At 42.6% G+C, this 288,358-nt stretch overlaps 1 protein-coding gene and 4 long non-coding RNA genes across 8 annotated transcripts in view; 2 read left to right on the plus strand and 3 right to left on the minus strand.

The window, feature by feature from the left end:
• The window catches only part of LOC120397219, a 4,369-nt gene extending 1,860 nt beyond the window's left edge, over window positions 1-2,509 (minus strand). The window contains exons 1-2 of the long non-coding RNA XR_005593724.1: window positions 2,348-2,509; window positions 854-992 (exon numbers count right to left, since the gene is read on the minus strand). This is a non-coding gene — a long non-coding RNA (uncharacterized LOC120397219). The remainder of the gene's footprint in view (window positions 1-853; window positions 993-2,347) is intronic.
• Window positions 2,510-13,798: 11,289 nt separating this feature from the next.
• On the plus strand, window positions 13,799-83,981 carry LOC120397976. Its single transcript, XR_005594112.1, has 3 exons — window positions 13,799-13,945; window positions 82,767-82,857; window positions 83,242-83,981. It is a non-coding gene; the product is annotated as an uncharacterized LOC120397976 (long non-coding RNA).
• On the minus strand, window positions 33,194-194,878 carry ZFAT (zinc finger and AT-hook domain containing). Of its 3 annotated transcripts, none has more exons than XM_039524776.1 (16): window positions 194,635-194,878; window positions 174,727-174,897; window positions 161,078-161,341; window positions 139,414-139,587; window positions 127,119-127,272; window positions 124,833-126,301; window positions 123,241-123,473; window positions 105,675-105,762; window positions 101,836-101,985; window positions 99,767-99,940; window positions 90,948-91,036; window positions 78,062-78,200; window positions 73,186-73,304; window positions 63,608-63,731; window positions 60,784-60,914; window positions 33,194-35,424 (listed from the first exon to the last, which is right to left on the minus strand). In XM_039524776.1, exons 1-16 carry the CDS (start codon window positions 194,651-194,653, stop codon window positions 35,185-35,187), a joined length of 3,738 nt encoding a protein of 1,245 aa, XP_039380710.1. In that variant the 5' UTR covers window positions 194,654-194,878; the 3' UTR covers window positions 33,194-35,184. The 3 variants fall into 3 exon arrangements, with proteins under 3 accessions (XP_039380710.1, XP_039380711.1, XP_039380712.1); XM_039524777.1 differs by lacking the exon at window positions 194,635-194,878 and adding an exon at window positions 194,480-194,519; XM_039524778.1 differs by lacking the exon at window positions 194,635-194,878 and adding an exon at window positions 186,971-187,056.
• A 14-nt stretch (window positions 194,879-194,892) lies between these two features.
• Window positions 194,893-198,650, plus strand: LOC120397975. Its single transcript, XR_005594111.1, has 3 exons — window positions 194,893-195,385; window positions 196,009-196,130; window positions 198,519-198,650. It is a non-coding gene; the product is annotated as an uncharacterized LOC120397975 (long non-coding RNA).
• A 50,238-nt stretch (window positions 198,651-248,888) lies between these two features.
• LOC120397856 lies at window positions 248,889-271,367 on the minus strand. Of its 2 annotated transcripts, XR_005594038.1 has the most exons (6): window positions 271,150-271,367; window positions 264,876-264,932; window positions 262,700-262,897; window positions 259,638-259,813; window positions 252,135-252,319; window positions 248,889-251,464 (listed from the first exon to the last, which is right to left on the minus strand). It is a non-coding gene; the product is annotated as an uncharacterized LOC120397856 (long non-coding RNA). The 2 variants fall into 2 exon arrangements; XR_005594037.1 differs by lacking the exon at window positions 259,638-259,813 and having other exon boundaries at window positions 271,150-271,361.
• Between the last annotated feature and the right edge of the window lie 16,991 nt (window positions 271,368-288,358).

Genomic DNA, 288,358 nt, shown 5'->3' on the forward strand with positions numbered 1-288,358 from the left:
GGAACTGTTTGCCAGAGGATGTTCTGAAAGCCAAGACTATAACGGGGTTAAAAAAAGAACTAGATAAGTTCAGGAAGGATAGGTCCATCTATGGCTATTAGCCAGGATGGGTAGGGATTGTGTCCCTAGCTCTGTTTGCCAGAAGCTGGAAATAGGCAACAGGGAATGGATCACTTGATGATTACCTGTTCTGTTCATTCCCTCTGGGGCACCTGGCATTGGCCACTGTCAGAAGACAGGATACTGAGCTAGATGGACCTTTGGTCTAACCCAGTATGGCTGTTCTTATGTTCTTGTAAGGGGCAGCACAGTAGAAAGCACAGAGATGTTTAAAGGAGAGAGGTGGTTAGTAAAAGCTAACAGAGCAAAGGTGAGAGTTCACATCACAATAGGTTACCAGACCCCCTAGGTAATGTGGGGCTCAGTTATTAGGAGCCTTAAAATAAAAATAAGATGCTTGTATTTGGTGTGGAGGTGAGTGGAAGCCAGTGAAGACACTGAAAGATGGCTTAGGTCTTCCTTGGCACCCTCGGCACAGAGGTGAGTTTCATTAATATAAAGCTCCTCAAATTTGCAGGAGTTTGATCCAAATAACATCTGTTTCTCCTGAGAAGGCCAAGTGGCAAAAGCATACATGACTTTCAGGAACAATCATACAGGCAGTTTCTGAAATGAGTGAGTCCCCAGTACAAGTGGATTTCATGAGTAAATGTGAATTTTTTAAAAATCTATTTTCCCTTGACAGAGTTAAAGGTGTATTTTATAGACTTCTACATGCAGACATATGGTAAATCTTCTTTCCCACTGACAATACAAATAAACAATTTCATTTTTCAGGTGACAAATTACTTACTTGGCAGTTGATTAGATTTGTTTTGTGGCTAGTAAAAAAAAATCTTGTGCTGCAGTTCACTGATACAGAAACAATTAAAATAGATTAGTTTTGCTGATGCAATTCCAGATGTGATAATTATCCTCTTATGGGATCACTTCTGTAAAAGGATAAGTGATTGGAATGAGCACAATATTTCACAAAGAAGGGAACATCTTCATCCTATTTTCTACCACTACAAAATTATTTGATGGGCCTTAAGAAATTGGTGCTTAGTGTATCTTGGGGGCTGCTTTCATTTGGTGAGGTTTTTCATAGATGTATATTTGACTGAGGGATCCCTGGGTGCTAATTGGCAGAGGGCACAGGAGTGCATAGGGTTGCGCAGGGATCCCTTGGGTCGGCTGTATGTATAAGAGTTCACTGAAGGGTGGCATGTGAAGTCTCTACTGAGAGCCTGTAGCCCACTGGTCATCATAATCATTGCAAAATGTATGTACAGATAATATTTAAGGAGTTATGTATCTGTACTGAAAATTATATTCTTGAGGTCTTGGAGTTAAGGCAGGTGATCAGGAGGTGACATACCTCTGAGATGTTCCTTTCAGGCAGAAGGTAACAGACACTGCCCCCCCCCCCCCGAGGGAGTGTCCTGTTTATAAATAAAGAGAAAGGATCATTCTTGTATATCTTGGAGTGCAAAGAAACACACTGGGTCCTTCACCTAGGAGGCAAACTGACAGTGGGCTTGTGTCATGAAAAGAGGGTCAAAGCCAACCTGGCTATAAAGGGCTGCAAGGATTTGGGGTGAGTAATACTCTACTAGACATCTATTTTACTTGTTTTTTGTTAATTAAGTCTAAGTGCTAGAATGCATGTTATGGTTGTATTTTATATATAACAATTTGTTTCCAACACTTCTTGCTACCACTTGAATCTTTACGCTTTGTTAAAAAACTTACACTTGATTTCACTATAAATATATCTCAGTGCTGTGTGTTCAGGGGAGTGGTGATCTGAGGTAGAACGGGTAAGCTGGGGGTAGAGATTCTTTGGAAGCAGAGAACCTGTGAATACTGCCAGTTTCCAGTGGACCAGGGACTGGATACTGCAGGAAGTTGCTCGGAGAGCTCAAGGGTTGGAGTGGGCCATTCGTTAACTTGTAGAGCGAGACCAGGGCCTGTGAAGCCAAATGGGGAGAGCTTGTGTTGCCTGTGGCCAGTAGAGTTGGGGAGCTGACCTCCAGCAGGCAGACAAGGCTTCCTCAGATTATGGGCAGGCGATATCAAGCTGCCTCACAACCCTGCCACCCCCGGGAAGCATCAAAGTATTTTTGAAGTGGAATTTGGGGTTCCTAAAAGGCACCAGTTTAACACAGTCCATTGTGGGGGAAAGGCCACCTATTGAAAAGATGGGATAGCTTTGGCAGCCTTCGGTTTAGTTTTCTTGCTTCCACAGATTGGCCCAAGAGTTCAAATAAAGTTTAGTGAAATATTTGAACTGCTGTGTACTTACCTAAAATGACCTGACCCTCCAAAACTCAGCCTTCTTATGCAGCCTTGATTGGGGCAAACATGGAGCATAGTGTAGGACACTGCACAGTGCAATGGTTCTTGTTGACCCTCACAGACTCCTTCAAACACAGAGCCAGGCTTCTCACCGTAAAATGAGAGCGAATGAAACTGGAAGGAATCCAAAGAAGGGTCACAAATCTGAGAGGATTAGCAAGTAAAACATGAAAAATTATTAAGGGAGTATAACATGCACAGTCTAGAAAAAAGACAACAGAGTATGTGGTAGCATACAACAGTTAAGGGGAGGCCACGATAAAATAATATTAAGAAAGGATATAGTAAGTGAAATATTGGAAGTAGAGCTGGACAAAACTTTTCAGAAAAATGGTTTATTGGACAAAACATGCAGTTTCGGTCAAACCAAAACTATTTGCAAATTTGACGTGAATAGTTTTGTCCTTTCACAAAATGTGTAGAAGAGGAGATAGAAGTTACAGTAGTGCTACTGCCACCTTCCCCTGTCCACTTTTAGTGCCAGGATACAGGCACTCAGCTGGGATATGGGAGACCCAGGTTCAAACACCTGTTCTGGAACAGAACCAAAGCAGATTTTTTTGATTCACTGAAACTTCCAAAACATTTTAGATTTAGTTCAACCTGAACCTGTTTTTTGTTTACTTCAGAACAGCCCAATGAACCAAAACATCAGTTATTTGCCCAGCTCTACTTGGGAGGGAATCAGTGGAATTTAACAATAAGGGCAATTAGACACTGGAATAATTTGCTGAGCATAGTAACCAAGGCTTGGTAAAACAGTGGGGGCTTGATCCTTGGAGGTACCAAGTATAGTACTTAGGCCATAATTTAGGAAAGCATCCTTTCTTCAGTACTGCACTTAAGCAGGTGCTCAATATATGCATATGCTTATGTGCTGTCCTGAACTGGAGCCTTAGTAGTGACTGAGGCAGATTTTAGGATAATCTACTTAATTAACAAAAAATAACTTTTACAACACAGCATTGTGTTGTTTATGCAAAAATCTTTGACATATTGAACGGTGATCAGGAACACGTGATAAGGAAGAGTCAACATGGATTTACCAAGGGCAAATCATGCCTGACCAACCTGATTGGCTTTTATGATGAGATAACTGGCTCTGTGGATATGGGGAAAGTGGTAGACATGATATACTTTGACTTTAGCAAAGCTTTTGATATGGTCTCCCACAGTATTTTTGCCAGCAAGTTAAAGAAGCATGGATTTGATGAATGGACTATAAGGTGGATAGAAAGCTGGCTAGATCGTAGGGCTCAATGGGTAGTGATTAATGGCTCGATGTCTAGTTGGCAGCTAGTAGCAAGCAGAGTGCCCCAGGAGTTGGTCCTGGGGCTGGTTTTGTGCAACATCTCCACTAAGGATCTGGATGACGGGATGGATTGCACCCTCAGCAAGTTCGCGGATGACACTAAACTGAGGGGAGAGGTAAATATGCTGGAGGGTAGGGATAGGATACAGACAAATACTTAGACAAATTGGAGGATCGGGCCAAAAGAAATCTGATGAGGTTCAACAAGGACAAGTGCAGAGTCCTGCACTTAGGGTGGAAGAACCCCGTGCACTGCCACAGTCTGGGACCGACTGGCTAAGCGGCAGTTCTGCAGAAAAGGGGGATTACAGTGGACGAGAAGCTGGATATGAGTCAACAGTGTGCCCTTGTTGCCAAGAAGGCCAATGGCATATTGGGCTGCATTAGTAGGAGCATTGCCAGCAGATCGAGGGAAGTGATTATTTCCCTCTATTTGGTACTGGTGAGGCCACACCTGGAGTATTGCATCCAGTTTTGGGCTTCCCACTACAGAAAGATGTGGACAAATTAGAGAGAGTCCAGTGGAGGGTAACAAAAATGATTAAGGGGCTGGGGCACATGATTTATGAGGAGAGGCTGAGGGAATTGGGCTTGTTTAATCTGCAGAAAAGAGTGAGGGGGAATTTGATAGTAGCCTTCAACTACCTGAAGGGGGGCTCCAAAGAGGATGGAGCTAGGCTGTTCTCAGTGGTGGCAGATGACAGAACAAGTAGTAATGGTTTCAAGTTGCAGTGCGGGAGGGTCTAGTTTGGATATTAGAAAAAAATTATTTCACTAGGAGGGTGGTGAAGCACTGGAATGAGTTACCTAGGGAGGTGGTAGAATCTCTATCCTGACTGATTTTTAAGGCCAGCTTGACAAAGCCCTGGCTGGGATGATTTAGTTGGGGTTGGTCCTGCTTTGAACAGGGGGTTGGATTAGATGACCTCCTGAGATTTCGTCCAACCCTAATCTTCTGTGATTCTATCATTCTAATGCTAAAAATATGGGAACAGCATGAAATAAATTGATTTTAAGATCCAAAAAAGTAACACAGAGGCTATAGAACAGGTTGTATTATTCAGACTAGAAGTTATGCGGCAGCTTCATGTAAATTGTCAAAAAGTAGGGTTTTAGTTAATTAAATATGAAACAGAACAAAATGAAAAGGACAGTAGGCCCTGCGATAGTCATTTTGATCTTAGATCCTATTTACTTTACGCTGTCCCCATGTCTTCAGTTTTGAGTATGCAGTGAATAAGATGAGCAAGATCTGGCCCTTTGATAGGCTCAATATTGGATGGAATATAGTACCAGAGTGATAAAGAGCTACATCAGCTACCCCACCTAACAAGGACCCTTCAAAATATCTGGGTGGGGGAAATAATGTACCAAAACAACCTACAGATCGATTGAACTTCCATGGGATTAAATGTCATTTAAAGTCTTCTGCAGGGCTGGTGAGCTGCTCACTCTGGCTGTTTATCAGAGGTTTGGCCCATGCACAATTGCTACTGACCACGGTTTGCTAACAGGAATGGAATACATAAAAAAACTACAGCTCTTTGTCAAATGCCTTATTCCCTGTGTATGGGATGTGCCAAAACGCCAACAAATGAAAGAGAGAAAGCATTCTGATTTCACTCAGTTCGCCAACTAAGCTGATTCTTTCCTTTTTTAAAACATGAACTGTACAGTTAGTCTATTAGAGTTATTAACTTCATGATCAAAAGAAAGTCTTGAAAGAATTAAAGATGTTCAGTCTCATGCTGTTTTGCATGGCTGCATCCCTACAGTTATTGTAGTTATTTCTTATAGGCAAGTGCAGTCAAGTTAAAGCAATGAATATTTTATAAAGACCTGTAGTTCTGCATCTTGGAAATAAGATGAAACTCAGTTTATGTTTCACAATAGTTAACAGGTGAGAGCTGGGAACATAAGTTAGGTTTAAATATTGGATATGCTCAGATATTCTCTAGCAACCAAGTACATTCAATGTCATCTGAACAGCAGTGCGCTAATAATCTTTGACGCTTCATTTTCAAATGGTTTACTTATAAATGGTTGACAAATAACTTCCTCTGGTGCTGTGGAGACACTGGCTGTCAAAGTTTAAGCAGGAGAAATACAGGTTCTGATATCAGAGCTATATTGGTTGTGGCAGGAAGAAAAAAGGTCTTGACCCACACCCTTCATTTATTATGTGTGACTTGCTCTGTGGTGTAGTCTCCTGTTTTGCCCTGGGAGACTTCCATGTGGCTGCCTGAATCTCCCACCCACAGCAGAAACCAAAGTACTGCAGGGACCACAGAGATTCAGTAAGCTGCCTAGAGTGCCATTGCTCAGTCAAGAGAGAACCAGTTCCCTAGAATGGTCACCCTATGGTATTTCCCATGTAGACAGCAGTACTCTAGACAGCTGGGTACATCACTCAGTTCTGTAGTCACCGGGCATCCCTCTGTGATCTGGTAGATTCAGGCAGTTGCTCACAGCTGCCATTAGTTCTGTGAGGGAGAACTGCCAACCCAAGTGTTTTTGGCTCCCACCCTTGTCTTTCCCACACCATATCCACAACCAGTTTCAGCTCTCTTGGGGGAAGGATAGCTCAGGAGGCTGAGAAGGTGCTTCAGTCCAGTGCTGTATCCCCACTTCCCCTTCACAACACCCCAGGCCTAACCCCTTCCAGATGCAGGACAATCATTTTCCCAAGACTTCCAGCCTAACCCACCCCATTGGATGCCTCTCAGCCCCATCCCAATGCCCTCGGTCTCACATGGCAGGCCTTACCCCATCCAGCCCTTCTGTTCTCCCCACACCATAATCCTACCCTTTCCCAGCCCTCAAGCCACATGCCCCCACTTTACCCATCCATTCTAGCTCTCTCCTCCCTACTAAACATCCTAACTCCCAGCCTGAACCTCATGCAAAGTTCATTGTACCCCACCTCCTCATCTGAATGTTATATGTGGGACAGGCCTGTGGGGTAAAATGGCTCCTCAAAATGAGGCAAGTCTGAGAGGGGTGGGTGTTATTGATCCAGCTGATGGGGATAAGGTAGCTTTTGTGTTGCATATATGCATATTTGTGTCATTTATCTAAATGAGAAAATTGAATATTAATCAAATAAAGGCATATCATTTGCATATAATCTTCAAATTGTGAGACCTTCAACCTTTACATGTATTGGAGTTACTTTAGATTTACAGCTGTGTTAGCAGAAATTCAGGCCTATTTTGCCTTTCTCTGCTCCTAACGTTCTCATGATAATATTGCATTTACTGCTCAGTTAGCATGCCATACCACAGTGAGTTAATCAAGTATTTCTATTGCAGGACCAAAATATTCATATATATAGGTAATTAAGTTAATCAGCATCATTTGGAACATTTTGTCTTCATAGTCATCAACTCCCACTGAACGGCATGAGACTCCCGTTCAGTGGCAGTTTAGGGAAGGCCAAGAAATCAAGAGCAAGCCAATTAATTTAAATGTTATTTCACAGAAAAATGGTGAAACAAAGAAAAGCACTACTACTGTAGAAAAAAAGTAGGTAAAAGAGCCACGACTGAATCCTAATGGGGACACATTTCTAATTATGTTTGGCTTCAGATGCTAAACTATTCATATGGCAGATTGCTTCCTTTGCCAAAAGCATTTGAGAACTCCAGTAAATTAAAGCAGGAGTCTCTAAAGTTTAAACCTTGTAATATACAAAGCCATATTTCATGCACATCAAGTGCTTTTCAAAATCAATGCCAACCATCTCGGGTAGAGGAGATATCATTTTAAAACTTGGTAACAGCTGTGATGGATTTATTAGCTCAAAAGCACACTGATAGGGAAATAATGTTTGATGTGGGGTAATACATTCCATCAGTTCCATTTCCAGTGGAATTTATTATTTAAGCTCCTCTAGCTAAATATGAAAGAACAAAATTATAGGGAAATTGCTGCAGTTCAACTCAGAATATATTGAGACAACTATGGTTTTTGTCTAGGATTAAAAGGGCATGTAGGAAGATGTATTAAATGCTAGGGCAGCAGATTCTAATCCCTACAAAAAATAGGCCTTTTTTCAGAGCATTTTCCACTTCTAAGGACTAGAGAATCCCACTTTTCTTTCAACTTGGACCTTAGAAGCAGAAAGATCTCAAGAGCAACCTCAAAGAATGTCACAGATATAAGGGCAGGAGCAGTAATATTAATAAAATAAAATCTTTGGGCAGACTTGAAATATATCAACTCTTTTTAGATACTAAACCTACCTCTCTCTTGCTGGAAACAGATACATGAACTTCGAAGATGTAATCAAACCTGAACTTCAGGCTTTGAATTCTGGAGAGGAAGGGACTGTCCTCTTGTATAAAAGGAAAGGGCTTGTAGAGATTAGGCGTGTTACTAAACATATATGTATTTAGTAGTATGTCTAGTTTGATTATGTTGCTAGCCTAAGATGAGAAAACCTTCACCATTTTAAGTAAGGAGGACCATGGGCCTGGTCCAAATCCTATTGAAGACAATGGGAATCTTTCCACTGACTTAAGAACAGCCATGTCAGACCAATAGTCTATCTAGCCCAGTATACTGTCTCTAACACTGGACAGTGGTAGATGTTTCTGGCAGTTGGAGGTTTAGAGACACCCAGAGCATGGGGTTGCATTCCTAACCATCATCAGCCATTTTGTTACCCAGTTTAGGGAGATCCCATGGTAACTCTTTTCAGTCAGCTTTGGACTTAATGATAGTAATTTTGTATTGTTTGCAAATTTTGCCACCTCACTGTTCACCCCCTTTTCCAGAGCATCTGTGAGTATATTGATCAGCACAGGTCCTGGCACAGATCCTTCAGGGTCCCCATTATGTAACTCTCTCCATTGGGAAAACTGATAATTTATTCCTACCCTTTGTTTCCTATCTTTTACTGTATTACTGACCATGACAGGACCTTCCTCCTTTTCCAATTACTGCTTACTTTGCTTGAGAGCCTTGTCAAAGGTTTTCTGAAAGTTCAAGTAACCCATATCAACTAGATTACCCTGGTCCACATGTTTGTTGTCTCCCTCAAAGAATTCTAATAGATTGGTGAGGTATGATTTCCCTTTATAAAAGCCATGTTGACTTTTCCCCAACATATCATGTTTATATATGTGTCTGATAATTCTGTTCTTCACTATAGTTTCAACCAATATGTCTGGTACTGAAGTTCGGCTTATTGGCCTGTGATTGCCAGGATCACCTCTGCATCATTTTAAAAAATTGTCATGACATTAGCTATCTGCCAGTCATCTGGTACAGAGGCTGATTTAAGCGATAGGTTACATGCCACAATTAGTTGCTCTGCAATTTGATATTTGAATTTCTTCAGAACACTTGAGTGAATACCTCTGGTCCTGGTGATTATCAATCAGTTAATCAATTTGTTTCAAAACCTCCTCTCTTGAAAAGTTTACAGTCTTTAAAATAGACAACGTGGACAAGGAAAGGATTATTATCCCTATGATACAGCCGTGGAACCAAGGCACAGAGATTAAGCAATTTGCCTAAAGCCACACAAGCTGTGGCAGAGGGGAGAACTGAACCCAGATCTCACAGATTCCCATCCAATGCCTTAACCATAACACCATCCTGCCTCTGCTTAAAAAACACATTTTTAATTTTTCAGTGAAAAGTTAATTCCATTTTAATATTCTTCTGCAGCTTGGTAAAAACAGACTCAACACATTGACCTTGTCTACACTTGTGGTTGGGCATAGAGAACATGTAGCTATGTGCCGCTGTGGAAGCCAGGCTGTGTCCACACTGCAGTGTGTAGCTACATGCTGCAGTGAAAGGCTCTGGCAGCCGCGAGGCAGCAGAGAGCTGCCAGAGCCTTTCCCCACAGCCGGAGTGTTTCACTAAGGGTATGTCCAGACTACCCGCCATATTGGCAGGTAGCAATCGATTTATCAGGGATCGATATATCGCGTCTTGACAAGACACAATATATCGATCCCCGAACGCGCTCCTCGTCGACTCCAGAACTCCACCGGCGTGAGCGGTGGTAGCGGAGTCGACAGGGGAGCCACGGCCGTCGATCCCGCGCCGTGAGGACGGGAGGTAAGTAAGTCGACTTCAGCTAGGGTATTCCCGTAGCTGAAGTTGCGTATCTTACATTAACCTCCCCGCCCCCCATTGTAGACCAGGCCTAAGGCACGGAAAGGTTCCAACAGCACGGCAGCAGTGGGACACTACACTGCTACAAATAGCAGCGTGGACATGGGAGGCACTACTTGGGCATATTGAGAGCCATGTAGGCTATATACCCTAGGGTTCTGGCATGCCTTGCCCTTTACCCAGGATAGCTGGGCATGCAGTGTCTGAACTTTACACACCAGCTCAAGTGTAAACCTACCCTCAGTGGTACTGCATGAGAACCAGGAAGTGAGCCTAACTAGAAAAAGCCTAGCAGCAACTAAAAAGTGAACGTTTCGCCTCTTTTTTCATTGTCCAAGCTGAGTGGAATGGAAATAATAAACAAGCAACATAAAGGATGAAAAGTAAATTATATTTTGAAATCATCTGTACACTTCTAGTAATCTAAGATGTTGTTAATAACATGAGTAAGGACATTTTTTTGCCCAGCAGTAAGCTAGAGGTTTAATTTCCTATTGATTTAAGCTGATGTACAGACCACATTTCTATTTACTTGATTGATTCTTACAGCTGGAGGGAGTCAAGTCACCTGTAAATTAGACATTTATTTTCTAGAGGTGCCTGTTAGATAAATGTTTCTGTAAACAAAATACCTTTGTTTTTAATTAGAGGCAGTAGGTCAAAATCACTGGTGGCATAAGCTGGTGGGACTCCAGGGAAGTCAATATGAATGGTGAATTTGGCCCTGTATTAATGTGTATAAGATTATTTGGGTTCAAGGAATTAGATTCGGGGGGGTGGGGGAGGTTATTTTACAGCCCAGAAGTCACATGGCTCTCTGGGGGGCACATATTCTCTCAGGAAATATTGTAATAGTAGCATTAACCCAGCCACATTACAGGTACTGAATATTTTTATGCCTAAGAGGTCAGTCATCGGCAGGGACCAATTCAACATTCAGGGGATGGGGCACCCACTTTGAATGTGCACTTGGGGGCCCATCTGAGTATTGCTAGGCCCCTTACAGAGTTATGTCGGCCTATGTTTTAAAACAGGAACGAGTGATTTGGGGTGCTTCAATTTCGGAAGCCTTGAAAGGGCCTGTTTTTCAGACAGCACTGAGCACCTGCCTTCTGAAAGCCATTAGTCCTCACCATCACACATAAAAGTAACAAGCTTAAATGTTATAGTCACCTTGCTAAGCATGAGTTGGAGGCTCCATTCCTCCCTCTAAAAATAAATCACTTTAGGAATAGGGCTGAAAAGTAGACAACTATTCAACACTCCAGTGCCTCTTTAGTCTCTCAACTCCACATGTTACGGATAGACATCTCCTTAAGCATTCTCTTTAAAAGTTTCCTGTCAAAGTTTCTCCAGACTACTTGACAAATCAACTTTTTGCTACATTGAGCCCAGCAGGGGGGAGGTACTGCAGCTTACAAGAACCAGAAGCGAAAAAATTTCTTGTTCATTTCAAACAGCAGCAGCCAGACTTAGATAATGGAAATCAAGTTCCTCTCTTCAAATCAGTACTGTTGTGATTCTAAATGATGTTGTCTCAAGCATAAAGGATATAGTTTGATTTTTCACATACATTGTATCCCCAGCAAGCTCTGAGATCAGGGGGAAAGTACTTTGACAAGGGAGCTCCACTAACATTGTGTTTGTGTGTTTCGGATTCACATATTTAAGGAACAGGGATGTATCCAAAATATTATAAATGAGTTTATATGTGGTTCTGAACTACTTATCTCTTGACTTTGAAGAAAGTAATTCCGTAGATTAATAAAACAAGTAATTTCTTTTAAAATCTAATTTACCATTAATACTTTCTCCCGCCCATCCTTTTTTTTGTTTTGTTTTTTGACATTTCATTCACTTTCAGCAGTGAAGCTAGACTTAACAGGCTCTTCTGTATCAGCACAATGCCTTGAATTTAATTAATGCCAGGAAATGTCGGCACCTACTGCCAGTGGATCTGTGGTTCTAGGATCGGACTCCTGAGTCATCTCAGGACCCATATGTAAATCTGTGGTAGAGATCATCCTCGAATCGAGGGATCGTCAATGATTATGAGGACATTTGCAGTATACTATTCAGCTCCTAAATACAGTCTCTGTATTCTGTATAGCGTTCCAGACAAGATGTTATCTCAAATAAAGCTCAGAAACAAAACTGGAATTCAATCTGTGCAGAAACCTGTTTGCTCCTCTATGGTTCAGAGCCTTTTTTAATTTATTCTTAGTATGAATGCCTCTTGTCGAGGTCTGTGAGTCCATACATACAATACAATTCTGTCTGGGTTTCCAATACTGCTATAGGATGTTTAAATTCAAACAAAATATAAGGGAGGAGGGGAAGTTTGCCTCCTGAAAAAAAATATTTTCACATAAAATCTTATAAAACCTAAAAATCAATGGCTATTAGCCAGGATGGGCAGGGATGGTGTCCCTAGCCTCTGTTTGCCAGAAGCTGGGAATGGCCGACACGGGGTGGATCACTTGATGATTATCTGTTCTGTTCATTCCCTCTGGGGCACCTGGCATTGGCCACTGTCAGCAGACAGGATACTGGGCTAAATGGACCTTTGGTCTGACCCAATAGGGCCGTTCTTATGTTTAAATATTATAAACTTGCTTTACCTGGTTAGTGTGTAACTAAGGCGGCAGTTACCCCTCCAGGTGCCCACACCCCTGGAATCTGTTGGGTATGTCTGCTCTGGAGCAGAAGGTTTAAACTCTAGCTCAGGTAGACATACCTGTGCTAGCTTTGATCATGTTAGCATATTAAAAATAAAAGTGTAGCTATGGTGGGTGGGACGGGCTAGCTGCCCGAATACAATCCTATCTGAAACCGTAGGTATATACGTGTGTGGCTACAACAACCACAACTACTCTTTGGTTTTTAGCACACTAGCTCCATCAGAGCTAGCACAAGTATGTCTGCCAAGCGGAGCGAGGCGCCAAGCCGCTGCACCAAGCCAAGCTGTTGGGCAGGGGGGGCCGTCAAAGCGGGCGGCAGGTGTGCGCGGGTGGACAGTCATGCGCCTGCGGGGACGGACGCGACGCGGGCGCCGGACCGGGCCGCGGGCATGACTGCCGGGCTCGCCAGCGGCTCCGCGGGACCGGCAGCGCAGGCAGGCGGCGAAGCTCAAGCGGAGCCGGACCCCGCCGCCGCCCGCCCGGCCCCCGGTCCGCCCGCGCGCTCCGTTCCCGCTCGCGCGAGCCGGTGCGGCTGCAGGTCGGCGGTCCCGCCCCCCGCTCTCCGGCCCTGGAGCTCAACCGAGAGCGCGGGAAGAGGGAAGAGGACGGCCGCCGGGACCGAGGAAGCGGGCAGCACACACCGCGCTGCCTGGGGCAGCCTATTTTCTAGAGCCGCCCCTGCTGCCAAGGCTGGAAATTACAATTCCAGCTCCAGTGTAGACATTCCCTGTGTGCCTGCCATTTATCTACTGGCTTGAAGTAACTGAGAACTAACAAAAAGATACATTGTTGCAACTAATTTTCTTGCTGGCTTGTATAATTAAGCTCAGAGGCAGAACTGAGCAGCACAGGAATGTCACAAGATTTGGTCCGGGATGGGTGAGAAGGTTCCATTCTTCAGGGTCGGGAAGCAGTGTTCCCTGCATACCGCAGTTTCAGAAGAGATTAAAAAGTTCCTGCCTGCTCAGGGGAATTGGGCTTCTATATAGGCAGCCGAGAAAAGCTAGTATATACAGCAGGCCTGGATCTGGACAAGGCTGAATCTCCCTTTCCCTGCTGTGGACGTACACATGTGCCAGTGTATACAGCCCATGATTTTGGATTGACAGACGCTCCCACTATGTACCTCCTGCTGCTCAGTGATGCTCCCTCCATCTGCCACACACAAATGTAATTGCCATAACAGATACGGAACCAACATACTGTTAAGATTCCAGTCTCCACGGTGTGTTTGACTGGTTCATTAATACATCTCAGCAGCGTGCCCCAGACACTCAAGGCTTGTGTTACTGGATCATTAACACACACCACCTCATATCTAGGTGGTACAGGGCAGCATACTGTTGAATTACAAAGGCACAGCTGTGCGGTTTGCAGATGTGTGCCCTTGCAGGGTAGAGATATCACAAATAGAGTGCAGGTGAGTTTGTTTTTCCTCTTTAGGAATTATTGATGGCAGAGCTGGAGAGATTCAAGCCTCCACTGGCAGGTTTCCTGCAAGGTTCGGTGGTAAGGAAACCATTTTTGGAAGAATAAAACACTGAAGATGAATCAATTCCTCATCTCTCCTACAGAGCATGACTTTTACTTATTTACTTATCATGCAGTTATAAAGAAGTTTAGTTAGACATAGCCCATAGACATAAGTATGGTGGACTGGGATCCCTTTCCAGCTGCACTGTGATCAGCAGGTTGATAGATTAGCTGTTCTAGATAGGACAAGTGAACCAGGCTTGGAAAAAATAAGCACAACCCTCACACACCCCTTGAACCTATGACCATTTCCAGAACTATGAAGATGCTAAGTATTCAGTTAGATTCATCTTCCCCTTGCCCCCAAATAAGCTTTCATTTTTATGCCCCTCTAGGTGTCCAGAGTCTCAGAGGTGCTACACTTCTGTATGAAAAAAAATATTGGTTTTGATTCACAATAGTATTTCAGGTCTAACTGTGCAGTGTTCCTCCCGGTACAAAAGAAATTAGACTGTTTAGGCAGAGTTCACACCCCCAGGTAGAAACACCTGTCCTCACACTCTCTCATCAGCACTGGGATTTGGCATCCCTACCCACCGCTTAGCAAGTGAGGCTCAGTTTAAGGCAGTGGTCCCCGACTTTTTCGTCTGGTGGGCGTCAAGTGACGTCATCGAGAAGCGTCGCTGCCGAAACGCCGCAGAAATTTGGCTGCATTTCGGCGGATGCTCCACCGCCGGCCAGGATGCGGGCGCATTTAGTTGGGGACCCCTGGTTTAGGGCAACCCTGTCAATCAGGGCATGCTAGGCCTAGTTCTGCTGCCCTTTCCTCGTACAATAAGGATAACAACATTTCATTACCCTTGCACTCAAATACTAGAATGATCTGTAACCTAACCCCAGCTAAAACTGATCATATTGGTAAAACTGATCAATCATGCGGCACACCTAGGCAAAGTAGGTGTGTCTATGCAAACACGGTCTGTTCCTGAAGTCTGTTCCCCCAGTGCACCACTAGATGTCAGGAGAGAGCTCATTCAGACCCTGCTTATATAAAGAAGGGAGAAATGGGACTAGTTTTAACTAGAGTTACCAGACAGCAAGTGTGAAAAATTGGGACGGGGATGGGGGGTAACAGAAGCCTATATAAGAAAAAGCCCCAAATATCAGGACTGTCCCTATAAAATCCCAGCGGTATCATGAGTGTTAATGGTTGTTCAGTACTTTGATCTCAACTGAAATGCTCTCTGTAGGTGCTAAACAGTATCACATCATGTTAGAGTTGGAAAAGCCCTACCAGATTACTGAATCCATCCTACCACAAGTGAGGTCATGGTACCTTCGCAGGGGGCACATCCTGTACTCAGCTGAAATGGCACATGATAGATATTTGCATGATAAACCTACAGGAGCGAAGATGTTACAAAGGTTTAACCAAATAACTTCTCCCTTTATCCCTACCCATAGCAGTGTTGTTACCAGTTAGGATAGCTAGAGGGGAACTGCTGAAGCTAATTAGAGAGACCGTGTGTGTGCAGTAATATCTTTTATTGGACTGACTTCTGTTGGTGAGAGAGTCAAGCTTTTGAGCCACACAGGTCCTGACCCAAAGAAGAGCTCTGTGTGGCTCAAAAGCTTGTCTCCTTAAAAGATATTACGTCACCCACTTTGTCTCTCTAATATCCTGAGACAGCTGCACTATATTGCATAGAAACTTATTAGCGAAAACTGTCTGATCCAAAGCCCATTGAGGTCAATGGGAAGAATCTCCTTGATCTCAATGGGCGTCAGGTCAGGCCCCAAGAGGCCCTAAGGTTTTTCAGAAGTCTTTTCTCCTCCTCCCCTTCTTGCTCAGTTATCTTGTGTTGGTGACTAGAAAGCCTCATCTCCCAGCCCTGCTTCCAGAGACAGAGTTTGGACATGCCCTGTTGGCTTGGGTCCCTCCCAGCCGCGTCAGTTTACAAAATTAAATTTGTAAATTAAATGGCTGCATGTCAGGCCTGGAGCTTTTGGAAATTGAAAGGGACTGGAATAAGGTAAAACAGCAAACAGGAGTGAATCTTTCATGTGCTTTGCAAAGAATGATTTTTCCATTAAAATTCCCAAACGGCAGTTCCATGGACTTCTCTAAGCTCCCGAAGTCTCACAGGAGGACCACGCTGAAAGGTAATAAGCAATCTCCAAGCAAAAGAGTCAATTAACAAGTAATCTTTGACATTGTGATTCAGCCTCGTATGCCAAATGGATTTCTTTTTTATACAGAATGTTCAATGAAACCTGTTCATGTGTTCACAACTTGTGAATTTATGTAACACACTCCAGTTAGCATTTCTGCATTGCTCTGTTTTACAGTGCTATAGATTTAAGCTGCAATTTTTAAAAGAGTTCAGAGTTGGTCTAACTCTGCTCCTACTGAAGTCATTGGTAAAACAACCAAATTAGACCAACACTCTGAGCTTCTGAAAAATCCGGTGTCTATCGATTTTTTCTGTGTTGTCTATTTAGGGCCATATTCTGATACCCTTAGTCATATTGGGTAGCACCTTATTGTACAAATGGTCCCAGTGACTTCAGTGGGAATATAACCTTGGAATTTTTCAATGGGAGTAAGTATATTGGAATCTAACTTTGAACTTTAGCGTCCACAAGATGGGGACCTGCATGGACTCCTCTAAACTTAAATCCTAGTTTAGATCTGGTAAAGCTGCCACCAACTAGAAATTCCAGTGTCTAGTACACTCCCTGTTCCCCCAAACTTTCCCTGGGGAACACAGATCCCAACTTGCATGGATCTTAACACAAAGGGAAATAATCCATTCCCCCCACCTTCTTCCCCCTCCCCTTGTCCTTGGGAGAGATACCTTGATTCAAACTCCTTGAATCAAACAAAGAGGGATTCACTTTCCCCCCCTCCCCTTCCCCTGAAAATCCAAACAAGGGAAGAAATCAATCAAGTTCTAAAAGAAAAGATTTTATTAAAGAAAGAAAAAAAGTACACGATCTCTGTATCACCAGGATAAAATATACAGGGTCTACCTTATAAGCCTGGAGAGGTTCCCCGCCCCCTCCTTTCTCAGAATAATCAAAGTAATAGCAAACAGAAATAAAGATATTTCTCCAGCCACACACAATTGCAAATGCAGAAATTAATTAGAAGACTAATTCGCCTTTCTAATACTTACTATACTGGATAGTAGGAAATACTTCAGGAGAACTTGGAGACATGTCTGGCCTCTCTTAGATCCAAAGAGAGAACGGCAACCCAAACAAAGGACACAGACAAAGCCTTCCCTCCCCAGAGATTTGAAATTATCTTGTCCCTTGATTGATCCTCTGGTCAGGTGTTCATCAGGTTACTGGGCTTGTTAACCCTTTAAAGGTAAAAGAGACTTTAACCCTTAACTATCTGTTTATGACAGGTGTCTATCGATTTTTTCTGTGTTGTCTATTTAGGGCCATATTCTGATACCCTTAGTCATATTGGGTAGCACCTTGTTGTACAAATGGTCCCAGTGACTTCAGTGGGAATATAACCTTGGAATTTTTCAATGGGAGTAAGTATATTGGAATCTAACTCTTAGATAGAAGTATCAGAGGGGTAGCCGTGTTGGATGGAATACAAGCTGTCAGGAACAGTATCCCTGATGATGCCACAGCACAACTGGTTGCTGAGCTCTGTGCCTTTATCCTCACACACAACTATTTCAAATTTGATGACAATATATATCTCCAGATCAGTAGCACCGCTATGGGCACCCGCATGGCCCCACAATATGCCAATATTTTTATGGCTGACCTGGAACAATGCTTCCTCAGCTCCCGTCCACTCACGCCCCTTCTCTACCTACGCTACATTGATGACATCTTCATCATCTGGACCCATGGGAAGGAGACTCTGGAAAAATTCCACCACAATTTCAACAGCTTCTACCCCACCATCAACCTCAGCCTAGATCAATCTACACGGGAGGTCCACTTCCTAGACACCACGGTGCAAATAAGTGATGGTCACATTAACACCACCCTATACTGAAAACCTACCGACCGCTATGCCTACTTTCATGCCTCCAGATTCCATCCCGGGCACACCACATGATCCATTGTCTACAGCCAAGCACTTAGGTACAACCGTATCTGCTCTAACCCCTCAGACAGAGACCAACACCTACAAAATCTCCATCAAGCATTCTCAAAACTACAATACCCACACGAGGAAATAAGGAAACAGATCAACAGAGCCAGACGTGTACCCAGAAGCCTCCTACTGCAAGACAAACCCAAGAAAGAAACCAACAGGACTCCACTGTCCATCACATACTGTCCTCAGCTAAAACCCCTCCAACGCATCATCAAGGATCTACAACCCATCCTGGACAACGATCCCACACTTTCACAGGCCTTGGGTGGCAGGCCAGTCCTCGCCCACAGACAACCTGCCAACCTGAAGCATATTCTCACCAGTAACTGCACACCGCACGATAGTAACTCTAGCTCAGGAACCAATCCATGCAACAAAACTCAATGCCAACTCTGCCCACATATCTACACCAGCGACACCATCACAGGACCTAACCAGATCAGCCACACCATCACTGGTTCATTCATCTGCACGTCCACCAATGTAATATATGCCATCATATGCCAGCAATGCCCCTCTGCTATGTACATCGGCCAAACTGGACAGTCTCTACGAAAAGGATAAATGGACACAAATCAGATATTAGGAATGGCAATATATAAAAACCTGTAGGAGAACACTTCAACCTCCTTGGCCACACAATAGCAGATCTTAAGGTGGCCATCCTCCAGCAAAAAAACTTCAGGACCAGACTTCAAAGAGAAACTGCTGAGCTTCGGTTCATCTGCAAATTTGACACCATCAGCTCAGGATTAAACAAAGACTGTGAATGGCTTGCCAACTACAGAACCAGTTTCTCCTCTCTTGGTTTTCACACCTCAGCTGCTAGAAGAGGGCCTCATCCTCCCTGATTGAACTAACCTCGTTATCTCTAGCCTGCTTCTTGCTTGCTTATATATATCTGCCCCTGGAAATTTCCACTACATGCATCCGAAGAAGTGGGTATTCACCCATGAAAGCTCATGCTCCAAAACGTCTGTTAGTCTATAAGGTGCCACAAGGCTCTTTTCTTAGATAGAAAGCTTTTTAAGACAGGGACTATGGTTTCCTGTATGTCTATAAAGCACCTACTACAAAGGAGCCCAATCTGAGTTTGGGCAGCTGTAGCTATACAAACATTAAATAAATATGTGTTGATCATTCCTCCTACAATGCCCCAAAGAAGTGAGGCAGTAGCATTATTTTTGTTAATTAATCATCCAAGATATGCATGTGGCTAAATGGAGAAACTCAAATTCAGACTCAGAGACTTTAAGGCCAAAAGGGACCATCATGATCATCTAGTCTGAGCTCCTGCACATTGCAGGCCACACAAGCTCACCCACCCACTCCTGTAAATAAACCCATAACCTCTGGCTGAGTTACTGAAGTCCTCAAATCAGGATTCAGAGACTGCAAGGAAGACCTGTGCTTAACACTGAAAAAACTTTTGCTGTTTCATAATTCGTTTGATTTTGGATCATTTATTGTATCTCAGAAAATTTAGATTACTGGAATAAATTGCCTAGGGAGGTTGGGGAATCTCCAACATTGGAGATTTTTCAGAATAGGTTAGACAAGCACCTATCAGGAATGGTCTAGATATTACTTAGTCCTGCCTGGAGTGCAGGGAATTGGACTAGATGACCTCTCAAGGTCCCTTCCAGTCCTACATTTCTATGATTATTCTTGATGTTGTCAAGGATCACCAGCCAACCAGCTCAGTTTACCATGGTTCAGTCAAGTATTTTCTCTCTTTTCCCATCACCAGGTTGCAGAGAGCACTGTCCCTGCACTGGCAGAGCATAGAAGAATGGGACGGAGGTTCTTTATACCCTCTTCCCTTCACTGTTGCCCAAGGATCACTGAGAATCTGGCCCAACAAAGTACTTGGGTGTGTGCTCAATGTTAAGCACCTAAGTAGTTCCATTGGCTTCAATGACTTCACTGGGACTACTCACATTCTTTAAGGGGAACACATGTCTAAGCGCTTGGTCACCATGGGAGCCTTGTTTGTATAAACTTCACTTAAGGACAAAGGGACTAAGTCCAACATTTTCAAATGTAGGTCTCTGAATTTGGCACCTCAATACAAATGGCCTAAGTACTGAGCACCTGCAGTTCCCATTGTGGGTGCTCAGCACCTGTGTCAATCCCAGTTTGATGCTTTAAACTTGGGCAACCAACATTAGACACCACCTTCACCTCTCCATGCCTTTGTTTAGTCTTCTTTGAACAGCCACACCTACCAGCTCACTGGGGTGATGCCATTAATATTTTACAAGTGATTTGCGCTCTTTGGATAGAACAGGTTATATAAAGCATTGCAGTATTTCATTAATACATGTGCTTCACATAAGTCAATTAAAATTTAACCTTTCCCTAGGGTAGGAACAATGCAATCCCTATGCCATCTATTATCAGATTACGAAGAGAGCCAGGAAGTAAATAGAAGATGGCCCTTTTCAAAAACAATCGTTTCTGTGTTAGTGCAGATAGGTTGTTTAATCTGGGTTACAAAAGGTTTTCAAAGATCCAGGTTTATACAAAGGAAGAAATTAAATATACAAAGAAAAGAGAAATAGAAGAAAATATTTTAGCCTGATATATAGATTATGTATTAATTATATTGACAATTTAAGAATTCCCAGTAATCACTCTGAGCTTTGATAGGTTCTTGCCCCGGGATCAGTTCCAATATTTATTAAAATTGCTGTTCAGTTGGGAACCCCTAAGTGCAGAGTTGCATCACTCACATGTTAGGAACCCTTCTGTATTTACAATAGTTTATTATACATTTAGCAAAGTTATAAACACTCTAACCCAGCAAGGTAAATAGAAATACTACAGAATGCACATCTGAACATCCATATACACACACATCATGCCTTGCAGAACAACCTGAAATGTTAACCATCATCTTCCTCATCGCTCTTTCCTCCTGCACACAGGCTGAGATATAGTTTTTATATGTTATGCTGACACCACTATGTCTAATGCATATTCAGTAGGGGTTTTCCCCCTCTTCCTTATTTGTATTTCATCACCCTACTAGTGTTGGGGTGCTGTTCTCCTATAGGTTAGTATATTAATGATCTCAACTTATTATCATATATGTCAATTTGTTGCCATGGCACACTTGTGGTCAGACATCCTCAGATGTTCTATCCTACAATATCCAAAAGCTGGTGTTACCTCAAGTTCCTGTGTTTGGCTGGTGTCATTATTAATAAACTTCCTCCTTCCACACACTATTCCAGTTCCCCAAAATTTAGGGGTGACTGCTGGGCCATTTATCTGTGCCAAAATTAATAGGCCTCAAGCCTTATGCTGACTGCTGAAGCCAAGGTCTGACAGGAGACAGACCTGTAGGTTCCTTGTGTTCCTGCTGAATAAAAATAATACTAAAGCGAGTTTTATGGGCCACAGTATTATTATTGAGACAAAACCTGCAGTAAACCATCACAAAGATCACTCTGTCAAGATCAAAAGATTCATAATTTGCCCTCCTTTAAGAAGTTACATATTTTCTAATCATACATCCATCTTCGTTGCTTAGACAAACAAATCAACTTTATCTGTTCCCCAGGAGGAGGGCTACCAGAATGTTACAATCCCAACTTCTTTGCTGGGCGACCTACTAACAACAGTGCCATGGGTCAGTTTCCCCCAGGGTCACAAGGATGCCATGCAAATATATGACACCATCCCACGGCTTTGCTTTCCTGGCTCCCACATTCCCATAAGCAAGTAAGATATTAAACCTCAGACAGGAGGCTAGCCACCTGCAATGGCAGCTACAGCAGAAAGGCTGAGGATGGAATGGATGTTTGTCTTGGGAAAGGATTTTGCAAGAAGGACTTGGAACAAATGGAGACAGAGATTCAAGGAGGGAGTGATTTGGTGTAATTAGCTAAGGACTTCGTTATCATAAGTGCAATGGAACTCAAACCTTTTACTCTAAAGCAGAGGTTTCTGCTTGATTTATACTAAATTTGGCTGACTCCCACTCCAGTCCCCTATCCGCTACTAGACCATGCTACCTGGATTACATAGCTCAAATACAATTAGATTAGATCGAATGGATCAGGCAGATAGATCTGTTCAGATACAATACAGGATGGGATTAAGCATCATGGAGTGTACAAGAGCACATAGCAGCACATTCTATTCAGAATATAGGCACGGGGATAGTACAGTGCGCAAAGACATTTCTGCCTTTGTGAGGCCACATAGGCAAAAGCTAAGAAATATATCCATAAATACATATAAATATGGCCTACACCTTCACTGCTTTCAATTCAGTAAAACCCTGCTATCAAATTCACAGCACAGTTAATGCTGTTGGGTTTTATTAATTTATTTTAACTGGGCTAATCCAGGTGAGAAGAGTTCACAGTCTGTCATGAAGAGCTGATCAAAGCGGTAAAGGTTCCTTCTGGCTAACAAAGAAACTCATTGTACTCAGTGTGGCCAGTATGCAAGAAGAAAGGTCACCCAGCTCAGGAGCGGCAGATGAACAAAATGAAATCTTGATTAGACTGGGTTAGATGGAGTTGCAGCATAATTACTTTTGCAAGCTTGCAGAGGATTAAACTGACTTAATTAAGATGACTTTAGCCTGAACACACTGTATCAGTTGTTTGATAGTAATTAATATGCAGATTAGAAAAAATAGAGTAGGAGATTTTGCATTAAGGCAAGTATTTCCTTTCAAAATGTCAGCGACATTTCAAGTCTTAGTGCCCATCTACAAATAATTATAGATTGGGTTATCTTTTCCTTAATATACTTAAGCATTAGGAAACTGATTATTTGTTAGGCATTCTTTTTAATTTCCAAAGAGTTTAGTGTGGGTTCAGAAATTAAAGTTCCAGTTTTGCATAGCAGGCTTAAAAGGAATTAGTGATAACGTGATTGTTCAAATGACTTAATACTAGAGATGAAGAAATGTAGTGTTGGATACGATTGATTTGGTTTATGTTTGTGGTTTTAAATGATGTAAGCCAGCCGGAGCACTAGATATGCTAAACTGCTAAAGCTAATTATTTTTATTAGTAGTAGTAGCACCTAAGAGCCCCAGTCATGGACCATACCCCACTGTGCTAGGCCCTGTACAAACACAAAACACATGATAGTCTATGTTCCAAACAGCTAAATAAATATATTGGACTTTTGAGAAATCAGTCACTTGATAAGTTATAATATCACACTTTCCACCCATAGATCCCAATGCATTTTACAAATGTAAACAAGTATTATTATCCCCATTTTATGAATGGAGGCACAAAGAGGTTGCAAGCCAACATTTTGACGCGTCCACTGATTTTGAATTCCTTAATTTGTGTGCGTCCATTTTGTGTCACTTACAGCTTGATTTGCAGAGAATTCAATGGGAGTTCTAGATACCACCTCTAAAAATCAACCCCTAGGCATCTCAAGCTAGGTGTCTAATATTAGTGGACAGTTTTCAAGACCAAAGCCCTATCCATTTCCTTGTCAGAAGGACTGAAAATTCAGTTGTAAACAGAAATCGTTTTGCAACCTTAACTGTGGTGCATCTACTTGCTGGCCAATACTAGAACCATATTGGTTCCACCTCTGTTAAATTATATAGTCTCCCTTCCTCCAAATAAAGGAAAAGGCTAATAGCAAGAGCAACCCATTAAGGTTGCAATGTTACTGAAAGTCATTAGATGGCACTCCTGAGACAGCCTTAGAAGTTCTGTTTAATAGACTGTACAGGCAGTTAGACCATGGGAGAAATGCTGTATGGATAGTTGTGGTGCAGTTCTTTTTAGAACTTGTGCATTTCACTAGTAGAAGTGTGTCACTTCCTTGGTCTCTGCCTAGAGTGATTTCTTAGGGCAGGTCTACACTATGGGGGAAAATCGATATAAGATACGCAACTTCAGCTACGTGAATAACGTAGCTGAAGTCAAAGTATCTTATATCGAATTACCTACCGTCCTCACGGCGCGGGATCGATGTCCGCGGCTCCCCATGTCGACTCCGCTACCGCCGTTCGGGTTGGTGGAGTTACGGAGTCGACAGGAGCGGGTCCGGGGATCGATATATCGCGTCTAGATGAGACGCGATATATCGATCCCCGAGAAATTGATTGCTACCCGCCGATACGGCGGGTAGTGAAGACGAACTCTTTGGTGCTGAGCTGCTGCCTACAACCACCACAAAAAAAAAAAAAAAAGATTACAAGGGCAGTCAGTTCACATATGGCCAGTTAGCTCAAAAAGCAGTACTACATGCTGGTATCTGTAGTCTTTCTGAATCACATTACCAGGGCAGTGGCAATGTTCCATTTTTATGCAAATAAGGTAATACCTGAGACGTCGCCAGTGCAGTTCTATTAGACAAATTCTGAGCACCCTACTCCACTTCCTCAACATCTTTAGAGAGGCTTTATATTACATCTCTGACCCAATGACAGCTCTCTAGCAGTCACTGTGACAAATCTGGTGTTGATCACCAGACTCAACTCAATCCACTCAGGTGCTGAGCACCCTCAGCTCAAGAGCATTGCTGTTGCTCAGCACCCTGCAGAATTAATTCTTTTGTATATATGCCGTTGCTTTACTAACTCCAGCCACACGTGCTGCTTTTAACCAAATGAGCTGATCCTCTACTAAACCTGAAAAATCTCCTGAGAAGTAACATAATCCCTTTAGTTCTCATCTTTAATGTTACATACTGCTAGCACATGGCAATTACTGCATGTATAACTGGCATCTTGCACAGGCTCAGTGATTCGTTTCTACAGCTGACGTATTTTTATTTTAAAAAGTGCTTTTCTTCCTTAAATTACCAGGAGAGTGATTTAATATGAACTAAGACACAATTCTATCTACCCTTGTGCATTAGCTGGGACAAGACCGTGTTAGTTTGTAGGTCTGGTACTCATGACTAGGATTATGATTTTGTCACAGAGGTCACAGATTCTGTGACCTCCAGAGATCTCCATGACTTGAGCCCGCAGCACCTGGGAGCTGCAGGGTCTCCCCATTGCCTGTGATGGCTGGGAACTGCAGGCCCCCGAGCTCCCTGCCACCCCGGGCAGGGGAGCACAGTGCCGCCACGGGCGGCCGAGGAGTCCCGGGATCTTGGAGCTGCTGCAGGTGGCCGGGGTGCCCCAGAGGGACAATGGGGGTGTCCCACAAGTGACCTGCAGCTCCCAGCTGGGCCTGCAGCGGTGGTGTGGGGACCCTGGAGCTCCCCATTTTGTCATTTAGTAAAAATCATGGATAGGTCACGGGCTTCCATGAATATTTCTTTATTGCCTGTGACTTGTCTGTGATTTTTACTAAAAATATTCGGGACAAAATCTTAGCCTTACTCATGACAATCCCCCAATCTTAGATCCTTTTGTTTTACAAGGCAGGATCTACTGTCTTAGAGACAGGACAAAAATCCTGCAGTTATCCTCCATCTTTTAACCTAATGACTATTTTGGGGGGGGGGGGAGTGAATTATCAATTAAATGTGATTTAGAAAAGGAGCAGCCTGGAAGCTAAGTGGCCACAGCACAGCATGTGTTTAAGAGATCTGAAAGCATTGAGATAGAGCCAAGCACATTCTGTTGTACCAGTAAATCAGTAGAATGTGCAGTTCAGCTGGATCTTGGCTTAGATGGGGAATAGCAATTAAATTACAAGCTAACTGTCACCGTTCAGGGCAACTGCACCTATATTCTCCCTTTGTGATCCACAGGGCACTCACATTTTGGTTTCCAGCTCCCCAACCAATACTTCTCTTGGGCGGAGACCTGCATCTCTCTCTCTTGTGCCAGGGGTATTTCCAGGCTGCACAGTTCCCTGCCTACATTGTGAATTCCCCAGCAAGTCAGACTGCCTCAGCAGGCCTGCTTTGCCGTCCTGCCTCAGAGGCCCACAATTGCCCACAATTAAGTGACCACGCAGCTCCCTGCTACCAAGCACATTTATTCTTAAGGTTAAAATTGTTACAACTTTACTACACTAAGCAAAGGAAGTTAAGACCCCCCCCAGAGCGAAATAAGTGGTTCACACACACACACACACACACACAGACACACACACATTGATAGCGACCAGGCCCACTTAACACACAAACACGCGAGCACCAAACCAGAGAAGGGGAAGAGAAAGCGAAGTGAGAGAGTACATGCACATGATAGGATGATTTATGTAATCGATTATAATAAAAGGACGTGGAAAACCCCCGTTCGGGGCGCTCCACCGGAACAGATTGACTGACTTGGCTTCGTTATTTGCAACAAAAATAAACAATAAAAGAACCTAAACACATGCTGATAAGCTTACCAGAGATCACCCCGTCTCCAGCCAGGGCTCTGGCAGGTGAGCAGTCCTTCAAACCCCACCAAGGGTTTTCTTCTGTGGTTACATACAAGGTCATAACCACCTGGGCTCAGAACAAGCACAGCCATGAATCTGTGAGTCACTTCTTTATACCCTTTGGGTCTTTGATCTGCCCTCATGTACCAGATGATCAGCAAACAAGAGGTCCCACCTCATGGCAAGCTTCAAAAGACTGACTTCTTGCATAACCAGAGAGTTTACAGCTGGATACATCTCCCACCTGCCTTTAAAAAGTCACATGGTTTCAGCTAGAGAGACAAGGTGGATGAGGTAATATCTTTTATTGGATCGACTTCTGTTGAGAGAGACAAGTTGGTCCAATAAACCTCTCTAACATCCTGGGACCAACCAGGCTACAACTACACTTCATTGTTTCAATTAGTCCTTTGAAGCTCATAGCACTTACCAGGCTTTACATTAGTTATTCCTTCCCCTAGAGACATTCCACACAATCCCACAATAATAGATAAACATTTGCATTTTTAACTCAATGAGCTCCTAAAATCCTTACACTTAATTCAATATGATTTTTTCTGGCTAGTGCAGGAAATTTGCCATACCTGTCACACTAGTTCTGGGCTGGGCTTTGATATGACATTCTGAAGGCTGTGCAGACTGATCAAAATAAGAGGAACGTGTTCATGGAAGAGTTTGAAAAAGTTCAGCCGCTGTATGAGGCATTGTAATAAATAGTCCCCTGTCTTGTGCTGCAAATCTAGAGGTGGCATTATAGATGGGAATGCTTCTGCTGCCAGCTTTCCGGGAGATTATTATATATCTTGCCTGTGGCTTTAAAATAAACGTCAAGTGTCAATTATACCATCCTTCACCTGGGTTTGGACTGAAAAAGAACCATTATTTTCAGGAGGAGATTATTCTTTGAACTGAAGAAAAAAAATAGTTGTTCTATAAATTCACTGAAGGAGGTTGGTTTCCTCCCAAAACACCAAAGGCCCTTTGGTCCCCGTGAATTTACCTAGGTTCATAAAGCTATTTCCAGAATTAAAGAAGAATTTACAGCATGGCTAAAAGTAAATCAGACCTTGGTGCAGTGCTTAGCAAGCAATTTCCTTCTCTGTCCATATTTGCCATTGCAAATAAGACCAAAAAAAGTAACTATTAGAGAAAGTAAAATGGCCATTTACAACATTGTCTGACCTGTTTATTCTCCTGTGCTCTTAAATTATTGGCAGGCTTCATTCACTTCAAGTTCTGCATTAATTTTTGAAAAGGAAAAACAAAACGTAAGTGGCAATCTTACCCTCATTTACGATCCTATCAATACGTCAGGGAACAAACTTTGAAAAGCATCTTCTGGAGGCACAGTTCTGAATAGAGATGTCCTATCATTTTGCTTCCCCTGCCTTTTTCTTATTATTAAACTCACATAAATTAGAGATGGAAGAAAGACCTGGGAGGTTCTCTAGCCATCTCTGTGCTAGTGCAAGACTGGTCCATGTGTCCTCCTGTACTTTGTCCAGTCCAGTAGTAAAATGATGCAAGCAGAGGAGCTTCTCTTATTTGATTTGGGTGACTAGCCCATGATACAATAGATCTTCCCAACATGATATTCAGCATATTTCTATTGCTCAGTTGCACCCCTTCATTCCAACTGACAGCTTCTTGACCTACACAAACATTCCCCATTTCTCCTGTGGTTAAAGCCTTCAAATACTTTCTGAGTGTGGCTGGTCTTGATTCTGCAAACAGCTTAAATGTAATTTAAATAGGTCTCCTCACATGCTTAAATCTTTGCAAGGTTATGGCTTTAGACTCTGTCTGAAAATGTGGATACAATCTTCCTGGTTCTTCATTCTCCCCACAAGAGTCAGATGGGAGAATTCATAGGAGAGTGAAGCGTTGTTATTTTATTGCGGTAAGAACTTAAGGCTCAGGCCCCTATTTTATGTAGCACGAGTGAAATACGACTTGTGGATTTTCAGCTGTTCCTAACGTTTAAGGATGATTTAGGAAATGAAGGACTTGAGAGAGATGTTAAACTTCCTGTCATGTTTTTTTTAAAAAAACTAGTTCCTTATAAGAAATTTGCAGAACAGTAAGCCTGTGACTTCTGTCGTTTTAATTAAACCGAGGTTTTAAAAGTGTCTCTTTAAGCACCTATATCCTAAGAACACAACTGTATTTGATTAAGAATGATAGGTCAGATCATGTCACCCGTAAGCCATCTCCTTCCCCTTCTCCTTCTGTGACCTGGAGGGGCCCTCAGTCACCACTGGGGTGGGGCCAGTCTGATGTAGTGGTCAAAGCATGAGTCAGATATCAGGAGACTGGCAGGGTCAGGTTACCAGTAGATCAGAGCCTGAAACAGGCCAGAGGGCAAGACAGGTATCACGAAGCAGGTAGGATGAGGCTACCAGGAGGTCATCCTCAGGCAGCAGGAGTAGGGAGGCTGTCCTAAGCAGGAGAAACCCAGATGCACAAACAACTTCGTTCCTGTTCCTCTGCTTGGTTTAAATAGAAGCAGGGAACTAATTAGGATCCCCAGGGTTCCACCTATCACATCCCAGGACTAGAGTCCTCTGTCAGTGCTGAGCTTGTAGTTCTGGCAACTTAACTAGTCTGGGTGGCAGGCTGGCATTTTCTAGCTCCCAAGAACCCCGTGGATCTGTGGCCCCTAACACCCTCCTCATACAGGCCATGAGTCACATGGGGGGAGGAGTCTTCCCCCCCCACCTTTCCCAGGAAAGATAATACAAGTCCACAAACCACTGTGGCCAAAAGGGAGCCCCCAGTAGTGCAGCTCAGCAGGGGCCAAGATTAGGGGGCCCCAGGGTTGGTGCAGGACACAGAATAGATGGGCTTGGTGGTTTCTCATGGATCCCTAGAATGCACCAGGTTTGAGGGCAGGCCCCATTCCCTCTTCCACTGGGAAGAGGCAAACCCTGTGTCCCTGCCAGGATGGTGTGTGTGTGTGGGGGGGAATCTTCAGCACTGTCAAAGTAAGAAGGTCACACTCAGGTCACATGCATTTACCAATGCAGCTTTTTTTCAGTCATTCCTAAAATACTTCTGGGGTTCTCAGGACATTACTCACCACTCATTTTTCCCCCTTGTGCTTATCAAAGTTATAAGAACCCCTGGCTGTGTTTTTCAACTTGGCAGATCAGTTACACAATTCATGCATATAGTAGAAGCCCTGAAGGGTCAACTTTTGCTAACTATTTCCACACAGCACAGATACCTCCTTAATCTAGGGAAAAACCATAGTGATTATAATTTCAGATACCAATACAGTATATGGTAACTGTTGGTCAATGCTGAGAATTTAATGGTGCGCTGTAAGGATGCATCATCTTCTCAGATATAAGAGAAAAGACAAAACCTGGGAACAGCGTACTACAATAGGAGTTAAGAAAAGTTACGATCTGGTAGGGAGGAAGGCACAATCTCCAGAAATCAGGCGCTCTATGGCCATTTTTAGAGCTACAGCTGCTTGTCTCTTCCAAATTAGAAAAGTATAATGGGATAAAAGGGGCTGAACCCACACTGAAAAGTGTAGTGATGATTAGGACATCCCAGAGGAAGAACTGGCTAGGGAAAGGAGTGGAGTCTTACCTTTCTGAGGTGCGGGGTTTGATCCCCAGCTGGGGTCTTTCAGAGTTGGTGCCTTGCGTATATGAAATTCTGTCCAATTGCTTTCCTTTTTATAACATGTTTCTATAATAAAAATCTTGGGACATTCACTTCATGTACAATGGTTTACATTAAAAAGGAAGCACTTACATTATGAGTGCACCATGATAACGCTGCACATTCTAGAAATAAGAATATACAGTAATTTATGGAGGGAAGAATGTGGTTCAAATCAGTGTGTAATACCTAGAATAGGTCCAATTCTTTCCTGATCTTAAATCCCATGCAACTCCAACAACTTCAGTTCAGGGCCCAATTATCTATAAGGAACATTGGAATTCTAGGTAAAGAAAACACTTGGACACAATGTTTTTAAAACAAGAGAGAAGAGAAGTCAATAAACACTAGGCAAGCTGCATTCAGGTTATAATGTAACCTTTACAACAGAAAAATAAATGGGTAATTATATGTAGAATTCATCATATTTAGTAAGATAAACAGTAATTTCCTTCCCCAAGCTGCAGGAAGTACAAATACTGTTATCTAATACAAAGCAATTCAAGCCTTACATTGCTGTAGGTTTGCCTGACAGTGATATATTAGAATTAAAAAAAAAAATCTGTCATGGACAGTAGATGTGCAAAATCTATTTGAAAATAATTTACTTGAGAATTTGTAAGTGATGCATGGCAAATTAGTTTTTCCATTTTTTCCCACAGCCAGATATTACAGCAAGCAATGGCTTAATTAATTCAGAAAGGGTTCCTGGTAATAGTGTGAATCTGTTACCATTTAAGATGTTGATGCTCCTCCAAATGTGGTTTTAATGGCAAATGGGCCATGAAGTTACTAGTTGAAAAATTTTAAAAAGAAAAATATTTTTGCAGCTGCGTTTCCTGCCCTTCATGTAATGGCAAGAGTCATCTCTGCAAATTAACAATGCATTTTAATTGTAAAGCACAATACAAGTTAATTTGATAGATTACCCCAGTCCATATACTAAATGCATCAGTTGCTTTTATATTATGTTAAATGGCTACCAAGCAATTCATGGCTACTTTCATTTAAAGTCAGGTAGATGTTTCTTAAGGAAAAAACCACATAATTTTTTATCAGGTTTGGTTTAACCAAGCATCACACGTAGCTGATACAGTTACACTGTCCACCAGACAGACCCCAGTCCTGTAAACATGAAGTCAATGGGAATGACTTGTGTCCTTAAAGGGAAGAACATGCGTGTTTGCAAGATTGGGGCCACATCTACTATAGCTAGCTCCAAGATGCAGGATTTTTATTCCACTTGAAATGAAGAAGCTACTGTAAATACACAAGGAAAGCATCTAGCTCTAAATTCCAACAAATGCAATGCAGCTCATAAGGAGCATCCCTCAGTGGCAAGGTCAGGGTTTGACTCCCAGGGTGAAGCAGTCATTGAACATTTGTAATTTAATATAATTTAGGGCAAACGACAGAGGACAGTAGTAGCAAAGTGCAGGCGCTAACTCAGTGAGTCATCTGTCTCTCTTACTCCGCCATATTCAAGTGCTGCTTTCAAACCAGAAAGGTTGGGAATACCTCTAACTCAATGGCTCTCAAACCCTTTTTTTTACTGGTGACCCCTTTCACATAGCAAGTCTCTGAGTGTGACCCCCCCCATATAAATTAAAAACACTTTTTATATATTTAACACCATTATAAATGCTGGAGGCAAAGTGGGGTTTGGAGTGGAGGCTATTAGCTTGCGACCCCCCATGTAATAGCCTTGTGATCCCCTGAGGGGTCTCGACCCCCAGTTTGAGAACTCCTGCTCTAACTCAAGTAAGTGGTCACACTGACTTCAGTGGCTACTTCCTTGAATAAGGATTACTTGCTGGAATAAAAAGCGTTTGCAGGAGCAGACACTTTTTACCCCATCGGCATGAAGTAGCATCCTCTAGCTCGCTGCAAAAAGGAAGTATTTCTTGTAAAACACATATAGAAATTAGCCGCATTTAAAGCAAAGAATGGCGTGATGCTGTATGATTGAAATATGACCATGTATAACATTGATATTGCCGCTGTTAAGACAATTGCAACAAATCTTGTACAAAGTATGTCATGTGTCAATGGAAAAGTTATGATTTGCTAAAGAAGATTATCTCGTTTAAATCCATGTTTCACTACTGTAGCTGAAGTTATGAATATTGGCTATATACCTGTATCTCAAATGTGTGTGCTCCTGGGGTAACACCCACAAGGCAGTTTATATCCAGTCTAGCCAGCCATTGTGAATGGACTATTCAAGCTTGAGGGCCCATCAAAGACACTTCACTCTCACAATGGGCCACAGCCCAGCTATCTCTTCTTGCTGATGCCTCAGCCTCCAAGGGGCCAGTGGTTACCCCTGTGAGTCAGCAAGCCCTGTAAAGACATGTGATGTGCTCATGTGACCTGGACTCCATCTTGTGCCAATAACCTTCCACAAACAAAGGCTTTGAGCTGTGTTTTGAACCAGTAAATTTCCAGGCACATGGCAAAGGGTATAAAAGATCCCTGAAATAACTCCATTTTGCCTCTTTCCTGCTCTGAATCTTTGGACTTACAACTAAAAGGAGCATACTGGACTATTGACTGAGGACCTTCCAATCTTCTGGAAGTTACCAGAGACTTTACAAGCCAGCAGTCTATACATCACTGCTACAAACCTGCTGTAGGAGCATTGCCATTAATGTATGTATATGATCTATTAACCATTTTAACTCTCCTTTTTCTTTTATGATTAAACCTTTAGATTTTAGCTGCTGGGAATGTGGCTGATTTCTTGAGATCAGGAAAACCCTTTGATGAAATTGGTTTTCAGTAACTACTCATCATAAAGTCTAGTGTCTGGGCGGTGAAACGGGGGCCAGAATGCCTAAGGAGATTGCATTTTTGACTTCTTGTTAACCAGTGTGGTGAGACAGAAGTTTATTTTTGTTACTGGCTTGGTATAACTCATGATAGAATAACCCCCAGTTTGGGGTGAGTCTGCCCTGTTTGTCAGCAGTTTGTCCTGAATCTGGCATTCTCAGCTGTGACCCACTGAGGCACGGCGACAAATGGAACATGACAATTCTGCATTATTAATAGTTTTTATAGCTTAGATACAAAAACATTTGATCAGAAATAACTGCAAGGCCCAAGCTGAAAATCTGAAGCTATGTACAGGCAGTAACTAAGAATCTTTAAACTCTTCCAGTATACATACATTTCATATTTTTTGTACAAGTTCTTTTACACCATCATAGCAGTATATTTACAAACATGTCTATTTTAATACATATTAACAAAAATCTTTCATGGCATATACATTTAAAACAAAATGAAACAATGTTTCATTGCGTTGACACAAGGGTTTGGTTTCACTGCATGGTACTTTACAGTCATTATCCAAGGAGATGATGATAGTTCTTATTCTCCAAGTATTTAAATCATAACCAGTTCACTGCCATCCAGAATTAATGTATATTGCTGACAGTACCTCACAGTACCAAAGCATCATCTCACATGCCTATACCAGTGTCAGTCTGAGACATCCTTCTGATTACAGCTCACGGCTTTCAATTTGATTGCCAGGGCCACAATCCTACAAACACGTAAGCACATACATTACACGAGTAGTCCCACTTACTTCAGTGAGAGTATTCTTATGGAAGTGAAGCATGCGCCTACATATTTATAAGATAGCAGTTTTATTTCTAGTATATCTGGAAGGTGGGAGTGGTTTATTTTCCCATTTAACCAACATTTCAGAATTTATTATGCCCCTTTAATGCTTTTTTATACAGTTCCATAATTACATTGTATCCTGCCATCAGACATGAGCTCTTTATTGTTAACAAGGCCAATATTCAGCCACCCTCACTCAGGCTGAGTCTCCAATGAAATAAATGGGATTACTCAAGAAATAAGGCACTACTCAATGTGAGCAAAGGGAGGACAATATCGCGCAGAATTATTACAGATGCCACAGCTCTTCCCCCCCCCCCCACCCGTCGTACCTAAGGGAAGGCACAGCACAGCAGGGGGATTAAAGTCATCTAGAACATTACAGAATCCAAACCATGCAAACCGTTTTTGTATTTCTCATTTGATTACTGTTGCTTTGAAAGACAGTATAATTTTCATTTCTTGAAACAATGCATCAGGCTCAAGGAGGAAAAGAAAAATCCCAATTTGTGGCTGAAAATAAATCATTACGCCAAATCTGCACTAATTCAGCAGAGACAACAATTCAGACAACTGCTTTTCATGTGTGTACCGTGTTTTTTAAGGCTATTTAGGCCCTGATTCTGCAAACACGTGAGCAGATGGTTAGCTTTATGCATGTGAGTAGTCCCATTGACTTGAAGGGGACTACTCACCTGAATAAAGTGAAACACGTGGAAATGTTTGCAGGTTCACAGGCTTGTATGTTGTAATTTCACAGCTAGGATCTAGAATAGGAACATTACTGTACACGTAATGCACTTCTTTCTTTGACAATTCATAGCTGAGTAAACATGAGTGGGGAAAAGAACACCCTGGAAGGATAAAAGGTGCTGAAAAAATCCCAGTGAAAGGGTTGAACGACCTCTAAATCCATGTGGCTGAGTTTAGATGTACAATCTTCTTGAAGTGCATATGAAACTAAAGGCAGGTATCAAATAAAAAAACCAAAACCTGGAAGTTTTCCTAGAAGCTATCCAAAGTCTCCATCAGCCCACTTTTCTTGTGCATTCTGGCTTACGTTTTGTAGCAGGATGACATAGATATTGTTTTGTTACCCTGAGGGTAAATGGCTTTGAACTCACCAACTATATTTCTGAGGATTTGCAGGATATAATTTAGATACATTTTTAGAAGTGTCAGAATATTTCCTCTTGAAAGTATAAAGACATGAGTGTTTTTCAGCAGCCTATATGAGGCTCAATCTACAGAATGTGTTACCTATTGGCAAAATGCTGGCAGCCTGATCAATAACCAGAGGACTAGGGAGCAGTTGAAAGTTTTGCTAGCACCCAGCTCGTATCCTTCCTTAAGTCGTCATTGAAAATTCAGAGTTTGGCTTCAGCAGTATTGTGTAGCCATTGCCTACAAATATTTTTTCTAGATTTCCTGAACAGATTGTTCCACTGTCTGTTCTTCTATGGGCTGCATAGCTTCCTGCACATAAACTATAAACTCAGAGGCCTCTCCACCCTGTGTGTATACCGTCACTGTCTCAATTCCTTCCACTTCATCTGATGAGACTACCAGGTGATGCTGTTCAGCCAGCTCCACTGATGCCTGCTGCAAAGTCTCTTGAATCATTACAGTATGATTGGCTGATTGCTCCTCTTCTTTCACCTAAAAAGAAATAAAGAGTTTATACAGGCTCCAGCTTTTAAATAAATGAAATGATTATGTGGTGATCAAAGCCCATGTATTAGGTGAACATGCTAGAAACCAAACAGGTATTTCTTGAAAGCATCTGTCAGATGTATACTGTACATTTATAGTAAGTACCTTTGACTACATGAATTTATTACAATTCCTTACGTTATACATTTACATGTAAATCTGGAATAATTCCATTGAAGTCATTGGAGTTATTCATGATTTCCAGTGGCATAATTTAAATAAGGATCTGTCCCAGAATGCTCTATCTATGCCATGCATCAGAATAGCCTGTACAATATTTTACACAAAATGCTCAGGACTAGAAATGTTCAAACTTTAACATTTTTGCAAAAGCTCACTCTTCTTTGTCAAAGTTTTGACAAAAAATTAATTGACAAATAAAACTTCAGAGTATTTCAACCAGCTCTGTTTGGGAGTCAGTCACAAAATCACATCAATAACACTGCACATCAATTTAAAGAACAGATTTTCATTCACCACCAGATCCATACAACATGCAGAGCTCATCTGCAGTCCTGAACACAGTGTTCCAGTCCACAGGTGAAAGTAAAAATGTTATGATGCTTCAGTCATTTACAACAAGCATAATCTCTCAAAAATAATTAAAAAAAAAACAAGCACGGAGGGAGCAAGAGGATGGAACTGTCATTTTTCTGTATAAAAGAAAAGTGCAGTTTTTTTAAAAACATTCTCTAGATAATACTGCTGTGCTCAATAAAGAGGACAGTTTCATTTGTAAGCAGGATCATAAATGACAAGTCTGCTGCTCCATGTAATTAATTTAGATTGTCTCCTTTTTAAAAAAAAAAGATAGTTTTTATTAAAGATTGTTTGTTTCATTTAACCTGAACAAATGTTTTGTAAAATGATTCCCCTCTCCTCCCCCGAGATAAATAACGATTTATTTCACACTGGAAAAATATAACTGACAGAATTTATACCATTTATATAATTTATGCATCCGACGAAGTGGGTATTCACCCACGAAAGCTCATGCTCCAAAATGTCTGTTAGTCTATAAGGTGCCACAGGATTCTTTGCTGCTTTTACAAAGTGATATTCACTCTACAATGAATGCTAGTCTCATATCTCCAACTATATCAATAAATCCCCTACTTATAACAAGAACATGGAAAAATGGGAATAATGCTAGCTCAGCTAGATCCCAGGATAGAGAGCAAAAGTCCACGGCATTTCAGGCAAATACACAAAGCATAATAAAAGAGGAGATAACAAATGATTGATATGTTATCATTTTCTTGTATCGCATTGTGTACTATAGCACAAAGTCAGGAGACTCTTCTTTCTCTGAGAATAGAGTCTGGCCCCGTATCTGATGGTAACATTGAACATATACAAAATAACGGCAACTTAGAGAAAGAAAAGGGGTCAGCCAGGTATAAAGCATGTCTTCTACAAAATTAAGCAGATTAGAAAAAGGGCTTGTTATTTAAATTAGCAGAGAAGTGGTGACCTAATACATTTTTTCCAACTCTAATATATAACACTTCTATAACAGCGTAATAGAAATGAAACAATCAAGTTCAAGGAAACACTTGATGGTCAATACTCTTATCCTCACTAGTTGGGGGAAAAATCTCTACAATGAAGATTTGAAGCATGTGTTTGAGTCCTGGGGGGCAGAGGATGGCAAGGATAGAAGAAGCTCTACATTCACCATGTTTTCTTGACAATCTTTTCTAATTTGATGGTTTTTCTAACTATTCATCCTTGTCTTTATACACTGACTTTTCCTTTAACTTTTTATTCCATATTAAATCCTTTTGGTCAGACAATTTACAGAGACCCACAATCCCTTAGGACTGGAACTCACACCCCTTTAAACTTGCACTCAATTCAGCAGGCTACACAAAGTCCTTGGTCAAACAATAACAAGGAAGTTCAGGTGTTAAATTATCTGGAGGGGGCCCACTGTCTGTATGTCTACAATATACTGGTGGGAATACAATGGGGCTCCATCTGGTAAAGGATTTAACTCCTGAAAATTCTTGCTATTGCCATTTACCTTAATGGAATAGCACAAGGTAACAGAGCAGAATTTGGTTCTACGAGTTCAGATGAAGTTTCGCCTGAGGAAGGACAACAAATTGGGTTGGACTGCAGAGTTGGGGATGCAGAGAAGTGCTTCTACTGTACCCAGGTTCTGCTCACATTTCCAGAGTAGCTGAGTGTTACTGCTAAAACAATCAGCTCTAAAATAGTTGAAACTGAGAGCTAAGGCCAAAATTTTAAAGTTTGGGAAGTAATTTTGGATGCCTCACTTGAACATGTTTAAAGGCTCTGCACTTACTGTCTGAAAATCAGGCCTATTTACGGTGTCTCATGACAGAGGCACTGGTCACTACTGAAAATCTTGGCCTAAATTTTTGAAAGGTAAAAGACCAAGTCCACTTGCAAAAATATGCACACCATTGTGGGGGAGGGATAGCTCAGTGGTTTGAGCAGTGGCCTGCTAAACCCAGGGTTGTGAGTTCAATCCTTGAGAAGGCCACATAGGGATCTCAAGCAAAAATCAGTACTTAGTCCTGCTAGTGAAGGCAGAAGGCTGGATTCCATGACCTTTCAAGGTCCCTTCCATTTCTAGGAGATAGGTATATCTCCAATTATTTATTATTGTTCATTTACCTCCAGCACCCACTTTGGTTTATGTTTGGAAGGATATCTACACAAACAGAAAAGGTTGACTTTTTTTAAAAAAAAGATGAATGCTTAAATTTTGAAGAGAGCAGTGAATCCAGAGAGAAATCTCCATTCACATGATCATCACCTCCTCTCATGAGACTAATTGCTCCAGTAGCTGATCCGGTGTGAAAGGAAGGGCTCCACACAAAATGCACTATTAAAAAATATAAAGGCCAGACAAACCTCTAATCACTAGAGGATTCAGACAGGGAGCTGAATTTGCAGGGCAATTAAAATCCCACATCTGGCTGTGAAACCTGCACACAAACAGCAATGCTTGACACAAGTAATATTTCGAAAAGGACTCTAGTTCACTCTAACTTGTGCTTTGTTATTGCAGCACACACAATCTTCTAACAATGGGGCTCAGCCCAGGAGAATGTCAATGAATGTAATGCCAGCTGCAAGCAAGCATAATGCAATCTGAATGGAAGTTTGGATCGTCTTGTTTTAGTCATACTAAATCAAAACCCATACATAATTTTTAACATAGTCTTGTGTGTGTACATAAATAAAGCACAGTTGACGTGAAAATAAAATGAAAAGAACACAGAATCTCATTCAATTCAATGGCAGCAATCTAATACTTATTCAATTATGTTATTTGGAAATGAAAATGGCGCATAAAGAATTTTAAATTAACCATCCCACCTGCCTTTATTCGTGTGTTTTATTGCCCTGGGCATACAGAGTAAAGATGACTTAATGCTCTTATTCTTGTGTTCCTCGCTTTTGGTATCTCTTTGGGACAGTTATCGGTAGTCCTTTTAGTTTGACAAATTGCTGTGTTACTTGGGGTATTTACATTTCAAATCAACTCAGTGTTTACAGGCATTCTACTTGGTCCCTATTAGATTGTACCACAGGGTATAATATTGTAAATTTACATCCCTCAAATGGGAGAGACAGTGGGGCTGCTGCCATCAAAATGAATGGAGATGCCACTTTCAATTCTTTTTATTGGCATCTCCATTTTTTCCAAGGCTACCAACCATGACCTCTTTTCTGTTTGAGAGGCAACTGAAAGGCATCTGGTCCTTTATCATTCCTTAAAGAATGGCAACAGGAATTTGACTATATGCTCTGCTGGCATATTAAATCAATTCAGTAAATAAATAAAATAAATTAATGGAGGTATACCCATCTCATAGAGCTGGAAGGGGCCTGAAGGGTCATCGAGTCCAGCCCCCTGCCTTCACTAGCAGGACCAAGTACTGATTTTGCCCCAGATCCCTAAGTGGCCCCCTCAAGGATTGAACACAGCAGGCTAATGCTCAAACCACTGAGCTATCCCTACCTGCACAGATATGTTTTATGGACTAAGTCCCAATCTCAAAGGCAAAACTCCCAATGGCTTCAACAGGACCGGGATTTGACTCTAAGTGCAAATATCTAAAAAACTGTTTGTATGTACCTATAAATAACATACAAGTATGGATAGCTGTTGATTAAAGAAATAACAGCCTCTAACACTAGGCAATCATACAGCAAGAAAGTCTATTTTTGCTTTAATTTGAGTAAAAAAGCTATTTAATAATAGACATGAAAGCCCCACCACTAACGAAGGTGGAAAGAAAATGCTAACAACCAAACAGTAACATTGTCTCCTTCTGATGAGAGGGCCTGACCTGAAGAAGTAATGAACATCCAAAAGCTTCCACTGAAGTCAGCAGGACTTGCTCAACATCTAAAGACCTGATCCAAAGCCTACAGTGGTCAATGAGAGTCTTTCTATTGATTTCGGGGGACTTTCAATCAGAACCCCTCAATTTAAGGGAGAGGAGCATGTTTAAGCAGACTGAACTAATTAATTAACTAACTAATTAACTGGGTGAAATAGACAAAATATTATGCACATAGTCACTTAAATAAGTCTCAAGACACCACAATAAAAAAAAATTACAAGAAACTACAACCAAGTAAAAGAAAAGAATATATATCCATCCTTGAACTGCAAATGGCGCCAGAATAATAAGAGTGGCCAGTCCGTGGTTGCTTCCTGGCATACAATTTCCTTGTTTTGTTCCATGCACTTTTAAAATGGGTCAAGCATTTTAATACTTTGAATTAAAAACAAAATCTTAAACAGAATACACATTGAAAAAGATGAATAAAACCAACTCTAGGGTTTGATCACGTGAACCTGATTAATAAAATAAAATAATAATAATTAAGGCATAACTGACACACAATCTAATCTTTTGAGAAAAACAGGGGTGCAACATTTACTTTTTGAATTTTGTGATTTTAAAGTGGGAGGGAGAATCCCCTAGAACCCCGACAATGATGGGAGGAGGAGAAGAGCCAGCTTCACGTTTAAATACCATGGACATGTAAAAAGAAGTTTCCTTTGAAATCAGGTGCTTGGATTAACCCCTCATGGTGCAGAGAGAATGCAGCTTACACACCTTGTGTGCCAGCAGGGGCTGCTGCATCCACAGGTAGACTTCCTTCTGAGAAGGTCAGGTGCTGTTTGCATTGCCATCATCCCTAGGGATTGCACCAGGTAAGACCAGTCTTGAAATATGTGGCCAGGGATCCACAGGAACCTTGCTGGCAGAGGATACTTGGGGAATGTACAAGCCCTGGCCAAAATCCCTCCACAGCTAGCTCTGCCCACTTATAGGGACTGCCTGCCTGCTCCATGCCTCAGAGCAGAGGTTTCCTATAACTCCTCTCTTGGTGGGCTTTCCACCATTGGGAATAATGCACTCTCACTTATGCTGGTGCCAGGGTTGAATTAAGCCCGAAGTGTGTAGATGAGATTAAGGGTATGTCTACACTGCAAAGAAAAACCCACGGCACCAAGTCCCAGAGCCCAAGCCAACTGACTGCTAAAAGCACCAGTGTAGACATTCCTGCTCAGGCTGGAACCTGGGCTCTGAGACCTTCAACCCTCGCCATGTTTCACAGCCCTGGTTCCAGCCTGAGCGGGAACGTCTATGCTGCTATTTTTAACCTTGCTGCCTGAGCCCCATGAACCCAAGTCGACTGACCAGAGCTCTGAGCCTCTGTGCTGCAGGTGATTCTTTGAAGCATAGACCCTTAATGTGCAGTAGTTTTAGACATGATGGCCATACTAATACCATCAGGTGCCTATTTTTAAAGACAAGTTTCAGTATAAAATTCTATGCTGTGGTTTTCTTCAAACTGATGCATAATCTTTGCTTTGCATTAGTACTTCTGGCACTTTGAAACAGGCTGCTGTTGCCCCAGCAGGACTTTCCTGGAGCCTGAAGTGGCTAGGAAATGAGAGGATGGAGGAAAACAAAATAAAAGGGGAAATGATTGAAAAGCCAATATTTTCTTGTGCTTGTTAAAAAATCCAACTTGTAGGACAAGCCAACCCTATGGAAATACTGTAGCATGTATAGTGCTTAGCTAATGATACGGTAAGGGGATACATTTACACTAAAAATCAAGTGTTTGCCACGCTAAGTTACAAAACAGCTAAGCATTTTGTCCAATTTAGATTTAGATCCACTCTAAAGTTCAGAGATAGTAGGGAGATTAATCTAGCAAGTGGGTTTGGGGTGGGAGGAAGAAGAAGAGCATAGACAATGGAGCAACTTTCTCCTGTTATTATTTATTATTTGTATTACAATAGCATCAAGGAACTCCAGTCAGACACCAGAACTCTATTGTGCTCCATGCTGCACAAACAGAGAACAGAACGACAGTATCTGCCCCAGAGAGCTTACAAGTATAAGACAAGAGCCTACAGATGGATGCAGACAGACTGAGGGAGGAAGTATGAGGAAACAACAAGACAATACTGGTCAGGATGACAGACAATGATATCAGCATACCAGCAGCCTAAACCACTGTCAACATTTTTGTAGGCATCAAAGGAAAGTACAGTTTTAAGGAAAAATTTAAAGAAAAATAATGAGTTAGCCTGGACAGAAGGAGGCAGGTCTGGAGTACAGAGGTAGATCTGTGAGTTGTTAACATAGGGATGGTATTTGTGAATTTGTGTTTGCAGTTGAGAGTACCAGAGATAAGGTGTAAAGTGAGAAGAGAGGGGGACCAAACGCAGAGCCCTGTGGGTCCCCCAAAGAATGTTGCATGAGGCGTATGTAGGACCCATGGATCTTGAAAGGTGTGTTGTGGCAGGGGGAAGGGGGTTGATCATTGCAGCAGGAGAGATATGTCTGCAGGTTTTGCATTTGTTGTCATGGCAGGGTCTGGTGCCCCTGTGATTTGGTGGGTCCTAGTCTGTGGGGAGCTTGCTTCTGATGATGAGCTTTGTGAGGTTGGGTGGTTGTTTGAAGGACTGAAGAGGAGGTTCGGGAAAGATTTCTTTCAGGATGTGGTTCCCATCAGGTATGGGCTGTAACTGTTTATAATCCATACAGGTTCCAGTGTGGGGTGGTAGGTGACAACTAGGGGTGTGTGTACTGTACTAAAGCAGTTTTTCTCAGGGTATTTTGGGTGGCCTGTTCCCTGATGCGATGGGACCAACGTGGCTACAGCAACACTACAAACAACTTTCACATATAGGACAGTTAATATCAAACTTTGAATGGAGGCAGAGTCAATGTCCTTATTAACACTGGAACTGATGAAACTCTGTGTGTGTGTGGGGGGGGATAATCATAAATAACTAAAAATCATATAGAAAAGAAGGGCATAAATGAGACCAGTAGGGCAACTGTTCCTGGGACATTACAGTATGTTTACCATATTTCAGACCCAGGAATGAATCAGTATTTCAATAAAAGTAAATTGAAAAGCTGAACAAGAGAATCCATCTGTATTATGTGAATACTAAAATACTAAAATATCCTGAGCTGAAACTTGACATGGGGATAGGAGTCTGCATAGGCTACTGGCTTAAAAACTGATGCAGAGAGAATGATTTGAATTTGGACACAAGCTGGAAGTTGTTTTGAGGCTGTTTATACACAAATCTGTACAGATAAGAAAATCTGCATATGAAAATAAGAACGGCCATACTGGGTCAGACCAATGGTCCATCTAGCTCAGTACGTTGTCTTCTGACAGTGGCCAGTGCTATTTGTTGCAGAGGGAATGAGCAGAACAGAGCAATTTCGAGTGATCCATCCTTTGTTGTCCAGTCCCTGCCTCTGGAAGTTGGAGATTATGGGACAACTGGAGGATAGGGGTTGTGTCCCTGACATCTTAGCTAATAACCATTGATGGATCTATCTTCCATGAATGTGTCTAATTCTGTCTTGACCTTTGGCTCTGGCATTTGGACTCTGACCACTAGGCAGACCGCCTATGACCTGGTCTTCTGACACCAATCAAGATTGCACAGGGGTGTGCACATCCTGATATGGAGTGCCCATAGGGAAACGTCTTGAAAAAAGAATACATACTACTTGACCTTTTTTCCCTTTAAAAAACAAACAAACAAACAAACAAAACCCCACAAGATTACTGAATTTATGCCCTAGAACATTTAATCTGAAAGCTTTGTTAGCCAAGGAACTAACAGTGACCTTATAATGCATGGTATAGAAGTGCCTGCACTTTTAAGGTGGATGTTTTGTAAACCTCCTCTATAGTATGTGGAAACCAGAACTTATGAAAGGAGCTAAAACAGACTATAGGTAAATATACCTATGATCTTATAGGGAAAAGCTGATGAATTTTCATTAAAGACTTGGATAATGGAGTGGGGAGTACGCTTATAAAATTTGTGGATGACATCAAGGTAGGACAGGTTGCAAGAACTTTGGAGGACATGATTAAAATTGAAAATTACCTTGACAAATTAGAGAACTGGTCTGAAATCAACAAGATGGATTTCAATAAAGACAAGTGCAGAGTACATCACTTGTGAAGTAAAAATCAAACACACAACTACAAAATGGGCAATAGCTGGCTATGCGGTAGTACTGGTGAAAGGGACTGGGGGTTAATTTTGGATCACATGACTAATAAAATTCTGGGTGTATTAAAAGGAGTATCATAGGTAAGACAGAGGAGGTAACTGTCCCGCTGCACTCAGCACTGGTGAGGCCTCAGCTGGAGTCCCGAGTCCAGTTCTGTGTGCCATTTTTAAAGAAAGATGTGGACAAACTGGAGAGAATCCCAAGGACAGCAACACAAATGATAAAATGTTTAAAAAAATGTGTCCTATTAGAACAGGTTAAAAAATGAGGATGTTTAGTTTTGAAAAAAGACTGATAACATTCTTCAAATATGTTATCGGCTGTTATAAAGATAATGGTGATCAATTGTTTTCCATGTCAGCTGAAGGTAGGACAAGAAGTAATGGGTTTAATCTGCAGCAAGGGAGATTTAATCTTAGATATTAGGAAAAGCTTTCTAACTATAATGGTAGTTAAGCTCTGAAATAGGCTTCCAAGGGAGGTTGTAAAATCCCCATCACCAGAGCTCTTTTAAGAAAAGCTTGGACAAACACCTCTCAGGGATGGTTTAGGTTTACTTGGTCCTGCCTCATCAAAGGGAGCTGGACTTGCAGAGCTCGAGGTCCCTTCCAGCCCTACATTTCCATAATTTTATGCATAGTTACCTTAAACATAGCTGGGTGAGGATAACAACAGGGGGGTAAAAAAAATCTAAAGACATGCAGAGACAAAAAGGTAGCTTTATATGGTAAAGTTTTAACATTATTTAAAGGAAAGAATTTGCAAGACGCAGAAAACAAAGTTGTCATTTGGTATTCTGGTGAAACAATTTTCAGATACTAAGCTAGCATAATTTTGCACCACCATTATATTTTTCTCCAGTTCTGTGCAGCAGACTCAGAGCTATTTTCCCTCAGAAATGTGTCCAAAATAACAGTTCACTTACTAAAAATGATAGGTGTTTTAGAAAATGTATGTGAATATTTACATGGGCAATAAATACCTCCTGTAGGTACTAATTTTACCAATAGCAATTTAAGCAAAGAAAGTCATTTAAGCAATTGAGGAAAGAACTGATTTATTCCTATTTTAATTGTAATGAAATGCATATTAAAAAAACAAAAACAAACAAACAAACAAACAAAAAAAACCCTCACGTGCTATGTTACTGTGACCACATCAAACTAGTATGAATTTTTTAAAATGTACATTTTATTAGGATTTACATTTTCCTGGGCTAGTATGGTGTATGCATTAATCCTACTTCATGAATAGTGTGTACTTATACTCCTGTGTACACCCGTCACACAGATACACCGTGAGCCAGCAAAAGTGAAAATTAAGTAAAATTAAGTCACTACTACCGGGGGTTAAGGCTTGGGTCTTTCTTTACACCTTTCAAACTCTTAAGACTTTCAGTTAAAAAAATTGAGTCAAATCAACTCTTTAAAAGATATGGAATTTGCTTTTCTTGGCTTTAGAAAATGTCGATTTACTTGAATAATATTCCTTGAAAAAATAAGCAGTTTTTAATTGCAGTGGATCAGTAGGGGAGTATTTTCTGTCCATCCTGCCCCACATTTTTGTCACAGCCTCTGTTCTCACTGAATTGTGCTTCTCCCCCCACCCCAACACATTGTTTTTGTCTATTTCTACCATCCTTTATTAACTACTTAGTCTCTCTAACCCTTTATTGGTTTATTTCCCAATCACTCTTTATTTCTAAGTCTCCCTCTTTCTTCAATCTGTTTCTCTGCTTCACTACTGTCTCTCTACCCTCCCTTTAACAGATCCAGAACAACTCAAGTGCTGTGCCACAAAGAAAGCTCCTCATCAGATCTTCTCCTGGATAAGATTCTAATGGGAGCATTAGTGCTGAAGTGGCTTGAAACTGACAAGATTGAACTTCTGTTCCCCCAATGCTGTCAGACCTGCAGCATAGAGTATTGTCAATTTCAGACCATACTGGTAATGCTCCAGACTGACATCTTCATTTCTTCTCAGGCATTTGATGCATATTTCCTAGTAGCAGCTGTACATTTTCATAGCTGTCAAGCAATCAGTTTTTCCCAGTGTAGATATCAATATACTCCTAAGCCTGATAACATTTTCTACACTAGCTCTCAGCAAGGGCTGAACTAAGGCAATTCAGGGCCGTAGGCACAACCCACACAGGCCCTTCAGTGGCTTCACACCTATGTCATAGCCTCACCCTATCATGGACTGCGCTTTCTTGGGGCAGCAGCAGCTTTCGGAGTTAAGATGAATGGGACCAGTTCACATCTTTTGGCCCTACAATTTCAGGCCGTATGCCGATTTAGGCTGGAATTGGTTACACTTGGGTCACATTTTCTTTGCATCCATGAGGGTTGCAAATATAACTTTCTAAAGGAAAGCTGAGATTCTGATCCGGTCATGTGACTCCAGGAGACACATGTGGGGCTAGACAGCCTATCCCTTAAGAACAGCTATACTGGGTCAGACCCATGGTCCATCTAGCCTAGTATCATCTCTTCCAATAGTGGCCAATGCCAGGCGCTTCAGACGGAATGAACAGAACAGGAAATCAAGTGACCCTTCCCGTCATCCACTCCCAGCATCTGGCAATCAGAGGCTAGGGACACCCACATCATGGGATTGCATCCCTGACCATCTTGGCTAATCCTCCATGAACTTATCTAATTCTTTTTTGAACCCCATTATAGTTTTGGCCTTCACAACATCCTCTTGTTAGGCCTGAATAAAGATGTAGCACAAAACCAGTTGTGCCAACCTGACAAAAATCAGGCTAGCAGAGGTTTCTGGGAAAATCCAGAGTGAAATACTGAAAAGCAGTATTGTCTTACAAAGCCCTGGGAAACCGTGAGATCAGTGAACGGGCTGGGACCAGCTGTGTTATATTGAGAGACAAACTGTCTCAAGCACTGATAAGGAACACAAGCATCTCACAGTTCTGACTAACTCCCTGGTTTAGTGTTCGGTGTGTTTTTAACTCCCTCACATTCCTAACCTTTGGCGCTTGTTGAGATATTAACAATTCAATATTGTAGAGACTAGGCATGCATATATATTAAAAGGTGTCTAATTTCTAGTTGTTAGACGAAGGGGGTGGGTTGCTCTAGTGAATGATTTATGACGTAATAAAACTGTCTATATAAGCTATACTAAGTTGTAAAGGAGGGGCTGGTTCTTTTCGGATACGAGCTGTTTTTTACTGATACGTGCACTTATCAATAAAGAACTTTTTATCGGACCTTGCTGGTGTTGCCTGGTCTCTCTGCGGTCAGACAACGAACTTCGCTGTTGGGGTTCGAGTCCCCGACACTCTGCCAAGGAGTTCCACAGGTTGACTATGTGTTGTGTGAAAAAGTACTTCCTTTTGTTCGTTTTAAACCTGCTGCCTATTAATTTCACGGGGTGACCCCTGGTTCCTGTGTTATGTGAAGGGATAAATAACACTTTCTTATTCACTTTCTCCACATTAGTCACGATTTTATAGACGTCTACTGTATCCTCTCTTAGTCCTATCTTTTCCAAGCTGTAAAGTTCCAGTCTTTTTAATCTCTATTCATATGGAAGCTGTTCCATATCCTTAATAAATTTGATTGCCCTTCTCTGTACCTTTTCCAGTTCTAACATCTCTTTTTTGAGACAGGGTAACTAAAACTCCACGTAGTATTCAAGGTGTTGGTGTACCATGGATTTATATAGTGGCATTATGATATTTTTGGTCTTATTACCTATCCCTTTCCTAATGGATCCTAACAGACTGTTAGCTTTTTTACTGCTGCTGCACGTTGCATGTTGTTTTCAAGCGAAAATGAGGCCACTCGAAAACAACATGGCGAAGAGCTGTGGAAGCTGAACTGAAAAACCTGGGGCACAGCTGGGGAACCACTGAAAGACTTGCAAGAAACAGAGGAAGTGGAGGAGCTTTGTCGCTGCCCTAAACACCAGAGGCATAATGGGAACATGATGACGATGATGATGCACACCGAGTGGCTGTTTTCAGAGAACTATCCATACTGACTCCAAGATCTCTTTCTTGAGTGGTAATAGCTAATTTAGACCCCATCATTTTGTATATAAAGTTCGGATTATGTTTTCCAATATGCATTTCTTTGCATTTATCAACACTGAATTTCATCTGACATTTTGTTGCCAAGTCACCCAGTTTTGTGAGATCCTTTTGCAACTCTTCGCTGTCAGCTTTGGACTTAACTATTTTGGCAAATTTTGTATTGTCTGCAAATTTTGCCACCTCGCTGTTTACCTCTTTTTCAAGATCATTTAGGAATAGCACTGGGTCCCAGTATAGATGCCTGAGGGGCACCTCTGTCTCCATTCTGAAACCTGGCCTCTTAATCTGGTCCTGCTCTCGGCTACATCATAGTATACCTCCACCTTGTAAAATACATTCTATCAGACTACACATCACGGCTTTATGGAAACAGGGCAGTGTAAAAGGGTATGTTCTTTTCCACCTCATGAGAATTAAGAAATGTATTAAGAAATGACTACACAAGCCAAAAAGGATGATTAGATTTGATATCTAGTAATACATTGTCAGGACTCAAAATGCTAAGATAAGACTGCTCCCACTCAAGTCAATGGCAAACATCGCATTCCCTTCAAGAGGAGTAGGACTGAGCTCATAATGTAGGATTTTGCAAGTACTGAACACTGAATCATTAGGATTGAAACTAAAACATCATGGTTCAAGGAACAAGGGCAAAAAATGTCCAGGGGTCAAGTATGAAAGACTGAGTTAGTTCCTGGATAAAAGCTGGAAGGAACAATGTACTGGGAGAAGACGACTCAGGGAGGACAGTGGAAAGAGATTATTCTATTATGTAACAATGTGTGGGGAAAATTGCAGCAAGAGTTCGTTATTTTTAAAAGCTCCATGTGTTCTAAGCACTTAAGGCTTAGAAGAAAGTTCATAATGCAAATATAGAAATATGAAAACAACTTTGAAGGACTAACAAGTATTCGGGGAAAAGGCTGACAGCACACCTTCACCTTCTCGATACTTTAAATGACTGCTTCATGGAGCAGCTGGTACGGGAACCCACAAGGGGAGAGGCGACTCTAGATTTAATCCTGAGTGGAGCGCAGGAGCTGGTCCAAGAGGTAACTATAGCAGGACCGCTTGGAAATAGTGACCATAATACAATAGCATTCAACATCCCTGTGGTGGGAAGAACATCTCAACTGCCCAACACTGTGGCCTTTAATTTCAAAAGGGGGAACTATACAAAAATGAGGGGGTTAGTTAGACAAAAGTTAAAAGGTACAGTGACTAAAGTGAAATCCCTGCAAGTTGCATGGGCCCTTTTTAAAGACACCATAATAGAGGCCCAACTTCAATGTATACCCCAAATTAAGAAAAACAGTAAAAGAACTAAAAAAGAGCCACCGTGGCTTAACAACCATGTAAAAGAAGCAGTGAGAGATAAAAGACTTCCTTTAAAAGTGGAAGTCAAATCCCAGTGAGGCAAATAGAAAGGAGCACAAACACTGCCAACTTAAGTGCAAGAGTGTAATAAGAAAAGCCAAAGAGGAGTTTGAAGAACGGCTAGCCAAAAACTCCAAAGGTAATAACAAAATGTTTTTTAAGTACATCAGAAGCAGGAAGCCTGCTAAACAACCAGTGGGGCCCCTTGACGATGAAAATACAAAAGGAGCGCTTAAAGATGATAAAGTCATTGCGGAGAAACTAAATGGATTCTTTGCTTCAGTCTTCACGGCTGAGGATGTTAGGGAGATTCCCAAACCTGAGCTGGCTTTTGTAGGTGACAAATCTGAGGAACTGTCACAGATTGAAGTGTCACTAGAGGAGGTTTTGGAATTAATTGATAAACTCAACATTAACAAGTCACCAGGACCAGATGGCATTCACCCAAGAGTTCTGAAAGAACTCAAATGTGAAGTTGCGGAACTATTAACCAAGGTTTGTAACCTGTCCTTTAAATCGGCTTCGGTACCCAATGACTGGAAGTTAGCTAATGTAACGCCAATATTTAAAAAGGGCTCTAGGGGTGATCCTGGCAATTACAGACCGGTAAGTCTAACGTCGGTACCGGGCAAATTAGTTGAAACAATAGTAAAGAATAAAATTGTCAGACACATAGAAAAACATAAACTCTTGAGCAATAGTCAACATGGTTTCTGTAAAGGGAAATCGTGTCTTACTAATCTATTAGAGTTCTTTGAAGAGGTCAACAAACATGTGGACAAGGGGGATCCAGTAGACATAGTGTACTTAGATTTCCAGAAAGCCTTTGACAAGGTCCCTCACCAAAGGCTCTTACGTAAATTAAGCTGTCATGGGATAAAAGGGAAGGTCCTTTCATGGATTGAGAACTGGTTAAAGGACAGGGAACAAAGGGTAGGAATTAATGGTAAATTCTCAGAATGGAGAGGGGTAACTAGTGGTGTTCCCCAAGGGTCAGTCCTAGGACCAATCCTATTCAATTTATTCATAAATGATCTGGAGAAAGGGTAAACAGTGAGGTGGCAAAGTTTGCAGATGACACTAAACTACTCAAGATAGTTAAGACCAAAGCAGATTGTGAAGAACTTCAAAAGATCTCACAAAACTAAGTGATTGGGCAACAAAATGGCAAATGAAATTTAATGTGGATAAATGTAAAGTAATGCACATTGGAAAAAATAACCCCAACTATACATACAACATGATGGGGGCTAATTTAGCTACAACGAGTCAGGAAAAGATCTTGGAGTTATCGTGGATAGTTCTCTGAAGATGTCACGCAGTGTGCAGAGGCGGTCAAAAAGCAAACAGGATGTTAGGAATCATTAAAAGGGGATAGAGAATAAGACTGAGAATATATTATTGCCCTTATATAAATCCATGGTACGCCCACATCTCGAATACTGTGTACAGATGTGGTCTCCTCACCTCAAAAAGATATTCTAGCACTAGAAAAGGTTCAGAAAAGAGCAACTAAAATGATTAGGGGTTTAGAGAGGGTCCCATCTGAGGAAAGATTAAAGAGGCTAGGACTCTTCAGTTTGGAAAAGAGGAGACTAAGGGGGGACATGATAGAGGTATATAAAATCATGAGTGATGTTGAGAAAGTGGATAAGGAAAAGTTATTTACTTATTCCCATAATACAAGAACTAGGGGTCACCAAATGAAATTAATAGGCAGCAGGTTTAAAACAAATAAAAGGAAGTTCTTCCTCACGCAGCGCACAGTCAACTTGTGGAACTCCTTACCTGAGGAGGTTGTGAAGGCTAGGACTATAACAATGTTTAAAAGGGGACTGGATAAATTCATGGTGGCTAAGTCCATAAATGGCTATTAGCCAGGATGGGTAAGAATGGTGTCCCTAGCCTCTGTTCGTCAGAGGATGGAGATGGATGGCAGGAGAGAGATCACTTGATCATTGCCTGTTAGGTTCACTCCCTCAGGGGCACCTGGCATTGGCCACTGTCGGTAGACAGATACTGGGCTAGATGGACCTTTGGTCTGACCCGGTACGGCCTTTCTTATGTTCTTATGTTATGTTCTTATGCATGAAAAAGAAAAGACAAGTGGGTTTCTAAGGAAAAAATTACATAAAAATAATACAAGAAATAGAAGTAGCTGAAATAAATGTTGTTTTAGAAAAAGAAGAACCCAACTTCTATGCAAGGACTCAGTCAGGCCATTAAAGGACCAAGGTGGGAACTTAGTGACAGATGATGCTGATATACTGCTGATACCCTGAGTGATTTTTTTGTCCAACAATCCACATGAGAAACTCAAAGTCATGGGATAGAAAGTGAAATAAAATTTTCAGTGGGAAAGTGAAATATGGCCATGTCTTAAAATCACAACAGGGAGAAGAGTTAGGAATTCAGAGTAATTAAAAGTTGACAAAGCATCAGGCTCAAGCCAGCTATAAAAAAAAATTGCTGTCCAAGGCTTTTCTGTTGTCCATGGTAAGGCAAGTAGCAGATGACTTAGCAGAGTCATGTTAATGCTATTTAAAGTTTTTAAAAGATCAAGAAAAATGGACTGAATAATAATCTTAAAAGCAATCCTCTGGTTGGAAGACAAACAAGAGGCCAGATAATATGACTACATTGAATATACAGAATTTGGTAAAAGATTATCAGCATGAATACCGGGAATAAAGAGTATGCTTGTGGACAAGCAGGTAGTTGAACTGGCTGACAAAAAAAGTAGGCTTCACAGTAGGTCTAGGAAAAGATTGTGAATCTACAACACAAATTACATCAGAATGAATAAACCTGTTACAGAAGAATGCACAGAAATGCTGCTTTAAAAACTGGTATTTGTACCTTCCAAGGATAGAATGAGGTAATTTACCATGACTCAGTTTCAGGTCCATTTTTCTTCCTGGGCCAATTCTGCCTTTATGCGACCTCAATTCAGGACACAATTGTTTTTTTATGTTTGTTGGACAATGGAAATATTGAAAAAGATGCAGGAAAGGAGGAGCAAAAGGATTCTAGGATTTGATACAGGATCAGCGCTTATACTAATTTGGCATCAGGGCTAGCAGAAAAGAAGAACGAGAGAGCACACTGAAGTGTAAAAGGGAAGGGAAAATAACTGATTTAAGTCAAGCTGTTTAAGATTGTAAACTCAGTGGCAAGGGGCTGTAGGTTGAAAAGTGAAAGAGTGAATTCCTTTCTAATACAAACTGCCTTTCTCTACTAAGATAGCAAGAAAGTAGGAGTGTCCCAGGCACAAGATGTTTGTGTTTAAGATGATGAGAAAAAAATTGATTTGGAGGGAGAAAGAGTAATTGAAATAATTTTTTTTTTTAAAGTTTTGCGGTTTACAGTTGCAGTTTCTTATTGGCAGCATTTCAGGAATATGTTAATTCTCCTTCTTGCTCTTTCACTGAAAAAAAGGTCCCATTACTTAAAACAAAATAATTTTAATTAATATTGTTTGTGATGGGGTCTCTCAACCCTGCACTGGTCAAGTGGGGGTAAACCAATCACTTTGGACCCAAGAGGCCCTGCCCCCTTGTCCCTGCTGCCCATGCTCCCTGTGGAGGGACCAGATAAAAGGAAACTCATCAGCTCAGTTGTGACTGGCTGAGGAAGAGGATGGATGTCACAGACTCCCACAGACTCCCGCTGAAGAACTGTCAGCTCTCCAGACTGCCAAGGGGGGTATCCCGGACTATGCTATGGAAAGTCCACCAGCTACTGGGATAGACAGAGACGCCAAGCTTCTGCCTGTGGAGGACAGCTCCGAAGTAGGCTCAAGGGTAGGAAGTGACCCAGGGAATGCATTGGGAACCAACACTTGAATCCTTAATAAGGAGGTTACCGGTTTCCCAGGGCCCTGGGTCAGAACCCGGTGGAGTAGGGTGGGCCGGGGTTTCCCTATCCTTACCCCATGCTTGCCACTAGGTGTTACCACAGGGGATCTGGGTTCCCCCCCCCAGATAATTCTTAGCCACTTCATTCCTATTTTATATATATAGATATAGATTATGGGGACGGTGGCAGTGACTCCATTGTTATACAGTCGAACCCTGTTATGTCGCCGGCCTAGGGGTTTGCCAAAAAGCGTCGAGATAACTGATGATCGGGATGAGCGGGGCCAGGCGGGCGGCAGGCGAAGTGGGGACCGGGTAAGCGGGGCCGGGCGGGCGCGGCGGGACCGGGTATGCGGGCCGGGCGGGCGGGACGCGGGCCGGGCGGGCGGCGGCGGGACCGGGCATGCGGGCCGGGCGGCGGGACCAGGGAAGCGGGACCGGTATGCGGGGCGGGCGGGCGGGGACCGGGAAGCGGGCCGGGCGGCGCGGCGGGACCGGGAAAGCGGGGCCGGGCGGGCAGGCGGGGACCGGCGAAGCGGGGCCGGGCGGGCGGCAGGCGAAGCGGGGACCGGGGAAGCGGGGCCGGGCGGGGACCGGGGAAGCGGGGCCGGGCGGGCGGGCGGCGAAGCGGGGACCGGCGAAGCGGGGCCGGGCGGACGGGCGGGCGGCGAAGCGGGGACGCGGGGAGCCGGGCGGCTGGGGACGCGGGGAGCGGGCGGCTGGGGACGCGGGGAGCCGGGGGGGCGGCGGCTGGGGACGCAGGGCGGGGCGGCCGGTGAGCGGGCGGCTGGGGACGCGGGGAGCTGGGCGGCTGGGGCTGGGGAGCCGGGGGGTCGGGGACGCGGGGCCAGGGCAGGAGTCGCGCGGCTGGGGACGCGGGGCCAGGGCAGGAGTCGCGTGGCCGGGGAGGGATGCGGCAGGAGCCGGGCAGGGCCGCCGCCGGAGTTAGTAGTTTACCGGTAAGTGGCAAATTCGGCGCTCTTCTGTGCTCGAGATATTAGGGTTCGGCGAGATTAAAGAATCGACATAACCGATGAGAAACCGATAAGACAAAGAGGGAGTTTGGCGGTTCCACTTCTAAAACGTCGACTTAATACGATTGGCAAGTTAACCGAGGTCGAGATAAATGGGTTCGACTGTAGTTGTTTTGTAATTTGCACTTAAAGCAGGACTGAAATCCCTGTTTTTCACTTTAAAGATTGAATGTAGTCTCCAAATTTGGCAGAGTAACTCTTCATGAGCCAAATAAATATCTACCAAATTTTTTAGTAAAATATTTACTAACTTGTGCAGAGGAAACATTTTTGAAGTGATCCTTTTAAAATGAGCCAGAGGATGTTGTGAAGGCCAAGACTATGACAGGGTTCAAAGAAGAACTAGATAAGTTCATGGAGGATAGGTCCATCAATGGTTATTGGCCAGGATGGGCAGGGATGGTGTCCCTAGCCTCTTTCCCAGAAGCTGGGAATGGACGATGGGATGTATCACTTGGTGTTTACCTGTTCTGTTTGTTTCCTCTGGGGCACCTGGCATTGGCCACTGTCAGAAGACAGGATACTGGGCTAGATGGACCTTTGGTCTGACCCAGTGTGGCCATTCTTGTGTTCTTTTTGAAATGTTGCCATTTCCATTGCACTTCTTTGGGTTCCCCTGGCTAAACAACCACATTCCCCACAAACGCTGAACTTCACACACATACTCACGCTGATAACATCTTGGATAATTTGAAAATGTAAAAATTAAACATTAAGAATCAGTGCTTGTATTCAAGATAAATAACTGATTTGGGGCAAGATTAGCCAAAAGAACTTCTTAGATCCTACAGCTACTTCTATCTCCTCAGGCTGCCATCCTGAGTCATCAGCTGTGCTTTGTGGAGCCAAGCTAGGAAGAATGGGGAAGGAGAGATGAGCTGGTATGTAGAGGAGCAGGAGGCAGAATGAGTGTGCTGTGTTTACAGAGCACTGTGAAGCCTGGCTCAAGCCTACCTCCCCTTGTGTTAACGCACCAATTGTGCTCACCTAGGGTTGGTCCTAAGGTACTAGGACCCTGCACGGCTGGAGGGCTGTGTTAATCAGGGACCTAGGGTCCAAGCCTGATTTCTTTCCTGTGTGCACACGGCCCCAGCTTGACTTGGATCCCAAAAGTCCTCCGGATGTATCTTACAGTTCCCAGTGGCAGAGGAGCAGTGCTGCAGGGAGCCAGCGCAGTGGCCCAAAGCGCCATTACTGCCTGGCTGAGCATGCTCCCTCTTCCTGCTCCTCTCATGGCAGCAGCAGCTCCTGCTTCTCCTTGCTGCTCTGCAGAGCTTGCATGGAGCAAAGCTGACAGGCGGGAGGCAGCTCCCAGCTGCCAGGATGTTGGGGGTCATCCCTCCCTCAGCCATGCTGAGCCGGGAGCCCTGCCGCTCCCCATCCCTGCAGGGCAGCTGCTTGGTCCCCTTGCTCCTGGGCCTCCCCTGCCTTCCCTGGAGCTCATGTGCAGGGGTGCCTGAGCAGTGCATACTGTGAGGGCAGTGAGTGGGAGCCAACCCCCAAATTTCCCCACAGCCTCCTGAGGGTCCCATACCTCTGCCTCCTGGGGTGCAGCAAGGTCAGGGATAAGAGCTCCCCAGGGGATGCTGGAGCACACTGCTCCCCAAGGCCTGGGGATGCACTGCAGCCAGCAGCAGCCAAGCTGGTGTATGTGTGTGTTTTTCTCTGAAACCTACATTTTATGTCAAATTTCAAAACAAACAGACAAACATAAATAAAAAGTATCAGAGGGGTAGCCATGTTAGTCTGGATCTGTAAGAGCAGCAAAGAATCCTGTGGCACCTTATAGACTAACAGACGTTTTGCAGCATGAGCTTTCGTGGGTGAATACCCACTTGCATCCGACGAAGTGGGTATTCACCCACGAAAGCTCATGCTGCAAAACGTCTGTTAGTCTATAAGGTGCCACAGGATTCTTTGCTGCTTTTGTAAATAAAAAGCCAACCAAACAAAAACAGCTTCATTGAACGTCCCATTTTAAAAATTAAGAATTGCAAAATTTCATTTTAATAGTTTGACAGCCCTGGAGATTGATGTCCTAATTATCCTCAGGACAGAAGCACATGGGCATTTTCCTGCCAATGTGACTCAACTTAGAGATGGAGAGCCCAATTCTCAGATTAGGTGGTAGTTCAGTATAAAGCCTTTTCAAACTGCAGTTATTCTACTGAACCAGCCACCAGAGGAGCTAATTATGTGGTGTATGTACTCATGAGCTCCTGAGTCCCATCAATTACACTCTCCCAGTTAGGAAACAGAGTGGGCAGTAGAGTTTTCCCACAGTGCAACACATTCTTAGGGCTAGAGAGTCAACACTTTTTGGGGGGGAGGGGGGCGGCGCTAGGCACTCCAGGATAGGGTTACTGTGACTCATGTCTGTGCACTGCAGTGTGGAGCCCAGAGCACTAAATTCGAGCATGGATCAGAAAATCCTTAACCTAGGGTTAAAATGCAAGGTAGACTCTCAAGACCAGGGTTCCCTGACAGAGGTCAGATGACTCAAGTTCCACTAAACCTAGTCTTACATTGCTGTGTAGACTAACCCTGGAAGGCATGAGAGATTGCATAGGGCTTTGGGGAAACAGGAGAAGGTGAATAGGGATGTGGGGGACTCTGGGGAACCAAGATTTGAGGTCAGTGTGCTGGGAGTGGGGTGGCACCTGTGAGGAGGAGTTTAGTGCTCCTATGCCAAACTGAGTTAAGATTACTAGATTAGCTAGGGGTACGTCCATACTACCCGCCTGGGTCGGCAAGTAGCGATCGACTTCTCGGAGTTCGATATATCTCGTCTCATCTAGACACGATATATCAAACTCCGAACGCGCTCCCATCGACTCCGGAACTCCACCACCGCGAACGGCGGTGGCGGAGTCGACGGGGGAGCCGCGGACTTCGATCCCGCGCCGTGAGGACGGGTAAGTACTTCGAACTAAGGTACTTCGAGTTGCGTACCTTAGTTCGGCCCCCCCCCCCCCCCAGTGTAGACCAGGCCTTAGAGACATTGCTGAACTGTGCAATAACTTGAGTTCTTCAAGATGTTTTGTCCCTATGGGTGCTTAACTGAGTGTCAGTACACTCTCGACCGAAGATTGTAAACAGCAATGTTTGTGGGTTTGTGCCTGTACATAGCAGTGCATCGTGCTCCCAACTTGAGGGCAGATAAGGAGTTGCAGACCTGCCACAGCTCCAGTACTTTTTTGGCCATGAAACACAGAAGATTCCACAGCAGAGGGGAAGGACAATGGGAGGTGGAGCACCCATGGAGACAAAACATCTCAAAGAACACAAATTACTGTACAGGTAAACAACTTCTCCTCCTCCTTTCAATATATGTCCCTATGGGTGCTCCACCACAGGGTGTGTGCGCGCCCATGCACCCTTGATCGGAGATTATAAATAGCAGGGTCTGCACCTGCACAAAGCAGAGTCTCATGCTCCCAAGTGAGGCATACAAAGTGGTGCAGACCCACCACTGCTCTAGTTCCTTCTCACCCACCTGCGGGCTTGAGATGCAGCAACTGTGGGTGTCTATTGTTTCCAGCTACTTCCCGCCTTATTTACATTCCCTGATTCCCAAAACAGGTGGTGGCTGAAAGCTGACATTAGACCTCAGGAACCTGAACACCTACATCCTATCGTAGCACTTCAGGATGGTGACGCTAGCTACCATAATCCTATCCCAGGATCCGGGGGACTGGTTCATCGCATTTGACCTTCAAGACACCTACTTTCATGTGACTATTTATCCCTCCCACAAATGCATTCTGCATTTTGTCATAGACTCGGATCATTACCAATAATGTATCCTTCCCTTTGGGCTCTCCATGGCCCTGAGGATCTTAAGGAAGGTCCACTCAGCAACGGCAGCCCACCTATGTCAGTGGGACATCATGGTCTCTTTTCATATTTGGATGTCTGGTTCGTCAAGGACCACTCCACGCAACAGACCAAGATAGCAGCCACCAAGACCCTGTGTCAGTCTCTGGCCTGTAATTACCCAAGTCGTCCCATTTGCCAATCTGAACATTGGCACAACATTATCAATCTTCTATTGTTCTGGAATTTTCTCAATATTCCAAGATTTATTAAAAATTAATATAATCAGGCCAGAGATTTCTTTTAGGACCAACTCTTTCAGGACTGTTGGGTGCAAGTTATCTGGACCTTCTGCTTTAAAAATATATATCACTATCACTAGTAGATTTTGTTTAACATCCTCCTTAGTTACTAATGGACTGGTAAGTAGTCCATTATCCTTAAGTGATTCGAACACACCATTCAGCTTTTCCCCAAGTACAGAACAGAAATATTTATAGAACACTAATGTATTTTTTGCAACATTAATAATTTTACTATCTTCCTCTAGTAGCAGACCTATACTATTGCTAGGATTTCTTTTGTTTCTAATATACTTTAAAAAACTCCTCGTTGTCCTTAGCCCTGTCAGCTATAGATTTTCCTTGTCTTAAATTACTTTATCAATTTTCTACTCTTCGTAACTTCTGACTAATTTATAGCAATTACTATCTATTTTCTCTCTTCTTCTATTTGTTATATATAATTTGTTTATATCTAATCATTGCCTTCACTTCTCCATTAAACCAGGGCAGGTTTATAACCCAAGTTGTCCTCTTTCTTGAATGCAGAATCATGGCTTTTTGGCCATCTAATAAACTCTTCTTAAAGAATCCCAAATTTTAATTTGAAGTCTTTGAAATGAGAAGTAGGGCAACAGAAAGCCCCTAAATTTCGTAGCTGTATGTCATTAAAGACTTTAACAGTAAGGACTTATGTGCAGTTGCTGAGAACAAGTAACAAATGCATGTTGGCAGAGTGTGGATTTGATTACATCTACCCGTAAAAAAAAATAAAAAATGAAGCTCTTTAAAACACCAAGCAGCATTCTAAACTTGGCTGGTAATTAGTTTTTGTCTCCTTGCTTCTGCCGTTACCTCTCAAACTAATGACAACCCTGCACAGTGTATTAGTCCAGAAAGGGAATTCTGCTGTCACCTAATCAACTAGTTTGACTTCAACAACAGTATCAGTCATTAAGAGCTTGCGGCAAGGGGAACTGAGTCCAAATTAAGTTTAGTCCTCATCTGAGGGCTGCCATGCCTCTAATGGAAAGAAAAAGAAGTGGCATGGGGTTAATGAAACTACATCAAGAAGCCATTTGGAAAAAGCACAAGTGGACAGCAATGTAAAGTATATTACATTTTTGGTGCCCTGTTATACATATAAAGAAGCTGTAGCAGCACATTACATGCACCTGAATTCTAGACTTCCACACCACCAGACAAAACACATGAAAAAAGGAAACTGACCATAGTTACGTTGCTAATTCCACATGGGCTCTGAAAGTCATGCTTGGCTTCTTTTCCTCCCATTTATCACCAACAACCATTTTTTTCAGGCCAAATATGCCCTTAGTGACACCTATGCAACCCTGTTTTCTTCAGGGGATTGCACAGTTATATCTGATTGGAACTTGGTAAAAAATTATGTTAATGATGCACACGGAAGATCAGAATCCAGCTCATTTCTCTGTGACTATGTCTTCACTACAGCGTAAATTTGAATTATCTATACTCAAGTTCACTCTTGTTGAGTTAGCTCAGCTCAGCTCAGCAGAAAGCAGCCATACTGTGAAATAATACTCCAGATACAAAGAATGATTGGATTACTGCACAGTGATTGTGTTAACACCTGGTGAGGGCCCTGAGGGGCCAGTCATCTTGAGTTACCACCACATTCAAGTTAAGCGGTTCTGTGTGTGGACAGGACTCGAGTTAGGGGTAACGCCTGAGCTACAACTTGAGTTAACTGTTCAGTGAAGACAAACCCTGAGTGGTGTTGGTTCTGTAGCATTAAGAGTCTGAAAAGTAGTCAATCAATCAATCAGTCAATCAATCAAATAAAAAACAAAACCTTATTTTTATCACAAATATCAGTAGAGCTGACTACATGGGGGAATACAAAATATGCTCCTTTTACAGCCATTTTTCAGGAAAAAAATTGCTGTTTAAGAGCTAATGCTACCTTAGCTTAATGCAAAATAAAGACACGCTGAATAAATTTACTAATAAACTACTGTTCTAAAAAGCCTGAAAGTAAATTTTTTGACATCTTATGTTGAAAAAAAGCTGGATGCTCACACATAGAGAAAGTAATCAAACAACTATTATGCACAAATATCCAACCTTTATGCACACAAGTAAAAAATTCCACCTGCCTACGGCAGAATATGGAATTATAATGAAGGAGTCAATCCTTTAATTCTTATTTGAAAGTTGGCCTTCACAGAACTTTCATTTAGAGAGATAGAAGTTCCTTTGTGAAATAAATACATATTTTATGAAAAAAAAATAATAAAGTGTATATTTTCTAAGAAACAGAAGAGCTCTTACCTGCTTTACCACTGTAACAGTGCCAGGTGCCATGGTAACTACAGATGCAACAGCAGCAGCATCATGGGTCTCTGACCCCAACTCAATGATTTGCTGAAGGATGTTTACAGCAGTGGAATCAAGTCTTTCACCTTATCAGAAAGATAATGGGCACAAGACAATTATAGCCAAGACAGCTCTAAGGCTCCATGAATCAAAATGCTCTTCTCTCTCTGGCCTCCACCCCCACATGTAGAACTCTTGCTATATATTACAACAGCTCAATAACATGACATTTTAACAGTGGATCCATGGGAGAAAGTATTCACAAAATAAGTGTTCTCAGGAACAGGATGGGTATTTGCATATTTCATTTTTATCCATATCTAAAAGTGATCTAAAAGAACGTATTGATTAAACAATCAATAGGTAGAGCTTACAGCAGTAACTGTAAACTACAAAGCTGCAAAGCTTTATGACTCTGAATGAGTATTTGCTAAGGGTTCAGCATTAACAGAATCTGGACTCTAAAGTTATAATAATCAGGAAAGCTATTTAGTATATTGTTTGTCTACCATTACCATCTGTTTGACAATCTGCAGTTCCTCTCAACCCAGAACAACCACCCTTGTCAGTAATGTGCTGAAGGGGAAAATGAATTCTCTTTAGAAAGATCATGCCTGACTATTCTATTTGTATAGCTGTTTTTGCCACATTTTTTTCAGTGTGTGTGGCTCTGCCGGAGAAATAGTCAGTTTACAGAAAATACAGAACTAAGATTATGACCCTACAGCAGCATGAAGGGGACAAAACATGGCCATAGCTAGTCAGTGAAAAATTCCTTTTGTGGTGAGGAACTCCTATCTCTGCTGCTCACCTCTCCGTGTTTTAGCTGTCTCTGGAAGGAAAGAACCTGGCAGAGCTATGTTATGTTGATACTCAGTCTGCATATGTTAGAGAAGCCACTAAGCTGCTTTAACTGATGCTGGGGCAGGGGCAGATCAGCCCACAGAAAAAGGGGGCCATAACTGGGTCCCTGACCCCAAACTCCACCCAGGGGAGAACATGGCCAATATAACTTAGTTTCAAATATGAAGACGTTGACATGCTGTTATTTGTATGAGTCAACATTATTTTATTTAGGGAACTGAAAACTATTTCTGCTTTTTTTAATGTATGTTTTAATTTGTTCTAGTGTGAGACTGTATAACTCTGCCTCTGGACAAGATGTTACTTCTCTTCAAGTTTTTCCAAAGGAAATATGTCAAACAAATATTTTGAACAAAGCTTGAAACACTAAACTAACAAAATATGTTTTGAAAGCTTTATGCTTAAACTTAACCCATGTTGTGCTTATTTTAAATTTAAATGTATGCATGACTGGGCAAAGATTGCAAAGGATTCCTCCGATTCATTCAGAATTCCCACTGGGGGAAAATGCATAAAAATATATATAAATTGTCAGTAATACATCCTCATTTAATATGCTTGAAAATTCCATTCTGCTACCAATGTGTTACCCAAAATTATCATCCCTCCAAGTTCAGGTCAACGGTCAATGGTGAAAAATATACAGTTCAAGAATGACTATACTAAGTCATAGCAATGGATCCATGGCAAAAATGGGATCCTGTGATAAGTACTCTGTTAGGCAGCATCACAGAGACCCTTGTTTATCTTTTCATTGAACTCATACTCACATACACTGTTCTGTTGTTTTAGTACTCTAAGAAGCCTGAAAATAATGTCTTCTTTCCCTCCCGATTTTGTCATTTTCCATTTAGCAAACATTAATTAGTGCTCCCCTGTTTCTTGTCAAACACAAGCCAATACAGCTCTGGTTGTCTTACTTCCTTGTTTGTGTACCATCATAATTAACTGAGAATATGGTAGATTAGCTATTCAACTGTACGTCCTCTGCTGGCTGGTTGACTCTTGCAGCAAGGCAAAAATGTTATCTAGAGGATTGCAATTAAACATTCATTCTGCCATGCTATTTGTCTGTACCATGATATTTTCTATAATTCATGCAGAAAATTCCACTAATACCATAGTAAGGTCAAAAACAGTGGTGTAATAGATGCTGATGATTTATTGATTTTCACTGTATATACAGATGTGTGCGCACTGGTAATTCTTTGGGTGTGCAGTGGTAATTAGTCATAATTTCTTATCAACAGTAAGATGAATGAAAAATGAAGAAAAAAAATTTTGGTCGACATGCCTAATCAGTTTCTAACCACTTTATGGCAGACCAGTGGTTCTTAACCAGGGATCCAGGGCCCCCTGGGGGTCCGTGAGCAGGTTTGGGGGATCTGCCAAGCACAGCCAGTATTAGACTTGCTGCGGCGTAGGTCAGAAAGCTGAAGCCCGAGGCTTTGAGCCCTACCACCTGGGGCTGAAGCCAAAGCCTGAGCAGCTTAGCTTCACAGGGGCCCCTGTGGCCCCAGGCTATTGCCCTGTCCCCCAGCCCCCCAAGGCAAGGCCCTGGCTTTTATATGCAGAAAACCAGTTGTTGTGGCACAGGCGGGCCATGGAGTTTTTATAGCATGTTGGGGGTGTGTGGGGGCTCGGAAAGAAAAAAGTTTGAGAACCCTTGTGGTAGACCACACTGTGGGCCCAAAAACTTGACACTGTCCTTTTAAAAACTATTATGGATGACCTTACAAATAAATGTTTACCACACTATAGTATTAGTACCTCACTACCATATAGAAAATACCTTGGTAAAATCAATACAGAAGAATAAATATTTCCTTTTCAAGTTTCCCACTGTATTCACAAGAGTTGGGAACTCTGATGAAAAAGATCTAGTCTACCCTTTGAAACTAAAAATATCCCTTACCATTCTCTGAGGTATATCTTAGGTCTTGTAATGCAGCTACAGCAGCTTGAGTTCCTTGAACGTCTTCAGCCTCTGTGATGTGCAGATACTGAGTGGATGATTCCTCAGAAATTTCAGTTGTTAGCTAAAAAACAGGTCAATTATCTCATTTTAACTCTTGAGAATTACAGAGGGCACTTGGTACCCCAAATTTAAATAGGGAAAAACTGGATGACAGATTTATAACAGCATATTTTATAAAAGAACATGAGAAATCCTGGCCCCGTGGGAGTCCATGGAAATTTTGCCATTGATTTCAATGGAAGCCAAGATTTCACCACATAAACTTATTTATACTTCTATCAGACTTCCAGATAGTTGCATCAAGTTCATTTACAAAATGCAATGTTCATTTGACTTTATTTTTATTGTGCATGTAATTTATAATTAATAACCTAATCACACACTTATTAGACTCTAAGGAAGATATTTTGGGCCAAATTCTCCTTTTAGCTATACTGCCAATATGAATTTGGACAAATTCCTTTGAAGCCAGAAAATGACCCTTTGTGTCAAGAAGATTGGCTACTTACCTTGCAAAAAGAGTTAAGTTGTCCACAAGTATTCCAACTTCTGGTTTGCACGTGCCCCATGCACATGAGATCAGATTTTTTTGAAGAGCAGTGTTTGTTGGGACCACACTTGCTCCCAATAGCCAAGGACACAGCCATTGGGTCAGCCACAATGACCCTTCAGTTTCTTCCCTAAAGCAGAATCCAAGTGATACAGGATTCTGCAAAAGCAGCAAAAAATCCTGTGGCACCTTATAGACTAACAGACGTTTTACAGCATGAGCTTTCGTGGGTGAATATCCACTTCGTCGGATGCAAGGATTCTGCAGTAGCAGGGCAGGAGGGTGGGTTGTAGAATACAAGTGGATAACACATCTTGAAGAACCACAGTTACTGCAGAGTAAGAAACCACTTTTCTTCAAGTGACTGTCCACAAAGATCTCATTTCTGTTCACTCGCGAGCAATAATCTCTTTTCATGGAGGTGGTTTTCAGAATCTGCTGACACAAGGACTGCAGGACAACGCAGCCAAATCAGACATTTGACCTGGAGTCCTCTGTCAAGGAGTCGTGTCAAGCAAAGGTGTGAACTGAACTCCAGGTAGCTCAGTGGTTCTCAAACTATTGTACTGGTGACCCCTTTCACACAGCAAGCCTCTGAGTGCGACCCCCCCCCCTTATAAATATATAAACAAGTGTTTTTAATTTAACACTATTATAAATGCTGGAGGCAAAGCGGGGTTTGGAGTGGAGGCTGACTGCTCACAACTCCCCATTAATAACCTCGCGACCCCCTGAAGGGTCCCAACTCGCATTAGAGAAGCTGCTTACACAGTGTGTTAGAATGGGCTCTTATCTGTGAAAATGGGTCCAACTGAGCTATTGCAAATCGGTTACAATCAGGAACTTCGTATATATATTGGTTGATTCTTCATCCCGTCAACAAAGGCCAGGAATGTATCAGAGAATTCCTGAACAGTCAATCTTGACTACACCTAAGGTATGAAAGCTTCCCTTTGACTATTATGAGGCTTGGGAAATAAAACTGGCGAATCACTTGATTCAGGAGAAAGTAACAACTCTGGGCAAGAATTTTAGGTGAAGCCTCAATGTTACCTTGTCCTTATGGAATACTGTATATGGTGGTCTTGTTGTGAGGGCTTGGATCTCTCCTACTCTTTGGGCTGAGTTCACTATCACTTAGGGTAGGTCTATACTTACCTGCCGGGTCGACGGGTAGCGTTCGACTTCTCGGAGTTCGAACTATCGCGTCTAATCTAGACGCGATACATCGAACTCCGAACGTGCTCCCGTTGACTCCGGAACTCCACCACCGCAAACGGCAGTGGCGGAGTCGACAGGGGAGCCGCGGACTTCGATCCCGCGGCGTCTGGACAGGTAAGAAGTTCGAACTAAGGTAGTTCGACTTCAGCTACGCTATTCGCATAGCTGAAGTCGCGTACCTTAGTTCGACCCCCCACCCTAGTGTAGACCAGGCCTAAGAAGCAATATTCATAGACAGCTGGTATAAGCAACAGGTTGCTAAATGTTCAAAGGGAGCCCCATCAGCCTTATTACATAATGTTGAGTCCCAGGAGCTCTGTATGATTGGAGGAAAGACATGGATGAGGCCTTTGAGGAACCTAGCAACTACAAGGTGTGCAAAAACTATGTAACCAAAACTGTTACATGCTGGAGCTAGCAGCAAATTAAGGGCTGCCTCCCACCTTCGTCAGGACCTTAAGTATGAGTGAAATGGATGGATAAACATAGAATATCAGGATTGGAAGGGACCTCAGAAGGTCATCTAGTCCAACCCCCTGCTCAAAGCAGGCCCAATCCCCAAACAGATTTTTACCCCCGTTCCCTAGATGGCCCCCACAAGGATTAAACTCACAACCCTGGGTTTAGCAGGCCAATGCTCAAACCACTGAGCTATCCCATTCCGAGTCTCAGTGCTCAGGGGATGAGTAAGGCATCTGACGGGGAGACTGGGCTTGATTGTCCCCCTCCCCAAGCCTCCCACTCACTCCCAGAGCAGACAGTTAGCATTCGTTGTTCCAGTCCGTGGCAAACAGGTCTATTCACATTGCAGACAATACTTCACAGAATTGAGTCACTGACAGAACATTCATGAGTGTGTGAATACTGTCTGTTAAGCTGGTTCACCTGGGTGTTTTTAAAACCTGGAATATGTAGGGCCATTAGAGTGAGGTGATGATAAACACACCATTCTCAGAGATGGACTGATTCCTGGCAAAGAGGCAACGATAGAGCCCCTCCATGCCTGTTGACAGAGTACATAGTGATGTCCATCAGTATTTGGATGTTGGTTCCTCAGAGTGAGAGCAGAAATACCGTGTATGCTAGGCAAAAGCCTCTTAATCTCTAGCATATTTATGTGGAGATTTAGTTCTTGGGGAGGCCTTGTGTCTGAATTTGGTCTAGAGGAGATCCCCTTCCAAGAGCTTGTCTACTCAATGACCTAGTCCTCACCAGCTGGGGTGTTAATTCTAGTAGACAGGGAAACCATGTGCCAATATCTGAGAGTCTAAGGAGTCCTTCTCAACATACTCCAAGGGGGGGAATAACTGTTCAACTTGTATGGTAGACAACAGTGAGTATGGTACTTTAGCTAATGGGGGTGGTAACTGAGTAAGTCTTGGTGTGGATTGTAGTGGGGCGGCTGCCCCACTCCTGGAGAGTGTGGGCTGCGGCAGGCAAGGGCACCTGTGCAGACAGGGAGCCAATCAAGGAAGGGCTTATGGTGAGCCAATCAGGGCCCAGTTTGGAGACAGCCAATCAGGGCCAGGCTCAGCCCTATAAGAGGGCTGCCCAGGAGGGGAGCATTCAGTCTGTTCCAGGCCTTCGAGAGGGGAAGGTCAGTCACCAAAGGTGGAAGACCAGCACCGTGGACAGCGCAGTGCTGGCCAGGCTTGGGGAGGCTAGGGAGCTCTAGCCCGGAGCCTGCCAGGCTGCAGGCCCTGAAGGGAAGGGCCTAGCGGGTGCAAGGGGCCGTAGGGGAAGCGGCCCAGGGAAACAGACAGACGAGGGAAGAGAAAGAGGACAGCAAGGCTGCTGCCAGAGGGTCTCTGGGCCGGGACCCAGAGTAGAGGGCGGGTCTGGGTCTCCCCTTTCCCCCTCTGCAGTAAATCCAGCCATTGGCTGTAGGGAGCGGCCATTGTACTACGCCAGATCCCTGACAAGAGGGATTGGACTCAGAGGGTGGTTGGACATGGTGGCTGGGGTGTAGGACTGCTGATCACCAACCCCCGGGAGGGGGTATGGATGGACTAAGGGGCACTGCCGGAGGGCAGTGGCCTCGAAGAGAATACCACCAAGCAGGGAGCAACGCGAGTCCAGAGACGCCAATCGAGGGCGGAACGACGGACGAGACACCACCAGGAGGGGCGCTCCCCTGGACAGAGCTAATTCCTGGAGTCACCAGTGGGAGGCGCCAGGTGGTGAGTCCCCGATCCGTTACATGGATAAACAACCAGTACCAGTTAACAGAGGAGACTCCAGCTCAAATACTAGAAAGTTCCTTGTTTACATTGGCCTCAGTAGCACTACAAAAGTGATTTCCACTCCTTCTTGTCAACTGTTGAGAATAGCCCACTTTCACCTTAATTGAATTGGCTCGTTAGCACTGACCCCCCCACTTGGTAAGGCAACTCCCATCTTTTCATATACTGTGTATTTATACCTCCCTACTGTATGTTTCAACTCCGCCGTTGCTTGGAGGAGGAGGGTTGTGCGTTGGGCTGGCAACCCACCACGTAAAAAACAAGCGCTACAGAAACGTCAACCAAATCTTCAGAAATTCATAAAATTGTGGGTAGCCAGCCGGAGATTCAGGCAGTAATGCCAAATATGACAAATGGGGATCAAAGCCGAAAGGAAGTCCCTGTTTCGATGGAGTCTCTGGTCAAACCCAAAAAACAAATAAAGATAGCGGTATGGAACGTTCGAACAATGTATGAAACAGGGAGAACAGCATCAGTAACAAAGGAAATGAGAAAATATGGCATTAACATTCTTGGGATTAGTGAGATGAGGTGGACGGACACTGGTATGTTAATACTGGACTCTGGTGAGACAATTTTTTATTCAGGACGCATAGATGGACATCACCATGAAGGGGTGGGCATCATTGTCGACAAAGAGACGAGAAAGAGTTTGTTAGGATGGAGTCCTGTTACCTCCAGAATAATAAGAGCGAGATTCTTCTCCAGATATGCGAAGACTACCATCATCCAATGTTATGCACCTACTGAACAAGCTGAGGAGGAGGAAAAAGACTTGTTCTATACCAGACTCCAGGAAGAGATACTTAAGACCCCATGCCACGACATCCTGATTTTGATGGGCGACTTCAATGCTAAAGTCGGTTCCAGCAATGCCGGGTATGAAGCATGCATGGGGCGGGAAGGAGTTGGAGAGAGAAATGACAACGGTCAACGATTTGTAGACTTATGTCTTGAGAATGGACTGGTGATAGGTGGAACAATCTTCCAACATAAGACAATACACAAGCTGACGTGGATATCACCGGATGGGAAAACCAGGAACCAAATTGATCACATTGCAATCAATCGGAAGTGGAGAGGGTCACTGCTGGATACTAGAGTATTAAGAAGTGCAGATGTAGGTGGTGACCATCATCTTGTATTGAGCAAGCTTCAGATAAAATTGAGAAAGATGAAGAAAGTTTATGGGCAACAAATTTTCGACTCAAGGAAGTTGGAAGAACCGCCGGTAAAGGCACAGTTCATATTGGAGCGCTCAAAAAAGTTTCAACTTCTAAATGACTTGCGAACTGGTAATATTAACACTTTTTGTGACAACGTCGAGAAGGCATATGTAGAGACCAGCAAGACAGTGCTTGGCTACAAGAGAAGAGAGCGGAAAGTATGGATTTCAGATCACACATGGAAACTCACTGAGGAGAGGAAGACAGCAAAACTACGCATGCTAACTGGAAGGGATGAACAACAGAAAGCTGAAAACAAAGAATGTAGGGAGAAAAACAAGGCTGTGAAGAGAAGTGCCCAAAAAGACAAAAGGGATTATATTACCAGTCTGTCAAGAGAGGCACAGTCAGCAGCCGCGCGGGGCGACACAAGAAGTGTGTATAGGATCACGAGGACTTTGACAGGAGGGTTCAGCAATAGGTCAACAGCGGTTAGAGGAAAGAATGGGAGAATATTGATAGAAGAGAAAGAACAAATCAATCGATGGGCAGAGCATTTTAGAGAGACTTTAAATAGATCAAATCCTGAAGAGGTAGTTGAAATAGAGGAAACGAGTTTTCAGATGGAGGTAGAATGTGGGCCTATCATAGAGCGAGAGATAGAAGAGGCTATTAGACAGACAAAAGCAAACAGGGCACCAGGTGAAGATAGAATAACCACAGAAATGCTAAAAGCCGACCTGAATATGAGTGCTGGGATTCTAAAGGAGCTATTCAACAAGGTGTGGGAAGAAGAGAAGGTACCTGAAGCATGGAAGAAAGGTATCATCGTGAAATTACCAAAGAAGGGTGATTTGTCTTTGTGTGGTAATTGGAGAGGTATAAACTTGTTATCAGTGCTCGGGAAGGTTTTCTGCAGAGTTCTGTTACAGAGAATAAGACAAGCAGTAGAAGAGATCCTGAGGGAAGAACAATCAGGATTTAGGAGTGGGAGAGGATGTGTTGATCAGATATTTGTACTACGTACGATAACGGAACAATCTCTTGAATGGAACTTGCCACTGTTCATTAATTATCTCGATTTCGAGAAGGCATTTGATAGTGTCCACCATCCATCTCTCTGGAATATCTTAAAAATATATGGATTCCCTTTGAAAGTGATTAACATCTTCAAAGATATGTATGCCGGCAATAAGTGTTGTGTTTGCCATGAAGGACAGCGGAGCGAGTGGTTCCATGTGAGAACGGGAGTTAGACAAGGGTGTGTTATTTAGCCCATTCTATTTCTTGTGGTCACAGATTGGGTGATGCGGAAAGCCACTGAAGATAGGCCAAGAGGGATCGCATGGGGACCCTCTGGTCATATTGAAGACTGTGACTTTGCGGATGACATCACCCTGATTTCAAGCTTTCAGACGGACCTCCAAGAGAAGACTGATAGAGTAGGTAGAGTAGCAAGGTGCGTAGGACTTAATATCCATGCCGGTAAGAGCAAAATAATGAAAGTAAAAACAGCCAGCTCGACGAAGACAGTGTTATGTGACATAGAATTGGACGAGGTGAACGACTTCAAATATCTTGGTAGTTACATATCGGCTGATGGCAATATTCAGAAGGAGATATCTACCAGAATCGGTCTTGCAGCAAATGCATTCTATAGACTTCAGAATATTTGGAGGTCAACCATCTTGCAAATGAAAACCAAGGTAGAGATCTACAGGTCGAACGTCCGCTCTGTGTTGCTCTATGCGGCGGAAACATGGAGGACCAACAAGAAGATAGAAAGTCGGCTTCAGGGCTTTGAAGGAAGGTGTCTTAGGCGAATTCTTAACATACATTGGCCGCAGCGTATCACCAATGTTGAAGTGAGCCGATTAACGGGCATCAACAATATAGTGGATGAAGCCAAACAATGAAGATGGAGGTGGCTGGGGCATGTGTTGAGAATGGATGCTGACAGACACCACAAGGAAGAAGGAGGAGAGGTAGACCATTGGGGACGTGGCGAAGGACCATTGAAGAGGAAATGAAAGGTATGGGAATGAAGTGGGATGAAATCTGCTGTCTCGCTCAAGAACAAAATGAATGGAGGAGAGTGGTTGGCGCCTTATGCTCCACAGGGAGTGAATAATAATAAGAAGAAGACTGTATGTTTCACTCCATGCATCTGATGAAGCCCATGAAAGCTTATGACCAAATAAATTTGTTAGTCTCTAAGGTGCCACAAGACTCCTCGTTGTTTTTGCTGATACAGACTAACACAGCTACCACTCTGAAAGAAGGTCCTTAAAGTATCAAAATTCTTTAGGTACCAATAGCATCAAAGAATGAGTTGAGCGAGAACCTGTAGAGGATAGCTTTGGTACCAAGGTAGCTGGCACCCAGTGCTTGGTATTGGAAAGAATTGACTCTAATTACATCAGTAACACAGGCAGTTGAACAGTCTTTGGTATCATAGACTTCCAGGTTATCAGTACCGACTGTTATTTGGGGACAAGCATAGAATCCTCCTGGAATTGGCTCTGCAGCTCTGGGTATGGGTACCTAAGCTCAGTACCAAGTCTGTTTTTGACGACTGACTCCTTGAATCTGTCTTCATCAGGCAACGAGGAGGAAATATTTGTAAGAGGCATCAACTCCTTGTCCGCTCTTGATTTTTGCACCTCCAAGGTTTCCTCCATAGCCTTCTTGTGCATCGGTGACCCAAACTTTCTCAGAGGTTTTGTCTTTACCTCTTTCTGCATACAGGCAGATGGTGATGCTACCTTTGCTGAGGTCTTCAGTGCTTTAGATGTAACCAGTACAGCCTAGGTCTCAAGTGGCCTCCAATGACCAAGATCTTGGGGTGGACAGGGCACTAGCTATACTAGGAGGTCTATGTACTGGGGGAGGAGGGGTCCTCTGCCCCTGGATCTGAAGCTGGTCTTAAGGCTTGCTTCATAATCAGGAGTTAAAACTTGATCTCCCTATTTTTTTGGGATCTACCTTTGAAAAAAGTGCAGATCCTGCACTCACTGGGAACATGAATGTCTCCCAAAGAGTGGAGGCACTGACTATGCCCATCACTTATCAGGATAGCCTCGCAGCAGGAGAGACACCTTTTAAATCCCAAGAGCCCAGCATCTCCAAGCAAAATAACAAAAAATGACCCCTTAATAGGGAAAGATTTTAAATCAATCTGTGTCTATCAATAATTTTTTTAAAAGAAAAAGATAAAAGGGAACAACTTTTCCAACAAATTTAAAACACTATCAAGGAACTAACTACATACTAACTAACCGCTAAATACAGTACTAAAGAGAACAGGCACACAGCAGACTCCATCTCAGGCCAAAGGACGTTGACAAGGGACTGAGGGCTGTTCGTCTATGGCCCTTTACACCTTTGGTACAGGGCATGAGGGTGTGAGCTTGCATGTGTAGACCAAACAGGCACAGGCACCAAAAATCTCTGATCAAAGATGCAGAGTACAGGTGCACCTGAACTGGAGCACCCACGTGGACAGTATCTAAAGAACCATCAATTGTTATCTTGTTAATCCTGCTAGACATTACAGTAGTTAACCCTAGCACTTTATTACTCCTGGGGGACTTCTGCACTGCTGTGCATGCAGAATTTGAGCAGAAATTCATGTTGCGCATGCAGAATTTCCTCTCCCCCTCTCTCCCCCCAGAAATGGGCTGCAGAGCTGCTGGCCACCAGCAGGGGCTGCTGTACCCAGCAGAGCCTAGCTTGCAAATAGGAGACACTGCTGGGGGAGGGAGAGGGAACTGGAGGGTTCCTGGGAACTGCAGTTCTCAACATGCCCTAAAAGGAGGAGGCGGCATGCAGGAAACTCCACACGAGCCCAGGACCCAGCATCAGGATGTTTCTCCTTTTGGGTCCTGAGCTTTCGGGGGGAGGGAAAGAAGGGGTGCAGGTGTTTGGGCTGCGGGGTCCACAGCTGGGTTCTGGAGGGGGAGGGGCACAGGTGTCTGGGCGAGGGGGGGGGACGTGCAACTGGGCTCTGCGGGTGTGAGTGTCTGGGCTGGGGGGGAAACCCACATCTGGGCTCTGATGGGGAGGGGGCAGAGAAACAGGAAGTGGGTTGTTGTAGGAGTTTCTTTAACTCTCTAATCCTGAGGGAAATTTTGTGTGTGTCTGTATTGTTACAGACATACTTGCTGACAGGTATTTTGAAATAAATTAGCAACTGTATGCATTCAAGCCAGAGATAATGGAGAGAAGACAACTTTCCACCATGTAAGGAAGTCCATAATACACTTTTCACACACATTCTATATCTTTAGAGATTTTGGAAATTTTGGGGCAAAGATGTAGCAATTTTGTTTTTACCTCCCACTTTGCTTCTCCGTCATGTTCCACTAATTTCAGGCCATGCTTGTTCTTAAGATGTCTGTTGAACTCCCATTTTGTACCATACACAAAACTGCAAACTGGGCATTTAATGCCACCTGGGGAAAAAAAACAAAAACAAAAGAAGATATTTTTGGTATAATTTAACTTCACTGCAATGATCCCAGAGTACCCTCTTACTACAATTACATTTTTGGGATACAAGAAAGCCATACGGGACTATTCAAGTTTGCGCCTTTTTCTGTCAACCTAAGCGGCAATACCTCATAAGATTTTGCTTTCTCTGTGTACTGAACACTTATTATTTTAAATATAATCAGATTACACCAATTCTTTGCCTTTTTTCTTGCATCTGAAGAAGTGGGTATTCACCCACGAAAGCTCATGCTGCAGAACGTCTGTTAGTCTATAAGGTGCCACAGGATTCTTTGTTGCTTTCTTATTAAAGTAATTTGGTCAAATATCAGAACTTAGATGCATGCAGTTAGGCAAACTAGTGTTTGTTTTCACTGGATTCCCCCCCCCAGCCCCAAACCAAAACACAAATAGATTGAATACTACAGTGTGTTATACCAGATGACTAGACCACACTAAATTAAATAAATATAAATATTAGGGGAGCGACTTGTGCCTTCTTAAGTACTATACCACCAGATGGCCCTCTAGACATCATCATCCATTACCCTGGCAAACGATGGCTCCTGCTAGTGCTATCTAATTAAATGCTTGATGTGTACTCTGGTAGGCTGATTACAAGCCAAGTTCTCATTGCACACAGTATTCCATTAATAAAGTGATTAGATAGAGCATTCATTTGTACAGCAATGGAAAGCCAGCATATGGTATTCTGCAGATGGAATGAAATTAAACTTTATATTCTGATAAAGCAGAATAAAATTTAGTTTCGCTCTCAGGCTCTTTCACTGACACTTATTAATCCTCAAGGATGCCACTCCCTCCCTCTCCCTGGCTATTATAATCTTTACCAAACCTCCCTATTACAGCAGAGGCTCACTGCTATGTCTTCATAACTAAAGTGAAATTGCTTCTCTATTAATGGGCGTAATATGCAACAGAGTACAAAAGCTTAACCTTTAGTTCAGATTAGGACAAAGATACTCTCCATTGCAAAAAAGGGAAATCAAATATTCATTTCACATCACACTTTAATAAAAAAATCATTTGGGAGAAAGACCTTTCTATATTACTTCTAAATTAAAATTACTAGAACACTACACCACGCTAATTAAAGCTGCAACTTTTGTCACTGTGACTAATTAAGGAACAACAAATGGAAATATGCAAACTGCTAATGTACAACTGTGTCATTAATTGGCATCAAAGCTCAGGAAAATTAATTTTTACTCAATTCATTAAATACTTGGGCCAGATATAGAAAAGGTCAGTGAATGACATACCTTATCCACTTTTGACACCAATATTGGTGTCTATAATATAATGTAATGTACTATATACTTCCATAGCACTTTCCATCACAGGATCTCAATGCACTTTTAAAGCAATTTACTGACACAACATCCCCATGAGATAGGTCTTATTACAGGTCTGTCGCTTCTTACGCGCATTTAACATGCGCGATTTCAGCTTTATGCGGTTGGCAAAAACAAAACAAAAAAAAGAGAAAAATAATTTTAATACTGTACCTGTAGTGCGGGGAATTCCGCCCGCCATTCAACTCAATGTAATTTTGACTATATGCAGTTTTCGCTTTACGCGCTAACCGCGGAACGGAACCCCTGCGTAAGATGAGACTTGCCTGTATCTGTATTGCAGTAGCACCAACAGGCCCCAGCTATGATTGCAAGATGCTCTACAAACACAGAAATAGAAAGTCCCTGTCCTATAAAGTCTATAAGCCATATGAACAAGACAGACTATAGATATGAGGGAAACAGGGTGAAGAGAGGGGAAGCGGGTCATCTGTAGTTTAGACAAAGAAAGGATAAGTGATTTGTCTTGGGTCACAAAGAAAGTCTGAGGCAGAAATGGGAACAGAATCCATGCCTGCTGACTCCCAAGATCAGGAGATTATCTCCATATCATGCTTTCCTGTTTGATTACCTAACCAGGCAAGTGACCAAGGTTCCAAAAGCAATTAAAAAAACCCAAAACATTAAAAACAGTGTGTAGAGTGTATCACAAGATATTTTTGAGCCCTATGCTGGCTGGACATAGTGTTAGAATATTAATTTTCCATTGTTAAACATTTTTTAAAAATCAATTTTGTTGTAAGTTATATAATTCTATAAAGCTGAGGTGTATGAAAGTATCTTCTTTTCTGCGATTCACTGCTGCTATGAATTTCTAATAGCAGTCTAAAAATAAAATACTGCTGTGTGTCACTTGGCTGTGTAATTCTTTGGATGATTAGCATCACACCTCTTGTACTGTATATGCACTTTCAGACGGCTTTGGGAAGCATTTAATAGTCTACATGAAAATAATTTTCAATTAAGGTATTTATACAAGTTAAAAGATGGAGTCTCAACTTTTAATTCTGAATGTTTTTCCCTGGGTCACAATTTCAGTGTTATTTAAAGGTGGTTTAGCATTTCTGATGGACAAGGATTGTTTGAAAAAGAATAATTTGGAAATGCTTTTTAGAAATAATGACATGTTTGGGAGAATTATATTTTATTCATTATCTAATAGTTTGGCATTAGTCTGGTATCTATTCTGTAATAAAAAGGGAAATTCTAAAGTTTCCAAAAGGCACTTATTTTAAAAAAAGTTTTGTATGTTCCATTCAAAATGGAAAAAAACAAAAACCTCAGAAATGATCAAAAATAAAATAAGAAATGTGACTCTACCAAACAGCTCAGCACTTTCAACACAATGCAACATAATATTTAATCGAGTTTCCCTTTTATTCCCCTCCAGGAACCAGAACTGTACAAGCTTTGTGCTTCCTGAATCTCTAAATACACTTCATGCTCAACAAGCTATCAGATTGTTCGCTTTGGTCTATCTGCCAAGTGTACGATAGCAAAACCTCTCTTGGGATATAGTAGACTTGTACCTATCTGCTTTAGCAGCATCTGGGTATGGCTACTCTGCAAAGAAAGAATTATGATTTCTAAATAAATAATTAAGACCATGGTGGCTATCAAATGTAAATAATCAGATAACAGGAACCAGCAGCGCTGTCCCCTGTTTAAAAAAAGGATGTAAGAAGTGAAATGAATGAATGAAAGCTTTTAGATTTAGAAAAATCTGCAATGAACAGAATTATTTCATGCTATGAATATATATGTATAAACACACTTCTCTCTTCCTTTGATTGTTGCTTTGGTTCTGAGGGTTAATCTTGAATGTCAAGCATTTCCTACATTCTCCAATTTGAAGTTTATTTGATATCCCATAGCAGCTTACATAATGCAAATCAACTGCAGCTGCAAGCAAGAAGCTAGGGTAATCAGTTTTCACCAATATTAGTTGGCCATCTAGGCCAACTAAGATAATTAATTTCCACTTTGGAAACCAAGGCAGTTGTCTGAGAGTGGAAGAGACTTTCAGTTCAAGAGTGCAGAGTCCATTTCCAAATGAAATCCAAGCATATTTTTACCCCACCTGCATAGGCAAGAGGGAGAAGTAACTAACCCCAACAGTTTCAAAGCAGCATACTGTGCTTTAGCAGTGAAATGGCCATTAAAGGGAAAGATATACAAAGATATAAAGGACAGTGAGGCACTCAACTTCGATTGAAAGTGAATGGGCCATAGCAACTTAACTCCAATTTGTGTATTTGAAAATCTCCCCCTAAATCAATGGGAGTTGAATGGTTAAAAACCCCATTCAATGCTTTGAATAATTATACTTAAGTGTGAGGCCAAAGCCGTTTCCATTTAAAACAGATCTGCACTTGTTTACCTTTCTTGACTTGACTTGTTTCTTGGGGGATTAATTTGGTGCCATTCAGTCTCAGTTCTCATCTCAAGATTAGCTCAATCTTTCAAAACTATCATGAAAATTTATCAGCTGATTACTCATTTGAAAAGAGACTGAAAAGATTGGGATTGTTTACCTTAGACAGGAGATGAATAAGTGGGGACCTCATAAAAGTATATAAAATAATGAATGCTGTTAGAAGACAGATTGAGAACTTCTGTTCACCCTGTCTCATAACGTTTGGCACGCGGCCTGCCAAGATAAGACCCCTGGAGGGCCGGGCCGATTTGTTTACCTGCCACATCTGCAGGTTCGGCCAATCGCAGCTCCCACTGGCCGCGGTTCACCGCTCCAGGCCAATGGGGGCTGAAGGAAGTGGCATGGGATGAGGGATGTGCTGGCCACGGCTTGCTGCAGGCCAATGGGGGCTGCGGGAAGTCAACGCCAGCACATCCCTCATCGTATGCCACTTCGCTCAGCCTCCATTGGCCTGGAGCAGTGAACCTGGGGGCTGAGGGAAGTGGCATAGGATGAGGGATGTGCTGGCCGTGGCTTCCCGCAGCCCCCATTGGCCTGCAGCAAGCCGTGGCCAGCACATCCCTCATCCCATGCCACTTCCTTCAGCCCCCATTGGCCTGGAGCGGTGAACCGCGGCCAGTGGGAGCTGCGATCGGCTGAACCTGCGGACGAGGCAGGTAAACAAATCGGCCCGGGCCACCCAGAGGCTTACCCTGGCAGGCTGCATGCCAAAATGTTGCCGATCCCTTGAACAAGGACACAGTAAATGAAATCATAATCTTGCCATTTCAGAACCTAGAAAAGGAAACACTTTTTCACACATGTAATTCAACTGTTCAACTCACTCCTCAATGTTCACCTTCAAATCAACTTTGCTTTGACAGTGAAAATAAACAGACAGATGTGCTGCTTTTAACTGGAAATTTACCTTGTTGGATAAGGGCTTCTGCAGCAAGTTCACCAGTACCAACATTAACATACTCTTCATTAGGATGCTTCCTGTTGTAATGCCTCTTCAGGGAGCCAGATATATTGCAGGAATAATGGCAGTGTGCACAACGGAAAGGCTAGCAAAAAAAAAAAAAGAGAGTTACAATTGGTCATACACGTCTGCTTTCTGTATAGATGGGTCCAAGCTGCAGTAGTCAGACTCAAACTTCCCCAAACTTGAAGAGGGTTCACATTGGTTAGGGCATATATCTGTCTCATTTATTCTAGGAGCGGACCTTTCAAACCAACGCACAAGTATGTTTTAGCTAACTCTTACAGAAAATGTGTTGCTTTTTTAATCGCTTATTATAAACTATGTATCCTCACAACACTATTTCACAAGTACAAACACCTACACTGTGTTTTTAAGTAATTATTTTCCACAATTGGTAATTACAGGTCTGAACAGGCAAAGGCATGCTATCGAACATACTGCTTAGCACCTTGAGTAGGATCAGGGTCTCTCACTGCTGTAGGCAATATATAATCTTGATTTGAAAGGGGAAGGGAGGACAGGAGTAACTGAGTACCTGTCAGTAAATAAACATTACTTTTATGTATAAATAAGTTTTGAGGGCTTTGTTCTGGTAATGTCTATAAAATTACAAGTGCATGGTAAAGCAGGTTGAAAGCATTAAGAAAGTCACAATGTAGGCATTGTTAGTATTATTAAACTATATAGCAGTGAAATGAATGCTCTGAAAACTTAATGCCATATTTCTTGAGTGTAAATTTAATGTATACTGTCTTGTAATGCTTTACACCTCATGTCTGTTCATGTCTGGATAGTGGGCAATGTATGAGCTGTTATGGCAGTTCTAATTCACCGGGAGATTCCTGCAGATCAGCTGAATCCTCAACTAACCAGATGAGACAGGTTCAAAGCTTCCAGAGTAGTGCAAAACAATGGCATTGGAATAATTTTTATAGTTGGGGCGCTGAAAGCCATTGAACAAAACTGTAAGCCTTGTATATGACGGAAACCACATCAAGCCAGGGGATAATGCTGCACCCGCAGCACCCACAGTTCCAGCACCCCGGTGCAAAACATCCTTATGCCAAGGTCTACATGAAATTTTTGCCAGTATAGAAATGGCTATTAGGGGATCAATTCTTTCTAACAATTCTATACTGGCAAAAGCCCTAGCGTAGACACAGTTATATCAGCACGGAAGTTCTTTTGCCAATACAGACTATTTTGCTTGCTCAACAGGCATAAAAAGTACTGGCAAGAAAGTGCTTTTTTGCCAGCATAAACTGTATCTGTACTAGGAGGGTTTTCCTGATAAACTATGCTAGCAACACTTTTAAATGTACATTATGTCTCAGTGGGGCTCAGGATCTGGCCCTCCGTGTCTTGTTTTCCCATCTGTAAAGTGGTTTTGTGAGGCTAAACTAATTAATGTTTGCAAAGTACTTTGAGGTCTAATGACAGATGAGTATAGAAGTATTGTATTCCCATAGTGCTTTATGCAAGGGAAAGAGCATTAGGCCCAGTTTTCTAGCAAATTCACTGGATAAATATGTTTTTCTACCTGTAATACCCCTGCACTTCCAATTGGATGCAGTATTTTTCTCTTCCCGTCCTTAACTACAGAGCTGCTGTGCTTTTACCTACACCAGAGGTATGTTGTGAGGCTTAATTCTTGCAACGTGTTTTCAGAGCCTGTAGCAGGGACTGTTTGGTCAGCAGGCTTACTGGCAAGGCTTCCTGCTCCAAGATCTATTTTAGGTCAATGTGTCCTGAACGGGGTTCAGTTGGGTCAACCTCCTAGTCAGTAACCCCCAACTTCTGCTCATCCAAGGAATAAGCATAGAGGAATCTGGGGTGGATAGGGAGACCTGGGCTCTCCCTATCCACCAGAACTTGGCCCACAGCCTTGAAAGTGCGATAGCGTGGCAAGGCCACCTCCTGCTCACATTCCCTTGGGACACTTGCACCACACTGCGGCACCCAGTGTGGTAGGATGGCTGCTGTTCTGTTATAGTCCTTTGCTCAAACCCCAGAGTCTCAGAATGGATGCACGTGACTCTCTGGTGGCCCTGCACATGGTACTTCCTACCTCTGGGATGATATCAGAAAATAGGAGGAAAGGTCACAGCTGGACCTTCTTGGTAAGAGCTTCTTCTTCTACTGTTGCAGAACAGTGTCCTCCAGGAAATGGCTTCAGTCCACCTCACTGCCTGGATTTCTGGAGCTCTCTTTATACAGCTCCTTTTCCCAGATGTATGCTCAGCAGTGACAATGGAGCGGAGCTTTCCTGGCCCAGTACTGCTCCAGTCTTTCCACTATCTTGGCCATAGGGATGTAAACCCCATTAAAGAGCCACAAAAGAAAGACTCTACAGAAGTGTTATTTATCTGAACTTTCAATTATAATATCCTAAAGTTAAGCAGCTAAAATTTTTATTTAGGCATCCAAATCCCATTATTTCATATGTGCGCACCATGGTGCTTAATATTAAATATTAACCTGACATGTTCACAAAGACAATATATGTGAAGGGTAGAAGGATGCCAGTAACAAACTACTATTATACATATGCATTTACAAAACTGGTGGAGAAATGTCAGTAAACCTTGTAAGTAAACAGGAAGACTAAAACTGTACTGTACACCTCCTTGTTTAAAAAAAATATTTAAACAAAAACAATTTCTAAATGCATCCTCTCTTTCTATGGAGAGGCAGAGTAAAAAATATATGGGGAATCCAGCTGATTTAGCACACTGCCTGAACTTTGTGCCAACATTTAAAAATTTTAAATAGTGCTTAAAACATTGAAATATATTTATGCTCAAGAGGGTCTTCTAATGGGCATCATTACCAGCTCCACCTTGAATATTTCATGTTATTTTGAAAGAAAGGCAAATTAAAGTCATTCTCCAACTGTAACTCAGGATATAAGCTTCAAAAAGTTAATTTGTCATTACATACTAATCAGCAGTGGATCAAATCTATTTGATCTGTAACACAGTGGTACACAAAGAGCAGAGCTTTCACCTGTATTTCTCCAGGTAATTAAAGAGAGCTCTCTGAACAGTCTGCCCTCTGCAGTTAATGATTTCAATTGTGTATTTGCTGTGCTAATTATGCTAATTAGTCTGTCAAAAGTATTCAGAGTAAACAACCACCTCTTTAAATTTGGGTCAATCACTCCACACTTGTCTAAGGGTAACCAATAGTATGGACAGAATGTGATGTCATCTTCTGAAACCTGATAAGCAATTAATTATATGTTTCAGAGTAGCAGCCGTGTTAGTCTGTATCCACAAAAAGAACAGGAGTACTGTTCTTTATTATAATTAATTATAATAAATTACAGTATTCAACTCAGTAGGGAATACGAAAAGCTGGGTTTCTGAAGGGGTAGGAGTGCAAGGAAGAAAGAGACACACAGAGAAGCCCTATCTACAGTAGGGAATTTTTCTAAAAACTTCCTCCCATTGTCAATATCTGTTTACAGCTTCACCAGTGTTAGCAACATTAGGAGCCCAAATATAGAAAGAAGGGCTGCTGGCTGCTGCAGGAGTTTCTGAACAGAATGTTGATCAATGTGCTCTAGGCAAGGTTTTGTAACATCGTTGTAACACCAGAAGCCCTACTACGCTATGGCTCCCAATACTGCAAGCTGTGCTAGGGCTGAGCTGCTGTGAGCAACAGGGCCGCCCAGAGGATTCAGGGGGCCTGAGGTCTTTGGCGGCGGAGGGCCCCCGCTTTGGAGGTAATTCGGCGGCGGGGGGTCCTTCCGCCCTGGGACCCACCGCCGAAGTGCCGGGTCTTCGGCCGCAGGTCCCAGGGCGGAAGGACCTCCCCCGCCACCGAATTGCCGCCGAAGACCCGGAGTGGAAGAAGCTCTGGGGGCCTGGGTTCCACGAGAGTTTTCCGGGGCCACCGGAGCGAGTGAAGGACCCCGCTTCAGGGGCCCCGAAAAACTCTCGTGGGGGCCCCTGTGGGGCCCGGGGCAAATTGCCCCACTTGCCCCCTCCAGGCAGCCCTGGTGAGCAATGGTGGGAAATTTATTATTTCCTTACCATAGAAAGGCCCCGAGATAGACCGAAGCTTGCAGTATAGCTGGAATAAGATGAATTCTGCTTACTGTGACAAAAGACCAAGAAATCTTGATCTTTAAGAATCAGTTTTGTGTGTGCATCTGAGAGCCTGACTGTTCACCAGAGTACAATATCTGTATGACAGCAGATTAGTAAACCTATGCAAAATAATTCTAATCAATTGGGTAAATCTGACTTGCATGTTATAAGAGATTGAATAAGTTCACACAACTGGTCTGAGACAATCATGGTGACACATATGGATTGACTGCTTAAAGGGTAACCATCAACATAAAATCTAATACACCTCTACCTCGATATAACGCTGTCCTTGGGAGCCAAAAATTCTTACCGCGTTATAGGTGAAACCGTGTTATATTGAACTTGCTTTGATCCACCGGAGTGTGCAGCCCCGCGCCCCTGGAGCACTGCTTTACATTCAAATTCGTGTTATATCGGGTGGCGTTATATCGAGGTAGCGGTGTATATCCAAACATGAGTTAAAAGTAGTTTCTGGCACATTTGCACGCAAGCCCCTTTGCTAATTGTTTGAGTTTTACAGTCACATTTTTCTACTGCTTTTTGCTCTCCAGTTGCTGTGGGGAAAATCCACACGAACAACAGAAGAAACTGACTACGGCTCTGCAACTGGATGCACACAGTATCTCCTGTGAAGTGAAAAAGGTTTGGAAATTTTTTCTAACAGTCCTCTAGACTTCAGTGAAAATATTCTGTTATTCTATCATTTTAATAAAGATTTGTTGGGGGGAAACCCCTGCAGGAACTAGTAATTAATATTACTGTTCCTTTAATTAAGAGAAGCAATAAGAGATTACAGAGCCACTTGACAAGTACACTGTTAGCATTAATTTTAGTCTTTAATTTTGCAAAAAAGGAACTATTCAGTATAACGCAGATTTTGGATACTGGCCTGTGCAGATATACCAGGTAGCCCTCAAAATATGTCAATGGCTGCTCTATCCAAACACTGATGTGACCAACAGGGAAAATCCACTATTATTTTTTTTAAAAAAAGATCTAATTGTATGTTTTGTTCTGTGTGAACAGATGATGAAAAACAACAGGAACCTATATATTTTTATGTGCCTATTAATGCCTGAATGTATCCTACAATCATAAAACTGTCCAGCACTTAGACACGCTACGTGGAAGTAAATCAATCTGTTCTAAAAGATTTGGCATGAAAACTTCAAAAAGGATATTCTCAACTCAGGGATTTTCTTGTTATTTTACTGGCACACACAATATTTCCTGAGACTGGAGGAAGGAGTGAATAGCCAAGGAATACTTGATGTAAATGTTATATCTTTTCTTTTGAAATGTGGTAAATGTGCCCTAAAAATTCTTGAAAACATACAAAATTATAGTTTTTTTCTATTTATAAACTACCATTTTGCTACTTCCAAAAGAGAGATTTGGTCCTATCATAATTGGCTCTAAAAATTACAAAAATATTAGAGAAGGGTTGTGACAAAGTGCTATGGCCTAACAGCAGGGTCAGTACTCTGATCACAGTAGCCTCAATTAGTTTCTCCAGCGACGGCTGATTCAGGAAATAGGGAGGAATTAGCTACTCAGATGGGAAGGCTGGGTGAGAGTTATGGAACCAACTGCCCCTTAAGCTGACTACCTTGATAAGAGGCAGGAAGGAAGTGTTGGGGGTAGGGGGGCTACCCAGACCCCGACTGAAGAAGATACCAAGAAAGAAAGGTCTCTTTTCCTCCTAGGGCCCTGATGAACAGGGGCTGAAGGTCATAGGTATTAAATAGTTGTATTGCATTGTACAGTGTTGGTGGACGGGACTTGAAATAAATTATACAAAGTGAACACTAAAAGAAGGAAAGGAGTTTGAGTGGTTTCTATGGTGATCAAGGACAAGGCAGACATATGCCCTATTACAAGTGGTGGCTTGTCCAGGATCTTGATTCCTATGCACATGGTGCTTGAAAATTTGTCGAGGGGGAGTGGGAAGGGGCGGTATGAAGATTCAGTGCCTGGACACAGAGCAGACTCTGCAGTGATGGCAGAAGCAGCAGCAAAAGATGATGCACACCTTCCAGAATCACACAAACCTGAAAGACAACCCCTTCTGGTGTGGCAGCCAAAGCAGTACAACCTGCAGGAAGTCATCAGAGAGCAGGTGCAATGACAGTTGGTACAGAAGTTGGTGAGTCCCAGTGCGGAGACCTGGAGTCATGTACAGAGAGTGATTCTATGCAAGATGGGGCCCACCTGATGACTTGGCTGTGTTTCTGGTAACATCTGAGAGAGTAGCCACAAGAGGCGTATAGAAACGTGGGCCAACCAGGTGGTACCCTATCTCACCAGGGAAGCTCAGATGGGTTAAGAGGCCCTGAGCGAGGAATAGGCCCATGACTATGATGTTATGAAGCCAACCAATTTGGACTGGGGGGACGGGGGGTCTCTACTGAGAAATACCAGCAGAAATTTTGGGCCGCTAGATTGGCTTGAGGGGTACGATCCAGGGCATATGTGCAAAAGCTGATAGTCTGGGTTACCTGCTGGCTGAAGCCAGATATTCTAACTGTGGGGGGAAATTATGGTCCTAGTGATACTGGAACAATTTCTCCAGAGGCCCCCGGAGAATAACAGAGACTGAGTGAGGCACCACCCCAACTGTGGAGGCTGTGATTAAACTCTCCAAAGAGTTCCTAAGAAGCCAATTTTACGAGAAAAGAAGTCCAGTCACCTAGCGTGTGGAGCCAGGGAGGGGTGGTGAACTGAAAAGCCCCAAGAAGAAAAGGGAGGAGGTGAAAGGAACTCTTGCAGGGAATAGCACGCTATCAGTGTGGAATGCTGTGTCATATAAAACAGCATTGTCCTAAGATGGAATGCGAGTTTGCAGAATTCTGCAAATGGATGGGACTTTCTGGGGCAAGATAAAAAGGATATCTCCTACTGTCCCTGTAAAAGTGGGAAGGAGGCGCCTAAGGGGGATTGTGTATACTATCTTGGGATATTCATTGATCCAGGGGATTTAGTGAAGCCCCACTGGAGACTCCTGGAGGAAAAAGCAGACCTAGAATGCATCCATGGGAGAAGAGTCTCTACCCAATAGCAGAGGTAACCCTACAATTAAAGGGGAAGTTTAGGTGGGAGTAACAGAGAGGCTACCCTGTTCGGTCATAGTAGGTGCGGATTGGAGTCCCTTCCCGCACAGAAAGAAAGTAGGCAACTGGGGCCCTATATGGGTAAAACATGAGCAAATGAGGAAGAAGGGCCTGAGTTAATAGAATCAGACACCCTAGATGGAATGATACAAGCCAGGAGAAAAATAGAACCACTCCAGGGGAAGATGGGGAGAAAAAGGGAAAAGGTAGAACTAGGCTTGGGGGAGAAGAGCAGCCCAAGCTCAGTCCCAGGAGTGGGATGGTTCCAAGAACCTAGAGTGCAGGAAAGGTGAGGAGGGTTGGAACCCAGAGGTCAGTTTGTAGGACTGGGAGAACCAGAGGCTTTAGGGAGGAGGAGAACAAGGGACAACAACAGTCCTTAACCCAAGACAAGGGAGAAAAAGAAAAGGAAAATGGACCTACACGTTTTCAGGGGTGTGAAGATCTGTGACCTGAGATTGAATTATGGGGCTGTCCTCCACCCCTTAAAATATGATTTATGGATCGAGGATGGAAGGACCCAGAAAGGAAACGCTACAAGACATCCCTTAGGGGAGGAGCTATAAATGGAGATTCCCTATGTCCTAATAAGGAGAAAAGGATGGAAAATGATAAAATACAGGGAGGATCTGATGAGAAATAGTCAAATGAAAAAAAAGTCTCATTCAATTACATCATGCAATAGGGGACAGCCAAAGAATGACAAGTGTTTATATACCAATGCTAGAAGTCTAAATAATAAGATGGGTGAACTAGAGTGCCTAGTATTAAATGAGGATATTGATATAATAGGCATCACAGAAACCTGGTAGAATGAGGATAATCAATGGGACACAGTAATACCAGGGTACGAAATATATCGGAAGGACAGAACAGGTCGTGCTGGTGGGGGAGTGGCACTATATGTGAAAGAAAGCGTAGAATCAAATGAAGTAAAAATCTTAAATGAACTAAATTGTACTATAGAATTTCTATGGATAGTAATTCCATGCTTGAAAAATAAGAATATAGCAGTAGGGCTATATTACAGACCACCTGACCAGGATGGTGTTAGTGACTCTGAAATGCTCAGGGAGATTAGAGAGGCTATTAAAATAAAAAACTCAATAACAATAATAATGGGGGATTTCAATTACCCCCATATTGACTGGGTACATATCACCTCAGGAAGGGATGCTGAGATCAAGTTTCTTGACACCTTAAATGACTGCTTCTTGGAGCCCACAAGAGGAGAGTCAATTCTTGATTTAGTCCTAAGCAGAGCACAGGATAAGGTCCAAGAGATGAATATAGCTGGACTGCTTGGTAATAGTGACTATAATATAATTAAATTTAACATGCTTTGAGCAGGGGGTTGGACTAGATGACCGCCTCAGGTCCCTTCCAACCCTGAGATTCTATGAACATCCCTGTGGCGGGGAAAACTCCACAGCGGCCCAACATTGTAGCATTTAGTTTCAGAAAGAGGGAATACACAAAAATGAGGAGGTTAGTGAAACAGAAATTAAAAGGTACAGTACCAAAAGTAAAATCCCTGCAAGCTGCATGGAAACTTTGTAAAGACATCATAATAGAGGCTCAACTCAAATGTATACCCCAATTTAAGAAACATAGTAAGAGAACCAGAAAAGAGCCGCCGTGGTTAAACAACAAAGTAAAACAAGCAGAGAGGGGCAAAAAGGCATCCTTTAAAAAATGGAAGATAAATCCTAATGAGGAAAATAGAAAAGGGCATTAACTCTGGCAAATGAAGTGTAAAAATATAATTAGAAAGACCAAAAAAGAATTTGAAGAACAGCTAGCCAAAGACTCCAAAAGTAATAGCAATTTTTTTTTTAAATATATCAGAAGCAGAACGCCTGCTAAACAACCAGTGGGGCCACCGGACGATCGAGATACTAAAGGAGCACTCAAAGACGATAAGGCCATTGCGGAGAAACTAAATGAATTCTTTGCATCGGTCTTTACTTTTGAGGATGTGAAGGAGATTCACAAACCTGAGCCATTCTTTTTGGGTGACAGATCTGAGGAACTGTCCCAAACTGAGGTGCCATTAGAGGAGGTTTTGGAACAAATTGATAAACTAAACAGTAATAAGTCTCCAGGACCTGATGGTATTCAACCAAGAGTTCTGAAGGTACTCAAATGTGAAATTGCAGGACTACTAACTGTCATCTGTAACCTACCATTTAAATCAGCTTCAGTACCAAATGACTGGAGGACAGCTAATAATAAATAATAAATAAAGTTCAGAAAAAGCAGCCAAGCTCACCTGATATTTATAGGCATGTGTCCTGAAAAGTTTAGTAGGTTAAAAAAGCTATACTGGTGACCCAAGGCAGGCCACGACAGTGGTAAATAATTCAAATTACTTCTAAATTTAGTTTGGCTTAAAAGGGGTTCAAAAGTAAATGAGCCTAAACAAAACAGTCCAAGACTACTGTCTTGGTGATATGTTGAGGCACATATTAGAAATATCATATTAGCACAGATCAGTTCATGCTGACTAGACTGTTTTTTTTTTCCGCCATACCAGGCTGAGCTGCAGGAACCCTGGAATTCCTTTCAAAACACATCCACTTGTAACAAGCAGGCTTGACTTGGAACTGCCCAGAACCAGGAACTATCTGCTATAAACGCTGCAGAACTCTCTGTTATGTCAATTAGGCAGCAAGCTAAAGGAAACAAGGATTAAGTCACTAACAGAGACCAAACTTTGATCATTCCAGATTCCTGCACACTTACTGTAAATTCTTTAATGTCAAAATTACAAAAACCATTTGCCATTCACCACCATTTCCTGGCTCAACTACCATCTCAAAATGCTTAGATACCACATTGATTTATGATTTAGAAATATAATAGATTAGAATTAAACAGACAGACCACATGACTGTATATCTTCACTTGAGTTTTATGCACATGCAATGATCTCACAGGCAGGAGTGCACTCACTAACACTTTATTTTGTAAGGATCTCTGACAAACTAATCTCTTAACAATTCATTGGATATTCCAATTGCAAGGCAGGCTGACAGCAGGGTGGCAGGCCATGATAATTTAAATTCTATCTTGTGGTCTACCAGGACAAAGCTATATTGCAAGTGCTGCATTTTAAATATTTCTGTCTCAAAATAAAATATTTATTTTTAAACAATGAAACCAGAATTCAAGCATCTATCTCAATCTCCTACCTGTCTTGTCAAAGAAACATTTACAAACAAAAAGGGGCTTGTTACAAAAGTTTTCATACTTGTGATGTTGCACCCCATAAGGCTTTATGGAAATATGCTTATGAATGTATATAAGATATAACTGGAATATGTTTTATGCTACATATGCCATGTAACATCTTTGTAAAAGTTATGAGCTACTGAATACATTCCTCCTATTTGTATGCATGTATCATTTTTGTACTTGATGTTATGAATATTGGCTGTATACTTGCTTGATTGCTAAGTAGCCTTAGTAGAGCATTTGGTCAGCTTCTTGAGAAAGGAATGTGCAAATTAAGTGCCCAATCAAGAAACACTTAAAGGACAATGAATCTTGTAAGGCTCCAATCCACATAAGAAGTCAACCTGAGGACGTTCAAGGTAGCATGTAAGCAATGGCTGCTGCCTGTAAAAACTGAGTCATGCATGGACATGTAACTCGCTCATGTGACTCCAAAACTCCATCTTGGAGCTGGACTTTGCATAGGAGAGAGGAGGGGGTCTCCACACACAAGAGGAAGCCTCTTTAAGCCCGTGGGAGACCCCTCCATTTTGTCTTCAGCTGGCTGAAGAGATAGCCTCTCCACCCCCAAGGATACCTGAAGAAACTGGAACAAGGGACAGTAACTACAGGGGGTGTGAGTGATTGCTGGACCCAGACTAGCAGGACACTAGTCTGTAAAAGGAAGCTTACTGGGTGAGGTTTTTATCTGTATTCAGTTTCCTTACTGTATTAGACATAACTTGTGTGTTCTATTTTATTTTGCTTGGTAATTCACTTTGTTCTGTCTGGTACTACTTGGAACCACTTAAATCCTACTTTCTGTATTTAATAAAATCACTTTTAGTTATTAAATAACCCAGAGTCTGTATTAATACCGGGGGGGGAGGGGAACAGCTGTGCATCTCTCTCTCTATCAGTGTTATAGAGGGTGAACAATTTACGAGTTTACCCTGTATAAGCTTTATACAAGGTAAAACAGATTTATTTGGGGTTTGGAACCCACTGGGAGTTGGGAATCTGAGTGTTAAAGACAGGAACACCTCTTAAGCTGCTTTCAGTTTAAGCCTGCAGCTTTGGGGCATGTGGTTCAGACCTGGGTCTGGGTTTGCAGCAGGCTAGTGGGTCTGGCTCAAACCAGGCTGGGCACTGAAGTCCCAAGCTGAGAGGGCAGGAAAAGCAGGGACAGAAGAAGTCTTGGCACATCCGCTGGCAGTTCCGAAGGGGGTTTCTGTGATCCAACCCATCACAAACTTATTTAGCATCTTGCAGCAGTTTTGCATTCTGTCAGAAACAATCAACTTCTCAGATGTGTTACATCACAGTTGTGTGTCTATCATAAAATTAAATCCATCAGAAAATGAAAGTGCTGAATTCCCATCCTACATAAAAAATGCTGGAAATACAAATATAATGCAAAAGGAATGAAAGTATTATATATCTAAAATGATGCCTTCCTCTGGATGTCTCTGTTCATTTTCTCTTTCTATGTCTGTCTTTTAGAATTTAAATTCTGGACCAGGGACTGTCTTAATTTCTGCTTTAGACAAGCAGCAAGCATAATGTTGATATAAATGATAAAATATAAATGATACTTTAAAGAAGCAAAATAAGTCATTAGGTACAGAAAGCTGATGAATTCCAAAAAAAAAAAAGCATAACATCTTTGTAGAATGGCTTAGAGATTTACTCATTGTCAGGATAAAAGTGTTAAACTATACTGAACATTTTCTTTAAAGATAAAATTTTGGATTTTGCTGAAAATGAAAGCAAAAGCCATTTTTCATTCTCTGAATATAGTATCCTCTGTATTCATGACATCATATTCTACCACATTGAGAGTCACTATAATATTTAGGAATAAATAAGGTATTGCTACATTTTATTAATATAAACTGATCTCCAATCTCAGGGCTTCACAGATACATTAACAAGCTTCCTTCTGAGACACACTTTAGACAGACAGATGTTTTAGATTTCATTGTCCCTAATGTCCTTTGAAAACAAATGAACTCCTCTACTGTAAAGAAAGTTAAAAGGGGCAGTGAACAATAATCTATGGAAAACAACTTACTTTACTAGAAAATTTTAACATACAGATTTAAATAGTCATGTTTATTTTGCCGTGAAAAATACATATATTTTTAGAAAAATAAATTAAATATAAATTTCCATAAACAAAATGATTCCATCATGTTGTTGCACAGTTTGGAGTGTATTCTTCAAGTAATGTCACTTAATATTTAAATGCAAAGTCAAATCCTCCTTTTAACATTAGAAACATAAAAATGTCATATGTTATATCACTAGAAATAAGAACATCCCTCTTGAACGTTGTTGTGCAGTCTGAAGACCCCTTTATTGCTACATGAGTATTAATTAATCATGGCTTATTTGCGCTCTTACCTTGAAAGAGACATGTTGTTCCATGTGACGTAGAAGCTGTGGCTTTTGGGCTGCAGTATAGTCACACACTGTACATTTAAACTGCTTTCCTGAAACAGAAATAGAAAATGTTTTCAGATGGCTTTCTGTATTTAAATATGAAGAGGCAATCTATCAATGATATTTCATGATAAAGATGATTCTTAACAGAGTAAGGACAACCAAATATTGTAAACTTATCTGTTAGAATTTAGTATCAATAGAGAGCCACATTTTGCAAATAGGGCTGAACAGTATAGGACAGAAAGAGCCTTTGCCTGCTATTTTTAATTACAAGTGTTAAACAGTGAATATATTACTTGGGATAGCCACTAGGGAAAGAACACTCTTTAGCGTAAATGGCCAGTGGACATCATTGCTGCTTTGCAAAAACATAGCTGCAAGCACATTTATTTGGCTGTAAATAACGTAGCTCTTAAAAGATAGCTGTTCAGACACGCCTGTTGCAGGTGTTTGTTCCATCTCTGTCCCAATCTTCCAACTGTTATGACTCATGTACATTTTTTTTATTTTTGACACTCACTGGATTTATTTTTAGACTACTATAAATTATTGCAGCTCGTCTTCAAGAAATTATTTTTATTGGCATGTTGCACTACCATCTTAAAATAATGACTCAAACAGTCCTGAAAGGGATCCTTGCAAACAAAGACAAAAAACCCCAAAAGCTGCCACACAGAAATAAGCAAATACATATAAAATAGTATGTTAATGTGCCAAGTGGTACTGAGGCTTTGTGCTCAGACCTTTCACTTCCGTACGCCTGGGTTCAGTGTGTGGGTATGTCTACACTACGGGATTATTCCGATTTTACATAAACTGGTTTTTTAAAACAGATTATATAAAGTCGAGTGCACGCGGCCACACTAAGCACATTATTTCGGCAGTGTGCGTCCACGTACCGAGGCTAGCGTCGATTTCCGGAGTGTTGCACTGTGGGTAGCTATCCTGTAGCTATCCCATAGTTCCCGCAGTCTCCCCCGCCCACTGGAATTCTGGGTTGAGATCCCAATGCAAAAACAGTGTCGCGGGTGATTCTGGGTAAATGTCGTCACTCAATCCTTCCTCCGTGACAGCAACGGCAGACAATCATTTCGCGCCCTTTTTCCCTGGATTGCCCTGGCAGACGCCATAGCACGGCAACCATGCAGCCCGTTTAGCCTTTTGTCACTGTCACTGTATGTGTACTGGATGCTGCTGACAGATGCGGTACTGCAGTGCTACACAGCAGCATTCATTTGCATTTGCAAGGTAGCAGAGACGGTTACCAGCTATAGCACCGTCTGCAATTGGAAATTGGCGATGACATTTATCAGTCATTTTGTACCGTCTGCTGCTGTCATGGGTGCTCCTGGCTGGCCTCGCTGAGGTCGGCCGGGGGCACAAGGACAAAAATGGGAATGACTCCCCAGGTCATTCCCTTCTTTATGTTTTGTCTAAAAATAGAGTCAGTCCAGCCTAGAATATGGGGCAAGTGTACTAGAGAACCAGAGAGCACAGCCGCTCCGGGTCAGAGATCCCGCAGAAATGATGATTCCATTCTAGGGGGTACCCCTGCAACAACCCAACCCGTTGCTTCCCTCCTTCCCCAACCCTCCTGGGCTACCGAGGCAGTGTCCCCCCATTTGTGTGATGAAGTAATAAAGAATGCAGGAATAAGAAACACTGACTTTTTAGTGAGATAAAATGAGGGGGAGGCAGCCTCCTGCTGCTATGATAGTCCAGGCAGTACAGATTCTTCATTAGACATGAAAGGGGGGGGGCTGATGGAGCTCAGCCCCCAGTTGCTATGATGAGGACGGTTTTCAATCCTTTTGCACCGTCTGCCAGGAATGACCAGGAGTCAGTCCCACTGTTGCCCAGGCGCCCCTGGCTGACCTCACCGAGGCCAGCAAGGAGCACTCACGAGATGATGAGGACTGTTTTCCACAATTTCGCACCGTCTGCCATCAGGAAAGGAAGGGGAGGGGATACTGCTGTTCAGCGCCACAGCACCACGTCTACCAGCAACATGCAGTAGACATACGGTGACATTGAAAAAAGGCGAGAAACGATTTTTTTCCCCTTTTCGTACACGGGGGGGGGAGGGTAAATTGACGAGACAAACCCTAAACCACCCGGGACAATGTTTTTGACCTTTCAGGCATTGGGAGCTCAGCCAAGAATGCAAATGCTTTTTGGAGACTGCGGGGACTGTGGGATAGCTGGATTCCTCAGTCCCCTCTCCCTCCCTCCATGAGTGTCCATTTGATTCTTTGGCTTTCCGTTACGCTTGTCACGCAGCACTGCGTTGACTCCCTGCTGTGGCCTCTGTCTGGAGATTTTTTCAAATGCTTTGGCCTGTCGTCTTCTGGAACGGAGCTCTGATACAACAGATTTGTCTCCCCATAAAGCGATCAGATCCAGTATCTCCCGTACAGTCCATGCTGATCAGCGCTCCATGCTGGGCAAACAGGAAATGAAATTCAAAAGTTCGCGGGGCTTTTTCTATCTACCTGGCCAGTGCATCCGAGTTCAGATGACTTTCCAGAGCTTTCACAATGGTGCACTGTGGGATACCGCCCGGAGGCCAATACTGTCGAATTGCGCCACACTAACCCTAATCTGACATGGCAATACCGATTTCAGCGCTACTCCCCTCGTCGGGGAGGAGTACAGAAATCGGTTTTAAGAGCCTTTTAAATCGATATAAAGGGCTTCGTTGTGTGGACGGGTGCAGCGTTAAATCGGTTTAACGCTGCTAAATTCGGTATAAATGCGTAGTGTAGACCAGGCCTGTGACTGAGGAAACAAACTATAGTGAATGTGATTTTTTTTTTTTACCTTGCCTTGCCAGTCTGTGCTCAAAAGGAGCCCATAACTAAAAGACTAGGCGTGTTGTAGGTAGACTGGAAAAATATCTATTACCTAGAAACCAGGGACATGTAAAAGTGTTATCTGGTCACCGTATTACTTGGTCACTTAGATGACAGCAACTTCAAGCTATTGTTCATGCCTAGAAGACAAGTGAGTTATCTTGGGGGCATCTACCATGTAGTTGGTGACAGGTTTCAGAGTAGTAGCCATGTTAGTCTGTATCAGCAAAAACGAGGAGACCTTGTTGCACCTTAGAGACTAATACATTTATTTGGGCATAAGCTTTAGTGACCAAGAAGATATAATTTGCTGTCACCCATTTGGAACACTGGAGAATGTTGTCATGAATTGACATAGCCTGAATTTCAATGGTTGGAAGCTGAAGCTATGCAAATTCAGACAACAAATAAGGTACAACATTTTTAACAGTAGCTGTAATTAACTACAGTATTGGAATTATTTACTCAGGAACATGATGGAACGTGATGGTCATTTTGAATTTCAATCCTGTTCTCCAAAGTACTTGCAACCCCTCCCATCTTGGCATCATCCACATATTTTATAAGCACACTTTCCATGTCTATGAGTCTATGAAGTAGGGGCATTCTGAAGGGGATCGAGATAGTCAAATGTGGAAACAATGTATTTCATGACCCTATTCACCAATGGGACTGAAATCTCTCTTATATTTTAAGGAGAGGATCTCTCGTTTGAGGCTTTGCAAAAGCTAGGAAGTGCTATGCTTGAGCTCTCAAACTCATTCTATGACCCTATCTCCCCACCATTCACTTTTTTTTTTTTAAATAAAATGTTTGTTTTCTCTCTTTTTTATATACTCTTTCCTCTTGATTTGAAAACAAATCTTTTTTCCTCTCATTCTCTTTCTCCCTTCTCCATGTTCTTCTCTAATCCTCCATTCTTCATCTTCCTCCCTTAGTTATGAGTTCAGACACCACAAGGATGGGGAATATTGAAATCCAGAGAGAAAGAGAAAGAGAAAGAGAGAGATCTATCCATTTCCAGGATTTCCATACCACAGAGCCTTATTTGTTCAAACAATTTTAAATGCTTGTTAGAAAAGCTGTCAAAAACTAAAAGAACCAAGGCAAAAGTGGAAAATGCAGATTCACTCCAGCTTGTCACGAAACAGGGCAGTTTCTTTACTTTCAGAATCTTGTTAATAAAAGTTGCAAATGTTTTATACTGAAAGTGACAGCTCCAATAAAAACAGCTAAGAAAAATCTTGACACAATTTTTTTGCTAGCTAATTAAAATAATGTAAGCCAGGTTCTATGCTTCATTTCTAGTCATCAACTGTAATCAGACTAGACGATTGAATTGTTTTCTGTCATATCACTCTTGAGAGGAATAAAGCAGAGAAAAAAAAAACCACTTTATTTTCCAGTGGTTAAACTGACCCTGCAGGGCTGAAGTTTGAACAAAAAATGCCTGAATTCATAAGCCAGGAAGACAAGACAGAAACAGTGAAGCAATTTTCAAACCCATTCTGTTTATTTGTAGAATAACTGAACAACACTGGACTGTGTTAGTAATATTTGAAGGGATGGAGGCACCATACAATGGAAGGTGTCACCACTCAAGAGGCTGAAAATCGTTTGACAAATCATACAACACATCTCCAACTAGAAATGTTATCCCACTTGCTACCAGTGCTAAAAGTACGTGCAGCATTTGAAGGGGTGGGATTAAGGAGGGGGATAACTGAAAACGCCTGGAGGTTTGACATGTATAGGGTGGAATCCTGATACTGATGACGACAATGGCAAAACTCCCACCTGATTTCAATGGGGCAGGATTTTGCATATAGAATTTTGGAAAGGAAATAAAGAGGAAAAAGCAAGCAATGGAAAGGGAGGAGACCCAGTACATTTACATCACTGAGAAACAGCAGCAGCTGGAAAAACAAAGCCATCTCATATACTCCAGAGGTAGATGGCAGTCTGAGCTCTGACAATAAAGGCTACTGGGGATATATTTGTTTTTCCTGTACCTAGAGTTGCTAAGTTTGGCTGGACATATTCCTAGAGGTTTCATCACATGACTTAATCTTTAATTCCTGGAGGCTCCAGGACAATCCTGGAGGTTTGGCAACCCTACCTGTAGCCAACGCTTTAACTCAACCAGCTTGTGTTAAAAGTACACTGCATCTAGTCCACACTAGAATTTTGGAAGATGTTAGTAAAAACACCTTAGCTAACATGTCCTAACACTACAGCTTTATAGCCTAGTCTAGACAAAGCCTGTGTGACTATAGCCCTATTCTCATTACGGTAACGTTAAGGTCAACTCAGTTTATAAAGTAGCACAACAATCACTTATTTGCACACATGAAATAGATCAGACATTGAACTGCCTGATTTACAAACACAAATAACATTTTCATGTTCAAATTTTATTATCTGCACATGAAAATAACTGTACATGAAAAATTGTGAATGAAAACACAAAAGGTAGTTTTTTGAAAAATTAAGCAATAAGAGCAAAAGAGAAAATAAGATTTTACTATATTTTCATAATAAAACCTACCTTACCCACACCCCCTGCCGCCCCAGCTCTGGGCTCTCTCCCCCCCCCCCCCCCCATTGCCCCCCCAATACACCTCCTGCCGCCCCAGTCCCGGGCTCTCCCCCCCCACGACCACCACCCCCACCTGCACCCTCCTTCCACCACAGCCCTGGGTCACTGGTAACTCGCTCCCAGGGCAGGTCATTCAGCAGGAATTTTGGATGTGCACAGAACACACACAGGATTGGTTCCCATATGGTTACAGAACTGCAGTAAAGTGGAACAATTTTCTGCTTGTGTGACTGGAGGATATCTGGATGCATATTATAAGACTGTCCTACGTAAATGAGGAAAAGTTGAGGTGCCTTTATTATTCTTTTGTTCCACTCTTTCTTTCTATGGGGAATTTGCCAATGCAGTATCACTGTCTTCCGTTTAAACAAACAAACAAAAAAGGCAATGGCTGTTGAAAATAGCAATTCCAGTCCTAATAACCACTGGGAAGCATTTCTTGCTCAATTTTATCCTACTTTTTCTACAGCAAGTTACAGCGGATCAGTATATTTGATTTGGGAGAAATGAAGTAACAGCTGCCCAAATTGCGCTTGAACACTCCTGAATTTTGAGGTCTTCAAATCTGGAAGGCAGGTACTAGATTCCCTTTCTGAATATTAGCTAAATCTGGAAAGGAAACGTCAATTTCTGCTTCCATGGCTCAGAAGTGGAAATCCTCCTATGTGCCTGGTACTGTATCTAAAGCTGCCCAGGTCCTGTAGTAGAGCATTCCCTCCCTTACTTATCATTTTAACTTCTGGTGGGATCCACGTACCTCCTTTGCTAGGCTTCAGATAGAGAGTGCACTGTGCATTTAGTTCACCCAATTCCTTCTTTGGGGACTGCAAGGTGAGGTCACACCAGTATCCCTAATCCAGCCTGGGGAAGTCTTCTGAAGGGGATATCTGGGCCAAAGCCTACTCCTTGGGCATACTACTAGGGTTATCATATATCTGTTTTTCCAGGGACATGTCCGGCTTTTGGGGTTTTAAATAGCCATCTGGGAGGAATTTGTAAAACTCTCAAAAGGTCCAGGATTTCTCTCCCAATGCAGAGCGCAGCATGGCTGTCAGGGCGGCTCGGCCGGATTGAGCCGCTCGCATCGGGGCCTCCCTAAGCCAGAGCCCCTCCCCTGCAGCCTCAGTGCGCCATGCCAACAACGTTCGGGGGGGGGTGCGCTGTGAGCTCCGCGGGGGAGCACGGTAGCATGTATGCAGCAGCGTGTCTGGCGCTGCACAGAGCCGGACACTCTGGTCTGAGTGGCATGGTAAAGGGGTTAGGGGTTGGAGAAGGGGTAGGGGGTTCTGGGAGGCAGTCAAGGGACAGGGAGCGGGGGCGTTGGATGGGGCGGAGATTCGGGGGGGGCAGTCAAGGGCAGGGTGAGGGGGGGTTAGATGGGTCGGGTTTCGGGGGGGGAGTCAGGGGACAGGCAGTGGTTGGATAGGCATGGGAGTCCCAGGGGTTTGTCGGGGGACAGGTAAGGGGTGGGGTCCTGGGGGAAGTTGGGGGTCTCAGGAGGGGGCAGTTGGGGACAAGGAGAAGGGAGGCTTAGATAGGGGGTGGGGTCCCAAGGGGCAGGGGTCCCGGGAGGGGGAAAACAGGGGACAAGGAGCAGCAGCGCTTAGATAGGGTCAGGGGTCCCAGGAGGGGGTGATCAGGGGACAGGGAGCAGGGGGGGGTTGATGGGTTGGGGTTTCTGTGGGGAGCAATCGGAGGGAGTGGATGGTGGCAGGGTGGGGCTACCCTCCCTCCCCGTGGAGTGTCCTATTTTTTGAATGTTAAAATATGGTATCCCTACCCTTCACAGTGCAGCTCTCCATTCACAGCAGGCTGCAGCATGAGGTCTCAGCTACCTCACCCCTTCCCCCTCCGTTTCCTGTTGGTAATGGCCAAGGGAATGCTGGGAAATGTAGTTCTTTCCCTGCTCCAGGGCTGGCTCTATAGGCAGGGACCTAACCAAGGAACTACAGCTCCCAGGGCCCCCTGTTGGTTCTCAGCTCCCAGGCTGGATCCCTGCCGCCCCTGCAAATGGGCTGCCCCAAGCTTGCTTTGCTGGTGCCTAGAGCCACCCCTGTCCATTTATACAAATTAATCATGAGACATCTTCAATGGCTCCATGCAACAAATATGGCAACTTCCTGCCATATCCTTGCAAGATCTTATTGAATTAAGTTTAAATATCTTTAAGATGTATTGTATTAAGTTAATGGTTTATATATTAATGTGGGCTGGGATTTTATGTAACCACTCAATGGGGGAGATGCAACACATGGGAGACCTGGGAATTCAGAGGATTATATTGAACAATGTGCCAGAGAAGAATGGACTCTTGGAACAAAAAGTGTCAAGTGTTTTTTTCTGGAGACTATCTCGGGGGAGGTGAATGCAAATTCCCCATGTCTGGTTAGGTAAAAAAACCAGCCTTTTGAAGCTATGCCCTCAGGAGTGGGCCTTTGTCTCATCACCTATTACATGAGGCCAAGATCAAAAACCCAAGCTGTATAAAGGAAAGACTGAACTATTCATGGTGGGTCTGGTTCTGAATTTGAGACAGTTATGAACTTATAACCACAGGGAAACCCAGTTGTGGTTATGAAGGACCGATGCACTTGAGGGTACAGTGAGGTGACCTTTGGAAAGTTTTTTAGCAAGCGATAACATTCTTTTATTGTTTTTAATATGTCTTTCTCTGTAATGCTTTTCACCTTAAGAATATATGTACTAACTTAGAAAGAGCTGTGTGGTAACTTATAACAGCTGGAAATTACATTGTTCATAGCCTTGGGAGGGAAAGCAAAACACAGACACTGGCCTGTTAGACAGTCTGGCTTGCTGAGAATATTGCCATGTAGGCTGGGAACTCTGCAGCCTGGAAAAACCCCAGTCAGGAAGGACAGAGATGCAGGTCTGGGCTCAAGAGAGGTGACGGCTGAGGGACCTGGTAGCCTAAAGTGGGTGCCCTTAAGGGACTACAGAGGGAAAATACAGGTGTAGTTGCCCTGAACTGTGACACTCTATAGCTCAATTTTTTTCTTGTGAGTAAAGAAAACCTGATACACCTCTACCTCGATATAACGCGACCCGATATAACACGAATTCGGATATAACGCGGTAAAGCAGTGCTCTGGGGAGGGGAGGAGGGGCTGCGCACTCTGGGGGATCAAAGCAAGTTCGATATAACACAGTAAGATTTTTTGGCTCCCGAGGACAGTGTTATGTCGAGGTAGAGGTGTATATGCAGGCTCACTGATCACAGGAAAACTGCATTGCCACTAATGTGCTAAAATTTAGACAACATCTAGCACCCAAATCCATAAGCTTCAATTGGTCAAACATCCACTCACCATCAGCAGTATGGAGGAGTTTATGACTCTTCAAAGTGCCTTTTGATTTGAACTTTTTTCCACACATATCACACAGGTGCGTTTTCTCAGTGCTGTGGCGATTCATATGAGCTTTCAGATTACTCTTGCTGCGAGTGGCATATTCGCAAAGAGAACATTTGAACGGTTTGACACCTACCAACAAAAAAATACATTACTTATGTTATAAAATTTCTGAACTGCATATTTTGGCTGGAGCTAGTGCAGGAAAGGGAGTGGGCGATTACTAGAAAGAAAAATTGTTCCAACTGTATAAATAACCTAGGTAATAAGGCTAACATTTTCAAATTTGGATGCCTACATTTAAGAATCTAAATTTATACATAGATTCAGTAAGCTTGATAAGTGCCCTGATTTGCAGAGATCCTGAGTCCATACAACACCTATTGACTTAACGGCAAGTATTGGATGCTCGGCACTTCAGAAATTTAGACCACTTATTTAAGTGTCTATGTGTGGATTCAGGTGCCTAATATAGGCATGAGAGTTTGTACATTTTGGCCTGGAGCCTTATTTCCTGCTCACTTTGTTGTTTGAAGATGGATTTCTCCCAAACATGGTTTCCAAACTTTTGGCAGACTGAGCCTTTGTGGGTTAAAGCAGTGGTTCTCAAAGCTGGTCCGCCGCTTGTTCAGGGAAAGCCCTTGGCAGGTGGGGCCAGTTTGTTTACCTGCCACCTCTGCAGGTTTGGCTGATCGCAGCTCCCACTGGCCACGGTTCGCCACTGCAGGCCAATGGGGGCTGTGGGAAGGGCTGCCAGCACATCCCTCGGCCTGCACCACTTCCCGCAGCCCCCACTGGCCTGGAACGGCAAACCGCAGCCAGTGGGAGCCGCGATCGGCCGAACATGTGGATGCGGTAGGTAAACAAACCGGCCCAGCCCGCCCAGGGCTTTCCCTGAACAAGCGGTGGACCGGCTTTGAGAACCACTGGGTTAAAACACACTAGGCTGATGAGAGGCAGGAACTGTAGTTAACAAGGACCAGCCATATCAGCTCATCATTAAGGCAGGGATGGGGACCTACAGTGCTAGTATAAATGCCTGAAATACTGTTGTAAGTCTAGTATTTGGGTACCAATATATTAGCTGGTAAGTGAGTATTCAGCCCATTATACCCTTTATACAGGAAGTAAGGAATATAGTATGGAAAAAACACTCCGCTTCTAGGTCACAAATCAGATACTCGCACCTGATTTATTAATGGACTTAAGACACTAAAAGAACAGAATGGCTGCCATCCTCCACTTGGTGAATGAACCTATCAGCCTGAGGATGAACCAGCTTTCTCCAGACCCAGCTCCATCCGCAGTCCTAAGATTTGTAACTTGTACATTTTTACACTGCTAAATGTTGTCTGCACAAGCTGGGACACACCAGCAGCATTTTTTCATGATTTTCAAGGTTTTCTATATTCACTGTACTCATCTAATATACTCTCCATCTTATTCATTGACTTATGTAAGTGATTAACATTCACAAATGCAAATGGATTTTAATTGTTTTATTAATACATTTCATTTCATTTCATTTCATGTTTTTCTGGATATGTGAATGGAGTGAATTTATTCTTGAAGAATTACTGCAAATCACTGGCTTTATTTTGACTATAATATGAATTTAGTTCACCTTTCCTTATATAGATTTATTTGAGCAGGCAACACTTTCTGGATTTATAGCAGTTCATTCGTTCGTAAACAAAGAGGGATAAGAAACAAGTTCTGCATTACTTATGACTTGTCTATTGACACAGGGAATCACAAGACACGTAGTTCAGTAGGAACTGGAACCCAACAAACAGGTTTACTGAACTTTTACTTTGACTTCAAATAGAAAAAACTTTATTAAGAGACAGCAGGAAACTTCAAATTCTCCTACAGCACTGACTTGTGTACAGAGTACTAAACAAACATGAACAGGACTGAAATGTCATTCGCTTTCAATTTATTATTTACTATATTAAGGGACCATAAGCAAGGAATATAAAATAAATAAATAATGTGGATTAAAGTTTAAACTTGAACATCATTACCTTCATGAGCCCAAATATGACGCTGAAGGTCTGATCCATTCTTCATAAAATAGAAATCACAATAGGGACATTTCACAGCTCGTTTTCCAATTAATCCTTTCAACTGAACCCTCCTGCCGAGAATCTCTGAGATGGTGCTCATTGAGACCTCTGGAAAAATATGCACGAAAACAAAGCATTCCAGACAGGTGTGCACAGAATTTGCTCCAAGATACAACTTTCGATAATGTTTTCACATATAAAATAAAATATTGCAGATCTGGATTGTTCCTACTTGTGTCTATTTAAGTAGCTTCATTTTTTTTTTAAACATTCCACAGACAAGGCCAGCTCACAGAAAACAGCCTTATTAATTTATGTATTTTTCCTGCATTAAACACTGACTTATTCACTGTGTATCCCCACACAGTGACTTACTGTTTCAGGGACAAATTAGAGCCTGCATGCACCACTGGGTCAGAAGTCTTTTTCCAGCTATGGATATTCATAGTACACCAATAGGTAATAAGGCAACATTTAGACACAAATATTTATAATTTTCAATGTCTTCCAACAGGTTTACAACATTTGTTAAAGGTTTCACTTGAGACTTCCAGAAGTACTGAGTACCTGGGGGGGGAGGGATAGCTCAGTGGTTTGAGCATTGGCCTGCTAAACCCAGGGTTGTGAGTTCAATCCTTGAGGAGGCCACTTGGGGATCTGGGGCAGAAATTGGTCTTGCTAGTGAAGGCAGGGGGCTGGACTTGATGACCTTTCAAGGTCCCTTCCAGTTCTAGGAGATTGGTATATCTCCAGTTATTATATTATTATAGCCCACAGGATTCATGGGGTCTGGGGTCTTCGGCAGCAGGGGGCCCCCGCTTCGGTGATAATTCAGTGGCGGGGGGGGGGTCCTTCCGCCGACAAAGACCCGAAGTGGAAGAAGCTCTGGGGGCCCTGGCCCCGCGAGAGTTTTCTGGGGCCGCTCCAGGGGCCGCCCCGAAAAACTCTCGTGTAGGCCCCTGCGGGGCCTGGGGCAAATTGCCCCCGCCCCCCGGGCAGCCCTGGTTTGAGTTGTGGTCATTCAACCCCTCTGAAAATCTGGTCTTTCATTTAAGAGGAAAAATGAATAGCTTAATACTCTAAAGATGTCAAAATAACTTTAAATAGTTAGGCTTTATTATTTAAAAAATTAAAAATCCTAACCACACATGCTAAGAGACATTACCTAACGTTCTTTAAAAGTTCCAATTATCAATGATGGACTTTCAATACTTTCCTACTACATGGTACTAAATTATAATAGTTAAATGTTATGTGTATATGACTTATTGTGACCAGAAACTTTAAGCATTGAGAACAGGTGGAATCCTAAATAATCTAAAGTGGAATCCTAGCCCCAGTGATGTCAATCGGGCCCGGATTTTACATCTATTGTCCAGAAACTTGGAACAAGCAGTAGTGCTGGCTGGGGAAGCAAAAATATCAGGTTTTCTGCTTGCTGAACAAGAAAAACAGTATCAGAGGGGTAGCCGTGTTAGTCTGGTTCTGTAGAAGCAGCAAAGAATCCTGTGGCACCTTATAGACTAACAGATGTTTTGCAGCATGAGGAAGCAGGCTAGAGATAATGAGGTTAGATCAATCAGGGAGGATGGGGCCCTGTTCCAACAGTGAAGACGGAGAGCCGGTTGGCAGACAGCAGAGTCAGAGGGGAGGGAGAAGCTGTCAGAAATATTACTTTATGATAAATAAAAAATGGTTTTGGTTTAAATTAATTTTTGATAAGTTCTTCTAAAACTCAAATCCTTTGAACATTATCTTGTTTTGCCTTTCATCTTTATTCTCTTGCTTCTGCATTTTTAAAAACAATTGCATTCACTCAGTTCCAGCACTTGTCACTTTATGCTATCAGGACCTTTAACACCCCTTAATGTCAATTTTGTTTTGAATGGAAATATGCTTGTGATAAAAAAATATAATAATATTCCCTGATGACCACAAAGAGAGGATACATGGGAAAGTGTTATGTAAATATTTTTCTTTTCAAATCTAATTACAAATAGTCTTTTGTCGTATATTAGCTTGCAAAGGTTCTGTGTATCTCAGACATAACGTTTCTTTAATATATCACTGAAGTGTCTCTATTAAACATGCTGTGTTTTTTGCAAAGTTCTGATAGAATCCACTCTTCATCTTAGGGAAAAAAATATAGGCCTTAAATACTAATATTGAACAGATTTTTAACCTTCCTTATTTTTATTAGTTAAGTATGCAACACTGGGCTAGCAGTTTACAGAATGTTTCCTGACCCAACCAGCTCACCCTCCAGTACAGACACAAGCAAAACAATTCAGAAAATAAACAATGACTATGTTTTCAAGCAATTGGGATGGCTTGAATTAATGTATACAGTATACTACTTCTCTTAAAAAAGCAAATGTATATTTGTCTACAATAATTTGTATATATATTTGACATACCCACTTCCCTCACTCTTCATGCTTCTTTGTCTTTCTTTTCACTGTGACCTCGTCAGGGTAGGAATGATGGATCAAACTGACAATCAATGGGACTTGGATGCTTTTGAAAATGTTACCCACTCCATGTCTCACTACATCAATGGTTCCCAAACTTGTTCCGCCGCTTGTGCAGGGAAAGCCCCTGGCGGGCCAGGCTGGTTTGTTTACCTGCCGCGTCCGCAGGTTCGGCCGATCAGCAGCTCCCATTGGCCTGGAGCAGCGAACCGCGGCCACTGGGAGCCGCGATCGGCCGAACCTGCGGACGGGACAGGTAAGCAAACTGGCCCGGCCTGCCAGGGGCTTTCCCTGCATGAGTGGCAGAACAAGTTTGGGAACCACTGCACTACATGTTTGCACCAGTTAGCACATTTGGTCCCCAGTTCTGACTGGGGGCTTCTGGGCATCATCCACAATACAAATTAACAACAGTAATATAGAGCATGTGGTGCTGATATGACTCAGAGGTAGGAAAAATCTTGCAGTGGTCACTGTTGAAAGTAAGCATCCCATACTGACTACTAGCAGTAGGACGACACTGGACTATGGCCTGACCTGTGTGCTGTATTTCAGCCAGTTATGCTTAAACTAGCTGGTTCCCTTCACGTCCCCCTCCCCCCCGCGCACACACACACACTAGAGGCTTGGCCATGACCAGCTAACACATTATTAAAAGGTGTTAAACAATGTCTATGCTAGGTGCTAAGCATCATTTAAAAATGTGTAAATTAAAATGTGTCAGCTAAGATTTTTTTTTTTTTTAAATGTACCTATTTATCAAGTTTAAACAGGGCCACTGTGATTCACCCTTTTTATTATCAGGGCCCTTTTTGGCTTGAACAGTAGATATTATTGAATAATAAATATCCCTTGATGTATAAATGGAATAGACCCTGCATGTAGAATTGTCAACGAGTATCACCGTGAAAAGCTAGCTTTTTATTTAACAGACAAGAAGGGCTGGATCCTGCAAGGTGGTGAGCACTCAGAACCCAATCCAGCAGTAGCTTTTAAGCACACAAATAGTTTAATTTACTTTGATGGGACAATTCAGATGCTTAAGTGCTATGCTGAATCAGGGACAGAGGGCTCAGTATGTTGCAGTGTAAAGCCCGTAAATATCACACAACACGCCCTTTTACTCTGTTCCCACTCTACAAGTTAGTGTATTGTATGTTTACAATCCAATCTCTAAAGATCTGCAAACTCTACTGAAGTTCTAATATAACTAGTTTAGAATAAGAATGTAATTTTTTACACAGAGCAATCATGTTATATTGCTTACTCCAGGACAGTCTTCCTCTGTTGCACTAGATGTAGAAATGTAATTGTGGTTTGTCTTACCAGGGTGATTTGTCTTGATATGTGATTTTATAAGTCGATCTTCAGAAAATGACTTCTCACACACAGGACAGGAATAACTCTTTTTGTCCTTAAAGGAAAGGAAGAGATTACATTAGGAGTTCGCTGGGCTGATTACTACACTCATTACACACTGAATCATATATGGCTTCCAACAAAGTTACAACCAAAATTCTCAGATGTGAAACTCACTGAGCATTATGAAAAGCTAATACCATTATTATAATGAAATATAATGAAGGTGCAACATAAAATTATTCTAAAAACTCCGTATCATTAATCCTGGGATGATTTAGTGCTTTGATTTGTAGCACATGGGGAAAATGTTAAATAAATTAAGGCATTATGATCTACCTAACTTTACAGAATTGGGAGGTGAAATATTATTGTACAAGTCACACATCAGAAGGAAAGATGAAGGGTTTGATGTGAGCAGGAGTATTCAATTTTCTCATCATTTGATCAATTCATCCTTCCAAAGCAAAAGGAACAGATCTCATTGTGGCCTTAATTCTGCAGGCCTCAGCCAGGACATACCTTTCTACCACAGTTCAATGGGACTTTGCTAGAACATAAGGTGATTATAGCAGATTTCATTAAAAAAGAACAACAACAACAGGGTCTATGGTTTCTAAATGCTAAATAAATATTCAGCACTAAATACAAATACATTATTATTCAACTGTTTCAAGTTAAAACAATTTGTCAGAGTTTCATAAGTGTTACTTATAAAAACATTATTGATATTACAGATCAAATGGAATTAGGGAGAGTGCTAGCAAGATCTTTGTTTTCTTTTGCATATGTAACATTATTAATTATTATTATTATTATTATTAATTACTGTAGCACTAGACATCCCAACTAAGACTGGGACCCTTTTGTACTAGGTACTACATAAACACACAGTAAGAGATTGTTCTTACCCAAGTTCCAGGGGACATAAACAAATGCTTAAGTGCTTTAATAAATCAGGGTCTTGTGACAGATTTTAGTTATCAATCTGCCTGAGGCATCAGGTGATCAGGCTGAGGCCACACGATCGTTTGGGAGGAGATGACGAAACACACCCAGGGTTTAAATTTTAAAGCTTTATTAATAAAATAATAAAACAACAGCGGAGAGTGATGGGTGCTCCCCACGTCACTCAGAGGAAGGAAGAAAGCGTTAGTGCCCCAAGCCTCAACCCAATTTCATACTCACACATGCTCTACCCACAGCTGGCCAAGCCTGGATGTAACATAAGAAGAAGAGGGGGAAGGGTGGACAGGAGATCTGTCCTGGACCCAGGCCAGCTGAGGTCCGCTGTTGATCTCCGCCTTGCTTGGGCTCTTGGGAGGGTTTTTAAGTTCTGGGTTCCTTTGGGGGTATTCTGTTCAGGGCCCTCTGTGCCTGGTGCTCTTTGTACCAGTCCCAATCGGCTCGCTGTGGCCTTCTCGGCTGCCCAAAACACACTGGCTCTGGAGACTTTGTTTTCCCTCCTGCTGGCCTTTACCGTCGCCGCCTCATTCGCTTTCACTGCTATCTCTGCAGCTCTGCATCTCATTCACTCTCACTGTTTTTGCTGCTATTTTTGCAGCTCTGCTTAACTTAGTTCTCTTTTTCTCACGGCGGGGCAGCTGTAGATTTTTCATCTAGCCCATGACCTTGGGCCAGGGCCAGTGTCTTATCGCCACACAGAGCTAGCTGAAGTGCCGAGTTAACCCGTTCTCTGCTCTCTTCCTTCTTTTCCCCTTGTGGCCTCTCGCACCCTGCAAGGAATCTTCCATTCCACATTCACACCTTTGGCCCTCCCCCAAAATGCCTTGCGATGCTTCCAACTGCGTTAGCAACATACAATGCTGATTTGCCTCCCCATGGGACCCCCTGAAGGAGGGAGTCTTTGGGCCTGTGACAGTCTATATTATGAGTTTATCTTCACTAATACAAACATACACCATTATAAACAAATTATTGGACGGCCCTTTGTTGTCGATAGTTGCATAACATTTTTCATTTGTGAGGTGGAGAGGAATTTTGGAAGGGATCTTAGCCGCACTTTATCCCCATGGAACACTCTATAAAGTGGATCTGCAAGTAGAGCTGGAATCTCGCTAACCCTTCTTGCTGAGGTGATGGTCACCAGGAAAGTAGTTTTGAGAGAGAATAAAAATAGTAAAAATGAGCAGTCCTTTGTGGGTTCCAAGAGCGATGCCAGTCATGATGAAGGCGACTCTTGAACTGGTGGGTACGCATGGATCAGGCCTTTGATTGTGGGGAGTGAAAATAGTGTGTAAGTCTGAAAAGATAACATACCAATATTGCACACAGAACAACACTTAATTGAACAGATAGTCTTCCTGTTTGCTTCAAATGGAGAAACTAGTCCTGGATACTGTGGATAACAGCCTCTGAAGATACTGGCCTGCTAAGTATACAAGATGGAGAATCCTTCCTATTTTATCCTAGACAAGAATCTGATGGATGGTTTCCTCCTTTCTATTAGAATGTCCTAAATGCCAGACTTAGCTGACTGAACCTGAAAAGCCTTCTCCAGGGATAGGGGCATGAGACAGCCTTCCTACCTTTGTGAGTTCAGGCAATGCCCATTCTGTACAGGCATCCTCTTCTTTCTTCTTCTACTTAAGAAAAACTAATTAACTGACAATAGAAGAAAAACAAAAATATTCCCTGAATAGCAAAAGAAAGCATTAAGTATACTGCGTACAATCTGAGTGTGCTGTACCTCTGGTAGTTAGAAACTAAAGGTGGTTGGGAACACTTACGCTTTTATATCATCAAAAGCTTCCATAAGCGGAAAAGGAGGGAGGAGTGAATGCTCCCAGTGGACAATGTTCACTAGAAGATGCTGCAATGCAGAAGTAAGGATGGTGTGGTATGGGGGAGAGGCAGGAGGTCTCACTTTTTGAGGGGCATTGTGACAGCTTAAAATATTTTCAAAGGGGATCCTGGAAAAAAAAAAGTTTGAGAACCCTTGCTTTTCAGTGTTTGTATTTAGAGTTTTAAAAACATATGCAATGCTAAAATTATGCTGATCTAGTGGCTGTTTACAGTGGCCTATGTGAAATGAATTGGTGGATCTCACCACATATCTTATTATAAATAATGTTTAAACAAAAAAATAAAATATATATTAACAGCATAGGGATGTTTAGCTTTTTTTCCAGTTCATTGTACTGTTAAGTATTTTCAGAGGCGTCTGGAGCATTTAGATAGGTACCTCTTATTTTAGAAGTCTAAATAAATTGAAAAAACTCATCAGGAATTACTTTCAAAGAAATGTTATATTCAAGACAGAAAGAAATAGTAAGGATGTTAAAGTTAAGTGGAAAAACACACCCACTAATATCAGTGCAAAAATGGTTGTACTCATATCTATTTTTCTAGCTCCGAGGAACATACGCACCCAAAATTATCAAAACTGGTTGCCTAACGTTAGGCACTTAAATAAGTACTCTGATTTATAAGAGGTGTTGGGCACCCGCAGCGCCCATTAAATTTAGATATCTAAATTTAGGCCCCAAGTTTGAAAATGGTGACCACAGTACAGTTCACTCTGGCTTTGCTTTGTGTCACAAAGAGGACATTCTTCTGATGTAGTTTTTGGTAGGTAAATACTGTATTAAGATGAGGTATATGGACTCATATGGATATTTCTGGGCCTATAAACAGAGAGGTGTTTGTACAGAACATACAGAGACACATATACTTTATACAAATTTATAAATACACACCTATATAGCTGACAGAGAATCTTATTTTCAAATTACCAGTAAATACATGTTTGAGCTACAGTACCAACAATAATATTTTTCCAGGATGACTGATTTTAACATCAACGCCTTTAAAAAAAATGTAGTCAAAATCTATTTCCTTGGGCAGTTAGAAAGTCATCTTTACTAAGTTCTATAATATATGCTCTTAAAAAACTGTGTTATTTGTAGTCTCACACAGAGATTGCACTTCTTAGCACACAGTGCCTTCAAAGTAGGCCTTGTCAACCTCCATAGTCCTATGGAGTGCATCCAGCTGAAGCTGAACCTTTCAGAGTTATTTGTCTAACTCAGCACCAGAGTTTCACAGGGTTGCATCATCTAGTTCTGAGTCTAAGAATATTCCTGTCACTCTCCTTCTGAGAGCTTGTTACAGCACTAGTCCTTCAGAGTAACCCTGCCACTCTCAGAGCCAGCCCTTAAGAATCCCTCTGTTACAAATTAAGCATTTCAGAGCTTACCCAGGTCATAAATGCAGAGTCCCAAAGAGGGGACCCATCACAGCTCTTGCTATTCTGAGTGCCCTTGTCATGGATGATGACAAAGCTGTTAAAAGGACTCAGATGGAGGCTGTAATAATGCCCCCAGCACATTCACAACATCTGATTTTTTTCTCCTTTTGTAAGAATAAATGTAATTTATCCTATGACTTATTGGGATACTTGCCTTTTAAATGCCTTTGAAGAACATCCTAATGCCTGCAGGTCAGTGCCAGTACCTGCTAGGTTTCGCTTGTGGACCAGATTAAACTGGAAAGTGCTCTTAAATATGAGTTTACAGTTAGTCTTCTCGTAACAAGAGTTTTCTGGACATGTTGCTAGGTGGGAGAATGAGCCAGACTTTAGCATTCTAAATTGTAGTCCTTGGTTTACCCAATTGTGTTTTTGAACTTTCTCAGAGAAGTCACTTCATTAACTAAACACTTCAGTCACAAGCCTTCTGTTCGTTATTTCAAGGAGACCTAGAAATGATAAATCTTACTGAGAGAGAACACTGAAGTGTAAAATCACATTTTATTTTCAGTGCAAAATTAATAAATGTAAATTTAGAAAGGCACAACAATTTGAATGTTCCACTTGCGGAATATTTTGCTCTGACCAAATACATTGTTTTTAGATAGCATGTGGAATACTTCAAGTAGCCCAAAGCTCTCTAATAATTTAATCCCCATTCCTTCAAACGGTTAAGCAGATATTTTTGTAACTTTACTCACATGCCTAAGGGCTCACAGGATCAGGCCTTAATGATTATCAGTAAGTACAGCAGCTACTAGATACTTCTGTGAATGTTGTATAAAGACCTGAGAGAGCCATTATGCATGCACAGACTTAAAATGATTTAGTTGTTTGCTGATGGAATTTAATTTTATTATTTAGAAATAATTGTTCCCTAATTTTATTTTAGAAATACGGTAGAATCTCAGAGTTACGAACTGACCAGTCAACCACACACCTCATTTGGAACCAGAAATACATAATCAAGCAGCGGCAGAGACCCAATTAAAAAAAAAATACAGTACTGTGTTAAATGTAAACTAAATTTTTTTTAAAAAGGGAAAGCAGATTTTTTTCTTCTGCATAGTAAAGTTTCAAAGCTGTATTAAGTCAGTGTTCAGCTGTAAACTTTTGAAAGAACCATAATGTTTTGTTCATTGTTATGAACATTTCAGAGTTACAAACAGCCTCCATTCCCGAGAGAGAGTCCTACATTATTTTTTTTGCAAGCTCTGAGCCATTTTTTCCTCCCAAGGTTCTACTGTATGTGGCTTCCTAGAATATCTGACATGATTATAAAACATGTTTATTTTGCTAGTTATAGGAATCTGAAATTCTAAGGAATTATTTAGAAATTGATTCTTAGAAATGGAGTACAAGCAAAAAGACTGGGTAAGCAAACTTTGAAAGCAGAGGGAGTCAGTATTCACAAGGGAAAAGGCAGAGAGCTAACTTTCCAGAAATTGGAGACATTAAGCAGTAGTGAGTTCACTAATCTCAAAGGTCCCCATCTGTAATGTAATTCCTACTGTGTTGGAGGGGCCTGGTTATTACACAATACTCCTTGGAACAGCTAAAATGTTGTTTGGTCTCCTTCTATACATGGGAATCTAATCATATTCCCAAACAGGAGGAGGGATAGCTCAGTGGTTTGCACATAGGCCTGCTAACCCCAGCGTTGTGAGTTCAATCCTTGAGGGGGCCATTTAGGGAACTGGGGTAAAAATCTGTCTGGGGATTGAGCAGGGGGTTGGACTAGATGACCTTCTGAGGTCTCTTCCAACCCTAATCTTCTATGATTTTCTTCTTCTATGATTTTCTGAAGGACACAAAGAGGCAAAGTGCTCTGTGAGATAGCTCTACCTTTGTTATAGATTGGCAGCACAATCCAGTCAGCCACTTCAATTTCAAAATCACAACCAGTTCCTGAGACTTAGGCCAGGTCTACAATAAAAAAAACAGGTCGACCCAGCTACATTGCTTAATTATAGTTAAACAATATAGTTAAACTGACCTAGCCCCCAGCATCGACAGCACTAGGTTGACAGAAGAATTCTTCTCCCAACCTAGCTACCACCTCTTGTGTAGGTGAATTAATTACAGGGATGGGCAAACCTCTCCCATTGCTTTAGTGAGTGTCTACACTGAAGTGCTACAGTGACAAAGCTGCAGCAGTTTAAGTGAAGACAGAGCCTTACTTAATGTCTCTATTAACTAACTTAGAGAAAATGCAAGAAGCTTAAAAAGAAAATAATTTCTAAACAAAGAAAAACAGTTAGACTTCTTACTCTGTGAAGACAACAGAATCAGATTCATAAATGCTCTCAAACCTTGTGAATTAAGCAGTCTACTATAAGCAGGTGGAATTTCTTAATTTAACCATGCTATACTTCATTGCAAAATAAGGCTATTTACACATATGCCTTTCATTATATGAATGTATTCAAATCTTGCTACAAATGAATCACCAGATATATTACGAATTCTACACACAAAGAACAGTCCATCGAACAATATTGCTTCCCTGAAGCACATGCAAGCTTCAAGATTAATTAAATGGGTAAGTGCACTAGTATACAGGCATTTAAAAAAATCCCAGTATTATGATATGCAGCACTTAAAATATGGACAGACCACTGTGAAATTTATTTAATGAAGCAAAAGTGCCGAACCTGACCTTAGCCTGGACACACTAGAAGCCAACAATAGCTGTTTGAAATGGCAAGCAACTATGTGATGTAACAAACCTCTTCTTTGTATACACTGAGTGAAATCCTGACCCGACTGAAGTCTTTGGGAGTTTTGCCATTGACTTCAATGGGGCCGGATGTCGCCTGCTGTTTTTACTACTAGAATGATTTTGCTAGCAGTTTTCCTAATAACTGACAGTTCAAGAAATGCATCAGGGTGAACCTGGCATAAATCTCCTTGTGGCCATGAGTATACAAAAATTATTCAGGTCCAAATTAGACAAAGGTGGTACAGAATGAAGAATTAATTTTTCTTTCTTTTTTGTACTAGGGATACTTATTCATTTGGAGGAAAAACCTGCAGAGACTGATATTACTATTCATTATGTGTATTTGGGCAGCACCTAGAGGACTCAGTTAGGAATTAAGGACCCACTATGGTACTATACAAACACACAAAAAAATGGCTGATGGCTCCCTCCCTGAAAAGTATACACTAAGTAAATATTAACTATGAAAATGATATGAATATTTGACATCAAGTTTTCTCCACACTTTGATTCTGAGTGACTCAGAAGTATACACATTAAGACTGCAAAAAGCAACAAGGAGTCCTGTGGCACCTTATTGACTAACAGATGTATTGGAGCATAAGCTTTCGTGGGTGAATACCCACTTTGTCAGACGCATGTGGTGGAAATTTCCAGAGGCAGGTATAAATATGCAGGCAAGAATGAGTCTAGAGATAACGAGGTTAGTTCAATCAGGGAGGATGACGCCCTCTTCTAGCAGTTGAGGTGTGAACACCTAGGGAGGAAAAACTGCTTTTGTACTTGGCTAGCCATTCAGTGTTTGTTTAATCTTGAGCTGATGGTATCAAATTTGCAAACTCAAGTTCAGCAGTTTCTCTTTGGAGTCTGGTCCTGAAGTTTTTTTTGCTGCAGAATGGCTACCTTTAAATCTGCTATTGTGTGTCCCGGGAGGTTGATGTGTTCTCCTACAGGTTTTTGTATATTGCCATTCCTAATATCGGATATTATGCTTATGCTCCAATACTTCTGTTAGTCTATAAGGTGCCACAGGACTCCTTGTCGCTTTTTACAGATCCAGACTAACACGGCTACCCCTCTGATAATTAAGACTGCAGTAATTTTCAACACAAGTGTCTATTATTCCTTCCATTAATCACCCTAGAACAAATGGGTTCTCTGAAAGGGCTATACAAACCTTTGAGAAATTATCCTCATTTGATCTATATTGCACAGATTAGATTGCTAATTCATATGAATGAATATGACCTGTCTATTCAATGCCCTGGCCACTACAAAAACATTTTAAAAAACCATTCCGGTTGTAACATCAACTGGTGCTTCTGAGTACAATTCAAGGTATTGGTGGTTCTTAATGCCTTTAAAAGCCCAAGACTGGGGAAGAACAGACAGCAGAACATTTTTGGTAATGAACCCTCAGCCCTGAAATTTGATTCCTCTGAAACTCTACTGAAGTGCAAATTTGGCAACTTTAAGGATACAGTGCAAAATAGCTATTCAAGCATGACGCTTAAGGAACCAGAACAGCAATTATCACAGACAGGTGGAGGGTGATTCATGGTTTCTAGCACAATTGACTGATAATTACTAATTTATCTTTGGAACATACTACTGAGATACAATATGATTGGCTGAAAACAATTTTTTAGTATTTTCTCAAGACCAAACGGTGCATTCCTAATTTGCACAAGTTACAGTAAGTGCCAGTTATGTGACAGAAAATGTTTTGTACTATTGCCCTCCCAGAAGAAAAAAGAATCTGACATGCAGGGTCAACTGCCAATGCTGGATATGCAGTGCTCTTGCAGCTGTATCAGTCCCAGGATATTAGAAAGACAAAGCAGATGAAGTAATATCTTTTATTGGACCAACCTCTGTTGGTGAGAGAGATAAGCTCTGTGTAAGCTCAAAAGCTTGTCTCTCACCAACAGAAGTTGATCCAATAAAAGATAATACTTCACGCACCTTGTCATGCTGGATATGAGAACATTCAACATGATTTCCTGAAAATGATAGTAACTCTGCCAGCTACCATTACATTTCAGTGCTCAAAGCCAAAATTGAGAGCACCCTTGCCTGCCCAACCGGCCAACAGTTGCTCAGAAAACACCTTTGGCTCTCCACCATTTCCTAAAACTCCATAGCCATTGGGAAACCAAGGCTCAGTGGACTCTGCAAGGGAGCCTGATGACAAGTTGGCCATAAAGAAGAGGAACTAGGGAAACACAAAAGTGGTTAGGGAGGAAGAAGAATGGGTAAGGCACAATGGGAAGTGCGGCTGGGCGGGCAAGAAGAGATAAAAATACATCAGTAAAATAGACTGATACTGGCTTGCGGCAGGAGGCAATAACAAGTTAAGAATAACCCTCAGGAAAAACAGTTCCCTCCATTGTGCATATTGCCCTCAGTCTTCAGCTTTGCACAGCATAGCACCATTTCCTCCCCACAGAGCAATATTTTTTTGCTACTTCTCTTGCAGATAGTCATTTTTTTTATCATGCTAATAAAATAAACAGTAAATTAATATAGAAGCCTACACGAAACTTATACTCATAGCCAGGGGTCTCAATAGTTTTAGACAAGCAGCAGCTTACATAAACAACACAAAGATATGTCTAAATGCCAAAAATGAAGACGAGAGAAGCCAAAAAAGGAAACAGACAGCACTATTTACTCTTGAAATGAATAATGCAAGAAACAGCCCAATGTCACAAAGCTTCTGCTCTGGCACAATGGGATTCAGTCACCTCATCACCAAGTCAAAGTATTGCTAACGTATCACAGCACTTCAAACATTCCATCAAAATTCTACGGTCTCCCTATTTATTTCCTCCCTCCACACACCATCTTCTCTCTCTCATTTCCTTCCCAACCTACTTAAAATGTTTTATCATTGTATCTTACCATTTGAAAAAGAAAAACCTCTTGTATTTTGATAGTTTGACTCATGAAATTTTGTATCATTTTACAGCAATAAAAACAAAAAAGAAAAATGTCTTTCACTCCGCAATAGAGAATTATGACGACTAATTGGCTAAAGCTGGCCAGTGCTGTATGTTGCTGTGCAATCCTTTCCACATGTGTCTACCAATGCATTTCATCCTATCATGCAAACCTCTACTATGACAGCCCTAAGTCTTCCCTAAGGAGAACTTATTCAGGACAGATCTACCCTACAGTGCTACATCGGTGCAGCTGCACCACTGTAGTGGGTCTGGTGAAGACGCGCTATGCCGAAGGGAGAGCGCACTCCTGTCAGCATAACTACTCCTCAACAAGGAGCGGAAGCTATGTCGGCAGGAAAGCATCTCCTGCTGACATAGTGCTGATGTGGACAGCGCAAAACTTGCATCGCCCGGGGGGGGAGGATTTTTCACACCCCTGAGAGATGCACCTTATATCAACTTAGGCTGTAGTGTAGATCTGCCCTCATTTTGCAGAAGTATACTATCCTGGGGCCTTCTCCTGTGTCCATTAAACTTAATGGAAATTTTGTTATTGACATCAATGGGAGCAGGATTTGGCCCCTGCAGAGAACTTCTGGGATGCGAAGGAGTATCCAGAACAGCCCACCTCACTCATTATCATTGTGACCAAATCAAAATTTTCAGAAGTAAAAGATGCCTGCATTAAACCAACATCACATATTCTTGCAGAAAAGGACCACTGTTACATTGATGATAATTTACTAATTTACTTGGAAAGTGCTTGGATACTATGGTGATGGGAGCTATGAAAACCCAAAAATGATAAATCAGATAGGAGCCTAATAGCAACAATGAGTAAGAACATAAAGGTCCCAGTTTCCATATATAGGAGGAGCAGCAGCAAACCATATAAGGTTTGCAGCAAGAACTTGAAATTTGGCCATCAGATATTGCTGGGGTCAGGAAGGTGACTTTTGCTAGCCCCATGAAAATCTGTTAAAATTTGAGCAAGGTATGAGCTGTTGAACATTGTAATTTTCCAGTTTGTTTTGTTCAGCACAGCTTGTTCCTGGCTTGCTGCGAACATTCTACTATCCCTGCACATATACTGCTCCAGCATCTTGGCTCAACTCGTCACACACAACTACTCTGAATCAGACGCAAACAAAATGACGGCAATAGCTGCTGCCCCTTTTGCTTGGAATGATGCAAGAGACTACAGGAAAAGAATTAATATTCATATGATTAAGGCAATTAAATATCACCCAGGAGAACTGCCTTGTCACAGATTTCCCATGTAGTGCTGGGCAAGTTACTGTAATCAAAATGTTCACATCTGGCTACTAATTGTGTCCCCCTCACTTTTTGGAAGGATCCATTAGCTGGATATTTACTTGTTTTTAAAGGTATGTAAGAGTGAGTGTTCCCCTTAGGCAGCTATTCTTGCAAACGTTGGATGAAGTTAGAAATTGTGCTTTATTCAGAACCAGTTTTACTAAACATATTCATCTTGGGGAATTAATAAGAACTGGTATTTTTACCCTTGTAAAATAAATACTGATATTTGTAAAATACTGTATTAAACCAATTAAAAATAAAGATGCATATGTCACGGGAGTGCTAGTAATGGTCTTATTACAACTTTCACCTCATCAAGAAGAAAAATCCTATATTCCTTAGATGCTCATCAAATATTTCTTATGAAATTTAAAACCCTAGCTCATGATATCAAAATACACTTTAAACTCATGCTTGGGATATAAATTTGAACAACCTTATGTAGAAAATATTATTCAGTATATAGTAAAGAATTAAAATAAATGTATGAATCTTGGCAAACTGGCATGAACAAAGAAAATTTGCTTTCTGCTAACTCTGGCACTTTAAAAAGATTGCCAGTACACATCTATACTACTTGGGTACATATGCATCATTGGTGTCAAATCTGAATCCTCTAGAAAGCAGATACTACTGGAACTGTATATACTTTCCCTCAGTTTGCTAAACTGTCACACCAGAAGGAATAAAAAAAGATATTGCTGTCTCAGTTGTCCTGAGGTGACTTCTATTTACTCAGAAACTATACAAATTATGAAAACATGGGAGGAGAGGGAAGGGATTGTAGATCTATATTGACAGTCTAATCGAAGAACCAGAGTTATTAGGTAAATAAGTTTTTATCTTTTTCAAGAATTGTTAATATAAACCTTCACACTTGTTACTAGCAATAACAACCACCTAACAAGGTGGATCTGAGGAGGGCACAACTGTTCTGAAGTGGGCATCTCCTGAAGCTGTTAAATAAAGAGACTATTGTAGTGCAAATGCGTTAAGTTAACTCAGGGTTTCTCGAACAGGGGTCGCTGCTTGTGTAGGGAAAGCCCCTGGCGGGCCAGGCCGGTGTGTTTACCTGCCCCGTTCGCAGGTCCGGCCGATCACAGCTCCCATTCGCCGCGGATTGCTGCTCCGCGCCAATGGGAGCTGCTGGAAGTGGCGCAGACCGAGGGACTTACTGGCCGCTGCTTCCTGCAGCCCACATTGGCCTGGAGCAGCGATCCGCAGCCAGTGGGAGCCACGATCGGCCGGACCTGCAGACGGGGCAGGTAAACACCCCAGCCCGGCCCGCCAGGAGTTTTCCCTACACAAGCGGCGACCCCTGTTTGAGAAACCCTGAGTTAATTGAAGGTAGCAGCCTTGTATGTCTCATACACGGAAACATCTCTCTCACATGCCACAGAAGCTACTTTATCCTTGATGAAAGATATTTTTCTAGTACCAACCCTCCACCTCAGGAGAAGAAATCATGTTTTACCAACAAGCAGGTCATCTTTCTAGACTCCTTATCCCAACATCCTTTTCCTCTCTGGTCTCTCCTTAGCTGCAGGAACTACAAAAGAATCAATTACCAGGCAAGTAAAAAAAAATATATTTGAAGCCTTGAGATGTTACCTGGTATATAATGGCAGCCTGGTTAGATGCAGCAGGTGACACCACAAGGGAATGAAAAAGAGAAGTTGCTTACTTTATACAGTAACTAGAGTTCTTCAAGATGTGTGGTCCCTATCTGTATTCCATTGTGGGAGCACATGCACTCCACATGCTTGAGACCAGAAGATTTTTGCTAGCAGTGTCTGTTGGTCTATGCCTGAGCCCTTCCTTCCTCTCCTCACACTCTGAACCAAGGATATAAGGGGTGGTGTGGACCGACCACCTCTCCAGTTCCTTCTTTATCGTGAATCATATGTAAGGCTTTGAAGTAGAGGGGAAGGAGGGCGGGTCATGGAATACAGGAGGGTGGGTAGGAACCACACATCTCGAAGAACTCCATTACTGTACAAGATAAGTAACTTCTCCTTCTTCATGTGATGGTCCTTATTGTATTCCCTTGTGGGTGGCTGAGGGTATGTCTACACTACCCGCTGCATCGGCGGGTAGTGATCGATCTATCGGGGGTCGATGCATCGCGTCTCATCTAGACGCAATACATTGATCCCTGAACACGCTCCCCGTTGACTCCGAAACTTCACCAGGGCGAGAGGCGGAAGCGGAGTCGACGGCGGAGCAGCGGCCGTCGAACCCACGCTGCGAGGACGCAAAGTAAGTCGATCTAAGATATGTCGACTTCAGCTACGCAATTCTCATAGCTGAAGTTGCATATCTTAGATCGATTCCCCCCAGTGTAGATCAGGCCTTAGGGACTAACAAATTTATTTGGGCATAAGCTTTAGTGACCAAAAAGATATAATTTGCTGTCACCCATTTAGAACACTAGAGAATGTCATCATGGATTGACATAGCCTGAATTTCAATGGCTGGAAGCTGAAGTTATGCAAATTCAAACTACAAATAAGGCACAACATTTTTAACAGTAGCTGTAATTAACTACGTCAACTTCAGCTATGTTGTTCTTGTAGCTGAAGTTGCATATCTTAGACTGATCCCTCCCTCCCCCCAGTGTAGACCAGGGGTGAGAAGCAGTATTAATTGCAGAGGAGAATGCACAGGCATTTATGGTATCAATGCCTGCAGGACTGATGTGGTGAAAGATGTGTCAACAGCAGAAGCTTGCACCAGGGTGTAATGTCATGTGAAGGTATTGATAGAACCCCATATTGCTGCTTTACAGATGTCACCTCATCAAGAAGAAAAATCCTATATTCCTCTGCTGCAAAATCCTATAACATCTTGAAGGGAGGCTATCGAAGAAGCCTTGGCGGATGGTTGTCTGTTAACTCATAACACAGCAGAATGAAACTTGGAATCCACTTTGAAAGTCCCTGGGGAAAGACTGCTTCCCCTCTCATCCATTCAGCAAAGGATATAAACAGTCTAGGCAATTTCCTAAAAGATTTTGTTCTTTGTAGGTAGAATGCCAAAGCTCGATAGACATCTAGAGAATGAAGTCTCCTATTCTCACCGGTGATGTGAGGTTTTGGGAAGAAGACAGGTAAGTGAAGTGTTTGATTCAGATGGAAAGCTGAGATTACTTTGGGAGTAAATCCGGAGAAATTTTGTCTTTATAGAAGTTTGTGTATGGTGGATCAGCCATAAGGGCCCCCAGCTCACTTATCCATCCAGCTGAGGTGATACAGACCAGGAAGACAAGCTTCACAGATAAGTGGGTCAAAGAGCATGAGGTGAGGAGTTCAAACAGAAGCCTTTTTAATGCTGAGATGACCAGACTGAGGTCCCATGATGGAGAAGGAGTCATCACAGGAAAGAAGGTTTGGACCAGACATTTCAGACATCATAAAGTCACAGGATGGATGTAGATGGAGTGGTTGACAATAGGAAAATGACAGGTGGAAATAGTTACTAAGTGTACCCAGAGGGAGTGAAGGGAAAGACCTGAAGTCTTTAAGGAAAGAAGATATTCTGATACAGTGGGGTGCCAGTCATCTGATGTCATCATAGCCAGATAACCCCAAACATGGAACCTTTTCCACTTAGCTGTGTGTTACTCTCTAGTGGATTCCTTCCTACTACTGTTAAGGATAGCCTGAACAGCTTCTGAATGTGCCATGTCTAGGTTCAACACTCATCAAAATACCCAGCTGTCAGGGGGAGGAAAGCCAGATTAGGATGCCTGTCCTTGCCACTGCCCTGGGTCAAAAGGTCCGGGAATGTATGGCATGCTGAGAAACTGTCTGGACCATCTGGAAGCAGTCAAGATGAACACTGCGCTGTCTTGCTCGTCAGGAAGGTATACACCAACTGTCTCAACCAAGGGACTAGGAGTGTCTCTCCTTTGGAGCCCTAACCTTGAGCTCCATTGGAGCAGTTCATCATGCATTTTCAGTTCTCTTGAGATGCAAACAGATCCCAAGATCGAGACCACCACTGGCGAAATATGCTCTGTACTACAGGTACATGTAGCTACCATTCGTGATCCTTGGAGAAGTGTCTGCTGAGGCTGTCTGCCAGCATGTTATGTATCCCCAGAAGGTGCACTTCTGACACAATGTTTTGATGGTGAATATCTCAGTTCTAAAGATTGACAGCTTCTATGCATAGAGGGCTGGATCTTTCTCCTTGTTTTTTTTTATGTAGAACACTGTTGTCATTTTGGCTGACATCACTCAAATATGTAGCATTCGTATGAAAGGAGGGAATCACTTGCAGGACTCACGGACTTGCACACAGTTCTCTGAGGTTTATATGCAACCAGGACTCTAGGTCCTTTGGGCTGCACTCTCGTCTATATGTCTGCTCCACCCTAATAAGCAGGCATCCATGATTAATGTCTTCTCGGGTGGGGTAGGGAATGAAGGGGACCACACATACACTTGCTCCTCCACCAAGTCAGAGAAGCAAACTAGTGTTCTGTGGGGAAGCAAAACTAGTTTGTCCACACCGTCTGCTCAGCAAGTAAACCATCTGAAGCCAAACCTGCAGGCAATGAAGGTGAAGTCTCACAAAAGATGTCACATATCTACAGGAAGAGATGTAACCTAGAAGGATGAGACATGAACGGACTGACATCTGTGGGCTCAGTTGGAGCTAAGTGACAAATTCCTTTATGGATTGGAACCTGTCCTGAGGAAAACATGCATGTTGTCCCAATAAACTCTGTGGGAGCTAAAATGGACTTTTCTGTATTTAGAGAGACAAGGTCAATGAGTTAATATATTTTATTAGACCAACTTCTGTTGGTGGACTGGAAGGGTCAAACTTTCGAGCTTCACCGAGTTCTTCCTCCAGTCTGTAGAAGGTAACCAGTGTGTCACAGCTAAATACAAGACAGGACAGATTGTTAAGCATAAGGAATTAACACATGTTGTAGGGGACCACTTAAAATGAAATGGGCAAAGGAGGGTTAGCAGCAGCAGGGTGTTTTACAAATTGTTAAGTATCAGAGGGGTAGCCGTGACATGCATCCGACGAAGTGGGTATTCACCCACGAAAGCTCATGCTCCCAAACGTCTGTTAGTCTATAAGGTGCCACAAGACTCTTTGCTGCTTTTACAAATTGTTGTAATGAGCCATAAAACCAGTCTCTCTGTTCAGAGCTTGGTTTTGATGTCTAGCAGAGTTATGAAGTTAAATTCACAGGCACGTCTTTTGAAGGTTTTGTGCAGGTTTCCTTTGAGGATGAGGGTTGACAGGTCAGCTATGGTGTGATAGCTTTGAGAAAAGTGTTCACCCATGGGTGAAAGGATGTTTTTGTCTTTTATCATTTTTCTGTACAAGTTCATTCTGTTATCATCATGTGCCAAGGCTGGGATGAACAGGTTAGGTGACCACCAAATTGGGTATTGGAGCCCTGGATAGATTACAGCTGGAGTGATTGGCAGCCCTCAAAGGTCGTGATAGAAGTTTCTTATGTGCAGGTGGGAGCTGGAAGGAGGAAGGGGGGAAATTTTATGTTTGCTACATTGCACCCTGGGCTGTTTTCTGGGTGGTTCATAGCCCCTTTGGTTAAAATGTTCGAGGTGTTGGTCTCTGTCTATATGGCTGAGGCCTGTGGTACTTACTTTTTGGTGCTGAAGTGGAGACTGCCAGTGGACCAAGGGTTGCCCTTGAGTTTTTCAGTGAATCTAATGAGTTCTCTGTCTTTTCACAGAACAGGTTGTCTCCCTCACAGGATTAATCTTCAACTGTAATTTGTACCTTCCCGGGGAACCCAGAGGATAGGAGCCACAAAGCCCTCCATATGACTATAGCTGTCACCATCGAGCAGGAGGCCATATCCACCACATCAACTGAGGCCTGCCGAGCTAGATATCACTGCAGTCATTGAAGAAGTTCTGTCACAAACTAAGGATGGTAGAAAGGAACTAGAGAGGCAGCCAACCCATCCTGATACCTTCGATTTGGAGCACAAAGAGGAAAAGGGCCCAGACATGGACCAATGGATGCTGCTAGTAAAAATTTTCCAATCTCAGTCGTACAGATCACATGCATACTCACAGTGGAATACACCTAGGGACCAACACTTGAAGGACCACCTTTATATATCAATGACAGACAGCTTATAAGAACAGAGGTTAGACAGTTTAGATATGTTTTGGAAACAGAGGCAGAGGTCATCATGTAATATTGTCACTTGATTTTGAAAATTATGATGACGACATAGAACTTAGATTAAAAAAATACTATTTTGTTTGTACTTACCAGCTCTGTGTGAACTTTAAGATGTGCCTGGAGCTTGTATTTATCTGGAGTGGAGTAGTCACAGTCTTCGGTGGGACATTTCAGCAAAATGTTACTGTGCTTCTGAATGACATGACGCTTAAGGCAGTTTTTGGTGATGGAGGAGTAATTGCACTGGGAACAGTAATACAAATGCTCTCGAGTGTGAGTACGAACATGCATGTCATAATGCACCTGGTACCAAAACAACTTGCCTAAAAATAAAATTGAACAGTCAAATATGAAAACAAGTTTTTTTCTGAAGAATTTTTTTTAAATTGATATTGTAAAGAATTCAAATACATATTCAATTTCAATTCAAACCACAACATCTGAATCCTTTCCTTTTGTGGTTAATGAAGTGTTAAGCTGTTAAAATTATCTTACGACATCTCACTGATGCAAATGTATTTAGAAATAACAATTGTGGCACCTCCTTAACTTAATTGTGGCATGTGCTAAAGAAAGAGATCTTAACAAGGGACCCCTTAATGCAGGATATCGTAACAAACGTGTTCCTAATGAGGAAGCTCTTTTAAAGGTGTGCCCCTAATTAAAACATGAAAATGCAGGAATTCGTAGCAAATATGGTTTAGCTGAACCAACCATAAATAAGTCATGAGGCCTTGTTGACACTTGCCCCTCTACTGCAAACTGTTCTAAAATAAGGACTCCAGGGAAAAAAATGATTAGAAAAATCTTTGAACATGCATGTAGAAATATGCTGACTTTAACTCTACATTTAAATACTGAACGTCTTCAAACTTGAACTCCTTTCTCTTCTCAGCGATGAACACTATAACAAGACAAGTTCTGAGTTTCTGACTTGCTCCATTTTTGAATTATGTAAGCACAAAACTTTCAGTCAGAAAACTGGAGACTATGCTACTCCCCACTTTTGTAACTTCCACCAAAAACAAGAACTTTGGTCTCAGACTAAGTATTGAACATTTCCACCCCAGAGGAATTTGTTTGAGAAAGTTATAAAAAAGGGAAACCACATCAGTAATTTAACAGTACATTATTTGCTATGAGAAGATGTCATCAGACATGTCTGGTATATATATACACATCTCTACATACTACAGAAACATGGAAGGCTGAATTCTCCACTATGGCCCACACAGAGCTTGAGCACTATGGAGAGCATGAGCGGACGGTGAGCTAATTGCAACTCTTTGGTTCTGCTCTGCCTGGCCCTGGCAAAAGTTAAAGCAGCAAGGGGCATGGGAGGGGAAGAGAAAACAGCAGCTTTAACTTATGTTGCAAGCATACCATCCCACATGGATGTTACTCCAGCAGAGAATCAGGCATATCAGAACCTCACTTTGCCATGCCTTCTCCCTTTTCCAAGGTTTTCCTGGCAGATTTAAGTTTATTTTGCACTGCTTGTGCAGCACAAAATAATTTCAGTGGACCAGAATCCAGCCCAGAACCTTTGTACTTAAGTCAGAAATTACTATTGCTACAAATGAAAAGATACACAAATGCACCATCTATAAACCAGAATGCAATGAAAAAATACTGCTATGTGACTTATTTGAACTAACTCTCAGTATTCCACTGCTCCTTACCACAGTATTCACATTCCAAGTCTCCATAAACCTTCCTGATCTTCTCACACAAGTCTGTGTTCATTTGTCTCTTTTGTAAACTGTCCAATATCTGCATAAAGGCAACAGCTCCACTTCGATTATCAGAAGCCATATTATGAGAGTCCAGCTGTGGACTGATGGCTGTATTGGAATCCAATGCTGTAGGAGGGTTTGTGGACTCATCTGTGTTTTGATTTGGTGACTTGCTAGTTTCTAATTCATTAAGACAAAAGGGTTGAACTTTCTCTTTGGAAGCTGAAAGGTTCTCAATGTCTGTATTTTTCTGACTTATATTAGAGTTTTTGCCTCCAGACAACAACAGCTGAATTTCTTCACCCTGCATATTCACTGAACTATCATGACTGACTTTCTGTACATTTTCATGAGAAGCCTTTAGCACACTGGAAGCACAGGTAGCATTTTTAAGTAAGAAACTATCTGAAGCCAGGTCTGATTGAGAGTCTGGTGCTGCTAGGTCTGTTGATGGTTGACATGGTGGTTCTGGTACATTCTCCACCGGGGAGTTTTCAAATTCTAAAGAAGAGGCGGTCTCAATTTTCAGAAGACCATCGGGCTGATCATTATGGCTTCCATCTCTGGTATTTGATTCATCTTTACAAGTAGATTGCTTTGGTACGCTAAGAGCATTAGCACTTAGGGGAGTGAACTCATCTGCAGTCTGTGAAAACTGTTCTCCAAGTGCTTCCTGTTGGATATCACCTCCTGGTTCTAGAAGGCAGAAACTTTGATTGATAGAACTATTAAAAACAGAACTCTCTTGTAAATTTCCATGCAGTTCTTTGATATGTGCACGGAGCCTTACAGAACTGACAAATTTCTTGGAACACACAGAACAAACATACACAAATGGATGTTTTCGGACATGAAGTTCGAGTGCTTGATACTTTGTGGCTCCATGGCCGCATAGCTCACAAGCAAAGGGCCTTTCATCACCGTGGACTAGCATGTGCCGATCTCGATCCAGTTCATTTTTGAATTTACGTTCGCAAATATGGCAGTCATAGAGCAGTTGTCTCTTGCCTTCTCGGGTCATCAAGCGGAGCTCATCAAATACATCTTTCACTTTTTTGTCTTGCAAGTCATGTGTTTCCTTGATATGCTTAATTAGATTTTTGACATCTGAGTATTTCTTTTTGCAGAAGCGGCAATGTTGCTTAATTTTCTTGTGGACTCTCTCAATATGGACTTTGAGATGGCCTTTGCTGAGACAGGTGAATGCACAGTAATCACAACTAAACTTCTCTCCTGTGTGTTTCCGCATGTGGACATTGAGGTTGGCTTTTATAGCACTGGCATAGCTGCAGTATGAACATTTGTAAGGCTTTTCGTTTGTGTGAATCCTCAAATGAGCCTGAAGAGAGTGTTTAAATTTGAACACCTTGTTGCAGTATTCACATGTAAAAATTTTTAGCTGAGTAGGACCTAACCTAGAAAGAAGCCAAACAACCAGAATATAGTTATCTTTAGAATTCTGACATATAGTTGCAAAATATGCCAAAGAAGCCTTACTGTATATTATGGACTAAGGGCATATAAAAATCCTCATTTTATGGATGGGGGGGGAGATGCTAACTTTTTAATTAACAGATATGCCTCTCAACCCCACCCACTCTCCCTACACACACGACTCACACCAACTAACTGCCGTGCGTTGCACATCTAATTTATTTTAACCCCTGTATCTTTTTTTTTTTTTAAAGTTCAGGACTAACCCATTCTAAAGTTTAAGTTTCCAACGTTCTTGTGCTGAACTATTATTATTAGAAAAATTAAGGGGGAAATGCTGTAAACATATTTGCAGAAACTCAGTTAAAGTTACAGTCTGAGCACTGGTGGAAATACAACATTCGGGAGACTCAGTTTTGGTAGCAGTAATAGTTAACTTCATTGAACTTATAGCTATTCAGTTGATAAAGGCAAGATTGGTTGTCTTGAGAGAAAGCTAACATCTGCCTCACAAAGTTGCGGAAGGATAAGATATTAAACCATTTAAAGATAACGAAAGAAAGGGGTAAATTCCAATAGACAAAGGTGCTATTTTAGGTTATGATGATTCTTTACCTATTTTTATCTTCTTATATTGTTCTAACTCTTAATATTTGACAGACTAACGGTCTAGCTACTCTGACTCACCTGATGTATAATCTGTTTCTGCCTGCTGAAATAAGGTAAACAAATGGAGGAATTTCCATTTATATGACACTGGATAAGGAAACATGTCACACCCAAGTACTTTAAAATTACCTGCTTGATTTCATTGGCTGCTCATATGGTGTTTGTTGAATGGCATATTCTTGATACCCTCTTCGTTGAGCTGTGTCTGGTACTGATGTCTCAGGATTTGTTGCTGATTCAATTTCTGGGGGAGCAGCTTCAACTGGAACAATTTTTGTAGCTCCTAAAATTAAAATAAAACATAATAATGCTTATTAAAATAGTGATATTAAAATGCAATTGTCCTGTGACTATTATGCTATTTTACTTTGGTTTGTTCTACTTCTTTGAATGTAATAGTAGAAAGACAGAGTAAAACTATAGTACTTGCACTGCAGATCTTTGTTGTATTGTAGGAAGATGTAGTGATGCCAGTTAAGGTTGCCCGACACTTCCATTATAAGATCCTGTTTTCAGTTGCATAGATCTTTGCCAGACTTTAATCATTTGAACTGATATTTTACATGACAGGGTATCTGCCTCAGGCTGAAGTTTTGGGGAGAATTTCAACCAAAATGATACAGCCATTTCCAAGAATGAATCTAGATAAAAATTACTTTTACCAGTATTAAAAACAACAACAACATTTTTTTAAAATAGTTCTAAACTCCTCCTGCTTTGAGACAGAGGCTTGAAATGTGGTGCTGAAGGGGGAAAGTGGGGCTTTTTGTCAGAGATGTGCCTTTTGTTGAATCTGCAAAAATCTGCCCAAATTTGGACAAGTTGTAAGCCTTTTCAAAAGATCATATTTTGCACATGCTCAGTACAGACTGAATTTGGCAGCTGAGACATCTGAATATCCCATCCTTGCTGAGCATGCTCCAGCCTCTTACAGATCCAATAGCTGATCAGACTGCATATGCACCACTCCCACAGTGCAGAATGAACCTGCTCTGTGAATGAATCAGGATTGCACAGTAAAGGAGGCTGTTGTCTGTATGATCCTTAACTCATTTGTTGCGGAAGTTGGAAGCTGTGCAGTGAATGAGGCAGGGAATTGACATGAAGAGAAATCTCTACCTCAGCTCCCCATCTGTAAATTGGGACAATACCACCTCCTCACTTCACAGTGGCATTGGGAAGACAAATAAATGTTTGTTAAGAACTCAGATACAATAGTGATGAGAGCACCACAGAAAAGCCCATGAGGAATTTAATAATTCTGTCTTTAGCAGGTTTGAATAGTGGGCAGTAAATAAGGCATGGAGAGACACAGTGTACAATCAGGGCCGGCTCCAGGGTTTTTGCAAACAAGAAAAGCCATAATCGCGATCTGCGGGAGCTCTACCGCCGCCACTTCAGCTTTCGGCGGCGATTCGGCGGCAGGTCCTTCGCTCCGAGAGGGAGTGAGGGACCCGCTGCCAAATTGCCGCTGAAGAGCCAGACGTGCCGTCCCTTCCCCATGGCCGCCCCAAGCACCTGCTTGCTGGGCTCGTGCCTGGAGCCGGCCCTGTGTACAATAAAAAGAAAAGAAAATATTGAATAGTTGCTCATTCAGTGAGTTCTGTCCATCCTGTGCACTGAATAAGGTAGCGGTCCTATGAAAAAAGTAGCATATGATTATGTAATTAAAGACTGTAACATAGTGCATATGCAAAAGAGGGACATATTAAGGTTACCTATGCAACCTTAAGACTGGCACGTCCTAACTTTTGAGTGCTTGACTTTGAAAACTTAATATTCTTTTAACATATTGTGTGTGTGTGTGTAATCTTAGACCTAAAACAGCTTAGCTGAAATAAGTTAATACAGCCAATTGTGCATGAAGTAAGTCTCAAAGATTTTTTGTTTGCTTATGTCAGCATTTGATCACATTTCAGTTTACAGCATTAGAAACTAAGAAAGATCTAACTGAGAAAGACGACAGTAGCTTGTTTCTTTTTGTGTCAAAAGAAAGAACACAGCTGAAATGAAATGCGAAGATGTTTGGGAAATAATAGAATAAAGCAGAGAGAACAAAATTAAAAGGTAAAGTCACATAAGACTGTTTAGATAAAGTAAGAAGAATGATTTTTTTGTAAACCTAGACTCCCACTATGTTACGAAAGAGAGAGAGAAAAGAAACAAAATGATGCATAAGAAAAATTCCTTTCATCATGAAGGAACAAAATTAAGGTAAGTATCTTCCCACCCATCAAGCAGATGGTTTTAAAGAAATTATCCTTTACAAAAAATAAGCAATACTTTAAAAAAAAGGGACTTAGTTGAAAAATAAATTGTAAAAAGGCCAAGATTAAACTTTAGATACTCTATGAGTGAAGAGAAAAAAGAACAAGGAGTACTTGTGGCACCTTAGAGACTGACTAAAATTTATCTGGGCATAAGCTATTGGGTTTTAGCAAATGAAAGCTTATGCCCAAATAAATGTGTTAGTCTCTAAGGTGCCACAATTACTCCTCGTTCTTTTTGCTGAGACAGACTAACACGCTACCACTCTGAAACCTGTCTATGAGTGAAAGAAAGCTAGTCGGTAGGTAAATAACTGGGGCTGGCCAAAAATTTTCCATCAAAACTGTTTTTTAATGGAGGGCGGGTTTGAGGGTTTTTTTGTTTGGTTTTGGTTTTTTTGCAATGTTTGCTTTCCACAGAAAAATTCTGACTTTTAATTGAAAAAACAAACTTCCAAAAATCAAAAAATTTGATTTCAAAATACTACCACAGCAATTCCTAGGAGTATGAATTCAGGTTCCTTATGCTCATACTTAGAGCCCTGCGTGGATACAAAATTTGGATGTGGACATCTGCAGATATAAAGCAGATATCCGCAGATTTGCAGGGCTTTACCCATATTCTCTTCTATGGGCCAGGTTTCCAAGCAGGACTACATGTTCCATGATGTATTGTGGCCAGGAACTCCTACGATGCACTGAGGTTGCTCATGAAGAGGTAGTGCACCCTGAGAGAAGTAGTTTAGCCAGGGAGCCCAGAGCACAGAAAAGAAAAACATTTTCTGACCAAGTCTACAACTAATACCTGCAATGCATACCACATTTAGAGAATAGTAGGACTCAAAGGCCCTGATCAGAATAGGGGCCCCATTGTGCCAGGTAGTGTATGTTCCCAGTAGACAAAGTCCTTGGCCAAGGTAGCACGCTATCTGTATCTCAGACTGCCTCTTGATCTCAAGTGCAACGCACTCAGGTCTCAGGCCTTGGAGGAATTATATGATTCTCCCACTCTCAGACCTGGGTTTGAGCTGACATCCCCTGGTACAAACCATGATTATCTCAGCAGGTCTGACTTGGACTCAGACCCTGCAGTTCTGTTGCCTGGGAAGCAGTGACCAATGGTTAATACAGTGGCTAAATAGCCTTCTTAAAGCAAAATACTACTTATTTAGAACCAAAGAGAAAACAGATCTTATTATCCCCAACTGTGACAACTTGGGGAATCAATTATATGCAACCAACTTATGAATTTGAGTTGATTTTCTTAAATTGCTGTTTCATTGAATGCCTCAGTATATGAAGAATCCACCATCTGCTATCAGAGCTGTGCCACACATCTCCCAGACCATTCATTCTTCTTACTTTATCTTGATGGTCGCCCAATTGAAATGGTAACACCTTAGCACAATGGGTTGGTTGAAGCTAGGAGAACCAGTTTTTCCCCCAATTTCTCTGTAGAGGGCTGGGGTTTGAAGCAGTAGAATTTCCCCAGAAGGAGGAACAAAAGGATGAGCCCTTTAAAACAGAGACTGGGTCAGTTAGAGGGAGAAAGGAAAATTAGGCCAAGTGAGAGGTACAAAAGGCATGCTGTTGTAGCAGAGGGGATTTCTGACTGCAGGACCAGCAAAGGTCAAAAGAAGCTGGTTGGGTGGGGGCGGGGGAGAGAAAGAGACATACATTCCATGATTCGGAGAAGAACTATTAGCTGCAGGGGGAGGATCTTGAACTCCCTAAAATAGCAAGGTCCCATTTTCTTGAAGGGGTAACAGACAGAGAGCGTGTGCCCAGGGAGTGTGCCAGAGAGGCCTAGAATGAAACAGTGCTGGAGCCTACCCATTCAGGAAGTTCAACGTGCATAGGGCTCATTGAGGTAGGACCTAAACACAGAAGCCTGGTGAGTGTCCAGTAGGCTTTTCTAGGGCTGTGATATCAAGGCTTACCATTAGAGCCTTGCCAATCTGTGGATATACGCTTTCTACCCATGGATGAGGACATCGGTGGACCATGTTTGCGGATAGATGCGGATCCAAATTTTGTATCTGCGCAGGGTTCTACTTACCATTAACATTCCCTGGATCTGGGAAAGACCCAACTTCCCCAACTCCCGTTACAGAGCCTCTCTCTGTCAGCTTGTCTCCCTGGAGAGCCCCTGGAAACTGATCCCCCCTTCCTCTCTTTATAACAGTTTAGTGTCCTTATGATTTCTAGGCTCCAGCCACTTCATGCTGGAACCTGGCAGTATGTCACTGTCCTATTATTTCCCCCCAGCATTTGTTGGGAGGTTTGCTTATTTATAGTTGTCGTGTTGCTTTTCTGCCCCTTCCCCCCACTTCCCCCCCCCTTTTTTTTTTAATACAGCCCTCTATTGAGCTAGATCAATAAATTCATATAGAAAAGTCTATAACCAGATATACAAGAACTTCACCACACTGACCAGGTTACATACAGTGTTCATAAAATTATTCTCTCTCAGTACTCTTTTAGATTATATAGCAGCTCCATGTTTGCCACAGTCCTAATCCCAAACACCTTACGATCAAAGAAGAAAAGCAGCATATGAAGAAAGTAGAATGACAATCAAACATATTTTATATATGCTTACCATTTAAGAAAAAAAATTGGCATTACATAAAACATTTCAACATTCCTGTCTCTCAGCTGAACCATCATATATTGGCTGATTTCTTGCAGTTACTGAGCAGATGCTGGTTAACTGCACTAATCAGTATAGTATCTTAGTGCCAAACACAGGAAGTTTAATTTTCATTGGAAGCCTAGTAGGGCTATATTCTCTGCTTCAACCTTAGAAAGGATTTTAGATTCTTAGATTTTATTTATCCCTTCTCCATCTTGCCAGCCAGTGTCATAAGGTCTTTTGAGAAAAGCCTAACATGAAATAGCAAGTGTGTGGACTGGTCTCTAATAGAGACAAGATTTGAGTTCATCCTGATCTCTGGTAGAGAGAATTCCACAGGCATCCTTCACCTAAAATGACTCTGCTATGGCTCCGACATGTTTTGTAATTTCAAACATACCATTGAGGTTGGTCCCTGTTTCCTTTGCCTGGGTGGGTGTGAAGGATTGGTATTGCATGGTCATGTAGCAAACCTCTAAACAAGTGGCTGTGGCCTTTCCTGATTTGGAATTTTTTTGTCTTGTGGCTTCTCAAACCAATTGGAACAGGGATCAAGTAGGGAATAGAGGGTGTGGATATGTTATCTTTTTACTTTATACATAGTTCCTGTCAGACATCGTATTCTTGGTTCTAGGCAGATTCTGTCTGCTGGGATATGCTGTTAGTAATATTGTAATTCCTGACATGGTATATATCTACTGTAGCCAATTTCTTGTGTACTACATTACCTTTTTGTTTGGCTACCAGTTCTTGTTTTCAATGGTGATGGGGACTTTTGGATAGTCTGTGATAATCCAATGGGTTGCCAAGCATGAAAGCTACCTTCCCTGTTTAGATATCTTTCCTGTGACCTGTGAGTCAGTCAGTCCCTTGTGCTGAAGGTGCTTTCTACCATCAGCCTAGCAGGCTGAAACTATGTTGTCAGTTTCAGGTCCAGATTACTAAAATAGAAAAACCAACCCATGGGTGTGGAAGATGGAAACACTAAGTCAACAGGGCCCTGCATTAGTAGTGGCCAGAGGAACTATACATGCCTGTAGCAATGTGGGACTCACCCCGCGGCACCTCCTGCTGGTCTCTTCCGGGAATTAGCTCATCCAGCCTCTGGAGCGTCCTCTGCAGGCCGGTGTCCCGCTGCCACTTGGCCCCCGTGTCCCTCCCAGACCCGGTGCCTCATTATCAGGGGTACTGCCCCCTGGCTGTACACCCCTCAGTCTCAGGGTCTCCCATTCCCAGGGAACCCTCACCCACTATCCCCACCTTGCCTCAGTATAAGGCTACTGCCAGTCATCGCCTAGCTTACTCGTCACCGGTAAGGTTGGGTTTGGACCTGCTGCCTTTGCCTACCCCTCGGCTGCCCTCTGCAACCCCCAGTACCCATTGGCCTTGTGGTAGGCCGCAGTCTGGGGCTTTCCAGGCTGCAGCCTCCCCAGCTCCTCTGCCTTTCCCCAGCCCTGCTCCACTCAGGTACTCTGCTCAGGTCCCTGCAGCCAGGTCCCTCCCTCTCAGAAGCTAGAGGGAGTCTCTCTCGGGCTTCTGGCCCCAGCCCTCTTATAAGGCCAGCTGTGGCCTGATTGGGGCATGGCCCCAGCTGTGGCTGCTTTCCTCAATCAACCTAGCTTTTCCTTCCCTGCCACAGCCCTCTCCCTGGGCTGTTTTAAGCCTTTTAAGGCAGGAGAGGGTGACCACCCTGCTACAATGCCACTTCATGCTGGAGGGGAAAATGAAATTAACAGAAAATAGAACACTGAGGATTTGACACTGTATTTACCCAGCGGTGGCCATTAATACATTTGTACACACTAGCAAAGAAAAACACCAGTCAGTCACGTTTAAGAGTAAATGCTTTTAACTGAAAGCATAACTGTGTGTGGTCAGTGCAATTTCTAGAGGAGAGATGTTAATAACAACAAATGCCTACTAGTCAGTTTAATCAGAGGTCAAGGACTAATTAACCTTCCCTTCACCTCTCCATGGGGTCCCTCCAACTAACAAATAAGGTCCTTCAGTGCCATGGGAAGAGGCGTTTGCAATGCTGCTGCTCAGGCTATACTTATTCTGCAGGTTAATATAAGCTTTCAAGTTTCTAAGGCTGTCAATCCATTACCTTTCCAGAGCTTTAAATTAATTCTATGAAAGAAAAAACAATCAAACCTTGTCTAGCTGTCCTTGTTGGAAAATTAGAATCCCCCTGATCTGTTCTAAAAGGATTTTCAAGGATCAGTTTAGCTATAATCTACAGTACACACAATATAAAGCAGGGTCCCTGAACCTGACCTAAGTAGTGCAGAATAAAAGTTTATTGAACAGCTGCTAGTACGACCATTTGGAAAGCATCTTGCATAAGAAAAAGGAGACATGCTGTTTGAGGCCTGGTCCACACTAAAAGGTTAGGTTGACCCAGCTACATCACTCAGGTGTGTGAAAAATCCACATCCCTGAGCAATGTATTAAGCCAACCTAACCCTGGTGTAGACAGCGCTAGGTCTATGGAAGAATTCTTCCACTCTCAGAGAGGTGCAATTACTTATGTTGACAGGAGCATCCCTCCCCACTACTGTAAGTAGTGTGCACACTGAGGCATTATAGCGATGCAGCTGCACAGCTGCAGCTGTGCCACTGTAGCGTTTCAAGTGTAGAAAAGCCCTGAGTATGATCACTTTCTCAAAACTACAGATGAAACGCTACTAATTCTTGAGTTTCCATTTTTCTAATTGATAGAAAGCTTATGTGGCATCTTCAACAAGGATTTTATAACACTCCATATTAAGGAAAAAGGGGTATCTATACAAAGTTCTCAGCTTAGATGACAGGTGGCTACAGAGTGCTAATGCTTGATGAAAATGCTGCAGTGACAGCACTTAAACAGTCTTGAACTTGACATCATCTAGTTCAGTGTTTCTCAACCTGGCGGCACTCAGAGGTGTTCCAGGGGGTACATCAAACTCATCTAGATCAGTGTTTCTCAACCTGGGAGTTGCAGCCCCCAGTGGGGTCATGGGACAGGTGTGCGGGGGGGGGGGGGGTGGCAAGTGCAGGGCTGGCATTAGAGGATGGCAAGTAGGGCAAATGCTTGAGGTTCCATGCTATAGGGGCCCAGTGAATCTACGTTGCATGCTTCAGCCCCGCTGTCTGGGGCTCAGGCTTTAGACAAGGCTCACAAGTGAAAAATAGGCTCAAGTATGAAATGTAAGAACAATATTTACATTCCAATCAATGTATTGTATAATTATATGGCAAAAAATGAGAAAGTAAACAATTTTTCAGTAATAGTGTGCTTTGATTCAAAATCAGACATAAAAAGACAAAAGTAAGCAAGTAGTTTTTAAGTGAGCTGAAACTTGGGGTACACAAGACAAATCTGACCCCTAAAGGGTACAGTCGTCTGGAAAGGTTGAGAACCACTGATCTAGTATAATCAGAGGGGGAAAAAAAATTCTTTATTCTTCAGCAACATTCTGCAGCAATAAACTAAATTTCTACTAAAGAAAGATCTCCAGGAAATGAAAGGAAAGGTGTTAAAAGCCATCTTTATGATAGTGTATACTAAAAGCATTTATGAGAAAAGGAATGACCTAAGAATTTCCAGAGACATTAAAATAGCTCAAAACAGTAAATGAATGATGAATATTACTCCTGGGGGGGATTCTGCTCTGATGCAGGGGCGCAGAATTCATATGGCCGGCATTTCAATGTGCCCCCCGCACAACAAAATGCCAAAAAAAAAATCTACTAGGGGACACGTGCATCTTCCCCAGCAGCACATCTCTTCCAGCGTGCCTAGAGCAGCCTCAGAGATGGGAGATGGTAGCTAGGCATGTGTGCCTGCGTGATCATCATCGGGGGGTCTGGACTGAGCATACGTGCATGCCAGTGACTTACTTCTGGGGGGATTCTGCAGGACTGCGTGGCCGCAGCAGAAAATGCCCCTGCACCATGAACGTTTCCTGCTTTTCCCTGCAGAAAACAGCAGGGAAGCTGCGCCGGGGAGGGGAGGGGGCGCATGTGTGCATTTTTTGGAAGGAGGATTGCCCCCCAAGCAGAGGCAAGGTATGGGGGGGCCACACAGGGTTACATGCCACTGCCCCCTCCCTCCTGCAAAAGCAGAGCTGCCCAGCTAGGGTGCTGACTCTGCAGCTGAACGCTGGGTCGTAGTGCCAGTTGTGCTCCCCCTTCTGTGTTCTGGCAGCCTTCCTATTTTCTGTGGAACAATGAGTGCCTGTGGTGGGACTGGGTAAGGGGGGTGGGGGAAATGAGGGAAGATGGGGTGGGGGGGAAGAGGCAGTGGGACGGCAATGTGGGAGTGGGGGGCGGGGGGTGGCGAAGAAAAGGGGATAGGGGAATCACGGGGGGGAAGCAGGATCCCAGCATGCAGCGTCCCCTCGACAGCAGCTGGGGATCCCCCTTAAGCAGGCCCATCGAACTCTCACCCTGACAAGCCCTACCTCCCTATACCTGGACCCATCTGACAAGCTCCCCACACCCAGACCCCCACCCCACTGAGCCCTAATCAGCTGCACCTGGACCCCCACCCCATGAAGCCACACACCCCCAGCACCCAGATGCCCCCGCCAAGCCCCATCTCCCCACACCCAGAACCCCCCCGCTGAACCCAACAACCATCACTCGAATCCCCTGCAGAGTCCCATTGCCCCTGCACCCGGAACCCCCCAAAGAGCCTCCGTGCATCCAGATCTCCCACTGAGCTGCTCACACCCAGACTGCCCCACAGAGAAACCTCTCACCCCACATCTGGATCCTGCCACATTAAGCCCCTCCACACTTGGATCCTGCTGGGCTGAGCCTGCCTACCCCACACCTGGTGCACCTGGGTGTTTCTGGGGCAGGCCCAGCTCTTGTACTGTCAGGTCAGGTGCAGGCTCACTGCTGAGTCCCTGTACTGCAGAAAGTGGGGGCTTCGGGGTGATCTCCCACCTCAGTGCAGCCAGTGGCCTGTGCTCCCCACTGCCATGCTGGAGCCACATTTATTTATTGATAAATAAAATTTGCAGAATTTTGCAGAATTTTAAAATATTGTGCACATAATTTTTTTTGGCACATAATTCCCTCAGGAGTAAAATATAGCAGGAAAGACTATGAATGTAATGCACTGTAAGAAAAATAAAGTAAAACAATTCCTGTGAATGTAACAGATGTAATACCTTTCTAATACCTGCCAAAACTCCCAAATGCTGATGGTCAGAGTCCCGCCACCCGGCGCTGACAGTGATTTCTAAGTTAAAGCCTCACTCATGATCTCGGGATAGAACTCTCATATGTTTGAGACACATTTGAGAGTTTTATCATGAGATCATGAGTGAGGCTTAATCATGAGTGCGGATCATGAGCGAGGATAATAATCCATAATTGCCTCCAATGGCATTGATTTTATTTTTATTACATATATTATAGCTGGGAACTTCTATGCAAAATGATAATTCTCATTCATGTAAATGATGCCTTCAAATCTATATGAAGAATAATATATTACCATAACTCCTTTCAATTTATTGAGCTCTTTCTATCTAGGGGATATTATACACAAACATCTCCAGTAAGTTGAAGCAAGTTATGTTAAAATTTTATGGATCATTAAAAGGATCATTTATGTGTGTAACAAATATTTGCCTAAAAATTACTTTAAAAAAAAAACCCCACCACCACCCCATCTCCTCCCAAAATTCTCACAATCACTTCACTATAGAAGCTGGGTCATGAAGAAAAATGACAAATATGTTGATACTTGCAATAAAATCACAATTCAGCAACACTACTTTCCCTTCCTAGTCTTTCTTATCCCTAGATTCTCTCTCTCCCATATATCCTATACTCTTATACACCCCGAAGCATGTATACAACGCCACATATGCACACAATCCTAATATTTATATCTAGGGCCCTACCAAATTCACGGCCATGAAAAATGTGTCACGGACCGTGAAATCTTGTCTCCTGCCATGAAATCTGGTCTTCTGTGTTTTTACCCTATACTATATAGATTTCATGGGGGAGACCAGGGTTTCTCAAATAGGGGGTCCTGATCCAAAAATGGAGTTGCAGGGGGGGGCGGTCACAAGTTTATTTTAAGGGGGTTGCAGTATTGCCACCCTTACTTCTGCACTGCCTTCAGAGCTGGGCAGCCAGAGAGCGGCAGCTGCTGACTGAGGGTCCACGTCTGCTGGCAGCAGTGCAGAAGAAGCTCTCCAGCTGCCCAGCTCTGAAGGTAGCACCGCCACCAGCAGCAGTGCAGAAGTAAGGGTACCAATACCATGCCATGCCACCCTTACTTCTGTGCTGCTGCCTTCAGAGCTGGGTGGCCAGAGTTTGGTGGCTGCTGATTGATGGCCCAGCTCTGCACACAGCAGCACTGAAGAAAGGGTGGCAATACCATACCATGCCATCCTTCTGCCAGCTGCCCAGCTCTGATGGTAGCACTGTCACCAGCAGCAGTGCAGAAGTCAGGGTGGCGACCATTCCCCCCCCCCGCAACTCCTTGTTGGGTCAGGACCCTTACAATTACACCATGACATTTCAGATTTAAATATCTGAAATCATGAAATTTAAGATTTTTAAAATCCTATGACTGTGAAATAGACCAAAATGGACTGTGAATTTGGAAGGACACTATTCATATCCATGCCCACACTTGCACAGCTGTACAAATTTCTAACTAGTGGTCCATTCCCACTGTCATTGCAATGGCTAGAGGATGGGCATTTCATGAAGATGTTACCTTATCCCCACACATGTGAGGACAGAAAGATGTTGGCTATCACACTGCCCTTACAGACTAGCCTTGTAACTCACTGAAAAGGGCCCAAACAGACAAATGCCTAGGCTTGGTTTTACGGAGTCAATAATTAACATTTGTAAAGAAGTCTGAAATCCTGTGATGAAAAGATTACTATAGAAGTGCAAAGTACTTTGTACACAGCCATAAAATACTCAATTAAATATCAATTCAAGTACCTGATTTACAGAAACATACTTGTTCTTGCGCTCCTAATTTGTACACTCAAATACTGCATGTGTACACTATCTGTATGCATAAATGTCCAATTAGATACCTAACTAATCATTTGTGCTTGCAAATACCTGATCTGCACTCACATTTAAGATAGCTGTACACATAAATCAGGTTATTAAAGGAAAAAAGAATGATTTTCTACTCTATTGATTTATCATTCATATCTTCAGCTCCTTCTTTAATATCCTTTACATACTTTTATTACTCTATATAAACTCAGTTATTTTTCCTAAGTCCCCAAACTCCCTTTCATACCTTTACATCAGACCTTTAAAGAAAGCTGAGGACAGCTTTGAATGTTATGTAACTGCCAGATGAGGAGAGAGCCTTTATAAGGAGATGACCAAAGGATGCTAAATATTGCTGATTTTCAGATCACAAATATTCTGAACATTTATTAATCTTATTCCAATTACTTTATTAATATTTTGTGAGCATTAAGTAATACCCATGAACTAAAAACAATCTGATTATATAGTGAATAATTATGGTTACCTGGAATAGCTTCATGTGCTGTCAAAACCACGCTTATAATAGGATTTTTAGCTCCTGAAATCTGGTCGCTTTCCTTTGCGGATAGAGTTTTCTCAGTTTTCTGAATCCGTGGCCTCTTCGGAGTTTTTTCTCGCTCATCTTCCTTCCTGTCAAGGTCAACGTCAGAATCATTACCTAAAGAGCAAACATCAAAAAGAACATAACTATATACAAGTGAAATGTTGTTATATATTTACACCCTGGAATGAATGGGGAGATACTTAATATAACTATATGTATTAGGGAAAGTAGATTTTAAAATAAAAGGTGGGATTTTCAAAAGCACGTGAGTGATTTAGGAGCATAAGTCCCTCTTAGAGTCATGTGTATTCTTAAATCACACAGGCACTTTTGAAAATCCCACCAAAAGGTTTGTGAAACTTGATGACTTTGTGAGCTAGCAAAAAGGGGACCGCAAACAGGGGTGTTTGAGAGAGTGTGAAGGAGATCCAGCTGCTGAACGAACAAGGGACAAGTACTAACCTTGGGGTGAGTGACTTTGTTTGACTGTGTGTTTTTCTTTTTCTTTCAGGTTATTTAAGTTACTGGGTCAACTGGGATTGTGTGTTTGAGGACTGTTTGAGCCTTTGTTCCCTTGATCAACCTCCATCAGCCTTGTGATCACCCTCCCCCTGTGTGATTAACGGGGGGTAGGGCTGACCTAGGAGGGAAGGCCTTAAAAGCAAGAGGTTTCAGTGTGGTAGCCATGTTAATCTCTATTAGCAAAACAATGAGGAGCACTTGTGGCACCTTAGACACTAACAAATTTATTTGGGTATAAGCTTTCGTGGGCTAAAACCCACTTCCTCAGATGCATGGAGTGGGAAAAAACAGTAGGCAGGTATATATACACAGTACATGAAAAGATGCCTTACCAAGTGGGGTGGGGGGGTCAATGCTAATGAGACAATTGAATTAAAGTGGAGTTGGCAATTCTCAACAATAGAATGCCAAGGGAGGAAAAATCACTTTTGTAGTGGTAATGAGGCCAAAGTAAACAGGGTGGCCCATTTCAAACAATTGACAAGAAGGTGTGATAACAAGTAGGGGGAAATTAGTATGGGAAATTAGTTTTTGTAGTGACCCATCCACTCCCAGTCTCTACGCAAAAGAATAAAACGGACACAAATCAGACATCAAGAATTATAACATTAAAAAACCAGCCGGAGAACACTTCAGTCTCCCTGGACACTCAATAACAGACTTAAAAGTGGCAATTCTTCAACAAAAAAAACTTCAAAAACAGATTCCAACGAGAAACTGCAGAACTGGAATTAATTTGAAAACTGGCCACCACCAAATTAGGCCTGAATAAAGACTGGTAGTCAATTGTTTGAAATGGGCCACCCTGTTTACTTTGGCCTCATTACCACTACAAAAGTGATTTTTTCCCTCCCTTGGTATTCTACTGTTGAGAATAGTCCATTTCCACTTTAATTGAATTGTCTCATTAGCACTGACCTCCCCCCACTTGGTAAGGCAACTCCCATCTTTTCATGTACTGTGTATATATACCTGCCTACTGTTTTTTTTCCCACTCCATGCATCTGATGAACTGGGTTTTAGCTCACAAAAGCTTATGCCCAAATAAATTTGTTAGTTTCTAAGGTGCCACAAGTACTCCTCGTTGTTAAAAGCCAGAGGCTAAGCAACCAAGAGACGCTAGTGAATAGGGGACTGCAAATAGGAGAGAGTTTGAGGGAGGGAGTTTGAGAGAGGGAGACATAATAGAATTGCTATGGTTAGGAAGGGCCGCATGGCCAGTGCCAATGCTGCTTCTGTCTCCTCCACCTGCGCCTGCATCCAGACAGAGAACCTAACCATGGATGCCTCTACCTGCATTTCCCACTCTCAGAAAGCCAGGCTGGGGGGACCATCCAGTGTGAGAGGTGCCTGGTGGTGGAATCTCTCAGGAAGCAGGTGGGAGAGCTACAGGAGGAGGTGGCAAGGCTGAGGAGCATCTGTGCACACGAGGAATTCATTGACAGTATTCATATGAAGACTTCCAAGGCTGAGGACACTATCCAGCTAGAGAGGACAACTATCATGCCACCGGGAGAGGAGGATATGGCTCTCGTACAGAGAAGACACTGGCTGCTATTTACTTCTGACAGCAGGCAGTGCTCCACCCCTACTCCCAACCCACCTACCATGGTGATGGAGAACCGTTAGGCTGCCCTGGCAACTAGTGATGAGGAATCACCTCCAAAGGTGAAGAGGAGAAGCCATGTATCCCCAAGGCTGGAAGGATCACAGCCATCACTCCCAGGAGGAAACGTAGGGTCGTGGTGGTTGGAGACTCTCTTCTGAGCGGGACAGAGGCACCCATCTGTCACCCTGATATTGCATCCCGGGAGGTATGTTGCCTGCCAGTGACCTGTATCCGAGACGTTACGGAGAGATTGTTGAGGATCATCCAGCCCTCTGAATACTATCCCATGCTACTCATCCATGTGGGCACTAATGATACTGCGAGGTATGACCTTCAGCAGATCAGAAGTGACTACAGGGCTCTGGGAGTAAGGGTGAGGGAGTTGGGAGCGCAGGTGGTGTTCTCTTCAGTCCTTTCAGTCAAGGGTAGAGGCCTCGGCAGAGACAGATGCATCCTGGAGGAGAATGACTGGCTGTGAGGATGGTGTCGCCAGGAGGGTTTCTGCTTCCTTGACCATGGGATGTTGTTCCAGGAAGAAGGACCGCTAAACAGAGATGGAGACCACCTATCGAGGAAGGGGAAGAGCATATTTGGCTACAGACTGGCTAACCTAGCAAGGAGGGCTTTAAACTAGGTTCGACAGAGGCACGTGACCAAAGCCCACAGGTAAGTAAAAAACATGGAGACCTAGGAGAAGGGTCGGAATCTGGGGAGAGCATGGACTGTTTTAGCAGAAATAATGGAAAGACAACACAGAACTGGGGAGGCGGGGGGGGGAGAGAGAATCAAATCAGTATTTTAGATGTCTGTAAACTAATGCGCAAAGTATGGGGAATAAGCAGGAAGAACTCAAAATGCTAGTAAATAAACACAACTATGACATAGTTGGCATCACGGAGACTTGGTGGGATAATACGCATGACTGGAATATTTGTATAGAAGGGTACATCTTGCTCAGGAAGGACAGGCAGGAAAAAAAGGGAGGAGGTGTTACCTTTTATATTAAAGATGTATACACTTGGACTGAGGTTGAGATAGACTTGTTGAAAGTCTCTGGGTTGGGATAAAATGGGTAAAAAACAAGGGTGGTGTCATGGTAGGGGGTCTACTACAGACCACCAAACCAGGAAGAAGAGGTTAGTTAAACAACTAACAAAATCACCCAATGGGGGACTTTAACTACTCAGACATCTACCCAGACATCTTTTGGGAATAACACAGCAGGGCATAGAGTATGCAACAAGTTCTTGGAATGTACTGGAGACAATTTTTTATTTCAGAAAGTGAAGAAAGCTACTAGGGGAGAAGCTGTTCCAGATTTGATTTGACAAATAGGGAGGGAGGAACTGATTGAGAATTTGAAAGTGGAAGGCAACTTGGGGGAAAGTGATCATGAAATGGTAGAGTTCACGTTTCTAAGGAATGGTAGGAGGGAGAACAGCGCAAAAAAGACAATGGATTTCAAGAAGGCAGACTTTAGCAAACTCAGGGAGTTGGTAGGTAAAATCCCATGGGAGCAAGTCTAAGGGGAAAAACAGTTGAAGCCAATTGGCACTTTTTCAAAGAGAGATTATTTTCAAAGAGAGAGTAAACTATCCCACTGCGTAGGAAAGATGGGAAGTATGGTGTCATAACAGATAGTTAAGGGTTAACAAGCTCAGTAACCTGATGAACACCTGACCAGAGGACCAATCAAGGGACAAGATAATTTCAAATCTCTGGGGAGGGGAGGCTTTGTCTGTGTCCTTTGTTTGGATTGCCGTTCTCTTTTTGGATCTAAGAGAGGCCAGACATATTCTTCAAGTTCTCCAAGTTTCCTAAAGTATTTTCTTCTATTCAGTCTAGTGAGTATTAGAAAGGCGGACTAGTCTTATAATTTGATTTCTACATTTGCAATTGTGTGTTTGCTGAAGAAATATCTTTATTTCTGTTTGCTGTTACTTTGATTATTCTGAGAAAGGAGGGGGGGAGAGCCTCTCCAGGTTTATAAGTTAGACCCTGTATTTTTCCATCCTGGTATTACAGAGATAGTGTACTTTCTTTCTTTCTTTTTAATAAAATCTTTTCTTTTTAGAACTTAATTGATTTCTTCCTTGTTTGGATTTTCAGGGGAAGGGGAGGGGGGAAAAGTGAATCCCTCTTTGTTTGATTCAAGGAGTTTGAATCAAGGTATTTTTCCCAAGGACTAGGGGAAGGGAAGGGGGATAGGAAATCCCTCTTTGTTTGATTCAAGGAATTTGAATCCAGGTATCTCTCCTAAGCACTAGGAGAGGGGAGGGGGGAAATGGGTTGTTTCTCTTTGTGTTGATATTCAAGTTTGAATCTGTGTTCCCCAGGGAGAGTTTTGGGGGAACAGGGAGTGTGTCAGACACTTAAAACTTGACTGGTGGCAGCAAGAACCAGATCTAAACTAGGATTTTAGTTTAGAGGAGTCCATGCAGGTCCCCATCTTGTGAACGGTAAAGTTCAAAGTGGGGAATAAACCTATGACATGGTAGGCAGTGGTGGGATGTATTAAGAACCAGGAGCCATTGAGAGCTATTCTTTCCCTCTAGAGCAGGGAGGCAGCCTGAGAAGAGGGGAGGGTAGAGGTATTCAGTTTCTAACAGGGTATTGTTAGAAGGAGTTTCTAGCTGGGCTAAGCTGGAGGAAATAGAGTTTTCTAACAGGCTTTGTTAGAAAGAGATTTTTTTTTCTTTCTTTCTGGCTGCTTGGACAAGCAGCTTGAGGGAAAAGAGGTACAGTTTTCTAGGAGGCGTGTTGGAAAGGACCCCCACTGTGAGGTACTTAGCAAGTGCTAGAAACAAGTTACAAAACCAGATTTTCTAGTTTCTTGTGAGCCAGCAAACAACCAGCTACACATTTGCAAATGAAAAGTTTTGTTTTCTTTTTAGTCAGTCGGTGATAGAAAGGGTTAGGAATTTGTAACTCAAGCAACTGAACCAAGCAACACAGGTAATTCCTTGACTGCAGAGGGGTGTGGCCAGCACCAGAAAGCAGGAAACATGAGTGCCAAGGAAGCATCTAAACTGGAAACAAGACAAAAAAACCTGCAATTAAAAGAAAAGGAATTGCAATTAAAACTCCAGGAGATGGAAATAAAAGAAAAAGCCAAAGAGGCTGACCACAGAAGAGAGATGGAGAAGCAAGAGGCTGACCACAGGAGGGCGTTGGAGCTCCAGAGGGAGGCCCACCAGCAGGCCCTGGAATTAGCAAGGGCTAACCCAAATGTTCCAGCCAACCCTAACAATCCTTCTCCAGGCACTGTTCCCCACCCAAAGACATTTCCCACCTACAGGGCAGGTGATGACACCGAGGCCTTCTTGGAAAATTTTGAAAGAACCTGCCATGGGTACAGCATCCCTGAAGACCAGTACATGATAGAGCTGAGGCCACGGCTCAGTGGACCCTTAGCAAAAGTGACAGCTGAATTGCCTGTCCAGTACAAGGGCTGGTCAGGAAAGTGGACTTTTGCTGTCTATGACAATTCTTCCATCCCCATGCTACTGGGGGAAGACTTGGCCAACCATGTGGAACTGGCCAAGAGGGGGGGAGTGGTCACCCGCAGCCAGGCCAAACAAGCTTCCACTCCCATCCCTGAGCTGTCCACCAGGACCCCGTCTGTGTTACCAGAGACCCAGACAGAGGTGGTGGAACCGGATCCCATGCCAACAACTACAGCGGCCATAGTATATCCAGTCCCAGATAAGAGACCTAAACAATTAATTATTATTATTATTGAAAGCAAAGTAAACATTTAAAGGGACATCAAGTTAAAATTCAGGCTTCTGTGTGGAATTTTTATTATTAATTATTATTATTATTTGTATTTCAGTAGCACTTAGAAGCCCCAGTCCTGGACCTGGAGCCCATCATGGTAGGTGCTACACACACACAGAACAAACAATTGTTACAATTAACAACCAAGATTATGATATCTAAAAGGTAAGTCTTCATTTTAAAATTTACTTTGTGCTAGGACTGTTGATTAATCGCAGTTAACTCCTGTGATTAACTGAAAAAAATGAATCATGATTTAAAAAATTAACCGCAATTAATCACACTGTTAATAAAATACCAATTGAAATTTATTAAATGTATTTGGATATCCTTCTACATTTTCAGATATATTGATTTCTATTACAACACAGAATAGAAAGTGTACAATGCTCACTTTATATTATTTTTTATTCCAAATATTTGCGCTGTAAAAATGATTTTAAAAAATGTATATACTCGTTCATAAGCCAAATATTTTTGGTAAAAATGTGACACACAAAGAGCGGGGGTCAGCTTATAAACGGGTCTACACCAAAATTTGATGGTTTTAAACTCTATGGAATCATACAGCAAACAGGAAAACATCAAAAAAGAGCTCTCCAACCTAGAGACTCTCATCAATAACCAAACTTCCATACAAACGGACTTCACTAAAATAAGACAGGAGATCTACATTACCCACTTCACCTCTCTAAAAAGGAAAAAGGACTGTAAGCTGTCTAAACTCCTACCTGCCACATGGGGCCACAACCGTGATACCCCTAACCCACCCAGCAATATCGTCAATCTATCCAGCCACACACTCAGCCCAGAAGAACAGTCTGTCCTATCTCGGGGACTCTCTTTCTGCCCTGCCACCCCCACCAACATGATACAGTTCTGCGGCGATCTGGAAGCCTACTTTCGCCGTCTCCGACTCAAAGAATACTTCCAGGACAACACTGAACAGCGCACTGATACACAGTTACCCTCCCACCAACAGCACAAGAAGAAGAACTCCACATGGACTCCTCCTGAGGGTCAAAATGACAGTCTGGACCTATACATTGAATGCTTCCGCCGACGTGCACAGGCAGAAATTGTGGAAAAACAACATCGCTTGCCTCACAACCTAAGTCGTGCAGAACGCAATGCCATCCACAGCCTCAGAAACCATCCTGACATTATAATCAAAGAGGCTGATAAAGGAGGTGCTGTTGTCATCATGAACAGGTCTGACTACCAAAAGGAGGCCGTCAGACAACTCTCCAATACCAAATTTTACAGGCTACTTCCCTCAGATCCCACTGAGGAATACACTAGAAACTGCACCATCTACTCAGGACACTCCTACACTAACACCGGAACAAATCAACATACCCTTAGAACCCCGACCAGGGTTATTCTATCTACTACCCAAGAGCCACAAACCCGAAATCCTGGACGCCCCATCATCTCGGGCATTGGAACTCTCACTGAAGGACTGTCTGGATATGTGGACTCTCTACTCAGACCCTATGTTACCAGCACTCCCAGCTATCTCCGTGACACCACTGATTTCCTGAGAAAACTACAATGCATTGGTGACCTTCCAGAGAACACCATCCTAGCCACCATGGATGTAGAGGCTCTCTACACAAACATCCCACACACTGATGGAATACAAGCTGTCAGGAACAGTATCCCTGATGATGCCACAGCACAACTGGTTGCTGAGCTCTGTGCCTTTATCCTCACACACAACTATTTCAAATTTAATGACAATATATATCTCCAGATCAGTGGCACCGCTATGGGCACCCGCATGGCCCCACAATATGCCAATATTTTTATGGCTGACCTGGAACAACGCTTCCTCAGCTCCCGTCCACTCACGCCCCTTCTCTACCTACGCTACATTGATGACATCTTCATCATCTGGACTCATGGGAAGGAGACTCTGGAAAAATTCCACCACGATTTCAACAGCTTCCACCCCTCCATCAACCTCAGCCTGGACCTATCTACACGGGAGGTCCACTTCCTAGACACCACGGTGCAAATAAGTGGTGGTCACATTAACAAAACCTACCGACCGCTATGCCTACCTTCATGCCTCCAGCTTCCATCCCGGGCACACCACAAGATCCATTGTCTACAGCCAAGCACTGAGGTACAACCATATCTGCTCTAACCCCGCAGACAGAGACCAACACTTAGAAAATCTCCACCAAGCATTCTCAAGACTACAGTACCCGCACGAGGAAATAAGGAAACAGATCAACAGAGCCAGACGTGTACCCAGAAGCCTCCTACTGCAAGACAAGCCCAAGAAAGAAACCAACAGGACTCCACTGGCCATCACATACAGTCCCCAGCTCAAACCCCTCCAACGCATCATCAGGGATCTACAACCCATCCTGGACAATGATCCCACACTTTCACAGGCCTTGGGTGGCAGGCCAGTCCTCGCCCACAGACAACCTGCCAACCTGAAGCATATTCTCACCAGCAACTGCACACCGCACCATAGTAACTCTAGCTCAGGAACCAACCCATGCAACAAACCTCGATGCCAACTCTGCCCACATATCTACACCAGCAACACCATCACAGGACCTAACCAGATCAGCCACACCATCACCGGTTCATTCACCTGCACGTCCACCAATGTAATATATGCCATCATATGCCAGCAATGCCCCTCTGCTATGTACATCGGCCAAACTGGACAGTCTCTAAGGAAAAGGATAAATGGACACAAATCAGACATTAGGAATGGCAATATACAAAAACCTGTAGGAGAACACTTCAACCTCCCTGGCCACACAATAGCAGATTTTAAGGTGGCCATCCTCCAGCAAAAAACTTTAGGACCAGACTCCAGAGAGAAACTGCTGAGCTCCAGTTCATCTGCAAATTTAACACCATCAGTTTAGGACTAAACAAAGACTGTGAATGGCTTGCCAATTACAGAACCAGTTTCTCCTCCCTTGGTTTTCACACCTCAGCTGCTGGAACAGGGCCCCATCCTCCCTGATTGATCTAACCTCGTTATCTCTAGCTTGCTTCTTGCTTGCTTATATATACACACCTGCCCCTGGAAATTTCCACTGCTTGCATCCGAAGAAGTGGGTGTTCACCCACGAAAGCTCATGCTACAAAACATCTGTTAGTCTATAAGGTGCCACAGGATTCTTTGCTGCTTCTACAGAACCAGACTAACACGGCTACCCCTCTGATACTATGGAATCATTGAATATCTAATACATTGTCATTTTGTTTACCTGGACCGTCTGCAGGCATGGAGTCCCTCAGCTCCCTGTGGCTGCAGTTCGCCGTTCCCAGCCAATGGGAGCTTCTCGCCAGTGTGGTCAAAGCCCCAGCGCTGGGAGCGCGGCTCCCAGCGCTGTACGTTATTCCCCACAGGGAGGTGGAGTACGGACAGCGCTGGGAGAGCTCTCTCCCAGCGCTGGCGCTTTGACTACACTTAGCGCTTTGAAGTGTAAGTGTAGCCAAAGCCTAAGTTTGCGGCAGAGGGTTCCTTCGTTCCTAAATCCCTTCATGGAGTCAGAGAACAGTAGGAGTAAGCCTGGGTAGGGCTGAAATGCCCTCAGATCTTTGGGCACACTGCAATTCAATGCAAAGTCACTATACTTTCATCTTATGCGGGGCTTTTACAGAGGTAATGTTGCTTGATTCGGTGACTTTCAGGAAAGGTGAAACTTTTCCATTTGCTGTGAAATCTGATTAATTACTGCTACATATGGTGGGCTTTCACTATTGATTCGATTTGTCAGGTTTGGTTTTCAGGAGAGGTACCACTTGGGTCTAATTTTATAGAGCTAAATTAATTAAATAACTCTCTCCCTAAGGGAGGGCATAAGGATCCATCCTGTTCATGGAAGGGCTGAGCACAACTGTCAAATATCTGTCACTAGAATCCCCCGAGGCTGGGGAGCATAGAGAACAGAGGCTGCACCCTGTTAAAGGCTCACATAGTAAATGCATTCTCCTGCCCTCTTGAAGGCATTGTACCTTTGTCCATGAGCTCCTGCTGAGATCTGCATTTCAGATCACCCCTACCACAGGCTGTTCGTAATGCCTGAATTTTGCACAGGACTGTGACTCTTGCCAAGAGATCAGGCAGGAGAAGATACAAAGGGTGTATTCAAAACACATCTGAAATAGTAACAAAGGGAATGTAGATAATCACAGGCCAACTAAATTGTTTCTTAAACAAGTTCCTTTTCTTCTTAATGGAACAAACATGAGAATTCCCCTTTAAGTTTTGCACACCTGAAAATATAGCCTATACACTAGTGCCACCAATCTGGTTGAGCCTTCAGACAAGGAAAGGGGGAAGACAGGGAACAAAGGAGATCTGCATTTCAGCAAAGGGGAGAGGAAAAAACAGCACAGGACTTTTCACCGGGAGACTTCTTGTCTCTTATTCTCAGCTGCAAAGAACTTTTTCCCCAAAGTCTCTTTGAAGAGCTGGCATTTCAAAAGTGAAATGAACTATAAAACTGAAGGGTGAATACCCCCGCCCCTCTCTCTCTCTGCACCTAAAATGACAAAAGAAACTGCCATGGGACTTTGGGGGAGGGGTCCTGACCTACAGGTTGGTCAGTTAGGTTGCTGCAGGTATTTGGTAAGAACTTCATCTTAACCCAATTCTAGTTTGTTCAGTTTAGTAGTAGGAAGAATTTTTTATTTTATCTTTATTTTTCTTGTATTTCTAACTGTATTGCATGTTTATTCTCACTTGAAAGCTTTCCTTCTTTTGTTAATAAACTTGTTTTATTGTTTAATCAAACCCAGTGTGCTTGAGTTTGGGTCACCCCATTTAAGGTGGTAAACTGTTATGCACCAAACCCTTAGAGTGACAACAGCCCTAATATATCTAGGCTGTCCATGGAAGGGCTCATCAGTGCAGAACACACATTTTTGGGGGAAAATTCAGGATTGGGAATGTGTTGGAGTCACCCTGCAAGTAATAGCCAAGGCTGGTGGAAGCTGCCCCGTCCCTGAAGCACAATTCCTTCCCTGGGTTCCTATTCAGAGCTCGATGCAAAGGGTGGAGGAAGCTAGCACAAAGCGTTAATGTGGGCTATGGTTAACATAAGAGTGAAAAAAATTCATCTTCTAACAGGAAGAAATATTAATTAACAGATAGGACAATACAGACAGATTCAGTGAGTCAGTGACTGGAAATCTGTTGGCAAGTTATTTTAAATTCCTAAGATAGTATAAAATTCAATAAAGCTCCAAACAATAAATAGGAAGTGACGAAAGTGAACAAACGCTATTTGGAAAAGAAAGCAATGAACTTGTCAAAGAGGTTTTTAATTGGAAAAATACAATAATTGTAGTGTGAAGAGACACAGCAGTTCCTTCAATTCAAACAAGAAAAGATCTAAGGAGAATATATGTATTATGTTACATACAGTTCACCTGCAGTCATTTATGTGGTCTGATACCTTGCCAGAAGCCCAAACAACAATCAAGGGAGAACAAATAGAAGAAGCTGAGTAATACATCTATTTGGACCAAGAAATTAACATGTGCCATGATCAGGAAGCTAAACTCTTAAGAAGAAAGAAAGCAGTTTGGTGCGCATTCAATTCTATCAGGGATGTCCTCCATGGGAAAAAAAAAAAAATCGACACGGCAACATGCGCCAGCCTTTTCAACTCAACAGTACTGCCAGCAATGTTGTACAGCAGCGAAACATGGGCACTGACGAAGACAGAGGTGCAGCAACAGTCTGTCACGGAGAGGGCAATGTAAAGAAGAATTCTGGGTATTTCAATCTGTGACCGGGTCCACAGTGAAGTGATCAGACAGCAGAGTGGAGTGCAGGACATGGTGAGAGAAGGCATAGTAAAATGCGATGGGCTGGGCACACAGCGAGACTGACAATCGATGGACTGCAGCTGTCACTGAGTGGTACCCATAGGAACTGAAACGACCACTTGGCCGACCTTTTTACCGTGAAAAGACATGGCTGCACATGGAGAAGGAAAGCCAGGATACAAGAAGAATGAAAAATGTGTTGTGATCCGCGCAATCTATACAAGGGCTGAAGGACAGATCAATCAAGGTGATAGTCTACCTCTGAACCTCTGGACAGTCTTAAAAATGGGTGTGCAGAAGTAAAGAATTAACTTTAGATCAGCATACAGCAGATCAATTTAACACTATATAGAATCTTATAGAATTTCTCAGGATAACAACAGTGCTTTATCAAAATCTTATTTTAAATTCAGTATGTAAAAAAGTTGCAGCAGCTGCTAAAAACTAAACATAAAGAAATAATAAAGTGAAAAATATCTTTTACTCTTGATAGTGGGCCCAATCCTGAAATGTGTCAAGTGCCTCTAACAAGGTCTTGCAACTCAATTCCCATTGTATTCCATGGAATCTGGGGATGCTCAGCACCTTGAAGAACAAGTCAAAGTATTTGCAAAGGTGCTTAGAATATGTTAAATGCAGTAGAAATGCTGTTACCAAAAAGATCCAATTGGGGTCAAGAATTGGTAAGAGGTAAAATTTGACTGATCAGTAAATTACAGTTACAGTCAATGTTGAATATCAGCGTTGTGATCATTGATGAAACAATATGTATAAGATAAACTTCTGTCTAGACAATGTTTGGTCTCAGCGAAGTCCTACAAAACCTCTCATGTCCCATCCTGCATCCCTTACTCACATAAGCAATACTCACTCATTTGCATAGTCTCATTGACTTTAATGGGAGTTGCAATTGCTCCAGGCTCCCCAAGGTCAGGAACTAAAGAGTGGAGAATGACCCCACCAAGATCTTTAGACTAAACCTCATTTTAATTTACAAGGCCATGCTATTTCTGAGTTGAGACCTGATAAAAAATTTCAAAACATAACTAATGGCATTTTTTTCCTGAGACCCTCCACAGGTACAAAATCTGAAATGGAAGTGACCGGTTTCGTGGATACTGGGGTGGTGTGGGGAAACAGCTTTACAATGGAAAGCCAGTCTCAAAGTTAACGAGGGAGACAGTACTGGCTCTCTTTAATATGAGATTACCTCAGCAATAATTTAGTTATCTCACTGGAATAAACAACTCTGCCTTCACTGTCGTAGTTTATGCATTCTGGCATCGGTGTTTTCTGTTTTCTCCAAATAGGACACCTCACCCCATCTTACTCCTAGTGTATTATAAATGAAGCTTCATGAGTGGTTTTAAGTTGATTTAGGAGAAAATGAAATGCATTCAGCTTAGAAGGTCTAAACAAAGTTTTGCCAAATGGTAAGCAAAAATATTTGCTTGCTCATAGCAGCTCCATTTAAATAAAGTTCCTCACTTCAGCTCCCCCTTGCTAAGGCACATCAAGCAGTGAGTCTGAACAGCTGGCACTTCGATTCAACAGACTAATACATTGACCTTCCCTATCCAGTGATACGCATTTTAAATCCCAGTTGTGCTTGTACAAGTAATACTGTATAATGCAGTGCCAGATCTTTATACCACATGTAAGGAATGTTCACATTGGTGGTGATGAGGAAGGCTACTGTCAAACCCATGGAGTATCAATATTTTCAATGTAATTTCAAACTAGACTGTTCAACCATCCCAATTTACTGATCAGAGTCCCCAGTTGGAGGTGCTGCCATGTGCATCCTTAATTGGAGGCATGCCTGGTGCAGCCTCAAGGCACTACTACCAGTACCTAATTGGCATGCTGGAGTGCTATTCATTGAAGGGTTTTAAGTTTCTCTTTATTCCACTAGGCCTCTACAGGATGCAGGTGTTGCACTGATCCAAGAGGAGGGGGAAATTCCTCTTGTAAATTTTCAAAACTGGCCATGCAAAAATTTTATGTGAAATCATTAATTACTTGTGTAAGTATAGCACAGGAGTGGCCAAATGTACCAACCCTCTGAGCCACATGCAATAATCTTCAGGAATTTCAGAGCTGCAAGACATGCACAACCTGCCCCACGGGGCAGTGCCTGCCTGCCCCGACGCTCCCAGTAGGGCTAAAGCCCCTAGGCCCACCACCCCGCAGCAGGGCAGAAGACCCTAGTCCCACCACCCTGCCAGAGGTCAGAAGCTCCAAGCTCCCCCTCAACCCAGTCTGGTAGGTGGAGAATGGGGTGGGGTGCGTGGGAGGCTCTGCGAGCTGCACTTTAACTGTAAGAGAGCCACATGTGGCTCATGCGCCACAGTTTGGCAATGCCTGCTATATCATCTCTGTGACCAAAATGGAGTCTGCTCTGCATGGCAGCTCTGGCCAAGAAAAGGCACATGCAGAAATGTAGCAGGTAAACTCCTTTCTACCCCAAGGGCACCTTTTCTAACTCCCCAAACACTCTCTCTCTCTCTTTCTCTCACACACACACACACACACACACACGGGATGAATGGAGAAAAACAACAGGGAGAGAAGACAGGGGGTGGGGCGGTAGGAGGGGGCAATAAAACAAGGTTACATCCAACACAGAGACCCATGTGCCCAGTGGCACAAGATAAAAGGACAGACACCGAGCAATGCATCTAGACTCAGAGTTCAGGAATCCTGGGCAGAGTTCCAGTCTGGCAGTGGGTCTTCGGCACCAAGATACTTTCCCCAGCAAACCCCTTGGGTGCCCTTTTCTGCCACAATCTGCAGACCCTCCCAGAGGGACAATCTCCCCACTTAGCTAACTACAGCCTCCCTCCTTAATCCCAATGCAGTCACAAGACCCAGTACTCATAGCCCCATTAAGCTCTGGGTAACTGTGATACTGAGTCCAGCTCCAGTTTGTCCATCTCAGGTGATTCCTTCCTGGCGCAGTGCTCCTCCTGATTCCTGTCCTAGGAAGTCCCGGGCCGACTGCTCCATCATTCCTGGGCTTTGGGCTGGCTCAGCTGCTTCGCAACAGAAGGGTCTGCTTGCTCGAGACCTCTTGTTTGGAGCTACAGACACACACCTGCCCCAGTTACTCTCCCTACTTCAACTCTCCTCCCCCAAAAACAACCAGTACTTCCTATTGCTGGAACAACCAACACTTCCTCTGCCTCAGGATGAGGTTTTAAAGGAGCCGTGCTCTCTAAACACCAACGGGATTACATTTACATAAAACACCCATTTGAGTGAGAAGTGAGAATTACTTATTGATAGGTATGAGTAAACTTTTTAAAAGCACCGAAGTGACTTAAGATAGCAAGTCGTTTTCAAAAATGATTTAGGCTCCTAAGTGACTTAGAATTTTTGAAAATGTTATCCCTTGTCTACATAAGAAAATTGTACCTGTTTAACTTAAATTGAATTTTAATCTGATTTATTTATACTGGTACAGCCTCCTGCATAGACACTTATTTTGGTTTTAGAGTAGCTTACTTTGGTCAGAAGCGGCACCGGGTATTCATGACTCTCTCTCACAAACCAAGAATGGAATGAGCTGGATTCATAAGTTTTGGGTTTGGACTTTTTTAGGGTATTCAAAATTTCTTGATAAGTGAACTCTGGGAAATGCAGGTGAGCTGTGGGTTGGTGGGTGCAAGTGGAGTGGATCCATGCTGTTTGAGCAGGCTCCCCAAACGTGTGATCCTTTCAGCAAAGTAGGATAGTTCTTCACACCATGTGGTGCTTGGCTCTGATGCAGGTTGTAGGCACTTGGGACTGATGAAGCAATTTACCACCCTCGATAGCTCCTTGATGCACGATTTGGCACCTCCAGTGGAGGCCCATAGGAAGGTATTTTTGTCTGGTAATACAGCTTGACCATAGGCTCTGAAGAATTGATGTTTCATCCTGTTTAAATCAGCCTTTGTTTTCTGCCATCAGCACTCAAGTTTCCACACCCTCTCTTCGGCCAGTGCGGACTGTCAGAAAACCAACAAGTTCTATGTGGGCGATGGGAAGGAAGGGACCGTTTAGGGGCAAGTGTGCCAATGGCCGAGGCCAATGTAGAATGACAATGATTCACTGATTCTCAGACTGTTGTGTTTTTAGCAGGCTTTGGAATTTGTTGGAGTCCATGAGTCTTCATGGTCAAATCAGGATCACTGCTGTTTATTGCTGCCTGAGTGCTGGAAAGTCTCTGACACTGCCTTAATGAGGTGATGGCCTGACAAGACTGTGACTGGATTGTAATGTCCTCTATCTTGATATTGAGGCCTAAGATCAGGTCCAAGAAATCACCAGCTGTGGTGAGTGGACCAGAGATAATCTGTGAAAGTTCTAGGGAAGAAAGTGAAGAGACGGGTTTTTGTATATTTAGCCAAGTTGATTTGAATTGTGAAATCTCCCAGGACAATGAGTCTGGGGTATTTCACCACCATTACTGACAAAGTGTCAGTGAGCACTTTTCTGTATCCTTTTGTCTGTCGTGGCCTGTAAATAATCATAAAAATCTATGTTGGCATTGGCTCTGGTTTTCACTGTTAGTAGAATGAAGATGTCTTACCTGAGGCATCTCTCTTGCATTTGATGTTTGCAGAGAAGATGAATGCAGTACCACCTAGGTCTGTGGTGTACTGAGTACTCTTGGGGAGACGAGATGGGCTAGCATAGTGTTTGCAGGATCGTCTAGCCAGGTCTCAGGGATGCAGACTATATCATGCACTTCATAACTGATGATGATGATGTGTGTTGGTTTTTGTTTCTTAGCAGCAGGATATTGCATTTATCAGCACCAACTTTAGTTTGTGATACTTTCTGCTGTCTGCTTCTGACCTGTGCCTACCTAGTGGACCTGTGCAGTGTACACAGATGTTAGATGTCTAGAATCTGGTCTGAGACACATCAGGAAGGTGAAGTAATATATTTTATTGGACCAACTTCTGCTGGTGGAAGGCACAAGTTTTCAAGCCTCAGAAAGATCTTCTTCAGTTCTGGAGAAGTAAACCAAAGTGTCAGAATCTGGTTTCTTATTTCTGCTTTTTCTGTTTCCTTGGACAGTTCCTCCCAATTTAAATTGTGACAAGAAATGAAGTAAAATGTTGCCATTGGATGTTCCAAGTGGAAGAATAGTTACCTCGTTTGCCATATGCCCTGGGAAAGGCAGGTCTGGTTGGATATCTTTTGGAGCCGTAACCTGGCTGAGTCCCGGGAATGGGTGGACCTGGAACAGTGTGCTCCTGGAGTACTGGAATGTGTGCTGGAAGCATGGTGGAACAGCAGTAGAAATAGTAATAAATGGTAGGTCTGACCCCCTCAAGAGGACGTGTAAATGGCTTCACACATCCACTTCCTTGAAATAAGCTGTCTCTGTTGTCATGACGCCACTGTTACTCTTACCTGCTTTGGGAGGGAGGTGGAGAGAGGAAGAGAAGTAGCACCTACCATTTAGTCTTGTCTGAGCCAGAGCTGAAAAGTAGGTGGCAGTAAAGACTGAAGGAGCAGGGCTGGGACTGTTTCCTTGTAGAAAAACAGAGCCCATGGGCAGCCTCCTTCCCAGTGGTGGTTCCTGAGCTGAGGGAGGGACAGGGAGGGGAATCACAGCCTCACTGAACCTTTTGAGAATTGACACAAATTTTCTGAAAAGTGGCTATGGGTGAAAAGGTCTGAAGGTTCACCCCTGTCTCTCCCCCAAGTGTGGGCTGCGTGAAGGGCCAGCTGGAGCTGGACCTAGCTGCTGTTGCTGAGCTGTGTCCCTGCCAAGGGGAGAGAGAAGTGGCTGGGGGAGCAGGGACTCAGCTCCATTAAGGGTTCGCGGGATTCTCTGCTATTTCGCTGCTGGTGCTGGCCATGCACAGGGCCACATGGAGTAGGACCCTGCTTCTGCAGCTGTATTCCTGCTGGGGGGAGAGAGGAGAGCGGCTGTTCACATCTGAAACAATCATCATGATCACAAATGCAAAGGAATGTAGCCTCCTTGTAGATAAAGCACCACCCAGATCAATCTCTAGCTAGGCCTTAAGGTGGCCTGGCTGGATATTCGGTCTATGTCCATTGTTGTCAATGTTATTGCACCACCAAAGCTTCTGGTGACCACATGATCATCAGCTGTGAAACAATGGCAGGGATTCAAGAGATTTGAGAGGTCCATCTGAGTCACAGAACTATAGAAGTGAGAAATTATAGAGACCTCCTAGGTCTGTCAGTTCATTTCTTTGTGAACAATGCATAGGATTGACTCCAGTACAATTTGGCAGTGTTTTGTCAAGTTTACTTTTAAACGTCCCATATGATAGGGCTTCAGACACCTCACTCAAGAGACTGCGCCACAGCCTAAAGCATCTTATGGTGTAGAAGTTTCTTGATATTTTCCCTTTTACTTCAATAATGCCTATCACAGCTGAGTTTACACATTTTAAATATTTGTAAATTATCATAACCCCCTTAATCATATCTTAAACTAATTTTTCCTCAGTAAGCAAGTGAATAATGTGTTTTTATCACCCAGTTTCAACCCAGGAATCACTCTTTTAACCAGTAAAAGTGCACTTGATAATCATGAGCTTATTTTCATAGAAAGAACAGCTGAAATTATCAACTAAAAGTAGAATAGCATTATACCATTCCATACACAGAAGTAAGGAAGCTCAAAGACATGGTTGCCCAGCAATCATAATTTGGCACCGGAGAGTGTATGTAGGGTTTTTTAATATTACTAAATACACTTTTTAATTTAAGCCTTAATAAATGACACAATGTGGCAGAATTACAGTTGCTGTGGAAACCATAACTGAATTTCCTGGCTTTTGTGTGTGCCTAAGTTCTCAGCTAGTGTTTTTGGGCTTATTGCCAAGTTTTGAACTGCCATATAAAACTGAAATGGTTGCACATAGAACTTACACATACTAAGCTAGTGCATGCTAATTAGGACTGCCGCACCTTCTTCTTTACCCTCCCATTCCATAGGTGCACAGGGTGTCCACCAGTTCCTGCCATTTATTTTCATTTTATGCCAGTATGTTCAGGCTTCTGAGTGTCATGTTGATGGATCTGGCTTCTTTCTCTACTGTTCTGCGTAATCTTTCTCCAGGTCACCTTCTTCTCCTCTTTCCAGGTGGTGTCTATATTATCACTTGTGGTGGAAGTCGTGTTGGTGGCACCCTTAAAATGCATCCTAATTACGCCCTCTGACGTCTTCTTACCACATTTGATGCTTTAGATAGGTTTGCTCAACTCAGAATTTCTGATGTTGCAAGAAACTCTTTCCAATAGTCTCTGAAGATCTTCCGCAGGCATTTACTTTGGAGTGAGTTGATCTTCTCATCAATTGCTTTTGCAGATTTTCTTGACTCTGCTCCATAAAGGAGGGCAGACATGATGCTGGCTGTTAAAAAAAATATTTTTGTGCCAGTGCCAATCATGCTACTTTTCAAAATCTTCAAGTTTATGGAAGTTGTTTGCTGTTTTTGATGTTCATTGCTTGACTCTAGTGTGATGTCACTGTCATTGTATATCTCACTCCTTACATAGAGAAAATTACTTACTTCATTGAGTGTTTCTTCAGCCACACTAATGGTTACTTTTGGGACATTGATAGCCATACATTTTGTCTTTCCATTGTTGATGAACAAACCTATTTATTTTGTTGTATATGCAGTGTCTTTTCTTCCATTAAGCAATGTGTTGAACTAGGCAAGACAATGTCATCAGCAAAAATCAGCTCATCCAAATGTGCTTTATCATTTGTCCATAAAATTCCTTGGTTGCCTTCTGCAGTTACTTTCCTCATGATATAGTCAATGACCAGTCCAAACAATATTGGGGACCTAATACATCCGTGGCCTTAGTCCACTTGTCACTGCAAACCATTAGGTGATGCTGTAATCATCTCTGACTGCACATGCAGTATTATCATATATTCTTGATTATGCTAATTATTTTTTCAAGTATTCCATAATATGCCACAATTCTTCCAAGACTTTCTCCTAGTACACTGTCGAAAGCCTTCTAGAAATCTATACAATTCATCACAAGAGGCACTTCGCGTTCGATACTTTGTTCTATAAAATGTCTGCAGTCTACGCAATGAAGACCTAAAGTCCAGAGAAAATCTCCAAGGAGTCCAAAAGAGTCACTGTTGGACTTGATATAGTGCCAGGTCCCAACACCAATGTATCCTGTTCCTGGGCTTGCTCCTATAAGAATGACCATACTGAGATCTTGACTTGCATAAAGAGGTAAGAGGAGAGTCTGTAGACCTTCTTTAATGGGCTCTTAATGCATAAATCCCACCTGACTCTGAAGAGGAGTAAGCATAGTCCAAAGGCCAAGGTGGTACGGTACGAGGTGGAGTGACAAGGGACCAGGACTTAAACCGACCAACCAGATGTGGACACTTCTGTGAAAAGCCTCCAGTAGATACCATACATCTGCCTTGCTGCACCTCAGAACATCCAGCAAGTGCCCAGACCCTCATGGCACTGAAAGTGTGGGTGCCAAAGATTATCCCAGTAACGGAGCTTGTACAACAGGGACAGGGACATGAACCTCCTCCTGCATCAACAATGAATCCTGAACCAAGAGTCAAAGATGGTCCCCGGTCACCATGTAAGACTCAGGTGTTGTTGGTACCGAGAGCATAAAGTGTACCGCAGACTAAGCTGAAGCTGTAGAAGGTTCTGGCAATAGAGTCTGTCTCAACGATACCAAAAGAGGTGCCAGAAACTACACCTCTACATTGCTAGATGATGAATATAGTACCAGGGAGCAGCTAGCTGGGTCTAATTTAGCTCTATCCTCAGCACCAGACTTCTTTCTTTGAGTCTCCATTAGGCACTGTGCTCTCAAAGAAGAAGTGGACTTCTGGCTAGAGGAACTCGAAATACCTGACTTCTGACATTTCATGAAACTGAAAAAGGATCACACCTTCTCTCTAGCTCCCTCTAATGAGTGGAACTCACCACTCTGAGATGGAGTCTGAACCCCTGCTACTGAGCGGCTGGGTTCCAAGTGGGGATGCAAAGTTGCCTCCATTAGGATATGCCAAAGTTGAATTTCACTCAACTTCTTAGACCTGGTCTTAAACCCTCTATAGAAAGGGTACATATGCTGTATGCGACTCTTTCCTAAACCCTTTAAACAGCTAAAATGACCGGCATAAATTTGTTACACCAGAACAGCACTTAAATCCCAGGGACAAAGACGTGCCCTGGTACCAAGCTTAAAGCCGGAAGAAATATATATATATATATACATACATACATACATACACACACACACACACACACATATATAAATTGAAACAAATGTCTAAAATGAGTACTGCTATCACAATAATTCACTGACTAACAAACTATGTACAATAAGGGGTAGAAAAAAACTTTCTTTAAAAGAAGCCAGACAAAAGAGTGCAGCAAGCATACACATGGACTCCAACTACCCACCATGGGTGATGAGAAGGAGCTGAGGAATCAGGATGGCTCTTCCCCTTTTTGCCCTCAGTTTGCAGCACAAGCATGCAGAGGGTACAGGTGCCACCCCGATAGCTACCACTATGGGAAAACCTTCTCCAGCTACAGTGCACTGGAGCATATACCTAAGCTGGAATGGACACGTGCAAGCACTTGAAGAAGAATCTCTGCTTCAGTCATCATCAGCAGGTGCCCACCACACAATGACTTGGAGAGTATCAAGCTGTCCTTTTAAGTAGATATATGTCTAAATGGAAAACAAAATCTAAACCCAGTATTCCACTCTAATTTAAAAACAATACAGTCTAGTATTAGGAGTTTTATCTACCATATCATATGCAAAGGGAAGAAGATTGGTCCACATGGTTACATGACCTTTTGTAAGACATTTGCTTACCTGGATCTCCTTCTTCCTCTCCTTCATTTGAAACAATGATGCAGATGTGTTTTCTTAGCTGACGTGGGTTAGAGAACTTCCGACTACATTTCCAGCATTTCAAGTTGCCTGGTAAAACTTCAGCCAATTCTGTTCCTTCCTCTGGCCCTTGCTGTGTTTCCTCGCTTGGAATGCAGTTATTGTTTTCTGCTGATTCTTCGTCTGCACAGAACTTCTTAGTTGACCCTTTTGGCCTGCCCCTTTTTCTCTTCACTACAAGAAGCTCTATATAGGAAAATTAAAAAGAAGCTGTAATGCAATTTTGAAGGGTTCTTGGGAGGATTAATTAATGTCTGTACAGCTCCTTGAAAATGGAAAATGCTAAATAAAGTTCAAGAGCTTCTCCCTTTGAAATGTGAAAGCACTGTTAAAGTTTCACACTCAGACTTTTCTTTTTCAAGGAGTGACATTTGATGGTGTATCTGCCAGCTGCAAAGCAATAACACTTTGTATTATTGATACCAAATTCAAATTACTATACATTTTAAAAATTAAAATGTAGGCACTCTTTTAAATTGCAGCATGTTATTTTATCAGTGTGTGCATTCCTTCTAGAAAGTTGTTCTGCTCTGTGTTTTCTGACTGGCACTTCACAGATCACAAGTTCTAGTCCTTGCCTAAATCTCATTTTAATTTATATTATGTTCAAAGAAATTTCTTAAGTAATTCTTTGAAAAGTGTTCAGAAAAAGAAAGGCTGCTTAACTGTAAGTCAATTTTTTATCAAAAGCTTATTGCTTTATAATAAATTGCACAACTATTCTTTAATTACTCTCATGATTCATAATTATTACCAAACTTGCATGGAAGAAGTGAAAAAAAAAATCTTGTTGGCAAGGAGATTAAAATTGATTTCCCCCTCTCCCCCACTTAAATACTCTTTTCTTAGCAAACACTGGAAAATGTTAAAACCAGAAGCCCTTCACAAAGCTAAATAACTACTACACCTCTACCCCGATATAACGCTGTCCTCGGGAGCCAAAAAAATCTTACTGCGTTATAGGTGAAACCACGTTATATCGAACTTGCTTTGATCCACCGGAGTGCGCAGCTCCGACCCCCGGAGCGCTGCTTTACCACGTTACATCCAAATTCATGTTATATTGGGTCACGTTATATCGGGATAGAGGTGTATATAATTTAGGCTTCCTGAGTACTGTTTTATTTTTGAAGTTAGATATATAAATGAGAAGTATTAGCACTGGAAAAGAGCAAGAAATAAAAGGAACCCTTCCTCTTACTGAAATCATATTTACTGCTTAGATTTCTTTCTTCACCACTCTGGTTACCTCAAGAGGACATTTGGAGCCATCATCTTATAGTCTGACCACACCAGAAGCACCCATATCCTCATTAGGAAATTTTACCTAATGAAACTAGGTACTTCACTCTGAAGGAAAAATGTCTGGTAATCTATTGGGTGGTGGGGGCACTTGGGTACTACTTTAAGGGGATTTCTTTCACGCTAGCCAGACATCATATCCCCTCTTTCACACTATGAAAGATGTGGATCTATGTCTCCCGTGATGGATGTGGTCTTCTAGCCCTACCAGTTCTACATACAGTACCGTCTGGGGAAGAATAAGGAGGATATTGTTATAATAGGCATCTCAGGAACTTGGTGGAATGAGGATAATCAATGGGACATGGTAATATCAGGGTACAAAGTATATCGGAATGACAGAGTCCATCATGCTGGTGGGGGAGTGGCACTATATGTTTAAAAAAGCATAGTCTTTTTAAACTCTTAAATGAATCAAACTAAAGCACAGAATCCCTATGAACAGAAATTCCATGCTTGAAGAAGAAGATATAGCAGCAGGAATATACTACCGACCACTTGACCAGGATGGTGACAGTGATTGTGAAATGATAAGGGAGGTTAGAGAGGCTACATAACCAGAAACAAAAATAATAATAGGTGATTTCAACTATCCCCATATTGATCGAGTAAATGCCACTGCAAGATGTGATGCAAAGATAAAATGTCTACACACCATAAATGACTGCTTCTTGGAGCACCTAGGCCTGGAACCCACAAGGGGGAGAGGCAATTCTTGATTTGGTCCTAAGTGAACCACAGAATCTCATCCAAGAGGTAACTATAGCTGAAATGCTCAGTAATAGTGACCATAATGTAATTAAATTTAGCATCCTTGTAGAGGGGATAATACCAAAAGAGCCCACCACAGTAACATTTAACTTTAAAAAGGGTAACTATACAAGAAAGAAGATGCTAGTTAGATGGAAGTTAAAAAGACCAGTCCCAAGGGTAAAATGCCTGCAAGCAGCATGGAGACTACTTAAAAACACCATAACAGAGGCTCAGATTAAAAGTAGACCCCAAATCAAAAAAGACAGTAGGAAGACCAAAAGACCGTCGCCATAGCTAAACTGCAGAGTAATAGAGGCCATAAGAGGTAAAAAGTCAAATCCTAATGACGAAAATAGAAAGCAGCACAAATTCTGGCAAGTAACATGTAAAAGTATTGTAAGGCAGGCCTACAAAGAATCTGAGACTCAACTTGCTGAAGACAAAAAACTTCTTATTGTTAATTTTTGTAAGTACATCACAAGCAGGACGCCTGCCAAACAGGCAGTGTGGTGACTAGATGGCAAAGATGTTAAGGGAACACTCAAGAAAGACAAGGCCACTGCAGAGAAGCTGAAAGAATTCTTTGCATCGGTCTTCACTATGTGGGAGATACACAGATCAGAGCTATTCTTTTGCGGCAACAACTCTGAAGTACTGTCCCAAATTGATCTGTAAATAGAAGACATTTTTGAACAAACTGATAAACTGAACAGTAATAAGTCACCAGGACCAGATGGTATTCACCCAAGAATTCTAAAGGAACTCAAATATGAAACTGTAGGACTATTAGCTGTAGTATTTGACCTATCACTGAATTCAGCCTCTGTACCAGATGACTGGAAGGTAGTTAGTGTAACACTGATGTTTTTAAAAGGTCTCCAGAGGAGATCCTGGTGATTACAGGCTGGTGAGCTTAATTTCAGTACCAGGCAAATTAGCTGAAACTATAGTAAATAAAAAGAATGATCAGACACATAGATCAACATGATTTGTTGAAGAGTCAACACGGCCCCTGTAAAGGGAAGCTATGCCTCACTGATCTATTAAAATTATTTTAAGGTGTCAACAAGCATGTGGATAAGGGTCATACAGTCAATACAGTGTACTCGGATTTTCAGAAAGTCTTTAAAAAGGTCCCTCACCAAAGACTATTAAGCAAACTAAGCAGTCATGGGATAACAGGGAAGCACCTCTCAAGGTTGAAAGATAGGAAACAAAGGGTAGGAATAAAAGATTGGCTTTCACAATGGAGAGAGGCGAACAGTGGGGTCCCCCAAGGACCTATACTGGAACCAGTCCTCTTTAACATATTCACTAATGGTCTGGAAATGGCGGTAAAAAGTGAATGGCAAAGCTTGCAGCAGTACAAAATTCTTCAATACATTTAAGTCCAAAGCTGACTGAAAAGAGTTAAAAAGGTATTTAACAAAACTGGGCAACAAAATGCAGATGAAATGCAATGTTGATAAGTGCAAGTAATGCACGTTGGACAAAATAATCCCAACTATACATACAAAACAATGGGGTCTAAATTAGCTGTTGCCACTCAAGAAAGATCTTTAAGTGATCGTGGACAGTTCTCAGAATACCTATCTACAGTGTCAAAAAAGCGGCAGTTAAAAAAGCTAACAGAATGCTAGCAACTACTAGGAAAGGGATAGATAGAAAACAGAAAATATCATAATGTCACTAGATAAATCAACAGTGCGCCCATACCTTGAATACTGTGTCCAGTTCTGGTCACCCCATCTCAAAAAGGATATAGTATAACTGGAAAAGGTTCACAGAAGGGCAACAAAGAGAGCTAAGGGTAAGGAAAGGCTTCCATACGAAGAGATACTAAAAGGATTAGTGCTGTTCATCTTAGAGAAGTCAAAACTCAAGGGTGGATACGACAGAGTTCTGTAAAATCATGAATGATGTGGAAAAAGTTAATATAGAAATGTTATTTACCTGTTTTTCCACAATACAAAAACCAGGGGTCACCCAATGACATTAACAGGCAGCAAATTTAATACAAACAAGAGAAAGTACTTATTTACACAACTAACCTGTGGAACTCATTGCCATGGGATACTGTGATGGCCAAAAGTATAACTGGGTTAAAAAACTAAGCATAGCTAAATTCACGGAGGATAGGTCAATTAGCCAAGATGGTCAGCAAAGCAATCCCATTCTCAGAGCAACTCTAAACATCTGACTCCCTGAAGGAGTGGAAGACAGTGGTGAAACATTCCCTTATTATCCTGTTCTGTACACTCCCCTTGAAGCTCTGGTACAGACCACTGTCGGAGACAAGATACTAGGCAAGATGGACCATGATCTGACCCAGTATGGCAGCACTTATATTGTTAGGTTGTCCATTTCTTTTCCCAGAACAGTGGGGCTAGCTTGATACTAGGTGAGATTACCCACAGTGGTGCTAACAGAGAGGAAGGGCATATGAGGGGGGAGGGATAGCTCAGTGGTTTGAACATTGGCCTGCTAAATCCAGGGTTGTGAGCTCAATCCTTGAGGGGGCCACTTAGGGATCTGGGGCAAAAATCAGTACTTGGTCCTGCTAGTGAAGGCAGGGGGATGGACTTGATGACCTTTCAAGGTCCCTTCCAGTTCTAGGAGATGGGTATATCTCCTATTATGATGATAGGGTGTTATATCCCATCTGAATCTTGAGAGGACTCAGGATATAAGGGCAGAAGCATCTGGAAAAGAATCAGACTCAAAAAATCCTCTATCTACTGTACTTCTCAGCAGGATTCATGGACCAGACAAGAAAGGTTCTTGGGAGTTAGAGAAAAATCAGAGTGTGTCTGGAAGAGTTCACCTTGTGCCATTTAGAAACAACATTACAACAGGTGGAGCCGCCTTCAGCACTTTGGAATTAACAGAAGGGTTAGACGAGTATTCAGAGTTTTATTATAGCACACAGTAACTTTGACTTGTGACAAATGCTATAAGGGGGGCATAAAAGCACAGCCAGTGATCTTTAAAATATCACAGAGAAGAGAACAATGAACCAGCACCCAAAAAAAAATCTTATATTGTACCAATAATCTTACTTTAAGTGTTCAGGGAAAGCAAGCAAACAAAATGCATGCAGGATTTTAGATACATTTATGGAGGCAATACTGGAGAGGTTCCTTAATTCTAAGTGTCTAGAGTTAGATATGTTTCAAAATCTTGCTATTCTCTTCATGCTGTTGTTGGGGGGAAAAAAAACGAATAATCTGTTAGATTATTCTGCTTGGAATTTTACATATCTACAGCTATTTCTCTTTCCACCTCTACTCTGAAGCCATACATGATCAAAGCAGAGGGAAAAGCCATAAAATAAAAGTTTTGTGGTTGCAGAAGGAGAAGTGCAAAGTAGTAAATGAGTTGCTGCAGTTCCAGTGGCTTTAATTAGGACATTTTGAGTAACATTCAAGCTAAAATACATTCCAAAGGTTAAATCTGAACTGAGCTCATTATAAAGAAATTTTGATTTCCACTGCTCTCCTTCCAAGAACTTTCACAAAATGGTATTAATAACTAAGATGATTGTCTAAAGCTCTTTATCAAGTATTTGTTTAAGCCAATAGCCCTTCCTCTATGTGAAAAATTGAGACTGACATGTAAATGTAAAATTCTTAAATGACATGAAAAGGAGATGCTAAAAGGACAGTCATGATGATTTTCAAATGCATGGAGTAAAAACCTCATGAAATAGGTTAATCTAGGCCATATGAAAAATAATTAATAAACCAATTGAAAGAGAATGGGAGGGAGTGGGGGGAAAGAGAAGAGGGAAAGAAAGAACAAAAGAAAATACGGAAGGACAAGGAGGCATCTTATTCAAAATCCAAAAGAGCAAGAAGGAAATACAGTATAGCAGTAATCATTTTACTCTTTTCAAGGAAAGAGGAAAACATTGTGTCTAGTTGCAGTTTTGACTGTTTAAGGAATGCAGTAAAGTTCTCACTGAGTACCTGAGCACTTTAAGCATCAGCTGTAAAGCACAGCCCAGAAAACCTCCTTGTAAATAGGGCAAAAAATTACTCTTGCACATTACCTTCAACAGCCCTTGACCATCAGTGTTCTGAAGGTTTAGGTGATTCAAATCAAATGATAACATAGCTTTTCCAATAATTAAAAGTGAGCAGTCAAGGAAAGACAGGCAGTTTGGAGGCTCTCAAAATTTTCCGTGTACCTCCACACACAACCTTTAATGGTCATGTCAGTTGAGACAAGTCTAGCAATCAGTATTTGCCCCCTTGAGTTAAATAAGTTAACATGCCACCAAAAAGATTTCTCCGTGTATCTATTGATAAAAAGGTCTTCATGGGCCTAATGTGTCAAACCTAACACACTGAATATAGATTTGGATAAAGCTTAAGTTATTATGGAATAAGTAAGTGTAGAGATTTAATATGTTAATAAAGCTACATTTCTCTCTTTCCATAAGGCTTTTACTGTTCTTCCATAACAGTCACCACCTTCAGGATATTATACAAAACCTTATAAAGCATGTTATCCAAAAAGAAATCAAGTGAGACAAGCAGCAGGTGAAAGAGGGGCAACTCTTCTTGGACAGAAGACGGTTACTCACCGTAGTAACTGTTGTTCTTCGAGATGTGTTGCTCCTATCCATTCCAGTTAGGTGTGCGCGCCTCGCGTGCACGGCTCTTCGGAACATTTTTACCCTAGCAACTCCGGCGGGCCGGCTGGGCGCCCCCTGGAGTGGCGCCTCTATGGCGCTAGATATATACCCCAGCCGGCCCGTCCGCTCCTCAGTTCCTTCTTGCCGGCTACTCCGACAGTGGGGAAGGCGGGCGGGTCTGGAATGGATAGGAGCAACACATCTCGAAGAACAACAGTTTCTACGGTGAGTAACCATCTTTTCTTCTTCGAGTGATTGCTCCTATGCATTCCAGTTAGGTGATTCCCAAGCCTTACCTAGGTGGTGGGGTCGGAGTGAGACGTGGCAGAGTGTAAGACTGCTGAGCCGAAGGCTGCATCGTCTCTGGATTGCTGCACCAACGCATAGTTGGAAGCGAAGGTGTGGACAGAAGACCAGGTGGCCGCTCTACAGATGTCCTGGATGGGGACATGGGCCAGGAAGGCGGCCGACGAGGCTTGCGCCATCGTCGAGTGAGCAGTGAGGCGGCATGGTGGCACGCGAGCAAGCTCGTAGCATGTCCGGATACATGCCGTCACCCAGGAGGAAATCCGCTGCGAGGAGACTGGCTCGCCTTTCATGCGGTCGGCAACTGCTACAAACAGCTGTGGCGAACGCTGGAAGGGCTTCGTCCGCTCGATATAAAAAGCGAGGGCCCTGCGGACGTCCAGGGTGTGAAGCTGTTGCTCACGAGGTGAGGCGTGCGGCTTCGGGAAGAAGACCGGAAGGAAGATCTCCTGATTGAGGTGAAAGGCCGACACCACCTTAGGGAGGAAGGCCGGGTGTGGTCGAAGCTGCACCTTGTCTCCGTGGAATACGGTGTATGGTGGACTAACCGTTAATGCACGGAGCTCAGAAACTCGTCTTGCCGATGTAATTGCGACTAGGAAGGCTGTCTTCCAGGAGAGGTAGAGTAGAGAGCACGTGGCCAGGGGCTCGAAGGACGGTCCCATAAGCTTGGCCAGAACGAGATTTAAATCCCAGGTCGGGGTAGGACGCCGCACCGGCGGGTACAAGCGGTCCAGGCCTTTAAGGAAGCGGGAAACCATCTGATTGGAGAAGATGGACCGACCTCCCATGGATGGACGAAAGGCGGACACTGCTGCCAGGTGCACCTTCAAGGAGGAGACCGCAAGACCTTGTTCCTTAAGGTACCAGAGGTAGTCCAGGACTGTAGGGATAGGGACTACGAAGGGATTGAGGCCGCGTTGGATCGGCGTGACGGCGACCGTTTCCGGGATCGGGACCAGGACCGAGACTTGGAGCGCCGTCTATCCCGTCTGTCAGGGGTCGGGGGCCGCATCATCGCCGGCTTGCCCACCGACTGAACAGCCCACACCGGCGGTGCCAGGGGCCGGAGGCTCGGTGCCTCTGTGAGCTCGATGAGCTCTCTCGCCGTCGAGAAGGTCTCGGGCGTGGACGGGAGATGTAGCTCGACCGCAGTTGGCACCGGGGAGCAGGGAGGTACCGGACTCAACGGCTCTTGAGGTGCCGGAGTCAATGGAACCGTGCACAGCTTGTGCACTACCACAGCCAGTGCCGGAGGTGCCGGTGATGGCTGGGTAAGCTGTCCCGGAGCATGAGGCTTAGAAGCCGTCTGCGCCGTCTTCCGTTTCCTTGGTGGAGAGAGGGAACGGTGCCGGGACGCCGGTGCCGGCTGCGAAGCCCGAGCAGACTCGGTATCGGGGCAGCTCGGTGCCGCTGGTGCGCTGCGCGCCGAGGACGATTTCGGTGCCGCTGGGGTCGGCGCGGGAGGTTGAAGTGCCACCTCCGTAAGGAGCTGCTTCAGGCGAGAGTCCCGCTCCTTTCTAGTGCGCGGCTTAAACGCCGTGCAGATCGGGCACTTATCTGTTCTGTGGGATTCCCCGAGGCAGCGCAGGCAGGAGTCGTGCGGGTCCCCGACCGGCATGTGCCGCTGGCAAGCCGCACAGGGCTTAAATCCCGGTGCCTTGGGCATGAGCCCGCACCGGTTGTGGAACAAGAGGGGCTAAACCCCCCTAATTCCCTTACTATACTATATCTAACTAAACTTATTCAACTAATCTAACAACTAAACTAAGTTAACCAACTATGTACACTGAAGAAATGGAGAAACGCTAGGGCTGTGGAGGTAAAGGAGCACTCCACTGTTCCAACTGGCCGTCACGGGCGGTAAGAAGGAACTGAGGAGCAGACGGGCCGGCTGGGGTATATATCTAGCGCCATAGAGGCGCCACTCCAGGGGGCACCCAGCCGGCCCGCCAGAGTTGCTAGGGTAAAAATGTTCCGAAGAGCCGTGCATGCGCGGCGCGCACACCTAACTGGAATGCATAGGAGCAATCACTCGAAGAACTAATATTTTAAGAGATGTATTTTATTCTCTCTGCTTTCTTTAAATTTACATTTACTTTTAAAAAATGATACTAAGTAGTCTAACTCTTTAGAGGTCTGGTAGTAGTTCCTGCCTCCAGAATGCAGGACTGCCTTTAAGGTAATGATTTGATGCATGAGACAAGGGGTTTGTGGGTAAGGTCAAGCACTCTCCCTGCAAATGAGGCTTCAATGTCCCTTCCCCATCAAGGGAGATGGGGCTCAATTTGCAGAGAGATTCCCAAATATTTTTATGAGGCTGTTGATAATTTCTTGTTCCAGGGTATTCTGCTACCAAGAGGGCTCACACAGATTTTGATTTAAATGAATTAATCATTACCTGGAAATTTTGAGAGGTGTTAGATGTCTGTAAGAGCTTTCCCCTTCTCCCTTCCCACTTTACTAGTTCCTAAAAAGCAGTATTTTAAAAAGTTATCCAGTATGAGTTATCTTTGTCTAAGTGTGATGTTGAATAATGCTGCAGTCACTTAGACAAAAATTCCAAATACCTCTCTGACCACACTGGCTCTTTACCATTCATAATATTGCACCTACACCAACATTGCTATAATAAATTTTAAAAAAACATAGAAAATCTTATTTTTCTTTTGTGCATTTGACATCACTTTAAATAGAGTCAGCTGCATTCTACCTTAGCATAACAGTCAGTCAAGTTTTAATCTTTGCCATAAAAGATACTTAACATCAACAGGGGAACAGAGAGATCTTTTAACATTTTATTTATTTAAAATCAGGACATATTATTTAAAGGGTGTTCAATTAGAATTTGGAACATTTTTAAATTAGGTTTGGTTTTTTTTAAATCAAGACAATGGCATCCCTTAAAATACCCCCAATAATATCTCATTAAAAATTCATAGCTATTTCTGATGATTTCTACCATACACCACAAGCTTCTCCAGAGCAATCTTCATGCTGCTCAGTATTGGATGCAGATGAGAACATGTTGGAAAGACATTCCATGATATATAATTAAATCCCCACAGACAAAAAGAAAGAAAGACACTTAAAAAGAGACTAATGGAATAAACCACATAAAACTATTTTTAGACTGCAGTTTCCCAGCAATTATTCACATGGGCTTCTTAAAATGAGTCAATTTAATGATCAATTGTCTGAAAAAATTCAGAACATGTGTACAGTGCTGTCCAAAAGATTTCTATTGATGAGCCCCTTGTGTTATTGTTTAGAAAAATTATTTTTAAATTATTCCCTTGAAGTTTCCCTAGTACAGACTCAAATTATACAGAACACTGTAAAAATTCCAGGAAGTATTTGTGTTGTATTGCAGTAAATGATCCAAAGAGACACCAACGTGCCCTCTTGTCTATCTCCAAGACTAGCCCTGTCCCTACTCCCAACCCACTTAATAGTGAAATATTTTGGATTTACCAACCTCTTTATATTACATATATGTGGCAATTTGTATATAGACATGTATTATTTTAGCACAGAATTACATGGTACCATACAACTTAACAGGAAAGTTTAACCAAAAATCAGTTGTGCACCAAAGAGCAGAAGCCTTGGGAGAAAAGTTTTTGGTTTGGTTTTTTTGGGTTTTTTTGTTCTGCGTGGAACAGTTTAATTAATGGATTAAAAGATTGTGCATTTTAGGTGCATCAGTTTATTCTTCATTCCTTCTGTCTCTCTACCTCTCACCCTTCTTTCAATCCTACGTAATATGTAGATTATGTAGTGACAATCTACCCCTGTATCTCCTTATACCACCAACCATGCTGATACAATGCAGTTCTAGGATATCAGCCTAAGCAGGGTTAGGGAGTGTAGAAAACGATCCCGGTGATTCATCAGATGGCATTCTTTCTTGATTTGGTATGAACAAACACCTCAGCATGGTGTTAGAAGGGCAGAGGGTGTCTTTCAAATGAGAAAAAAATAAGAGGCCCTGACCTTTTGCTAGAAGATCGCACTGCACTTTTTGTAAGTTTATTAGTGTTAACTCAAGAATCCTGGTGAAATTCTAATGTGGGCAGTATGTGTTCTGCCTCATCTAAATTCCCCCTGGAGTTTCAATTGGAAAATCTTACCTTATTCTTACAATTTAATATTTATATTTGCAAAACAGAGGCCCCATAGCACCAGGTGTGATACAAAATACATACATGATACCTCTCCCGTAGAGCAGAAGATGGTGGCCTTAAAGATAAGTTTAGAGAGGGTGTTGCATTCAAAAGAAGCCGTGTATCCTAATCTGTCACACAGGCTTACTTAAATGGCTGCCATTTTCCATGTCAGATATGTCTGTACTTCAATGCTGGACACAGCAGTATTTATGAGTAATCTGTATTATCAATAGCAACATTTGCCAAAGTGTATTGGGACTCATTTGAACAAGAGGTGATATAGAAATGTAAAATCAGTATTACTGAAGATAACAAAAATGGTTAAGATAAACCAATTGTTGAAGGCAGCATGATCTAACTACTAAAACCATGCATCTCTTGTAAAATTGAGATAGGGAGTAACAACAATAATAATATTAAGCACTTACCTAGTATTTTACAGTTTCATAATGCTACAAAAACATTAATTATTCCTCAGATAGAACTCCTAAAAGGTACATACTCCAGAGAGGGCTTCAATAAAACCTCAACATTCACCAACTCAGGCACCTGTAATAACCTTGGTTTTTTCCTATTCTTACAATATAGACCATGCTGTCTAGCAAAGTACAATGTTGTTGTATACCACTCAACAAGCACTTAAAGAGATTGTCATTTCTAGATTACCAGCCCTCAGTCATACCCAGTCATATCTGTTATAGTATTAACCGGGTTGAAGTACACAGAAGAGAAGCACATCAGGGCTTACTGAGCACTTTTTTCTTATAAAATTCTGTTCATTCCCTTGTCCACTGTAGATTTCACTACAGGAGAGGAAAACATAATGTCATGAAGGAATATTTCCCACAAAATCCCTTACATCACTCCAGTGAAGAGTGCTATAAATATCCTACATTTTCCATCAGACTACTGGAAACAACAACAAAAAGCCTGTGCGATCTACAGTAGAGGAGCAAATACTTATACGGGTTGAAAATCTTTTTAAGTTGTGGGGAACTCACTTAAGAAGACTGAAATATTCTTATGGGTGGTAGGAGGAGTTGTATGTAATTTGAAAAAGCTGCAGCCATATGGTCTAGATAGAATAAATTAAGGCTAACAGAAGAGAATTATTCAGACAGCTTTATGAGAAGACAACTTTAAAAAAAATAACACAGCTGTTACTTTTCCTCATAATTAGATATGCAAAGTAGTGATGTCAACATTTCTTAAGTAAAGCTGCATAAGTCTGATACCTCTTTATTTATTTATTATTTATTATTTGTTAAGCACTGAGAGTGTGTTTAGCTCCTTACAAGACACAAAATGCAGACAGTCCCTGCCACACAAAACTAAATACTGTACTAAAAAATACATATGTATTGTAAAATGGACGCAAGTTTCACTGTGTTCAGAGATACTATCTACAATTTGTGAAGGGTTACTGGGTACAAAACTATGACAAAGAAAGATGTATTCTGCATGTCTGAGATCATCATTCTGTGTAGATTTAACCCAATCATAAAGCCATCAATCCAGACTGCTAGTTAGTAAATGAAGACCTACCATATGCATATACTATAGATATGAAAAGTATTAAACTGGCTTCAGTATTTTTTAAAAATATGTTTTTAATATACTCTGGATAGAATTTAGCAATCACATGACCAGGTATTCACAAAATCTTGGTGGTTCTGTAAAATAAAGGATTAGCCAAAAATATAAACCAGTTGTCCGCTAGGGCTCAAGAAAGAACGTGTTATCATGAAATCTGAATTATTTTAACCCCCACATTATCACAAAGATTTGCAATTACTCTCAGCAGTGGAGGAAATTACATTTATTACCATGGGTAGCTGATGATAATTATTTTGTGTAACTAATTCAACCTTTGACTACTGGATGGCTTAATTTAATAGCACTAGTGTCTATGCACAATTATAAATTATGAATCACGCTATTTTCATCTTTGCATAGAGTGATAATATCTGAAATGGAACTCACACAGAGTTAGACAGACATCTTGAGGCAACATTCAATCAGCCACCTTGGCAAAGTCTGTAGATTCTTTTTTTTCTGATGTGCTGGCTGATTGTCTAAGCAAATTTAACTGTTTCCACTGTTAGTGCTAGACAATGTTAGTCACAAAGCTCCAAATTAAAGCTTCAGGAAGGATGCTCAGAAACACTTGACATTTAAAAATCAATAAACCAATATAATCATCCTATACCACATGTTAAGTTTTTCCAAGTCCCTTTTCCTATCTATTTTGTACTGAACAAAACTCAGTTTTAAGTAATGAAAACTGATCTCTACAGAAACAAATCATGTAACTAACTATACACAGTTTAGTCATCACAGCACTTTTTTTTTTAATTAAATTGGTAATTGGAAATTGCATCCCTGTCAATTTGTGCCAGTACCTTCTCCACTTTTGCTTGCATTTGTGGGTGCTGTAAGTGGTCTGAGAGGAATAACAATGTCATCCACATTAATCCCATCTTCTGCATGCTTCTCAGAGACATGAGACAACAGTTCTGACTGATTTGGTGAAAATAAGTTACAAAGTTTACACATGAAGATGGAATTGATTCCTGTAAAATAGAGAGAGAGAGAGAGAGAATCATTAACAGGTCTGACATCAACAGTTTACTTAAAAACCTACTAGTCACTCACATTATTTTTTTCTATTTTGTTTACCCAAACCAGCTAATCACCAACTGCGAGAAGGACTGCATTATAGTTTTAAATTAGTATTTTTATAGAAAAACAATAATATTAGGTAGGTCAAGAGCAAAGTAAAGGACAACACTTTCCCCGCATCTCCTCACAGCCAGGAGAGAGATATGGATGGATGGAGAGATGGACAGGGACACGCACACACACACCCTGCAAGGAGGCTTTCCAAAGTGCAAAAGAAATAAAAGCTCCTTTTCTTTTTCAGTATCACTGAGGGATTCCACTTCAAGTTTATCAGACACCTACTAGTCAGAAGACGATACAAGATGGTGTCCTGAACAGATTTCTGGGACAGCACCCTGATAAATATCCCAGCATCTTACCTTCAGCTAACAGCTCTGTATAGCAAGGGAAGCTGAGAGTCATACGGGGTTTATGCACCTGGACCTCACCTCCCACTCACTTCCCTAGATGCTGCCCACTCGCTTATCCTTTGTATCTGCCTCTAACTAGTAGGTCTAACCTTCCAATTGGTAGGTGTTTGGTACATTTTTCAAGCTCTATGATATTGTGTGATTCATTTAAGATTTTTACTATATTTGACTCTCTGTTTTCTTTCACATACAGTGCCACTCCCCCTACTCCTCCCGTGCAACCTACTCTGTCATTACTATTATTTTGTATCCTGGTATTACCGTGTCCCACTGATCGCCAAGTCAGCTTTCCCCTACCTCAGGGGTGGGCAAACTACAGCCCGCGTGTCACACGTGCTCCTGGCCTGGGAAGCTAGCCCCTTGCCCCTCCCCCGCTGTTCCCCTTCGTCCGCAGCCTCAGCTTGCTCGCTCCGCTGCCGGCGCAACGCTCTGGGCGGCTGGGCTGTGAGCTTCTGGGCAATGCAGCTGCAGAGCCCGGCCTGACCCAGTGCTCTGTGCTGCGTGGTGGTGGCGGCGGCGACAGTGTGGCTTGCTCCAGCCGGGCAGCGCGGCTGTAGTCCCATCAGCCACCGGTGCTCCAGGCAGTGCAGTAAGGGGGCAGGAAGCAGGGGGAGTTGGATAGAGGGCAGGGGAGTTTGGGGTGGTGGTCAGGGGGCGGGGGTGTGAATAGGGGTCGGGGTGGTCGGGGGAGGAACGGGGGTTGAATGGGGGCAGGTGTCTGGGGGGGCAGTCAGGAAGGAGGGGGATTGGATGGGGAGGCAGTCAGGGTACAGGGAGAAGGAGTGGTTGGATGGGCCACGGGTCCCGGGGGGGCCGTCAGAAATTAGAGGAGGCGTTGGATGGGGCAGCGGGAGTCCAGGGGCAGTCAGGGGACAGGGAGCGGGGGAGGAAGGGAGATGGGGTATGGGTCCCAGAGGAGCCGTCAGGGAACTGGGGTGGGGTGGATGGGGCAGGAGTCCAGGGGGCAGATAGGAGGTGGTAGCCAGGCCATGACCTCCTCCCCTAACCAGCCCTCCATACAATCTACGAAACCCAATGCGGCCCTCAGGCCAAAAAGTTTGCCCGCCCCTGCCCTAGCTGTTAGTTTAAAAACTCCTCTACGACCAGGGCCCTACCAAATTCAGGGCCATGAAAAACGCATCATGGACCATGAAATCTAGTCTCCCCACCATGAAATCTGGTCTTTTGCGTGCTCTTACCCTGTACTATATTGATTTCACAGGGGAGACCAGAATTTATCAAATTGGGAGTCCTGACCCAAAACGGAGTTGCGGGGGATCACAAGGTTACTTTAGAGGGGATCGTGTTATTGCCACCCTTACTTATGCAGTGCCTTCAGAGCTGCATGGCTAGAGAGTGGCGGCTGTTGGCCAGGCACCCAGCTCTGAAGGCAGTGCCCCGCCAGTAGCAGTGCAGAAATAAGGGTGGCAATGCCATACCATACCACCCTTATTTCTGCGTTTCTGCCTTCGGAGCTGGGTGGCCGGAGAGCGTCGACTGCTGACTGAGGGCCCAGCTCTGCAGGCAGCAGCGCAGAAGTAAAGGTGGCAATACCATAACATGTCATCCTTACTTCTGTGGTGCTGCTGCTGGTGGCGGCAGTGCTGCCTTCAGAGCTGGGCTCCCGGCCAGTAGCCACTGCTCTCCAGCTGCCCAGCTCTGAAGGCAGCACCGACGCCAGCAGCAGCACAGAAGAAGGGTAGCAGTACCACAACTCCCCATACAATAACCTTGCCACCCCCTGCGACAACTCCTTTTTGGGTCAGGACCTGTACAATTCCAACACAGTGAAATTTCAGATTTAAATAGCTGAAATCATGAAATGTACTATTTTTAAAATCCTATGAAATTGACCAAAATGGACCATGAATTTGGTAGGTCCCTATCTATGACTTTTAAACTTTACATGCCAGCAATCTGGTTCTGTTTTGGTTTTGGTCAGGGGTTCCCAAACTTGGCTCGCGGCTCGTTCTGGGTAAGCCCCTGGCGGGCCATGAGACACCTTGTTTACCACTTCCCGCAGCTCCTGTTGGCCTGGAATGGCGAACCGCAGCCACTGGGAGCTGCGAGCGGCCGTACCTGCGAACGCTCAGGCAAACAAAGTGTCTCACAGCCCGCCAGGGGCTTACCTTGAACAAGCAGCGAACCAAGTTTGGGAACCCTGGGTTTCGGTGGAGCCCAGCCTTCCTGTATAGGCTCCTCTTTCCCAAAAGGTTCCCCACTTCCTAATCAACATAAATCCCTCCCTCGATCACCATCGTCTCATCCACACATTGAGACCTGCAGTTCTGCCTGTCTAAGTGGCCCAGCGCATGGAAATGGAAGCATTTTAGAGAATGCTATTATGGAGGTCCTGGTCTTTAATCTCTTATCTAGCAGCCTAAAATTGGCTTCCAGGGCCACACTCCTACCTCTCTATGTCACTGGTCCTAAGTGTACCATGACCACCAGCTCCTTCCCAGCACTGTAGATGTTTCAAGAGGTCTGCAACCTTTGCACCCAGCAAGCAATTCACCATGTTGTTATCCTGGTCATCAAAAACCCAACTATCTATATTTCTAACAACTGAATCCCCCATTACTATTACCTGGCTTTTCCTAATAACAGGGGTTCCCTCCCCTGGAGAGGTATGCTTAGTGCGAGAGAATACCATAACATCATCTGGAAGGAGGGTCCCAACTATGGGATCATTTACCTCCGCTCTAGCTTGATGTTCTCCTTCTCCAGACTTTCATCGTCCTCAAAAGCATAGAGAACACCAGATTGAGGTGGGACTGCTCTACTGTGTCCCAGAAAGTCTCTCCTATGTATTTCTCGGTCTCCCTTAATTCTTCCAGTTCCGTCACTCTGGTCTCAAGAGCCCATACTCAGTCTCTTTGTGCAAGTAGCTCATGGCCCTAATGTACAGGTATGCCACCTGCCCACAAGCCAGATAATCATTCTATTCCTGGGGGAATTCTGAGCCAAAACATTAAAAATTCTGCACCCAGTATTTTAAAATTCTGCCAATTTTATTTGTCAAAAATAACACTATATAATCATGTCAGTTTCAGTTATTTTGGTAATTTATTTCAGAATACCTGTCAACAAGTATGTCTGTAACAATACAGACAAACACAAAATTTCCCCAGGAGTAAAGAGTTAAAGAAACCCTTATGACAACCCAGTTCTTGTTTCTCTCCCTCCTCCCCCCGAGCCAAGCCAGGGGGTCAAACACCCACAACCCCTCCACCCGAGTCCAGCTGTGATCCCCCCCCCCCGACCAGACAAGCATCCCCCACTCCTCCAGAGCCCAGATGTGCCCCCCTCCAGGCCAGGCAGCCATGCCTCTCCCTCCCTGAGCCCAGCCGTGGTCCCCCAGGACAGACATCAGTCCCCCTCAATCCCCCCCCCAGCCCAGATACCCATCCCCCTATCACCCAGAGATCCAGAGGGAGAAACAGCCTGCTGCTGGGTCCCAGGCTCGTGTGGAGTTTCCTGCATGCCTCCGTCTCCTTCCCTCAGGGCATGTGGGTAACTGCAGCTGCCAGGAACTTTATATTCTCATCCCCCCCACCTTTCCCCGCGCCCCATGTCTTCTATGTGCGAGCTCTCCCAGGTCCAGCACCCCCTAGCGGTAGCCAGTAGCACTGCAGCCCATTTAGGTCAAGGAAAGGAAATTTCTGCAAAATTCTGCATTGCACAGTAGCACAGAATTCCCCCAGGAAGTACCATACATGCTGCATTCCGTGCAATAAACTGGATAGCCTCCCCTCTGCTACTTGACTTTTGTGTGCATTATTTTTACTCTTGTGGGGGGGGGTGTTTGTTTTTTTTAAATGACAGCATCCTCTCATCTCATCTTTGGAGACAGTTGCATTATTTTCCAACTAATGCACAGAGCATACATCTACAACTCCTTTAACATCCTTATGTTGCAGGAAAACTCTTAAAATTATGTTTCATTAGATTATGTATGTAAGCAGTTATTTAAAGCGCATAATGTGTTCTCAAAAGATCAGTATGGCTCCTTCCCAGCCATTCTGCAGTCTTAGGCACATACATATTATGGCAATTTTTAAAAATGCATATTATGTACGATAGAAATTCTCCGTTGAATAGACTCCACTCTACTTGCTTAATATGTATTCATATTTTAAGATGAAGCATATTATTTACCCAGCAGGTCAAAACTGTTCTTTCTAAATGTAAATATGGATTTAAGATTCATGCTATGCAGAGTAAAAATACCTATGAACATTAAACAAAAATGTTAATATGCAGTGGCCATTAGAGAGAGATGAAAGCTCCAATATTCAGATGACATTCACTTTCTGGGGTCTTATTATCTTCTAGTTGATGCCCAGATTCCATTTGGTCTGCTCTCCCCTTCCTGAACCGTTGGGGAAGAGAAGAACTGACTGATTGACCCACTTTCCGCTGCCTCCTCATCCCTTCTTACATTTTCCTGGTAAGTGTCTTTGGGGTCATCTTTTTCCCCTTTCACTCTTAACAGCAAGAGTCCTAGAGGAGGAGTGACCAGCTACTAGTAGAAGACTACTGAGTGCATAAACAAACAGTTAAATAATATTAGTATTTTTTACAGAACCCAAAACTGAGATAAGTGTCTGGAAATAACAAAAACCAGGGTCTCCCTCAAGGAGCTTACAAGATAATATCAGATATGATATAATAAAAGGGGCACGAACACAGTAAAGTGAAGGCAAAGTTGGAATATATGGAGCCAAAGGACAGAAAGGGTGGCAGTAAAGAGTGTGGATTGTGGTGATGGGGAAATGTCACAGAGTAGAATGCAGAAGCAGGATGGGGAAATAATAAGAGAAATATAAGGCAACAGAACTGGAGTAGAGAAGTGAAAACAAGGAGAATGTTAGGAGAATGAGCAGAGGAGGAGGGCAGGGTCCAGACAGCAGAAGAATAAGTGTGCTGATCATAGTTCTTAAACAATTAGGTGATGAGTAAGCAACTGACAATTGATCAACCAGGTGCTAATTAGGTGGTGAAGCAACAGGGCGATTAATTAGTCAATTAAGTGTAAAGCATCAAATAAGCAATAAGTCAATTATGTATGCACAGAATCAATGATTAAACAGTGGATAATTAATTAGGTGGGAAGTCAACAGAGCAACTAATTAGACAGAAATTAAGTATGCAGAGAATCAAAGAAACTGTAAACAATTAAGTATGCCATAAACAAATAATATGAATATCAGTGAAAAATATTAAGAACTATTCAGTTTGCTAAATATATTTGATAGCTGTGTTATTTGAATACTCAATAAGCTTCAAGTGACATAAACCTAAATTTTAATATAATTTTAAATTTAAAAAGTGCCAAAATAAATTCAAAACAAAAACAAAAACAAAAAACCACTCCTCCAAAACCCCCAACATTACAAGTTAACTTAATGTTAATGCTTTATTTGTTAACATTCACATTAAGCAGGTAACAAATAAAATTTATAAACAAACTGTTTCTATACTTTCTTCATATTGTTCTTCCAAATATCTCAAGCACTTTCCTAACTCCCAGGGATGTGGTGAGGCTTAATTATTTAAATGTTTGAAAAATATCTCCATTTTACTTATCAAGCATAAAGCACGAGGAGATTAAGTGACTTTCCCAAGGTTATACAGCAAGTTGCATACCCTGGCACAGGACCCAGGCTTCCTGACTCCCTCCACTAACCACAAGACAACATCCCTACCTTTTAATTTAAAGCACCACAAAAAAATTGACTCAAACAGGTAACACTTAGCTTAACACTTTTCAAAGCTACAACAGAGCTTAATTTTAAAAAACATGGTTGAGATATGATCACAAAATATGCTTTTAGACTGTCACGGTGATTGTGTGATGGGAACGGTCTAGAAATATTTTAACCAAACTGTAACCATTTTAAAATATTTTATAAAGGAAAAAACTCACTGAAATTAAACTCTTCCAGGGGTATTCCTGGGCAGAAAGAAAGAGGTATATTATCTCTATATATATTTACACATGCATACATACAAGGCCAGCCTTAGGAGTAGTCAACATTGGCACCATGTGAGGTGTGTGTGTGCTGTCAAGAGGGTGTTACAATAAGCACCCCGCTCCCTGCTGCCCTCATCTGGCTCCGCCCCCCAGGCCTGTTCAGCTCATAGCTACAGTCCGTCTCCAGCCCCAGTCCACCCCCATCCTCTGTGCTGCCTGCATCTCTGCTCCGTCCACCTACCCTCAGCTTCACCCCAAGCTCCACCTCCAGCCTCAGTCCACCCCCATCACCAACTCCACCTGCACCTCTGCTCTGCCCCACTGCCCCTAGCCCCCGCTTCCCCGCCTCACTCCGCCCCCAGACAAGCTCCACCCCCCAACCCTGCTCCATCTCCAGCTTCACCCAAGGTGCCATTTTCCATAAGGCATACCACATACCAATACATCAAACAAATCATGGTAATATGTATCCCAAGCAATTAGCTAAAATTATCAGCACAGCCAATATTTTAGAAAATATATATCTAATAATACTTCTTGCAGTTCTGTAGGAGTCAAAGGCAAATATAACTCCATAATTAAATGCAAAGCTAACCTCAGGATTAAGACCCTGATCCTGCATGCACTCAGGCACATGCTTAAACGCAGACATATGTCCAAGTGCTTGCAAGATCACATTATACCTTTGTCTCTTTCCTCCCAATTTTACTATATACAGTAGAACTGCAGAGTTATGGACACCTCAGGAATGGAGATTGTTCATGATTCTGAAATGTTCGTAACTCTGAACAAGACGTTTATGCTCCTCAGGGCAGGCTGCTCGGAGCGGGGGCTCGCAGCATAGGCGCCAACTTTTCCCAGCACTGGTGGGTGCTCGCCCCAGCCCTGCCCTGACTCCACCCCTGCCCCGCCCCCTCCCAACCCACCCCCATTCCAACCCCGTCCCCCATGTCCCCACCCCAATTCCACCCCATCCCTGCCCCTATTGGACTCCTTCCTCAAATCCCTGCCCCGGCCCTGGCTCTTCCCCGAGCGCGTGCATTCCCCGCCCTCCCCGCTCCCTCCCAGCGCTTGCTGCCCACGAAACAGCGGTTTTGCGGCAGCAAGCGCTGGGAGCGAGGGGGACAAGCGGGGACTGGCGCTCTCAGGGAAGGAGGAGGAGGCAGAGGCGAGCTGGGGTGGGGAGCTGCCAGTGGGTGCAGAGCACCCACCAATTTTTCCCCATGGGTGCTCTAGCACCGGAACACCCATGGCATCGGTGCCTATGGCTCACAGCTGTGCCTGCGAACTTCAGCATCTTCATCTCTTACCTGTAAGTGACTGCCTGGCAATGGGGGATATGCACAGGCAGCTGGTTCTAGCCTCCTGGCTGCAAAGGTGATGAGTGAGGCACCCTGGGGGTGGGGCACCACAGTATCAATGGGCACCCAGTGCAGGCTCTGGCCCTTTAAAACTGAGCTGCTCCTCCAGAGTTGAGCATGCAGGCAGGAGCCTGGGCCCAGCTCCAGCCGCAAACACTTCAGGCCAGTTTCCAGCAGGAGCTCGGGAAGTTTCTTTTGAGGGGGCGAATGTGCCCCGGCTTAGTTACAGGAAAGCTGCAGACCTGTCCCCAGCACTACTCCTGTTCTGCCTGTGCCACATCTGTGCCTGTGAAATTCAGCGTCTTCACCTCCTACCTGTAAGTGGCTGCCCTCCAGGTAGCGAGTAGGGGGCAGGGACAGGCAGCGCAGATGCAATACAGGCACAATATAGTATTTACTGTTTGTTTGTCTCTGCTGCTGCCTGATTGCTTACTTCCCATTCCACATGGTGTCCAGTCGACCGGTCAGTCTCTAACTCTGTTGTTCATATCTTTGAGGTTCTACCATAGTTCCTTCAGTCCAATTTTTCCTTCTGTTTAGTAATTCTTTCCTTCCTTAATTTATACCATTCTTCATTTCCACTATTTCGTTTGCTTCCTAGCATATATGTGCCATTTCAATATTTCCCTTTCTTTCCCCTCCCCAATGTCTTCTATACTCTCTATTAAGTCCTCTTACTCTTCCCTCGCTATATCTGACCACCTACTCCTAAATTACACGCACACTCCTCTATAATCACTCACCTACACATCCACTCTGCCACAGGGTACTTGTTTTCTTGCACCTCCCACAACCCTGCTTCTCCATTCTTCCATTTATGCCTTGGCTGTAGTGTGCAAAAAGTGTGTTCTTTATTCAAGTTAAAATCCTAGTGAAGACAAAGCAGCTTGTAGTTTACGTACAAGTTAGCAGGTTGAGTTAAAAGCTAAGACTTTGCCTTCAGTGTCAAAAAAGGTGGCTTTTCAGTTTGTATTTTACAGTGAGATAATTAACGTGTATTAGCTATCTTGCTGGAAAATCTTAGTAGACACAACTTGGTAGTTTTTACCATGGTCTAAGCAGGCAAGGTCAACACTATGCCCCTCTCACAGGTGAGCTTGCCTAACTACATCACAGTAAAAGCTACAGTACCTTGTCTCCACTAGGATTTCACAGCAAGATAGTTAGGTCACTGTAAACACACACCTTTTTGGCAGTGAAAACAAAGCCACAGTGTACACAAGGCCTTAGCCGCAGATCAAAGGCCTCTATTCCAGCAACACAGCAGGCATAACATAACATAAGAACATAAGAAAGGCCGTACCGGGTCAGACCAAAGGTCCATCTAGCCCAGTATCTGTCTACCGACAGTGGCCAATGCCAGGTGCCCCAGAGGGAGTGAACCTAACAGGCAATGATCAAGTGATCTCTCTCCTGCCATCCATCTCCATCCTCTGACAAACAGAGGCTAGGGACACCATTCTTACCCATCCTGGCTAATAGCCATTTATGGACTTAGCCACCATGAATTTATCCAGTCCCCTTTTAAACATTGTTATAGTCCTAGCCTTCACAACCTCCTCAGGTAAGGAGTTCCACAAGTTGACTGTGCGCTGCGTGAATAAGAACTTCCTTTTATTTGTTTTAAACCTGCTGCCTATTAATTTCATTTGGTGACCCCTAGTTCTTGTATTATGGGAATAAGTAAATAACTTTTCCTTATCCACTTTCTCAACATCACTCATGATTTTATATACCTCTATCATGTCCCCCCTTAGTCTTCTCTTTTCCAAACTGAAGAGTCCTAGCCTCTTTAATCTTTCCTCATATGGGACCCTCTCTAAACCCCTAATCATTTTAGTTGCCCTTTTCTGAACCTTTTCTAGTGCTAGAATATCTTTTTTGAGGTGAGGAGACCACATCTGTACACAGTATTCGAGATGTGGGCGTACCATGGATTTATATAAGGGCAATAATATATTCTCAGTCTTATTCTCTATCCCCTTTTTAATGATTCCTAACATCCTGTTTGCTTTTTTGACCGCCTCTGCACACTGCGTGGACATCTTCAGAGAACTATCCACAATGACTCCAAGATCTTTTTCCTGACTCGTTGTAGCTAAATTAGCCCCCATCATGTTGTATGTATAGTTGGGGTTATTTTTTCCAATGTGCATTACTTTACATTTATCCACATTAAATTTCATTTGCCATTTTGTTGCCCAATCACTTAGTTTTGTGAGATCTTTTTGAAGTTCTTCACAATCTGCTTTGGTCTTAACTGTCTTGAGTAGTTTAGTATCACCTGCAAACTTTGCCACCTCACTGTTTACCCCTTTCTCCAGATCATTTATGAATAAATTGAATAGGATTGGTCCGAGGACTGACCCTTGGGGAACACCACTAGTTACCCCTCTCCAGCAGCTCTCCAGCTTCAGCATCTCCCAACTTCCCTCTGAATCCCACAGCCATGACTCTGGTTCAGTTCCCCATACCTTGTTTCCTAGCTGCCCTTTGCTCCTTTCCAGCTCCTCCTAGCTCCCCACTCCTCAGTCATTCTACTCTTCCCTAATTCCCCAAGGTCAGCTCCTCCCAGCGTCCTCACTCCCTCAGCAGCCTGCAGAGATAGGCAGGCAAGTACTTGTGCTACCTAGCGTGGACACAGCACCTCTACTCCAACAGGTCTAAGTTTCTCAATGTGAACTACAGCTCCAAATCTCTCTCAGCACTCAGACCTGTAAAAGTAGCTATGATTGTGGACTGAGTGAAGAACAGATCCCACAGACAACTAAGCAGGAATTTTAAATATTCTGCAAACACCTATATATATTGCAAATTAACATCTGCCACTATATCAGTGTTCTCACTATGTACATCAGGGGTAGGCAACCTATGGCACGGGTGCCGAAGGCGGCATGCGAGCTGATTTTCAGTGGCACTCACACTGCCCAGGTCCTGACCAGCAGTCCAGGGGGTTCTGCATTTTAATTTAATTTTAAATGAAGCTTCTTAAACATTTTAAAAACCTTATTTACTTTACATACAATAGTTCAGATACATATTATAGACTTATAGAAAGAGACCTTCTAAAAACGTTAAAATGTATTACTGGCACGTGGAACCTTAAATTAGAGTGAAGAAATGAAAACTCGGCACACCACTTCCGAAAGGCTGCCGACCCCTGGTGTACATGAATACTGTACCAATACTGCCCTGTGCAACATGGTCCAGTTATAACTCATCTACCAGCAGGGCACGTCAATGCAGCCTCTGGCAAGTCTAGCTGTAAAAAACACTAAGGGTGGGTCTAAAGAAAAATCCACAGCTAGCCCGTGCCAGCCAACTCGGGCTCATGGGGCTCGAGCTGTGGGGCTGTTTCGTTGTGTAGAATTCTGGGCTCAGGCTGGAGCCCGAGCTCTGAGACCCTCCTACCAGTGGCCTAGAGCCCGGGCTCCTGCTGAGCCCAGAAGTCTACGCAGCAATGAAAGAGCCCACAGCCCAAGTTGGGTGGAAGGGGGCAGCCGTGGGGTTATTTTTGTTGTGTAGATATACCCTAAGTCAGAGGTCCCCAACCTTTTTCATCTGGCAGGTGCCGGACGATGAGCCACCAAGGACCGTGGCCAGTGGACGAGCATCCACCGAAATGATGCCGAGAAGTGGCAACATCAACAGGCGTCGCCACCAAAATGCTGCCAAAAATCAGCGGCATTTCAGCGGCAATGCCTCTGGATGATGCTGCTTCTCAGCAGCATTTCGGCGGACGCTTGTCCGCAAGACACTCGTCCGCCAGACAGTATGTGGGTGCACATAGATGCCCCAGCGGGTGCCAGGGAGCCCCGCGGGCAATGCGTTGGGGACCACTGCCCTAAGTAATCAATTTATTTCTACACTTTGTTGCTATATGCTACACAAATACAAAAAACTTTGCTATTTTGGCACTACTTCACACACACACACACACACACACACACACACACACACACACCACTGCTGACCTAAAATCTGCAGCTAGTTGAACACAATATAACAAGGCTAGAATTATAATTCATATTGCAGTTTTGCATTGTAATAGGAAAAATAATAATAATCTAACATGAGGATCACTGACTGAGCAAATGAACGTAAAAGGATTGATATTCAAAACTCATGTGCAATATAACAACTGATGCTTTTCATTATATCAAAAGGTGGACACAGCTCTCCTTACAAAATTATGCTTTTAGTAACAACTACTTACACACAAAAAGGAGATTTTCAGCTCCAAACCCCTCGTATTACAATCTGTTGGTTTGTGACACTGGCAGACCAGTGCCAGCTCCTGCCAAGCTCCCCATGTCTCAACTGAACGCTGACAAATACTCTGGCTCACCTGTGTGTTAGATAGTTAAAAAAAGGATTTGAATTATAAGAATGTGTTTAGACTCTATAGCAGGGATCGGCAACCATCGGCACGCGGCCCACCAGGGTAAGCCCCCGGCGGGCCGGGACTGTTTGTTTACCTGCCGTGCCCGCAGGTTCAGCAGATCACAGCTTCCACTGGCAGCAGTTCACCACGCCAGGCCAATGGGGGCTGTGGGAAGCGGCGCGGGCCGAGGGATGTGCTGGCCGCCGCTTCCCACCTGTGAGTTGCTGCATGCATTAAGCTCTCAACAGCTGTATCCCTCAGGTAATATTTGTACAGCTGTATTGTGAGCCTCTGTGACCAGGTAAATCACTATACAGGAGAGAGATATTAATTAGTAAGAAGGGCTGATCTTCAGTAGAAAGCATTACACCTTTTCCAAAACAAAAAGTTTATTGATACCAGAAAAACTAGTGTGGCACACTGCAATTGGACTATCCCTACATACCATCAACAAGAGGACAAAATACTTCTGTTGTTCTGCTCTCCTCCCTGTGAAAGTAAGTCATGCAAGCAGACCCCTGCCATCAGCTGAGTTTGCAGCTCAGCTCAGCAGGAAGGGGATAAACCTACAAAGAAAAGGAAGTTGGTATTTGTGTGCTGCTTGGACTCTGAGGGACAAAGTGTTTCTCAGCATAAGAGAAAGATCCCCAGTGGCTTAGCCTGAATTAGCCCTAAACAACATATAGAATCTGATTACAGCAGCTTTTACCACCTTTTTAAATGTAAGATTGCAACTCATTTGTGTATCTATGTTTACTGGTTTTAATTCTGTAAATAATTCTCTGGTTTCCTTTTTCTATTTAATAAATCTTTATAGTTTATTATAGGATTAGCTACAAGTGTTGTGTTTGGGGTAAGATCTAAGGGGCAACTGACTTGGGGTACATGACTGGTCCTTCGGGACTGGAAGTAACCTGAATATTGCTCTTATTCTTGGTGTGAGACCAGCTATCACAAAGGTATGCTCACATGGGTGGCAAAATAGATTGGAGTACCCAAGGGGACTGTCTGTAACTCCATATTAAGATTGTTTTAGTGCCTGAGGAACTCGCACTTGATAATTAGTTGGGGACATCTCAGGTCTTGTCTACACTAGAGTTTTGTTGACAAAAGTTATGCTGCTTTAATTAAACCGCTGTTGCATGTCCACACTATGCTCCTTGTGTAAGCAGAGCGCATCCACACTAGCAGCTCTTGCATCGACACAGAGAGCAGTGCGCTGTGGGTAGCTATCCCACCATGCAACTGGCTGCAGGGTTCATTGGAAAAGGTTTGCAATACCTCATGGGCCAGGTAAAGCGTCACATGATGCAGGATTCTCAATCCCATCATTCCATGGGCATCCTACTAGACTGCCAGCCACTTTTCAACTGAAGTGTGGAGGGAGGGAAGGAGTGTGTGACAGAGAGTGTGTGTGGGGGGGGGAAAGAGACAGAAACAAAGTGTGTATTGGGGAAGTATATGAGAGATTGTAGTGGGAGGAAGCGCATATGTGAGAAAGACAGTGTGCACTGGGGAAGTGTGTGTGTACTGGGGGAGAGTGTGTCAGCACACTGTCTCTTTAAGTTTAGACAGTCGCCTGGGCAACCAATCCTGGGGGAGGGGGACGCCTCCCATAACATCCCCTGGCTCTACACAGCAGTCTCTTCCCGCCCTCATCCCTGCAACAACAGTCTGCTCTGCCTGCCTGCCAATTCCATATTGATGGTTCTGTGATTCCCTCCGAAATCTCCCACAGCCTCCTCAGCCACCATGAGCATCCTCAGCAGCTCTGAGAGCTCTCCACACTGAGGAACGTCAAAGCTTCCTGGAGCTTTGAAAGGTGAGGGGCACATGCCTGCAGGGCAGCCGAGTTCAAAACAGTAAGCAGAGCGGTCATGGTGGTGGGCCTTGTGGGATACTAGAGAAGGCCAGTTATGTTGACATAACGAACAGCAGCTGATGCTTTGCCACTTTAACTTTACTGCAGAAAGCTCTGTGCCTCGTCTCAAAGTGGTTTTATTTTGTCATCAAAACAGCAGAGTTTTGTCTCCAACAGTAGCTTTGTAGTGTGTACACCACCACTGTTTTGTCAGCAAAAAACTGCCTTTTGACAACAAAACTGTGCAATGCAGACAAGGCCTAAGTATAGAACTCACAACTAATTTGGGGTTTGTGGCCTTGCTCTTAACTGTCTACCCTGAGGTTGGTACTCACGGTCTTGAGTCACTGCAGGCAGCGTTACAGGGTTTTCCAGAAAAGGGGGAGAGGGGACTCACACATGAATATATACGATTTTTTCCTTGGTGTAACTACTTTAGCTCAAACAAGAAGTATCCAAGTTTCATGCTAATATTTAACACAGGAGTAACAAGTAACAGGCCAATAATTTTAGTTGAACATAAAAAGAACTGAACAACTTTGTGATGTGTTAAGTCAATAGACATATTTTGAACTGCACATATACAGAATTATAATATATGCAGTATCACATATTATGTTACTCCCTTCTAACTCTGAATGCATTAACAAAAGTGACATAAGAAAAATGGCATCAAACCCTGCTCGGCTTGTCAGAGAGGAGCACTATTTTCTGCATATTTGCCATCTGTATTCAAATATGTGTTACTACGTAGCTGTGGGTTTTGTTGGCTTCCAGCTGAGTCATTGTGTAGTCAGGGTATTCCACATAGAAAATAAGCAGGTTAAAATAGATACATAAAGAAAAGTCAGACTTTCTTCAAAATATTGTGAAATATGCTAATGCATTTATTTTTATACCTTCAGGCAATCTGCAGTATTTCATAATCTTGATGAAATGCAACTAATTGTGCCAATTGCATTTTTCCATCCTTCAAAAAAGGAGCTTGGAACAAGTATGATCTTCAGTTACCCATACATTTGCCTCAAGAGCAGACACTTAGCCAAAGATTTGATCTTCAGGCCTTTCCTTCCCACCACCACCCATTAACATTTTAGAGTTATAAATTGAGGGAAAATACTGGCATTAACTAATTTTAGTTCTCTTTCTTTGGTGTGGTGAAAACCATCATTTCATTGTCTCTAATCAGTAAGCTCTGCACAAGTAAAGCTTCAGCAAGAAGTTTAAAAATGCTACACATGCTGTAGGACACTAAACGGTGCCATATTTCCTGTTGATTCTTACAAAAGCCTTGTCTACATTACATTTAGTGGCAACTCTGGGAGTCCTAGGGCTTATCTACACAGGGACTCTCAGGAAAGTTATAACGAATCAACTAAAGGTTCAAAAAGTCAATGTGAGGAAGTTAAAAAGCATTAAGTCCTCATGTAGATGCTCTCACTTAAAGTGATCTTAGCTCACTGTGACTTAATCCTCCTTGGAATGTGGGAGACTTGAGAGAAGGTGGTGGGGTGTCTGGGTCAGAGAAAGTGAAAATGACTCTCTAACCCAGTGGTTAACATGCTCACCTGGGAAACCCAGGGCCCAATCCCTGATGCAATCAATGTTTAAGTGTTTTATACAAAGTGGAACAGTTTCAACAGGAGGGACAAAGAAAAACCCATAGGTACCTTGTAGCTCAATGATTAGTACATTCAGCAAGGAGATAGGAGAGCTGGGTTCAAATCCCTGCTCCCAATCAGACAGAGTGGGGACTTGATCCTGAGTATGCCACTTGAGAATTCCATCTTTTGAACTACTGGGTATAAGAGACTGGAACTACCATACTTTTTGCATGTCAGGTGTGCTCTGATCTCATTTCTGGGATCAGGCCCTGATGGCAAGGTAAGCGAGGGAACATTTAGTTTGTGAATCCCATCAAGACTAAGGCTCAAAGCTGCTCTGTGGTATCAGAACTTAGGCAGCTTTGTGCATGGGGCATAGCTGTCTTTAAAATTAGACAAAATATTGGTCTGTTCTATCCCTTAAGGTTAATTCAATAATGTCAAAATTTTCTACAGCAGCCAATGATTTTGGATGTCTTATCTTTTGGGTGCCTTACTTGACATCCCTTGAATCTTTGTGGACCTAGCCCAAAGTGTCTCAAGTCTCTCTCCCTCATATATTATATACCAAAAAACTAAAAACCATTCTTCCTGAACTATGCAGACTTCGGAACTGGATGAAAAAAAAATTCTTTAATTACTTGTTTAGTCTAGACAGGATGACTTAAGTCTAAAAACTCCAATGCCACATCTCAAAATCAGCATTAGAATATACCTTGTCAACGGGAAATTTAAACAGTGAAAAGCTTATGTGGCCTATTCATCACATACAGAAAGTGAGGCTCTTGCCTGTCAGGATGGCAAAGCAAACTGATGCTTAGCACTTGCTTTCATCTGATCATGAAACAATTTAGGTAGGAATCAAATGTAGCAAACTTTCTTCTAAAAATGGCTGAAATAGACACACATGAAAAAATTCATAGAAGAAAATTAAGTCTGTATGCACACTGCTGCAGTTTAAAAGAGATCAATTTATTTATCAAGGGACATAACCAACAGTTAAGTTTTTAGTATATAGCAGGGGTAGGCAACCTATGGCACGCGTGCCAAAAGCGGCACATGAGCTGATTTTCAATGGCACTCACACTGCCCGGGTCCTGGCCACCCATCCAGGGGTGCTCTGCATTTTAATTTAATTTTAAATGAAGTTTCTTAAACATTTAAAAACCTTATTTACTTTACATACTACAATAGTTTAGTTATATATTATAGTCTTATAGAAAGAGACCTTCTAAAAATGTTAAAATGTATTACTGGCACGCGAAACCTTAAATTAGAGTGAATAAATGAAGACTCGGCACACCACTTCTGAAAGGCTGCCGACCCCTGGTATATAGGATAGTTGATTACAAAGTTGATAGAGATCCTATTATTACGATAACTGTATAAAAGATCCTACAAAATATCTATACTAGGATATAAATATCTGGTTTATACTATATGTACCTTTTCTCACATAATTATTTTAAAAAACATGCGACAACTATCTAACTAAATGTTCTACAAGGCTATAGTTATCTTACATTCATAGACAACAAAAGTTATATTCCATGTTCTAGTAGCAACCTCTTGTGGCCAAACACAGGTGCTGCATTCTACACTTTACCAACCCTATCCTGCAAGGTACTGTGGCCTGAAGCAAAAGACACTGAAGACACTCATAAGAAAATAAACCAACATCCTCAAAACTGGCCACTGATTTTGGGTACCCTACCTGAGATGCCTCGCACCTGACTTTTAGAAGTGCAGAGTATCCATAATTCTACTTGAAATCACCTGGAACTGTAGGCGTTCTGCACAACAGTTGGCCGAAAATCAGGTTCAAAAAAGTCACTCAAATATTATTGAACTGGGGCCAAAATGCAGGGCATGTCTCCAATTTTAATCTATGTCCCCACATAACATTATGTAGATTGATCCTGCTATTTGCACAAGATAGCCATAACGTCCTTTTTATAAACATTTGAAATACAAAAAATGACACTAGTTTAGTGCACATTAGTAGGACATTTTATAGTTACTCCCCTTTGTAAGTTATTTTCACACATGAACATTAGAAACTACTTTTTCCTTTTTTTCTGGCACTCTTCTAAACAGTTTAGACCGGGGGTGGGCAAACTTTTTGGTCCAAGCACAACATCTGGGTGGGGAAACTGTATGCAGGGCCATGAATGTAGGGCTGGGGAGGGAGTGCAGGGTGTGGGAGGGGGTGCAGGAGGGGTGCGTGGTGCAGCACGGGGTTGGAGGCTCAGGGCAGGGAGTTGGGGTGCAGGAAGGGGTACAGAGTGGGGGAGAGGGCTCAGGGCAGGAGGCTGGCATGCAGGAGGGGTGCAGGTGTGGCAGGAAGCTCAGGCCCTGGAGGCGGAGTGCAGGAGGGGGCTCTGGGCATGGGGTTGGAATGCAGCAGACGACTAAAGGGCAAGGCAGGGGGGTTCAGGGCAGGGGGTTGGGATCCTGGGTGCAGGAGGTGTTCAGGGTGCAGGCTCCGGCCCAGTGCTGCTTACCTGGAGCGGCTCCAGGGTGACAGCAGAGCACAACAGGGCTAAAGCAGGCTCCCTGCCTGTCCTGGCCCCATACCACTCCCAGAAGTAGCCAGCATGTTCGGCAATGGCACCTGGGGGCAGGATAGGGCAGGCGACTCCACCACGTGCTGCCCTCACTTGCAGATACCACCTCCAAAGCTCCAATTGGCCACAGTTTCCCATTCCCGGCCACTGGGAGCTGTGGGGGGAGGTGCCTGCAGGTGAGGGCAGCGCACAGCAGGGGTAGGCAACCTATGGCATGCGTGCCAAAAGCGGCACATGAGCTGATTTTCAGTGGCACTCACACTGCCCGGGTCTTGCCCACCCATCCAGGGGTGCTCTGCCTTTTAATTTAATTTTAAATGAAGCTTCTTATACATTTTAAAAACCTTATTTACTTTACATACAACAATAGTTTAGTTATATATTATAGACTTATAGAAAGAGACCTTCTAAAAGCATTCAAATATATTACTGGCACGCGAAACCTTAAATTAGAGTGAATACATGAAGACTCGGCACATCACTTCTGAAACGTGGCCGGCCCCTGCTCTAAATACATCTAACAGCAGTGAAGCTTCCTTATAGAGATTTAGCAGCACTTCTTCCTTAACAGTAAATTACATGCCAAAAACCCTACTGGGCAGTCTGAGTCTATAGGGCAGTGGGAAGGGGTGGAGGGACTCATAACCACCATCTCCAGGCAGCAGGCAGGAACTCAGGACCCCACTTCACCCACCCTTCCTTGCCCAGCTCGCTCCTATAGGCGGTGGGGGGGGGGGAGTGGGGAACTGAAGCCAAGGCTTGGCAGTCATAGATGGGAAAGGCTGGCTCCCCTCCCCAAGGGGAAGGGATTCCCCCTGCCCATATGTGGACTTGCCAGCGCAGGAAGAAGCGCCACCCTCCTGGGGGCGGCCCTTCCGCAGGCCCCTGCCTAGAAAAGGCAAATCCCGCAGTGTCAGGGCAGGGGCCGGTCCTGCCCCGCTCCAAAGAGAAGCACGGGGAGGGGGCGCGTGGAGACTTTCTTCCTGCCCCCCAACAGGCAATGAGGGTGGCGAGCAGGCCCGTCGGTCCCGCCCCCCCGGCTCTGGCGCGAAGGGGAGGAGAGGGGGGCTGGCTTGGCTAGCAGAGGGCTCGGGGGCTCACAGCAGGTTGGCTGAATATCGGGGGGAGGCAGGAACAGGCTCAGGATGAGGGGGGGCTGGCGAGCAGCAGCAGCCCCCCCCCCCGGGTTAATTAGCTCTGGGGTTCCGGCTCCCCTCCCTAGCTGCCGTGAGGCCGGCCCGGGGGGAGTGCCCGGGAGGTCGGTGGCTGAGGAAAGAGGGGCCATGTCGGCGGTGGGAATAATACATACGGGAACTACTTCACACGCGGATAGATCATAAATGAACAGCTACCGGACGGGTCTACTTTTTATGCTCCCCCTCTCCTTCTCCCAGGACAGGATCCCTCCGCGCGCGCGTTCCCCTCCCCCACTGCTCACATTTAGACCCGGGCCGCCCCGCTCACCTGCAGCCGGAGCCTCCATAGTCGGTCGCGGGAGCGGGTGGTAGTGAAGTAAGGCAAAGGTGGGGGTTTTAAAGCACTTTCGTCCCAGTCGACTAGGCCGCCTGGGCGCCCCGCTGGCTTCCCCGCTGCTTATGAAATTATTATTTTTAATGGGGGTCAGAAAAGCGAGGTGGCGGATTATGGCGAATCTGCCGCGTCCGACACGGCGGCTTCTTGCTCAGCGACGTCGCACGGAGAGCGCGAGGGGGGAGGGGGAAGATAGGGAGGGGCTGGGAGAAGGCGCGCGCCATCCAACCGCCGCCGAGCGAGCCGTTGTTAGGTGGCGCGTGCGCGCCTCTTTCCTACCCGGAGTCGCGAGCGCTCGCTCCTCCTCTCTAATGCGGAGCTGCGGCGTCGCCAGGGATGCGCGCGGGGCGGTTGCGGCCGTCACAGCCAGGCGCCGCGCGGAGCGGCGTTCAGGGGTCCTCGTGGGGCGGCTGCAGCCCCAGCGGCGCTCAGTCAGGATCCCAGCCGACCGGATTGCGCAATAAACTGGCGGGTTCTCCGGCCCTTTCTCACCGGCTCCGGGGCTGCTGGAGCGGAGAGAGCCCGGGGAGGAGGGAGCCGCGCGTTCACCTTGTACCTGTGAGGAGGGGGCGAGGCCTGCGGGGGTGAAGCGGGCCCCTGCCTCAGTTTCCCCCTCCTGGCAGTAGCTACAGGAGAGAACTTGGGCAGCGGTGCCAGTCAGAGGCTGCTCGCACGGCATTGGGAGGTATGATTGCGGCTCCCCTGCGCACGCCTGTGCTAGCTTTAGCTTGGGTTCCGGGGGTGGGGGCTGGTACAGCCTGTACTGCTCTACAGATTTACTGCTGTCGGGAGAGGTTACAGCTAGCACAGGTATTCCCAGGCTGCAGTCACACCTCCCAGTGCAGTGTAGACGTGCTCTGAGACACCACTTCCCTTTCCCTGATGCTGACGTAGGTGAGGTTGGGGAAGTGCTGGAGCCCCCTTTTTATAAAAGAAGGGGGCTGGGAGTTAGGCAAGGATGCAGCTCTCTCCTGGGGCTGGAATCTGATGAGCTTCAGGCCACACTACAAAGTTCATCTGTGCCCACCTTCTGGGGAAGGGACTGGTGTTTGTGGTGGTAAGATACGGCTTGGATTTGATTGTTAGAGTTGCTCATGAGTTTTGAGGAGGCTGCTGTCTCTCAAACGTTGTACTTTTAAAATTATGTTAAAGGCACCTTGGCGCTCAGGTAGGAACACTTTTTCTGTAGACTCAAATAGAGAAATGGTAAAGCTAGGTTATAAATGTGGATTCTCTTGCCTCAACTAAAATTCCCTGAGTTTGAGGCACTGAGCACCCATAGCTAACATCTTCATGTTAATTTATTAGCTGTGACTCAGGAGATAGAGGTTCAGTTCCCTGCTGCATCACTTACTTCCTGTGTGACCGAGGGCAAATCACTTAGCCTCTCTGTGCTTCATTCCCTGCTTCACCACGTATCCTTGTAAGATGTAAGCTTATCCAACCTCTTGTTTTAAGCAGTTGGGTTTTTTTTAGATAATGTTCAAAATAGATGTAATAAAATGTTCTCTATAAGGACCAGATTAATAATATTTAGCATCTATAGTACTTACCCTTTATTTTCAAAGTACTGTATGTATATTAAGTATTTAATCTGAACTATATTAAATGTTATTACTCTTTCTAGATTGGCTCCATGATGCTGAGGGGGGAGGGAATGCCAGTGGGACTTCCCACTCTCCATCCACTGATTCTTTACCCTTTATGTCTTTGTGAATCACAGTCTTGTGTGGAGCCCTCTGTATAGTGCTACCAGTGATGTGGAGGAAGCTGAGACCCAATTTTGTGAGGGAGGACTGTATGTAAAAATTCCCCCCAGTGCATGAATCTGGGGGATGGACCTTATGTGGGCTTCTGTTATGGTGCTGCAGAATCTTTAATTGTTCTCCACATCCCTCTCTCCCCCAACCTCTTAATTTTTGCAAGGGAATAACACTGAGTTAAAATCATAAATACAGCATTTTAGAACAAATAAGTTGCCATAAATCAGGAAAAGGCATGTGCTTTCTAAAGGACAGGTAACACGTATGAACACAGACCCTGATTTCTGCAGTGGGTCATCAGTGGGACTTTGTGTGAGCTACAGGGATCCACCTGCACAGAACTCATTATACAATATGATGGGGGCTAATTTAGCTACAACGAGTCAGGAAAAAGATCTTGGAGTCATCGTGGATAGTTCTCTGAAGATGTCCACGCAGTGTGCAGAGGCGGTCAAAAAAGCAAACAGGATGTTAGGAATGATTAAAAATGGGATAGAGAATAAGACTGAGAATATATTATTGCCCTTATATAAATCGATGGTACGCCTACATCTCGAATACTGCATACAGGTGTGGTCTCATCTGAAAAAAGATATACTGGTGCTAGAAAAGGTTTAGAAAAGGGCAACTAAAATGATTAGGGGTTTGGAGAGGGTCCCATATGAGGAGAGATTAAAGAGGCTAGGACTCTTCAGCTTGGAAAAGAGGAGACTAAGGGGGGATATGATAGAGGTATATAAAATCATGAGTGATGTGGAGAAAGTAGATAAGGAACAGTTATTTACTTATTCCCATAATACAAGAACTAGGGGTCATCAAATGAAATTAATAGGCAGCAGGTTTAAAACAAATAAAAGGAAGTTCTTCACGCAGCGCACAGTCAACTTGTGGAACTCCTTACCTGAGGAGGTTGTGAAGGCTAGGACTATAATTGGATAAATTCATGGTGGTTAAGTCCATAAATGGCTATTAGCCAGGATGGGTAAGGAATGGTGTCCCTAGCCTCTGTTTGTCAGAGGATGGAGATGGATGGCAGGAGAGAGATCACTTGATCGTTGCCTGTTAGGTTCACTCCCTCTGGGGCACCTGGCATTGGCCACTGTCGGTAGACAGGATACTGGGCTAGATGGACCTTTGGCTGACCCGGTACGGACGTTCTTATGTTCTTAGGAGCTGGGCCTCAGGCTCCAATTCAACAAAATACATAAGCATGTGCTCAAATCCATTCTTTTTTAGCAAAGCACTTAAGGTTACTGTCATTTCAGTCTTTTGTTATAACCTCATAGGAATCTATACCAATCCATATTACTTTACTAGAATCATGTTGTCAGGTTCTTTCATCATAAGCAGAAGAAATAAAAAAAAAACAGTTATTAGCATTGATGTGATTACTTTTCATTGAATATCCTGAAATATATCAATGACTATTTTCGAGCAAAACTATATTGTTTTGGTTTGATTTGAATCTGAAAGTCACTACTAGGGAATGGAGCTGAAAAAGTTTGCCTCCTGCTGTTGTTTTTTTCCTGCAAAAACAAAGAAAGCACTATTGATTAGTTGATGGAATGGTTGATTCATAAGTTTTTTGTGAATACTATTGATAATACACCAAGGGTGGCTTTTTTTTAAAAGAGCTATTTGAATTTGGTTTCAGATCTGACTATTGAAAGTTCACACCATTAAAAAGAGACATTCAGTTCCTTGTCAATACTGTCAACTCCTTTGTGTTAACCTTAAAGTGACCATCATTTGTGTCACTTGTCTTGACAACTGATTGCAATAAAACAGTGTAAACAGGTGTACACTTCAGCTGAAGGGTCCATACAGAGACTTCAACACATGTGCTTAACTTTAACCATATAAGTAATCCCTTTCAATCAAGCCTTTGTAGGATCAGGGATTTTGGGTGAAGTTATACTCTGAAAAGTGGTTCTGCATTTGGGCCTCAATGACCTTCATGGACAGTTTTCACAGTATACAAATAAAGGGATGTTTTCTCTGACTGCCAGCTCTGTAAACGACCTGTGAATAACAAACTATGTTCTTCCTACATAGGGAAGGTCCTCCACAGTATTTTTCACCTCTCTTGGGTGCCAGAAGATTGGAGCCAAGATGCTAGCCACATAACTACTGCAGTGGCTAAGGACTATGAAGCTTGTAAAGCTCAATAAAATGAGTAAACATTGAGTCATTGTTAAAATCATATTTTGTCATTAATGCCTGGTAGTTTGCAACTCGAAATTGAAGGGCAGCCAATTAGTAACTTTTCTTGCCCAGGAGATCAAGGTGTTTAGACTCCTTCTTAAGAGATAGTCTGGAGTGTGCTTGATGTTTTCTTTTGTTGACTTCAGGGAGTTGGAGTAACGCTTCTCCCATCCAACCTCCATTCCCTTGGCTGGAATATAATATTTTTTGTCTGTCCATTTGCAAGAGGCAAAATAGTGGCAAGTATCTGCCATAGAGCATGAGCTGGTACCTCATTGATGGATAGGGAGGGAGATCTTACCCTGAAGGTGAATGTATAAAATGTCCACCAGGGAATGTTGAGACGCCTGAACTTCTCCAATGGACTCTGGAGCGATTTGGCTAGATACCTCAGTAAGTTCTGGAAGGCCCTAAAGTCATCTGCATAAGAGGGCAGTGGTGGAATTACTGCCTCATTGGGGAAGAGAAGGACTTGGCTGAAGGTGGAGATTATTCTTTGTTCAGTGGGTCTTGCTCCTCTCGGGCTCTTCAGGTATGGAGGGAACGTGGTACCAGCGAGCAATCTTGGGATGGCAGAAGCCATTGCACTGCTGACAGGTGTTTCTTCCATGCAGATACCCTATAAAATTGGTAGCTGTAATGTGTCCAGGGGGTCCAGTAGGCCCACTATGCAGGTGAATAGGAGAAGAGTCCCCGAGTTTGTGCCCAGGGAACCTAGGACATTTGCTGGTCTCTGAAAAGTTCTCAGGGTTCATCCATAGAGGAATGTGGTTGCACAGTGCTGAAACAGAGCCCTGTACAAAAATCTCAGAGCAAGGATGTCATCCCCCAAGTTGAAAAGAGGGGCTTCGAGCATCAGTGCCGATACAGGAGGCAATGGATCAGATCCTGTTCTGGTGGGAAAAGGTTCAGTCACCAATTGTCGAAGTGGTATTAGTGAATGGGCTTTTATGGTATCCTTAGGAGAGAAGAGACTGATTCCTCAGATAAGATACTTAGAGGAAAGGAATCTGGAGGGCCATGTTAATGAGCAGTAGAAACCAGAGGTTGCAATGGGCCTTGGAACAGGGATTCATGCAGGAGTGAGGATGCTGCAAAAAGAGACATACCTAAAAGGTACTGGACACCAGATATCAGAACATTCGCATACTTGTACACTCCACACAGATGATAAGGAACAAACTGACCCATCCCAATGACCGGGCCAAAAGGGTAATATGATGGATAGAGTTGTTTTGTTCGAACCAACATGTACAAGGTGAGAGGCAGCACCTTACTACGTAGAGGGGTTGCACCTCAATAGGTCAGGAGTGATGTGTAACTTGTTTGTACCTCTGTATAAGAATGCACCTCTGAGTGGATGTCTTTGTCCAGTCTAGGGGGCAGTGGAAAGTCCCGCCACTGATTGAGCTGAGTCCATTGTCAGAGGTCACATATTCGTAGTATGTCCTGTAGAGTAAAGTCTAGAGGGAACTATTACTGTGCTTTGTTTGACAATAAACCTGGCCAACGTGCCTTCGTACCTTACTAGAGTCTGTGGTCACTGGGGGTTCTCTCGGGGTCTGCTGTGTCAGCTATCTGCGCAGAGCTGGGACAGCACACAGGGGGAGCACATGCATGCAGCCGAGTGATATCAACATTGAAAAGAGCAGAGCACCACACCAGTAGCATCTGACAACATGCAGTACCAGAGGAGCAGACAAAAATATTTCTCTACTTGGAGTGCTGATGTCCCAAGGAGGACAGTATCAGAGAGGGAGTCTCTGTTGGTCTTTGTGGTCTTTATGGCTTTGAGGGGATGAGCTCTGGAGGTAGTCTTAGAGTCCCTGATTTTAGATGCATCTCAGTGCCAGATGGTTCTGAGATAAACAGCACTGAAAGGCCCTTAACTGAAGACCTCTCTGATCAGAACTTCTTAGGTGGCACCAGCATCTGTAGGAGCCTTGGCTGTACTTATTGTGGATACATAGAGCCTGAGAATTGGCCCTGTGAGGTGACTTACCACTCTTTCTAGAGTCTGTAGTAGGAGTCTTTTAGAGAATTTCATCTCTGGAGCTGCCCCTGGAACTCCCGAAGTCCCTGGAATGGCCTGAAACATTGCACCCCTGGTACATTGGCCTCAATGTTTGCATAGGGTTTAAAGGAAGGTCTTGCAAGGATAGAAAGGCTAGGCTGACACTCCTCGTAACAGAGCTCTCCTTAGCTCTAGCAGGAACTGTTTGGATGGAACATGAGTTTCTCTGAGATATGGGAGATGGCTAGAGTGGCTTTCACTACAGGGAAAAGACCTGTGGCAGGTCTGGTAGGGCTTGAACCCCAGGGTCTTAGGCATAACCCAGGCAGTGCCATAGACCACAAAGTGTGAGGCAACTAGTTCAGACAGGTGGGAGGATGGGGAAAGACCCCAAGCACAAGTTGCATTACAACTAAAATAAAATTTAAATAAGGAAGGAAAATAAGAAAGGCAGGGAGTTGCTGAAAGCAGCAGATGCTGGAATTGCTCCATCTCAAGTTGCAAGAGGTTGTAAAGGAGCTAGAGTGGCAGCAGGTCTGCTCTGTGCCTCCTTGTATGCCCTCACCTGGGAATATGAGGTGCTGCTATGTGCAGGTGTGGACGCTGCTATTTACAATCTCCCATCAAGTGTGCATGGGCTCTCACATCCTGCAGTGGAGCACTCATAGGGGAAAACTGTTCACACACTTTTTGGGTTCCCTTTTTGCAAATATTCTAGCAAATGCGTTTAGTTGCAGGAATATTTGCCAAAACTGCTAGTCTTAGCAAATATTACAAAGCAAAAGCAGCAAAGAGTCCTGTGGCACCTTATAGACTAACAGACATATTGGAGCATGAGCTTTCGTGGGTGAATACCCACTTCGTCGGATGCAAGTATTCACCCACGAAAGCTCATGCTCCAATATGTCTGTTAGTCTATAAGGTGCCACAGGACATTCTGCTGCTTTTACAGATCCAGACTAACACGGCTACCCCTCTGATTACAAAGCAAGTGTCAAGTTTATAATTTCAAGTATTTGCAGCAGCAACATGAGTCTGAGAATTGCACTAAACCAAGTTCTGTGGGGGGGTGGGCGGGCAGGTGGGACGTGACCTTGGTTCTCTGTTAGTTCACATATTGAATGCTTACAACAAATTGCTCTCAAATAAGATGATCAATACTTTGTAGAAATTATGTGGCTAAAAAAGAAAATTGCAACATTCACAGAAAATTTAGAACTCAGGTTGTGCATTACAAATTATTTACTCAATTTTGGCCAGAATGGAATCCGCCTAATTGTATTCTCCCTGCAGTGCTAACAAAATTTAAATTACTGAAAATTAAAGCAAGCAGTTGTGATGCTGAATTCACACAAGTATCTAGACTGTTGAGTAAGAAGGTGCTATTTTGAAAGTTTCTTTTCTGACCATAACCACACTTTAGAGGTTTACTTTCTTTCTTTTTTTTTTTTAAAAAGACACATATTAGAAAACTTTCAATCTAAAATGCAAACAGAGCATTGTCATTGAGCTGGTGTGTTTCCAGTGGGATCCCTCAGGGATCAGTTCCTAGCCCCACACTATTTAACACTTTTATCAATGACCTCATGAAAACAAAATCATCACTGATAAAGTTTATAGATGGCCCAAATATAGGGGGAGTGATAATGAAGAGGACAGGTCAATAATACAGAGTGAACTGGATCGCTAGGTAAGCTAGATGCAAGCAAACAATATACAGTTACATTTAGATGTATTAAAATGGATCAACTAGGAACAAAGAACATAGGCCATATGTACAGGGTGGAGGATTCTATCCTGGGAAGCAGTGACTCTGGAAAAGATTTGGGGGTCATGAATAATCAGCTGAAGGTGAATCCTCGGTGCAACACTGGTCAAAAGGGCTAATGTGATTATTGAATGCATAAACAGAAATCTTGAGTAGGAGTAGATAGGTCATTTTACTTTTGTATTTGGTACTGGTGCAACAACTACTGGAATGTGTCCAGTTCTGGTGTCAGCATTTCAAAATGGACGTTGATAAATTGGACAGAGTTCAGAGAAGAGCCATGAACATTATTAAAAGATGCTTTATAATGATAGACTCACAGAGCGCAATCTATTTAACTTAACAGAGAAGGTTTAAGTGGTGACTTGAGTATAGTATAAGTACCTACATGGGGAACAAATATTTGATAATGGGCTCTTCAATCTAACAGAGAAAGGTAGAACATGATCCAATGGCTGAACATTGAAGCTACACAAATTAAGACTGGAAATAAGGTATAAATTTTTAACAGTAAGGGTAATTAAACATTGAACAATTTACCATGGGTCATGGTGGATTTTTCCATCACTGGCACTTTTTAATCAAGACTGGATTTTTTAAATAAAATATCTGCTCTGGGAATTATTTTGGGGGAAGTTCTATGGCTTGTGTTATATGGGAGGTCAGACGAGGCTCACAATGATCCCTTCTGCCCTTGGAAGCTGTGACTACATTCTGAGTTTCTTGTCAAACATAATGACAGGTTTCAGAGTAGCAGCCGTGTTAGTCTGTATCTGCAAAAAGAACAGGAGTACTTGTGGCACCTTAAAGACTAACAAATTTATTTTAGCATGAGCTTTCGTGAGCTGCAGCTCACTTCCATTCTATGCATCCGAAGAAGTGAGCTGCAGCTCACGAAAGCTCATGCTAAAATAAATTTGTTAGTCTTTAAGGTGCCACAAGTACTCCTGTTCTTTTGTCAAACATAGATTCTTTGAGGACAGTATAATGGGGTAGACTACTGCTGGGGGACCCCTTGTAGCTGGATCTGGGGAGTAGCTCTTATTCAGCCTGGTACCTCTTTCCATCAGGTGCTCGAACTATGATATCCACTCTCTCTGGGACATGGGGTACTCCCTCTTTGTGATTCAGCCCTCCAGTCAGGTCACTATTTACTCCTCCCCTTCCAGGGTAACAGTCTCACCAGACAAGCTGTCTGGACATTGTCTCAGACAATCTTCCAAGTCTCAAGGTCCTGTGCCCCTTTCCCGGTGGCTGGTAGGGGAATCTGGGCTAGAACCAGAAGTATCACTACCAACCAGGTCTGCTCAGTCTCAGACCTTGTTGCTATTTCCTTGGGCTCCTTTCTACTCACCCTCTCTATTTCTTTGCCTATCTCTGGTTTGCCACCGAAGATTCTTCTGCTCCCTATGGCTACTTCACCCTTCTCAGCCTCTTGACGGACTCCCTAGTCCGGGGCAGGATCCCAGGCTTACTCTTCCCCTGGATCCCCTCCTTGTCCCTGACCAACCCACTTTCCCTCTAGGGAGTGACTGTAGACCTCTTCTGTGTTCAACTTCCTGCCTTTATACTAACCAGCCTGCTCCTGCCCAACTGGATTTCATGATCAGTTGAGCCTGGCTTTCCCTGCAGGTGCAGCCAGGTACCATAATTGGTCTTTCAGGCCCATATTAACCCCTTCAAGGCCTGTGTGGGGTACACACCCCATCACAGACAGTTTCTGTTTTGATTGTTCCAAATTTCTGGTCAGAAACAAAAAGGGGATCTTTCCCAGATATTACTGGAGCAGAGGGATGCTGATGTTCTTTTTAACTCCTAGTCCTCAGAATTATGTTGGCACTGAATGCTGGTGAGTCACCAATCTCTATCAACAAAAACTTGTGGGTTGGCCAGACTATTATAAGAAATAAAAAAATAAAGCTGATCATTTCTAGGAATATTTCAGCGTTTTAGCGTATAGAACATGGAACCATATTACAGGGGACTGAAAAATAATAGTAATGTAATAAGATGTTCAGGAATGTGAAAAATCTAAGTATTATACATTTCCCAAAGAACAAACAAATTAAGTTTTATTAAGTAAAATTCTTAGAAAAAATCAGAACTGAGTAGACTGGGCCACATTCTGCTCACTTTAATAATGATACTTCACTCCTACATAGCACTTTTCATTAGTAGATCTCAAAGCACTTTACAAAGGAGGTAAATATTGTTCCCATTTAACCAATAGGGAAACTGAGGCATAGGGAGATTTAAGTGACTTGTCCAAGATCATTCAGCAGACTGGTAGCCAAGCCAGGAATAGAACCCAGATCAACTGAGTCCCAGGCCAATGCTCTGCTGATTTTAATAGGAGTGTTATATGAGTAACCAGGCCCACTGTGTTTATATTTTTCAGGCATTTCTGCAGGCAAATAGGTTTGGAATAATAGTCCTTTTAAAAAAAATGTGGATCTCAAGGATACTGGTGTTAGAGCTATTGGAAAATCCTGTATTTGTTTATTATGTCAAAAGGATGACCTGGAATGAGGAGAGATTAGTTTCTAAACACAAGCATGTGAACATCTGAACAATGACAGTGCCTCAGCAGTTGTGTGTGAACATTTAAAAAGATTATATTCAATAGTGGAAAAAGCCTTTTTTTTTTTTTTTTGGTCCTTGAGCCAAAGCCAAATTTAGTGTGAATACTTATCTTTAAAAGTAAGCCTTTTCCACCCTATGAATGGAAGCAACTGTTCTTTGTACCACTAAACTAAGGATAAGTCTTCATGAGAAGTCATGAGGAAGAAGTTGAAAGTGCTTTTATGAAATTTTCAAAGAATACAAGACATGGGGAAATAGCTGTTCATTCAGAAGATACTGCAGCAGCAATGATCTAATCTATTCTGGTCAAATTAGAGAAATATACAGAGAAGAATTAAAATTAACAAGTGTAAATTATATGCAAATATTAATACAATAAAAAAGTGGTTGGACAGTAGTAATGCAGAAATAGACCTTAGGCACAAAAGGGGAGTAAAATGTAAAGAACATTCAGTTTGATATTGCAACTGAAAAAAACACCAACACAAATAAAATCCCGGGATGTATTAAGAGAAATATCACAATGGTATTTTATTCCTGTTTACACACTTCTGGTTAGACCACTACTAGAAAGTGTGTTCAGTAGTGACCACTCTTCTATAGAAAAATATAGAAATACTACATAGAGTTCCCAGAAAAACAGCAAAGAGAGTGAGTTTGAAGAGAATTTTTTATGAGGAAAGACTGAGTTAATTAAATACATATAGCCTGAAAACTGGGGACTGTTGAGGTAGGAAGGACGTGTAATTCTGGCATATTACTACATATGTGGATACCACCAAGAAGAGGAGAAACTGGTCTTACTACTTAGCAAAGATAAGACTAGACATAAAAGATTTTAATTGAAGTAAGAGAAAATCAGTTTTAAATATCCAAATATAAAACCATTTTAATAGTAAAAGTTCAACTAGAACATGGAAGAAGTTTCCAAAAGAATTGGTGGAATAAAAATCACCAGAAAATCTTCAAGTCGGTTTGTGAACTATGCCTACTGGAGAGTCTAGGGAAAAGAAAAAAAACAAACACACACATGAATGATGGCCTTCTACAGTTCTCAGCCCAAACAATTCTACTAAACAAGTTCTGTACTCAGTTGTGAACACACCATTCTTTGGGTGTAATTGCACAATTCTCTCATCTGTCAGAATGAGGCCTTGTGATTCTTGGGGGATGGTGAGGGTGGTGGAAGGTCAAATTACTGAGAACTGAGATGTGCCTTTTCTGAACATAGATGGATGCTTTATTGCTTTGACTTTAGGACTTTTCCATCTGTTTTCTTGACAAAGGACATTGAAGCATGAAGCAGCTATGATCCAGATCAGATAAATGTCGAAGGGAAATCTTATGAACTGGACTATTTTTATACAGAACTATTTTTTGCTTTGCTAGATAAGTACATAAATTAGTCAGATTAATGGCTAAAGGCATAATATGGTCATGTTATTCTTTAATTAATATACTGTAAAATGTTGATATTCAAAGTTTTTGCCCTTTCACGTAGTTACAACATAGGCATAAGCAATACTTGATGGATTTCTTTTTATGGCTGTTTCCAGGGTGTTGCATAAACACTCAGTCAGCATAACTGATAGTTCTTCAGAGTGGTCTTTGCATATTCCACTTTCTGGGATGCGCTCACACACACACACACACCAGCTCTGTTGCACTTTAGGAACCTTCTAGAAAATCATTGCCTGTTGACCCAACATAAGTGTCCTCTCACAGCACCTAATATTTGGAACCAAAGTTAAAAGAGGTCATGCAATTTCTGGGCTTTCTTTGGCTCTGTTTCAGGACATCATGTCCACTACAGACAATTGCAACTCAGAAAATACTAGGTTGAAAGTGCTGTGTTTCATAATCCTCTGTTTTATTGGTGTTAGGTGCATATACTGATGTCAAGAGTTCTACAGGAAAGTCATTTCCTCAGATCACTATTCTACTTACCAGACCTTTATGACAGGCACTCTTGGTTCTAGGTCCTCTTCATGATGACGTCCCTTTAAGCTTGACCCTCACATCAGTTCTTGGGAAGGAGGGATAGCTCAGTGGTTTGAGCATTAGCTTACTAAACCCAGGGTTATGAGCTCAGTCCTTGAGGGGGCCACTTAGGGATCTGGAGCAAAAATCAGTACTTGGTCCTGCTAGTGAAGGCAGGGGGCTGGACTCAATAACCTTTCAAGGTCCCTTCCAGTTCTAGGAGATAGGTATATCTCCTATTATTTTGTTTTTTGGGGGGGGGAGTTTACAGTGGACGAGAAGCTGGATATGAGTCAACAGTGTGCCCTTGTTGCCAAGAAGGCTAACGGCATTTTGGGCTGTATAAGTAGGGGCATTGCCAGCAGATCGAGGGATGTGATCATTCCCCTCTATTCGACATTGGTGAGGCCTCATCTGGAGTACTGTGTCCAGTTTTGAGCCCCACACTACATACACTAGCCTTAATTGCACTTAGTGCTCCATCTACCTCTGTAAACCAGTCACCAAGATCTTCACGGGATAAGAGCAAAAGTAATGACAAGGCTCCAAGGAAGAGAAATTCTGAGTCTCCCGCTAGAAAACCTTCTTCAAAGAAATCTTGGTCACCACATGAGACCTTAGGTCCCAGAGTAGGTACCTTTGAGGCTCCAAGCAGTCCAGGTACCAGGAGGTTGTCAAAGACTTCAAGTTCCTCCAAGAGCCACGGTATCAAGCATGCTTTGGTACCAAAACCATCCTCTGTACCAACGGAACGTGATCTCAGCAGAGAGTCCAAGAGCTATGCTTCTCAGAAGCTTGTACCATCTGCAGAGCCCTAGCATTCTGACTCCAGAAAGCTGATAACATAGATCTCAGTATCCAAATTAGTATTCTTATCTGCTACACCAGTGTGACATACCAGAATATGATCCAGACTAATGAGCAGCTATGTCATCCCTCCCCTGCAACCTTGGGTGCTTTGCAGTGCCTTGCTGAAGTAGCTCCCATGTGGGGCTGCTCACAAACAGCCTTTTAGCATACAAGCCAGACACTGAGTGTCTGTGTGTAATTGCAGCCTGCCAGCCACACTTGGGTTACACTCTGGCTCTCGCCAGCCTTGATTATACTGCAGGGTGACTGTGGTGGGGCAGTGCCCCACACACTGAGGAAAAGGGCTGAACCAGGCCCGAGAGGCTGCGCAGACCAGCAACCAATCAGAGCAGGGAAAGAGGCAGCCAATCAAGGCCAGGCTAGGTCCTATATAAAGGCTGCCTAGCAGAGGAGAAGCAGGCACTTCCTGACTAGTGAAGGAGATGGATTGGCTCCTGAGCTAAGGAGCAGCACCTTGGACAGAGCAGTGCTGGGCAGGCTTGGGGGGAGCAGAGCAGAGCGGAGCTCCGGCCCAGAGACCTGCCAGACTTGCTAGAAGGGGTCGAGAAGGTGCCTAAGGGCAAAAGGGAAGTGGCCCAGGGAAACTAGGCAGATGAGAGGGGAGAGAAAGAGGACAGAGAGGATGCCACTAGAGGGTCCCTGGGTCAGGACCCAGAGTAGCGGGTGGGCCTGGGTCCCTGCCCTTGCACTGCACCTGGCCACAGAGGAGTGGGGCCGAGACAGACTGCAACCTGCTCCTGAAATGAGGGGCTAGACTTTGGGGTTGTGGTTGGCCACCCAGGCAGGTGCAAACCGAAGGACTGCTGTTTGCCCCCCGCCCCCCCCCCCCCAGAAGGGGGTGAGACTGGAGTAGTAGGCACTGCCGGAGGGCAATGTCCTGAAGAGGACGCCGCTGAGCAGGGAGCAATGCAGGCCCCAAGGCAGCAGAACGGAGACAACAGGTGAGTTACCACGCAGCAAGGATGCCCCGGAGCAGTCAAGATCTAATTCCCAGAGCGACCGGCAGGGGGCACCAGAGGTGGTGAGTCGTGACCCTGTCACAGTGACCCCAACACATCCCCAGTCCCAGATTTCCCCCAGAAATGTATGTCCTGTACTACCCAGCTTTCTCCTGAACAGGACAAAATATTTTAAGTCTGCTGTTCCTTAAAGGGAATAATATGCCAGCTTATTATCTCAAATACTTACTCAGAAATTTCAGTTTTAACACACTGGATTAGATAAAACAGTAGAACAAGCTTATTAACTAGAAAGATTTTAAGGGAGTACAAGTAATGAGCTATACAAAATCAGAAATGGTTACAAGAAAAACAAAGATAAAATGTTTACTACTGCCTAACTTAACAAACTATATCAGATTCAAGCAAAGTTTCTCACCGAATGCTTTCAGCAGTCTTACTGACCAAACTCTATGGGTCAGGACCCCTCCCCCAGAGTCCATGGATTGATTCCTGTGTAGCTTCAGGTGCACTGAATGCGATGGGCAGGTGGGGAGAGAGGGGTGCCTTAGGTTATTTGTCCTTCCTTTTATAGTTTCAGTCCCTCTCTTGAAAAACATTTCCAGCTGGGCACTAGGAGACAGAGAGTCCAGTTGGAAGGATGTTCCCTGATGACTTTTTCTCACCTGTTTGAGCTTTCTTTCCCTTCCTGCTTGATGATTCTGTTTATTGCTTAAATGCAAATTAAGCAGAGCACACATGTCTTTGTTTAGTACAGAGCTGTTTGCCGATCTCAGTTTGCCCAGGGCTGTGATGTTTGGAACATGTTAACATCATATAGGGAAATCTTATAACTTCACATACAATGTTGCCACGTATATTTTATCAGGATGATACTTGACAACTTATGAGTTTTCAAATCATATAAGATTAGGGTTGGAAGAAACCTCAAGCGGTCATCTAGTCCAATCCCCTGCTCAAAACAAGACCAACACCAACTAAATCATCCCAGCCAGGGCTTTGTCAAGCCAGGCCTTAAAAACCTCTAAGGATGGAGATTCCATCATCTCCCTAGGTAACCCATTCCAGTGCTTCACCATCCTCCTAGTGAAAATGTTTTTCCTAATATCCAACCTAAACCTCCCCCACTGCAACTTGAGACCATTACTCCTTGTTCTGTCATCTGCCACCACTGAGAACAGTCAAGCTCCATCCTCTTTGGAACCCCCCCTTCAGGTAGTTGAAGGCTGCTCTCAAATCCCCCCCTCACTCTACTCTTCTGCAGACTAAACCTCAGTTCCCTCAGCCTCTTCTCATGAGTCATGTGCCCCAGCCCCCAAATCATTTTCATTGCCCTCCACTGGACTCTCTCCAACTTGTCCACATCCTTTCTGTAGCGGGGGACCCAAAACTGGATGCAATACTCCAGATGTGGCCTCACCAGGGCCAAATAGAGGGGAATAATCACTTGCCTCGATCTGCTGGCAATGCTCCTACTAATGCAGCCCATTATGCCGTTAGCCTTCTTGGCAACAAGGGCACACTGTTGACTCATATCCAGTTTCTTGTCCACTGTAATCCCCAGGTCCTTTTCTGAAGAACTACCGCTTAGCCAGTCAGTCCCCAGCCTGTAGCAGTGCATGGGATTCTTCCATCCTAAGTGCAGGACTCTGCACTTGTCCTTGTTGAACCTCATCATATTTCTTTTGGCCCAATCCTCCAATTTGTCTAGGTCACTCTGGACCCTTTCCCTACCCCCCAGCGTATCTACCTCTCCCCACAGCTTAGTGTCATCCATGAACTTGCTGAGGGTACAATCCATCCCATCATCCAGATCATTAATGAAGATATTGAACAAAACCGGCCTCAGGACCAACCCCTGGGGCACTCTGCTTGATACTGGCTGCCAACTAGACATCAAGCCGTTGATCACTACCCATTGTGCCCTACCATCTAGCCAGCTTTCTATTCACCTTATGGTCCATTCATCCAATCCATACTTTTTTAACTTTCTGGCAAGAATACTATGGGGACCATATCAAAAGCTTTGCTAAAGTCAAGGTATATCACATTCACTGCTTTCCCTATAACCACAGAGCCAGTTGCCTTCTATGATGAGATAATCAGGTTTGTCAGGCATGACTTGCCCGTGGTGAATCCATGTTGACTGTTCCTAATCACCTTCCTCTCCACCAGGTGCTTCAAAATGGATTCCTTGAGGATCTGCTCCATGATTTTTTCTGGGGATGGAGGAGAGGCTGACCGGTCTGTAGTTCCCCAGATTCTTTCTTCCCTTTTTTAAAGATGTGCACTACATTAGCCTTTTTCCAATCGTCCAGGATCTCCCCCGATTGCCACGAGTTTTCAAAGATGGCTTTGCAATCACATCAGCCAACACCGTCAGCACCCTCGGATGCATTAGATCTGGACCCATGGACTTGTGCATGTCCAGCTTTTCTAAATAGTTCTTAACCTGTTCTTTCACCACTGAAGGTGCTCACTTCCACCCCATACTGTGCTGCCCAGTGCAGTAGTCTGGGAGCTGACCTTATCTGTGAAGACTGAGGCAAAAAAAGCATTGAGTACTTCAGCTTTATGCACATTGTCTGTCACTAGGTTGCCTCCCCCATTCAGTAAGGGTCCCACACTTTCCCTGACCACTTTGTTGCTAACATACCTGTAGAAACCCTTCTTGTTACCTTTAACATCCCTTGCTAGCTGCAGCTCAAACTGTGCCTTGGCCTTCCTTGTGACACCCCTACATGGTTGAGCAATATTTTATATTCCTCCCTAGTCATCTGTCCAAGTTTCCACTTCTTGTAAGCTTCCTTTTTGTGTTTAAGCTCACTGAAGATCTCTCTGTTAAGCCAAGCTGGTCACCTGCCATATTTGCTATTCTTTCTGCACAGTGGGATGGTTTGTTCCTGCGCCCTCAGTAAGGCTTCTTTAAAATATAGCCAGCTCTTTTCCCCTCGTTAACCTCCAAGGGGATCCGGCCCATCAGTTCCCTGAGGGAGTCAAAGTCTGCTTTTCTGAAGTGCAGGGTCTGTATTCTGCTGCTCTTTTCTTCCTTTTGCCAGGATCCTAAACTCAACCATCTCATGGTCACTGCTGCCCAGGTTGCCACCCACTTCTACTTCCCCTATCAATTCTTCCCTGTTTGTGAGCAGCAGGTCAAGAGGAACATGGCCCCTAGTTGGTTCCTCCAGGAGTTGCACCAGGAAGTTGTTCCCAACCCTCTCCAAAAACTTCCTTGATCGTCTGTGCACTGCTGTATTGCTCTCCCAGCAGATGATACCTTACAAGGCATATTTTGCACAAAGATTATTAAAATGGTGTGTACGGTGTGAATACTGGGGTATATTTTGTCACAACCAGAAATACACATCTTTAGTACTTGCAACATGCGCCTGTGAAGCAATCCATGCCCTCTGTACTGACACCATCTTAAAGATAGACACAAATGAAGCAATCAAACAACAATACTGATACTGACCCCAATTGTTATGGGACTTCACTTGACCTCAGCTCAGATATATCTGGTACTTAAAGAATTCAGATGCTACAGGCATATTTCAGTTTCTGAAGAACTGGAGTCCTTATTGCTAATCAGTACCGAACTCTTGCTGATACCAAGATCTACTGGATCACTGAGACCTTGTCTTTTCCTGGTGCCTCCCACCTCTCCAATATCTGCCGCATAAGGTAGACAACTACATTCACATTCATTATCTGCCTCTAACCCACCATTGAACTATACTGAGGATTAATCCTCTGATTCCCAGTTCTCTTTTCAGGGATGTCCCATCTATCATGGAGAAGACATCTTCCCAGTCACCTACCCTGAGAGGAACGTGCCTATGGACAAACAACCTCAAGGTCCTCCTCATTGCTATGCCCAACACTGAATGCCTCTTCCAGTATCTTAGGTTCCCCTGCAGTGGCAACATTGGGACCCCTGGGTTCTCTTATTGCCAGCAGTTTTTGAGAGCAGTAGCTACTCCTTGGTGGAGAATAAAGAAAGTCTCCTGTTCCAGCTCTTCCTCCTCAGCCTCAGCTGTAATTGTTCAAGGAGATCAGAACTGGCAAAGTATTGCCTCTCACACTCTTCCACCAATACAAATATCTCTTAGTTAGCATTAGGTGTGGCTGTCATGCCTCCACCATCATCCCATTGTCCTAAGGTACACCTGTTTGAATGTTAATGGTTCTCCATTGTCCATAGTCAGGGAGAGACATGATATCAGCTGTGGCAGATTTCATATCCACTGAGACATTCAATGATACAGCAATTTCATAAAATCAACCAGAATTCATAAATTGTACATAGACATTCTCCAAATCATCACACCGTATATAGGAAGGATCCCGGAAGACAACACGGAGACAGGTGTGGCAGAAGGAAACACGTCACATTGCCACTGGGAAGGCTGCCATCATTCTATTACTGAATAATAAGCTTATTCATAGGTTAACAGAGCAGGGAGTGGGACGGAGTGGGGTGACAGCAGCATCAGTCATACCATTTTTGGACTGCCTACAAGCTCATATAATAGGAATTTTAACAACCATAATATAAAATATACACAAAATGCAAAGCTATGCACATTTGACAGTTTATAAAGGATTTAGCAGAAAGATTTTGATTGTGGGAAGAGCATAATATAATGGTTGGAGCCAGGGGATTGGCATTTAGGAGACTGGTTCTACTTCTGACTTTCCTTGGCTTTGGTAAGTCACAACTGCTCTGTACATCAGCTTCCCCATGGGAACCAGAACTACCCATTTTGTAAATAACTTTAGTTCTTCAGATGAAATGGGCTAAATATATGCAAGCTATTATACATGCTCAATTTTCCACATAAATTTATTTGCATTTATAAAATGCACATAACCCATTCAAACAACTGCATAAAAAAATCCATATCAAAATTTGCAAACAATAGCTATAGCAAAACTTTTCCTTCAGCCACCCATACAATAATTGCTTCTACTTTATATAAAAGGAAAGTTATATGATGAAAATGGGCAATAAACACATTTTTCAGGTTTTATGTATATTACAGAAACTCTGCTTATAGTGGATGCTTTCTGACTTTTTTTTTAACAATACTGTTTAAATGACAGGAGTAAGACAAGTGTAGAAATAAGATGGAGCTTAAGAGTTTTTTTCTAAAACAATTATTCATAAGCTGCATACGCATTCTTCAGATAAATACACTTTGCACTTTAACTGAAACATTCACAATAACAGTTTAAACAGCTTTTAGAGCAATCTCTAACTTTCAAAACAAATTTTCATTCTCTCTGATCTTTTCATTTATACACACACATTATTAAAACATGTGCCCAGCCCCAAGTAACTACAGCAGATATTTAACAGAATGGACCAAAGTTAGATACACCGTTTTCAAGCACTGTAATTCAGCCACATTGTCCAAGTGACCTGGTGGGTGAAAATAAGCCTCAAAACATGAAGATTTTAGATGTAGATCCTATCAACCTGAAAGTTTACTGTTAGTTGTTGATGATGACAATTGCTTATATTGGATTAATAGCACAAGACATTTTGTCTGTCCAATATAGAAATTATGACTATAAAATACATTATATATAAACATAAAGGTTAAGTGTGGCTTCCCAGTTGCATGAGGACTTCCTACCCCTAGATATAGCAACACCCAAAGCAGTAGTGAGCAGGGTGTGCTAAAGATCCATACACTTAGAACTCTCACATTTTCAACTTGAACAGTGAAAAAATATAATTCTATTGGCTGACTATTTGGTTGAATGAGCAGAACTGAAGAACAAAGTGGGATGCCATGGTAATAAGTGACATTAATAGTGAATGTAAGGATTGTTACCTCTTCTACTACAAACAAAGTAAAGACAGAGATGATGGTGTTAGCTTTATGATATAAAACAGATTGGTAGGAAATAACACTGAATTCTAAATGACAGGATTGCTCAATTAAACATAAAATAAAATTATTTAAGTGCACACCCCCGCCATTCTTCACCCAGGGGATTGTGGACAAACTCTCTAGGCTCAGTTCTCCAATGCTTTGCTTGTACAGTCATTTGAATCTGTGCAAAGTGGGTATGAAATACCATTCTGATCTGGTAGTGTTTTATATGTATTTTGCATTCATTTTACAACGGTGTAAATAATCACACAATGTGAAAGGCAGTGAAGAATCAGCGCCTCTGTGGAAAAGTAAGTTAGCAAAACAGTCTGTTATCTGTGCTGAACACAGGAAAGTGAGTATAAGCAAATAGCTAGTCACAAGGCTGAACTCTGAGTCAGAAACTCTCAAAGAAGGAAATGATCCAAGGATTTGGAAGTCTTGCAAAAGGAGACCCATGAAGAACAGGTAGAAATTCCAAACCAATTCCAACTTCCCATAAAAGCTGAAAATGATGAACCCAACATCTGAGAAAGCTCTGTCTCCTGCACAGGTGACCTTTACCCTTGTGAAAAAGTTTCATTGTTCCAGAGAGTCAATCACAGTCCTCCTCCTAGAGCTTTAGGCAATCTTTTAGATACCTTGAGTCCAGGCCATTTAGCACCTTAAAGATAAGGACCAAGAACTTGAAACTGAGCTGGTAGTCTATGGGAAGCTAGTGGAGAATGGGGGACTTTGTGGTATCTGAAGTCCCACCTCTTATAATCCTTACATAAAATAAGTTTTGAGTGACTCACTCCTCTCCAGAACTCCTTAACTGGCACAACCAGTTTGAGCCATCTCTCTAGCTCTTTCAGTGAAGCTTGCACACTGAGGTTTCACTGAAAGATTCTGAAATACCCAGGTGTTGAGAGTCCCATCTGGACTTTTTCCTTTGGCCAGGTTGGAACTGTTTGCCCAAGAATACAATTATAATTTATTAATACACAGATTACATGTTGATTTCCCCTGAGATACCATGAGGTCATCACTCCAAGACCATGATACAAAGCTGAAATTCCATACCTGACCTACCTTCACAGTTCTCTGTTTTGGGAGTGTACTTCATAATGTTTTGTTCTGTTTTATTTTGATGATTACTGGAGATGAATCAAAGCTTCAGATTTTTTTCACCTCACTTCTTTCACTGAGAGAACTGTACCTTACTAGGTACCAAGCAAACGGTTACACAATTTGCAAAACACAGTCCTTTAAAACCATCTGCTCACCAATCTAGTTTCATTAGCCCATATTTTTTTAAAAACAACAGACACCATTGCTTAAAGACTTTGTAAAAAATAAATGAATTCAACTTTCAAATTTGTACTTTGAAGCTGGAAGTGCTGATAAATTAATCATTACTGTCAAGATATCTTAGTGTTTAATTTTACAAAATGTGCTTATAATGAAACCTACTTGTGTACTGTGCATATTTCCTCTGCATATTTTGTAAGACTGTGTGCATCTGTACATATTTAGCTTCCTTGTTATAGCTCAATACTCAGGGTCTGATTCTGATCTCATTTGTCAATATAAATTAGAAAAAACTCTTGATATCAATGGTATTATCCTGGTGTAAGTCTGATGGAATCAGAATCAGCCCCTCAAACACAGTAATTGCAGACCAAAACAGTATGAAATCAAGATGAAGTAGTATTTTACATGAAGGCAGCTAACCATCTAAATCATGGAATGTGGGCCACTGCTTAGAGCAAGGGACTGGAAGCAAGCCACGGACTTGCAGAGTGACCTTATTTAACCTCTCTCTGTACTAGTTTACCTCCATGTAAAATGAGGGTGACAGTTAATCACCTACCTAAAAGAGGCATGAGGTTAAATTAATTAGGCAATGTGCTTTGAGATCAAATTTTAACAAGACACTACAGAACTCACTGTATGTCTCTCAGTTCTTATCACTGCCTCAGTCTATAAAGCCAGCATAGCTTGTAAACACTGCTAGCCTAATCGGGATAGATTTCTCTCTCTGTCTTTTGGGGTGGGGGCAAGAGATTAAAATAATATAAACTGTATTCTATTGTCATTTTAACACTCAAAAGGAAAAGGAAATGCAACAGTTAAGATTTGCATTTCTCAATCCTCTTCCACAGATGGTATATCTTCTAGTCCGGTTTTACTTCTAAAGGTGTGGAGTAAGGGTCTAATCCTGCAAAAATGTACACACGAGTTGCTTGACTTCCATGAGTTGTCCTCCAGAACTATTACATTGCTGTTAATTTTTTTTAAATGGATGCTATAAAGCATTCAATTATAGTTGTCGTGTGGAGTTTTCATTTCCTGAATTCATTGTTTAAAATCAGTAACTTAATTAAGTTGGAAAGATTTCAGAAAAGAGCTAAAAGAAGGAATAGAGATCTGAAAAATGTTTTATACTAAGCGACAAAAGAAACTAAACTGATTTAGTTTATCGAAGGTACTTGTATGTTATGATGATTTTTCTATCTGGGGAAGAGAATTCTAATAGTAAGCAGCTATTCAATCTAGGTGGAAAAAAAAAAGTATAAGAATGACCATGGGTCAGATGAATGGTCCATCTAGCCCAGTATCCTGTTTCTAACATTAGCTGGTGTCAGATGGTTCAAAAGGAATGAACAGATCAGGGCAAATTTGAGTGATCTATCTTTTGTCATCCAATCCCAGCTTCTGGTATGAGATCCAATGGTTGGACGTTGCAGCCAGACAAATTCAGACTAAATATAAGACACACATTTTTAATAGTGACAGTAATTAGCTACTGGAACAATTTACCTCAGGATTTGGTGGATTTTCTGTCACTTGCAGTGTTTAAGTAAAGAATGGATGTCTTTCTAAAATACATTATTTAGCTCAAACAGAGGTTATGGGCTTCATGCAGAAATTACTGCATGAGGTTCTTTAGCCCATGTTATATACAGGAGGTCAGACTAAATGATCCCATCTGCTTTAACATCAATGAATAATGTTTATGTACATAATTTTTTTAGAACTTAACTGGAATCAAACTTTTTTAAAAGTGTGTTTTAATGTTTGAATAAAGCTGCATGTTTCTGGTTTCCATCTGGAACAAACATGAAAGTACAAAACTCCTACAAGAAAGACTGTTCTGTTCTTATAGTATTTCCATCTAGGATTAAATGGGGAAATGCTAAAAGAAAGTCTCTTCTTATGAGATATCCAGTCCAATTTTGTACACCTACGAGGCTCAACTAATTTAGATAGCACCCAATGCAAAATCACACACTTAACCTTTGAAGTTCATTCACTATTGTGTTTTATAGAGGACATTATTATGTTTTGTTACTGCTATTCACTGTCTCTTAACACAAGAACAAAAGGGACATTCAATGAAATGGAAAGGGAACAATTTAACAGTTGATAAAAGGAAATACATTTCAAGGTGCCAGAGAATGAAGCAGAGGGCCACGTCTTATGAAATTCTGATCTTTGTCTAAATTGATCAGAAGGCCTTTGATGGTAGAAATAGCCCCAGATAGATGGTTGAGGTCTCTGCCTAGTAGGACCATGCGGCCTGTAATGTTTTCTTCTGAGGTATACAGGCCCAAGAATCTGAATGTGGCCCTAGGATCCTTTAATGAATGTAAGGTGTCATCCATTTTAGTAATGAACAAGTCCTGATTATCAAAAGGAAAGTCTTGAATTGCTGTGTGAACCTCCTTGGGCAGACCACATGCAGATAGTCGAGTCCCCTCTCATGACAATTCCATTTGCCATCACTCTTGCTCCTGTATCAGCAAAAACATCTTTGCATGTTACTTTAGATTCTGCAATCAGTTACCCCTCAGTATAAATTGATTTAAATTTGTCTCTTAAAACCAGAAGTTTGTCTATGAAGTCCACTCCTCTATCCCACTGAATATAATTGTATTTGGCCTAGCACTGGGCCAGGATAGTTTGAAATCCTGACCTACAGAGAAGCAGAGAAATAAATCTTTCTGCCAAAAAGATCCAGGTTTGGGGGATTTTTTTTTCTTGGTATGGACCTTCTTTGGATCTCTCATTAACAGCAGTGATGACCAAAGATGATGAAGACAGATGAGTACAGAAGAATTAAAATCCTTGAGGTAATATTTGATATTTATGATCCAGCTTGTTTGGAGATTGCTTAGATGGAAGCTGATGTCTACATGTCCTTTGCAGATTCAATGATACATTCATCAATGGTTAGGGCCACTCTGTTTTGAGTAGCTAGTTGTAAAATGTCAAAGTTTGACTTTTCCTGCCTATTCAAGAGGAATTTCTAGTGTTTCCACCATCTTCCTTAAAAGCTCTTGAAAAGCCTTATCTATAGTTGTAGGTACCAACAACATCATGGCCTCCTCTGGAGAGAAAAATGAAAAGCATTTGGGAGATGGGTTTTGGGGGAGCGGGGAAGAAAGATTCCTACTGATGTAATTTCTCCATCTCTTCCATCAGTGGTTGCTGAATCTCTGAGTATGTCTGTTTTAGAGGAGTGTGGGCAGGCTCTGAAGGATCTCTGAGAGGATCTCCACCCAGATCTCAATGGAGGAGGAAACTGATGCCCTGGATGGTGAGACCAAGGGGGTCCAGTATGACCAGGCTTGGTAGCCATAAGAGTGAAACATTGAGGACCAAGGTGCTAGCATCTCAGAAGGAAAAGAGGAATCCTGAGATGGACCTCTAAAGGTGGTATGAGATGAGAGCTTATGCTGGCTACTCTCCCTGGAAAGGCAGGGGGCAAGGGTTGTGTGTGCTGGAGATGGTTTCCTGCTTGAGACAGGTGAAGATGATGAAAATTCCTCCAATGGGGAGAGGGGCGAGTGTCCCAGGAGGGGCAATCACTTGCTTGAGCATAGCAGGATTTTCCTGATCATTAACAGAATAGCAAAGTGAGATTTTCATCACTGGAACCCTGGGTCCATGTTCTAACACAAAAGATTAAGGAAGGAAGAGATGCATCCAACAGGGGTGACTCCAGCTCTGGGGTTACAGTAATCTCCTCATGAGGAGAAAACAAGATGCTTGTCAGTGTAGACTGAGAATAGGTTGATGCTTTCAGAACCAGCAATCTGGATGCAGGGGGAAGGGGATGGAAATGGAAGAGTAGACTACAACGATGCTGACAGCATTGTAGGTGCCACCTGAGTCAGAGGATACACCAATGTCAATGAAGCTGTCAGTGCAGAGGGTTGAGACTTTGGTGCTGTACTTTTGGTGCCAATTGGTACAGTGCTACCTTCTCGTCCTTCAGAGTTTGTTGCCCAGAGTTCTTTCTGTGCATCACCGAGGACACCAATTGGTGCCAAGAAGCTGGGGGAGGTGGGGGTTAATGTTCTTTTCTCCCTCAGACAGCAACAGTATCTGAGTGTTCCAATGGTACCTTCAGCTGGGGAGCCATGTCTTTAAAGGACTTATGTCTTTTTGAGCTTCTGGATCACAGGCTGACTTATCTAGTCTCCAGAACATTCACTGTGGCTTGACTCCAAGGGGGCTGAGCTGTCCTGCCCTCTCAAGCTCTGAGTCTGAGGCAAGTCTCATAGCTTCTTCCCTAAGGAAAATCTTAAGTCTAGACTCTTTCCTTTTGAGTGCATTTCTTGAAAGTCTTGCAAATATCACTTTTAGAGGGAATATGGCTCTCTCCTAAACAATATCACACTTCTCATGTCTGTCCTTGAGGGGAATCACAGATCCACATAACAGACAAGATTTAAAAACTGAGGAACAAGGCTGTGACATAGCAATAGTCCCAGTAACAGGCATCTAAGTAAATAAAATATGTCTATACAAGAACTTTTTTGTTGTTGCACCAAATGGGTTTAAACAAAAATACTGAAAGAACTAAATACTAATGATACTAATACCGGTATTTACAGAAACTATCCTAAGTTAGATATGCAGGTGAGACACTCACTTGTTTACATTTCTGCTGAAGAGCAACCAAAGAATGGAGGCGTGGGAGGGGTTGCACTACCCTTTATGTTCTAGGAGCATGAGGGCATGAAGTGTGCATGTACAACCCTACGCTGCTAGAGAAAACTTTCAGGACTCCTTTGCAGAGGCTGCATGTGTACTGGGAGTGGGAGCTACATACATAGAAACTCAAAGAATTTTGCATTTTCCACTGTCACAGGCTTTGCCATTTTGCTGTAGGCAGGTACCCAACATTGTCTCCCTACCACGGATCAGCCTACAGCTGCTTCTTGCTCTCCAGCTTTGCTGCCAAGGGGAAGCTAACTGGAGTACAGAGTATTCTCCCTGTACTGATCTACAGAGATGAGCAGTCATGACCCCATTTCCATTTTTTCCCTTCTGTGGATCCACTGTTTGCAGCTTGACTTTCCTTTCAAAGGTCTCAGACAAAAGCATGCACCAGAATGAGTGTCAGCTTCTGCGGTGATTCTAAAGAACTGTCACAGTAGCTGGCAGAGGATTCTGGATGTACATTAGGAGGACAGAGTACCAAGTCATCTGGACAGCAAGTATCCATCTTTACAAATGAATGCCTCTGAACTCATCGAGTGAAAGCTTATGGGTTCACAAACTCAAAATGTTTTACTAAGTGGCAATGCTATAAACATGAAAACCTTTGAACATCAAGACTTTGGATCATTCTGAATAGTGAAAGCTGACAAGTCTCATCTCATATTGGAAACATTTATTGCATCTTGTGTCTCGGATGTCGTTATTATGTTGGGATCTGCTGCTGCCACTCAATTAAGAGTAGGTCTGCATGCTGATGTTGTGGGCAGCTGACAAATCCATGATATGGCTGCCAACATTGAGTAACAGCTGTTTAGAAGAGTTTGCAAGAGCCAGTATTTCTCAATGAATATGGATAAAAGTACAGCTGTGCTTCTGCCCAACTTTTAACATTTGTTCAGTATGAGTGGGAACATGAGAACTTGTTTTGCTGTCCACTGACAGGACACGATATGGGGGGGGGAAGGACTCTTTTATGCTGTCCATCAATCAGTTCTTACAGCTGGATTTGATTGGTATCACTGTTTATTTGCAACTGATGGCATCCAATCTCTCACAGGAAACAGACTACATTGTAGTAAGAATGCTGCTGTGTATCACACCACAAACCATTTAGTCACAGGGAAGCTTTGGCAGAAAAAAGGAGTCCAGTAGAACAGGAAAAAAGTAATTTGATAAGGCTGAAAAGTTGTGATCTTTAATCACATAAGCAGCATACCATTGCACGCCTCTTCAAATGGAGAAAGACTCAACATTGGCAGCTCTTCAGAGAGTTATTCCTTGACTTTCCCATGGCAATTGTGAAGTGCATATTTAAACTCAAACAAAAGGACCTTTTTAGCTGAATGAAGCTCTGCTGCCCTTCCTAAATGTCACTGATCAGAATTGGCTTGCTCAGAATGCTTCTAATTTTTCAAGGTTCTAATTTTGACTAATTTCTGTTTCTATTAAGTCAACTTTCTGCTTAGCACAAATGGAACTAAGAAACCTTGTGATAAATATTGTGCAAGACAGAAGAAATGGGTCAGCTTGCAAGATTGTATCTGCTACAGTGAGTGCGGGGGGAGGGAGGGGATGAGGGGGGAATAAGGAAATGAAACGAATACACAAAGAAGGCAAAACACATCAATTCTCTGAAGCATAACAGATTATACCAAAATTAAGGTAGTCACGTATTTAACTTTCCCTAAATGCTCCCTCCCGTTGCAATCTGACAGAGGAGCTGGATTGTAAGCTCTTCAAGATAAGGACTGTCTTTTTTTTTTTTTTTTTTTGTAAATACAGCAAAAAGGACACTATCAGCACTTTGTCACTTGACATCAGTTTTGCTTACAAAGCAGCCAGCGATAGCATCTAATGGATTTTTCACCAAAGTGAAGTTTCTTAAAAACTCTGAGTTATACCCTGAAAAGGGGGGCGGGGAGATGACAGGGATGGGAGGGAAAGAGTAGCAAGCTGATCTTGTTTTTAGGAAATCTCACTTAATGCTATGTAACTTGCCCCACTGCCATTATTTAAAGGCTGGAATGAAGTCAAACGGAAGAACGGAATCACTTCCTTTTTACAAATTAATTACGGTAATAAGTGCTGCGTATTTCCTAGCAGACAAGATACAAAAAGTTATTTTTCCACTGCAGGGTAGATAGTGATTCAAATCTGCAACTAGTGTTTTTATTCAGAAATTAGAGAGATTTAGTGAAGAATGATCTAGATCTAGGGTCTTATAAAATGCACTGGGCTCAATGATTGCACATCTATTTTTGAAATTCTTAGCCTGGTTTCCTAATTTCCCGTAATGTTAACTGCATACAGAGTTCACTTCACTGTCAGCCCCTCCCCGCCGCCACTTTTTTTTTTTTTTGCAGTTTTAAACAAGTCCTATCTTCCTAAAGAATTGAAATATACTTTTTTTAAAAAACTTTCTTAAACTGGTCAAATTTCTAAGACATAACATTGCTTGCAGGAAGTTATTTCTCTGATAAAAAGATGCTATGAAAAGTCGATTGATCCAAATTGACAGAACTACATTTCCTTCATTCTGCATGAAAAGTTCATGCACTACTTTTTTCTTGTGCTAGACTCTTTTCCTTAAAGCAAAATACTTCAATGCTACAATTAAATAAACATAAATTTAAAAAGCATTTTACATCAAAGCACTATGCAAGTGGGGAGGATGAAAGTAATGATTTTATTACTCTAAGGGGTTAAAAATCCATGTTGGAATTTATAAAAAAAATTCTGCATGATACCTAGCACTAAGCGGTGAATATAAAGTGATGAAAAGATACCTGGACAGGGCCCTTTAATCACTCATTACTCTGTTCAGAGAGGTGTTGGAGCTAGTAATACTACATCAGTAAGAAGTCAAGTAAAGCACCTCAGGTTATAATTGTTAGTGTTGCCTTTTCCACTTCAGATTCATAAGAAAGGCCGTACCAGGTCAGACCAAAGGTCCATCTACCCAGTATCTGTCTACCGACAGTGGCCAATGCCAGGTGCCCCAGAGGGAGTGAATCTAACAGGCAATGATCAAGTGATCTCTCTCCTGCCATCCATCTCCATCCTCTGACGAACAGAGGCTAGGGACACCATTCTTACCCATTCTGGCTAATAGCCATTTATGGACTTAGCCACCATGAATTTATCCAGTCCCCTTTTAAACATTATTATAGTCCTAGCCTTCACAACCTCCTCAGGTAAGGAGTTCCACAAGTTGACTGTGCGCTGCGTGAAGAAGAATTTCCTTTTATTTGTTTTAAACCTGCTGCCTATTAATTTCATTTGGTGACCCCTAGTTCTTGTATTATGGGAATAAGTAAATAACTTTTCCTTATCCACTTTCTCAACATCACTCACGATTTTATTGTCGAAGAAAAACTCAGTTCTCGCTTTCTGTTTGGGTGCAGCAAAATCAAATACTTTATTCTTTCTCTAGTAATTACAATAGAGGGAGAGAGTGTCCTAGGAAACAGGGTTGCCCCTTGTCCCGGACAGGTCTCTCTCAATTAGTAAACAATCACAGCAAACATTTATACCTTTGTTACAGACAATAGCTAGCAATCCTGGAGACAGTAAAAAGAAAACATTTGCATTTGTTTATACATAAGCTTCTTTGCTATCTTATTTGTCTTACTACTAGAAAAAAACAAGACTGCACATTGCAAGGTCGTAATAACTTTTCACACAGTTCACTCTGTACTACGTTATCTTGCTTCTACAAATTTCACATCATTAGGGTCACAGCCAGTCTAACTCATGCTAACTTAGCTAACATACATTTAAGATCCTTCAAATCCTTGTTAATTATTTATTGGCTTCCACATTATATACCTCTATCATGTCCCCCCTTAGTCTTCTCTTTTCCAAGCTGAAGAGTCCTAGCCTCTTTAATCTTTCCTCGTATGGGACTCTCTCTAACCCCCTAATCATTTTAGTTGCCCTTTTCTGAACCTTTTCCAGTGCTAGAATATCTTTTTTGAGGTGAGGAGACCACATCTGTACACAGTATTAGAGATGTGGGCGTACCATGGATTTATATAAGGGCAATAATATATTCTCAGTCTTATTCTCTAGCCCCTTTTTAATGATTCCTAACATCCTGTTTGCCTTTTACATCTTCAGAGAACTATCCATGATGATGCCAAGATCTTTTTCCTGACTCAAATCACAATTTTATTGGCTCTCCTCCGATAAGTGTCTTTGCAGTCTTTTCGAATGCTATACAATTGAGGTAATTTTACATAGAAAACTTACTTGTGGAAACAAGGTACTGCTGCAATTCGAATCCATGAGTTTTGTTAATGACATGGCATCAATCCTCCTTACTTCTCACTAAATTAACATCACCTGTGCATTATGTTGTGCATCTCAGGTTTAAGATTTACTGCTGACATTGTTCACGCTCTGCACAAGGGTCAATCTGGGCCTTTCTATAGATTTTTGAATTAATTCTAAGCTGTTTAAATTGGCAATCTTTGTTTTTCTCCATTTCTGCACACTGTAGGTCACCTTTATACATTACTTGTAAAAGTTCTAACTTTGCAAGGTGGTGTGAGAACTGGAATCAAAGGGGAGGGGGGGGAGAATTTCTGATCATGGCTTGGACAGTGACTGTGCAATTATAAGTTAAAAATTTCAAACTAGGATAGTGCCTAAAGGCTTGTCTACATGGAAAAATATAGCAGCACAACTATATCTGTGTAACTCCCAGTGTGGACGCACTTCTTCCAGAAGTAAAGTGCCTTTTTACAGTTTAGCTCACATCACTGAAAGCAACAACATTTGAAAAAAAAAGTTAAGCTCTCCTTTGATAATGTTCTGTGGGCTCAGTCCAGCAAGGAGCTGCCCACTCCAGCTGTGAGCTAACAACACAGTTAAATATCTTCTCTATGACTATTTCCTAGCTCAGCCACTGAAGCCTGTTTTTAAATAAGCCTTGAGATCTTCTACTTGAAGGTGCAACAAAAAAGGCAAAATACTGTCAATTAGTTAAATGACAGTATTTGTCAGGGCATTTTTTAATAAATAGGAGTTGCTAGTGTGAAAGTAGAATGAATTATTGTAAAAATAAGAATGGATTAAAGAAATGTTGTATGTACCTTTAAGCAGAAATAAGAAATGTTGAAATACAGGTGCCAGGAAAAGAAACATTAGGCATAAACAATGGTGCTAATGGCGAAACATTAACAGAAGATGGGTAATAGTTAAGTAAGGAAATAAGATATGCATGCCTAGCCCAGGTAAACTTATCTGATTCTGCCTCCTTTGTTATCTTGTTAAGTTCTCACCCTTTTATCTGTATAAATAAGATAGTTTGTGTCTTGCATGGTGCTCACATTATCTGGGTGTTATTAGCAGAGCGCTGTGCTAATAAAACAGAGTGGTCTGACAAACTGTGAGTCCTGAGTCTAACTTTGACAATTTGGAGGTTCCACCGAGATGGCAACCGTCTTCACTAGGGCTGTGTGATTCCTGACTGTTTTTGTAGGACGACCGTGGCAACCGGCACCTGGGCATTTGGCCCGAGCGGTCCTCCACCAGAACAGAAAGGTGCATGACCACAGTGAAGTCTACGCCATTGAACCTGTTGGTTCCCACTCTGTTCTGGTAGGGATCCCGCGATCTGACATCAGGAATCTGGTCAGGTAATTATTTCTGTGTTTTGTCCGGACTGAGGACTGTCCTGTCTCTGTGTCTATCCATCTTCCTGTGGAGTGTTTGAGTCTGGGTGCCATCTCCGTCCGGGGATCGGCCAACCAAGGGGTTCCTGTCCCTGCGGTCTGAGTGAGTGGAATCTGCACAATTGCAGCCGCACCACACTTTGGGTAAATCCCTGGGTGTGAAAGCAAGGGCAATTGAGGCAGTAGCCTGTGGGCTCCTTTTGTGTGTTGCACTGGGCATTGCTCTCACGAACCCGAATTTCCTTCTTGTGCGATTGGTGTGTGAAGTCCTCCTGTATGGGTAACCAGACGTCTAAGTCAGGACAGTTCCCTAAATGAACGCTGGCTCATTTTATATATTTAGGATGGGTCCAGACTCCTGTAAGAAGGGTCCGGACTCCTGTAAATTTCTGGAAAAATGGTCTAGGCTAACTCAGGGGGATCCCAAAACTCAGTGGCCACTGTTAAAATCTTGGAACAAGACCGAGTGGACGTCTTAAAGGACAAACTCGGCCAACCTAAAACTAAATTGGCTAAAGAAGAGGTTAATTGTTTCATTCAGTGGTGGGAAGAGGCAAATCGTAGCTGGACAAAATCAAAAACTCGCCTCTCTCAAATATTCAAATAATAAGTTGAAAGCTTTATTAAAAGCCTCCTCTCCCACCACCAGACCGGCGCTCCTTTACGTTCTCAAAACCCACCCTGGATCGATCCAACCCCCTTAATACTCCCATCTCATTGTAAAAAGGACAAAAAGCCCCTTGTTCTGTTCCCCTTTGTTGTCTGCCTCAAAAACTGATTCTTTAGTGTTCCACTAGCAATTCAGCAAGGGTGGGGGGGCTCCTCAACTAGCCCCCACCCTTCCTGGTCCCTTTCCTTGAACATTTATTTCAAAATTGTGAAGTGACCACAATATCACTCACAGACGGTTCATTGGAAAAAAAAAGCAGGATCAGGCCCAGACAAGCAGGCAAGCAACAGATAAAGAAACTGAAAAACAGGTTGGAAGCCCTAAGGGCCTAATGTCAGGAGTAAGAAAAGCAGTAAGTGCAGGCATGAACCCCTGGAACAATACCTAAAATGGTGAAATCTGAGGTGATAAAGGTGTTATTTTGGGAGATAAACAAGTGATTTATGGAAAGAGAGTGAAAAGTTAACTCTACAAAGGTTGGAGAGAATTAAGCAGTTAAACTTTGTGAAAATGTTAAAAAGGACCATGTTAAAGAGAGAATTCTTGGTTTCTTTGCAGCCATTCTGAAGGGAAAATGGGCCCTTTTCCAAAAGAATGCCTGTAAAAAATCCAAATATATATAGAGCTATGTAAAAACAAAGCAGTGTAAAGGAATAGAAAATGTGTATGTATCTATTTGTCTGTCAAAATATGTAAAGTTCTAAGAAGCTAAACCAGCACATCTGGTTTGTAAAACTCCTGTTTTGTAGGTGTAAGATAAATTGGTTTTGTTTTTGTTTTTAATGCCACTAAAAATTCATTTGACTCTTAATTCAAAGTTGCAAAACTGACAGACCTTTTTGCAAGACACAGGTAATTAGTGTTGTTTGGCTTTGGGATTTAGCATTTAACCCTTAAGGGGTAACTTGATTCTTTATAAAATTTAAAATGTTTTTTAAATAAAAACCAAGTCATGGCTGCAATAGGGCAGTCAAAATCAGGAGAATAGGGAGAGATTCTGGAGTCTTTTGTTTGGTTGTTGTTGTTTTTTTGTAACAATAGCAGATAAAAGCTGTAGTGAAAGAATAAAAAAAAAATTTAACAGTGCCCCTCTGAAGCAACAGCAGAGGTAAGGTGCACAAAACAAAAAGAAGCAATGTTAAAAATACTGAGCCTTAAAATGGCTCTGTGTAATCAGACTGTCACTTTTGATAAGGGTACATAAAAAACTCTGTAAGAAAAAAAAGAAACAGTTACATCATATGTAACAATTGATATGGCTAATGTTTAAAAAAAAGTTGTAGTATAGAAGGAATGTGCTTTTTCCCTAGGACATGTGCAGTGTATATTGTAAAAAGGGGTAAAAGAAATACAAATGAAATATGCTACTGAATTAAAATCCTCTTAGGGCTCCAAAAGCCGCAGCATAATAGACTGTTTTCTTTTTCAGATCTCTATGTGTTTTGTAAGCAGGAGTTGAAAGTGGAAACAAATGAAAACTCTGGTGAAAGTTGATTGTGTCCCTTTTAAGACAGAGTCTCTGAGCTCTGCTGATGGCTTTAAATCCAAAAGCCAAGCCTGTGTTGATGCAAATTACCTAACTGGAAGGTGAAAACTGCCAGCACAAAAGAAATTGCCTAAATAAAAAAAAACCATGGTATAACAAGATATCTTTAATAGATTTGACGCTAATGTTATTGTTAATATTAAACATTGAAATAAATGTAATGTTAGTAAGTACCCCTGTAACAACGTATAGTATGTATGATTTTTGGGAAAATCCTTTAAGGTAATATGGTAATGATGCTTCTCAGCTATTACCTGTGAATAAACTTAAAGCTTAACACAGCAGGAAAAACATTACCAACTTGGTCTGCTATATAAGAAGAAAAACTTGAGGTACACCACCTCATGAATTTAATAACTAAACAGTGGAATAATTTCCCCATAACCCTTAAAAAGTAAAAGCCATTAAAACCTGGCCTGCCTATATTAAAAAAAAAAAACAAACACAAAAAACCACAGGAAAATATGGGGGTAATTCCTCTGTTTTGCCTGCAATCAGCAAGGGTATTTGTAAAAGAAAGGAATCTTTTAAGCGACAATCAATGCCACCCTGAAAGGGGTAGAAAAATGTTTTTTGTCTTTTAGAAAATCAGAAATGAAAGTTAAAAAAAACATACTGCAATAGCTATGACATGTACTGAAATGCAGATATTTAGAACATAAAATGTTTTGGGTAATATAAAAAAAAATTAAGGTTTTAATACATCTGTTAAAGCAAAGAAAAAAATAATTGTTTAATACCTATCAATATAATTGGATGCAGTATGTCTCCAGTACGGTAAGACAAAATTTGTTAAGTGAAGAAATTGTTAAAATTTCACACCAACAGGCTCTGGAAGCAAAGAGATGGAAAGTTAGCCCACTCCACAGATTGCACCTGGGATCCTTCTGGCTACCTCAAACCTCAAGCCAATTGGGCTGGGGAGGAAGGGAAACTATTGGACACTAGAGGTTGTACCAAGTGAACTCCTCAAAAGTGGGTATGCTTATCCATGCCTGTTGCTCCAAAGCCCTGTAGTAAAGACATCTCACTAGGATCCTGTATGTGGGATAAAATTAATAATTAGGCCAAAGTATTGTATAACGGGCAATGTGTGTGTTAATTATTGGAAAGAAGTGTTTTAAAAGGATAAAAGTGTTAGCAACCCACCAGTAGACAAATGTACATGTAATGTAAGTACTGTGTTTACCAATAATCACATTTACTATTTGCCACAACCAAAAAGTCTCAGCTTACTGTAAGCACTGATTTAGCTGAGTTCTCTATCAGTCTTGGCATTGAATGGCAAACAGTTACCCATTATCTGTGTAAAAAGGTAACAGTTCCTAAAAACAAAAACAAACAAACAAAACAATGTGGGAAACAGAACCATTCATATTATCTGGATGGACTCCCACAACTACTGGCATACTAATGTTACTACCCCTAATTGTTTTTGGTTTTAAATTATATGTGTTTAACTGAAATGTTTAAAATATGCTGGTGAATAAAACAAATGTATGCAAAGCTAGAGCCTCAGGCCCAAATCACCTCCCAGTATTTTTACTACATAAGAAGTGACACTGGCGATTGATAATCTTAGTGTCAAAAGGGGGATATGTAGGAGCTGGACTTTATAATGTATAATTTGATTTCATCCTACCAGCCACCCTTTTTGAATAGCAGAAAGAAATGACCCTCTGGGACTATAAGATTCTGTTTTCCCATATGCATTACAAATTGGGCCCTCTCTAACTCTTTGTTTTAAGATTTAGGTAGTAAGAGACAGGATTCTCTATTGTGTCTATGTTAAGTAAATTAGAGAAACATTGAAGGCCTGGGTCTCAATGTAAATTGTCTTGGTTAATTGTAAAACTTAGCAAGGTTTAATTTGCAATGCCTTTAATATAAAATACTACTGTTTGTATTCTCAATCTGTTTGTGTGAATGTTGAATGAATGCATCAGGATAATATAATGTGTGAAGTCCATTGTTATAGCCAGAGTCAAGGAAAGAAGCAAAAAGACTTAAAGAGTATCAAAGAATCATCAGGCACTGCTTACTACCCAGACGGCTGTTAAACTGTCTGGCATCCGCAGCATGAATACATGCTTTGCCGTGTAAGAATGCACCACCCTCAGCGAACCAATCATCACCTCAGGACCACACAGAGTCAATTTTGACTCCAGAAGATGACGTAGAGGAACAGCCTGCAATACCTTACAATCTACGCTCGTAAGGGTTGCCAGAAGCAGAGGACTACCTAAAGCAAGGCCCAAGAAAAAGCAGTAGTGAGCCTAGCGCCTGCTGCCTGGTGGACATAAAACTGTGACTACAGTTCCCTCAGTTGAGGTTGTCAGAACCAGAAGGGCCCTGCCTCCAACATGTGGTGCCTGTTCCTCGGCTGTTGGTGTCTGAAGGTCTGGGGAGTCCACAATGACAATTCTTTTATCCAGCAGCAAGTGTGGATAGCTCAGACCCTTAATATTTCTAAATGCTGGGTCTGCAGCCACATCCCAGCCCACTCTCAAACTGATGTTCCTGTCCTGGCTATCCCACTCAATTCCCCAGACCTCACTGGAGGACCTTGTCCGTTTAACACAATATGGAACAGTAATGACACCTGGGAAGAGACTATTGGCAGTTCCTTTAACTCACTTGGGGGAGTAATACACCAGGCCAAAAAAAAAAGGCTCCTGAGGTTAAAAGAAGTAGTTAAAATAATGGCAAATAAAACTGGAGAAAGTTTGAGCCCTGGCCAAAGAAACAGGGGCAATCCGACAGGTGGCCTCCAAAACCGTCAGGCATTGTACATAGTGCTGGCGGCCAAAGGAGGGACCTGTGCTCTCATTGGAAAACAATGTTGTGTGTTTATACCTGACGATACCAATGAGGTAATAGATCACGCTAGCCACTTAGAACAAATCGCATATCTTCCCCATGAAGAGCCGAGTTCTTTATGGAAGTGGCTAAGTAACCTGTTCAATTTCTCTGGCATAGGAAACTGGTTGTTTCAGGAAGCCCTGACTATCCTGTTTGGAATCCTAATAATTTTTGTATGTTTTCAGTTAGTCTCCTGTTGTACCCAAAATTGTGTAAGGCATGCCACTCAGGTGACTGCCCCAGAACAGAGTGCTAATATGATGATTTTGAATATTGCTGATGAACAAAGAGATAAAGCGGTTAATATGTGGAACCCCGTAAAATTTTGGTCATGGCGTGAGCTTGACCAAAAGGAGGGATTGTGAAAGTAGAATGAATTATTGTAAAAAGAATGGATTAAAGAAATGTTGTATGTACCTTTAAGCAGAAATAAGAAATGTTGAAATACAGGTGCCAGGAAAAGAAACATTAGGCATAAACAATGGTGCTAATGGCGAAACATTAACAGAAGATGGGTAATAGTTAAGTAAGGAAATAAGTTTACCTGGGCTAGGCATGCATATCTTATCTGATTCTGCCTCCTTTGTTATCTTGTTAAGTTCTCACCCTTTTATCTGTATAAATAAGATAGTTTGTGTCTTGCATGGTGCTCACATTATCTGGGTGTTATTAGCAGAGCGCTGTGCTAATAAAACAGAGTGGTCTGACAAACTGTGAGTCCTGAGTCTAAGGGCTTGGCTACACTTACAAATTTTCAGCGCTGCAGCAGGGTGTGAAAACACACCCTCTGCAGCGCTGCAAATTGCGGCGCTACAAAGCGCAAGTGTAGTCAAAGCCCCAGCGCTGGCTGTCCGTTATTCCCCACAGGGATGTGGAGTACGGACAGCGCTGGGAGAGTTTTCTCCCAGCGCTGGCGCTTTGACTACATTTAGCGCTTCAAAGCGCTGCCGTGGCAGCGCTTTGAAATGCAAGTGTAGCCAAAGCCTAACTTTGACGCTAGTTTTTAAAAATGGTTTTTACAAACTCTGTGATTCATTATTTTAACAGCAATGACTTCTGTAAGAAAATATTATACTGAAACTCATTTCATCCCTCAGACACATTACACATTTTGAACCAGACTAGGATCCATATTCTTATACAAACTATAATATGAAGTACAGGCAGAATATCGACCACTGACTATTTTCAACTGCTTGAGAAGTATGTAGACCATTCACTTTTTTTAAAAAAATCATCTAATAAAATTTTCAATCTGATACTGCAAGTAAGAACTTAGTCACCAACTTTAGCAGCAGCAGCACTGGGAACACATTTTGTGCCTTTACACTGCTTTTTAAAAAGCCAGTGGGTATTCACCCACGAAAGCTCATGCTGCAAAACTTCTGTTAGTCTATAAGGTGCCACAGGATTCTTTGCTGCTTTTTCAACAACAGTTGAAGTCCAGGACTGGTATAGCCCTGAAGACAATTTATGCAGATTGCTGCTACAGTGGAACAAGTTTAGAATCACGTGGAAAAGATAAGAGTTTTAAAGTAGTGTTAGCCAGACCCTTGGTTTAACAAAAACACCCCACAACTAAAGCCAAATGTGTTGCTATTTAAAGAGACTTTGGGTTTTTATTATGCATAAAAGGCAATGATGCAGGTATTTTTGTAGGAAAAAGGTTAACGTCATGTGTTTTTCCAAGTTGTGCTTTTGAAAACAAGCTTATACTGTGCTCTGTTTTCTCATAATATGCTGATCATTCTGGCTGAAGAGCTCTGATCAATTTAAAAACCAATCTGACTGAAAACCCACCTATGCCATGATTATGTACAACTCATTGACTGACAGCAACAAGCTTAATCCATGTCTTTTGTATCCCTTCCCATTATTTACCCATCTTTATTTTGTGAGCTCTTTGTGCGCCTTCTTTTCTGTGTGGAAAGAATGAAGCACAATGTGGACCCTAAAGAAAATAGTGAATAACTAGTGTGCTAAAGCAATCTGATCTATGTGGTTTTAGATTTTAAAGATCCAAAATATGTACAACACACACAAACCAATGGAGAATGCATGCACAAGTCCAGATTTTGATCCTTTATTATTTATGTTTTAAGTATGCCATTGTAAGCAAGTAGAACAACATCAGCCAGTAAACGTGAAAAGTGGTTTTAAAAAAAATTCTGGATGAGGGGTGGGTGAGAACAAATACTGTATTCTTAGATTATTTTATTATACTCAAAACAGGGGTTTTGGCAGAGGGAGCAGCGACAAAGTTTACAATTCAGAGTGCCTTTAGATTGGAAATGCTAGCAAAAACAGCTAAGTGAGATCATCATCAGAGGCAGTGCCCATTTCCCCATTAAATCCTCTTCTCCCCCAACACATTAGAGAACATGTTGAGCCTGCCACTAAAAAGGTCACATGGCCTCAGACACCTGGTTCTGGTCATTTATCAAGTGGCTCATCCCCATACCTTACTGCCAACCCAACAGGGGTTTCCTGACAACAAAACAGCATCACTTTAACTAATTCCATTTTCAAGTTAATTGCTGCCTATTGTCTAAGGACCCTAAGTCAGAAAAATGATCCCTATTCAAGACAGCACTTGAACATGTACTTAAGTACCACTTAAGTCAATGGCACTTATGTGCTGCTCCGAATAAGGATTTTTTTTTTAAATCAGAACCTTAGACAACAGACTTAACAATGCTGCTCTGAATAAGCATATCTCCTGCTCAAGTACCTTTTAGTGACCCTGGACTGCATGTAAATGCAGCAGTTTAAGTCCCTTCAGACCTATTGGAAATTTGTTTCAATTAATGTGCTATGAAAAGCACAATTAAAGACTTGTGAAATGAATGTGATCGACAAATGTTTACTGAAAGTATCACTCCCCCCACCCCACATTTAATGCTAACACAGGAATTCTGTTAACATTGGCAAAACCACAATTTAACACCTTCATGACAGTTTTGAAATATCCCAACAAAACCAAAACACACCAAGAGTCATGACAGTTCCTTGGCTGGGTAACAAAGCCAACAAGCAGCCAGGACGTTGAGTGTGTAGTGACAGCATCCCCTCATACACAACAGAAACAGAGCACGAGCCTTGATAGCAAGATATTTCAAGAGAAGGCATCTCTGTAGAACCAGCAAAGGAACAATGTGATAGGCATAAGCAATCCCAACACCTCCTTGAGTCACCTCTGTATCACCCAGCCCATTCGCTGGAGTTTTCAGAGTGTTGCAGCCTTTGGAGGAAATTTCTAACACGGGAAAAAATTGGGGGTGCCAGAGATACATTAGCAACTCAGCAAAATGGTGTCATCTCTGACACTGTGAGAGCTACCACAAGGGCAGCTCTTTTAAACAGACAGTAGCAGAAAGAAACACAGCTGGAGACACACTAGCTTGCTCAAGAATGACAATACTTGACAATACTTATTTCCATAGATTTCTGGATATATACATCTAATCTAAGTATGTAGTGCTTCAGGATGGAAAATTTGTAATGAATTAAAGTCTCTTTTTTAACTTAATGGCATAAGACAGCTTGACTTGCACGTAAGAAAACTAGTTCACAATATATGTATTATGCATACTACATATATGAGATCCAGGTATACTTAATCCTACATCAGTGTAGGGGGAAGGAGGGGTCTGGACTAGATGACTTCTTGACATCCCTGGAAGACCTGCATTTCTATGATTCTATAGGTAGGCAAAGGAAAACTGTTCACTTTTTAGTAACACAAGCAAACTCTTTGGGGGCAGGGACTGTCTTTTTGTTCTGTGTCTGTAAAGTGCTAAGCACGATGGGGTTCTGGTCCATGACTGGGGGGGCCTATGTGCTAAAATAACAAACATGACATCAAACAAAGAAGTTCATATGTATGACATTGCAGTCTATATGGTTTTATAAAAATATGCTAATGAGTGAATATAATGTAACTGGAATATGCTTCATGCAAAAGGTCTCTTGTAAGGTATCATTGCAAAGCTTATAAGCTACTGAGTGCGATCATCCTATTTGTATAAATGTATCACTCTTGTATCTGAAACCAGAAATATGAAATATAACTCTGAGGGCCTATTGCAATTATGCAAAGTGTGAGCCATTAATGGTGGTTTGGAATCTTAATGACTCCAATTAACTAGGACAATTGTCTGCAGATGGTTGTTTACACCTGAAAGTCTTCCTGTATACCTGTGTGTGGGCAAGTGGGCAATGAAGTCTTGCAGTGACATGTGATCATGTCACCTGACCTGGAATCCATCTTTAACCTGGTGCTTTTCCAGTGAGGAGAGGTGGGAACCCAGAGAGGGACAAAGGATTCCCGCCTTATGCAAAAGATATATAAATGGGTGGAACAAACCAAAGTGGAGGAGCCATCATGAAGAATCCCCTAGCTACCACCTGAGCTGGAACAAGAGATGTACCAGGGGAGAGAATTGTGCGCAGGCCTGGAAGGTGTCCAGTCTGAGGAAAAACACTTACCGATGCATCTCTGAGGGTGAGATTATCTGTATTCAGTTTGATTAGACATAGATTTGCGCATTTTATTTTGCTTGGTGACTTACTTTGTTCTGTCTGTTACTACTTGGAACCACTTCAGTCCTACCTTCTGTATTTACTAAAATCACCTTTTACTTATTAACCCAGAGTCTGTATTAATACCTGGGGGAGCAAACAACTGTGCATCTCTCTCTGTCAGTGTTATAGAGGGTGAACAATTTATGAGTTTACCCTGTATAAGCTTTATACAGGGTAAAACGGATTTATTCAGATTTATTTGGGTTTAGACCCCATTGGGAGTTGGGCATCTGGCTTTTAAAAGACAGGAACACTTCTGTGAGCTGTTTTCAGTGGAGACCGCAGCTTTGGGACAAGTAATTCAGACCCTGGGTCTTTGTTGGAGCAGACGAGTGCGTCTGGCTCAGCAAGACAGGGTGCTGGCGCCCCGAGCTGGCAGGGATAGAAGTAGTCTTGGCACATCGGGTGGCAGCTCCCAAGGGGGTTTCTGTGATCCAACCCGTCACAATATGCATTCTTGATATTTCACTAGTTTACCATATATTTAGAAAACTTGTTTGCTTTGTTTTCTGTGGTCAATGCACACACTTAATTGAAATATAAACTACAGAAAATCCAGAATTTATATATTAAATAAGGTATTTGTTAGTTTATTTTTTTCAGAGACGCACATGCGCACAGTGAACCCATGCACAAAATACATTCAAGTGTTTTCAGCAAATGTGTACAAAGACTTTTCTGATTTTTTTTTTTAAAACAAACCAGTTTGGAAGCAAACTGAAGATTATGAGAATCTAAACAAATGCAAGTGTTTACTATCACTCTTCAAAGTATGTATATAGTTCCAAGAAGAATCAGATAAACTTCTCTTTACATTTTCTTCTTGTTGTGTAGCCCTGCTTATTTCTGGTTCATACTAATGGAAGAAAAGTGTTATGTATAAAACTTTCATGCTAATTTATTTGTATCACTGTAGCATCTATGAGCTCTAGTCATGAATCTTTCCTAAAAGACTGAGGTTTTCAAATTAAAGTTAAATTAATGCTCTGTCCCCTGAGATAATGTATACTTCAGGCATAAAGGCATGTCACACAATATCTGTGTGATTTGTGTATGTATAAACAAGTTAATAAAATAGTGGAGTGTGTGTTAGGGTGACAAGTTGTTCATGGCTCCTAACAGATTTCTAAAGATGCAACAGTAATCCTTGCACTGTATTAGTTGCATATACGTTTTAAATGTTAGTATTTCATGTGTCATTTTTTTTCCCTAAAACACCCTTACCTATACAACAGCCACATCCCTTCAGTCTGGACATCTTAAGAAGGAAAAAATAGGTATAAGCTATTCTGAACTTGTTACATCTTGTTCTCATTCTCCCAATGCTGAACTACGAAACTATATTTCAAATCAGCTTTTAGTAACAGTCATCGGTTTCCAAAAGGCTTACCATGATGCCAAGTATTAATTACAGGGAGTCCTCAGACTTAACACACCCGACTTACGTCGGATACCATTTATGAAAGCTTTTAAATTGACTGCCCGTTTCACCCTCATGACACTCAATTTGCATAACGTTTGCTTGAAATAACTTCCTGGTTGTGTTATACTGGTATGGAGCTGTAAGGGGTCGCTTCTGATTGGCTTTGAGGCAGCAGGGTAGCGTGTTGCCGAGTAGGGTTGCCACTTTTGATTGGCTGAGCCTGGGCTCAGCAATCAGAAAGCTTGAACAGTGATTGGCTGAGGCTCAGCACGTGTGCTGTTCTCACTGGCTTTCTGAGCCTGTGTTGCCAGTATTCAGAGCAGCATATGCGAGTTTAAAAATTTATTTGAATGCTGTTTACAAACTACAGTGTACAGTAAATACATTGATGTTGCAACATTAGTCATCTCTAATTCATTTAGTACAAAAAACTGGGTTATTGTGGTGAAAATAGTGCATCAAGCCTTGGTTCAGGAACCAAACCCCTTTTCATACCATTGATTCCTATGGGAAAAGCAGTTTCGACTTACAACGCAATTCTGAGGAATAAATTGTGTCGTTAGTCCGAGGACAACTTGTATTTTAAGAAACTGAAGTCACTTGCTCTTTCCTTTCAAACCCAAAGACATTTCACTGACTGCCATCAAATGTAGGTTTCTATGGAATGGGGTGGGGAGGGGAAAGGCTGACAAGGATGTGTTACATCTGAGTAATTCATCACAAAGCTAATCATTTCTTTTTGTATTTGCATTTTTTGTGTATATTTGAAACTGACAATGTTTGGGTAATTGGCAAGTTGTGATTACTACTAACTGGCCCCGAACTGCACACATCCTATCAGACTTGTTACCTGTCTCCCCTACTCCCAGATCACTTATTTGTCTTGCCATCTTTTCTCAGAGTGTAAGCTCCTTGGGATAGGAACCATCATTTTTGTTTCTGAACAGTGCAAACAGAACCCGCCCTCGCTGTAGTCTTTAGACTCTACCACACTAGGTATATAAATAATGTAGAGAGACAGTACAGGAATACTCCCACAGGCCAGATGTACAAGGGCAATATTTTAAATTACTTAAACCTATATTCGTCTATCTTACAATAACTACATTCAGTTACAACTATTTTCCAAACACAATAGAGGCAGATTTCTTCAATTTTATTTGCCTGTTTAAAAAAACCAAAACAAAACAGCAAAACAGCAGCAATTATTGACAATAAATTAACTAGTATATGCCAAACCATATAGGCAGATAACATTTGAGTTGCAATACTAAGGCTTTTATACAGCAAATACTTTTGTGGGTTTCATTACTTTAGAAGAACTTATTTGAACATTATCGAATCAAACCACTGCATAGTCTCTTCTTGCCAATAGGTTACTTGACTATTCAGGAAGGCTGCCTTTCCAAGTCAGTTGAAGTAAACATCCACCTCCCAGCCGTTCCATGTTTTATAGCTGAGTGTAGGATGTTTACATGAACTAAAAATCAGTAACAATATGAATACTACATTGGCAGTCAAGCTACACTACCACACTTTTGCATGCACATACTTCAGTACATTAAGTAAACTACATCTTGGAGGAATGCAGAATACACATCCAATAGGGTTATGACTCCTTAAGAAATTAGAAAGCACGTTTGACATCTGGATGTTAAGTGTGTCACACATACACACACACACACACAAAATGGAGAAGCGATCCTCAACTCTTGGGGATGAATGGTCTTGCCACACTTACCTAGCAAGGTTCCTTTGAGCTCCATCAGCATACAGATACTCAATAGCTTTCTACAATCTCAGTTTTATGATTATTTCTGATAGTTAGTTTTCAAAAACTGAAACAAGGGGATGCCAAATTTGTGAGAAATACAGAAAAATGATGGGCCTACAATGAATGAATGAAAACTCTCAAAAAGGGGTACAATTGGCTCAGCTGCACCTGCCTAGTTGACTCTAGGTCCCAACTGGCAGACCTCTTTGACACGTTACAATCCCCTCTCTCAGGCCTGGACTGGTAATTGGAAGTGGCCTAGATAGCATTTTATGGGCAACTCAAGGTTCTCCCATAACCTCACTCAATTTACCAGAATTGTTTCTGTCAGGTATGTACACACACAGTGTTGTGGTAGCCACGTCAGACCCATCATAGTAGAGAGACATAGTAGAGAGATAATCCCATTTTATTGGACCAACTTCTGTTATGATACAAGCTTTCAAGGTACATACACAAGCAGTTTTGGTAAACTGAAGAGAATTCTAAAAGAATTTTATGGACTACACAAGATAACTGTCACTATAGAATCAATTTGTATTTGTCACAATGTAGTGTCCAAATTTAATAAAAAATTAACTTACTGTGTTCTTCATGTCTCTTGTTCCTTCATTCCAATTTATTTCCTTCTGCTATTAGTGGTAGAGATTCATTACATCTCCCTTTTTGATGCAAAGCTTCCTTTTCTTCCCCCTACACCCTGTGGTTTTCTTCCTCCCTATTTCATATTCTTTTAATTTTCTCCCTCTGCATATACTCACTCACTCAGCTGTCCAGCAATGAGAAACGGATAGAGGTCCATGCGGGGAGGGGAGCTGAGAGCACTGACATCACTACTCTTTCAGCACATGATTTATTTATTTTAGACTGAAAAACAGACACCAATCCAAGGTTCGAGGTTCCCTAGCAGTTAAATATACACTATATACAATAAAATCAAGTCTCGGCAGCATTAAAACAATCAGTTCCACAGCAACTCAGCCAGCCAGCTACTTCTCTCATTATCCATGAAGCATACCCTCAGACTTCTCCAACCCCCCTCTCCAACAGGTGTCTTTTGTAGCGTGCCCAGCAAGACACTGAAGTTTGGCTATTTCTGATGAGGAGGAGGGAGAGAAGAGAGGAGCAAGCTGCACAGCCTTAGCGAATAGTCTGAGCCACCCCCTCTATTTTATAAACCAGGGGGAATCCGGCTTAAGCACTCTTGCTGACTCCAGCAGTGGCAGTATAGCAAAGGGAGAGTGGTTATCCCTTAGATTGGCTGATCCCAGGCCATGTAAGGCTTTACAGGTCATAACCAACAACTCCAACTCCACCTGAAGACCAACTAGCAACCAGTACAGATTCTGGAGCACTGGACATCGTATGCTTCCAGTGAGATGCCCCACTCAATGAGCAAGCCACTGCATTCCACACCAGCTTAAGTCTTCAAAATGGTTTTAAAATGTATCCCCATGGAGAGTGCATTGCAACAGTCTAGAATTAACAGTTGGTCCAGCTGTTTCTGCACTGGAATGCTGTACTAATATTCACTTGCCTCTTCCCCGGCTCTTACATGAATTTAGTGCACACTATACATTAGGCAGTCACAGATTACTGCTTGCATTATGTGCTGTGGTCACACACAAAATTCTAACAAGATCCAGTCAGCAAAGCAAGTAATCAAACGTACTGGGACCGCAGGCCAGCCATATCACTCACCTGAGCCTCAGCTTGTTCAAGGTCCTCCATCCTCTCAAGCCCCATAGCTTTCTAGTGCTTGCCCCCACCCCTCCACAGATCAACATAGCCAGAGTTTGGGGGTCTCTAGTCTCCCTGGAAACGTGTTTCGTAGTGCAGTGGTTAAAAATATTGCCCTTATCCAAATCCATAGTAGCAGTGCTCTAGTGAGAGGCCTATCAGCATTTCCAGTTACCCATATTTTTCTGACTGTTTAGAATAGTAACAAATGGGGAAACAAATTATTTTGTATTTTAAATGGTCTTCACAAGACCAAACACCAGATTTTGATGCTTTATATGGCACAGTGCATCTATAACATGAAATTTTTCAGGCCAGATTTGTAATAGACTATATTAAAAATATTTTACAGTTAAAAAGTACTTAAAGACTGATCGCTTGTTTTCAGTGTGTTTCATATGATGTATTTGCTGCAATGAAATTTATTAATGCATACAAACATTTCACAAAGTTACTTGAAACAAGTGTCATATCAACTAAAATTACCAAAAATACCATTAACCCCTCAAATTTGGAAAGACTAAGATGCCATTGGCCACAGAAGATTTGTTCAAGAGAAAAATAAAAAATGATGAAGGCTCTTAGGAGAAAGTGCATAGTTTCAGAGTAAGGCTGGCCCTGCCTTCAACTCACCTCAGTAAGCCCAAATATTATAGCAAAATGAAGTAACGGACTGTTTTTAGTTTGTTTTGTCACGGAATATTAAGAGTTTCAGGAGTTGATTGCCAACCTTACCGCTGTGTCCTTTATTTTTTCCTAAACCAAGACTCTTGAATTACTTCAAAAGATTTTTCAATATATCCATTTAAGCTACCAAGCTGGACAGATCCTATTCATTTAAATAATGAACTTCATTGTAATGATTTAATTATGTTTGCACAATTCTCTGAAGATGTAAAGCTCTGAATAAACATTAAATACTATGAATAAGCCTATTTAATCAATAACAATTTAGTATACTCATTAGACAGTTCATGTTTCATGCCAATGGCTAGATACAAGAGACCTGTGAGTAACTAACAGAAATGAAATAAAACCATGCGACAGTCTACTACATCTAATCACTCAGTGCATTTTAGCAAATCATTAATTCTCTAATGCCTGCAATCTGGATTTCCCAACACTGCTAAAGGGAGATCCCAATAGGCCTTGCTCCAATGAATAAACCATTATGAATTTTATTATAGTGACTAAAAAATGTCATACAAGCTCTGTAATACTGACAGAGTCTAATGACATTATGCAGGTCTGAGATCTATTATGAACACCTAAAGAGCCTGAGGGGAGGGGACGTGATGCTCTCATAATATCAAAAGTGAGAGAAACTGGGATGAATTATCCTTAAGTGTCAGGAAATAACAATAAAAATAAAAAAACCCTTTGCAAACAAAAACAGGGAGCTCAAGAAGTTTAGCCAAAAAATTGTTTAGTACAAAAGCAGAAGTACCAGAATCAGGTAACAGATTCAGACGCTTAGGACCACCTCCTCCCCTCCCCCCCCCCCCACCTTTCAAATCAGGAATCCACATAAGTAAATGGAAGAAAAAGGAGAGAATCACCCAGGAACCCAAAATACTACCTCCTTCCCAGAGCCAGGGGAGAGGTGGGAAAGTAGTTTTATAGATGGCCAGCTGAGTTTGTTGAAATTGTTATTTTAATGATGCCTGAATTTTGCTGATGTGTTAGGGTACCTAGAAGCTTGGGAAAGCTTAAAGGAGAGTTCTTTACATTTAAATATTGATTACGTCATTCAACTTGTCTCTCTAATATCAAAATACATGTCATGTAAGACTTTCTACCTTTCACCTTGTCTTACTTAGAATCTACTGTGCTTAGTGGCATATGAGGCAACCTATTTTTTCCTCTACTGCTGTCTATCCAGACAGAGCAAGATGCTTGACTCCATCGTAAGCCATCTCCTTGACAGCAGATCCTTTTGCTTATCCTAAGATAGGTCATTTTTGTGTTCACTCCTTCTCTTTCCTCCAGGTGGAATCCCTTGCCTTTCTGCCATCTGGTAGCCTGATAACACAGCCAAAGCACCATAGCCATCTGTCTAATTACTGAGTCCGCAGCCTGCTGACCCATGCGAACAACACTTCTACGTTGTTTACACGATCACTCCAATGAATTCCCCAGGTTGTTCTTAAACAACGATGGTGTAATGCATTGAGCTTCTTGTTGTATTCCATGCCTCCAATGCATATTAAAGTGGTGGCAGGACAACAGCTGTACAATCCTTAGTGTGCAGATGTAGCTTTTTACTCTCCCAGATGCTTGACAAATGGGAAAATGATCCACTGGTTTTACCAATCCTTGCCTTCACTTTGGCCATTGGCACATATTGTGCTTCCAAGATCAATAAAGTCATCAGCTCCTTTGTATTCTTCTCCATCAATCACACGTTCACCAGCATTGACACCATTCTCTTCTGTTTCCATGGTCTTGGTCTTCCATGTACTGATACAAAGTCCCACTTCAGCAGCTTCTGCTTTTATGCTCAGTCTTCTCATTCCATCCAAGTTGGTATGTAGTACGACTATGTCATCTGCAGAAACCCAAGTCTCCCAGCTTATCTCTTGCCCAAACAATACCAGAGTGCTTGGCAGCAGCCATTGGTCTTCTCATCACAAAGTCTATGACAATGGAGAAGTGGGGATAGCATCCACCTTTGTCTTATACCAGTAACAATCTTAAATCATTGTGTCTCCACTCTCTCCCGATGGAGCATGTAGACTCTTCATACAAAGCTTTTATCAAATTAAAAATCTTTGCTGGAATTCCATGTCTCAGGATCTTCCAAAAGGCTTCCACGTGACACTATCAAACACTTTCATAAAAGCAACAAAGTTAAAAAGACATCTTCTGCTGGTGCTCTTAAACTTCTCAAGGTGAAAAAAAAATGGTCTGAACGCCAACTACCAGATCAAAATCCAGCTTGCTCTTCCTTACTTTGTCAACAGCAGTTTTCATGTATTCAAAGTGATAATGCAAAACACTTTTCCAGATATGGATAGGAGTGTCATCTCTATCCAGTTATCACAAATACGTTGGTTCCCTCCTTTTTTTAGGAAGTTTGAAAATGAAACCTCTGTGACAGGTATGGCAATTTTCTGCAATATCTTTAACTGTATTACGTTTATGTATCATTGTGGGCCAGAGACTGTATATAATTCCATAGGGTAAGGTGACCACAGATCCTCCAGAACTGGAGAGGCTTGCATATATAGTTCAAACTGGATTCTCCAGAAAGGGTACAGTGCCTGAACCGAGAGAATTCTCACCATCAGAATCAGGGATTTTGGGACCCCTTTATACCACTTTGGCCATTTTAACCAGCATAAAGGTGCTGGAGAGGGGTAAGGATTTCACTTTTCTTAAGAACCATGGATTTCACATTTTAGGATTTTTTCATGCAAACTGGTAGACATGACGGCAAACAGGCTTCATGGAAGGTCAAAAGAGCAGGAACTCAATGACAAAAAAACAACCCAGACATTCACTGCACTTACCAAAGACAACATTTATCTTATATTTGGGGTGGATAGGGGACATGACAAAAATAGCCTTTGGGACAGACAGCAATTTCTGCATTTTTTCAAAATATAAATGTCACTTTTATTCTTTGTAGTCAAACCCACTTTAAAAATTAAAACTATAGACTGTTCCTAGGATTTATGCTCTTTCTTCCATGTATTCTGACAAAAGTCACGATCATATATAAAGTAGTTTTAACATTACATATATTTATAACTAATCTTTTCCTTCTGATGTTGTCCATGAATAGCCGGATGCAGCAAACATCTGACTGAAAGCTAGAATTATTCTTACAGCTTCCAGTCGGGGATGTTTACAACAACAGACTACAATATGGTATTATACTGCGTAACAGTACACAACAATGGGAATCCCCTTCAAAAGAAAAAAAAAGTTTATAAAATGGCATTGCATAGCACTCCTACTGATTTATTGCTCCACCAATTACAACATCATACTTCACCTCATTTCTCAGCCTACATGAGCTTTCAGCAAAGCACAGCTGTTGATCACAGTCATCTAAAATAAACAGCTGAAATTTAAGTTATGGAGCAAACTCTGCAATTTAAAAATTCTTTAGTTCACAAGTATTTTTAAAGTGTACTTTAAAGTGTTCACTTCATGATGCCTTCATTCCCCAGAGCTCGCCAAAGAATGCAACTTCCTTTAAACACCTGCACTATTTTCCTAATCACATTAAGTCCTCCCCCGCCCCCCAAAATTGACAGAACTGAAAACTTAAATTGTGGCTGTATTAAGAAGAAAAAAAGAAGAAAAAAGACATACTTTCATGCTTTGACAGTCACACAGATAAACAGATCTACAATCCAACAAGCAAAATACAAAATAAAAAAGGAGCATAAGTAGAGCCCCGCGAAATTCTCTTTATAATTTTTCATTTTATTTTGTGGGAATAATTTATTTGGTTTTCTCCATTCATCACTGCCCCCCAAGGGAAAAGAGGTGCTGCGACAAGGGGAGGGAAGGGGGGCAGAGCAAGCCCATCCCACATGCATCTCTCAGCAGCGACTCCTGTCCCACACAGGGTTGCAGCACCACTCACTCACTACCCCCATCCCATCGTGACAGTAGAGCAGCCAGGACAAACCCAAGCAGTGCTGCAACCCTGTGAGCAGGATTTAAATGCTTGGAGCAGGGAGCTGGGCCCAGACCCGCAGGACAGGAGCAGTCATTGTGAGGTGAGTTTTTTGTTATGAAGTAAAACACAAAATGATTAAAATGACACATTATTTTGCATTTGCAAAACACACAGGGCTCTAAGCATAAGGACCCACTATCTGCACATTCAGATTCTTTGTATCTGATACATAGAAGGTTTCTCAGTTACTGAAACCCAATCACATTCAGTTTACATACAAAGCTCTCCTTCTGAAATTGAGAATTAGTATTTTAGTAGTACGTGACTCTAGCTGTTTCAGGGGTAAACCAGGATTAATGAGGAAACTACATGCAGTCTCTATGGATACCATGCTGACCTTCATTGTTTTTGAGTTTAAAAAGCCAGTGGTCATTTACAACAAAAAGCTCCTTCGGTTGCTCCAGAATCGAAAGTTCCAATTTTACACTGGAAAGAAATGGGTTATTTCATGCACAGGTAAGCACATGGTATTTGACTAATTAGGCTGCTGAGCATTAAGTTGCAGTGAACCATTTATTACAACCTTCTACTGTAACACTTATTTCTCAAGAAACAAATGAAGGTTATTGCAATGTCATCTATCAGAAGAGGGCCATTTCTCCCTCCCCTCCCTTTTTTCTTTTAGCTCACGAAGATAAATCTCAAACAGCCAGCACACACAAGTTCCTTTCAGTCATCATTCCCGAACATGACAGTCTCCCACCATTACATAACCAGCCAATTTTATCAAACTCAACATCAACTAAAAATATTTATGGAGCATATTAAAAATGGTCAATCTCAAGGGAGAAAAAAAATCAGTGGCATGGTGTTTGGAACAAACTGAACTGTCTGCCTTTGAGTAAAGTTACACACCAGTATGATATGTGTTATATAAAGCTTTGTGAAAATTCAGGCTGGACACATTTAATTTTTTCTTACCCCACAACAGCTCTATTTTTTTAATATGAGTAGGCAGCATGTTCTAACGTTCAGCAACGGCTATGCTCTACCATTTTGAGACTGCTGACCCGTAAGATCAAGAACGTCGTAAGTAGGGACACTATTCTAATACCATCATGAAAGCTAAATTGTGTCTTTGTTGCTGAGTTTTGTGAACATTGTGATAGGAGTGAAGAGGGGGAAAATTGTAGTATTGCTTAATTGTGACACTTTCCCCCCACGTAAAGAAAAAACCCTGCAATCTATCTAGACTACAACAGAAAATTACTGAAGTCTTTATCTGGAAGCACTGACTTTACTTATGAGATAGGAAACATGCATTTGGCATGCCCAAGTGAGCAATACAGGATCACCTGCCTATGATGTCTTATTCTGCTTTAAATACTCTGGATTAATTCATGATAAAACAGCACCATCAACTTAAAGAGATATCTGTAATATCTAGCAAAGTGCAAGCATCTTCATACAGCTCTTTTCAATGCATCTCAATCCTGACCTGTAACTTATTCCAATCTGAAACACAGTAAGAGTTATACTGAACACTGTGTGTTTGTGCAGGATTGAAGTGAACACAGTTAACATTAAAAAGTTATCTATTAGTGCAGCAGGAGAGCTTAATTTGTCATTTACATGCTATATGTTTGAAAAAAATCAGTTTCTATACTGAAAAAAGAACTCCTGAGTTAAGCATGATCACTACTATATCCAGCCATTGATTTGAAAGATAACTGCTATCGCACAGATATAACTGCAAAGGGAGTCAATTACTTTGTTGTAACAGCCAAGGTGTTTCAAAGGAGTCAAATAGCTGAGCAACAGAAGCTTTATGCAAACAAAAACTTGAGAGAAGTCTGGTTGCTAAAACCCAGAAAGACAAACGTGTACTAAAACTAAAATGAGACTCAAACTTACTGATCAGGAGAGAAATTAAGAGTTTTGCACAAACAAACTCTGAAACATTGTACTTGAAGTTCATCTGCAAAGTAGATATTAGACTAAAAACAAAAGCAGATTAACAAAACAAACAAAAAAAACACAGAGAAACATTACCATATGGTAAATGGTTACTGTCCACCTATTTTTATAAGGACAAAGCTGGCTTTGAAAACAAATGTATTGCAGTAAATTAAACTGGTAAAAGGCAAAGGCTTAAGTAATTTTGTATAACTTCAGTAAGGTTTTTTCCTCTTTTTTAGCAGCATTTAAAAATTCTCACTAGAAGTTAAAATCTTAAAACAAGAAGAAACAATTTAGAGGAAATTATGGTGATCAAGCAAATGCCCAGAGAGGGCAAGAGCTGTGGCAGGAAAAAAGTTAAAGCACTGCTAGAACTAGGTAACTTTATAGAGAAAGAAGAGGGTGCAAACAATATGCAGGGCTAAGTAATAAGCATGAAAAGTAGAGAAGAGAAATAAATAAAACCATAAGCATCTTATGTTCTACTAGTAGACTCTTCCCAATTTTAAGAATTTCCATGTTCTCATAATTAACAATTACTTCATGGAACACAAAGCAAATATTCAATTATCTTCCAAAAAATGACTGAAGTACTTAAACTTGAATCAATTACTGTACCGTGATGCTGCAGTTATGGTTGAAAAAGCACTTTTTAATCATAAACCCTTATTTACCAGCACTTCAACTTTTGAGAAAAAAATTCCCTTAGGCTTGAGTTTCTTGTGCCTATTTCCAGCCTAAGTATGACTTGGTTGGTGTGGAATGTTTGATAAAAATCTATCAAGCTGTTTGAAGTATCCAAGCATGAAAAATTAGTGATTCACGTCACTTAAAATTTTTCAGACTATATTTGTTCTTGGATAACAAATTGCAGCTTCTTTTTAAAGCCTCGAACTTGTTACGGGCTTAGCCCTCAGAGAGAATAAGTGCCTTTGACAGAAAAAAGTATTACTTATTCATCACCCACGTCTTAAGGTGGTTTACAGATAAATACTTAAAAGTGCCTTACTGAATCAAAACATTGCACAAACAGTTTTGAGACTAGTATCTTAACTTCTGTCTTAGTTTCTCAGATCTGCAAAAATGGAATTAAGTGACCTGCTCCAGGTCTGATAATCTGTCAGAACCAGGAGCAGACTGCTAGAGCTGTGACTTCTAGTGCAGTGCTTAGTCCATTAGATCGTATTGTTTAAATATATAATACTCCAGATATATGCATGCTACTGTCACACGTGCATACAGCAGGTCATGTCCATGTACTATTAAAAAACAAAAACAAACAGGCAGCAAAATGCAGCATGATTTTTTTTTTTATTTGTTCATGCACCCTAGCTTCCCCTTCTAATTCACTGTTAGCCCCTCATCCTGCAATGGGTTTTTCTGTGTGCATGTGCGTATGCACACACACCAGCAATAAGCACAAGCAGAGCTCACTGGCTGGACTGAGGCCTTGGTTTGCCTACAGAATGCATATATGCACTACTAAATTTTGTATGGGAAACAAAGGATACAACTCAAACTTGAGACAAATTATTGAGCATGGGGACACTAGCAGGTTCCAAGAATGTTACTGAAATAGTTAATCAGAAAAAGATTCCAGGAGTCATAGGCTGTTTGGAAGCGATAAGAATGTAAACAGTCAAGGATTCATTTAGGTTCCTGCATTCCTGGCATAGTGTCCCAGAAGAATCTACTGAACCTAATATTGTCTACTCTGGAGAGATGAGGGTGAGACAAAAGTCTGGTATTTTAATAACAAGTGGAAAGGAATAAATAGGAAGTTATGAACACAATGAAGTTAGGAGTTAAGGATATGATCACTGAAATGAAGACAGAAGACAACACAAATACCAATTTGTCAGAGAAACAGCTGTTAGATGAAAACAAGGTTTCAGAATGGACACTAAGCAGAACTAAAGATCAGATATAGAAGACAAAAAAGATTATGTTATCCAACAGAAAACCTATGTTCCTAACGTCAGAGACCGGGGCACGGGCAGTCACACCAAGTGGTTGAGCAGGAATCAGTAGCCAGGAATAGCAGTCAGAGGCCAAAGCTGGAATCAGAAGTCAGGAATTAGAGTCAAGAGTAAAAGCTGAATTACTTGGAGTGAGGTGAGGCAGAAGCTATCACAGCCACGGGTGAATGCTGTGAGCAGCCACTGAACTGCAGCTGGGCTTAAGAGCTGGTCTGCTGACTCTTCCAACAAGTCAGGCAGTGTAGCCAATTAGACAGCCTACTGCAGGCCAGCTGCACTCATTAGGTTGCCCTGAGACAGGTTCTGCTGCAGGCCCTGATTTCTGACACCTTAGAGACCAAATTTTCAAAGGGGCTTCAACCCAGCCAACCCTTTGCCTGTGCAACTTTGTACATTTACATAGGCTAAGGGCATAAGTTTACAGTCTGCCCTGAGTAAGACCAGAACAGAGAAGAAATACTTGCTGTCTTACCCTCCCTGGTTCACTCCTTGCTTTGGTGGGAAAAGGGGAATGCCAAGAGGAGTAAGTAATCTAGTAGATCAGATTAAATCCCCCTCCATGCCAGCTCAGTTGTTATCTGGCACATGAGAGAGGGTGAAGCCATGGCTCTATCTGTCCTCCCCCTGAAAAACAGTAAAGCCTTACAATGCTGGAGATCTACCTTAAGAGATGCACTTTAAAAGATGGATTTTCTCTTTTGCAATTTGTGCATTTCTGCTCCATCCATCTCATCTCAGAGGTCCCAGGATATTAATTCTAGTAAGTCAGTGGGGGCTCTATGCATGCCCAGGGTACATCCAGATGGATCCAACTGCAGCAAGGCAGGATTGGGGCATTAAGTGAGTTTATTACAAGGTAAACGAGGAAAAATCATGCTGATACAGGAGAACTTTGTAAACAGCATGATAACTTGCAAATGTTTTGGAATTAATTTCTCTCAATAAAGAAATGAATTATATTGGGTAGTCCCAATCTGCCAGTAACAGTTAGACTCCCTCTCTACAGCATTTATTAATTGTAAACTGGAAAGATCTACAGGTACTTAAAGAGGTTGGTGAAATCTAACCCAAGTTGTCATCACTTCTAATTCTCACTCAGAAACATCAATACAATATTTATGGACTTGAAATTAAGATAGAGAACTGCTGAGCCTAAAACACATCCATGACATGGGGAAAAGGTTAACTGAGGATCATCTGTTTTAAAGCTGTGCAAAAAATATCCATCTACCATAATAATGAATGTACAATAACGAATCAGACTTATGAAAAATTAGTTCAACTCAAGCAGAGGGTTCCCATCCTCCAGTTTAAAGTCCTAAAATTCAAAGTGATGCTTTAGCTACAGTCTTTTTTTAAGTTTCCGTATCTGTAATTTTGTTTCTCTGAGTGGAGACATCCATTTATCTGGGTATCAGTGCTGGTTTAGGCCTGCCCAGTTCACATGAGTTTATATTTAGATTTTGTTTTTAAATTCAGGTTCTTCCAGCTGGAAAACTGAAGCATTGTACTATGACCCTAGAAAAGGGTTTCCCTGCAGCTGAAACTACATAAACATGGTAGAAATATTAACCACATTACAGAAAGTAAGATAAGAATTAAACAGTGCAATATCTACTTAGGTTTATCATGAAAAGTTGAATATACAGGGATGGCCAGTGGATACTTCCATTATGAGAAATATTTAATTTCTCCCTCAAGCTTAAATACTGGACATTTGCCAGCTGAGTATCTGCTGTCCTTTGATTTTAAGTAGGCACCTCTATTGATCTCCATCCTGCCAAACTGTGGGTGGAAGGGTGGAGAGAATGGTTCCACAGGAACACGAGGGATGGAAAGACTGTGCATCACATCTGGCATCACAAGTTCTGGGTATTCACCTGTAGTTCCTGTATGGGGGTGGGAGAAGGAAAGGGATGTTTCATTCCTGATGGAAGAGGAGGACTGAAGAAGCACATTGTTTAATTTGGTTGGACCCTGGAAAGACTTAACCAAGAGTTATCCCAAATAACAATCCACGGTAATGATGACATTACGACCGCTGAATGAGGTATCTCCACTCTATATTGAGGATGCGTTGGTTTCCTCTGATTTGTACCCTCACCCTTCCCCTTCTTCTCTTAACATGGGCAACTGCCACAGCTGCTTCTTTAAAAAAAAAAAAAGGAAATTAAAGGTATCTTTGAGGACTGATCGTGACCCTCGATAAGCACTAAAGATGGAGGGAATCACTAAAGGAGGTACGAATAGTGAGACTAGGAGAAGTAAGCAAATGCACCGGTCTTCAGGAAAACTTCCCTTACCTTAAAAGGCAGTGGGTGCAAACAGAACCTGCTGCAGAGGCTTTGGAACCAGGCCACATTTGGGACACTTTTCTCCATCACCAACTTCTTACATTACATTCAGATTTATTGTCCACTGTCTGGATGGTGATAGGAGTCGCTAGCCCATCCTGCTGTACAACTGTGAAGCGAATCACCAGCAGGTGCAGTAAAATAGGCTAGAATAGGCCACACACAAACCTGGGAAAAGTCAGGACTACAGGGTTCTGACACTTACCTTTTCCTGCATGATTCTAGATATCTGGATGGTCCACTAACATTAGCAAGCTGACAGTATGGGCAGGAGTACTTTGTTGTGTTGCTGATGGAAGTCAATGGAAGATGCGGAAAAATGTCAAGCTGGGGTTGTCCACTGACAACCAGAGGGAGCTGGAAGGAATATGATTCAGCACACAGGATGCCCTAAAATGAAAACACCACATTGTAATAACTAAAAATCCAGTTTAGTTAAATTTCTCAGCAATGTAAGAGTGAAAACTCTCACCCCCAAGTTCTCCATAGCTCAGTGGTTTAAGCATTGGCCTACTAAACCCGGAGTTGAGAGTTCAATCCATAAGGGGGCCATTTAGGGATCTAGGGCAAAAATCTGTCCGAGGATTAGTCCTGCTTTGAGCAGGGGGTTGGACATGATGACCTCCTGAGGTCCCTTCCAACCCTGACATTATAAAAAAAAGGACAGACAGCTTTACAAAACCACATAAAGTCAGAACAGAGTTTTTATTTCATTAACCCCTTCAGTGTTTTGAAATTGAGGACAAAGGTCCTGTTTAAACAGTCATCCTGTTTCTTTATACTGAAGAAGTTAGACACTTTTGGCAAAAATAAGCCTTTAGTGATTGAGTAGCATAGTCCTTTCCCTCCCCTAATAAATAAAACTCTTTGGAACAGCTTCCCCATTGATACTAGCTGTTAAAACACAGTCCTTCTGAGTGTTCAAATTTTAACTATGCTTAAAAAATAAAACTAAAGAGAAAATAAGAGTCACATGCCTGAGCCTGTTGAGTTCAGATAAGTTGCAGAATTCCCCCATGCCCATAATTAATCTAAAACCAAGCAAATTGGCTTATAAACTACCCATACTGCTCTTTCACAAAGGAATATTCATACGTACAACTCTTCTGTTTATTGCTATTTTATGCCAGCATTTCTATGGAAACGTATTTTCAGAAGACTTGGATGTGTATAAACAGAATAATTCACATAGAGAAAAATGTTGTTTCTGTGCCATGTAAACTACCATAACTATGAAAACTGATGGCACATACAGTATGCAAGGCATGTTGCTTGCGAGGGGAAAAAAACAACCTGATTCTAGAACAACATACAAAAGAGCCCTATGTTTAAAACAGACTATAGTCTTTAGGTCTAAACATACTTATTTTTCATAATATAGCTCAATTTCCATATTTCTCCTACTGGTAGAAAAAATTAAAAAGAGCTGACAGATAAGAAGATCCATTCACTGTACACACGTGCTACTTGCTATCATAGCCTGACTGCAGAGCTTTGCTGATGTTAGAAATGACTTGGTTTAATTCCTTTTTTAAAAAAGCTCTGTTTTAAAACAAAAACTGCATACATTTCAAATTAGCTAAGCTGTATCTGTACAAGTTTCTGTTATGGGTTGCTCTTGTTGGTTGCTATCATGTAAGACAGCAAGATCTGTAGCTATCCGGTGTTACTCTGTAACTACTACTACTGCTCCTCGCAACTTGGGCTGGAAATCTCTCCAACTACTTGAATTGGAACCCCAGATGACTTCACCCTTGGTCTGCTAAAGCCCTGCATTCCCCCTCCTCCCCACACATAGCCCATAGTCAACCAAGTAAAGCAACTAGTCACACAGTTTTAGTCATTTACATAAGCAAGATCTTACAAAATGCATGTATTGCTCTGAATTGCTGTTACTTTATGTTGACAAACATTGTATTCTAGAACAGATTATGGAGTTAACACAATCTGTTTCAGAAACATTCTACTGCTTCTGACAGGAGGGAGACATGCTTACTAGAGTCTAGGGTGAAGTAAGCAGGATTCAAGTTCAAGCGTCAAGAGATATATTCTGAGCCTCAGTAGGGAAGGAGCAATAGCCGTGAAATTGTAACCCATTAGGAAAAGGAGTCTGGACAGCACTTGTGCTGCAGGTGCTACTAAAACGCAATCCTGAATTGCTATGACAACTATAAGAAATCACCTATTTATTAAATGGCTGGAGAGGGGAAGAATGAAGATATTGCCACCATATATAGCTATCATAACAAAATGAAATATTAGAATCCCAGTACGTTTGTCTCTCTTTGTAGGTTACTGGTCACCTTAGGCCCCGATCTTGCAAGCTGGTCCGGAGGGGCACAAAGGTCCACCCACATTGAGCAGCTTTGGAGGACTGGAGCCTTACGTTGTGAACTCGTCAGACAGGGATTGTGTGTGTCTGTATAGCAACTACGATGAGGAGATCCTGGACTTAGAATCATAGAATCGACTTGACTGGAGTGCCAAGCTACTGCCAAAATATAAATAACCCATTTCACTCTGTCTTACCAGATGTCAAATGCCAGCTGCTGGGTACATTTTAGCATTATGTTAACTACAGTGTTATAGAAGAAATACCATTATTTTTGCTACAAGTTGAGAGGACTCAAATTAGAAAAATGATGGCATTTTTCTTTAAATGTTTTCCAGTTTGAGGGCTTAGTTTGAAAGGGAAGCCCTGTTATTTCCCAACTTTTAAAGCAAACACAGTACCAAGCCTAAAACCTTGACTGTTAAGGTGTGATGTGACACAGCAAGACGACAAATGAGAGTTACAAAGACACTCTGAAAATGTGGTTTATTACTTATTATTTTCTTATGTCATCCAAATGTTTATTTATTACTGGGGTTTATTCAGAAGTGCTAGGCTGCTGGAAGAGTTTTATTTACAATTTAAACTCCACACATATACATACATGTAGTTTACATGGGTTTTTCACAGAGAAAAAAGTCCTCTCCGGTCCAAAATATCTTTGGTTGCTAGAGTATCCTCAAAAGGGCACCCATACCAGTTGCACATAAGGTTAAAATACTCTGAGAACATGTCTGCCAACTGCACAGAGAAAAATCTAAGCAGTGCAGCAGGATGTTAGAGTGCTCAAGTAAACGGAACACCAGGCCTAGCATGGTGGTAAGCTGTCTCTATTATACAATGATGGGGGAAGTCACTAGATTTGAAATAACTCTTAGTGCAGATCCAAATGTATGCTTTTGAAAACAGTGTGGAAAATTTCAAATGCTGTGTAAAGGGCCTGGTTTTCTAAATAGTGCTGGACACTTGCAACTTCCATTGAATTCCATGTCATTTGCATGTGCTCTGGACTCTGGAGGGTAATCGGGAGGTGTGGGGGGGGAGAGGGAGAGAGAGAGAAAGCTTCATAGACTTTAAGGCCAGAAGGGACCATTATGATCATCTAGTCCAGGGGTGAGCAAACTTTTTGGCCAAAGAGCCACATCTGGGTATGGAAATTGTATGGCGGGCCATGAATGCTCACAAAATTGGGGGTCGGGGTGTGGGAGGGGGTGAGGGCTCCAGGGGTTGGAGATGAGGGGTTGGGGGTGCAGGAGGGTGCTCTGGGCTTGCACCGAGGGGGCAGGAGGGATATCAGGCCTGGGGCAGGGGGTTGGGGAACGAGAGGGGATCAGAGGTGCAGGCTCCAAGTGGTGCTTACCTCCAGGGCTTTGGAGTGGAGCCGTGAGCAGGAGCGCGGAGCAGCTCTGGAGCAGTGGAGCTGCAGGTTTTTGCCTGGAGCTGGAGCGGAGCCGGAGCACAGCTCCAAAACCCTGCTTACCTCAAGCAACTCCCAGAAGCAGCAGCATATTCCCCATCCAGCTCCTATGTGGAGGCGCCGGCCAGGCAGCTCTGTGCGCTGCCCCATCTGCAGGCACCACCTCTGCAGCTCCCATTGGCTGTGAGCACCCTAGCTGCCCCTACGTGTAGGAGCCGGAGGAGGAATATATCTCTGCTTCCAGGAGCTGCACAGAGCAGAGCAAGCTCCAGACCCCGCTCCCTGGAGGTAGCTCAAGGGCCGGATTTAAAGGTCTGAAGGGCTGGATATGGCCCCCAGGCCGTAGTTTGCCCACACCTGATCTAGTCTGACCTCCTGCACATTGCAGACCATAGAACCTCACCCACCCACTTCAGTAGCTCAGCCAGAGGTTATGGGTCTAGTACAGAAGTCCCCAAATCAGGATTTAAAGACTTCAAGTTACCGAGAATCCATCATTTACACGAGATTAAACCTCCATGTGACCCATACCCCATACTGCTGAGGAAGGCAAAAAAACCCAGGGTCTCTGCCAATCTCACCCAGGGGAAAATTCCTTCCCAATCCCAGAAATGGCAGTCAGTTGGACCCTGAGCATTTTGGCAAGACCCAACAGCCAGACACCTGGGAAAGAATCCTCTCTAGTAACTCAAAGTCTCAAATAAGGCATCCAAAATTAACAGACACTTCTGTCAATTTTGACCTCACTCTTTATGCTTCAGTTCCTGCTCCATAAAACAGAATAATAATTCCACTTTACATCAGAATACCCTGTGATGTAAAACTCACTTATGTTTACAAAGCACTCAAATGCTACCGTACACAGTGTCATAAAAAAGCCCATGAAGAAATTAATCTATATTCACTTTAGGCTTTAGATAATACATAGTAAGAGAGACATAGGGCCCCTTCACCTCCACACTAAACAAGAAAGTTACTGAATACATGCACCCTCCACACCTTGTGCACTGAATGAGGCAAGGGTCCTGTGGAAAAAACCAGCATGTGACCACATAATTAAAGACTGTATGATGATGCATATGCACAAGGGGGCTAAATTAAGGTTAGATAGGCAACCTTAATCCTAGCATTTCCTAACTTTTAAATTGCATTTTGCAATCTTAAAAGGTCTTTTAACAATTGTTTTATATACAAAAAAATAAGGACATGATTCAACTACTATGCAAGTCCATTGGAATCTTTCCACTGACTTCAATAACAGTTTAACTGGGCTCTTAATGTTTAAATAAATAAATAAAAATAAAAACACTAAAAACCCACCACATGAGGAGAGGAGTTGGAAGAAGGCAGTAAACCAACTTTTAACAGTTTCCATACATTTTCATTGAGTGTGTTTTTGTTCATAATTAAACTTCAACATGCTAGTACTTTCAAAATGTAAACTCTAACAGCAAATATGTGAAAATATAGCCAATGCTACGCATGAGGACAAACTGAATCAATGAAGTCCACCAAGAGGTAGACTTATGCAGCACCTTCCCACATTAGTCCTTTCAATTTGTTTAATATCTAGAGTGCTACCCAAATGAGGCAGTTTGAGAAATGAAGTATTCTCTTTCTAAAACTTAGAACAATGATCTTTTGAGAAAATTCAGGGTTATTAGTAATAATACTTGGTATTTGCATACTGTTTTGTATCTTTAAATCTATACAGGATGTTCAGTTTCAGTCACCAATGCTTACCACAGGTATATGTAGCCAACAAGGTTGCAGAGTGGGCATAAAATGATTTGGAAGCCCTTTATAACTGCTTTGGACAAGTATAAGTAAACAAAGAGTAAGGCAGTATAGATTTAAAAAAAAAAATTCTCAAAAAGGTATTTATGGGGTTCTTTTCTAAGAGAGGAGGATGCACAGACAAAGAGAAAGAAGAAAAGCAAGCCAGGCAAAGACACAGAAGGAAATTGAACAATTCAGCGATTAACATTAAAAAAAGTTATTTATGGTTGGGGCCAAATTAAGATATTCTAGCTGCCTAAATCTATTAAGCAAATTTCTGCCAAAGCACATTAGTGCTTTCGGTACCAGCTATGAGAGAAAATTGTGTTTATTTTTTCCTACAAAGTAGCTCACTTCAAAACACTCCCTTTTATACTGAAAATTAATATCCTGTTAAGAATTAATGATTAACAGAGTCCTCAGTGTTTTATATGGTAAAGCATGATTTTATTTTATTATTCGAAAGTAAAGTAGACTTTATTGTAAGATACAGAACAATAAAAACTCCAGTTGTGTAAATAAAGATCTGATAATCAAATTCAGATTGGTAGTAAGAAGCAATGATTTGATAAAATCACCAGAGCTGATGTTATCAGATATGCTAGTACAGGCTGGAATCCATCCCTTAGTGTATAAAAAGAGAAAGCAACTATAACTACTTCTTACTTCTGACTTTGTAACAGGCTCCTATGCTAAAAAGTGCAAACTGAAAGTTGTGGTTCTGTGAGAACTAAGGGATGCCTGCATACATATATTCCCAGCAGCTAAATTTCTCCTTCTGAGGTTTCATTGCTGTTAGTTATTATTGGGCATACACTGCCTTTTACCCGAGCAATAGGCTTAGTAGTTCCCTAGCCACCTGGTGTGCGTGTTAAGACAATTCAATTTGTCACCACATTCAAAAAATGAAAACCAGTCATAATTGTGATTCTAAAGTCAAAGAACAGTACAGGCTGAGATACCCATGTCCAGGCCGAAGATCCCCTATCCTCAGAAAATATTAGCATTTCCCTATTGTGGCTAGTTGCCATAATAGCAATGATTAGATACATTGAAAACAGTTTTCAATTAATGGAGGTTAATAGAAAGTCAGAAGGGGGAAAAGGAGAGCCCCATATTTTAAATGAACAAAATATCATAAGCCACTTTGGTAAAGAGATCAGCCTGATGTCTTCATAGCCGATTCAGGTTTTGAGCATGGACAGCACTATTTGAGGCCTGTAGCTTTCCCCCTGTAAAGCCAGCAGAAAAGGGACTAACATCCTATGAAGCTCTGGAATGTTCACCTTCTGAAGTTTCCCTGGAACGTTCTGTAGGATTTGGAAGGGGGTGGAGGGTGGGCTGCAAGAAAGGCAGCGGACTAGAACTCAGCCAGCATCATTGGTGCTGGAGCCCCAATGTTTTAATGATCTAAAGCCAGATGAAGGTGCCTGACCTAGTACTGCAGGCTTCAATCTTCTCATTGTGAAGAAAATCAAATCCCACTCTGTGCATTAAAGGAAGTGTGAACATCATTTGGGGTTGGGTCAGAGAGTCAGGCTTACAAAGCTTCCATCAGGAGGAAGGACTGGAACAATGTACTTTCCCTTTAAGGGCTCAAGACAGAGATATTCAATATGCTGAACTTCTGTTCAGTAAATAGCCTGCATTACAGCACAAACAGGCAGGTGGCATGTATGTTTAAGTCCAGGAAGAACGAGAGGCACAAACATACCTCTTAAATGTGCCCTATTTCTCTGGATCTTTTGGGTCCAGCTCAGACAATATCCCAGAAGGAAAGAGGTACCAGTATGGGAATGTAGCTGTGAAATGGCACCAAAACTAAGTAAAAGCTTTAAAGCTACCTAAACTCCACTAAAATTTATTACCAATAAAAAAAAAATAGGGAAATGTTTCGTAACAAAACCAAAACAAACACCTCTGGACATGGAGGCTGCACCACACCTCCGGACATGGATGACAGCTGTGGAAAAGAAGGAACTGAAGCTGTTGGGAACCACATGGCTTCTTTAAACACCTGCTCTGAAGATTTTGTGCTGCAAAAAAGCGCAGTGCACTCTTTACAGTCAAAATGGGCATTGCTTTTCTAGAGGTTCCCAATGACCAATGGTGAGTGGGTGTCAAACATACAGCTAAAGGTAGCATAAAATCCCTCCTAAGCAGCTGTACTGAATCCTTACCTGTAAGGGCTTAAGAAGCTCAAATAACTTCGTTGGCACCTGACCAAAAGGACCAATAAGGAAAGAAGATACTTCCAAATCTTGAGGGGAGGGGGGGTTGTTTGTGCTCTCTTTGTTTGTTCCCTCTCTGGACGGACAGATAGACCAGGCAGGTAAAACATGTCCTGAAACCATACCTGAAATGATTAATCTAAGATTACAAAAACTGTAAGTAAAGGGCAAGGAAATGCGTTAGATCAGTGGTTCCCAAACTTGTTCTGCCACATATGCGGGGAAAGCCCCTGGCAGGCTGGTTTGTTTACCTGCCGCGTCCGCAGGTTCGGCCCATCGCGGCTCCCAGTGGCTGCGGTTCGCTGCTCCAGGCTAATGGGAGCTGCTGGAAGCGGTGTGGGCCAAGGGACATACTGGCTGCCGCTTCCAGCAGCTCCCATTGGCCTGGAGCAGCGAACCTCAGCCACTGAGAGCCACGATCGGCCGAACCTGCGGATACAGCAGGTAAACAAAACAGCCTGGCCCACCAGGGGCTTTCCCTGCACAAGTGGCAGAACAAGTTTGGGAACCACTGTTAGATTATCTTTTGTTTTAGCTTGTGAATTTTCCCTATGCTAAGAGGGAGTTTTATTCCTGTTTTTGTAACTCTGAAGCTGAGCCTAGAGGGGAATCCTCTGTGTTTTAAATCTTTTTATTACCCTGTAAAGTTACCTTCCATCCTGATTTTTGCAGGTGTGATTCTTTTACTTTTTCTTTAAATAAAATTATTCTTTTAAGAACCTGATTGATTTTCAGTGTCCTAAAAACCAAGGGGTTTGGTCTGTGCTCACACTGTAACCAATTGGTTAGTATATTATTCTCAAGCCTCCCCAGGAAAGGCGGTGAAGGAGTTTGGGGGGAATATTTTGGGGAACAAGGGACTCCAAGTGACCCTTTTCCTGAATTTTTGTCTAAATCACTTGGTGGTGGCAGCAATACCATCCAAGGACAAGGAAAGGATTTGTGCCTTGGGGAAGTTTTTAACCTAAGCTGGTAAAAATAAGCTTAAAAGGTGTCTTTCATGTGGATCCCCCCCATCTGTACCCCAGAGTGGGGAGGGAACCCTGACAGTGTCGAAAACTGTAAAATGCAGAGGCAACCTTGAAGAAAATAACTCATTTGTTCAAATATATCAACTGTCAGTTAAGTCACTGTGAACTTTCTGATCTAGTTATTTCATTGAACATCAGTGGTCACATGTGTAATACATTACCACAAGTTGCAACTATTTGCAGCTAGTTGCAATACTATACTTGTACACAAGAGATGCCCTAAATACTTGCCCAATCAAGAGCAAGTTCTAAAGAAATCCTGTCAGCATAAGGTATACACTTGCCACTCTAATATTAAATTGACTGAAATATGTTTGACACCAACAGCTAAGACTAATTTAATGGAAACAAAAATGGTGCTCAGCGATCCCTGAAATAACAAATGCAATTCTGAATTAACTGAGAGATAAAGTTACCTTTTTAAGTTTTATGGCAGATACAGTAACCTTCTACCTAGTAATTGCTCAATACATGACAGTAGCAAATGTAATTTAAATTATGTTTAACTTGCTATGAAAACTAAACTATTGTGAGAAAATAAGGACACAAGCCTTGGATCTTCTGAAACAAACTCTTTAGTGACACTTGCAGACCTTGTACTTGGCTGGATTGCACTGTATCAGCCAATAGAAACAAGGAAGTGGCTGGATGAAGAAAGTCCACTATGGCCCATATAGTACTTTAATATATTATATACGAGTGTTAACCCACTATCTTTTTTTGTTATCTAAATAGGTGTCTAATTCTTTATTATACACCAGTTGCTCCATTTTGCACTTTGACTTATTCTTACATATGGCTATGTGTCTGAATTCTTGCAATGTCAAGCTGTTCTTCAGCTTTAATTTATGCCCCCTTGTTCTTGTGTTTGACTCCAGATCAAACAGCTTGTAGTAAGTACACCTTAGCTTTCTTTTTCCTGTAGGATTCAATATGCCTCAGAAGAGCCCTCAACATGCAGCAATAGTATCTAGGACACTCCTTGTGAATATTTTGTTTTCTTTTAATATCTTTCTAATCCTCACTTTTACTCTTATAATTTATAACTGTTCAAAAAAGTTAACTATGGCATCAACAGGGTCACTCAGCTTGCTCTTAGTACAATATCCTTTTATATTAAAAGTAGTATGTCCAATTTTTTAGTGTGACCTCTAGACCAAAAAGAATCTGGGTAACTTCTGTTATACTTCATGCCTTTATTTAGGGACCCTAGTAATTAATATTAAGTATTAAGAGGACACGAAGTTATTTGCACCCAGCCCAGTCACAGAACCGTCTTTGCATTTAGCATTTGTATTCCAGTACTGCCCAGGAGCCACAGAGATTGGGCCAGGCACTGTATGTGCATATTGTTTAAGACAGGCCCTGCTCCAAAGAGCTTTCAATCTAACTAGACAATATGGGCAAAGAAAAGTAGACAACATACAAGCAAGGTTTCAGAGGTGCATGTCTTAATACTTTTTTTTTTTTTAAATAAACTGTGCCCTTCCACCTTCTCCCTCATTGGATTATTCAGGTGCCCCAGCCACTCTGTTCTCTCACCGATGTCCCAGATTACAGGCCTGTACTCCATCTGACCCACCCCACTGAGACGGATATATTAAAAAAAACCCATGCACCACACCAAACACATAACTATGTCTGTGTAATCTGAAGATTTGATAAATTAAAAAAAAATGTCTTTCAGTCCAACTGGTTCCATCTGCTCTTGCCTCACAGAGGGGTTGGGAGGTTCCTATCTCCACAGGTGCACCCTTGGGGGTGATGATAGGGGCTGGCAACTAGGATTCTCCTGCCCTTCAGTTCATGCAGCTCCAGCCGTTCTGCCTCCATACCTGCTCAAGGTTTCTACCACCTGACTGTTTTATAAAATGTATATTTAGATGCATTCCATTTTCATACGTTTTGTACTTAAAATGTCTCAAACAGAATGCACGAAACATTTCGCTCAGGCTTCTAGTTAAGAATTTGATTACTCACCTCTTTTGTACTGACTGCCATCTGCCCACTCCTCCCCCTTTCTGCCTCAGACAAGAGCAGAGTTTGTGTCATCTCCTGAGCAAATTTTTATCACCTTACTGCACATTCCTTCTTCCAGGTCACTGAGACATACAGTGAACAAACTTGGTTGTGAAACAGATCCCTGGAGCACTCCAGTCATTGCTTCCAACACTGACTCTATTTGCAAGAGAGGACAATTTGCCACATGAGATTTTTACAAATATAGAATAAATATTTAAGACAGTAAGTAGATTTGATATTAAGGCTTCTTTAGGGCAAAACATCAATTTATAGTTTTAAATTTAAGTTTTCTATTTCAACAGTACTCATATATCCCAACTATACACAGAGGGTAAACAGTTCTCTGATGCACAGGAATTTTAACGCTCACCTCTCAGCAAGGGTAGAATGGTACAGCTAAATCTCACATATGCTGAAAAGGACACTCTTGGGTTCATTATGTATTTCCAATCTGGTCCTTTTATTAGTATCTAAAATGTTCATTTCCTAAATGACAGTCACTTAAAACTCCATCTGGTATTTCTGATTTGTACAGGGAAATTCCATGCTAAAATGTGTGTACATTTTTTAACAGTGACTGTAATTAACCATCAAACAATTTATGAAGGGTTGTGGTGGATTCTCCATCACTGACAATTTTAAAATCAAGATTGGATGTTTTTCGAAAATATATGCTGCTCTATGAATTTTTTCAGGTAAATTCTCTGGCCTGTGTTATACAGGAGGTCTGAATAGATTATCACAGTGGTTCCATCAAGCCTTGGAATCTATAAACATTAAAAGCACTGTATTTTTCCCCCCCCAAAATTGCAAAAATTCTCAGACAAAAAGATTAAACAGGAACAAAGACTGTAAATATCTCAGTATTTGGGAGAGTTTTATAACAAATATAGTTGCTATGGATCTCTACTAAATCTCACACTACAGCAACACTTTCACATTTGAAAGTTCTTGCACATTTGGAGAAACAGTCCCAAACAATGGTTCTAAAAGTGGTCAAATGTAAATACCCACTTTTTTTGGTAATTGTATATTGTCTTAAAGAAGATACAAAGTTTGTTGTATTTGTATGGTTTGGGTGACCTTCAATGTGAATTTTCCATGTTTTCTTTCTCTCTCTCTCCCTTATTTTTTTTTTAAAGTATAACCGTAATTCTGAATTTCCACACAAACATTTGTGGATTTTGAAAAAACAATAATGAACTCAAGTGTTTTAGTCCTCTAATCATGGTTGACATTTAAAATCCTAACCCCAATTTATATGTTTTGCCTGGGCATTTTCCTGGTTTTTAAAAAATGTGTCAGAACTGCTCAGTTATAAGAGTCCTTGCTTAGGTTATGAACTTCACAAGGATGGACCCTGCTCCTCTTCAGATACCCAACCTGCTTATCACACCCAACACAGGGAGACGGAGCTATATATGATGTGAAGAGGGGAGTATATAATGTGAGTTTATACTTGAAACTATTTTTTGTCTACACTACCACTTTTGTCGGTGAAACTTTTGTCAGTCAGGGATGCGAAAACACATCCCTGACTGACAAAGTTTCACCAGCAGAAGTGCTGGTATGGACAGTGTTATACCTGCAGGAGAGACTCTCCTGATGACATAGCTAATGCCGCTTGTTGGGGATGGTTTAATTATGCTGCCAAGAGAGAGCTGTGCCACTGTAAGGTCTGTAGTGTAGACATCGCCTTAAAGACTAAATAGGCCTCTGCTTCTTCGCCGACCAGCACTACTATTCATTTCCCAAAATGGCATTCGCTTCTCACTCTCCCTCCAAACATACCCTCTCCTCTGCATATGGTTCCTTACATGCTATTCCTCTTCTAGAACTGTGGATTTTTTTTTAGAAATGCTTATCAGGCCTCATCAGGTATGAGAAAAGACTTGAATAATTAGATAATTCTGCCGAATCCCACCACAGAACCAAACAAAGGCACATGCCCTCTTCAACAGCAACAGATAAGCTTGAAGAACAGGAGTACTTGTGGCACCTTAGAGACTAACAAATTTATTTCAGCATAAGCTTTCGTGAGCTACAGCGCACTTCTTCGGATGCATAGAATGGAACACACAGACAGGAGATATTTATACATACAGAGAACATGAAAAGGTGGAAGTATGCATACCAACAGGAAGAGTCTAATCAATTGAGATAAGCTTGGCGTCTGTTAGCTCCACAACAGCTTGGAAAAAACAAACAAACAAAACAAAAAGTTATTCCATCAGTCCATCTTCTTACTCTTATCTCCCAAACAACATGCCCAATTTACTTAAAGATATCCAGAAACATTACATTCTGACAAAATTCCTGCCAGTAAAGTTTCAGGAAAACAGATTTAGTGAGTAGGAACGCAGAAGGATTTTTTTTAAAAAAGGCATTTAATAATGGAAGATTAATTTCAACCTTAACTATGAAAAGAAGATAGTATCTCCCTTATGCATGACTGAACACTGACCACAGAACAAGGTCACAGCACCAGTTTATTTAAAGGCAGAATTCCGTTTTGGGCCCAGATAAGAATGTAAGAACATAAGAATGGCCATACTGGGTCAGACCAAAGGTCCATCCAGCCCAGTATCCTGTCTGCTGACAGTGACCAATGCCAGGTGCCCCAGACGGAGTGAACCTAACAGGTAATGATCAAGTGATCTCTCTCCTGCCATCCATCTCCACCCTCTGAAAAACAGAGGCTAGGGACACCATTTCTTACCCATCCTGGCTAATAGCCATTAATGGACTTAACCTCCACGAATTTATCTAGTTCTCTTTTAAATCCTGTTATAGTCCTAGCCTTCACAACCTCCTCAGGCAAGAAGTTCCACGGGTTGACTGTGCACTGTGTGAAGAAGAACTTCCTTCTGGGACCCCCTGCCACTTAATCCAACCCACCCGCTCCCTGCCCCCTTACTAAGCCACTCATAGCAGCATGTGTGGCCATGGTGCTGCCCGGCTGGAGCCAGACACGCTGCCCTGCAGGAGCACATAGCCACACCGCTCACAGCGCTGCCCATGCGGCGGCATGGCTGTGGAGAAGGGGAGACAGTGGGTGAGGGGCCAGGGGCTAGCTTCCCCAGCCAGAAGCTCAAGGGCTGGGCAGGACGGTCCCACAGGCCCACTGTACTTTGCCCACCTCTGATCTATCTCCACATCCAGCACCTGACGTAAAGTGATGTAGGAGCATTGTCCATTATTGGATAGTACCTGGAGAACTAATTGTGTTGTACTCCAAGTTACTTATCTAAACGAGCCATGTAAAGTTTGAGCATACCCTTAGAATATTAGTAGCAAATTTGTGTGTAGATATTTGACATAGTAGAGGACTAATAACTTATTACCACTGACTTCCAAGGCCTAAAAGTTTTGTGTGTGTTTCTGTGTGTGAGTTGCAGGATGCGATGTAAAGTACACTTTACATGAATATTCAAGTAGCACACAAGTCATTACCTGAACCATTAGACACAAACGACTCAAGGAAATGCAGATGTCACTCCCATATATGTTTTGGCAGCACTGACTTTCCATATGCCAAGATAAAAATAATATAAATTTCTCCAATCCAATGGTGAACAGTTGTTAAAGAGTAACAAACCTCACCATTTCATTGTTTCATTAGGATTCTTCCTTATTTATTTTCTCCACACTAGTCATGATTTTACAGACCTCTATCTTTTCCAAGCTGAAAGTCCCAGTCTTATTAATCTCTCCTCATACAGATGCTGTTCCATACCCCTAATCATTTTTGTTGCCCTTTTCTGAACCTTTTCCAATTCCAATGCATCTTTTCTTGAGATGGGGCAACCACGTCTGCATGCAGTATTCAAGATGTGGGCGTACCATGGATTATAGAGAGGCAATAGGATATTTTCTGTTTTATAATCTATCCCTTTCTTAATTATTCCCAACATTGTTCGTTTTTTTGACAGCTGCTGCACATTGAGTCCACAATGATTCCAAGATCTCTTCCTTGAGTAGTAACAGCTAATTTAGACCCCATCATTTTATATGCATAGTTTGGATTATATTCTCCAATGTTGCATTTATCAACATTGAATTTCATCTGACATTTTGTTGCCCAGTCACTCAGTTTTGTGAGATCCTTTTGTAGCTCTTCGGTCTGCTTCGGACTTAGCTATCTTGTGTAGTTTTGTACCATCTGCAAATTTTGCCATCTCACTGTTTACCTTTTTCCAGATCATTTATGAATATGTTGAACAGCACTGGCCCCAGTACAGACCCCTGGGGGACAACAATATTTGCCTCTCTCCATTCTGAGAGCTGACCATTTGTTCCTACCCTTTGTTTCCTATCTTTTAACCAATTACCAATCCATGAGAGGACCTTCCCTCTTATCTCATGACAGCTTACTTTGCTTAAGAGCCTTTGGTGAGGGACCTTGTCAAAGACTTTCTGAAAATCTAAGTACACTATATCCACTAGATCCGCCTTGTCCACTGATTGATCCTCGTTGATTCCCTCAAAAAATTCTAGCAGATTGTAAAAGGGAACTTGTGCCTCACGAAAAAAATATGTTGACTCTTTCCCAACAAATTACGTTCATCTATGGGTCTGACAATTTTGTTCTTTACTATAGCTTCAACCAGTTTCCCCGGTACTGAAGTCAGGCTTACCGGCCTGTAATTGCCAGGATCACCTCTGGAGCCCTTTTTAAAAAGTGGTGTCACGTTAGCTATCCTCCAGCCATCTGGTAGAGACGCTGATTTAAAAGATAGTGGTTTGTAACCTGTTAGTAGTTTCGCAATTTCACATTTGAGTTCCTTCAGAACTCCTGGGTGAATACCATCTGGTCCTGGTGACTTATTACTGTTTAGTTTATCAATTTGTTCCAAAACCTCTCTAATGATACTTCAGTCTGGGACAGTTGCTCAGATTTGTCACCTAAAAAGAATGGCTCAGGTTTGGGAATCGCTCTCACATTCTCAGCTGTGAAGACCGATGCAAAGAATTCATTTTGTTTATCAGTAATGGCCTTATCATCCTTGAGTGCTCCTTTAGCATCTCGATCATCCAGTGGCCCCACTGCTTGTTTAGCAGGCTTCCTGCTTCTGATGTGCTTACTTTTTTAGTTCTCTTACTATGTTTTTTAAATGGGAATATACATTTAAGTTAAGCCTCTATTATGATGTCTTTACAAAGTTTCCACCCAGCTTGCAGGGATTTTACTTTTGGTACTGTACCTTTTAATTTCTGTTTCACTAACCTCCTTATTTTTGTGTAGTTCCCTTTCTGAAATTAAACGCTACAGTGTTGGGCCGCTGTGGAGTTTTCCCCACCACAGGGATGTTGAATTTAATTATATTATGGTCACTATTACCAAGCGGTCCAGCTATATTCACTTTTGGACCTGATCCTGTGCTCCACTTAGGACTAAATCAGGAATTGACTCTCCTCTTGTGGGCTCCAAGAAGTAGTCATTTAAGGTGTCAAGAAACTTTATCTCAGCATCCCCTTCCTGAGGTGATATGTACCCAGTCAACATGAGGAGAGTTGAAATCCCCCATTATTACTGTATTTTATTTTATTTTTATAGCCTCTCTAATCTCCCTGAGCATTTCAGTCACTATCACCATCCTGGTCAGATGGTCGGTAGTATATCCCTCCTGCTATATTCTTATTATTCAAGCATGGAATTACGATCCATAGAGATTCTATGGTACTGTTTGGTTCATTTAAGATCTTTACTTCATTGGATTCTACGCTATCTTTCACATATAGTGCCACTCCACCCCCAGCATGACCTGTTCTGTCCTTCTGATATATTGTGTACCCTGGTTTTATTGTGTCCCATTGATTACCCTCATTCCACCAAGTTTCTGTGATACCTAGTATATCAATATCCTCATTTAACACGAAGCACTTTAATTCACACATCTTATTATTTAGACTTCTAGCATTTGTATATAAGCACTTAAAAAAATTGTCACTTTTTAGCTGTCTGCCATTACATGATGTAATTGAATGGGACTCTTTTTCATTTGACTGTTTCTCATCAGATCCTACCCTAGAGTGACCTGCTGACTAAATGCTGCTTGCACAAATTAAAGATGCCCGGGGTAGTTATGAAACTGGGTTCTTTGTATTTTCAGGGCTCCTGAATGTTAAAGATTAAAATTAAATGTACCTTGTTTTGTTACAAGAAAGGCAAACAGCTCCCTTCTTTTTGTAATTTTACTGTGCCCTTTTGGACATGTCCATCCCTTACCCTCCACATATCTAGCAGTTTCCATGCGGGGACGTCTAAACATTAAAACGGACTATGCCAATTACATATTAAAAACTTTAAAAGTGATGCTTTGTAGTTCAAATTACTGGAGAAAACCTAGATGTTGTCAAATAAATCCTCTTTTTTGCCCTGTACAAGGTATATGCTTGCACCTTACCATAAAAGCCAGAAATAGAAGGAAAACTGCTTGCCAAATGGAATCTGAAAACCAGAATTATAGTAAAACTTAAAAAAAAAAATTACTCGTAGTCAAATTCACTCCAGGAAACTACTGAGTTTGTGTCTACGGAGACTTTAAGCCGCTTGATAATTAAAAAAAAAAAAAAGCAATATCACACCAGTTACATAAATCAGTCAGCTGAGAGGTGAAAGTGTTCCTTGAAGTTGAAATATTATTTACACTTCATTACCAGGTCTGGGAACTTCCTGTCATCAGCCTTCCTTATTACTTTCCTGCAAAAGTACTGGCAGGCAGACTCAGGTGGCATTCAGTCAATGCTTTGGCAAAAACAAAAACTGTACTGTGATAAGTTGCAAACTGATTGCAAAGATGCATTCTTGAGCATATCAAGTACATCAGGGTACTTCTCTCCCATAACAGAAAGGTTGACATTTCTCACTCATTTCAGACATGTGCCTATTTAGATAGATGCACTTTTAAAAAAATATGTCCACTCTGCTCCTCTAATCGTGAAACAAAGATTTGCTCTATTCTGCGCAAATACAGCAAAAAGCAAAAAGCCCATACTGAAGTTTTGGTACCTTAAATACTCAAAGAAAGCACCTTGCAAATAGTACAATGGAACAGATTAGGACTAAACAGGAGTGTTGTCTCTTTTCAAATCCATCCTCTACATGAGAATTTTTCACTTGGCACAGATTTCCTGGAAGCATGACTGCAGTACAAATAAGTAATCTACCATTACCAGAGTAGGTAAGCAAGTCAATCATTAACATATTTATTCGCATTCACCTGTCAGGTTATAGAAATATTATCCCTAATTTACAGAGGGAGAACAGAGGCACAAAGAGACTATGTGATTTGTACAAGGTCACACAGGAACTCTGTGGCAGAGCAGGAAGTTGAACCCTGATCTCCTATATCCCAGGCTAGCGCCCTAAATACAGGACCTATCCCTCCTCTCTAAACAATATCTGTCCGCCTGTATACTTACAGTTTGTGATTTCACATGCAATCTAGTGTTTTGCCTCAGGTCTAATCCTCCTGTGGGTTAGAGTGTCTGGACCAACTACTTCCTCTGCTGGCTGATGGTCCTGGTAACTCACTCTTTTGAAGTGCATGGTTTGTGCCACAAATCCTGCATTTTGATCCTTTACCCCAGAATCCTCATTTGTGGCAAGACTACAATTTAACCCTAGCATCTGCTTCCTGAAGGCTCCATGAGTGGCACCTTGAGTGGAGAATGCTGCTTATGCCCCATCCCACAATCTTGCCCTTCAGGGCCATAGCTTCCCACTTCCAACATCAGTATCTTTGGGTAATAGGATAAGCGCTATTGGACAGCCCATCCTGCTTGAGAATCTAGTTCTCAGGAGGATGGAGCAGTCAGTGGGTAGCCTCATTTCTTCATTCTGCTCACCCCCACTTTGATAGGGGCATCAGAGCCAGGGCAAAGAGGTGGGGAGAGGAAGGGAAGAGAGGTCCTTCCCCTGATGCCCCCCCCCGGAGCAACGGGGGGGGGGGGAGAAAAAGCAGTTCTTCTCATGCTACCTCCCCCACAATACAAGGGCCAATGGGGGGGAGGGGAGAGAAGAGAGGTCCTTCCCATTCCACCCCCTTCCCCAATTCGGGGCAAATGAGTGGGGGAGGAGAAAGGTCCTTCCCAGGCTGATCCCTTCCCCAGTACAGAGCCAAGGGGAGGGGAGGGGAGAAAGACCCTTCCCACACCACCCCCTTCCCCAACACAGGACCCACTGGGGGGGGGGGGGAGAGGTCTTTCCCCTCCCCCCAGCAGAGAGCCCCACAGTGCGGGGCCCCAGGACAATGTGAGGGAAGGGGGAGCCCGCCTGGCCCCAATGCCCTGTACGGGGGGGGGCAGCGATCCTTGCCCCCCCCGGCCCGTGCCCAAGGCGAGGCCCTTGCCCGCTCCCCCGCGAGCCGCCGGCCCGCGGTGTAGGGCTCTCGAGCCGCCCCTACCTGTGACGGGATGGGGGCTCCGGCTCCTCCCGCCAGCGGAGCGGGGCTGCGCCGGGCCCGGCCCGTCCCGTCTGCCCGGGGACCGCCCTGAGAGCCGTGGGGCGGCCGGGTCGAGCCCCGCTCCCGGCCCCCCGCCACTCCGGCCGCCTCTCCGGCTCGCCTTTAGTTTGACCTTTTCCGTGTCTCTCCGCTCCCGTCCCCGACACTCTTTGACGTCAGTCCCATAGCAACCAATCCCCGCCCCCTCCAACTCTCGCGCTCGCACACAGGGCGGGCGGGGAACCCGGCGCAGAGTAGCCAATCAGCGCACAGGCCGCCGCCTCCTCTCCCCTCCCCGCCGCTCGGGCGCGCGCGCGCGCTCTCCGCTGCCTCGTGGCCTGGAGGCGCGCGTGCCGGACCTGGGGGTGGGCGGGTGCTCGGCGGCGCGAGCGGTGTGTGTCGCCGCTGCACCTGTGCCTGTGTGTTCCGCACCCAGCGTGCGTGCAACGGGCCGCGGCTGCACCCGGGCCGCAGGCGTGGCGGGCGCCGTGCACTGGCCTCAGTCACTGCGCACCTTGGGTGCGTGGGGCACCGGCCGCGGGACACCAGCGAACTTTCCTTAACCGGCTGCTCTCCCGCCTCACAACTGTGAGCGCAGGCCCGGCGGAGGGACGAGCAGGGCAGCGTAGGGCGTCAGGGCGAAATGCTCCTGGGCTTTCAGCGGTGAGAGTTGGGCAGGAGAAGAGCAGCTGCGCTTCCCCGGGGCTGCTCCTGTGTAGGGTGCGCTTTGCCCCTGGGCAGAGGACAGGCAGGGATGCAAGTAGAGATTCCTGCACCCGAGTTGCATGTCGCCTCCCCCCCCCCCAACAGGGACGGCTTTAGACCAATTCCCCCGAATTGGGCCCTGCATCCAGTGAGAATCCCTTCCCTGGCTAGAGGCACCGTTTTAATTTTTACTCACCTGGCGGCGCTCCGGTTCTTCAGCGGCACTTCGGCAGCGAGTCCTTCGCTTGCTTCAGGACTTTGGCGGCACTTCGGCAGCGAGTCCTTCGCTTGCTCTGGGTCTGCAGCGGCACTTTGGTGGTGGGTCCTTCAGTGCTGCGGAAGACCTGGAGTGAGTGAAGGACCCGCCACCAAAGTGCTGCCGGAGCACCTCCCGGTGAGTACAAGCTCCACGTGGTTTTTTTTTACGGGGTTTTTTTTTTTGGGTCATCCATGCCAGTCTAAACTGTTTGAATTGGGCCCCGCATTTCCTAAAGCCGGCCCTGCCCCTGAGCTAACTCCTGACCTCTAAGGAGTTCAGTCTCCTGATTCCTCACTGCTTCTTCCTTCAGGCCCCTGCTCTTGGCCCAGCCCCCTAGTGGTCCAATATCCATCTTCCCTACACATGTTTTCTGTGACTCCAGCTAGTGGCATTGGAAATTTTTAGTGGGGGTGCTGAAAGCCATTGAACACAACTGTAAGCCCTGTGTATGGTGGAAACCACTTCAAGCCAGGGGTGCTTGTGCACCCTCAGCACTAGCATTCCCTTCAGATTCATAACCTAAAGCCTGCTCCTGCTACCTGGGGGGCACATGTGGAGAGATTAGCTACTTTCTCTTGGAATAAATGTAGCATGGAGATTCAAGTGTTATACCTAACCCACCACACTATATACCATCTACTGTACATACACCTTGCTCATTCATGCACAACACTGTGCAGCCTGTGCATGTAACATTCTGTGCAACATGTATATGCTGTGCATAAGAAATATGCACACTTTATCCACACACAGCTGGCTAGGACTCTGATCTACATACAACTCTATACATCATGAACTGTACATATGCCATATGTGCTCCATACACCATTATATACCATTTTGCCATGTGTGCACTGTATACCTGCATGAACACAGTATGCCATGAATACATACATTGTATATTACACATTCACTATACAGCATGTTTCCAAAACTGACAGTTTGAATGAAGTTTCAAAGAATTTTGAGTGAGATTTTAAATATCTCATTGAGGCATATATAAGATACTTATAGAGAACGGATGCAATTGCTTTTCCTTTAAAATGAATGAGCAGTTGGTTGCATGTGTTCATGGTAACTGAATACCGTGCTCATACCCTGTTGTTCAAAGGCTGATGATTTCCAGTGTGCAGGACTTGCACGTGCATTGTAGCTACAGCACTAGCTCTACGTTCAGACTCCGTCATTTGAAAAGGAGAGTTCCTAAGGAAAATATGAAGGCAGCGTTTTTAACAGTCGCTGGGCCAAATTCATCCTGCTGTAATTGAAGTCAGTGAAGTTACAAAAGGGATGAATTTGGCCCATTTTGTAGAAACTATACCCTTCCTTGGAGATACTACAAACACACTTTGGGCCAAAGCTGAAGACTTGCACTGTGCTACTTGCATGAATAAAACAGTAGAGTTTGGCCTTCTGTGCTTGCTGTTGTATGACTACAATTCATGCCTTACAGTCCAATCTTGCAAAATTCCTATTTACTCTTTGTTGCTATTTACTTTTGTGATTCAGGATAGGGCCCTTAGCTTGTAAACTCTCTGAGAAAAGTATTAATTTGTTTGGCACATTTTCACTGTGTACACTTACAGTGATATAATATACAATTATAAATAATAAAATGAAGCATTGCAGTCTAACATAAACCACACAGCATAACATAAACACTATCATAAACCACAGGTAAAGGAGGGTATGGAAAGATCAGTATCGAGAAAAGACCTAGCAACTGCAAAACACTAGTGAGGCAAAATTTATCAATTCAGATATAATCTTGAGGGATGGCGGGGGTAACCTTGCAGTTCTTCCTTCTTCATCAGATTGTGGTGGACCCCTGCATCTAATCTCCATAAGAATAGAAACTTCTCGCATTGAAATGCTGCCCTGAACATGTGTCCCCTCTGCAAACTTTCTTCTCAATGAGATATTGAATGGGGAGGGAGGGAATAAATGGTGATTTCCAACAGTGGTTGGAACTATCAAAGAGGCCTGTGAAAGCCAATTTTGTCTAGAGGGGAAAAATAGAGAGTAGATCTCTGCTTACAATGAGTTCAGACACAGTGAAACTCCAATCACAGAGAAGTAGGCAGAGAATCTAGAAGAATGTCAATGCATTTATTCAATGCTGCTTTTAGTGAATCTCTGCTCAAAATGAAGCTGTTGTATAAAGGAAAATCACTCCAGCAGTAACTGGATATTACAGTGAAGGATTCATTATAAATGCCTTAGTTATTGGCCAAATTCTTCCCTCAGACACATGCAGACAACTCCCTCTGATTTCAGCTCTCTTTGATTGTTTCTTGGGCAGAATTTGGCCCTATAAAAGAGTTCATTGTGTATATACACGGTAATATAGTGCTTGTCATTCATAGTGCTTTATAAAGGAGGGCAAGTGTAATTAAGTCGATATTATGGATGGGACTCTGAGGCACGGACAGTGGACTTTGAAGTACAAATAATTTAAAAAATATTCTCGTTTAATCTTTGAAAAATAAGACACCTCACTCAGTCTGTTGCAAATAAAGCAAATATTATGCAAAGATACATAGTACCAGATAATTTGTGCATACAGATAAATGCTATTAAGCCAATGTTCTGGCATGCTGTGTAGAAAGAGAAGAGCAACAAAAATGATTAAAGGTCTAGAAAACATGACCTATGAAGGAAGATTGAAAAAACTGGATTTGTTTAGTCTGGAGAAGAGAACACTGAGAGGGGACATGATAACAGTTTTCAAGTACATAAAAGGTTGTTATAAGGAGGAGGGAGAAACATTGTTCTCCTTTACCTCTGAGGATAAGACAAGAAGCAATGGGCTTAAATTGCAGCAAGAGCAGTTTAGGCTGGACATTAGGAAAAACTTCCTAACTGTCAGGGTGGTTAAGCCCTGGAATAAATTGCCTAGGGAGTTTGTGGAATCTCCATCATTGGGGATTTTTAAGAGCAGGTTAGGGAAACACCTGTCAGGAATTGTCCAGGTAATACTTAGTCCTGCAACTAATGCAGTGGACTGGACTAGATGACCTCTCAAGGTCCTTTCCAGTCCTATGATTCTATGAAAGTGTCTCTTGCTGACCCTTAAGAAAATGTAAAAATAAAAAGCTCTTAATGTTAGATTTTAACAGTGTGTATATTTGTTTTAGGCACTTTTAAATATAAATTGAATATATCAAAGCTTTTTATTCCAAAATGCCATCAATCCATATAAATTTGACCTGTCTGCTTCATGTGTTTCCACAGACTTATAGGAAACTTTCAAATTAAGTGGGCTGGAATATTTGATGCTTTCTTACCTGTGTTTCAGAGCCCACATGCTTCTGCTGTGGAAATGGTTACATTTTGCTTTATGGCATAAATGCATGGTCTGGTGAAAGCCAGGAGACTGGGAGTCAGGCGTTCTGGGTTTTCTTCTTGGCTATGCCACAAACTTGCTTTGTGACCTTAGGGAAGTCATTTTATCGCTGTGTGCCTGAATTTCCCCATCAGTAAATGGGGGATAATACTTCCTGATGTAAGCAGAGTCAGGGTGAGCTCTATCCTGACATCTGGTGGTGAATTGTGGCGAGTTGTGGAAAAGAACTTCAGGGGCTGATCTTGTTTGCATAGGCACACCCACCCCGCCTAGCATGAGCCCACAGCAGCCCATATGGTCACTTTGGCTGATGTGGGATCCCCAGTTTCTCTGTTATTGGGGCAGGAAGAATAAGTGTTGTTACCCTGATTATGTGAATTAAGGACAATGAAACTGTTTTATGACAGAGGGACTTGCCATCAACTAAGTAGCACTCACTAGACAAGGGACATGGGTGCCAAAGCCCAGTGACTAGAGAGAGGTTGGGGACAGGTGTTTGTACTTAATGGTATGGGCCCCTTTTGAGGGCTTGCTCTTGCTAAATATCAGAGCTAATTTTAATTTTATTAGGAGTCTAGTTACAGGCTGCTGAGCTGAATTCACTTTGGGCCAATGGTGCACCAGCACTGAGGCTCCCCTACTACAATCTAAAATCACTAAACAGCTGAAATCATTGAGTGCTGTGGTGGGGGCCTGAAGATATGTTGCTGAGCAGCTGGTGGAACAGAGCAGTTTGTGGAACAGCTGGAGCGGCTCACGGGATGGCTGGTGGAGCAGAGTGGCTGGTGGAATGGCTCATGGTGAAGGCTGCAGTGGAACCCCATGGAGAGGTGGGGCAGTCAGCCTCAGACTATGTAAGGTTCCCCCTTAACACCCCATGTGCCCCTTCTCCCTCACCCTGGGCTGGGAGGTAAAACTCTGCAGATAAACTTTTGAACTCTGGGGCTGCACTGACCAGGGACAGAGACTTTTGGGTTGTTGGACTTTTGGGTGATTTTTGGGTTGCTGAACTTAAGACCCTGAGGGGAAAAGGTTACTGCCAAACTTACTTTGGGGGGGGGTATCTTTTGCTCATGGTTTGTGTTATGAATCCTGTTTGTGGTGTTTCCCCAACATAATACTGCATTGTTTTCCTCCTTTATTAAAAGGATTTTGCTACACTCAGACTCTGTGCTTGCGAGAGGGAAAGTATTGCCTCTTAGAGGTGCCCGGAGGGTGGTATGTAATTGTCCCAGGTCACTGGGTGGGGGCTTGAGCCGGTTTTGCATTGTGTTATTGAAACGGAACCCCTAGATACCGAACCCGGCCCTTGTTGCTGCCAATTCAGATGGGCAGAAGGGTTACACTTACATTATGGGGGGGAGGTCACAAAACTTAATTAATCTTTATAGGGAAATGTGCAATTTGCTGATTAAAAAGCACTATTGTAAGTCTATAATAGTTCAAGTGAATCTATGGTAATAGTCAATCAGTCCAGTGAGACCAACCAGTTCACAGATGAAGTTCAGCGACACTAGGTGGGAAAATCTCAAATATTTTTACTGTGTTTTATACGGTAGGGTTATATAATCAACAAGACAGCCACAGCCTGATTGGCTCAGTCATATTTTATGCAGTTCTTTCACCCAGTAATGACCTTGAAACTGGCAAGAGCCAAATTCTGCTCTCACATCTGTGCAACTATTATTTGCATTCCAGTAGCACCTAGAGGCCCTGTTGTGGGAGACACCCTACAAATATGTAACAAGACTGCCTCTGCCTTGAAAAGTTTACAGTCTAAATAAATTAAAGGTAGGCAGGAAACAGGCACAGAAAGGTGAAATGTCTGTCCCAAGGTCCCATAGCAAGTTAGTAACATTGCCAGGAACAGTGCTCCAGTCTTCCAAGTCCCAATCTAGCACTGTAATGCACTGTTTTTCTAGATTTCAACCACAAATAAAGGATGGATTTGATTCTATGTATGTAATTAAAAATATTGGTAGATATCTATGCCCTGACTGAGGCAGCAGAGTTTATAGCAGATTTTGCCCTTTGATTTTTGTGTATATTTGGTTATAGAAAGAGTTGCTTTTTTTAAAGAAAGGCAGATTCTTTACAATACTTAGGCAAAGATCACATTATTTTGTCCTTAAAGTTCCATTTACTTCAATAGGGGCAAGATTTCATCTTAAGCATCATCAAATGACCTTCATAAGATCCCAGGGATCAACATATTTTCCTTCTGATTATTTACCCAGAACCAGTACTTAGAAGAGTTCACACTGGTCTTGAACCCATTTGTGTTTGTTTGGCAGTGATTTATATTCCCAGTAGGTCATGAATACTGAATCTTAATATCATGTCATCTAGCTACTCTCCTATTTATTTCCCCATCATCACCACTCCAACTGCAGTTTCACTTAAACAGCCAATATTTGACATAACGTTAGAGGTAAATACAGTTTGCGTGAGGTTTTAACTCATGACAAGGTTTACCCAGCTCATAACATACTGTTCATAAACTGGGCTTCCTCACTTTCATATGGTATAAAGTGTCATTTTCAATTCCTGGAATCACTTCCTTTGGCCATTTAACTATTTTAGGTCAAAGCAGTTCCTATTTTGGTTAAGGCTTCTTTCTAACTCTGTTTTCTTATTTACAATACGTACTAAAGTCTCACGTAAAACTTTTTCTGTGATATGAATCTTTTTTAATCTGAATTTGAATCTGCCTTCATAATTTTTCTCCCAAACTTTGGATGTTGTACTGTCTTACAGACACTAGAGTTTTCTTTTATCTCATTTTGCTTTGGACTCAGCAGATATTCAATGACAATCTATACTGGTTGCTTGAAAATTCTCCAAGACTTACTGCAACTAGGTACCTTAGTTTCCTGTGTTTTAATATGCAAAAGTCATGCAAACTTTTTATTTCATAGAGAAGGCCAGGTCTTCAGCTGGTGTAAATAGGTATAGAACCATTTAAGTCAATAGACCTATGCTGATTTACATCAGCTGAGGATCTGGCTTTTCTTGCAAAAGTAAAGATTCAGGTCCCTGGCCAATAGGAAATGGCATTGTCCCTTTTGATCCTGAGAGGTTCTCTGCACTCACAACCCCTAATGTCCTTCTGCATTAGGTTAGCAATCATTGGAATTATTAATAATGTAGATGTAACTGACAAAGCTGCAGGCTGAGTTTAAACTAAGCCCATAAAAAGCATTGTTTCACCTTCCTTCCTTATTGCACCTCCACATTTGATGGGAAGCAGTCTACACAGGCCCAAATCTGGAAGAAGTAAGTCTTATTGCAACCCTAAGAGCACCCCAGTGCCAGAGAGCCAGGGGCTCCCTATTATCTAACTGAGCCACAGCTGATCTGGCCAACTCTGTGTACCCCAACTCGTCATAAACTGTATCTAAAAGAACAGGAGTACTAGTGGCATCTTAGAGACTAACAAATTTATCTGAGCATAAGCTTTCGTGGGCTACAGCCCACTTCATCGGATCCATAGAGTAGAACACACAGACAGAAGATATTTATACATACAGAGAACATGAAAAGGTGGAAGTACCCATACCAACTGTAAGAGGCTAATTAATTAAGAAAAGCTATTATCAGCAGGGGAGAAAAACTTTAGAAGTGATGATCAAGATGGCCCATTTTGGACAGTTGACATGAAGGTGTGAGGATACTTTAACATGGGGAAATAGATTCAATTAGTGTAATGACCAAGCCACTCCCAGTCCCTGTTCAAATCTAAGTTAATGGTATCTAGATTGCATATTAATTCAAGTTCAGCAGCTTCTCATTGGAGTCTGTTTTTGAAGCTTTTCTGTTGCAAAATTGCCACCTTAACATCTGTCACTGAGTGATTAGAGAGTGTGATACAGCATGGCCAGAGGGCAGCAGGAGAGTGTTAGCAGGGAGCCTTATTCCCTGCAAGGGGTGGAAGGTTTGCTATAGATTAATTAGAGCACCTGAAGCCAATTAGAGTACCAGCAGTGAGTCACATGATATAAACCCCTGCTTCAGGTCAGACAGTGTGGGTTGTTGGAGCAGGAAGGTTTGGTTGAAGCAGAGAGTGGTTTGAAGGAGTTGAAGCAGAGAACAGTTTTGAAGAGAGACAAAAGGAAAGTTTTGAAGAGTGCTGCGGTGGGCTGAGAAGTCCAAAAACTCTAGGTAAGGGGCACCTGGCTTGTGTAGAAGGAAGGCAAGAAGCCCCTCCACAAGCTGAAGGGCAGGAGAGGGAAGTAACCCAGGGGAAGGAACCACCAGTACAAGTGGTTCACCACTAACCTCAGGGCCCAGGTCCCTCCCTCTCCACTCCACTCCTCAAGGACACTAGTGGGGTAATTAAAAATACCGGTTCAGAGGCAAGCAATGGTGCCCTGAACCTTCCCCAAAGAAGAGAGAGCATGAGACCCAGCATAACAGTACTTGCAATTTGCCACAAGAGGTTGAAGTGTTCTCCTACTGGTTTTTGAATGTTATGATTCCTGATGTCAGATTTGTGTCCACTTATTCTTTTGAGTAGATACTGTCTGGTTTGGCCAATGTACATGGCAGAGGGGCATTGCTGGCACATGATGGCATATATCACGTTGGTAGATGTTCAGGTGAACGAGCCCCTCATGGTGTGGCTGATGTGATTAGGTCGTATGATGGTGTCACTAGAATAGATATGTGGACAGAGTTGGCAGTGGAGTTTGTTGCAAGGATAGGTTCCTGGGTTAGTGTTTTTGTTGTATGGTATGTGGTTGCTGGTGAGTATTTGCTTCTCCTGATCTCCTGTTCTTTTTGCTGGTACAGACTAACAAGGCTGCTACTCTGAAACCTGTATCTAAAAGGTATCATGTAAGGTATCATATGCGAACCAGTAACACATTGGACATTAATATTTTGTGTGGTGCATATATGAGTGATATATGTGCTGGAAATATGTTCTTAAACTTTGTTTAGCAGATAGGGCTTAAGTCACCCCACCCTAGAATGAGACATATGGTCCTACCAGCTTGAATGTGTCGCCAATGTAACTTGAGTAAAGAGACACAATGAGAGTACGTTTACATAAAAGATAAACAAAGCTGTCAAACTAGCAAGTGGGAGAGAGAGCCACTTAACTGTCTCAACAGGAGAGGGGAGGAGACTGCAAAAATTAACATGGCATCAGCTCCCTCATAGACATAGCAAGTTGAGTCCCCGGGATGGCTTCCTGACTTTGAAAACAAAGATAAAACTTTGGGGATATTGTTGTTAGGTTTTAACCTTAGAATTTTAATCTTAGTATTTTTACTTTTACTTTTGTTTGTAACCATTTCTATCTCAATTCCTTCTACTTGGTATCATTTAAATGTCTGTTCTTTGTAAATAAACTTAATCTTGTTTTCTTACACAACTATCTCAGTGCCGTGTTTCAAATTGAAGAGTAAAATTCTCAGCTAAACTAACAGACTGGTGCTGTGTACTGTCTCTTTAAAGGAGCAGCAATATGGGTGGCACCTAATGGAGGCTGGGGGAGGCCAGGACTCCCCAAACCTCGCATCACCTGGGGAGGCAGTGGCAGATTACTGCATGGGCTCCAGCCAATTTGGGGCCCTGGAAAAATCTCCCCCTGGGGCTGGGGGAACTCTCACTCTACGGCAGGGGCACAGAGCTTCTCTGGTCTTGGGGCCGCAATGGAGAGGGGGAGAGGACTGAAAGGAGCAAGTGAAGGGTGGGGCCTTGGGGGAAATAGGCGGAGTGGGGGCAGAACAGGGGGATGAGCTCGAAGCTCCACCGCTGCAGCCCTCGGCTGTGGGGAGGAGGGACTCAGAGTTCTGATCAGGGCTGAGAGCCCTCCCCTTACCCCCAATGGCCCCAACCGAGCTCTCAGCCCCTGCTCAACTGGTGCCATCGGGGGGACGGGGGTGTCGAGAGCAGCGAGTGGGCTGAGTGCAGCGAGCCCTTCTCACCGTGGCTGGAAGAGACGGGGCAGGGCGACAGCCTCCCCAAGGGAAGCTTCACCTGCCACGCATGAGAAACAAACTTGATGATGTGAATGCTACAGCGAGAGGGACTGGACACTGCAGAGGAGATGGTTTTGGCAAGACTTGGAACTGGTAGGGCTGTTGGTGTCACTCTGGAAGGAGTAACCATACTTGTGTGCTGTAAACAAGCTGGTCAGGGCAATAAGCCAGAGCTGCACAGGACTGAAGCATCCAGGGTTACAGGGTGGTGACAGAACCCCTTAGTGGTCTGGGTGAACTCCCAAAGCATCACACCCAGATATCCCCCAAACTCTTTATTTCCATTGCACCAGCTTAAATAACTTTTCTTTTTGTCATGTACTCTTACGAATACCTGGGTTCTCATGTCAGAAGTATATTTTTCCCTCACTGCAGGAAGATACACAAATACAATAAGAGACAAACTAATATACCAAGGAGCATAGCTATTTTTACATATCTATTTTTAAAAAACTTTTATACAAATAAAATTAGAACTAAATTAAGTACCCAAAATTTAGTAGCTGCATGGTTAAGTTTGGGGTAGCTGGGTGGAAGGAGGGTATATGGGAGCATGTGGGTATTGGAGAGATGGCGGGAGTTGTTAGGCTGGGCGCATTGGGAGGTGATGCCACTCTGGAGGGGCAGGGCAACCTGATTAGGTGTGGTGAGTATATGGGAGCTCTGGGGCATAAGTGGGACTGAGCATGCTGGGGGTGTTTGGAGGGAAGGGGCCATCATGTAGGGGCATGGCCATCTAGGTATTGTTTTGCACAGACTGGAAGAGGGAGGGAGGCTGGCAGCGGCAGGCCGTGGTTTTAGTTAACAGACGACAAAGGAAGGCTTCTGTGGCAGGTCTCCGCTGGTTGGTAACGATACCTGAAGCACAGGGGAATCAGCAGCATTAGTAACTCAGGAGTCAATGCCACCAGATCTGGTAGCACCCTGGAGGATCTCATTGGGCATTTGTGTTGGATTCTGGGCCTACCTGGCTGGCAACAGATAAATCCTCACCAACAATATGCAAGCTGGCAGTGGGGTTCTTGCCCCTTATGTCCTGGGTGGTAAGTTTCCTCCTCAGTCACAATGGTAGTTGCCCAGTAGCCTGGGTAGCAGCTGAATCCCAATCCACAGTGTTCCAGGCAGTAGCTGTCTGGGCCCCGGGTAAGCAGGAGGGCTTCAGTTGCTTGGGTGGCTAGTTATCTCAGCCGGGTCAAGAAGGGCCTTGATTTGAGCATTTCCTGGCTCCTGTTCTGCTGAGCTGGCACTCTTTGGCTTTGAAAGCATCAGCCTTTGCCTGAGTGGCCGGGTTTATGGCCATGCTCACTTCCACTTGCGCCCAATTAATTTTTTTTAAATTGGCTTTGCTTTGCATCGCTGCTGCATCATTGAAAGGGATTGTTCCTGAGTCCTCTGGCCTTCCAGAGGAACCCAGGAAGAGCTGCGGTGGGCTGCTGAATTAATTGGGACTACAAATTTACTCTAATTGTAAGCTCAACTGTGGAAAGTAAGCAAAAGTTTATAAAATGTCACAGTAACCTATAACAATAAATGTTAATGGTAATGGTGCAAAAGGGAGATAAAGGAATTCAAACAAAAAAGCCTACTAACATAACTCAAGGAGTGTGTTAAAATCATGCCTAATCATGGTAAACAAAAGAAGTGTGGAACTGGAAATCGAAGGACAGAAATTAGGTGTGTCAGAAAATAGGCTTAACGGGTGAACAGAATAGTAAGGGGCTGGGATATCCTGCCCATCACCCCTGGGGGCGGGGACTGTGTGCAAGCTAACAACCGTTGCTGACTGGGAGATGGGTGGACCAGAAAGAGTGAGCTTCACCATCATGGCCACCACTCATCTGGGACAGTCATCTGGGACTCCGGAATCTACTGTGACACCATTGGGCCTTCTAAAAGAAATTGCGATCAGACCAGGCCCCAGAGAGAGACCCAGATGATATTGTCACCTCCAGTGGCTTTGGCTAAATCCCAAACACCTCCTGGGATGTGAGACTTTGGTTCCTTCTATCATCCCTCTAAGGGACATAAGGAATTATACTTATAATAATTCTCTATGATCCTCATAGATTAGAAAAGCTATTCACCTCTGTTCATCCCCCAAAAGGATCCACCTAGGAAGTAAAGGCAATAAGAAAATGGTTCATATCATGAAAGATACTTTGTCTAAGGATCCACAGCCAAGGTTGGAAGTTCCACTTGGCAAGAATAGAAACAAAAATGGCTAAATTAAAAGTAATTATTGTTAATCACCTCAGCAAGAATCTCTCAGAATTTGCATATGGATAAAACCTCTTTTTCTCTCCCAGCCTAGTTAAAAAGAACTCCAAAAAGTTACCAAGCAGGGTCCCACCGTGCTTTCCTATGCAGAGTGGCCCACTGCACACTGAGTGGATCAAAAGATGGGTGGGGAGGCTGCAAGTTAACCAAACTAGAAATAACTGTCTGTGCAACTGAATGTCAAATACTGTAGAGCAGTGGTGGGCGACCTGCAGCCCGTAGGTCACACGCAGCCCATGAGGGTAATCTGCTGGCAGGCCGCCAGTTGTTTACATTTGCACGGCCGCCCGCAGTTCCCAGTGGCCATGGTTCGCTGTTCCTGGCCAATGGGAGCTGCGGGAAGTGGCGGCCAGCATGTCCCTGCAGCCCGCCCCGCTTCCCGCAGCTCCATTGGCTGGGAATGGTGAACTGTGGCCACTGGGAGCTGTGTGCGGCCGTGCAAATGTAAACAAACTGGCGGCCCGCCAGCAGATTACCCTCATGGGCCGCAGGTTGCCCTGTGCTATGCCTGTGCTTCTCCAGCAGTGAGGTTGCAAGTGAAAGTCAACATCAGAGATGGAAGCTGCTGTTCTTTTGTCTCTCCTTTTGAGTGCATTTATCTTGTTTGTCTTTTAGGAAATGGGAATTGGATTTTAACAACAGCTCCAGCCCATCTCGACTAACTTTGCTCATTTCCCATTAACGACAGTTAATACAATCTTTTATGCAATCTAAAAAACCTGTTAAATGGGAGTGGGGATAGGGGTGTTCCTTTGAATCTCTCTCTACTGCTAACCCCCCTCCTCCCAGGAATATTGTTAAAATAAAAGCCTGCCTTCCTTCAAATGCTGTAACTGTTTTTTCCTTTTTCTATATTTTTAATGAAAAGTTGATGGTGTGTTTGCCATGGTCGAAGCAGGCCACAGTCTCTGTTCTCAAAACCCAGAACTTTAAAACTGTTGATGTTGTACAGTAACAGGGCCATATTCAACCCTTTGACTCTTTGGACCCATTTATTCCATCAAAATTAATACAGCAGGGTCCCACTGCTCCAGAATGGCAGAGTGTGGCATCAAGTTGTTGCAGAACATCACACCTAAGGGCTACTAGGAAGCTTAGTCAGCACTGTGATGAAGAGTTCCCACCAATGAGTGGTGGTGGTGTATGGGAGATGATGGAAGAGAGTATGGCACATGTGGGCAGAAGGGATCACACAGAAATGTGGTCTGAGTTTAATTCTGGAGTGGCTGAAGGCAGGGGCGGCAAGTTGTATGGACCCGTGGTGCCCACGCTCCAGGAATATTCAGAGAACAGGGCCCCAGCTCCACCAATGTTTGGGGCCAGGTCTCTCCCCCAGCCCCGCCTGCCACCCCCAGGTGATTTAAAAGGGCCTGCAGACCCCCACCACCACCACTGGCAGCGAAGTGCATCTAAAATGTCTTCCTGCCGGCCCTTGTTCTGCACAACGTGTCACTCCTGGAAGTGGCCAGCATGTCCCTGTGGCCCCTTGGGGGAGGGGTTTTCTCCACATGCTGCCCCCACCCCCTAGCACCGACTCTGCCATTGGAACTGTGACCAATGGGAGCTGCGGGGGCGGTTCCTGTGGGCAGTGGTGCACAGAGACCCCTAGCCCCCCTGCCTAGGAGCCGCTGCCAGAGGGGTGTGCAGGTTGCTTTCGGGAGCCACCCAAGGTGAGCACCTCACCCCCTCCTGCACCCCAAAGCCCTGCCACAGCCTAGAGCCTGCACCCCACGCCCAAACTGCCTCCCAGCGCATGACCCCCCCACCTCTTCCTGCATGCCAACCCCCCCTGTCCCAGCCCAGAGCCTGCACCCTGCACCCAAATTCCCTCCCAGAACCCGACCTCTCACCCCTCTCACACACAAACTCCCTCCCAGAGCCTGCACCCCAACCCCCTCCCAGAGCCTTAGGCAGGTGTGGGGGCAGGGGCGGGACTTGGATCTCTTCTGGGCACCATTAAAAATTATACAAACTTGCCGCCCCTGGTGAAGGGCAAGGCAGGGGAGTCAGGAGAGGAAGAGGCAATATTTTGGGGCCATGTTGCCCATCCTTAAATTCCACAAACCTACTCCGTCCTCCACTGGAGTTTGGAAAAAGAGGAACTAAACACAATTTGACTTTTCTTTTTAAAAATCGCTTTTTTTCTCTAACGAAATCTGAAGTTAAACCCCTCATCAAATTCAACCCTACCTGGGGAAACCGGTCTTGGTGCTGGGAAGACGTCAGACAAGCCGGTGCAGCCTGTAAAATTCTCAAAGAGGGGAAAAGGGATCCTATGCCAGGCATAAAGTCTGGTTGACAGTAGCAGCCACAGCAGTTGAAGAAAGGGATGCTCAGGGGACAGGCAGCGATTCTCAGAAGGGCAAGAGAAACAAAGGAAATTGGGGCAGAGGCAGAGACGTTAGCTCATTTAAATCAATTTTCCTTTACTTACAATCTTCCTTTGGCATTTCTTTCCACACTCTCTCCCTACTGTCTCCACCCATTATAAAAGTAATACCACCATGTGATGATTATTTAATTCATTTACACTGTCTTTCATCTACCAGGATCCCAATAGTTTTCCAGATGGGACAGACTGATACACAGAATCAGCTACACAGGTCAAGAAATAGTGAAAGCAACAGATCAGGTGCCAAATGCTGAGAGTAGCACTGTGCTTAAATGCAGGGTTGGGTAAAAGTGGAAACTCAGCACATAGGCAGAGGAGAAAGGGGAGGTGGGATATGGATTTGGATGGGCAGGAGGATTGAAGGGGAGGACACAGGAAAAGGTAAAGAAGGTGGGGAGGACAGGAGGAGGAACAGAGACAATGCAGCGGGGAGCAGCGTTGAGTGTGAGCCGGAAGCATGGTTAGGAGATAGCAATTAATGGAAGGAGCAATGAATCAGACCAAACCCGAGTAATCGAGCACATTAGCAGGCTAACCAAGTGAGTTTAATAGAACCATATATTCCAAGCTAGTCACATGAATACCAGAGAGACAGGCTGGGGAGAAGGACAGACGGACACACTATAGAGCAGTGATCCCCAACGCAGTGCCCGCGGGCGCCATGGCGCCCACCGGGGAATTTTTGTGCCCACCTAGTGCCCAGCAGGGGAGAGAAGCCACGACCCCACGCCTGACGAGGACAGAGAACTCAGGCTGCGGGTGTGATGTTCTCTGTTCCCGGCAGGCACAGGGCCCGCCTAGTGCCTAGCAGGGTAGAGAAGCCGCGGCCCCGTGCCTGCTGGGGACAGTACTCCGGGGCTGCAGGCTGCGGGCGCTGGGGTTCTTGGTCCCAGGCAGGCGTGGGGCCCACCTAGTGCCCAGCAGGGGAGAGAAGCCAGGGCCCCCGCCTGCTGGGGACAGAGTACTCCGCGGCTGCGGGCGCCGGTGTTCGCAAGGACAGAGGCTTCTCTCCGGCTTCTCTCTGGATTCATATATTATGTAATATTAAATATGATGATTTTTGTATTATTTAATGTACAAATACAAAATAAGCCTTGAAAAATTGTTGGCGCCCACCACACTCTTCTGAAAACATGAATGTGCTACTGGCCACAAAAAGGTTGGGGGCCACTGCTATAGAGTTTACAAAATGTTACTTTTTGTTTCAGTTCTGTAATTTTTTTCACAATTTCTTTGCATCTCCTTGCTTATTACGATAATGATATTTGTGTGACAGGTTCCCCTGGGGGTGCCACCTGGAACTGGGGTACCACTGAGCCCCCTTGATCCACCAGCCTGGGCTCCCTTTACACTGTACTGCTGTGACCAGCATGCACTTTCACCAGCACACACACAGGTAGGGGCACACCTAGCTGCAGTTACATGCAGATGCTGTGATCAGCTAGGGAACTTCCCAGCTACTCAGGCACGCACCCCGTCTGGATGTAAACCCAAAACTAGACCGTCTTGCGCCGCACAGAGTAAGCTCATGATATTTGCCCCTTCCCTCAGTGTGGAGAGGAATATACAACAGTGTGCGCTACTTTGCATTTATCAACTCTGAATTTCATCTGCCATTTTATTGCCAGTCACCCAGTTTTGTGAGATCCCTTTGTAACTCTTCACAGTTTGCCTGGGACTTAACTATCTTGAGTAGTTTTGTATCATCATCATTTTTGCCACCTCACTGTTTACCCTTCTTTCAGATAATTTATGAACATGTTGAACAGCATTGGTCCCGGTACAGACCCTTGGGGGACACCACTATTTATCTCTCTCCATTCTGAAAACTGACCATTTATTCCTACCCTTTGTTTCCTATCTTTTAACCAGTTACTGATCCATGGGAGGACCTTCCCTCAGATTCCATGACCGCTTATTTTGCTTAAGAGCCTTTGGTGAGGGACCTTGTCAAAGGCTTTCCAAAAGTCTAAGTATGCTGTATCCCTTGTCCACCTGCTTGTTGACCCACTCAAAGAATTCTAGTAGATTGATGGGGCATGATTCCTTTTACAAAAAACATGTTGACTCTTTCCCAACAATCATGTTAATCTATGTATCTGATCATTCTGTTCTTTACTATAGTTTCAACCAATTTGCCCAGTACTGAAGTTAGGCTTACTGGCCTATAGTTGCCAGGAGCCTTTTTTAAAAATTGGCATCAC

The sequence above is a fragment of the Mauremys reevesii genome, linkage group 2 (assembly GCF_016161935.1).
Source record: "Mauremys reevesii isolate NIE-2019 linkage group 2, ASM1616193v1, whole genome shotgun sequence".
NCBI classification, from domain to species: Eukaryota; Metazoa; Chordata; order Testudines; family Geoemydidae; genus Mauremys; species Mauremys reevesii.

Excerpts from the sequence above, each read along its gene's own strand:
- ZFAT (XM_039524776.1), bottom strand. Across the intron at positions 91,037-99,766 it reads ACTCCTCCATACTGCTGATG|GAAAGCAGTTTAAATGTACA; the intron begins GTGAGTGGATGT and ends TTTCTGTTTCAG. Across the intron at positions 60,915-63,607 it reads AAGATATACCTCAGAGAATG|GTGAAAGACTTGATTCCACT; the intron begins GTAAGGGATATT and ends CTTTCTGATAAG.